Source organism: Thunnus maccoyii, chromosome 12 (assembly GCF_910596095.1).
Source record: "Thunnus maccoyii chromosome 12, fThuMac1.1, whole genome shotgun sequence".
NCBI lineage: Eukaryota > Metazoa > Chordata > Actinopteri > Scombriformes > Scombridae > Thunnus > Thunnus maccoyii.
In genome coordinates this window covers 25966688-26213527 of record NC_056544.1, presented here as the reverse complement: position 1 = coordinate 26213527, position 246840 = coordinate 25966688, and the positions used below count along the sequence as shown (strand labels likewise).

General features: G+C 39.4%; 5 protein-coding genes across 10 annotated transcripts; 4 read left to right on the top strand and 1 right to left on the bottom strand.

The window, feature by feature from the left end:
• Positions 1-5467: 5467 nt before the first annotated feature.
• On the top strand, positions 5468-92724 carry LOC121908564 (neuropilin-1a-like). Of its 3 annotated transcripts, none has more exons than XM_042428688.1 (18): positions 5468-6482; positions 7438-7612; positions 31730-31911; positions 41306-41533; positions 47664-47834; positions 53013-53179; positions 63821-63976; positions 64614-64758; positions 68371-68546; positions 69531-69686; positions 75584-75728; positions 80762-80944; positions 81653-81697; positions 85129-85266; positions 86654-86958; positions 88011-88107; positions 88339-88383; positions 89262-92724. In XM_042428688.1, exons 1-18 carry the CDS (start codon positions 6392-6394, stop codon positions 89534-89536), a joined length of 2880 nt encoding a protein of 959 aa, XP_042284622.1. In that variant the 5' UTR covers positions 5468-6391; the 3' UTR covers positions 89537-92724. The 3 variants fall into 3 exon arrangements, with proteins under 3 accessions (XP_042284622.1, XP_042284623.1, XP_042284624.1); XM_042428689.1 differs by lacking the exon at positions 5468-6482 and adding an exon at positions 7028-7067; XM_042428690.1 differs by lacking the exons at positions 5468-6482; positions 7438-7612; positions 31730-31911 and adding an exon at positions 39187-39467 and having other exon boundaries at positions 39788-41533.
• A 3119-nt stretch (positions 92725-95843) lies between these two features.
• Positions 95844-127338, top strand: LOC121908668 (integrin beta-1-like). Its single transcript, XM_042428882.1, has 16 exons — positions 95844-96796; positions 111492-111558; positions 112141-112226; positions 115244-115466; positions 116049-116219; positions 116327-116565; positions 116700-116855; positions 117732-117827; positions 117957-118046; positions 118515-118655; positions 120021-120223; positions 120534-120772; positions 120859-121081; positions 121307-121539; positions 122138-122304; positions 125925-127338. Exons 2-16 carry the CDS (start codon positions 111492-111494, stop codon positions 125988-125990), a joined length of 2400 nt encoding a protein of 799 aa, XP_042284816.1. The 5' UTR covers positions 95844-96796; the 3' UTR covers positions 125991-127338.
• A 1198-nt stretch (positions 127339-128536) lies between these two features.
• Positions 128537-160050, top strand: LOC121908034 (enhancer of polycomb homolog 1-like). 3 transcript variants are annotated; one of them, XM_042427710.1, is made up of 15 exons: positions 128537-128893; positions 133540-133638; positions 144920-145079; positions 147556-147701; positions 147909-148115; positions 149021-149169; positions 149446-149593; positions 149882-150046; positions 150475-150564; positions 150918-151066; positions 151394-151827; positions 155014-155135; positions 155279-155417; positions 156373-156748; positions 158206-160050. In XM_042427710.1, the coding sequence occupies exons 3-15, from the start codon at positions 144980-144982 to the stop codon at positions 158276-158278; spliced, it is 2298 nt and encodes a 765-aa protein (XP_042283644.1). In that variant the 5' UTR covers positions 128537-128893; positions 133540-133638; positions 144920-144979; the 3' UTR covers positions 158279-160050. The 3 variants fall into 3 exon arrangements, with proteins under 3 accessions (XP_042283644.1, XP_042283645.1, XP_042283643.1); XM_042427711.1 differs by lacking the exon at positions 128537-128893 and adding an exon at positions 133113-133382; XM_042427709.1 differs by lacking the exons at positions 128537-128893; positions 133540-133638 and adding an exon at positions 134915-135468.
• Positions 160051-169580: 9530 nt separating this feature from the next.
• On the bottom strand, positions 169581-188523 carry LOC121908035 (arylsulfatase I-like). Of its 2 annotated transcripts, XM_042427713.1 has the most exons (12): positions 188109-188523; positions 184144-184227; positions 183844-184043; positions 182383-182522; positions 181816-181965; positions 180856-180930; positions 179871-180045; positions 178505-178741; positions 177660-177806; positions 176562-176712; positions 174798-175459; positions 169581-173249 (listed from the first exon to the last, which is right to left on the bottom strand). In XM_042427713.1, the coding sequence occupies exons 3-12, from the start codon at positions 184024-184026 to the stop codon at positions 172827-172829; spliced, it is 2343 nt and encodes a 780-aa protein (XP_042283647.1). In that variant the 5' UTR covers positions 184027-184043; positions 184144-184227; positions 188109-188523; the 3' UTR covers positions 169581-172826. The 2 variants fall into 2 exon arrangements, with proteins under 2 accessions (XP_042283647.1, XP_042283646.1); XM_042427712.1 differs by lacking the exon at positions 184144-184227.
• A 156-nt stretch (positions 188524-188679) lies between these two features.
• On the top strand, positions 188680-213819 carry LOC121908332 (enolase-phosphatase E1-like). The gene is made up of 16 exons (XM_042428248.1): positions 188680-188847; positions 194214-194345; positions 195757-195812; positions 199589-199755; positions 199963-200162; positions 203819-203992; positions 205349-205498; positions 205843-205912; positions 208553-208614; positions 208749-208842; positions 209012-209743; positions 209922-210033; positions 211670-212076; positions 212370-212449; positions 213067-213111; positions 213595-213819. Exons 1-15 carry the CDS (start codon positions 188695-188697, stop codon positions 213103-213105), a joined length of 2628 nt encoding a protein of 875 aa, XP_042284182.1. The 5' UTR covers positions 188680-188694; the 3' UTR covers positions 213106-213111; positions 213595-213819.
• Positions 213820-246840: the final 33021 nt, after the last annotated feature.

Here is a 246840-nt window from a genome sequence, read left to right as displayed (position 1 = left end):
AATTTATATATACCATATGCATGAATGATCGATGGTTTATGTGAAGGGATATGACCAGCATTTTTATTTTTGGGGGGGACTTGGCTTGTAACCGTGTAACATAGATCAGCTCCCCGGTGTATTTTGGAACTTATGATTTCGCAAGAATACTCAAATGTCTGGTTTATTGTTATTTTCGCCAATCTAAAAAGGTACGGGACTTACAGTCTGTAAGTCTGTAAGTAGTAGCTGAGATGAGCGTGAGTTTACTCACACTTTACCACTACAGCTGGACGATGGGTGCACTGTCCTTTTTCAAATCGCCTGCTTCGTAATGACAGTAATTATCACAACTCGAGTCTTCAAACAAGGCGTTTTTGGCCAGCGCCGTCCATTTCACTCCCCAATCTAGAGCCTTGTCATTAGGTCCTTTGGACCTAAAGATGAAGTGTGTGTGTGTGAGTGTGTGTGTGTGTGTGTGTGTGTGTGTGTGTGTGTGTGTGTGTGTGTGTGAGCACATGAGCTTGGTCTGGGTCCCAGAGTGTGAACCAGAGAAGGCAGTCTGGAACAGTGCCAGGCTGTGAGATCTTATCGGCGGTGCCATGACCTCATGCTGTGTTGAAATATCTTCCCAGAAAATGTGTTTGTGTGTGTGTGTGTCTTCTTCAAGTGGATATACATATATGTTTGTGTGTGTGTGTGGAATAAGGGGGGGATGACAAATGTGGATTAGAGCTATGAGAGTGTTTGAGGTTCGGAGGATTGTTTTATGAAAGGAAGCTCTTGAAAAAGCTGAGAGGGGTTTTGTGACTGTGATATACATTTGTACCTATGCACATTAATGCATGTCATTATTTCATCAGTATTTGTGATGTCATCTTTTATGTGTGTATCCCTGTGGGAAAACACACATACAACTGTACATACTGGTCTTTTGTTTCTATGTGTGCACACTTACATGAGTGTGTTTTCTAAGATATGACAGATAAAATAGAACCTTTTTCATCCTGAGGGAACTTTTTGTGCCAAAGATGCATTTTATAATAAATATTAAATGTACACACTATATATACTATCATAAAATGACATATATATATATATATATATATATGGTCAGATAAAATGAAAGTAGTAAAAGAAATAAATGTATGTAGAACAAAGAGAGGTGCAAATTACAAATGACTGTACAATCTATGAACCTGTTACTACGCTATAGATGATGATGCATTTTTAAAAATGTACATAGACGCATTTTTTCTTACAATATGATAAGTTTTATAAATGTTACTATACTATTTGTATGTATAAATCTAACTGTATATTCCTTGTGTATATATACAGTAATATAGTTTTCTTTTTTAATCATTATTACTGCTACTTTTATATACTTTGTTCTATTTTATTGCCAAACGGATTGTTTATTCTATTGTAATTTGAAATATTTTAATATTTGTAAATACATTGTCCATGTGTGTATTGTTGACGGGGCTACATCTGAATTCAATTGTGCAACCCTGAATTTTATAATAACAATTAAAATAAACCTTGAGCCTTGAAATTAAGTTAGAAAAATGGAGTATGAATAGGTGAAAAGGGATGAACTGTTTTATGAAGTGTATCACGCTGCAAATAGCAGATATAATACAAAAAAATAGTAGGAATAACAGCAGTGGGTCGAGTAAATGATTACAGTCCATAATATTTATCAGTGTCCAGCAGCGCAAGAGGAGATTTACAGTCTGATTTATGCCCAAGTGCCCTTAAATATATGTGCTTTTGTGATTGCAGCATGTACAGAATGCATGTTGTGTAAGTACATAATAACAGGATATGTGTTTTTTCCACATATAAACACAGCACTCTGTACCGTTGGGTGTACCAGAAGTCCGGTGTCCAGCATGTAGCTGTTGCTGCTCTGAGCCCACCACAGCAGGCTAATGGATCACTGTCAGTGTCTCCTGTAATTACTGAGATATGACTGTGTCTTTATAGAAACAGCGCCCCTCCTCCATCATTCCATAGCCATTAGAAGCATGTGTGTGCGTGCGTATGCACTGCACATACACATTAAACCGTGACTGTGTATCTGCACAGGTTTGTATCAGGCAGTAGAGTGTAATGTTATTGTGAATACAGATCTGCACACTAGGTTGTAAATGTATATTGGCTGCAGAGAGCTGCAGACTGACCCTCCTGCTAGCTAGTTTATGAAAAAAACCTGTTGAGTTAGAAGCTACTGGAACAGTTTGTTTTATCAACTCTGAAGGTTTCTGTCTGTATATCAACAAGTCCTCCTATTTATTTATTCACTCAGTCACCTGCTTTTTAAATCACCATCGCGTCTGTGTCTATATCTGTGGTGTTTTGATTGTGTTTTAATGTCTTACTGGTGTTTTTTTCATGTATTTTTGTCATCTATCATGGCTGCTATGACAATGCAATTTCCCTTCAGGGATTAATAAAGTTTTCTATCTATCTATCTATCCATATTAAAGGTGCAGTGTGTAGAATTTAGTGGAAGCTAGTGGAACAGGATTGGCAGAAATGTAACATAAGTATGTTTTAATTAGTGTATAATCACCTGAAAATAAGAATCATTGTGTTTTTTCTTACCTTAGAATGAGCCGTTTATATCTACATAGGGAGCAGGTCCTCTTCCACAGAGCCCACCATGTTTCTACAGTAGCCCAGAATGGACAAACCAAACACTGGGTCTAGTCTAGAGAGGACCTTTCGCATTTTTTGTGTGTTTCGCGGCCGCCGTAGGTTCTCCTACACGCTTGGAAGGGGAGGGGAACCTCCTTCAGTGTTCAGATGGATACCTCACTATTTCATTTCATCATTTAATGTCCATCCAAGCCTTGGCAGACCTCTAAATGTCAGTTACCTAACACCATCATTTATATAGAAAATGACAGTGTATCATACCTGTGTGACAGGTATGATATGGCAGACTAAGTTAGAGGAAAATAACATCTTGTGGCAGTAATCTTGATATTTTAAGAATGTACAAAAACATCTCGTTGATTAAAATTATTGCTCTGTTGCCACACAAACATAAGGTTTCACTTTTAAAAAGTCCTCTCAACACATACCACACTCTCTATATCTCATTCCCCGTCCTCTCACACTCACTTACCTGCTAACCGAAAACACCACAAACACCCTCCCTATAATTAATGGACATGAACTAGCATTAGAGTGATTTATTGGGCTGTTATTGGCCTTTTATTAAATCCTGATTAATGGCTGTGACTACTTGGAAGTACTTGAATGAAAATGGAAAAAAAAAAAATCAAGATGCTGAATATTTGCATAAAATATCAGCTATGAGCAGCGTCCAATGCAAAAGAAAACTGTTGTCATCAGTCTAAAGCTCTGATCTAACGTAAGTTCTTGTTCTTGTTTTGCAGTTTGCCGCTGTACTTTGCCACTGATGCTATTTCAGTCATGCTTGGCAGTTGTGAGTATGTTGTGCTTGCCAAGCATTTTATATTGTCTCCACTCCGAAGAATAGAAAGTGCAGTAAAGAATACGAACACTAGAATCTCAATAAGGTTAACAACTGAACGCTGACTGTAATTTACCAGCATCATTTTATTCTTATTCATCTCCTGAGATGCCGGCCTTAATCTGAGCAACTGTTGAAGTGATTTAACAGCAGATTCTCGACGAGGATGTGAACACTGACACTCGCAAACTAAATGGCTCTTGATTGCAAAGAGCAGAGCACAACAGGACGTTTCTTAAAGCACGCAGCCATAATGAATTACACTGCATTAGTACAGTGTGGTGAGCAATTAGTGAGCTCTTATAAGTGTCTGATAATCATATTTTTTATCTTTATTTAGCCGGAGAAGTTGTGCTGAACAAGCAAACTCTCATTAATTAGACACAGTTGCACCTGGGAGATAAAGTCTTCCGTTGTTTACCGCAGAGAAACATCCCCGCTCGCCTGAAATAAGATTTATTTGGGCGTTTTTGCCTTTATTTTATGGTTGAAAGTGCAGAGAGACAGGAAACAGATAGAGACATGCAACAAAGGTCAGCATCCAAATTCAAGCCATTGCGGTAAGGTGATAGGCGTACCCCTCCTAAAAACAGTTTACAAGCTAACAAATTTAAATTTAAAGGTGTGATATATATATATTTTTTGTCAATTTTATCTTCCTATGTGATGGTCTACAATGTTGTTTCAAAGTCTCTCAACACTGCCAGGATATAATTTGGCTGTAGAGATACTACATTCCTGAAAAAAACATCTTATTTTTTTGCATTAACAGCAAAATTTCAAGATAATTTGTCAAAAAATCTGTCAAAACAAGCTGTCAAAACTCACCATGTTTACTTCGTCATTAATTACTGAATGTAAACTCTTCGGCAGGTTATTAAAACTTCCAAATTTCCTCCTTGTCCTCAACATGGATGGTAGCCACGGCCCTGACCTCCACTTGAGCAACCAAAGTGCTTTGCTTAAGCAACGTCTGTTTTGTGTTTTATGTGATGTCACTTAAAGATCTAGTATTAACCAGTGGCCTCAGTGGAGTCTGATTGCAAAAAAAAAAGGATTTGGTGATCCAAAAACCTTTAATCTAACCATGATGTCTTGTTGTCAGGGGCTGCCAGTTTCCACCAATGCCAACGATCACACATCCTAAATCTGTCATAGTAGCTCCAGTTTTAAGATACCAGTTTCTCGCCAACATTACCTTCAACTGATCAGAATTTAACGAAGAAAACAAAACATGATGTGTTTTTGGGTGACTGTTGCTCCTCATCACTATCAATATTGCTAAACCGACACGTGTGTATGCAACAAGTTCAGGCGTGTTCTCTGGTGGTTGGTGCAAGGCATTCAGGGAAATGAAGGAAATCGCTAGCTTCTGCAGATGAAGCATATTTAGGAACAAAATAACTCCTGTAATGCATTAAACATTACTATTCCTGACATTTATTTTATTATTTTTAAAATGCATGAAGTGCTTAATGTGTAATGCTACATGCTTACATACAAGACTGAACTAAAGGAAGAACTAAAAATACTTGATGAATGAATATTTTTTTAATAAATGAGCTCTTTGTCATCCAGTATATGATACTTCCTTGTGCAGCTCCCTCTCTGAACATGTTCATCCTTTTTAATATCCTATCATGTTAATGTGAATCTTAAGATAACCCAGTTCTCTCTAATCAGTATTCATCAATATGGCAGGAAGGCTTATTGATTCTTATTTAAGCTTATTTAAGATAAAAATAGGTAAGGTACGAAATCCATTAAGGGTCATTTAACATACTGAATGATGTCAGTTTTCAGGACTCTTCATATCTGAGGAGATCACTTTTCAATGTCTCAATCAGTCTGCATTGTGTGAGAGACACATTAAAGTCAAACATCCTTAGTTTGAATTTTGATTCATTTTATTCAAATGAGGTAAAATCGAAGAAAAATCAACCACATGTTTTCAAGTGTTCAGCCTGTATCTTTAACCTTTCTTGTACAAAATGTGCGTATTATCACAGGAACAAAGAGGGACAATTATGGATATATCTGACAAACGGTATGAATGAACAGATGTAGATCGCCAACGAAGCAACAAATAAATCTCTCCCTGATCTTTTGCTCCTTGTTTTTTACACCGGACTCACCCAGCTATATGGACACTGCCCACACCTTGTACTAAACTCACATGCCAACGTGAGTTTGCGTGCGCAGTTTCCCCTTGCTCCAGCCCTGCATGCGTCGGGGGCGCACAGAGGGCGCACCGGTGTCAGTTTGCTCCAGCTCCTTGTAGCGGTCGGTCGCTGCTGGTTGCGCGCAGTGGCGTCTCGAAGCTGGAATTTTTTTTTTTTAAGGGGGGGGGGAGTGGAAATTCCGCTGTTACTTTCACGGCTCGCGTCGTATTCCTGACATTTCTGCTGTGACGGTCAGCCAGTCGCTGCGAGAGAAGAGAGGCGGAGAAAGAGCTGAACTGAAATAAGGAGTAAAGATCTGGAGAGCCGCGTTCCGATGTTCCCCGCGGTTGGTTGTCACTGAATACCGGTTAACTATTGATTTCTTTTTTTGTGTGTAATCTTTAACTTGGAAGTACGTGTAACGTCGCTGTTTGGCATCAGAAGTGAGAGATTGATTAAGAATCGAGGGCGCACAGCTGCCACTTTTTGGCGAACGGATTTTTCCTCTTGAATCATCGTCTTGTTTCCTGCGTTTGGATTATTTTTTTTTCCAGGAGATGGCAAGTTGTTCTCTGACAGACGCGGGGATCTGGTGCTGAAGCTCATAGGATGCTGGGGAGCCTATAACAACCAGATCTTTTTACTTTGAGACAATTTTCGGTCATTTTTTCTCTTTGGACGTAAACTCCCTGGACATTTTCTCCCTCCGTTTGTTTTTCTTTTTTTTTTCTTTTACAGAATGTCTGTGTTGTACAATCTAAGGATGCGTAGTGGATTGCTATTGTTCCTTTGCACCCAAGTCATCTTCGTTGCTTCGTTGACTCAGACTGGTAGGTGTTGACTGGTTGTATGAATACATGTGGCTTTACAACAGGCAGCCTGGCTGAATATTGATCCATTTTGCATCATTTTGCACCATTGTTGCCTCTCACCTGTTATACCTCGGCTTTCCCCGTGAGAGCACGTCTGCAGGGGTTCAAGTTAGACCATGTAGAATATATATGTTTTTACTGTAATGATCCTAATATGTAAAAGAACTAGAGATAATGTACAAAATACAGCAAAACAAGATTATTGTAGGAGTGCTTAGTGATACGAGAAGACATGAAATAATATACAAAGTACGTTAGAATCAGTGGAAACTGCCAATTTATTCCCACAGACACAAGTCACTCTATTAAAATGCTCTCATTATTATACATATTGGTGATTTTCTTCTTCCTCTTCGCGCTTCAGCCATTCAAAGACGCATTTTTTTGAGCGTTTGCGCGTGTTGCCATTGAAGCCTGATATAAGCTGCGAGCAATTTTTAATAAATCATTCATTGAGAAAATTAAATTCCATCATCTTGGCTGTTTTGCTTGAGACACGGCAGCCAGCGCACCTCACCTACATGGGCGTAATCACACCTCATGGTATGGATGCGAAAGAACCTTCCTCATTTTTACCACACCTTTTCTTAAATGTGGTAAATCAGTTTTTATCACCTTTTTAGGGTAGTAGGAAATTCTGTGGTATGAATTTATAGTTGCAGTGTTAGAACTGGTGCTTGGCGAAAGATTTAGTGCTTTTCTGTCAACATATTTTTTGCTCCAAGGGTGGATATTTGGATTTATGATGATCCCCAGCTGGAGGTCTTAGTATCCTCACTCCATCTCTGCTGATTCACTTATTTTACAAAGGGGATGTGCTATCTGTCAGCATCTAAGCGCAGTTCAGTGCCCAGAAAGTCAATTTCTCTCCACTAACTGAACAACTTTCTTCTGCTTTTCTCTTGTGGTGCAGATAAATGCGGAGGGAACATAGAGATACACACCGCGGACTACCTGACCTCTCCGGGCTATCCCGGCGCTTACCTGCCCTCCCAGCAGTGCGTGTGGGTGATAACAGCCCCAGAACAGGGTCAGAAGATCCTCATCAACTTCAATCCGCATTTTGATCTGGAGGACAGAGACTGCAAGTAAGAGTTCACTCCTCTTTCTCTCTCTCTCTCTCTTTCTCTCTCCCCACTCTCTCTTTCTTCCACCCTCCCTCACTCTCTCCTCAATCCTGCCCGGATACAGCGTGAAACTCTGCCACCTATTGGTCAAGAAGTTATACATCTTCTCCCAGGGAACTGGGGGTATGAGGATGAGATATGGCACTGAGGCTGCTGGAAATTACTTCAGAGGAAATGGGGTTTGATGGGTTTTGTAATTCATACTTGATAAGGATGGAGGGTGTCTTATGGCATTTGTCTCTTGCTTGGGGTTTTTGGCAGGAATTTAGAGGAAAGTAAACCCGGCAAAACTCAGTGTGCACCGGCTTTTTTTTATTATTGATGGAGTTCAGTTTGCTTATTGCAGGAATGGAGAAAGGGTGTTGACTTTTCATTTGGAGGCAGAGGTTTACCTGTTTGTATTTGAAGGGAGGAAATCGAGTTTACCTGACTTTTTTGTTTGCAGGAACACAGCCTCAAGGACTTCATGATTGATTGTAATTCCTAAATCTGCAAATTATTATAAGTGCTGTCAGGTTTTTGCAAGTTAATGGATGTTGAAATATAAAACTAAATCTTCCTGCTCTTGTTCGTCTTAGTAAATAGTTTATATGGGTGTGGGACTGTTGGTTGGACTAAACGAGCAGTCTGATGATCAGCTTTAGCTCTGTGGACTTGCAATGGAGATTTTCACTGTATTCTGACATTTTATTGACCAAATGATTAATTTAAATTAACATTTCTTGCAGCCCTATTTCAACACTTGCTTTTATGGCTCTGCACTGGCCCGACAAGAGGCAATTTGGGTTATAGACATTCAAGAGGTTTTCTTACATGACTGCATGTTACACACAGGCACTCAAACATGCACCACAAAACATTCCTGCATGTGTCTGACGGATCTTTCCTGTGCGTAACCATACAAAACATATAAACAAGCAACCATCCACGGCACACACACACACACAACCCCCCGCCTCACCCCCCCCCCCCCCCCCCCCCCCCCCCCCCCCCCCTTGACCCAGAGACACTCACTGGATTGTGTGCGTCCACACAACAGCCCATGTGTTTGCTGCTCTTCCATAAATAAGCCTGTTTTTATGTCGGCTCCTCTGTCTTTTTTAAAAGCTCCATAAACGGCTCCTGTGTAAATCACGACTGGCTGTCCAGCGCTGTCTCACAGATGGGGTCCTCCAATACTATTGGATCATGTTTCGCCACCAAGGGACTAATAAACCATTAGCGTTCTGGAGAGATAGTGGATATTGTGTGTCATTCACTGGATTACACACCTACTTCAGTGTTGCAAGCTAAAGTGCTGGAAAGCTTTCTTCAGGAAAATCTCATTTTGTAGTTACCTTATTTTGCGTAATAACCCAGGGAGCAGTATAAGTATGCAATAATGCTGTTTAAGTACTTAATGAAATGTTAATAAATCCAGGTGATAAAAGTTTCAGCGGTGGTTGGCACTGTGGTATGCCACCAACAGAGTATTATTGTCTGCTTAAATTACTTTTCCATAGGTTAATGTGCTGAAATAAGGTGCTTGTAAAGTAAAATATTACCTTTTCGCTGGTATTTCAGAGTTAACGTGAGCCAGTTGTTTTAGTTTTATGATCTTATCCAATGAGCAGACAAGGTTCCTGCATCTGACGATGAACCAGAAGAGGTTGCTCAGATGGAAAAGACATGTTTTATGTCTAAATGGTTGAAAAAGAATGTGTAGGTTATGTGTGTAGGTTATGCATCTGAGGAGTCTCTTCTAGTCCAAGTGTCCAAGCTATTTTTCCATGTGACTGTCAGTGTCACTTTGGCTGCAAGTCACTAATTTCACCTCTTGGTAAACCTTCAGTCAAAATAGCAAATATTTCCACATTAAGACTGAAACGCATTCACCGCTGCAGGACCCAAACCTGTGACTGCTCAACAGCCTGACCACCCTGCAGCCACTGTAACATGTCATTTGGCTGTTTTCTTAGGGGCGTCCGTTTTGCTCGATTGGTTTCATTATTTGTTGTGTGAGTTTATGTTGGATGATGATGGGGTGTAGCTCATAGCTCTCTGACTTGGCAGGAGCCGTGTTGTTTTTGGGCATGAGTCAAATGTTCGAAATATGCCCATTTAGGGGGGCCTTAAGCCTTTGGCGAGACCGCAGTCCCACTTAAAAATTTCCTGAGATGATATTTAAGAGTTTTATTTCACTGTTTGAAGCCGCCGGGCTCAACGTCGGCTCCAGAATGTGATACTGCTGTTAGCAAGGCCATGATTGGAAACAGCACCTGAATTCAATGTCTTAAAGGTTGTGCATTAACCTCTACTGGTGGACTCAACTTGGACACTGGTGTCCAATAAGAGGACAACTGGAACAGTGAGCATGTCAGAATGTCTTTACCATTTCCAGATTTGACCACTGACCTCTGATGTCTCTGCAGGGAGGTGTAATAGAAATGAAACAATTAGTCGTAGAATTTGATGCTTTTCTTTGTTTCATATCATTGTAAACTGAAAATCTATGGGTTTGGGGTTGCTGATCAGATAAAACAAGCCATATGAGAGAGAACGTTTTGAAAATTATAGTAAGGAAAAAGCTTGTTTTCACTTTTTTCTGATATTTTCTGGGCCTAAAAATCTATTAATCAAGAATATATTGCACAGTGTGAGGTTTTGTGAGTAAAGATCATTAACTGAACCTAAATTCTCATCAACAGTTCATCACTGTTTAATTTACACAGTGATGAAATGTGAGATTTTAAACTAGAGCTGCAACAAAAGATTAATTTCACTAGTTTAATTTTCAATTAATCAATAATTTGTTTTCTCTATGATGTCAGGAAATTGTAAAGCAAGCACTAATAACAAATTCCCAGAGCTTTAGAAGATGCAAATTGCTTGTTTTGTCTAACCAAGCTGTTTCAATTCACAATCAGAGGAAAAGCAGCAAATCCTTACATTTCAGAGTCTGAAACCAGCAACAGTTTGGTATTCTGCTGCTTCTTTTGCCCGATAAATGACGTAAACGAGTAACTGATGATCACAATTGGTCTGTCGATCAACAAACCAATGAATTGTTGTTAAGCCACTTGCATTTAGGTTACAGGACAGTTTCTTTAATGTCCTGCTGTCCCACTGCTTCACTTCAAACATACTCTCCTAATTGAAATGTATTGTTGGAATGGCACCCCCCCTCGCCTCCTTCATCAGATAACATGTGGCCGCTTGCCCATTTCTCCCAGTCCCATAATTAAATTACTGGACCAAAATGGAACAAACATGTTCCATTGCTGTGAAACATGTCTGCAGTTAACTAGCCAAACAAAGAAGCCATAGCACAGGCGTCTGTGAGTAAATGCCGGCTTCATTTCCGACATCTGCGTCGCAAAATATCTTCCCCGTGCGCCCTCATGACCCAGGGTTTGTAATTATGTTCCCTAATTACAGCGTGTTTATAAATACATATTTGTTAGCCGGGAAATGCTTTTCTGCGTGTGTAATTCATGAAGAAAGCAAATGAGACATTGGAGGACTTCTGTACTGAAATTAGATTACTGACCATCTTAGAAACAATGTCACCTAAACAGAAAAAACAACAATATTTAAATGATAGAGCTTTATGTAACAGAAATGTAATGGATCATAAACTTGCTGAAAATACAAAAATGATACTGTAGCATCTTTAAAGATAAACTTGAGGGGTTAAATCGATTAATTTGTGAGTCACAAGGCCTGTAAAACAGTCAGTCTGGGTGATAATTCCAACGACGACCTTTTACTTCCACAAACTCTCAAGTGACAAAATCTGCGCTCAGTGAACAGACGGTGGTTTAGACGAGAACCAGTAACACTTTTGTTCAGACACACACTCAGATCTGACGGCTCTGCCTCCGTAGCCAATCTGGAGAGGCACCAGAACAAGCCTTGTCTCACGTCCACGTCTGAAATAGTGTGGCCGACAAAGTGAATCCCTGCGGAGCGCGGTAAAATAGAGCAGAGGCATTGGTAAGGAACATGCGTTGGTGGCGGTGTAATTTGGGACATCTTTTTAGGAGTTGGCTGAACTGTTTCCTCCTACATGAGGCTGTACTGGCATAGTCTGCTCCTCACACATACACACACACACAAACACAATCACACATAACACATACACACACACACACAGGCAGCCCAAACTTTCTGTCACTTACAGTATGCTTCATGTGCACTCTTTGGTGCACACACAGCTACAGCGTGCACGCTCTGCAAGTTCTAATACCTACAGAACTCCTGTGCAGTATTTTTTGTAGAAACAGGGACACACAAAGAGACAAACACTGATACGCTCCAGGATAAAAAGAAGATAAAATCCACCTTATCTTCCTGATTTTGGTGATTTCATTGGCTTCATTGTTCCATTTTGTTCATCTTTTATCATTCTGCTGAATAAATGACATAATCACATGTACAGTATATAGGTGATAAACAGGAAATGCCAAACAAATGACTGGAGGAACAAAACAAATTCAGATGTTCCCACACAGGTCAGGAGGGGCCATTGAATTGTTTCACAGTCACCTGATCTAAACCCAGCTGGGAGATTTTAGACAGTAGCATCATCAAAGCCCCAAATGAGGAAATACACTGTATATTTTTGGAAGAATGGTGCTCATATCTCCTGTAGAGTTCAGAGACTTGGAAACTGTATGTCAAGGAGCACTGAGGTCATTCTGGAGCTTGTGATGGAATATCTTACTTCATGTTTTTCCTTGTCACCCATCTTTATATAAATAAGATGCATCTATCAGCCACAGGTTGATGGAGTTAAAAAGCTTTATGGTCATTTTGGAGGTTATAGTGCTGTTGAATTTTATTCTTATACAGACAGGTGTTTCTAGTATTTAGACTATTTTGGGTCAACGTAAGTGTGGTGGCCAAAATATGGGAAACATTTTAACCTTCATGATTAACATTAGTTTTAGCTAGATGCACATAATAAACTGGTTACTGAGTGTAAAACCCACAAATTAACTCAAGTTCAGACCACTCCTGCATGAGGCTTGTTGAGGGAAAGTGGAAACAGCAACAAAGTTAATTACAGCACTTCATCACAGAATAACCGCAATGCTTTGACCACCACATGATGATAAATAACCGTGTAAAAGAATCTAAGAGGGAATTTTTTTTTTTCCTTAAGTCCTCTCCTCCCAGCGGACCATAAACTCAACAGATTCAACATTTGCTGCATCCTGACATTTCAGGGACATAAGCAACAAACCCTTCATTCCTTCCCAGAGAAGAGAGGCCGCAGGGGTTAAAGACAGAACAAGAAAGAGGCAGAGAGAGAAAAATGGAGGTAGATGCTATAAATTCCTCTGCAGTGCGTTGGAAGGACCAGTTGTTCCTCTGGTATGTCCCCAGGCAAAGTGCTCCATGATTAGTCAAAAGATGTTCCCTCAAGCAGAGACACAGGACCGACATCCCACAGCCTGGAGGTGTCACATGAGTGGAAACGCACACTTGGAAGGCATTTGTGTGTCTTATATGTGCCGGAGGTTGTAACAGTAGATGTTATTTTCAAATCACTTCCTTTTTTCAGTGTTTTCATTCTTAACTCATCAGTGTGGTTTTAAAGAGATAACCAAGCATCTATGAAGTGTTTCAGACATATTTCAGTAAAGGTTTGGTACAGAGATGGATGGATGGATGGATGGATGGATGGATGAAGGATGAATGGATTGTTCAATGATTATAGAAAGATGAATCAATAAACAATAATCAACAGATGGATGGAGGGAATACTAGGCTGGACTGATGGATCAGCTGATGGATAGATGACAGATGAATCAGTGGATGACTGGGTGGCTTGCTGGATGATGGATGGATGGATGGATGGATGGATGGATGGATGGATGGATCAAATGTTAGATGGATGAATAGATGGACTGCTGGATGGATGGATGGATGGATGGATGGATGGATAAATAGATGGACTGCTGGATGATGGATGGATGGATGGATGGATGGATGGATGGATGGACGGACGGATCAAATGTTAGATGGATGAATAGATGGACTGATGGATGGATGGATGGATGGATGGATGGATCAAATGTTAGATGGATGAATAGATGGACTGCTGGATGATGGATGGATATATGAACAGATGGATTGATGAAATATAAATGATGAATGACAAAATGGGTTTTTTGGTTATGGATGGCTGGATGTCAGGATGAATGGATGAATCAATGGATGGATAGATTGATGGATGGCAAACGGAAGACTGGCTGGAAAGATGCATAATTAACAAGTGGCTGACTGGCAGAATGGATGGATCAGTGGATGAATGAATGGATGGATGTTGGATTGTTGAATGAGAATGGAAAGATGGCATGATGGATAGATGAATCAACAGAGGGATCAATGGATGAATTGGTTGATTTGTGTAGAGGTGCAACAGTCAATTAACCGATTAGTTGATCAACAGAAAATAAATCGCCTATTTCGATAATTGATTCATCTTTTTTAGTCATCAGTCAAGAAAAATATGAAAATTCTTAAATTAATATAATACAAATCATATTTTCTGGTTTCTTTACTCTTCACCAATAGTAAACCGAATTTGCTGGGACAAAACAAAACATTTGAGGACGTCACCTTGGGCTTTGGGGAACAGTGATATTTATGATTTCCCACAATTTGATGACATTTTATGGACCAAACCACTAATTGATCAATTGATATGAAAATAACTGTTAAATGCAGCCCTAGATGTGTGGATATATTGATTGTTAGATGGACTGCTGACTGATGGATGTGAATGGATTGCTAGGTAATGGAAGGATGGCAGGATTTATGAACGAATTGATGGATTGATTTTATAAAACCGGATGGATGATTGGACGGATAAATTAGTTTTTGGATGATGGATAGAAGGATGGCAGAATGGATGGATGAATCAAGAGATAGATCAATGGCTGAGCTGATGGAGGAGATGATGGAAGAATGGCAGGACAGATAAATGAATCAACAGATGGCTGGAAGGACAGCGGGGTGTGAGGACAGATTGCTGAATAGATAAATATACAGTTGAATAAACTTTATTTCTCTGCACATTCTTGATGACCTCCTACTGTCACGGTGTCAGCGACTCTGCCATCAGTTGTTCAAGTCTTGTGTTTGTGCCACAGCACAAAAATTCTCCACATCACAAACACTCTCTTAAATCTCAGCTTTTTTATGTGGCTTTTTACCGAGATGTTGTTTCACCAGTGGTCATGTGCGCAGCATTCAGTCTGACTTTGCCAGTTTCAAAGAAAAATAAAATCGTCCCTTCCAGATGGTTGTATTTTTCAGTTCTACAGCGACCAACAAAACAGGAAGACTAAATGCACTGCTGTCACAGAACGGTTTAGCCTATGGCATTCTTCCAAGGAAATTTGAGGCATGAGCCTTCAAAAATAATTTGGTTGGTTGTTCTGTGTTGTGCAGCGACGTGATACTTACATTTGTTACTTTGACGTAGAAAGGAGCTGTGAGAATTGGGTCAATGAAAGATGGATATTTGTGTTGTTTTCCTGTTTGTAGTCTGAATGAGCAATTGTCCTGTTTTATGTAATCTTATTCCCATTTATTCGTCTATATTGCACTGATGTATTTGTAATTTCTCATGAACATTTATTTTAAAATGGAAAACATTCACAAAGCCTTGAGAATATACCAACTGTAGATTTCAATTAGGACCTCTTAAAGACTAATCTTTTATTTCCCTTTTTAGCTTTGTTTGGTTTGGTTTGGTTCAGATACACAGCAATTAAACAATAGAAGCATTAACAAATCTGTGCAAGAGAAATTTAAATACTCAAAGAGTTTTAACTGGTGAAAAGCATGATAATAAGATGTACAGATACATTTCTCAAGCCATTTCTGGTTTCTAAAACATCCATTTTTCCCAAGTGGCAATGGGGTAGTTTGAGGTTCTCTGTTGTTGAGCTAAAACTTAGGATTTTATCAGAAAATCATCCTGGTGATCGAATGTGAACATCTTCACAGAATTGGAACTATTAAACTGCTAAGTGGACACCAAAGAGACAAATATACAGAAGGAAAAAGAAGACGAACGGAAAAGAGAGGTGGCAAATAATGTGCTATATAAGAAAGAGTAGGGTGTGTGATCACTGAGATGATAAGCAAAGGGCAGAGAAGATGAAGAGAAAATAGAAAAAGAGGGATGAAAAGGGGGAGCAGAATGGTACAGACAGAGAGCTTTAGGCTGGTTGGCATGGTCTGTCTAATCTTGACCTCAGTGACAGACCTCTCGCTGCCTCTTCTCCTCCTCCGGCCTCAGGCTGTTTTGTTGCTTTTTTCATCCCATCACCTCCTCCTTCATCACGTTCTCTCGCTCTCAGTCTTGTGTCATACTCTCTCCTCTCCTCACTCCTCCTCTGAACTCCATGTGCATTCATCATGTTCCTGTTTTCATCCCATTTTCTCCTCTAGTCTCCATATGCTCTCCCTCTTTCAGTCTTCCTCTCACTTTTTAGATAAATGATGGCGAACTTTAAACTTTTGTGTGCAACCTGAACTCTTGGTTGTGAACAGAAAATAAGGACTGAGCAAGAAGTTGTGTCTACAGCTGCCATTGTGGTTAATCTCTGAACCACATCATCAGCAAAATCTGTTTGCAACATTACTGGTGTAAAGATCCACTTGGTAAAGAGTAGCTTAAGTTACTCAGTGAAGTTACTCAGACGTACTCTACAAAAATCACAAAAACAAAAACATCACTAACACACTGGCTAGCTATATGGCTAACGTGTTAGCAAACTAATACCTATTTCAAGCAGAGAGGGACATAAACATTCATCTGTCCCTGGTGACCTCATGAACGAAAGGCCATAATTCACTCTTCTTTTAACTGTTTTAGTCTCCACCAACTCCTGAGAAATTTAACTGTGGCTTTAGCTGCTTAAATCTCCACTGTTCACCAGCTAGTCTTTCATTTTGTTAGCCATTTGGTGCTAGGTATGTTTACATAGCTTTTTCACTGCTATCCACTTAAGGTTGACGAAAGCCTGAACCAAAACACTGTTCTTAACTTTCCTGAACTAACATTTCATGGTTCATCTGGCTATTGAATCTGTGAATAAATTCACCAGTTAGCTACTAGCTGTGAGACTAGCTAGCAAAGTTAAACTAACTAGCTAGTCAACAACCAGGCTGTTTAGCTGGATACTTTTTACTTTGTATTTCTACTATGAGAAATACATTTTAGCATTTAATATTATTTGTAGCTAACTTAATGTTTCCACTATATGCCCATGCAGGTATGGTAAACATTTTTTTCATGCAAAGCCAAGAGAAGCCCTATAATGTAACACCTCAGGCAAAGTTATCATAATGTTACAGCCTTACATATATCCTTTATTTATTTAAAGAACAAAACATCACAGTGCTTTGCAGTCTGTGTCCATTAATACTGCTTCATGTAGAGATGAATATTATGTCTGGTTTTGACCTTTGGAAATCATAAATCAGAAGAGAAAACTGTTGAAAAGAGCAGACTTTCACCAGCTGACTCTTTCTTTTAGTAGCAAATATTTGTCTAATGGAAAGAAGGGTGAACTTTGAATCATGCTATTGTTGCTCTTATACCACTGCACGGTGTTTGGATTTGCTTTTCTAAACAATTATAGCCACAAACTATGCGTTTCATATGAATCAGCTCACACATAGGGAACACACAGATGCACACAAAGACAGAATAAATAACACGTATACAAACACACACTCAAGCACTCGCACACAATGAAACCAACAAATAGCTGTGAACATAATCAAACCTATTGTGGGTTCATTACTCATCAGTGAACCGCACACAAACACACACACACTTACACACACAAATGAAAACACATGTCAGATTAGATCCTTAACGAGCAGATTAACGAGGAGAGAGTTTGGCAGGGGGAGAGAGGGGGAAACCCTGTCAGCAACGTCACACACACACAAACACACGCACAGCTGCAATCCCAGGATTTACAGGATGCACTCGCTGATACGTTCCAGATGTCCTGAAAGCAACTCACACTCCTGTGCACAATAACGGGGCTCCTATCAAAGTAAACGGTTGGATTTTACTGAGACGATAAAGCTTGTTTTGAACTATTTTTGCGCTCAGCTTCTATTGGCTGTTATTTAATCTTGTATTAAAGCTCAACATATTTAGACCCACTGTGAATATTTAATATGAAGTAAGCATGAAAATGACAAAGATGTCAGTAAACGGGTGGCTAGATAGACTGCTGGATTTGTCGGTTGAATAAGTTTCAAGAATTTATCCAACGAGGCGTAGGCATCACATTTGAGAGGATATTTCTTGTGATCATGGTCGGACGTGGCTACTTTTAAATCTTCAAGTCTTAGGGAGTTTTTTCGGGCTTTGGCTCAGGCTTCATCCATCCTGCAAATCTTTTTTTCACACACATGAATCCTTCAGAAACATAGATTGCAACATATATTTGTGACAACATTATCACATCCCTGGAAAAAAATATACTTTTTTTTTTGGTAAACACAAGTCGTTTCTCTTTATTTTACCGTCACTTTGGTCCTGATTCCACATAAAAGCAAGGAAAAATCAGTCATGCCTCGGTGTGTGGCATGTCATAATGCAGCAGCAACTTCAAAGAGAGAAATCCATAACAATGCAGGCATTCATCAGATGAGCTCTTTCAGCGCGCACATTTGCAGTAGGTGAAATGATTGCCGTAATCAGTCCCATCGAAGAGTGTTCTTAATGCATTTTTATACATGTGCATGCTGTATTTTTATGACAAATGATGCTAATGTGACACTAATCATGTTATTCAACTTCTAGTTTGTGAAGAAATCTGCAAGCAGTCCCTGAGATTCTACTATAGACTGTTTTTTCTGGACTGCAGTCCAGCTAGAGCAGCTTTAACACCTCAGCAAACGTACCGAGCTCTCAAGGAAAACAGCCTCAGGTCCAGAAAAACCTGTCCAATTGGCCCTGGTGTGAAAATGGCCTTGCATAAACATTAAAGTGATTATTTTTAAAGGGACTGCATCAAAGGAATTGCAAATGTCTGAGGCTTTATTGCAGTTTTTAATCAAGGCACTTAGCAAAATCAAAGAATAAAGACAGATAGACACATAAATAAACCTTTTATGAAGCGTGTAAAAAATTTAATTGACCTTCATATTTCTGAGTTTCCCAAAAGTCACAAGACACCAGTCAAAATCTTAGTGATTCACCAAATATAAACGACTGTGACTTCACTCCATTCATGTGATTCGGCCGTTCCGCTCAAATCTGGCTTCTTGTGGACTTAAAAGGCCCGTGAAAACACGATGTCATGGTCGGGACAGGTCACCGCCGGGATACCAGGGTCGCAGGTCAGTCTGCGGGTGAAACTGTTTTTTTGAGCTTCTCCGGGGAGGATGAGCAGATGGAGAAGCTTTGTCCGTTTAAGTACGTACGACAGGAACCCGCCCCCCCAGTAGATGGTCGTTCACCAGCAGCATGAACAATAAAGTCTTTTCTTTCCCAGCTTGTAGAGGAATGTGTTGTATCTGTCTGGGTAGAAACGCCCCAGGATGACCTCCACCATGTAGGTAGAAGATACAATCACATGTTGTGGGCAGATGATAAACAGATTAAAACGTGTGGGAGGCACACACACACACACAGATATATGCATACACAACAGAAGAAACAAATAAATAAATAGATGTAACAGACAAGAAATCTATTCTGTCTCGTGACCCGAAGACACTCTAAAAGTCTGTCATCTGGTTTTGTGAGCAGAGGGGCGTGGTCATGTGTGTTTTCGTATTGTCGACTGTCTGCTCGTCTCAGTCTGTGGAGCTTAATTGGATTGTATTTACTTTGTAAGGAGTACAGTGAACATCTAAGTGACTCAGTGTTCATCTGTGTCATGAGCTCTCAGTTATTTTGAATCAGACTGCTGACTAAAGGAACAAAACAGGTTTCAAGGAAATGGCTCCATGAAGCAAGAGATGGGAATTTGTTCTAGTATTATACGCCAACACTTGAGTGTATTGTACCCTAAGCTGAGCGATTTAAACAGTAGTAGTAAGGGTGCTGTTTAGGTCCTTTATCCAGGTAAAAGTAGCAGTACCACAATACTTTCCATGCATTAGACTTTTATATTAGCAGAAAACTGCAGGGTCTTGATTGTGAGAAATGGTCAAAGTATTGATTAATTAATATATAGCCGTAATTAATGTGTCAGCAGGTCCTTGTGGATCTATGCCCAACCGTATTACGATGATGTTGGGAAGTTAAATCAATGAAAATGCATCATAACTTTGAGTTCAGCATATATGTGAGATGCAAAATCGGTAACCTGTGAAGTAAGTACAGCTGTTGTTTAAATGGTAAAAAAAAAATTACATTTCTCTGTGAAATATAGTGGAGGGAAATAAAAAAAAAACTGCTGACTGAAGTACAATAAGTGCCTTATATTTTAACTTCAGTGAACACTATATCTAAACTAAGGACAGTGAACATTCAGCAATAAAACATCATGTTGTGTTTTATTTCATTGCCTGTACATTCAAAAATATTACAAGTGAAAGTCAATATAGTAGATACAGTATAGATGTGTTCAAGTGTATAACCTCACCTTTTAGCCACTCCCTGTAAAAGCAGGTTAGTTAATTAAAAACAGGGTAATTCCTGTTTGGTATTTAGTATTAACTAAAACTTGGCAGACGCTGCTGCAAGTTCTTGTTGATATAGCTTCTATTACTCATCACGCTAAAGTGTTAGCATGGAGCTCCAGAAGCAGTGATCCACAAAGAACACAAGGATAATTTTAATGTTGTCATTACTGAAAAGCTAATTTGGCAAATGAGTTTATCTCCCCTATAATTTTAATTCTCAAATGCTATTCGTTAATTCACAACACCAGCAGGCATTTCTGCTCAATAACATTTTTTTTTTTGTCAGAACGAGGGCTGTTTCACAACGTCCAACTGTTTGCTCTTTATCTCTCTTATCTGTCTGTCAACTAGACTCTCTCATTGCCAAACTGAAGCAATCCCCGCTGAGGTTTCTATATGTGTGTCTGAATAAGAGTGAGCTAATTAATGTCACATGTTTTTGGGGAACAAGAGAGGTGGATGGTATAATCAAGTCAGGCCTCTCCGTGAATGCAGATGAACTTGTCGAGGGTAAACGCATGTCAAAGTGCAGTGGAAGTGACACAGTGTTTATTGCTTTGCCCTTAACTCACTTTAGGGAGGTGTGGATTGAGTGTCGGTTGACAAAGGGCCTTTTTCCTCTCAAATCTCTCAGGTACAGACAAAGACGTTTAGCCTTACTCTGCATTCAGACTCAGAAAACGCCCTTCTGTGTTTGTTTAAGTCTAAAGTTACCACGACCGACTCCATGTAGTGACAAACTATATTTGTCTGATTCGACTTTTAGTCATTTCCTGTGTAAAATCTCATTTGCACCTTGGTTTCTTTTATTTTGTACCCGAGACATGAAGGAATTCAATCTCAATTTGACTCAAAAGTTGCAACTCTTTGACCTCTCAGTGCAACTTTTTCGACTCCCAAAAACCGTCGACTTTGACTTTCATTCTTTTCAGCTTTTCCACATTAAACCCCAATGAGTTGGCACCAAATCTCATTTCATCCTTCGGGGTCCCCAAACAGTCTAAGAGAAGAAGGGGGAGAAAAAAAAAAAACGGCGTTCTCCTTCCCTCTTCTGTGGGATTAAGGCTTCCTAAATGAGAACAAATTCCACCACCTCCTCCGTCTCCGTTTTAATTTCCCAGCAGGATTGCGCTGCCGTGGCTTTGTATCAGCGCGGTCGAGGTGAAGGATGAGGATATTCATACTTTGGCTGCTTGGCCCAATTTATTTTTTGGGCAGAGGAGTGTTTTGTGAGAACATGTGATCTGACTGGTTTTAATAGGAATTTCTTCAATACGTGTTCTCAGTTTTCGGTTATTCCATCAATACTTGAATAAACAAACTTGTTTTTGTTTGTTTTTGAAATTTGTGTTTATTCCCCCTGATAAACAGTCATGCTCATAAAATGAAATTGAATGCATGTGTGTGGGTGGATGGGTGGCATGAGTTAAAGTGATTATCTCTGTAAATATTTCTGGATATGTGTTTGTTGTATTGTGTGTGTATAGTTTGTAGTTGATGTGAATGAGGAAATAACATCTAGTGAGTATGTCTTCCACCAGTTTGTTTGTCTATGTGTGTGTGTGTGTGTGTGTGTGTGTGTGTGTGTGTGTGTGCTCTTCTGTCTTTGAGAGGACCGATTTTAGACCGTCATAGTGAGGACCTTTTTGGAAAGTGGTCGGTCTTCACTTCTTCAAAGGTCTGTTTGGCTTAACAGTGAAAATATTTCAACTCTGGACGCCTACCTTCCTCACATCAGTAAATCGTAAGCCACCTGCTCTCCCACAATACCTTGGGAAGTGATTCACTCACATCCCATAGAATATGAATGCGAGCAGACATCCTCTCTGATCACATTCAGTGGGTTTTTATCACCGGGAAGTGTAGTTGTGATGATTAAGGTTTGAGTTAGGGGTGAAGGAATGTTTTTTGCGTCGATGAGAATTCCCACAAGTAGAAATGTGTGCGCATGTGGGATAATTATTGTTTGTGTACTATGAGTAAGAGTAAGAGTGAACGTGGGGAGATGACAAGAGTGAGTGAGTGAGTGAGAGAGTGGGAAATGATGTAGATAGATTTTGTGGTGAACACAAAGGAGGTGAGAAATGGGGAGGGATGGACTGGTGTGTGTGTGTGTGTGTGTGTGTGTGTGTGTGTGTGTGTGTGTGATGGCAGGTGGCATCGTAGTGTGTTTTCTGCTCACACACTCTGATACAACACACACACACACACACACATCATGTGCCATCTGTAGCCTCCCAGCAGAGCTCAGAACGACTGGTTAGACTGGGTTTATCCACACTAAAACACAGAAACCACTCATGTCTTCTAAAATCTGTACATTCTGGCCTACAGCATCCCGTCTGTGTATGTGTATGCGTGTGTGTGTGTGTGTGTGTGTGTGTGTGTGTGTGTGTATTAGAGTGGATTAATTCACAAGACTTTCACACCAAACGTGCAGCATTGTGCAGAGGAAATAGTTTTGATTGGATAATGTGGCTGCTCTCTTTTAAACAGATTATTAGACTCATTCATTCTAGTAAGGCACACTATATCCTACTATTAAAAGAGACTTTTTAAGTCCCAGTATAACAGTAATTCACACAAAATCGTACAAAAAGAGTCACAAGCATGTATCCAAGAGGGGTTGGACACCATTATAAACATTTCTCTCCTTCCAAATGAAGCTTAGATGGCATCTGAATGTGGATGATTAAACTTGCCTTGTGTAAATTTAAGGCCTGAAGGTATAAACCTAGCACATTATTCATATCACTAGAGTAAAATCCTGGTGTAATGCACACATGCATCAAACTATGTATGTGCTCAGCTATTTCTGATGTGAGAGCCCCTTTCAGGTTGCACCTGTAATGACTCATAACAGGAAACAGGAAGTAACAGAAGAGAAAAAAAATGACCTCATTGGCAACGGTTTTTGCATTTTTTTCCATGTTTTTTTTTATTTGGTGCAGTTTCTTGTTTTCATGCATAAAGGACAAAATCAATGCACACTGAGAAATTCCCAAGGCGTCTTCCAGGACAAGTGATCCGATAGCAGGAAACGTTTCAGCAATTCAAAACATCGACAGTTAACTTGAGGTTTGGTTGCAGTTCCTCTTTTGCACTGACTTTCAACAATCACACAGGTAGAACGCATTTTGGCTGTTTCTTCATAACAGGAACACTGCATCCTCTCGTTTGTGCAGTCACACTCTGTCTGCAACAAGTTCACACCTTTTTCAAGAGAGAAGTGATTCTGCTTAACACAGGAAATCACTACATGAAGTAGAACTGAAGCGAGATCTGTTGGATAAAAAACAAGCATGCCTTAAAGCTTATTGCAGTACTTGATCAAAGGAAGATTCAGTTTATCGAGAAATGCGAAGGTTTTTGGAAGAATATCTGAATGTCTGGAGAGGAAGTTGGAGAGCAGACAGCGTTTGCACACACAGATCCAGATGAAGGGAAAGAGAGGTGAATGGAACAAATGAAAGACAGGGAAAGATGTGGGATGCTGTTCTGCAGAAACCCTGAGTCATTCCCGGCTTCGGTTGAGCTTTGCAGGAGGTGAATTTAACAACAGCTTAAACTTCTCTCCATAAATGCTCTCATGATACCTTCCAGATGTGTGTGAAGAATTTAACCGTCGGGGGGAACGCAACACAGCATAACACCGCGAGCATGTTAATGAGCTTTAGTGTATGAGTGGAGTAGGGCGAGCGTGTCTGCTTATAGCTCGGTACACCAGTAGCTTGGGAAAGAGGCAGAAAGGAATGCGGGGCTGTGTGAAAATTCCTGTTCACCGTCTAGATCTTATTTATTTAAAGAGGTAATCTGCCACATCCTCATTTGCTTTAAATTTGGCAATAGTGTCGGTGCTAAACCATCACCGCTGTGGTCAGTTTGTGTGGTAGTGTTTATCAGAGATTACTTATCCAACAGTGTGAGCGATACACTGATATTATTGATTTTTTTTAAAAATTTGCTTTTCTTTTGAAGATTATGGAAATTGCTGCTCATTCCACCAGTTGTTATTTCTATCATACCAAATAAAACACTGGTGCTGTTGCTTCAGGGGTAAGGTCATGAATTAAGTTGTTTTCAGAAGTCCTTGGTTCTCGAAAAAAAACAAAACTGAAATGATCTGAATGCTGTTGGCAAAACAATCTCAAGAACAGTCAAGAGCTTTTGACTCTATAACACAGTCTGCCATGGAACTGAAGATTTCAACTCTTCATTATTATGAGCATGTTTAGGACTTCTTGTGTATGTTGGCCTTAAAGTTGAGCTTCAGTGCATTTTATGCTTTTATAATGATTTACATCAACCTGGAAAATAACAGATTATGAGGAATTTTGGTTGCTGTGCCTTCCATAATAATAGGAATGCTGCATAAGCTCCTGTTTTATTAATGCTGTAAACTCCTCTAAGATGGTTTACATTGCATTTGCCAATAGATTATGTTGCATTAACATCAGAGCTGCAACTGATGATTTTCATTCTCGATTAATCTGATGATTATTTTTTCAATCATTTAATCGTTTTGTCTATAAAATAGTGAAAAATGTCAATTAGAATATCTTAAAGTTCATTGTGACGTCTTCAAATGTCTAAAATTTGTCCAATTAACAGTCCAAAAGCAAAATATATTCTGTTTACTGTGTATGTATGACACAAAAAAAGCCTCAAATAAATCCTCACATTTGGGAAGCTGCAACCAACAAATGTTTTTGCTTAAAAAATGATTATTCAATTATCAAAACAGTTGCCAATTAATTTTCTGTCAATCAATTCATTGACCAATAATTGCAGCTCTAATTAGCATCTCTAACAAAACATCAGTTCTTGTACCAAAAGTAATGATGTTTTTTTTTCAACCTTAATAGGAGAAGAAGTCACGTTTAGTTTTTTCAGCCCTGAATATTATCCGAAGAGCTGCTTCATGTCAGGCTGCGTAAATATAGTCTATAATTTGACCACAACAAGCTCCACCAATCAGATGGTAAAGGCAGCCTGCGAGGCAAAACAAAGGGCACAAAAAGTCTTTGTTCGTTGGCTGATCTGCATTTTTATCAACAGCTTCTTTCATGTGCGGTGAGACAGAAAAAAGACATTTATGGCCGCTATAAAGTTCGAAAACCCACATTTGTTCAATGATTATTCAGTTTAACCAGAACTTCTTGAACACCCAGACCTTTTGACACTTGAACCTTCCGCTACTGGTTGCTTATTAAGCTTGACATTTAGCCCACTTGCACTTACTGTACCGTACATCATTGTGAGCTAGTTAATAGCAAAAAAATGTTCATTTAAAAGTCTGCTGTTGGGCCCCCAGATGGTATGGTGACTATTTTGCCCTAGAGCAAGGCATTTGTTATGGACAGCTGCATTTCGAGGGCATGAATAGCTGGTGTGGTTAATGAGAGATGTGAGGGGATGGTGGAGGCTGCGGGGTTGCAGACTGGGAGGCTCTCCTTAACTAGAGTGTGAAGAGACAGACCCACTTCATTAAACGGGCTGCCTCTGTAAACACCGACTGCCTCCAGGACTGGTTGGAGTGAGCGAGTTTGTGTTGCCATCTGCATGCAGTCAGAAAACACACTCTCTTTCTTTCTCGTAGTCTGTCTCTCCCTATGGTTCTTACTTTATGAGCCTTTGTAAGACATGGCAGGGAGAGGGTGGGGGGGTGGTTGTGTTGAAGTTTGACGCTATGAATAAAAATGCCATCACCTAAACATCACCGTCGGCACTAAGACTTTTTACAAGTGAGCAATTGAATCCATTCTCACGGGGCACGTAAAGCCTTCCGCAAACACATCGAGTATAAGATCGAGAGACAGACAGGAAAAATAAAACCAGAGAGAGAGAACAGATTTTGTATACCTCCGGCTCAAATACCTCGATTTAAACATGAAAACATTGTTTATGCCCTGAGCTCTCGGCACTGCTGATACATAATATGTGTAAACAGACTTTCCTGAGAATAACTGTATGTTTGACAGTGTGGCAAGTTAACAAATTTTTTTTTGCTAATTGGTAATGCAGTTTATTCATCTTTTTTTTATTATTATTACATATAATATGCATTTGAGTAAGTAAATAACTTGCAGGATGTTAGTTTACCTCAGGATTTTCAGACATTCGGAGAATTGAGCTTGAAATGTTTCAGAAGATATTTTTAGGTTTGCGCTCCGCTGCTGCTGCTGGTGAATTGAATTGTTATGGATCACTTATGCTGTTTTGATTGTACTTTTGCATGTAGATACATTTATTACCTGTAACCACTTCTATATTTTGTCGTAGAGTCTGCTTTGATCGTGACTCTCAAAGGGAAACATCTTATTGCTTGTGCCTGGTGAAAGTGAATCAGCTTTAAAAGGGCAACGGTTTGCCTATATAAAGCTTTAATCTTTTAAAGGGGACGTATCACGCTTTTTGTGACTTTTATACTGTTATGATGTCAGTTGTCTGTGTTAAACATGGACAAGCTCCAAAACTTGAGGTGAACATACGTAAAACAAATGATGCCTTCAAGTCAAAAGTCAGGGTTTCAGCCTGTTGTGAACTCTCCGTTTGTAATGTTACCTCTACTTCCCATCGCCCTGACGTCAGACAGACAGTTGTTTGTTGGCAGCCTTTGTTGGCAACGTTGTCCCCCAGGTTGTTCGCTTGTTTGCATATTTCGGATCAGATTCGGGCTCGAACATGTACAGATGTATTTCAGACGTTTCCATTTTGAGTAAAGAACAAGAAAAAGAAGCGAAATCCTGCTGGCCAATCGGAAGAAAGTGGGCTCATCAGGTCTTAAAGAGACAGGAGCTAAAACAACCTGTTTCAGACAGAGGATCAACTGATGGGCTCCTTAAAGGGCCAGTATAAGATAAATAAGGAGTTTTATGAATTGTAAGTCATGCAACAATATTCCAGTACATCCCCAGAATATAAATGTAAACCTTGAAAAGTGCATGATACGTCCCCTTTAAAGAATTTATGTAAGAATTATTTTAAGAATTTAAGATTTCTAAAGAGATTCAGACGGTCGTGACATCTGCTCCATCTGCTCGAGACCTTGGAAATCTTAAAGCTGCTATGTAGGATTTGAAAAGTCATTACTTTGGCACCTCAGACCTTCATGGACTCGAAGCGAGGACACAGAATGAATGGGCTAAAACCAACACATAGACTGCAATATTCACCTTTTTTTTAACCAGGAATGGATCATTTTTCTATAAACAAAACTAACTTGAAAGATTCTATAATCACATAAAAATCCTACACATAATAACTTAAAAGCTCAAGTTTAAGAAGCATGAAAATCTGCCAAATTAGACGTACAAAATACTATAATGATATACAGATACATTAAAGGACAAACCGGTGCAGGCCTGAATGCTTGGCTCTGTTATGCTGTGGGAGGTATTTTTTGCTGGCATGGATTGGGTCCACTTGTCCCCTTAGAGGGAAGGGTCACTGCAAATCAATACAGAGTTCTTCTGAGTCATCCCTTTTATCCTGTGATGATACATTTCTATCCTTATAGGAGCGGTCTCTTCCAGGATGACAATGCCCCAATCCATAGGGCACGAGGGGTCACTGACCAAAACCTTTAAATCAAGATGTCTGTAAGAGATTTAGTATAAACACATTTCCCATGTCAGACTCATGAAGAGACTTTTGTCTCTGAAAATCAGAAACCAACAAGCTTTTTGTCTGTCTGCTAACGTTGTTAGCCATGAGAAAAATCTGCAGTCAACAGTGTAATTCGATGAGACTGAGACAAGCCGACTCTCTGAGCTTCAGTCCAAACCTGCCAGAGAAGTTTTGCACCATTTAGAAACGCTTTAGCTGTTTGTAGATTTCAGCTTTTATGGTTCAGCTGTAGCAAATACATTAATATGCATTAGCACTGGTCACTAGCATTGGTCAGGGGTTGTTTTTGAATCTGTTTTTCTCTTGGGAAGGGTCTCGTTAGACATGCATTCCTGTGACTCCACACATTCTTACCTGGGAGCTACTACTGCTCTGTATTTTGATACCCTACCCAGCTTCCTTAGGGAAACTCTCTGTTCTCTCTTGTCCGAGAGGTCAGAAGTCGGGTTCAGCTTCAACACTGAGACCACAAGGCTGGAATAGATTTTCTGTCTTGTTCAAGGACACCACAGTTGATATGGACACTCAGCTCGGTTTTTCAAATTTACCCTTTTCAGCTTTAGGTACTCACAAAGCAAAGCTGTTTCTACAGTTTGCTGCAAAAGAAGAGGAATGTTATATCATATATTAAGTTCCCTATAATATGCTATATGTATAGTACTTATAAAATGGTTACAAAGTGCTTTCAGGTTGTCTTGCAATAACAAAAGACAGACAAACATGAAAATCATGGTATATGAATGTCAGCAAAACACTTAAAACCAATAGAGGTGATTTGCTGTAAATCTTGATTTTCCCACCCTACATGTTCAGGGATCCTACAGCTAGATTGTTTTTCACCTGGAGAATGAAAATATGGAGGCTGGGTCCAGACTGATGGTCAGCACAGATTATCTGTTGGGAATCGTTACAGTCTGATCTTACATGTCCTGATAACAGCAAACATGTCTGATGTGTGCGACCTGGAATGCAAACTCCTGAACAAGTTATGTAATGTCGAGGGACGCAGACAACCAAAATTTATAAGGTTTACAGGGAAATGGGTCTGCTATTTTGATTGATTTTCCATTGTAGAGGTCCAGACAACAGAAGTCAGCCTGCTAATAGCAATAATCATCTCAGGCAGATAGATCGACTCAAAACACAGCATGTTATCTAGCTGCATTGCATTCTGGTCTATTGATGTTACTGTCAGAAGAAAAATTAGGTCTTTATTTTTTTTCAATGGTGAATTTTTCATTGTACAATTTTACAACGAACGCCAACACAGATTGCAGCTGTGTCCAACTTTTATTGTATATTAATCCCTGTTAAGGCTGCTAGAAATACTTGGACATGACATCTACCATACACTTTTGCCCTTCCAAAATGTTTAAAACACACAAGCAACTAATAAAATGCACCTAGAAATTCAAGATATGTGATCCTTAACAGTTTTAAAACACATTTTGTGCCTTTACTTCTTTCCTCTTTGTTTAGTTTTCAGACTTTTCTCAAATTTTATCTTTTTTTCCTGGTGAAAACTGGAGAATTTAACATCTTCAGAACTTTAAAAACTATGAAAATGAAACTATATGAGAGGGGAACATCCCTCTTTGATTGAACTGCTCACAGTTCTCAGACATCAGGAACCTGTGACGAGGAGTCATTAGTAGGCATTACTTGGCTGTAAAGGGTTACGAGTCAAAAAAAATTTGGGAGCCAATGGACAAGTGTAAAAATTTACACAATCTGCTGAATGCAAAATGCTGATTTTTACTCTTCTGTTCACGAAGGCCTGGTCACCTTTGATATCTGCACTCTGAATCCTACATATCAGTGCTGCACAGAGAGAGAATGGCTGGTGTTTATCAAGACACTTATGGTACATATATATACATATAGACACAAATACCTTCTTTTGAGTTACTCACGCACTGAAAATGCACTTGGACGCATGTGAATTCTATATATATACATAGCACAAACACATCCTACGGAGAAACATTTGCTCATGCTGTGCGCGGTACACATTTTACAGCAGTCGTACATTAACAGCATGCACTTCCATGTACAAAACATACACCACACACTCACACACACACTTGAGATGTTGTGAAGCGGACAGTGGGTGGACAGAGGGGTGTCGGCTTGTAAAGGATGAGGTCCTGCAGCGGTGGTGGGAGGTCCACACGGACAACAGAGACTGATGAAGTCTCACAGTGCGCTCAGTGGGATCCACAGAGCTTCCTTTGCCTCATACCGTCATGTGTTCATATTTCTGTCATCACAGCCTCCCTCTCTTCCTGCTTGTCCCTTTCTTATTCCTAGAAAGAGGTAGCCTCTGTCCAGTCTCACAGACTCTCTGACTCCCTTCACACCCCAGTTTTCTAAATCAGATTTTTTCCCCTCCACATGCTTGAGACTGAACTTTCTCTTATCAGCATGAACAGAAGCAGCAGAAGGTTATTCTGGGCAGAAGGTGATTTTTCACTTCAGATTTAGACCAGTGGATATGTAGAACAAAATATGTATTCATATGTCTGACTTGTACTTGTGGGAGAAAACGTGATTTCTCAGAATGTGCAGGCAGTCGGGATTCACAAGAAGTCAGCTCACATGTTCCCTACACTATTTCTTTGGGATTGAAAGTACATTACATCATGGTATGTCACAAGCTATCTGTGATATGAATCTGCTCAGATAACTGACTATAAATATTCATCTTTTCACCATGCAAAGGAAAGGAGAATACACAAACAGATGTTGACGTTGAATAATTGACTATACAGTTCCCGTCTATCTTCACAGTGAGATTTGCTGCTGCAACGTGGAAATCTCCCGTCATTCACTTGAGACAGCTGTCATTATTTAGCAGCTTGGCTTAACCAGCATCAGCTATAAGGATGAGAAGACAAAACATTGCAAACAAAGCCAACCGGCTGGCCCGACTCACTTTGGGGTATTTGCGGAAATGCCTCAAATTCAGTCACAATAGGGAAAGCACTTAGTGTCAGCAAAACATGTTGTTTGAGAAAAACAGATATGACATCCTTTGTTGGGGTTTTCACAGTGTGGGTGTGTCTTCGAAGCTTCACTAGCAGTGAAATGTGCAAAAGCGTGTAGCAGGAAAAGTTGAAAGTACATGACACGATGTCAGTGTGATTACAGTAAGACCTCACATGGAGCCGAGACAGTCTTTCGCCTTTACACCAAGACTGTTACACCAATAACTCACCGAGTACTCCATTGGTTTAGTATTGTAGTGAGATTAACAACATAATGGTCAAAATCCAAGCAGCAGAGGCAGAGATATGCTGAATTTTAGTCCCTAGTATGGGTCCAAAAATGCCAAATCCTACCATATACAGAGATCAGACCATCACTGCCTGGTAAAAGTTCCTGTTTTTTAGACTCCACCATCAGTTTGTAATACACGCTTTTTTGTTAAGAATTTGAAAACTCAAGCACAAACCGAGATTACTTTAGTGCTGCCACTTGAGTAATTTTCTTGACAAAGCTCCTCCAGAGCCACAGGCTGCGTGGTACTCCCTCTGACAAGTAAATTGACCCTCTTGAGTAAAATCAGCAGAATGGCCCTTAAATTTGCATTACCAGCAATCAGAGAATAACTAATCAACTTTTGATTGCCTTCAATAGCTTTTTGGAGGGATAAATTAGGATCAGGCACAACAATTACTCACACATATGCTCAGCAGCTGTGTGCATTCAAGCAAAAAGGCACAACATTTTTTCATTATTTTTGCAACAACATGAAGCTAAACTGTATCTCCTCTGTCTTCACAGATACGACTATGTGGAGGTTTACAACGGCGGGGACGAGCTTTCGCCCATGTTGGGAAAGTTTTGCGGGAAGATCGCACCGTCCCCGATCATCTCCAGCGGCACCCAGCTCCTCATCAAGTTCGTCTCCGACTACGAGACCCACGGGGCGGGATTCTCTGTTCGCTATGAGGTCTTCAAAACAGGTGTGTGGTTGTTCTTTAGATTTTACACCAGACACAGCGAGTTTCTGTCCATCAGCTGACTTTTTGAAATGTCCTCAAACGCTGAACTAACACACTATTCTTGTAGATGTTTGTTTCTGACAGCAGCATCCGCTAAACTAAAACAGAAGCGGAGCTGCAATTGCTCTGTTGTTTTCTATACACACCACTGAATGTGATGAATGACCTCATGGAAAACAGCCAATTTGAATTCAATTGTTGTAAAGCCAAGTTTCCACAGAACTCCGTCGTTTGTTTTGTTGCTTTTAGATCAATGTCATGCATCACCTTGCTACACCTGATGAAAAACAATCAATAAGTACTTCTTTGCCCTTTAAAATACTTCAGGCTGGCAGACTATTCAGGGGCAGCAAGTGATGATAATACATTCAATAGACTAAAGCTTTAATAGGAAAAAGGGGAAATAGGGAAATCTGATGTCACACAAATTGGTTCTTGTTTGCAGAATTTTGGCAATGTACTCTCCAAGAAGAGGTCCAGGAACACAGCAACACTGCTAAAACGATCAGACAGGTTGTAAACAAACCGCTAGGTTACCCAAACTTATTTTGAAGAGAAAACAAAGGTAAACTATTTCCATAGCTGCAGAAAGATGTTGGTATTAGGAGGAGAAAACAGACACATGACTAGATTATTGTACAAATTATATCAGCATAATAGTGCATCATGGGGTCCACACATTGTAAATCACATCTTAACAGTGCTGTGTGATGTTAAGTGGGTCTAACAGTAATTGTATGTTAAGACATTTAATAGTAATCACACAGAATGATATTATAGGACACTATACAACATGTTTTAGGAGCTGCTGCCCCCTCACTGAGATTATTCCCTGAGTTGTTGTAGACATCCATTAGAGTTTATAGATCAACTTTCTAGATAAAACGTAAACCTGCCATATCTGGCCGTAGCTGTGCAAGAAGGGATTTTGACATTACGGGTGCTCTCGCTTTCAGTTTTATCTCCAAATAAAGTGGTTTAGATAATCTGTCTGACCTGTTGGCTAAAACCTGTCTGACAGCTTGTTTCTTGGCCTGCTGGACTTTATTGCAGAGATGTTGTCATTGTTTCCAGATCTCAACAATCACTCTGTTGTTTACAGTGTTATCATAACCGATTGAAATGATAGCCTAAATAGGCCGAGTTAAAAATTAGAACGACCCTTTATACTACTCACATCTTGCACGCATTTTGCATCTGTTTTCCCAGATGTATGATGCACCCTAAGATAACCTTTTCAGAGAAAATAGTTAAAACTGTATCCCCAGTCACGTCCGAGGACCAAATGTTGTCCAAGGTTGTCCAAACAGCCTGAGCTGAACCTCTGGTACACTGACCTCTAAGCTGCAAGCCAAATAATCTCAAAGACCCAGAGTTCCATCAGAGGAACAGTGAGTCCTAGCTGGGGCAGGATGCTAGCAGGATAGACCTACATAAACACTGCCTGTCAAGGAAGGAACCTTGCTCCCGTGTCCTACATTTGTATGTGCTCTTCCCTCTTGGGTCCACTTGAGAAGCCGCCAAACAGGGAGTCTCCTGCGACCACTTCAGTATCCACCAGTGGGGACCAGAGATAAATCAGATAAAAAGGGAACATGCGTTTACCTAAGATTCCTCTTCTGTTTTTTTTGTTTTTTTTGTTTGCACCCCTGAGAGCAATAACCATTCACAGAATCACGGGATCCAGAAATAACAATCCCCAGGTGTGCTTATGTTAAAAAATACAATGAAAAATGGATAAGCAGGTGCTTTTTGTACTCAAATGAGGAGCATGGCAGTAATACGAGCAGGGTTAGGGGTCCCAATTCATACTGGAGCTCCTCCAGGCTCTGCACTTGCTTTACTGGGAGCCGTCTGTTCTCTGAACTACAAAGTACAGCCCTAATTCTTCTGATCTCGAAACTTTCAAATCCGCTTGTATTGACTTTAATTTCAAGGTGCAAAGTGAAGCTGTGAATGATGAATGACAGGAATATTATTGTCAGTGTAATAAATCTTTAGAAGTAGGTCAGCGACGTATCAGCTTAGAAGGAAGGTTCGTCCTGAACATTTTCCTGATGGGATTTTTTTGAAAAGATGTTGTGATGATTTATATTTGAGCTTTGATCTATAATATAATGATCCGATCGGGATTCATAGACTAGAATCAAGGTCACCTTGCCTTTTACTTTCAGAAAAGGTACAACTTTATTGGTTTTTCTTTGATTTCTCAGATTCAACACAATGCTAAAACAGCAATAAACCATCCATTTAAATGTGTAAATGTAATATAATTTAAAGAGTATCTAATTCTAATAGTATCTAGCCACACAGATAGCAGATATCCAAAAACCCGGACAAATAAAACCAAAATTATCTGCAAAGCTGGAGGTAAGAAAGAAAAATATGTTATCTTTGTAATTTGAATGAAGCAACCCTTTCAGCCACCAGCGCCTGATGATGATTTTGAGGTTCGAAGTTCTTTCGTGACTTTGAAAACAGCAATTAAGAAAACAATCTCACCACAAGATCAATCTGGTAATTGTCCTGGAGCTTTTGACTCTTATCGCATGATCTTTTTCTGAAGAAGGAGTTTGCCCATGTCGTCATGGAATGCCCTGTCGTGTTTCAGATTTCCTTTTTTTTAAGCACTTTAAGGACTTATTGTCTTTGTTTGCGTAATACGTGAAGAATAGCTCTTACTGGATAAACAGCTCCTGTTGATAAGGATCATGTGATATAATCAAAAATTCCAGATCAGCTGAAATAGACTGTGGACAATGGACATCATGATGAGATTGTTTGATGAGATATTTCATTTTTTAAAAATTCAAATCAGCTCTAAGTCGAACAGAGCGTTGACTTTTCCTTTTTTAAAGTAGTTTGTGAATTAATAAAGTTTGATTCTGGTCTGATGATTGATTAAGATGTCAGGTTTGTGAGTGTCTGCACGCTGTACCTCCTTGTGTTTGTCAAAAAAAAAAAACAGAGCAACTGTTTTCCTGTTGTTGTTGAGCACATCCGGGCTGCTGTCTCCTCTCTGCCGGCTACCGTTCAGCTGCACGGACGAGTCGGGAATTTTCCACTTGTGTGCTTGCGTGTGTGTGGAGGTCAATCGTTTTAGTATTTACACAGATTATCAGTCCCTCTGTGCACGTGTCTTTTCCATGTCTTCTGTTTGTCAATATGTGTCTATACTGTATATGTCAGTTGCAATTCAGTGTATGAATATATAGATATGTGTGTGTATGTATCTCAATTCCTTTGTGTGTGTGTGTGTGCGTGCAGCAGACAGGTGCATGGGACCCCAGGCTCATTTAGCTAATGGGCTGTTTGTCCTTGAAGGCAACAGGGGTGACCTGCAGATGAGATGGATGCTCTGGCATAGAAGAGGGGCTCTGAAACTAGGACAGCATGTGCATTGGTGTGTATATATGCGTGTGTGGGTGTGGATGTGTGTGAGTGTGGGTGTGGGTGTGTGTGTGTGGGTGGGTTGGGAGGAGGGGGGATTGTAGTGGTATGTGTTGGCCTCAATATGGGTCCTCTACCCTCTAACAAGTTAAAAACAGCACTTGTACTCACTCAGGTAATCCCCCTGTCATGTTGCTGCCTTCCTTCTCGCCACATTTAAAATCCATTACAGTCAGAGCAGCATATTGAAACTCGCTGCTAAATGGAGCCGCTGCTCTGGTTACAAACAGGCTTCATATTCTATCGAGACCTCCCTCTTTGTCTCTGTGGATCTCTCTCTCTCTATATCTCTCTCTCTGTTTATATGCTTTGATCGCAGCAGAATGTTTTTTTGCATCTCATAATGTGTCAAATTGTAATGCTTGAAGTATCAGAGCAATATAATTTGATAACAATTACACATTTTTAGATGTCAGACTTGTAGCTTTTTAAAGTAAGTTTGCACTCATAACAAAACAATCAAATAGTTGGTAGTGAACAAGCACAAACATTTGCAAAGAGGCGGGAGCACTGACTTTATTCTTCTTCAGGGTTTAAAAGACAGAACTCAGATTTTATGCTTGTCGTTGTTGTGGTTGTTCTGTGGGTTGCGTATGTTGTCCACTCGCATATTTCGGATCGGATTCAGGCTCAAACATGTACGGACATATTTGATAAGTTTATATTTGGAGTAAAGAACCAGAAAAAGAAGCAAAATCCTACTATTATTGTTTACGTAGCTGAGGGGCAACTTCTGGAAGCTGGCCAATCAGAACAGAGTGGGCTCATCGGGAGGCGGGCCTTAAATAGACAGGAGCTAAAACGGCCTGTTTCAGAGGCGCTGCGTAAATGGCCAATATAAGATAAATAAGGAGTTTTTTTTCAACTGTAAATCATGCAAAAATATTTCAGTAGAGTCCCAGAATATAAATATAGACCTGGAAATGTGCATGATACATCCATTTTAAGCTCTGAAGAAGTCACACTGTTGCCGAAACATCAGCTTAAGGAATGAAATCAACACCGCGTAACCGTTTAAGTCCTCCTGCCTCGTTCCAAGTCGTTATGCTTGTTTGCTGCCTACAGTTATCATGACATCTTGTGTGGTCGAACACACCTCCCTGCAGGTTTGAGCGTGGAAACCACACACAAAAAACCCACAAAACACTTGTAGCAGTGGAGGCTGCAGATCAGAACATGCTCATACTATTTCTCTATATGAGTCATATTGGAAGGTACTGACAAACGATCTGTTTTGCTATTTAGGAGACTTGTTTTTTTTTTTTATTGCAACATTCCATAAGTCTGTGTAAAATCTGGTTGATGCCTGTCTTCTCCCTCCCATGTCCGTGCCTTTCTTCCATGTCTGTCATTACGATGAGAAAACCCCGAAACACCACCACAAAAATCAGTAGCCCTCATTCAGAGGACAAGCTCTGTTTAGCCTTAAAGATCTAAAGATAGCGTTTGGCTATAGTGGGGAGATCTCTTGACTAATGAGCATCGGGCTGTTAAAGCTCCGGCACGACCGCTTCTCATAACCATAACCATCACCATAACTCCACCCGAGCGAGCCCTCTTCAATGTCCCGGATCTATATTTGCTCCGACTCTCTCGTTTTATTGCAGGTTTCCAAACCAGAGACATATGTGTCTGTGGTTTAGTCAATGCGGGGTTTTTTTTGAGGTGACTTCAAGCCTCAATGCAGTTGATTGAAGGGTCGTTGATTAAAAAAAAAACGATGAATGAAAGAAAGATTGATGACACAAGATGAGCCGATGAGAGAAATGTTGTTTGATGAAAGTATATCCTCATGTTGGTGACATCACACAATAACAAGAGACAATATATGCAACCTTTTAGTCTCTTTTGATGTTCTTTGAGGCAATTTAGTCTTTTTTGAGACATTTAAACTGTGAAAACCTGGATTATATTAATATTGCTGATGCAGTATAAGTAATGCATCATCAATATTGGTCGAACTGGAGCCAATTTTTACTTAACAGTATACTGTTGGCTAGTTTAATCTATGGAAGTGCATGATAAAGAATATAAGAATATTCTATATAATGTGAGAATATGTTTAGTATGAAAATCTCTGTTACAGCTACAACTATAGCTGTAAAATAAATGTAGTGAGGTAAAGAATTACAATATTTCCCTCTGAGTTGTAATGACGTTGACGTGTAAAGTGGCATGAAATGGAAATACTTTGTAAAATAAAGAAGAGCACTTAATCAATTGTTACTTTCCACCACAGCTTGAATCACATTTAATCCAACAGACAATCAGTTTGAACCTCCAAGATTTGATTTGTCTTCTCCTCTTTTTTCTCTGCTGAGGAAGTGATGTTTTTGGCTTCAGCAACCTCTTTTTTTTATAGATTTAAATACAATTCAGTGGGGAGTTTGGCTGTGGGAGAAGGAAAAAGTTTTGTATTTCTTTTTTGATATATATATTTTTTGTTCTTTCTCATGAAAGTACTGCACAAACTCGAATAAAACAAAGCTTTTTTTTTGGAGGTATATCGGCTCTGAATGCTTTCTAGCTTATGTCATTGTTTGTTTTATCCTTTGTTGATGTGGCGGTTTGTGTGTAGTCAGAATTGTATTCCACTTTGTAGATGTTTACTTGCTTGTCTTCTGATCAAAAACTGCTCCGTAGCTCTCATCCGCAGCGCTCTGCAATGAATCATCAAGTTACAAGCTAAAGTGGCTCATGAGGCTCAGCACATCAATGCATGACAACAAAAAATCTGTTCAATGTGTGTGTCATTTATTTGTATTTACCAGACATTATACAGTATGAACATTTAAGGATATTTTTGCCCCAAGCTCACATTAATATCTTACCTTTATAGATGGCATAGATATCTCATGAAACACAACCCATCTGCACATTTGACACACATACACACACACACACACACACACACACACACACACACACATATACATATACTCGAAAGTGTGCCAGCTGAGCAGGATTGAAGCCTGCCTCATCCCTCGCTGCTCATCCTTCCACATCGTTCATCATGTTGCCCTTTTAATGACACCACCTGTGTCAACAGCAAGGGGTCCACTGGAGTGTGTGTCTCTCTTTGTGCTTCAGCGTGTGTGTGTGTGTGTGTCGGGGGTGTGGGTGAGGGTGGGGGGGAAATTCATGTTTACAGGCATGCTCAAATAACATGCAGGTCACATCTGGCCTGGCAATATGAGAACCCCCCCCGTTCTACACACACACATAAACACAGACACACACACACACACATCATCATGCCTCCGAGGGATGCTTGACCCTCGTCCGCGCCTCGTGTCGTCTTCCACCCACAGAGATCAGTCACCGTCTTGTAACCTCGTGTCCTCATGTCACTGTACAACAAGCGAGGTGTGAACTGCCAGCGGGGGCTGACGGATGCGAGACGACGCACAGATTTTTTTCACGAGCGGTATCGACAGCGTCAATGTGACCGTAGACAAAACAGCTTGTGTACAAAGACAACAATGACATAACATCTGCTGTGTTAGCCAGCCGCTCCGTCTGCACTTTTATCAGGAGACATCTGTGTCACATGTTGTTTTGACTGAGTGAAATCGTAATTATTTTCAACTTTTTTGTGCGTTGAAAACACTAAACCCAACCCTTTCATTATCCTATGATTTAGAGGAGCGTGTGGTGCTTGAAAGGAGGATTTATTGTGAATGTTGTGGGTGCAATTGGGTTTTGTGTTATGTAGAAGAAAAGAATCGAGTGCAGTTGTAGAGAAACAAAGCATTTACTGCGTCTCTTTTGCGAAATATCTATCTTTGTAACATCATGAGAAAAGTCAATAAATACCCCACAACATGGTTTCCACATGGGAACACTGTCACATACATTCCTGAACAAAATCCTCTCATATATAATGACTTTATGCATGAAAACAAACAACAAATACAGCTCCAAAATATAAAATGTCAATACCATCACTTAACATATGTAGCATTTAGCAAAGAAAATGCACACCTTCCTTGTAATCCAAGAACAAAAGATGAATTAAAGCTAGCAGAGACGACACTAAAAACACAGAACATTACCTTAATGGAAAGGTCTTATTTAAATAAGCAAGCTTAAACCTGTAACTTTCATAATAAAAGTCCTTTTCATAACCAGCACAACAAGATCACACTACTACCCAACAATGGTGAGAATAATATGGTCTCCACACTGTCACATACATTCTTAAACAAAATCCTCCCATATATAATGAATTTATGCAGCTCCAAAATATAAAATGTCAATACCATCACTTAACATATGTAGCATTGAGCAAAGAAAATGTACACCTTCCTTGTAATCCAGAAACAAAAGATGAAGTAAAGCTAGCAGAGACTTTACTAAAAACACAAGACATTACTTTAATGGAAAGGTCTCTGAATATATGTACCAATGAAAATAATAACATATCTTATTTAAATAAGCAAGCTTAAACCTGTAACTTTCATAATAAAAGTCCTTTTCATAACCAGCACAACAAGATCACACTACTACCCAACAATGGTGAGAATAATATAAAAAAAAAAGGGGGAGTCATGTAAACACAACACAGCTGACGATTTCAACACTAGAAGGTGTTACAAGCATGAATGAAAATGTGAAAATATGAACATCATTGTCAAAAAGGTGCAAAATAACAGCAGACAAATACGCCGCACCGTTTGCTCGAACACGTCAATCAAAGAACAGCAGGAGCATAAATGAAAACCACATCAATAAAACACCTCAGAGAAAACACAGATCTTCAGATGAGATCGAAAGAGATGAACAAAGTAATAAAGTGGATCCACGAAGTACAAAATAAAATGGATATTTGACTGCACACTGCGTACAAAGTATGAGATTGTGGTTGACTGATTATGTAGGTTTGTGTGTGTGTGCGTGTGTGCGTGCTGTTTGTTAAGCTTGATCAGTCTCTGTAAACAGCCTCGGAGTGTCCGGGACAGTCAATAAATACCACTCGAACACCTCAGTCACAACACAGACACAGACGGCTCCGACAGGGGAGGGGGACCAATCACGGCAGAGTTTGTCTTGATTGGATGGAGATGACATGTTGTGGTTGTGTGCAGCGTCTTAACGAGCCTCACAAATTGCCCTGGGATTATTTTACTTGCTGTTTAATACAGTTTTGTTAATGTATTATATGTTATTATCTGTATTCAGTGATGTAATTTTTCTTATTCAGGATAAAGTCGTGTTTCTTCTCAAAACCAGTTCAGAAACATTAAAAAAAAAAAGGAAAGTTTCCTGTCTGATTGAGCTGTTTTTCTCTGAATTTCATCATAGTTTCAAAGAATATCTGGGTCTTTACAGCTGGGTCACAGCTGTAAAAGTGTTTGAGGCTGCCAGTGTTTGAGACACACACAAAAGCCAAAAACTAAGGGCATTTCAGTTTATTCTCTAAAAAGCCTTTATCCTTTTTTGCAGCAGCAGGAAAGACAAAAAAGGTCAAAAATTTTTTAAAAGACAGAGGACACAGTTTAAACTAACAACCTAAACAGACATATTCTGGCACGGACGGTGATTCCTATTTTAAAACAGATTATGAAACTGTTTTGAAGTGCTGCATGAAAGAGGTGTAGATAAAGACGTGTAGCTAAAGACATTTTCTCAGCTTTTATGCAACCTTGAATTTCTGGCAGGGAAGACACACACAGTATTTTTTTCTGTTTCATAGTTCCACAGATGGCTCATTTTGCAATAAGAAAAACAAATGCAAAAATGATTGGGAGTCATAATCAAAGTGACAGTTATATGAGATCATGTTATGACCCCCTCTCTGCCCTCTGACCTCAGAGAGTTAACACTTCTGTCCAAGCGACTATTAATTACACTGTCCAAACATGCCTTGACACTTTAAAAACTCATTTGTATCTTCTCCTCACAGGTCCAGAATGTTCCAGGAACTTCACGGCTCCCAGTGGCACCATCAAGACGCCGGGCTTCCCCGAGAAGTATCCCAACAACCTGGACTGCACCTTCATGATCTTTGCCCCCAAGATGTCGGAGATCGTGGTGGAGTTTGACAGCTTCGACATGGAGCCCGACACCACGCCGCCGCCGGGCGCCCTCTGCCGATACGACTGGCTGGAGATCTGGGATGGCTTCCCTGCAGGTAAGGAGGAGAGAGATTAGATTAGAACTTGTGGGAGAGAAACCAGTGAAGGGTGGGAAGGTAAAACAAAAGAAATATTTCTATTCAAAGCACCGGATATGCAAAAATACGATCTTACAACTTGAAATTCTTCATGTTTTTTTCACTTGTTTAGACTTACACATTAAATATGGTGATCATAAAAACACATTTTCCTAACTAGCTAGCATTAAAAAGACAACAATAAGCTATTTTTTGCTGCTAAATTATAATTTCTGAAGCATTTTGTGAACTTTTCAAGGCTTTTTTTTCAGCTTTTGCTTTTATGTCCAAAGTAAAAAATACAAAACCAAGGAAAGTACACTACGCAAATATTGGAGGAAAAAGAAAATGTCAGATAAAGGTTCAAAGCATTAAAGGAGAAACAAGATTACAGTCTGCAGCCATGCTAGCAGCTCAGTGAGGCTGTATTTAGGAAGTTTTGAGCTAAATGCTAACCTTAGAATGCTAGCATGCTCACTATGGCAACGCTGACACACTGATGCTAACCAGATGTAATGTTTACCATGATCACCCTCTGTGTGTTAGCATGCTAACTTATGCTAATTAGCACTAAACTCAACAGCTGAGACTGATGGGAATGTTATTATTAGTTTTGCAGATATTTGGACAAAGTCCAAACTCAATTCATCCTGAGGGCGACATGAATATCTGAAGATAGATAGAAGATGTGAGCAGAAAAAAATGGGATGCAGAGGTGGATGTAGGAGAGGATGAGGAGGAAGGTGGTGGAGGTGAAGGGGGGAGGACGGGGCGGGAGGGGAAGGGGATAAATATGCGAAGCTGTGCGGCAGCGGAGAGGAGAGAAGGATGAGAAGAGCTCCGGACGGCTTCCCCCCTGCAGATGTTGACAGAAAACAGACAGAGATACAGACAGGGACATGTGGAGGTGAAAGAGAGGAGGAGGCAGGACAAGAGAGGATGGATGGCCTCCCTGCAGGTGTGACGAGCTCGGATTGAGCGATGGAGGCGAAGGAGAAAGCAGAGGAGAAAAATAAGTTGATAGATGAGAGGAAAACAGGACGGAGTAGGGGAGTAGGGAAAGCAAGACGGGATAGATATGTAATTTCACTTTAAAATTCTTGCGTTTATGTCTGCAATAACAAGATAAATCTTTAAACAGGATGCATGTATCACTTTCAAAATAACTTTATCCAGCTTGATCTCTTTAGTACCTGGAATCTTGTATTTAACATTTATGAACAATCGTCAAAAGGATTTACAGGCTGTTTCAGGAATTTGGCACATGAGGATAATACGGTGATTAATACAGTAATTCTCTGTCCTGATTGGCTGGATGAATAAAGTGTCCTTGCTGTCCACCTTAGCCGTGATTGATTCTTAACACCAGAGCCAAATCTAAATGGTAAAAAGGGATTATTTTTACTTCTTTACATCTCAAGAGTATGAAAAAAAGGATTGCTCTGCACCTTTAAGACCTTAAAAAAAATGATGATATAGAAAGTGTTTTAAAGGTTTATGAAAATGCAAGAAGAGAGATTTTAGATAAACCAAAACTCTAAAGGTGATAAGCGGGTCAGCTCTCTGCGGAAACGTCTGTGGTTTCTGTTGATATGTCAGAACTTCCTAAATGATTTCACCAGAACGTCTTGATCTGTAAGATCAAATGCAAAAAAAAAAAAAAAAGAAAAGAGGAAGCCTCATTCTGACAAGAGTCAACAAAACACAGAACATGCTTATGTTCTCTAATTCTAACCAACTAAATCTTCAAAAGACACTGAAAAATGGTTGAATTCGAAGCCCAAATTGAGACACGCCAAATGAAAGATCACTTGCTTCTCATCAGCCGCCTGTGGCAGAAGATCCGTGCTCCGTCTCCTCAGAAGATGAACTCATTTTCACCTTATGCTTCACAGCGAAAACATTTAACTACGTTGGAACGCTATAAATCACATTCCTCCACCGCAACAACCAGCCAAGCCAAATAAAGGCACTGAAACATTACTAGCATAGAGAGGTTTAAAGTAAATAATAATCGTTAGATCTGATTATTTCAGTCTTGAAACACTTCCTCCTGTGCACACATGGAGGCTAAGTGAGTAAAAGAGAGACCCCTTCAAGCAAACATTTGGTTCACAGCTCATTGTTCCTTCACCAGCCACATTTGGAAAATTGTCTCTCTGAACACATGAATGACAGAGACGCAACCTGCTCTACCCCCTGTTCACACCCCTCCCCTCGTTTGGAACGCCGTTTCTCAGCCTCCATTGTTGTCTAATTAGCCGTACAGCGTGCAGATAATGGCGGGAGCTACATACCTTAGACAGGCCTACGGAGGCTGCCAGGATGCCCACAATACTCGCCGCTGTGCCCAAAGCTTTGCCTGATATTGCCAGGGAGGAGACTGGCATGGGAATATGAGGGACACAAAGACTGGCACAGGTATACAGACAGTGACATACACTTTAAAGCTGTGCCAGTATACATAACATGCCAGGGCTCCTCCTGTCAAATGATCTGTGTGTGTGTGTGTGTGTTTGTGTGTGTGTCTGTGTGAATTCAGGTGTGTGTTTTTTGCATGAACGCCTGTGTGTGTGTGTGTGTGTTGGTGTACTATGTTGGTGTGTGATGCTAAAGCCCCCCGTACTCCTGTGTTTGCTAAGTGAACATGTGTGTCAGCGCAGATAACAAAGCATCCCCGTAGCAGGGTGAAGACCAGGATGTAATTTTTCATCTCATCAAACGCATCCGCAGCGGTAACACAAACACAAAAACCTTCCCATCATGCACTGCTGTTTTCTTTTGAGAGCAGCAAATCTGTTCTTCAAAAGGAGAATAGAGTTTCTTCTCCCGAGGATGATACTTGTGCTGAGATTGAATCAGACAAATTAATATCAAGGGCTAGTGTTTTATTTTTTATTTTTTTAGCAATAATATTTTTTTTGGCTTTAAGTTTGTTTAGAAAAACAATTCACCAAAAATTATTAATATAAATTGCTTTATAGATATTCCAATCAGCCTGTTTTGAACATCTTCTAGACATCTTTTATCTTCTTATCACAAGGTCCACATATTCATTTTTTCTGCAGCTTTCACCCACATCTCATGGCCTTCATTAGCGGATGGATTTTGCGTAGTTGTCATATATATGATGACGGCTACAGATCTGAAAAAGTAGGCTGAAAAACAAGAAAGTAGAGCTTGTGATAAGATGTTTTTTGTCAAACTGCTATTTTCAAGGTCAATAACGAAGCTTCAGGCTATTTGTGTGGCTTTGATACTCTAACATGCTGATTGTTTATGATGTTGAGAATGCTGGAATCGAATCTTCTTCCTTGTTTTCCCTCGTTGTTTACTTCAGATTTGATCATTTCCTAAATAAATGTAAATGTAGCAATATTGCCTTGTAGGATTTCTCCGTTTCAGAGGCGATTGCATCAACAACAACACACAGTTTTACAGCGTAAACCATTCCACACTAGCTCAGATAAAGCTGAAACGACTCCAAATATAATCCGTCACAGATTGTCGACTACCTGCTTCAAACTGAAACTGATAAACATAATCCACCTGATAACCGAAACTCGGCGCTGCAGCGCGGTCGCCTACTTTAGTTATTTTGTTTGGACAAGATGAAGGAAATTTAACTAGAAAAGTATAATTTTTGTAGCATGTATGATTTCATCCTGGACTCAACGTTCGCTCATTGAGTCCTTGAGAGGCTGCAGATACAGTATCTCCACCAAACAGGAGGCACCACAAGTCTGGCATTGTTTCTCACAGATGAGAACAGGATGAAATAGCCAGCAAACTGTGAGGGACATCAGCACCCGCTGCGTTTAGACACGAGAGAGTCTGTCGCTGTGTGCTGCACGTATATATATATATCAAAATCATGTTGTTACAGTAGATGTTAGCCTCAGTTTGTGCATCATTGTATTCAAGTCACAGAGCGATGAACATCTGTTTTTATGAAATACGTAACTACTTTAACAGTTAATGATTGTTTTTAAATATTTTCCAGAATCTTGTAACAATCTGGACCAAAAATAATCCCTCAGCTGCACAATAAAAAAAGGTTTTTAACAAGACAGATGTAGCCTGAAGTGACATCCTGTATCATGTCTATTGGATTTGTGCAAGTTTTACTAAGAGGTATACTGTATTGTATACTGTACTGTACTGATATTTATTGTAGTAATTTAATTTATGCCTTTTTTAAAGTAGATTGATGACAGTGAGTAAAGGGAGAGAGAGAGAGAGAGAGAACCACACACAAGTTGCTTATGCATATTAATATTGTTTTGCATAATAATACATTTTCATACATAATAACAAGTTTCTATTTGTCTTGTCATACAAAACAAGCAGGGAGACGTGTCACTTACTGCTGCATTTTATGCCAAGAGAAGCGAGAGATGGGGAGTGACATGCAGCAAAGCCAGAATCGAACCACAAATGTTGTGGTTACATGGCACATATGAGCTACCGACGTGTGCTGCATTTCTCCTTTTTTTTGGATTAGGAAATAGAGTTGCAGTTTGGGAAAATGGTTAAAAATCATTTTTATTGTGCGACAGATGGATTTTTTTTTTTTTAAATCCAGGTGGGCAGAGGAGTCTTGGTGGATTCTGGACGTACCTTCAGATCTGTGCTAACTGTTGGATTACTTTCTGGGTTTTTGAAAGATCTACAGGGATTTATCTTTCAGAAAAACTGATGCTCAGCTCCGTGACTTGAACGTATTAATACTTGAGGCATGAAAATATGTTTTTTTGGCTGGACTGCAACAGCGAGACCAGCCCTATAGACCGAATCACTGTGACGTAGCGCTAACAACAACCATCACTTCCTCCGTAGATGAACTGGCAGTTGATGTGAATTGCGCAAATATGTCATTTTCAGCCTTAACTGTAATGTTTAAAGATATGTAGCTTCGATATATCTGACGTTTCCACTGTGATAAACCAAATCTACCCAACAGTGACACCTCACCACTGGGTCGGACTAACTGGTGGCTGCCTTTGTTATAATGGGAAGCCGCCTTACCACTGCTTTACACATTTATACTTACTTACTCATACACATACTTACCTTTACTTACTTTTACTACTTACTGCTTACACTTACTTATACTCATTTGTATACACTTGTTTGTTTTCTTCTTTACTTGCTTAAACTGACATTTATTATTTTTGCTCTTTTTACTCTTGTTTCAATTTAAAAGCCTTCATTAACAGTCCAGCCATATACAAGGTTTTGACCTAGTCTTGTTTAATCCATCTGCAGCATTTTCCTCATCTTACAACACTGCGTCTGATAATCTGAGGACTAATCTTTTCATTTTCAAAAAGTAATATTATATCATTGTTGTAATTGGATCACAGTCATTCTGCTACATGTAGTCTAGAGTTGTGAATATGAGAGATAACAGGATGACAAAACATGCAGATTTAACACATTTAACATCCTACAAGTGATAGTGTGTCTTAAAATAGAAGGGTTGCTCTTCTTCTCTACCTGATGTGATCTTATATATACAGTTTATATATAGCGTTTGGATAATAAGTGCCAACGTGGAGACGAGTGTTGCTGCTACCTGCCGTCTCAACCTTTATTCTTGATTATTCTTTATCATTGAAACGTGTCACGTCACTCATGAGAGGTGAGAGATTGGAGCTGACAGGAGATCAAGCTGCTCGCTGTGTTTGTCTGAAGGCTTTGAACAGAGCAGATTAAACAAACTGAAAGTTTTTTGTTTTTTTTAAATCTAAATTGGACATTTATAGACTTCTGAGAAGATATAACAGATTTAAAAAGCGAGTCTCAAGCGTGCGTGTTTCGCTTGAAGTCACGAAACATTTCCCAGAATAGTGAGGGCAGGAAAGGACTAAGTGAACAGTAAAAGCTCTCAAGCAGTTGATGAGCGATGAAGCTGATGTTCTTCTTTTTTTTTCACCTCCTCTGCTCGTCTCTCCTATCACAACTTTTATTTTTCTCTTCTCTCTCCCCCACCTCACCTCCTTCTGGCTTCATCTCTCCTTCTCTCTTTCCCTCGCCTCCTTCCTCGTTTCCTACCTTGAATCACCTTCCTTCCTCTCACCTTTTTCTCCCTCTCTCTCTTTTTCAGTGGGTCCCCACATTGGCCGCTACTGTGGCCAGACCTCTCCGGGCCGTGTGATCTCCTACACGGGCATCTTGTCCATGACCATCACCACTGACAACGCCATCGCCAGAGAGGGATTCTCCGCCAACTACACCATCCGCGAGAGGAGCGTCCCTCCGGGACACACAGATGAGGGTGAGCAGCTAAAATGAATTAAAAAAATGAGGGGGTGATGGGTGTGATGTGGTGGCTAGAGATGTCATTTGGCGTTAGAAAGGACCGGGGTGCATTTCCTGGCTATTTCTTTGTCTCACTCGCCTTGTTTAAAGTGCAGAAATGCTTCAAAATTCCCACACTGACTGTTGATACTGCTCACAGTAAACGAGAACTGAAAATGAGTAAATAAGCAGTTTGTCCATCAACTCCACTTCCACCAAAAGTGTCCTTAAGCAAGAATCTGTTCCAGCTCTACAGGAGCTCATCTCTATCTGACCTTTGACCCTGTGAGTTGGAATGAAGGAGAACCGAAAGAGAATTTCTCCTGAAGGGTTTAATAGCGTGCAGCAAAGGGAAAAAAAACTGACTATTTCTGGATTTAGAGAACATTTTACTTCATTGTGACACCATGTGATTGCTTCATGTAAGCAACTGTGTACTGACTTTTTGATTTAAGAGGAAGAGAAAGACATGATACCTAACCATCAGTTAAGGAGTGCTACTAGAATTGCGGTTATTGATTGTTGATTCATCTTTGAAGCTGTAAAAGGACAGTAAATCAAGGTAAAAACCCGAGGTGATGTCTCAACATTGCACGTTTTGTCTGCTCCATAAACCAAAGATATTACACCTAAAATCACGTAAAGCAGAGAAAACAAGCAATTCCTCACATCTGAGAGGCTGAAACCAGAGAATGTTTTGTATTTTTGCTCAATTAAGTGACTCGAAACAAATAGATTCTTCAAATTGTTTTGCATGAATTTTCTCGTGACCGACTAATACAATAATCCACTTATGGTTTCTACTTGCTACAACGTCTAGAGTCTATTTGTTTTGTTTCCTAACCGTTTTGGGCTTGTAACCCTTTAGAGCTCTTTAGAGTCACAGTTTAATCAAAGACTGATGTTCCCTTTAACATAGTTTCAAGAGTCCCCAAGAGATAAAACTCCCCAGGTTTTGGGAAAAATTAGAAAAGATTATATTATATAGCAGTAATTCTGTCCTTACTTGTTAATCAACCATCATTGCGACTGTTACAATTTATCTGGTGACCCCCTTTGGATGGTTGAGGTTAGTTATTTGCTGAGTGACAGGAAGTGTAGCTACATGGGCCTTTCCAATCTTGCATACTTTTTCTATAATTAGTACCTTTACTGACACTGTCTGACATGATCCTGAGATGCGTTACCCCAACATCTGCTGAATTTCACTAAAGCAAAGTGAAGATTTAATCTTATCTCATCCATTTAACTTTGGATTTGAATTATGATTTGGTTCTGATAAAGACTGCTTACATTTTTGTCCTACTTTTAACTCTCATCTTGTCCTGTTGAACAATGCATCAGGCTATCAATGTTATGACAAGTCAAAGAGTTTCTCAAGCTCGGTTATAGCTCCTGTTCTTGTTCATTGTTTTGTGTGTCGCCGTGTCCACATGTTCTTTAAAACAAGCCGTTCGTCTGCGTCAGTTGACTGTATGACCTTGTTGGAATGTCTGTAGAGATTTCAGTCGTGTCGGCTCGTATGGTTTCTTGCACTCCGGTAACCTCGACCTCAGTCAGCCGTTTAGGAATGTGCGTGTGTACAGAGGTGAGTTTATACAAGGTCCCGCCGTGGTTTACACGGGCACTTTGGGAGAAATTAAGTTAATATTCTATGTGTTGGTCTTCTAAATTAAATCAGCTGACTGTGAATGTATTTGTTGTTTTGGAAAGGAGGATCTGTTCACATGTTGCAGCTGCACAAAGCGGTCAGTCAAGCTGTTTGAATTGTTGTCTTTTCCTCATTTAAAATGGTAAAAATCAAAAAAGCTGTCTAGGTTTGAGAACTTAATCACGTTTTTTGGGGTGTGCTGTGCTACTTGTAGAGGTTGCTACCTTGTGCTTTTATTGTGTTTTTTAAGTTGAGGATCTTTTTTTAACTTGTTGTGTAAGGCTTCTTTGAGTATCTTGAAAAGTGCTTGATAAATAAATTAACAGATAACTTAGACAGGCTTTAAAACTCTGACACATGCCGTAAAATAGCACAAACAATATCCAGTTACTGACAAACCAATCTCACCTCACAGGCCATGATATTTCTTTCCTCTTGTCTCTTGGTATTGAAGTAATCCAAAAGTAACGGAAAGTAATCGAGTTACCTTACTTTAATATTGTGATATATGGATTAAGTTACTGACTACATTTTTTAACAGATAATTAGTAATTGTATCTGTATATATTTTTAAAGTAACCCTCCCAACATCCCTCCTACACCATCCCAGCTCTCCTCCTTCTATACTATCCATTAAATCCATAATTTTGTTGGCGTGGTCTTTGTTGGAGACCTTTCTGTTGATCCTCTAATCAATTAATTGCTGCAGTTCTAGATCCTTATAAACAAAAATTGAATATCTAGTTAAGATGCACATATAGGTATTTGGATTTTCACAATCTAAACTAAAAAATGACAAATGACAAGTTAAAGGAAATGTGTACGTGATATTCACACACCATTCAATCAGAGTGCAGTAGCGTTGTGTTAGGGAAGTGTTTCTGAATCACGTGTGTATGAAGACTTTTCTCCAAAGGGGTCACAGCAATTACAGTATCTTCACTTTCAGTTTGTTTTTGCCGTGGGCAGAAGATGTGGGTGCTGCTGTGTGTGTATGTGTGTGTGTATGTGTGTGTGTGTGTTTGCTATCTGATGTTGATGGTGAACATTTGTGACAATGTGATAATATGTGGAGGTAATCTACATGTATCAAACATGTCCGTGCTGTATGTGTGTGTGTGTGTTAGAGATAAATCTGTCCCTCTAGTCTTAACTGGGATGGCTGATAGCAGCACTGGTGTTAAACAAAGCTCTAATTAGTTGAGTTTAAAGGACCAGTGTGTAAGATTTAGTGGCATCTAGCTGAATCCCCCTTCCCTTCCGAGCATGTAGGAGAACCTACGATGGCCACAAAAAACTTGCAAAAAAGGCATAAAGTCCTCTCTAGAGCCAGTGTTTGGTTTGTCTGTTCTGGGCTACTGTAGAAACATGGTGGTGCATCATGGTGGGCTCCGTGGAAGAGGACCTGTTCCCTATATAGATATAAAGGTCACAAAAACACAGCAACTCATATTTTCTTGGGATTATATACTAATTAAAACATACTTGTGAATATTATATTCCATTTCTGCCAAGTCTGTTCTGCTAGATGCCACTAAATTCTACACACTGCACCTTTAAATAACACATCTTGCTCAGTAGATTGAATTAAAGACTCTTAACAAACCAAATTACATTGTCTTTTTTCTAAATTTTACAGCCAGTCTGATGTTATGAACATGTTCTGTTTAAACAGATTTTTACACCAATATTCTTTAGCCTCTAAAATCCTGCTTGTGTCCATTCAGTCTTTGCTACCAGCCACACAGGAATCAAATTCTGACATGAAAACCCTCCTGTGGTGAATTTACGCTTTTTCTCTCCCTCCGTCGACTCAAGAAACGGCCTCCAGCTGGGCCTTTGATCAGCCGAACTCGTCGGTGGGGCGTCGGTTTACGTCCCGTCTTTCATTTTTTTTGGATGGAGAGGTGGAGAGGGACGGGGTTGAAGTTTGTCCCTCACGCCTGCTGTGAGGGAGACGAGGGAGGTCATCTCATGAATAAAAATGAGAAAAGAGCAAAAAGACAGGTTTTTGGACATGGGAGCAGAGGAAAAACAGAGAAAGAGAGAGAATTCGAGGCAGATGTTCACTGTCTAACTGTAGTTTCAGAACATTTTCAAGAATACTCTCTGGGAAACGTCTGGATTGGAAGATTCGGGCCTGAAAATTGTCAAGTTAACAAATACTGATGATGAGCACAGCTTTCCGCAGGCTTTTGGTGATGTCGCAAGCAAACTTTCACCCTTATTTATTTATGGAACTTGGAATGATGTAGTGTGTTTGTGTCACTCTGGCAGACCCTGTGTCTCCAGACAGCTCTCCCACATACAAAGACACAACACACACACACACACACACACACACACACACACATTTCCTCTCTGTCCTCCCTCCCTCTTCCTTCCCCAGGCTCCCCTGCTGTTACAGCAGAGTGGACACTGCTGCATCAGAGACTCAGGCATGTAGTTTGAGTTTGTCCAGATGCTGTTTTGAAATGGTTTCGTGTGTCCAAAGTATTATAAAATTATCCAAGGAGGAGTGTATCCCATTTACTTAATACGAAAAGAAAGATGGAGTCTTCAAGAGCAACAAGTGTCGTCGTGGATTCAATGTATTCGTATACATACAGAATTAATAAACTGCTGAAGCTAATTGACACATAATCAGCAGTTCATCGTTTAAAGAATGTCTGGCTCCAGCTTCTGAAATGTAAATATTTGCTGGATTTCTCAGTTTTATGTCAATGCAACTTGAATATTGTCATCGGTCAGACAAAAGGAGCAGTTTAGGTTTGTGAGTGTATGATTTCTCATGAATTCCTGTGCTTTTGTGTTTGTGTTTGGTGGGTGGCGACCCGGCTCCGACCCTTAATGTAAAGGGAAGGTTGCCAAACAGTCTCTAACAGTGTTTTTAAATGACCCCTTTACTGCTGCGGCTGACTGCCCAGCAGGGAGCAGGGACAGACGGTTTACAACGTCTGGGCGACACTCCAATGTCACTGCTTGCTGCATGTGCAGGAGGGGGTTATAGAGCAGAACATTTGCTGAAATTTTGGACTTTAAAACTTAATTTCCAACATGAGACATATGAAACATTTCCTGATTGACGATTCAAGACACATCCGCTGTCCTTTCAGTATTTAGTTTGATTATATCTTTACTAGATTTTTCTGTTGGATACTTTTTTCTAACTGTGTCCTAAAAGTTTTGCCCTTGAAGACCAGTATGTTGTGCTTCACAGCAGCTGAAAGAGAGTGACTTGTCACATGATTGACATCTATGAAGCTAGTCAGCGTTAGGAATTTGCTCCAGCTGGGTTTGTTGTGTTGCAGCATCTAAATAGTTTTGAGTCACGTCGTTAGCTATGACAAAGACTGGATGTTATAATCTTGATAATCTTGGCAACATCACAAAACATCACTGGCTGTTTGTCTGCAAAACATATTTTGAGATAATTTTGTGGTTTTAAATAAAATTTCTACCTTTTAACATTTGTTAATAATGTTTCCTTTCTGCGTCTGACAGATTTCGCTTGTATGGAGCCACTGGGTATGCAGTCCGGTGAAATTTCCTCAGACCACATCACCGCCTCCTCCCAGTACAACTCCAACTGGTCCCCAGAACGCTCCCGCCTCAACTACCACGAGAACGGCTGGACGCCTTCAGACGACACCGTCAGGGAGTGGATACAGGTCAGAAAATGTTTGGTTATGTTAAGAGATGACTTCCTGTGGAGAGTTCTTCAAGTCCTGAAGGATTAGAAAAGCTGAAATTATGTCACATCGGTCTCATTTTCAAGTCTGATCTCAAAATGAACATATGCTCATTCGCTCGTTGGAGAAACGGTGTTCCTCAGTTTGAACTCGACTGCACCGTTGAGATCTTGCTCACATCTGGTCAGAATATTGTTCACTCATTTGTACCACTTCTCTGCACGTTATGGGGACACAGGATGAAAAAAAAAAAAAGTCAACATGCATTTTTTATTAAACCTGCCTCTTCAGCACAGTTGAGATTTCTCATCTTCCTTGTTAAACCTTTACAAAACAGTGTTTAATCTCAAAATGCGGAGCTGGAGCAGGTTTTCGACAGGTTACATGAGAGGCCTGCACACTTGAGAGCGGCGAGGTTGCAGGTATTGAAGTAATTATACGATCTGACTGTTTCAGATTTATCCCTGCTGTGTTTCCTCTTGTTCATATTGAATATTGTATTTATTTTCTCTGGTTCTGGGTTCGTATTAAGATGATTTATTTATTCAGATATTACTTTTATTTGGATAAACCTGAGAGACTGATGTGGGGAGTGTAGGATGATGGGAGCAACTCGGTGAGGAGCACAGATCACAGATACTTTGTTTTGAAGAAAAAATATGCTACCTAATAAATCATAAACACAAATTAGCAAAAAGAAAAAGTCTTACGAAAAAGGTGTCAGTTCATAAGGTCAGAGAGAGGTCGAGTGGGTCAATTTACCACGAGTAATGCTCATTTTATTATGAACAAAAATAAGTACTGCTAAAATACCCCAAACACCCCCCCCCACCCTCCGGGAAGAAATCTCACTCCAAGTTCATTGTGACTAAATTAGCTACTGCCTTATTTAGCTATGTTGAATAACAAACTGAATTACAAAGATGTCGGCCCATCAAAATGGATGTTTTTTTAATTATAGAGGCGAGGAAAGTTATTTGTATACCACATTTCAACAACAACGAGATTCAAAGTGCTGCACACAAAACATAAAAGGCAGCAAGACAGAATGTAAAAGCAAAATAAGAAAATAAAAAAAACCATTTAAATACAATTGAAAAGAGTTATGTAGAGAATAAAAGTAAGCTAAATTAGAATAAGACAGAAAAAACAAGATGATAAAAGTTACAGTGCAGTTTAAGATATTAATCAAAAAGCCTCAAATTTGATTTAATAAAAGGCAGCGGATCCATGTGTCAATGTGTCTCATACATGATCCAGATATGTGGAGCATAAAAACTGAAAGCTGCTTCTTCATGTTTAGTTTTGACTCCGGGGACAGAAAGTAGACTTGTCCCAGACGATAGAGAGCGCTAGAGGGGGAAAAAAGAAAACTTATCATTACAGAATGCTAACCGTGGCTATCTCACCAGCTAGCTTTTACTCAGCTGCCTTGGTGTTAGCTTGTGTGTTAGCTCTGTTTTCTAGTTTTCTAGCAAATTTAACATGCCGTTTTCACAGATATAACTCAATTTTGACCAAATGCAGCATGCAGCTATTGCGTTTTGGCTTTTGTATGACCAGACTGTTGGTAGTAATGACTTTTGAAAAGCTGCAAATATATGGACAAAGTCCTACCACAGTCTGACCAGTGCTCACATGCATCTGTTTTTTCCTGTGAACCCCTGAAGAAAGCGTGCAGTCCATCATGTTTGACTAAAATTACAGGAACTTGAATCAGATATGTTTGGATTCCTCATGGCGCCAAAATATCAGACCTGACAGGATGACAAATCCTGGTTCAGTTATCACTTTCCTTTGTAACCCTGAAGAAAAAAAAAAAAAAAGTCTACTATGGTTTGGACCAAGAAACACAAATTTTGGGTGAGATCTCCCCCTCAGATAGACCCGGTATTAAGGTGCGGCTGGTGTGCAGGACTGTCCCATTGTGCAGGGCAGGAACTCATAGAGGAAGACTCACAATGCCCCTCGCAGTAAAAACCGACCCTCACTTCCTTCCTGTGGAGGTAGAAGCAGGAAGTAGACAGGAAGACAGCCTCGGTGCTACATTAGTAATAGTGGCTCTCTATTGTCTGTCTGGGGACGTCTTTTAGCTACTGGGCCACAGCCGAGCCCTCTGGGATATAATGATATAATGACAGTGTTTTAATAGAGGTTAATGGGTTAATACAATATGGGGAGAGCTTAAATTTACCTGAAGGCTATTCAGCACACCTAAAATATACTAAATTAATCGTCCAATCTGTTTTAATTATCACATATACCTTTTAAAAGTGACATTATTTTGTGTTAACTTGTGTATTTTTGTAAGTGTTGATAAAGGGACAAAACTCTTTCTATTACAATTTATTAAACAATAAATGGGCTAACATTACATATTATAATGTTGCTATTAAATGTAGCTATCTAGCTAGCAAGGTGATGAACACGACGTTATTGGCTTGATTCTGCTGTCATTATTTCATACGTTTTTGTTGTAGCGGAAATCCTGTAAAGTCAAGTAAAGACAGCCAATTTAGCAGTTTCTATACACACATATATATATATATATAGTCATACTAATGGATTGGATACCAAAGTAACAGCTATATAATCTTATTTATTTGCATTACAGACTGCTCTGTGCTGTCAGAAGGTAATTGTATTGTCCAAGTCGAGCTCGGGAGAGGAGGAAACTCGTCATTGAGTAGAGCTATTTTTAGCTTGTGTGATGTGTATCTTTTTATTTAAGTTAGAATTAAAACAATTATAGAGGAAGTCATACTGTGATGTTCCCCAGAGTGACATTTGAACATTACATCTTTATCAGGTATAGTTTTCTCTTTATTGCCAACTTTTGTCTACTGCCAACGTATCTGATACAACATTAGGATGTGCATAAAATATGTTGTAGCTTTATTTTGAACTTGGAGCTTGTATATTTTTTTAGATCCTTCAGTAAATCTTTCTGTTTTAACACCCTTGATTGCAGTTTAAAATGAGCAGATGTGCTGTATGCTTTAAAAAATGAACTATACCATTAACTTCTGATTTACCTGCACCATGAACATCTTTTGTCTCCTACCCTACTAACCTTGAAACCAAATCAAAGTCGCAATATCAAAAGGTACAGAAACTTTCAAACCTCTCAGGTTTAACTGCCCCGAGGCCTGAAATTAAAAGCTAGCAAATCTTTTAACTCTCCACTTTTTGATTACAGCAACCACAAAAATTACAGTAAAAGCAGATGGATGCTCATTTCTCATGATGTATTATGTAAAAAAAAAAAAAAAGAAACGGAAAAGTAAAACACCTGGTAGAGTCTGCTGAACATGTCTGCACCTTCTCAGCAACACCGTGCTAGTGATTCTCCGCACAGAACTCCAGCTGTTGACCTCTGACCTACACCGTTTTCCATAAGGATTCACATAAACTGACTGTAGATACCGCGGGAGGTGACGACACTCCTCGCTTCGGTCTCCCTCGCCAATTTCTGCTCACAAGTCATGAGATTTTGCACCAGCGACCTCTCGGTCACACGCTCGCTCTTCCAGCCCTAAAGCTAGAAGCTACAGAGTGTGTGTGTGTGTGTGTACAGATTTCCATGTGTGTGTGTGTGTTCTGTTGTTCAAGTAAAGCCTTGTTGGCAGTCCCTCCTGAAGTAGCAGCAGACCATCCCCCTGCCACATTGATTTATAGCCTCAGAATCAGTACTGCCGCTTGCCCCCCCCCGCCTCCCGACTCCGTGAAGCGTTTGAGTTATGACTGGTGGATTTTGTCAAGAGAAGTTTCCATTTTATTTGATTAAGTGTGGTGCGTGGCCGGCTCCGCGCGGCGTGGTTTTGCCTTACGGCTTTCCATTCATCTTACTTGAGAAGAAAATTATGACTTAGTTAATTCTTGCATGCTCGCCTCCCCCACTGCAAACACCTCTATTATTCATTTAAAAGCATTTATATTTTATTGATGCTATTTTCAGGTTACTATTCATAACGTTGTTGGGGTGATGTCACCCAGTGGCAATTTGGATGGCGGCAGACACTGAGCTCATTATCTAGCTTTATGATGAATCTGTAATCATAGTTTGCACTGTAGAGACTCGTTTCATCATCATGCTGGATGTAGTAGTAGTTGTAGTAGTAATAGTAGTCGTTTATATCAGTCGTTAACAGTTTTTCAGAAAGAATGCACATACGTAGAAGTAAATAAATAACAATAAGCTATTAAATTAAAAGGACAACAATAAAAAATATTGACTGAAAAGGTGTAGACTGACGATTTATCTTATTATATCTCCCCTTTATACATTCTAATAGGCGACTCTTTCACTACTAGGTTTAGTGTATAGAAAAATAAAGAATAAAAACCAAAGTTCCAGATGTTTCATACACAATAATGATCATACCTCAGTTTTATGTGTCTATATCTGCAATGAAATGGAAAACCTCCATATCTGTAAACCACGTTTTATCCAAGTGAGGATTGAAATTGGAATTAATTGTCGTGTTCAAGAAGAAATACTAAAAATTTGAACTAAAACTTGAACTCTTCTAACAGTAGCTGAAAATAAAAGATTGATCGTTTCCTTTTAATGAGAAAAAGTAATGAAAAAGAGAGTTCACAGTATCAGTAAGTTAGGTTGGTAGTTTTAATTAATTACTCAATTAAAAAACTAATTGAAATGCACAAACAGAGTTAAGCATCCAGTTCAAGCAGCATGACTGCATTTGGACATTTCACACACACACGCTAGTAGAATTAATGTCTTTAAAAAAATGCTGAGCGGATAGAAAAACTGCACACAGGCTCCATTTATATGAATGCGTCTCATACATGGTCAATAGGTGCAGCTTTACAGGTCGTAGTAAATTGACTTGTTATTGAAAACCATGATGTAAGCCCAGGAAAGGCTTCCTTCCCCTCCTGGCTACAGGTATTTATAGACGCCCCTGCCGTTTGTCTTCAGGATCTCTTTGACGCCACCAGGAAGAAGTTGGCGGTGTGCATCTGGAGAACACATTTGGGCCTCGTGTGAGCGAGGTGTGTTGTGGAAGCCGGGGCAGGGGGAAAACCGAAAGACAAAAGATCCTCCGGAGAGCGTTAAAGCGTCTCGCTATCCAGAGCAGGCCTCCAGAGGAAAGCCCCGTTGAACTTCCAAACCCGGGAAACGTCAATAACCGAGACATACCTCAACACAAATCAGACTTAGTTACACGGAAACTTATAATATATGAGGCTTTGTCTGAGTTTAGTGGTTGTGGTGGAAGAAGTCAAGGGGCTTTGTATGCTAATCATACAGCTGGTTTCTTAATTAATAAGAGAGGAGAGACAAAAAAAACAAAAAAAAAATGATGAAATAGGAGTTATGTCATTCATCAAAGAAAATAATGCCCCCAAACCAAGTAGATCTCATTAGTCTGTTCATTTTGGATTGAAAGCTCCAGGCTGCAAAAAGAAAGTATTTCAGAGATGAGAAACAGTCACTAAGAAATGCTGTTATGACATTTTACAGGCCCAGTGGTTATAAAAGTCACTCAGCAGATACATAATCATATAAAACTTTCAAACAGAAACATCATCATGTGATTTTCCAGCAAGGATTTAAAGTCCCAAACGTGTTTTTGCAGGTTTTAGCTCTTTAACTACAAACCGTGTACACTTGCAAGTTTGGCTGACCATTTTCCTACATGCATGTTGTACAATCTGAGATATTTAGATGTATTTTTCCAACTGTTCCTGACAGCTATTGCTCTCAATTCACGTCTGGAAAGCATGAAAACCAATTGACAGACTCATGAAGCTTGCTTGAGTTGTGTAATCCAAAACCATGTTTGCTAATGTGAATTATATGATATATCATACAGTGAACATCATTTTTCTTGGAGACAGTGTTGTCTATAATTGTATTGTACTCATTAAGTGCTGTTTTGGCTGTGGTTGGAGAAACAATTGACCAAACAGAGCCTATAATACACAAGAACGTCATCTTCGTACTTTATCTACTGAGCTACATCCATGAAAAATAGTGACAAAGAAAGGCGACAAACATGGATTGACGCAGGTCTACAAGTGGTTGTAAGTCCATTTACATTCTTTAACTCTCCTAAATGGACATAGTTCTTTTAATAGTGTGAAAAATGTTAAATGAACCACCAACGCAGCTTCCATTTTAACCAAAAATGACGTCAGCAGGACAGATACAATACGTCGATTGTCACTGATGGTTTTTCCACTCTGCCAACAAGAAAACATCCAACATGAACACAATGTGAGGCTGAATAAATGCGACCTCCAAAACAGCGATTGAATCCTTTCTTTTGTGAACACCAAAGCATTCAGTTGTTGTAATTAGTAAAGAAAACCTTGTGCATGTAGCGAAAACATTTTCTCTCTGCATGCCATCCACTGCATCAACAACAGGACACAGTACGTTCTTAAGAAAACTGTAAAACCTCAGATGAGAATTAAGTAATAGAGGCTCATTCTTTCACTATCACTGTTAAAGCAGTATCCTGTTTTGGCAGGAAGTAGCGGTGTTTTTGTTCAGTCTCATTTAGCCACACTTCTACTGAATTATGCCCCCTTCCTGCATTTTGTTCCCTTCATTAAAAAGCTCTAAGTGTGACTATTTACTGTGGCATCCATGTAGGCACTGCCAAGTGCTGAGTAATTAGAATATGGAAGAACAATTAGTCTTAGTCATTTGATAGAGGAAGTCTGGAGAATGGAGCTTAGACCAACCGATACAGAAGACATGAAACGACTGCAGCGGCGGGCCAGAGGAGTACTGTAAATGCTGAGGCTTTTCCTGTTTAAACTGGGACAAAACCATCAACTCTATTTCAGTTAAACTGCGGAAAACTGTCTGTTTTTTCACTTTAAACCTTTGAAGCTGCGCACCTGAATGTGTATCTGTGCAAAGATGTTGGTCAAGTTACAATATGCATTTATTTATATCTGCACAGATGTAACAGTGAAGGGGGAAAGTCCCTTTTTAAAAGACATCTTGAAGGTAGTTTTTAAATGTGAGAGAAGCTTTTGTCTTATTTTTTTTTCCATCCAGATTTTTTAAGCTAAACTTCAGGCCCAGTTTTCCAAAAGCTAAGCTGAAGTTCAGCATTATATAATTTAAAAACACTAGTATCCAGTCAGCATCAATTATTTAATTCAAGAGAAATAATCCACCCTGGATACCATGAAGGCTGCAACCAATGACTATTTTTAACTGTTTAACCTCTCAGTTAGTTGAATGTTTGGTCTATAAAATGTCAAAACATCGTGACGCCCTCGTCTCCAAAACAGATATGCAGTTAAATATCACAAAGCAGCAAAGTGAGAAGCTGGTATTTGGCATTTTTACTTGAATAAGTGACATGTCTCAGTGATCAAAATAGTTGGAGATTCATTTTCTGTCATTCAAGTAATCGGTCCCTGCAGTTTTCCATGATTTCTTACATTATATTCTGATCTACTGAGGCAAATGTCTTCAAGTCTCTGTTGATAGATGACTCCTTGTATGGTTGTTGAATGTCAAAAATGCAGCTCCAGAGAGAAGTCCTTGAATTTCAGGAGACTGATACAGAAACTCGGTGTTTACAATAAACTACTATTTCTCAAACTGGAGTCGGGATCAAGGTGAATCTTAAGGGGTCACGAGATGATTCAGAGGATAAGAAAGAAAAACTATTTCTCTTACAAAACGTCATATTGATTTTTTTCTGACTTTCTTGTAGTTTTTCCTTTTTTTCTAGTGAAATACTGGATATTTTTTTTATCTTTCAAGGCCTCAAAAAGCCTTCAAATCAAACAATTCAAGAGAGAAATTGCTTCATTTTAAGAGGTCGCAAAATGGTCAGAAAACACCGGTAGAGGCTTTAGAAACATTTTTGACTCTAAAATTCTCTTTTCTGTTAGAAATATCTTTACATGACACCATAATTCATCATTTTTAACCCACCTTTGGGTGATGTAATGAACTATAGACATGATGTAGTAGCTTCTTTATCTCATTTCACAACAAAACCTACTTATGCAGAGTGTCTTTGTGACATATAGTATGCGTAGCGTGTTGTGGATACCATCTCATGGGAATTCAGATGAGAGCGCAGCTGGGAACGCCGGTGAACAATCCCACGAAACAGCATTTCCCAGGGGTCTTCCTGTCAGTCACAGAGCCCACACAGACCCACGGGAAGCTATTTTCCTCCCTTTTCCTGAAAAAGCAACAGTGGGAGAAGTTAAATAATGGCCTCTGGTGCTTTCCCATGTACAGTATCGCAGTGGAAACGTCTGTTTGGTAATATAATTACACACCATATATTACAAGCATCCCACATACTGAAATGTTGAGTGTACTTTGGTATGCATTTTGGTCGTTTCCTAACTCAACAAACAAGAGATTTTGTTTAGTCTTAGTGGAATGAAAATGGGAAGTTAAATGGAGTGTCCTCACTTAATACATAGCTGTAAAAATAAATTGATTTAATGTCATGCATTATTATTATGGTTGGAAGGAAGATTATATGATAATACAAAGGACAAGATGGAGCTACAGTCTGACTTTGTGAAGTATTCTTAATTTTAGATAAGTTTCAGTATTTGTGAAACACTTAAAAAAAGACCACTGTAAGGCTTTCTGTTATCACCACCGCTCTCTTTTTGATGATAACTATCTCTTCTCTTAATAATATTTCCCTATCTTTTTCTTTTCAAACATTTTGAAGAGCCTCGTTCTTGAACGTTGCTTCTCCTGCAGTCAGATAAAATGTCTCAGCCATCTGAACAAGTCTTTTTTTTTTATCTGTTATTTAGCCCTTAGATCATAATTTCATAAGAAAACTGGAGGGGGGAGGGGGGAAGTATAGCCATGAGATGTGATAATGTCACTGTAATTTCACTTGGGAGTTACTTGTAATAATTTCTTTAAGCGAGTAAAAACATTTTGAAAGCGAGATTAAATCACTCTCTGATATGGACATTTTACAAGGTGGAATTCGGTTTATTTTAAGGATGTCTGGTGAGTGTGTCCTGGGACTTGTTTTGCTACTCTAACTCAATCAGACACAAGACAATAAGTTTAGTCAGTCTAGCCTTACAGTCAAACTGGGAAATTACCCTTGACCGCCAGACAAATGTTGTCTATTTTAAGCCGTGACAGTTAAATCGCCTTAATTTAAGAAAAAGAACAGCCGTAGTCTGTTATTAGGAAAAGAAAGAAAATATACAAGCAGATAGCAACGATAGTTTAAGATAAATTAGCATTCTGGCTAATTAGCTAGCCAAAAGTGTGTTTTTCTTTTAAATATGTTTGTTTGCTATTATCAATCAGATTAGAGGATTTATATCAGCGTCACCACTGTTTGTTCAGTACAGATGTTTAGCTTATCATAGCACAGACTGGAAGCAGGAGGAAACTGTTCACCTTTCTCCGCCAAAAGTAAAACAATACACTTCCAACAACCTCGAAACTGTCTTAACTATTCAAAACTGTGACTAGCAGGGTAGCCTCTAATAAATCCAAGGCTGTTTTGTTCGTTTGTGACAGTGTGCAGACTTGTCTGCTTCTTCCGTACCTCAAATTCAATCTTTATGTTTATTTAGCTTGTTTATTGTAATGTAATTTTCATGTCATTTGGGATTATTTGGGATTAAGGTCCGTGCATGAAGTGTCATTTATTTTCAGTTGTCAACATGGTATTTCCTAACTTCATTGTCCTCAACAAGACTATTTATGTATTGTGTAAAGTACCTTTATTTGTGATACTTTTGCTGTTGTGACAGAATTAAAAACATGAGGAACAGATAGTTTTGTTGATAATAAGAATACACTGTATACACACATACATGCGTAATGCAGTAAGAGGAGGAAGTGAGCTTGAAAGCCCTTTGAATCATTTTCAATCCATACCTACAATGTTTATAGATTTCACATCATATAGTGTTTTCTCTCTTTTTTACTGTAAATCTTAAATCACAACGGAAGCTAAAATGGTCGAGATGATTTTAAATTTTTAGCTAAATTTGCAGCTGCTGGTGGAGCATAATGTTCCTGTAAAGGTCTTTATTGTGTGGTAGAGACGGGGGCTGCCCTTCTCTCTAGCGTCCTGCTCTGATTTTTCACTGTCTACTTATGGACGGATCATGGTATAATTAATGAGATCTGAGCCTTTTGTTTCCCCCATATGCTTCAAGTGAAACATCATCCAGCACTGTGTTGTATTTGTAGGATGATGTTTTACCTGTTTATGTTTAAGGTTTAAGTACTAAGCAACATATTCAAACCTTAAATTGACATTTAGCTTGCAATGCTCAAGACAAAAATCTCAAAAAAGTGCTTCTTTTCATCAAAAAATTAGCTTCTTTTTGATGAAGTTAGACACTTTGACACTTAAGTTTCTGCCCTAGAACAAAGGATGATCATTTGCTTGAGCAGAGTGGGCTTAAATCAGGACTAAAAGCTCAGAACTTTTGCATCCTCAGGCTTTCATTCCCGTGCTTAAGTGCTTTTTGACATTAAGTGTTGTTAGAGGGGAAAGCTCGTTCTCATTTGCTGCTTTTCGTCACATAACCTCTAAGCGACCTCACCTTTAATCCTATCTGAATCTTTCCATTGACCTGTCCTTGTATTTCCTGTGTTTCCAGGTGGATTTGGGGTTTCTCAGATTCGTCACAGCCATCGGGACGCAGGGCGCCATCTCAAAAGAGACCAAGAAGCACTACTACGTTCGCTCCTACAAAGTGGACCTGAGCTCCAACGGAGAGGACTGGGTCACCATGAAGGAGGGCTCAAAGCAGAAGGTAATGATGAGCAATTTATGCCGTAACAGCCTTTATCTCTATCTAACATCGATGAGTAATGAAGGACTCTGCGTTCTAATCAATGGGGAGGACAGTGTGGATGGCTCAATCAATGCTTTCCAAGGTTGACAGCATTTCGCAGCAACGCTAATCTGAGCCATGATGGGAATCAGTTTACTGAAACACAGAATCAACACTCATCTTCTGGAAGTTGTCCTTATAGTAACATTGGTGCAGAGAGAAACTGGCAGCTTCCAGAGTTTAATATTAGGCGGCATATTGATAAATGTGATACAGATATGCCTTGTATCAAATAAATAATGCCAGTGTCTAAAATACTGCTTTAATAGAGCCTTTTTTGTTTACTGGAGAGCTAAATTTGGCTCCTGTGCCTCGTGTCATCTAACTCAATACTGTTTTTCTTCTGTCAAGTTGCTTAAAATAAAAGTTCAAGTCATGCGTCTTCGGTCACATGTCAAGGTCAAACACGATCTGATTCGGCTTAAATCTCAAAATACCAACAGTTTTTAGTAGTAAATTTACAGTCAGCTGATCACTACGTGTGTGATAGATAGATAATAAAGTATCAGAAGTTGAAACTAATTTGTGTTTTTTTTCTGTATTTTCTTATCTTCAGATCTTTCAGGGAAATCACAACCCAACAGACGAGGTTCGCTCCTTCCTCCCCAAACAGACTCTGGCTCGTTACATCCGCATCCGCCCCATGTCTTGGGAGCAAGGCATCTGTATGCGCTTTGAGATCTACGGCTGCAGAATATCAGGTGATTGTTTGGAAACACACAAACTCACACATACTGTAAATGATATGATGCTGAACTCACTCGTTTGACTTCCTAATGCATCGATTTAGGTTTTACAGTAACTCCAGCAGCACCATGGTACTGCTGGAATCCACATATTTCATCATATTTTCATTTTCACATTTTATTCTTAATCAACTGTCCCTATAGGGATCATTAAAGTTTAATGTAATCAAAATCTTATCTAATCTGACACACATACAGTATGCTGTATACATAGTAGGCATTTTCTCACACCCACACTCATTTGATTTATCATTTTTACATCCATTTCCTGACATTGTAAAGCATGTAAACACAGCAGAGGGACATGATTTACAGTCTAACTTTTGTTGTAAAAATCATATCACACACACAAAAGAATAAATGCACTTACTGCTTACTATTTTTGGCAAACAGAAGACAATTACCAAGACTTAATTTCATCATATTTTATTAAAGATATGTATTAATTCTAGATACTTTCATATATGTCCCCTAACCTGTTTATTTTAACAGTTGATGAGCATTTTAATTCATCATTACACTTCCTTTTGTTGACCTCTGAAGTCATTCAATAACAATAGTGAACTTTGTCACTAAACCGTTTTACTTTTTTACCTTTTTTTTTACACTAAACCTACTTTAACAAACTGCTGATGTACTTTTAGAAATGCAAAATCAACTTATTTACACATTTGATGTACTTTTACAGACAAAAGTGTCCATTTACAGACATTACATGCACTTCCTTCAACCTAGGAGGCATTTTAATGCAAAATAAATAACACCTCATGCAAAAAGCCTTTAACTCTGGAGGAAGTGAGTGACAAGTTTAACCTGCTTCTGGCGTTGGGCCAGTGTTCATTTTGGACCATGCACTCACCAGTTAATAACATTTTCTCACTTTTGCACGTCGTGAATCAAACTAACATCCTTTTGGCTGTCGGATGAGAACCTCCTGCTGCTCTCTGTTGATTTAAAATAATCACTGCTTCCAAGGGGAGCACAAACTCCCACAGAAGGACACAGTTATTCATTACAGAGGAGCAGAGGAAAATCATGCTGCCTCATTACTCATCCTCTAACATTATATAAACCTCAGTCCTTCATGTGCTACAAGCAATTCTCAGTAGGAGAGCTCCATAAAGTAGATATTAGGCTCTTACTCATAGGAGAACAGGCTGTAGAGTGCTGGACAGGTGATTCAGGAAATATAATGACTCAAAAAGGGGGGAAGCTGTGAGTTTGGGTATGTGTTTATGCAGGCATTGCACATGAAACAGAACTATAATTCACTCCAGAACGCATAACCTTAAAATTGACCCTAAATTTAATCCCAAACCTAAGTCGTAATCCAAACATGCCATGTAAAGAAGTAAATTGTGCATGAAACAAGCTCACTTTTTGCACATTTAACCTTTTTTTCTGTCCCTTGTGAGGACATTTTGTATCCATAATCACCGAAAAACACGAACACACACACAGACAGTACCGTAGGGGATTTCCATAAAGAACAGTGAAATGCTATAAATTCACGTTGTGGAGGAATTTACATCCTCGGGAGCTGTTGTTAAGTGCCAGATATAACTCTGGAAGCATTTGTCAAATATAAATATCACACTGAGAACACAACTGTTTCAGCCCGGATATTAGATCTAGCTTGTTTTGGATAATGGATTTCACTTGGCTGGTAATGACCAGATCATTGTTTCCATGTATTATTGAGTTCTCTAAAAGTTTTCTTATTCCAAGAAAATGAAAAGCACAGCCGAAGTCTCCCAATTATACGGTAATTATCCCAGTGTACTTCCTGACACCTAAAATAGCAACATCAGAGAAAGCAGACTGGCCTCGCTGTTCAACAGATTGTATTGTAGCCTTAAGGTCACGTACCCTGCAGCAAGCTGAGAGTCTGTCAGTGTCAAATACCCACAAAACAAGACTTTGAACTTCCAACATGTTACAGGGATTCGGCTACTGGCTGCCGCTTGACCTCTAACCTCTGTGGGTGAAATGTGTACATGTATGCAAATCTCAGACAGACGCAGAAATAACACAAGTTCCAAAATGGTAGTAATTGGTTGTAATAGTAGCAGAAGTGGGCATGCAGATGGAAAATAGCAGATAATTCAAATATATGACCCATGAAATAGGAGTTTAAAGGCTTATCAGATTCCTTTGTGTATGAAATGTGTTCTACGTACAACTATTCTTGCCTTGCCTATTGTTTTTTTAAATTTATTTATTTATTGTTACTGTACTTTTTGTATTTACTATTTGTTTAAGTGCCGTCTGGCCATCAGGGACATTAAAGTTCTACTCAACTCTAATTTAAAACATTACACAGCGGTGTATAAAACTATGAGACAGCATTTTACAGCTCTGAATCATTTTTATCCATCACAACCATCATAAAGTCTGCACAATTATGCCTTTCACCTCACAAATCTTAACAGGAGTATGCACTCGCATGTATTTGTTTGGCCAACAGCCAATGCAGTGTGTCATAAGATATACTGTATACATAAGCTTTATTTAATCAGGTAATCTCATTGGGATCAAGATCTCTTTCGCAAGAGAAAGAAAAACAAGCATAGCAACATTCAGTTTTTTTTTAAATCCTCTGTAATTTATTTAATTTCACTCCCCACACGGACTGTTTACCTGCAGGCAACCAAAGCATGTTCCTGTAGAAATCGCTGGAACGGAAACGGAAACCAGAACGCTTCTGATCCCAAAAATCTAGTCCCTTGCCCACAGATTCTGCATTCATATGCAGATATCTGTTTATTGAGATTACCCGAGGGGTAACTAGAATTAAACAGTCCTGAGATCTGCTCTGGTGAGAGATTTATAAATAAAAATGATAGATGGTAAGTACTGTTTCATATAGTAATGAAATGCAAAGCACATAAACTGCATCAAGTTGTGTTAAGGTAGATGGAAATGCTTTGGGTTGTAGCAAAAGTTGAGTCAGGTTCAACTTTTTCTCTGGACTACCCAGTGTTTTTTGGCCAGAGCCTTCTGCCTGAATCATATTTTCTGTAGCCACAAGTGCTTATGAGACATAAATTATGTCTTCTGTCCGTACATGCTGACAAATGTGTGAACACCCCTGTGCATCCAGACAGCTAATGTTGTAAAAACAGAAGAACTATGTGGGTGTCTGCTGTCTTTCTGGCACAGCAGTCGAGGCAGCATTAGTAATTGTATTGGTAATAATAGCAGTAGTTATAGCAGTTCTAGTAGTTATAGTGGTAATAATGGTAGTAAACAATACAATAAGAGTCCCTCCCAAACAAATAAACAAACTAGTATTACCTGGGGACCTTTAATAATTTGTAATAATTGCGGAGGTCATCTGTGATCTTGTGAATTTGTAAGATAAAAATTGCACCGCAAATTACCTACCATATTTCGCCAAACACAGAGGTCATGTGATAATATTAGTCCCATGTGAATCGGCATCTCTGTGATTTGGGTTCGTATTTTTTATTTTAGTAAAGTTTTTTGTTTTCTCTGTATACCTCTCCCAAAAGTTTCTCATCCACCGCTCACTCTGTTTCTCTCCCTTTTTCTCTTTCTGAACAGACTATCCTTGTTCAGGGATGCTGGGGATGGTGTCAGGTCAGATCACGGATGCTCAGATCAGCGCCTCGTCTTACGCCGATCGAGGCTGGGTGGCTGAGAACGCCCGCTTATTGACGGGGAGGTCAGGCTGGACTGGACAGCAAACCAAGCAGCCCTTCAAAAACGAGTGGCTACAGGTGGGTGGTCTGCAGCATACACATCTGCTCTGTAAATCACATCAGGTTTTGTCTTTTGAGAAAAACTCAGGAAAAAAGGCAGGAAATTTATATTTTATATGTTTTGATTATGATAGCCTCCCCTATAGTTGCGTTATTTTGTGAGAATAATGTTAGTTCTCCATCTACGTAGATAAAACACAAAAGAAAAAACATCATCTTTCCTGTAAAGTCTCCTTTTTATCAAACTAACAAACATGAACACATGTCTTGTCCTGCACCGTAGCTTGCTGAAGGAAACAAACATTCACAGTTTTAAAAATGTGCCGCTAACATCAGTTAGCAGGCTAGATAGCTAATAATCAGCTGCAGCACATTAAACAGCATGTAAACATACCTGCAGATGATGTCACTTTGGTCCAGTTAGATGCTGGTGTGATTCTTACTCTTCAATACCGCTGCTAACAACACACTATCCATGACTCATAAGCTACAGTGCAAGTTTGTTTACTTTTTCATTTGTTCGCCTGTCAATCAAACACAGACACCAACACACATCTTAAGCTGCTGAGAAGAAAAGGAGCATTTTTCCAAACTACTTTTTTTTTCTTCCTTTTGAAAATAAAAACTCTTGATAATAGATTAAATAGAAACTGACTTTTTTTGACTACAAAAAGGGATGACTAAATGTGATTTAATTTGCAGCAGGGAGTCAAATCCGATGTTAGCAAACATCCACCGTACCTTCATATCTGTTTATGGAATAATGGTTTGATTTGATTCTATAATCTCATTGGATTTCTGCTGCAAGAAACAATTTATTTAACGGCAGCAATCAAATATCATTGACTGCAGTATTGTAACATCTCATCGTCTAGACAAATTCATGCTATTAATGTTGAACTATAATACAATTATTGAATTATTCTGAATTATTGAAGTAAGTTGGCTTCTCAGTCAGTTTGTGTGTTAACCAGCTGTTCTCTTTCCTGTGCTCCTTGGTAGGTGGATCTGGGCCAGGACAAGTTCGTGACTGGTGTGTTGATCCAGGGGGGGAAACACCGTGACAGGAACGTCTTCATGAAGAGGTTCAAGATGGGCCACAGTATGGACGGAGAAGACTGGACCATTGTCAAGGAGGACAACACCACCAGACCCAAGGTTGGTTGACTGAGTTACACAAAGATGCAGGACACATGACACAGGACAACTAAACACATTTAACCACATTTGCTGTCACAGGTCACTTTTTTGCTCTTTTAGACAAGACAAAGAGGCAGTTAAATGACATATAAACCTCCAGTCCCTTTTAAATAGAAAGCTTATAGGATGTGAAAGGTCTCCTAAAAGCCTCATTCGAACTCTACTACTGAACTGGTCCCACCTTTGAATCCACTTTTGTTTGCCCTTCCTGTTCTATCTCATTCAGTGGCAGTATGGTAATGTGGGCCAATACAGATTAACAAGAAGTAAATTATGGTGGAGCCAGATAAAGGGTTGTTGACATGGAATAAACCTCCTCTTACTGTGATCTGTAATTCCTGGAAGCCATCAGACAGGCGCTCGAGTGACCACAACGCTGCTCTTGGAATGAAATGTTTAGCACTCAAATTACAGACTACTATTCATATGAACTCTGTTTGGTGGGATATGACTGCTGTGTTGTGGATGCTTTTGTGTCTGAAGTACTCAACAAAACCTTGACATAAGGAAAGATAAAGCTCACTAGGAAATAAATTCATTTATCTTATCACTTCACTCGCTGATCGATTGGTTGGGTCACTCGTACACTTCACAGCAGATCAGAGGTCCCATTATTCTCATTAACTTCTGCACTGGTGTTGCAAAGACACATTCAGTTGTATTAATCAAACTTGTCGATAGGTTTGGGTGTTCACACCTTAATGATATCCTTATCATCCTTCCTGTTGCTATGAGAATGACCAGCAATCACCTCTCTAATAGTGTCAAGCCTACATTCTTGTTCAAATTTTATTTTTTTGCGGTTCATCCAAAAAAGGAAACAGGTTCTGTCTCAGTCCAACAGTAGCACAACAAAGTTGACACCAGTACTGCTACTCATGAACCCTTAATCCACCTGGGTCTCCGAGGCAATTGATAAGCCCTGCCCACTACCAGCCAGCAAAAAAAGAGCAAATTGATTATATGAGCCTTTTATTCAACCATACACCTGTATACTATATTTTACCTTGACGGCACTGCTAAAATACTGTGATATAGTATGTAAAAATACAAGTTTTTACCTGAATCAAATTGATTGAAATTGATTTTTTCAAATAAGAATACATTATTATTGTTATTTTATAACATAAAAATTTACTTTTAGCTTTTTGTCTCCTCATATGAAACCATTTTCACTACCTTTGAATGAACAGAAGAAGAACTGTCTCGTTAACACGAGTAATAATAGCCATCACTGACTGAACCAATGAAGAAAAAAGTTCCACCTGCAGAAACTTCACCAAAAGAAAATGTGCTGCTCACATTGTTTGATTGACAGCTGGTATTTGGGCACAACAATGAGTGCTGAGTACAAAAGATGGAGACAAGATCAAAAGTCAAGAATGTCACTGACTACCACAGGAAATACAATGAAAAACAAGAGCTGACTTTTGATCTTCTCAGCTCTGGAAATATCAGAACCCACCACTCTCGGTTTCTAACCCTACTTGACGATTTGAGTGACTTTGATTCTGATCCTCCAAAGGAAATTCATGTCATTGCTTTCAAGAATCCACTTCCTGTCTTCAGCCAGCCCCATTGGTGCGACATCCTCCTCTATGTGTTCCAGATGGCAGGGCAGAGGACGAGATTAGCCGTGTGACTCCTGCTGCTTTACTGCAGATGGAGATCTAGATGCTCTTCTGTCCCTTCACTCCGCCTCTTTGCTCTGTTTCCTGTGTCTTTTTATAAAACCTCTTCAAAAGACAAGGCAGGAAGCCTCAGAGAGGCCCGGCTGGTACAGGCATTTACAAATGCCTGGCACATAGACCCTGTCCATACAGTATGCTCATGCTTAAACATGAGTCCATATATAGAGTGGTAGACTGGCTGCTACCTAAACCTAAAAATCATCAATATGCACCAAGAAAAGGGACATTTGTGTTTCATATAACATTTCATATAATATCATATTTTATGGTAAATAATAATTGCTAAAGTGAGGGGGAAAACCTTTTAGGAATTTAAACAGTGATCATACTGTAGTTTTTTCCTAAAATGTCAATATCATTAATGAAATGTAGCTGGTTTAATTTGGAAATTAATTGAGAGAGTCCTCATAGTCACCCACTGTACAGTAGGTCTCTCAAAGTAGACATTAATTATAAACACGTATGAAGTGCAATGACACTGCAAAATGACAAACTGAACTATACTTAAACTTGTCAGCTTAAAATCCGAATGTGCGGTGATGTAAAACTGTTGAAATGAAGGATCTAAGCATAGCTCAAAAGGTTTTTACTGCCAACATCTTATTTTACAAGTAAACAACATCCCAAAGATTTTGAAGAAAGTTTTGTTGAAAGTAACTGTATACTTTGGTCCTATTGATGGGAAAAATAGGAATTTCCTTGAAAGAAAAGCTATTTAAGTCTATTTAAACCCAAGTAAATATTCATTTATTATTCAACTATTATTGGAAACTTCACTCTCCATATATGTCGAATAGTATACTGGCCTGAAGACAAATCTGTAATTTACAACAATTATGAGCTGAGAGTTAAAGACTCTCTAGTTACACTTGTAATTATTTTTGATGGATTGGAAGTGTACCAATTAAACACTGACCCAATTTTTCATATCATTAGTACTAAATTACGTAGTTCTTTCCAAGAAACTTCTTGGAAATCATTGGGAAATCATCCATAAAGACCTGTAAAATAAAACACTACCAAATGTGGACAGTGAGTAAATTCTTGGAAAACAAAGCATTTTTGTACAGTTTTCAAATTTTTCGATCGGCAGACCCACAGTTGCAGTTTGATTGATGACCATTTGTAACACTTCATGAGCTGTTAATATGAATCAAATAGTTCTGACCGCTATAATAAAGCAGTTCTCTGTCAACATTAGTGCATACAGATGGGTGACTAATTAAAGAAAAAAACCTGTGAATAAATGAGCGGAGAAACATAATGAATGCAGATGCTTCCACACAGGTGCGCTGCATGGTACAATCAAGCAATTAACATCCAATCATGCTCTGTGGCATGTATACAAATGCTGAACAGGCCCAATTGATTCTGATTTTGTATCAAGATGGAAACAGGAAAAGATTTAAGTGACTCTGAAAGAGGGTTCATCGTTGGGGCAACGGATGGCGGGAGTTTCTGTCACAAAGACTGCTCGACTGGCTGGTATTTCAATCGGAACAGTTGCTAAAGTGACATCTGCATTTAGATTTATGGGAAAGACATCAGTAAATAATGTCGGAAATTGCGGTCGACGGCGTGCATTTGATGACCGTGATGCTCGTACATTAGTGCGATATGTAAGGAAAAACACAAGAGCTGACTGAGAATGTCAATGCAGGACTGTGTCAGCAAGAACAGTCCATAATTACAATTACATAGAGAGGAATATTATAGTAGGGTTGCAGTGCATAAACCCCTCATTACAAAGATGAAAGGACATTTGAGAGTTCAGTGGCGCAAAAAACATAGGCACTGGTCTGCAGAGATGTGGAAAAAATTGATATGGACAGATGAGTCATCCTTCAGCATATTTTCGACAAATGGGCGAGTGTGTGTGTGGCGTACACCAGGAGAATGGTACAGGCCTGAATGCTTGACCCCTACAGTGAGGGGATCTGGGGGCTCTGTTATGCTTTGGGGGGCATTTTGCTGTCATGGTTTTGGTCCAGTTGTCCCCTTAGAGGGAAGGGTCACTGCAAATCAATACAAAGTTGTTCTGAGTCATCACCTTTATTCTGTGATGAAACATTTCTATCCTGATGGGAGTGGTCTCTTCCAGGATGACAATAAGTCAGTAGGGCACGAGGGGTCACTGAATGGTTTCATGAGTATGAAAATGATATGAATCATATGCTGTGGCCTTCACAGTCACCACATCTCAACCCAACTTATGGGAGATTTTGGAGATCTTGAAGCTGTTCTGGCAGTACACGGTGGCCCAACACCTTAGTAAGACACTTTATGTTGGTTTTTCCTGTAATATATCACATAGATTTTGTTTATTTGGATGAAATATAGAAAAAATTGTAAAGGAGCCAGAGTTCTCTTTGAAGTCTAATTCTGTCTTGTTGTTTTTGGCCACATGTTGAAAAGCATCCTGCGCTTAGAGCAAAACAACATATCTCATAAAGTGAACATATTCAAAGGAGCATAAAAAAAAACACCATCATGCAGAAGTACAGCACACAAGCACCAGTGAATAATGCAACAACAGAACAATTGTATTCTTCATATTATTAACATGTAGCATTTACCTGGGAGACAGCGTTATTAATTTTAGCACCACTATCTTTCCTTGGGGGTCATTTTTTAACTAAAAAGGGAAACTAATCCTTTGCAACTCTTTTGAACAAAATGCATTTTTGTGGCACTTTTGTGTGGATTTTATGAATTGAGATGATGAGAAAAATGAAGAGAACTTCCAGGCTCAAACACATAATTAGAGCTTAAAAGTTTCTACGATTATATACTACAATTATATACATGGTAAATGCTGAAGAGTTAGCATGGTGGTTAGCGTTACTCACATATAGTATTTTAAAGTGTTAGCATGCAGCCATAGGTATCAATCTATTCAGGCAAAAAGGATGATTTTGGGGTGTTTTTTGCTCCGATAGAGAATCCACTATTCTTAAAAAGAGTGGAAACAAAAATTCACTCACTCTACATGCACACGGTCACATCATCACTGCATCTATAATGCCAGACAGATGCTTTTGATGAATCAGACAAGAGGAAACCTCAGCAGTTCAGACAGCAGGGTTGCTTTTGGGTTTCGGTGTCCCACTACTTGGCTCCCAGTGTGACAGTAAGCATTTTCATCTGTGCTGCTTCCATGTTGGAAATATGAAAGGATTGCCTCTGGTTCTGGTTTCCTGGCTTTTGGTTTTTGTTTCCTCCTTTCATTTTGTTTCAGCTTCTTATCAAACTGACCGATGTTTGATCAGAAGCAGACTTGGATTCAAACAGTACATGTTATTGTTTGTCTTGTTCTGCACCAGATGGATGTGCTTTACCACCACAATGAGCGGTGGAGAGTTAGAACAATAGCGGGGAAGATCCAGGGGCTGATACAACTGAAACAATTTTGATGATCAAATACTCTTCTGAGTTATTTTTTAAGCAAAAAGGGTAATAATTCACTTGCTCCAGCTTCTCAGCTGTGAACATTTTCTGGTTTTCTTCGTCTTCTACAACAGTAAACTTTTGGAGAAATCAAAACATTTAAAGAAGTGGACTCAAACTCTTTTTCTGCACTTGCTGACATTTAATTTTAATTGAGTGAATAGTTGATAAATAATGAAAATAATGGATTACAACTCTAGATAGAATAGTCAGATTTGTCCATTTGTCACTTACCTAATGACACTGATCTGATTTGTCCTGATAAAGCAGACTTTCCTTAAATCCTGAGAGAAGTTATCCAATTTCAAGGTCTAAGAATTCATTATGCTGTGTATAATATAGCCTACAATTACATTTAAGGAGCTTACCGATCCCTCCTCTGATAGACTTTTCCAGTCTTACGTTCATTTAATTTGCCAAACTAGTCTCTCTAACCTACACTAGAAAGGTATTTGAACTTGCTTTGATGACATTTGCAGGCATCCTGTCAACTCCATTTGTCTTGTTCTCTGAGTTAAAATTAACACAAAGGATGTTTTGCTATTGCACCAGATTAGATCAGACAAGTATTTTGCAACTTAATGGCCTCTCATTAAATCTCATCCTCAAAATCCACAGACCATTCAGTTAATTGAACTTTTTATAATAGAATTATCGCTCATGTTGAGGATTTTAACTGGTGAACTCTTCCCCCTCCCCTCTTCTCTCCTCCTTTAGGTATTCATCGGGAATCAGAACCATGACACCCCGGAGCTCAGGTCCATGGGTAGGTTACTGAGCCGCTTCGTCAGGATCTACCCAGAGAGAGCCACCACCGAGGGCCTGGGCCTCCGACTAGAACTGCTGGGCTGTGAACTGGACGGTGAGTGTCTGAGCTGACTTAAATGTACTTAAGGCTTAAAATGACTCAAAATTACTGCAAGCGTCTGCAATATTCACATCAATATCTTCTGATATGACTTAAAGTGAATATAAAAGCCTTGAGATACAGTACAGTGAATCCTTCCATGTATTTATTACCAGCGTCGCACAAACAATAACAAGTAGAGAAAGCATGAATTGAATCAGGTTACTCTGGAAAACTTAACTGTCATCCCCAAGGCAATTTGTCTCAGCATATTACATATTTATATTGTGATATTAAAGTGAGGTTGATATTAAGCAGAACACTCCTGTGGTTTCTGGCTTTTGCAGAGTTGTTCTTGGTTGAGATTAACGCTCAGCTTTCACAAGACATAAAAAAAAAAAAAAAAAAATCAAACACAGGCAGCAGAATTACAGTAGGCGACACTACCCTGCAGATACAGTAGTCGAGTGACTCAGAGACAGACTGCTGTTCAGGAAGAAGGCAGTTACTGCAGCTGCATATGAGGCCGGTCGGTCTCAGTTTCTTAGCTGGCTAAGAAGTCAAGAGAACAGCACAGTAGTAGACATTTGTGTGCCATGTGTCATTTCTCGTCATATTCTGATTGGTATGTTTGTAGATGTGGGTCATAGCAGCTTAAATTTCTGACACTATCAGTATTTTGCTGCAGGTTGTCTTTGATTGCCAAAGCTCCCAGTTGGTCGTTGGTGGACATGTCTCACAGTGAGATCTAGGACCAGTGTCGTTTTGGAATCCAAAGATTTTACCAAACCAGTACAGCATGAGACCAGACACAGTCCAGAACCAGTATACTAACTAGTCATTCTGAAACACAGTCACCTGTTAAAACCACACAACCATATTAAAGTGATAACACGCGCTGCAGATGTGATGAAACCAGATGTATCATGACTACATACTTCAGACTGCCAGTCCGCCATTCGTTTTAGGCTTCCAACTACAACATCTCTCACCAACAAAACATTCGGTACTCTCTCAAGTGGATAAATTTGAAAACTCAGGTCTTGCATAGACAGAGAAAACAGTACTTTTCAATATGATTTAGATATGATCAGCAGGTCATTGTCATGTGATCCATTTTTGCTGCTTTGCTCTCCTTTCTTTGTAAAACAGTATTTTTGTAAAGATCGGCTTCCCAGCTTTACCGTGCTTCACAAAAGCAGCTATTCTAGCGCGTTAACATCCCAGATACTTTGTCTATTTCTTCTGTCTGTACTGTCTTGTGTGTGCTGCAGACATGAAATGATGTGACACTATGTGGATGACATTTGTTGCCTGCATCCTTACTTACTTGTTGTTTCATAAAAATACCAAAAAAGTGCTGAAGAAAAAACATTCAACGTGCAAACAGTGTTTTCAGATGTTTTTGCATTAATGTGCACAGAGCCTCAGTCAGTCAGTCATTAAACAGTGAACTGCTTACACTTCAGGGTGCTTATCTACACTGTTTGGTGTAATGAGAGAGAGAGAAAGAGAGAGAGAGAGAAAAAGAGAGAGAGAGAGAGTGGAAAGAGGAGAGTGAGCAGATAAAAAGGCTGACGCATGCCATGGCAGGCTACTATCTCTATTGCAGCAGTGGTCAGAGCTGGATGGTGTGTGAGTGAGAGAGGGAGAGAGAGAGAGGAGGGTTCGACCTCACACAGTAGGTGAGGGAGGAACAGAAAAAGGGAGAAGGGAGGCTGTCTGGTGGAGTTTGAGTATCTGGTTGCCCTGTAGGGAAAAGGATAAGAATCAGCCAGAGCGGCCAAGATTGCAGAGTAGACGAAGAGAAAGAGAGAAGAGGATGAAATAAGAGCAGGGAAGGCATGAAGAGTAGTAATGGATAGAGAAGTTAAAGCAGTGTGCAAAATACAGAGGATCTCAGAGGGTTTTGGACCCTTTAATCAATACCTGAGACGCCCTGAAAACCTTAAAATCTAATTTTGGAGGAACCTCAAAAATTAAGCTAACTGTGGTTTATGTATTTATACTGTATATATTAATATTTTATGTAATATTTGATGATTCTGCATAAGCCCAGACTATGTTCAGTAACATTATGTTTTTGTTCTTTTCATCTAGTGCCAAAGTTTTTTGTTTCAGCGATATCTGCGCATGGAAACTACAATATGGTTAAGGTTGGGGAAAGATTGTGGTGATTAAAAGGCAAACATTAAAGGATGGGGTTATAATCTTTCAAGTCTGTCCTAAAGCAATAATCAGGAGCCCAAACGGACATTGAAACATGTTTTTCTTGCTGTAATCATTCCACCAGTTCATATTGATCATTAAGAGATCCCTTCATAAGGCACTTTTAATGTAAGTGATGGACAAACAATCTACAGCCCTCCTTCCATGCAGAAATGTATTTAAAAGTTTATTTGAAGCTAATATGAGGCTTATGTGGATATAATTCCTTTACTTGGCTGGATAAATATACATCTGTCCATATAAGAAATTAAAGTCATTATTAATCCAAAGGAAAAATCAATGCAATCCTTCAACAGTCCTCGTATCACTTAACAAACAAATGTTAAAAATGAATAAGTAAATAAAACCACTACTCTCACTATTTTGCACACTAAGAAAAGGAATTTTAAAATGAATAGAGGGAGACTGTGTGTGGAGAGAGGAGGTGAAAAGAAGGAGAGCAAAGGGGAAAAAAAGGAGATGGAAAGAAGGGAGGAGAGAGAGAGAGTGCGGTATTTGAAGCAGGACGTCTGCGTTTCTCCCACAGTGAACACAGTTCAAAAGAAGAGAACAAAGACAACACGCACTCTGTCACAGGAGACGAGACACAGACTGAAAGACGTTAATCAGACTTCTCGAAGCACGGACACGCACATATGTACACATGCACATGCATGAAAACCATATGTGTTCACTGGAAAAGGCATACACAGTGTAGAGCCCACACACACACTCTCAGAGACATTAGCAATCACGCCCAATTATCCAAATCGCAGCTTTCTCGTACCTTGATGCTCACTGAGGCAGTTTATCTCCTAATTAATGTACATAATGATAAAGCTTTGACCTCAAGTGCTCTTAACAGCTAAACAAGCTGATTTCATGCTGTTAAATTATCAAAAAGTATTAATACTGTTATCACCAAAGGTCTTTTTCATATAAGGTGCTAGATATGTACAATTAATTAGCAGTTCATTTGGATTTATTGAACAACTCCTACTCAACAAGTATTTCTTTTAATTAATCTAAGATCCTACACAAGAGTCTCTTCCTGTTTTCACGAAAAACATAATCAGATCCAAATTTAAGCTCACACAAACCTGAGGAGGAGAATCTAACACACGTACAAAACGCCTGCAGATCGGTTATAGCAGTTTAATCAGCTGATGCTGCTTTAAGCTTTGAATCCAATCATTCATTCTCTACTTACAGCAAAACCTTCATCCCACTCAAAACACTGCAAATACATTTCCCCTACAAAGTTTAATTACATGCAGACCATCTGTGATTTTTTTTTTTTTTTTACATACCCTACTTATGCTAATTCAAGTTCAGTTTTGCTTCATTTCCATAAAAACACATCACCAGACATGGACTGTATGGAAGAGTTTAACAAGATACAAGAGACTCTGTCGTTATTACTTTGGTCCTTGATGGGGAGTAAGAGTGCCAGCTCTCAACTTCAATCTTCAGAAAAATCGAGCAAATCGAGACACTTGAATTTCACAGGGTTGTTAATGAGAGAGTCTGGTATTCAACCTAATATATCTGTCTCTAAAGGATACACAATTCTCCTGCATGAATAAAGCAAAACCTAAAGGTCTTATTGAGTTTCTGATCTTATTACTATGCATAGATGCCTCCTGAATTAAGCAAAATTACACTTTGTTTCAGAAGCATGCATGTTCTTGTACATGTCTGCCTGTCTTTTGCCCTCTTCCTCATGCCCACTATGGGTCACAAATATAAATATACTCTATCTAATATATAGTTTCACGTTTCTTATATGGTAAATACACCCTGAAACAACTGGGTACTGTAATTTTTTAGTGCAAATTTTAAGGGCTATTTTAAGTGGTGGATTAATCCACGTTTCAAGCTGTAGCGAGCGTTTCTGGCAGCATGATGGTTTGTGTGGGACTGACTCAAAATAAACTACAGTGTGTGTTCGTGTTAATGAAGGAGCATGTCACCCAGTGCAACAGTGTGGCTCATTAATGTGTTCTGAATAACAATGGAGCTCTATGGCACAGAGGAATGAGATATATTAGGTTTTGGACACACAGGCAATACTAATGTTAATAGTAATTTATTGTTGGTTTTGGTCTTTTCTTGGGGTTTTTTGGGGGGGTTTTTTTGACAATACGAAAAATATAGAATATCAAAAGGCTTATTGATTGGCACTTTGAAGACCAAAAAGTCCCAGGAACTGAACACAGGAACTAAATTAGGAAATAAGAAGAACAAGCCATGCAACAAGCCCTGATCTCTGTTCCTTCTATTTGTTTTTTGGGGGTTTTTTTTCTTATGTTTCTGCTTCAGCACATGACTCTATTCTTCTACTTTTAGTTTGTAATTGCATTAAAACAGTCTGTAAAGAAAATGTTTGATCGGTCAGCAAGTTTTGGTACTGCAAACTCCACCCTGATAGTTCCTGGACTTTCAGAAAGTACTCCTCCCTCAGATGGGAGTTTTGGCGGGGCAGATACACTAAATTTAGACCCTTGTTCCTCCAGTTCAAAAGGGAAGTAAAGTTTCTGGGTTTTTAAAAAGATTCCTGAGCTCCTGGAAAAAATTTCTGCCTGCGTATAGAAAAAGGACACAAAAAGACTATAAAATAAGTTTGAACTGAGCCAAAACACACCTCACTGGGTGTATAGACGCACACTTTTACACACACACACACACACTCAATACCACTGTGTATATACTGTATTCTATGTCTTATAATGTTTTAACTTTCTTTATCTATCTTTATTTCCCTACGTACCCTTCATCATCAACCTTTTCTTTCTATTTTATTTACTTACACGCTGTCTTTTATCTTTCTATATATTCAGACATTACAACCGCGGCACCCCCCACCACGCCAGTCGCTTCTACATTTCCCATGACCACGTTTGGGGCGACCACCACCGCGCCAATCACCGTCCCCGGCACAACCATGACTACTGACTGCGATGAAGGACAACAGGACTGTGCTGGCGAGACTGACGCACTTGAGGACTACAACACAGAGCCGGGTAAACCACCATAACTTTCCTGTACTTTGCTCCCAACCCTTCTTCATCTCGCTTTCACTCCCCAAAGTTTCATAGTGTTTGTCAGGCGAAATAATGAAAAGTTAAATGTCAAGTAGAAAAAAACAACAAATTATGCATAAGAATAATTTATGTGAGTCAGCTTGCCTGTAGTGTTTTAAGAGGAGATTCAGAATAAAACACTTGTGAGTGCCTTTTTTCTTTTTCTTCCTGTAACTTAGTTGTGACAGAAGGAAAACATGTTGGACTTAAACCATGAAAAATTCTCCCTCATCTTCCCTCATATGGTTTAAGTTTTGACTGAATTGTGTCTTTTCCTGTTAGATTTATTTATTTTTTTGCTCTTCTTTGTAAATGTAAAAAAAGATTTAACTGCTTTATCCACATTTAAAATTCTCCTTTATCTCCTTTACTGTCATACTTCATCAAATGCATCATCACTATTCCCTGAAATGTGAAAGCTTGAACGGAAAGATTTTCTCTGAAATACGTTTTCACTCAAAAACAAAAACTGAATCCTTTGTGTTTGTAGAATTATTTTTGATTTTCTCTAAATTGATGTGCATCTGACAGGAGTTTGGTAATGATTTCAAGTAACATGAGGTGTGTTGAGTATGTGTTGGCATCTGTGTGGGTGGGACCAACACACCTCACTTTTGACCCCACTCTGACTGTACCGTCTGTCTATAGCAGGAGGCACCACAGCGGGCATTCCCATCATGGACTTACTACCAGGTGAGGATCTGCTTCCACCTTTGCAACCTCCTTCACTCGCTTATATTCTCATATTTCCTTGTTTGCTCTCGTGTCATCTGTTCCAATCATCTTTTCTCTGGTTTCTCATTTTTCATCTATCTTTCTTTTTTTTTATTTTCACATCTATTTTTTGTCACCTCTCATCTTGTTTTCGTATTTTCTTCTCGTCTCTTTTCAAATGGTTTCTTTTAAAAGTGAAGTCAAGCCGTTTCCCAGGCACATGTACAAATAAATGCACCACTGCAGGGTTGCCAGATCAGCGCATTAATTCAGCCAATAGTACCCATCATTCAGTGTCACCAACAGTACCGACTGCAGTCACAAAGAACAATGAAAGCCGACATCCATGGGAGTAAATGGCTTTTTCATCGCCCCAGTTCACAAATGAGACTCTGCATTTACTGCTTAGCCCTGACACGACTGGACTGCAGAGAGAGAGAGAGAGAGAGAGAGAGAGAGAGAGAGAGAGAGAGATGTTTGAGAAACAGGAGAGAAACACAGATGAAGAAAGATGGGGAAAAAGAAAGCAAAACAGGCAGTAAAAAGAGAGACAGAGAAGCAGAAATAAAGATTAATTTGCTCCTGGAGGCATTTGCAATATTGGTAATGTTGTGTCTGAGGGGTGGATGTTTGGGTGTAAAAAGTCCGTCTGATTTTTGACATTTGAGACTGAGGTTTGCATCCCGTCTCCTGCTAACGTCAGCGTTGGTTTGTAATCATGACCATGATCTTTCTCTAACCTTTAAGATCCCCTCCAGCCATGTTTTAGGACATAAAAAAACCCTCTTCATGTAACGATAATTTGTATCTGACATGTTTTTCGCAAAATTCTTGAAATTACATCTACTCCTTCTCCCTCATTGAAAAATCCAAAATCTGTGAATATGCAAATATTGTTAGAATTTAGATCAGAAAAAATTAATACTCAGTTAATACCCACTTATTAGATTTGCATGAAGCTTTGAACCAAATACTCATGATCTGCAGTGAATGGAGTTGTCATCTAATGTCATACAGCCAAACTGTCCCCACCCTCTTCATGCATTGTGTAGAAACCATTTATGTCTGTACAAAATTTTATGCCAATCCATCAAGTAGAGAGATGTTTCACTGGATAAGCGAAAAACTTGACATGCGGGTGGTATATGAAAAGTTAGGGGGATCACCAAAGTAATGGGATTCATCCCTCAGGGCCACAAATGTCTCTAAAAAGTTTCATGGCAATCCATCCCGTAATTGTTGAAATATTTCAGTCAGGACCAAAGACTGATATTGCCATCTACAGAACCGTGCCGCCAGCATGGCTGAAAAAAAAATCAGTTGGTGAGCCTGCATTCACTGCAGCTTTCAAAGCCAAATGGAGTAGTTTGTTTTGGTCACCTAGCTGTTTTTCTGCTTGAACATCTTTGCACCCTGACACTGTTTATCATCCCTTGTGAATACACCGAATTCAATACATTTGGAGTAGACTACCAGCCCAAGAAGGGGAGGGATGAATAGGCAGAAAGGTAGAAAAATAGTAGCAGTGACAGAGAGACAAAGAAAGAAAGAAAGGGTGAGTTGGCAAGGGGAATGAATAGAGATGAGACAGAGAAAAGGGGAGGGTGAGAAGAATGAAGAGACAGGCGAAAGGAGAAAGAAGGAGGGAAGCAAAAAAATAGAGACAAGGTAAAAGAACGGAGAGAGGTATAGTGAGAGCTGGAGAGAGAGAATAAAGGCCTCTTGGGTCTCAATTAGCTGAGCCAAAGCATCACATGAAGACAGCTTGGGGTTGGGGGGGTTACCAGCTTCATGGTCATCTCTGCATCCTATTAGCCTCTCAGAAACAAAATGTCCAGTGTTCTGAGATTTCTGGATTCATTTGGATGCTGTGGTGAACCACTGCCGCCAGTCAAATGCTGGCACAGGGAGGAGAACAGGGCAGAAGATGTAGTTTTTTTTCTTCTGTTAGGGGTTTTTTTTTTTTGGAGGGGGCCACATCCGCATGTTGGTGGCATCACGCCCTTCTCTGTGGAAGGTCTCTCCATTCCTTTCTGTCTCTCTCTCTCTCTTGATGTCCTGATCCCAAACATATGTACGAGTTGGCGCTGTTTTCTATCAGTGGTGACGTCTTAGTTCCTGTGTTTTAGTGAGGCTGTGGAGCAAAATGCCCTGCAGCGCTGCACTGGGTGTACAATCACAACTGTCTCTCTGTTTTTCTCACCCCATTCCATCTGCACAAGGCTTTTGTTTGGTGCGACATGCTTTCCACAAGCTACACAATTTATACTGAGTGTACAATACAGCATGAACAGCTTTCTAATATTGATGTTACAAGACTTACAGTTCCTTCTTCAGGCTGTCTCCACTCCCCCATTCCAACTGAAGCAGATTAGTCTGTGAAAACAGTGGGTTAGTTATCATCTTTTTAAACCTTTTAAAACTCTATTAAGCTGGAATTATGCTCCTCTGCAAAAACATGTAAACAAGACGTTGGTAAATGGGTTACAGAGGCTCTCAGAGGAGCTGACCCCCCACCTCCCAAATCTCAACAAGCTAACTGGTTGATCTAATACCTGTCGGGAAGCAAGTTAAAAAAAAAAAGAAGAAAAAAATGTGATTATGTAACAAGTTGTATGTACAAGTTTCTTTAAAAGTGGCGCAAATGTCTACGAAATACGCCGTGCATGTTGGCCCTATAGTGGTGTTCAGACCAACGTTAGTGCAGTGCAGTGAGAGTGCCAACATAGGGGGCTTCAGGAAAACAACGGAGGGTCATCCAGCAAAAAAGTTGAACCTGGTTCATATTTCACGGAAATGACAACGTCATCTGTCAAGGTGCAGAGTTGGCCAATCATCTACATGCAAGTGCACATTCCTGGTCGAGTACTTTGTAACATCAACGCTGTTTTTCTGCTGTTTACCTCAAGATCATTGTGACAAAAGACAAAATATTACATTTTGGTGTCTGATGAGCATTTAAACACATTAAACTGTAGCCCTAACTCAGCTTCCTGGATTGTATTTCATTGTCTCACCGGTATCTCTGATAACACCACCAACCTTGCTTTGTTTTAACGCAGGGCTGTTTTCAGTCTGAATGCAACATACGTGTAGCCCATTGAAGCATGTAAAAAAATGCTGTATGTAGTTGCTTTATCTTACGTGGAAATAAGAAACATATTTGACTGTATTTGCGGGTGGGAAGCCAGTGAGGGATCATGTTTTTAATGCTGCACTAGCTGTGCCGAAGAAGGCGGTAGGATCTTGTATGGAACATGACGATCTGCATGACAAAGCTCTTTGCCTTCGGGTGAAAAAAAGCCGCTAGTGACAATTAATCAATAACTGATTAATTGTTCCTGGCAATTTGTCAATTAAAAAGTTTTTGATTCCAATTTCTTACGACTGTTGTTTTCTCTTTAATGCAGCGTTTGTGTGGTTTGCCTGTAACTTCGACTCCTCGTCGTTCTGCGGCTGGACCGGAGAGACCGATACGGGGGCTACGTGGCTCATCCAGATCAACGGGGCTCCTGCCGTCCACAGAGGACCAGACCTGGACCACACAGGTAACAGATGTGTGTTCACCTTCGTGTTCAAGAGTTTGTTTTGAACCAGCACCACTCAACAGATGCTTTGTAACAGCACTTTGTGGCTCTCAATGTTACTATGCAGCTGTTGAAAGCCTGTCTAAACCTCTTTTGGTGGAAGTTGGAATATGTTTAGACAAAGCTTTGAATAACACACTGCAGGGAATTCAACAACCTTTCTGTTTTAAAAAATGAGGAAAAGATGCTTACGATGCAAAAAAATAAAATAAAAAATTCCCATCAGACACTTTATTCCTGCTCTGAGGGACAATCCAGTGAGTTTGTGCAAGTTAAACAAGCCTGATCTGTGGTGTCACGCTCATGTAGACGCTGGAGCCGCTCAATTGGATATGCATTTTGAGACAGACCAAAGACAAGAGCAGAAATTTCCATAAGTTGGTCCATATTGATGAGAACTTGGTGACATTCATTCAGACTGAGCTGGTTACCAATGTAAATCTTTTTTTGACTGAAATACATCCTCGGATAATTAGATGCCCCTTCCTGACAAAAATTTTGTCAGGTAATATATATAAAATATAGGAAGTTTCAAGTCAGAGTTCAAACTAAACTTCAATACTTTTTCCTGGCACTGATAAAGCAAGAACAACAGGAGCCAGCATTGCAAAGACATGCAACAAAACAGAGCTCTACTCACAACTTACTGTGAATACTGTGCTGTATATTCAGCACTGAATAGAACAGAACACACTTTGCAGAAAATATTTTTGAAATGAATGGATGGCCTTCAAACATTTGACTTTTTAGAAAGAAAAAAAGTAGCGCTCGCATTCATCAGTATGCTTCAGCTCTCTGGCCTTCTCTACATTCATACATCCTGTGATGAATGTTTTCATAGAGACAGCAGCAGCAGCAGCTCTAAAATGAATGATTTCATGACTTAACCACATCACAAGTAAAAAAAAAATGAATCCTGAAGCATGCTAATATTGAGTCGTTCACGCAAAACCTTGTAAGGTCCTTGAATTTGATGTTTAAGTGTGTGTGGGAAGAGGGAAGATGGTGAAACAGTTCAAAGTGCATATATCACTATAGGTTTTAATATTAAGTATTCAATTGAATATAATAAAAGGAATGTATAATGAACCCCTGAGAGTTTTGAAAACCATTCATTGTCATAATAGAGCCTGATATAAAGCAGAATAAGGCTTGTGTTCATTGAGAATCCACAGAAAATTGGATTGCTGAGTGTCTATTTACCTCTCTCTAAGTCCTATTTTGAAAATATAGTAAAATAGGATTTCAAAGAGGTAAAATATCTGAAATGATGTGTTTACATACCATCAGGAGCCCTTTATCCCGCTACACAGTCACTTCTTACCTTGTCTTATGCTGTCCTCTGCAGGAAGACCAGGGAACTTCATCTACATGCAACTGAGTGACACAGACACACTAAGTAAAACCGGTGAAGGCGAGGACCAAGAGGAGAAAGTGGCGAGATTGGCCAGCCCGCTTGTCACAGAGCCGGACGCTGACCTGTGCATGTCCTTCTGGTATCACATGTTCGGCGAACACGCCGGAGCGCTTCACATCAAGCAGAGGAAGGAGGTGGTGGAAGGGGAGCAGATCCTGTGGACGGTCAGCGGTCATCAGGGCAGCCGGTGGAGGGAGGGACGAGTGTTACTGCCGCGCTCGAGTATCCCCTATCAGGTAATACAGAGTCCTGGCAATAACACTCTAAAAAAGGGCTTATCACGTAACTGCAGCACTGTGGCTTTGAATCTATTCTGTGACAAATATAATAGCGGTGAAATAATGTTTTTAAAGCAGTTCCTTTCATTTTGGTTGCGAACTTATATTGCTAAAAGTAATTTGCTGCTTACGACAATTGAGGTAACCAGCATCTGTAAAACCCCTACATGCATAAAAGAAAAAGAAAAACCAGGAAATCATAATGTCTGTTTCCTCAGGCTGCTCCAAGTTTCCTCCCACAGTCTAAAATCATGCAGGTTAGATGGAACTGGAAAACCAGAAATTCATATTTGCTTTGTAATACACCGGTGACCTGCCTTGGGTGTTCCTTTCCTCTTGCACAATGCATGCTTGGATATTCTCCAGCCTGCTTCACCCTGAACAGATTAGCTTGTGTAGAAAACTGATGAATGGATATAAATCCTCACCTATTTTTTTATCAGGTCATGTCCGATGCAAGTTTAGCTTCACTTCCCATAGCTTAGTTTTCCCTCCCAGTTGAAACAAAAAAGTATGAATAATGTTTTCAGGTAAAGAAGCAGAGTTGTGCATATCAATAATAAACAATAAAACAGGGGTTCCCAACCTTTTTTGGCCTACTATGTCTACTCATAACCATCTCCACAGTTCCTGTATGTCTGTACATCGTGAGCAGTTCAGACAAAAAGTATTTTCTTGCATTGTCTCATTTTAATACATTTTTGAAGCCTGAAGAGGTAAGCTAGTAGCTAGTAAGCTACTAGTAAGCTAGTAGACGAAATGTATTTTCATGGTAACCCTTCAGGCTGGGAACCACTGATGTAAAAGTGGGTTTATTATTGTAATTTAAAGAAAATATGCCTTTAAATTACAGTTTTGGTTGGCTGGTTGATTCTATTCTATTTATCTTAAAACAGAAACCACATCATTGAGTACCAATGACTTTAAGATGACTTAATTGAGCTATGAATAATTATAAAGCTCCGATTTAAATGAATTCATTTGACTGACTGTGTGTTTTTTATTTGCAGGTGGTGGTGGAAGGTGTTGCAGACAGACGTAGCACAGGCCACATAGCTGTGGACAACATCCAGATCATCGATGGAATCAACATTGAAGACTGCAAGGGTGAGTCATTTATTGTCAGATGTCATTTAAGACAATTTTTTACAGTTGTAACAAAGACATCCAATCCACTAATGTGCTGGCGAACAAATAAAATGTCAGGGTTCATTGTTCTATATGTTAATGTTCTATAAATGTTCTTTGCTATGTTAAACTTTCCTTATCTTTCTGTTAAGTTCAGTTCTGTGCTGTTTAGTCACTGTCACTAATGAAAGGTGTTTTTCCTTCCTCCAGATCCAGAAGCTTCTACATCTCCGCCCACTGAGATCTTCATCCTACGTACGTTTCTTGCTGATTCCCGTTTTGTCATGATAGTGTCAATATTTGAATTTTGATAGAACATTATCAGTATCAGCAGCCACTTGAGCAACAACATTCAACATTTTTTTTATCTTCCTTTACACAATGAAAGTGGTGTGTGTTGCAAAAGCCAAACAAGTTTTTTTCTTATTACAACACATATAATTAACACCAGAATACAAATCAAAGGGTCACACTTGTAATAGCTTTCTACAGGCTTATTTCTCTCTTGCAAACTATGCAAAAGTTGACCTGTCTGCTTCACACATATTTCTGTTTTCATTCTGAACAGCTTAGGAAAATGTGTGTGTTACTCATCTGATACAACATGATAACCTGCTCAGAACCAATTAAGAAAGATTTAACTACATTCTCTCTTCCCAGCTGATGAAAATGCATCTAGTGGCATCTTTTTCTTCACATTGAAGCAAATGCAAATTTAACATTACTGCTGGTCATATTTGCCAATACAATAAGTTTTACCATTGATTTTCTACCTCTCAGTCAACCACTGGTTTCCATTCGTTTAACTGTTCATTTCAGCTTGTACAGGCTTGAAACATTTATTCATTTTTCTGTAAAAGTTATATCATCATTCATGCTAAGGCAGGATGAGGGTGTGTGTTGAAAACTTCAAGGAAGATCTGACATTCATGATTTAAGAGTCTGCTGCCAAAATGAAATGAAAAATATTCACATCCAGCAGACAAACAACATGTCAACGAGGGATAAGCTGAATTTGGTCATTTTTCATAAAGCCTGTCCTTTTGCAGTTAATGGTCCAGAACATGCAACATCACCAGTACGATCTTTCAAGCCTGCAATTAAAATTTGTCATGTTTCTCTCCTTCTTGCAGCAATGGACTCCCTCTCACAGGAGACTAGCGAGCTCGGGGGTCCAGGCAACATGCTGAAGACCCTGGACCCCATCCTCATCACCATCATCGCCATGTCCGCGCTGGGCGTCTTCCTGGGCGCCATCTGCGGCGTCGTGCTCTACTGCGCTTGCTCACAGGGCAGCATGACGGACAGGAACTTATCTGCCCTGGAAAACTATAACTTTGAGCTGGTGGACGGCGTGAAGCTAAAGAAGGACAAGATGAACGGACAGACTAACTACTCAGAGGCGTGAGGGGCAAAGAGGGACGGAGCTGCGATGCTCCGCTTAGGACATGAGATGCAGTCAATCAAGCGGGAGGAAACATGGGGCTGAAGCCACCAATGGGACAGCAGAGTGGGCTGACAGTGAGCCGATGTAATTTTTTTCTCAGGAGCGGCAGTGGAAAGGACTGACCTGCAGGGGGCACTGTGTATAAAGAATCTGTACAGCAAAAAAAAAAAAAAGAAGAAAACTAAGGATTCTATTTGTTTTTTGGCGTGCTTTGTTGATTTCATGTAATCACATGCTGGTGTTGAGACCAATTCAGATGAAAGTATTTGTTTGTGTACTTTTATGGAAAGCTAAGTTTTTTGTTTTTGTTCTGTTCTTGTTGTTTTTTCTTGTCTTTTTCTCCAGATGTCATTGTTTCACACAGAGAGAGAGCAGAGATTGTGAAATTTGCTGTTCTGATATCTGGCTCTTTAACTTGGCCATGATAGTGTGTGTGTGTGTGTGTGTGTCCCTGTGAGGGAGTGTACATGTGTCACATTCATATACATCTGCATTTAAGGTGTGTGTGTGTGTGTGTGTTTGTGTGTGTGTGTGTGTGTGTGTGTGTGTGAAGCGGGCACCATCCCGTCAACCTGTGTCTAGTTCCGACAGTGCCTTTTTTTTCCTCCAATTTTTCTGTTGCCTTGTTTTTTCGGCTGGTTGTTTTTCTCATCGGCTGGCGTTTCATCCGGGGCTCCTACATAAAACCTGGAAACGTCCAGAAAATGAATTTCAAGCTTTCTGATTAGTGATTATATTTTGGATTTGCAGTATAAATGTATGACTTAACATTTTAGTGACATAGTCTTCTGTCAAATATCACATTTGTCTGGAAAGCTTTGGAAAAAAATTAAGGAATCTCAAAATGTAAAATGTTGTAGGAGCCCTGCAAGTCTTGTTTTCATGGCACATGACACATCCAACATATTGTACATAGGTTTTAATATATTTGAGCGCCCTTTTCTATAGAAAAAGACACCAGTGCCGCAGTATCCTTTCTATGTTGGAATCAAGCTCACCATAATCCTAAAATTCAGAAAGTGTACAGAAAATATTTTAACAGACGGAGGCACAAACTTGTCATTTGTGTTTCTTTTGCAAATGTGATCTGGTTGCCATTTTGTGAATCTTGTTGTCGTTTGGTTTCTGTTTGTGTTCTGGGAAAAAGGATGGTTTTTGTGTCGATGGAGACGGCTTTGAGATTACGGAGAAACGCCTCGTGGGAAGTGATGTTTTCGTACAGGGTAAAACGGACAGCCTCAGCACCCGCTAAGATGCTGACAGCATGTCACGGATGGATCCGTCTGGCACAGAAAATGACTGGTAAACCTTTAACCTAAAGTGTGGCCGGCGGGTTCAAGAGAGCCAAGACCTCAAGTATCTCTTTTCTGATCCATCAGCCGGTGGAGTGTGCGAGATCCTGAATGTTAATGCTGACTGTCCTGGCTGAAAACCAAGAATTACTGTTTGCCGTGACAATGCTGTACTTTCTGGCAGTGTATTTGTAATGTTGACTATCAGAAGAAAAATCTTTGAAGGATCTTTAAAGGAGTAAGATGATGTTTAGCGAATTAAGACTCAGAACTGCAGCAACGCTAATTAAACACACATATTTCACTGTCCTCCTCCCTTGAGCTAAATTGGCTTGTAATTAACACACACATTTGAAGTTTCAAAGACAAGTTCACTAGTGAATCAGAAGAGAGCAAAGATCCAACAGACATGCGAAGTAAAACTAATATAGGGTTCATTATTCTCACTTTTATTTAAAAAGAATCTGGGTGTCAGTGTGTTCATTTTGATTAGTAAGACTGGGTGAAAATTGGATTTAGAAAATGTTATTTGCAGTACCAGCACTCTGAGTTGTTTTTTTTCTGTGCAATTCTGCCACATAATCAGCACCTCATTTGCATTGTATCCCCATTTTACTCATTACTCTGTATTTGCAGTAGCATTTTCTAGCTTATCAGCTTTGCAAACTGGCCTTATTTGTAAACCATTGTGATCAGGAAACTCAACAACTTTGGGATCTATGAGGATCAGTTTTAAAATGATCGGCTCCTCTTAAAGAAAAACTGAAAATGTTGAGCCTCGTGCTAATAATACTGCTTTGTTGTGTTTTATCTTTTGTAGCTAAATGTGTTGTGATACTGGTCGCTTGTTCATAGCACTGTTTAAAAAAAAAAAAAGAAAAGTCAGTTTAGGTGGGAGGATTGAGTCTTGGGAAGCCAGAAATCTCACCGGTCACTAACTCATCAATATCAATTAACAATCTATCATCTCCGACAGATGTTTTATGTTCAGTCTGTGACATTAAACAGGGCAATTCCTACGTTATGGTTTTTCAAATTTACAGATTATTCATTTACAAAGATTAAAAAGCCATTAAAACAGGTACAGCATGATTGATGATGATTATTATGTTTGTCTTAGTGTCTGTACACTGCACTGTGGAATTTAAATCTGCCATTTTTTTATGTAGCATTACGTGGCATCTCGTGAGTTCAAAATGTGAAGAGAAAGCGTCGAGACAGCGGTCGATTTAGCGTCAATTCTCTGTTTTGTCTTTTAAAGTGAGACGTTTAGAGAAATTGTAAAGGAAATCCACAACTGAGCAAACGTTTCTTATCAAATGAAGGTGCTCTGACTGTTGAGAAGTTCACTATTAGCATCTTTGTTTTCTCAGTAACATATCAACTGCATTCGTTTACAGTTAAAGAACCAGACAAGACAATGGCTCATCAAAATGTAACTTCAGTCCGACTTTACAGACAAGAATGTGTGTTTCTGACGTTTCAGCAGACGTTGATAAAGCTCCTTCCCCTTTAAACAAGAAAGGATGCTGCAGCACTAGACGTGAAAACAATGTTGCACTGAAATATTTAAAAAATCTATGTGTTTATGATGTTGATTTATGAAAAGAGAGAGAAGGAAGGAAGGAGAGGACAGTGTTATTGTTGATTCTTTTTAACACAGTTTCAGATGACAATGTTATAATTCTGAAATGTACAATTTACAGAGATGTTTTTCATTCTTGAAAAAGCTTATATGCGTCTCTTTGAAACGTAACAATTTTATTTACTTGGTATAATATCACCTTGTGTTTTTGTACTGTCACTGATGTACGTGCCATTGTTTTATTTGTTTTGTTTTTTCTTTGTATGACAAGATTTGTTTTTGTTTTTTTTATTTTCAATACTGCTTCTGTAATTTTGCTGTCTCAGATCCAGAAAAAAAAACAACAAGAAATGAAATATGGAAGTAAAAAAATGGAAAAGCAGTGAGGCCTTAAGTGACTAAAAGTATTGTTTGTACTTTGACTTTCTGGTCAGCAACCATCATCCGTCTCTGTTGTCTCAGACTGATCATTGACTATTACATTCCAAAGAATTGGATCAAATAAATGTTTTAATTAAAAACTGCTCTAGTGTTTGTTTTCTTTTTCTTTTAGACAGAATGGCTTTTAAAGGGTTGATTCATCCAAATTACAAAAAAAAAACAAACATTGTCTTGCTTATCTCTAGTGCAGATAGCTTTGGTCTGATTTGCCCAGGTTTTCCTTGGAACTACTTTGTAAAGATCAGGGCTGCAGCTAACGATTGTTTTCATTATCAGTTCATTGTTTTGTCTATAAAATGACAGAAAATTACGGAAAAATGGCTGTAATGATTTCTTACAGCCCAAGGCGACGTCTTCAAATATCTTGTTTTGTCTGATCAACAGTCCAAAATCCAAAGATATTCAGTTTATTATCATGTATGACACAAAAAAAGTCTAAAATCCTCACATTTGAGAGGCTGCAACCAGAAAAGCTCTGTCATTTTTCCTTTAAAAATTATTTAAACAATTAATTGATTATGAAGCTACAGCCAAGAAACACTTAGCTCAGCTTAGCTTAGTGGAGAAACAGATGACTTGACTGTCCAAATATTAATCTTGTTTGTTAAATCCATTCAATAAACCAACATGAAGTTGTGGTTTTACAGGCGAGTTTATGTGCTGAATTATTTCTTGGTGAATTTTGTTATCTTTCTTATTTGTTACTAAGCTACTTCACCATTACACTAAAACTATGAGATTAAAAATAGTTAAACTTCTAAATAAAGTTAAAGATGAATTGACTTTCATATGATGTGAATGGAAATTACGTTCCTGGCATGTGTCGTATCATGCTTTGACCACAGAGTGGCTCTATTGTCCCTCGAAACATTTACGCATAGCTGCAGTATGTGCCTGGGACTAAAACTAAATGCATTACTTTTCTCATAAAACTGTCTGCCTCAGCTCTGTGAATATGTTTTATGAGATACATTAGATGGTTTCGCCCCCGCTCAGCTCAGCTCAGTCTGATCTCATGTGAAAATTAGTTTTGCGGCTGTGGTTTAGATGAGGTTTCATACCCACATTGGCGCCACAGTACCACCTCCCCATATCCTGGTAGTTTCAGTTTCGCTTGTTTACCTTCTCATGGTTGCAAAGGATTGTGCAGTTATGCTTTAGGCGGCAGTGACTTATTGTCAGTGCAGCAGGCATGTTTCTCAGTCTGACTCCACAACTTCATGAGAGAATGCTGTAAAGTGAGAGAGGCTAATACTTGTGGTTTTGATCATTTAGATCATGAGATATGTGGCCTTATGTGGCCTTAACTGCAAACACAACATTGTAAATGCATGCTAAACATAGAAAACAATATGGTTTCTCCAACCAATCACCTCTGCTGCCCCTGGACTCTTCACAACACCAGCTATTAATTGAATATATCAGGGCTTTTTCTCATTATGCATAATCAGTTTTAAATTTTGAGAAACACTAGCACTAATTACTCCACTGGCAACAAGGCTGGATTATCAACTGGTTGGTATAACGCTTTACTTTAAGTTCCCCTATTTAGCATTTAGAAGCAGTACATTAACAGTTAATACATTGTTGTAACGCACTATAATGTAGTTTTAAGCAGATATAACTATTTATTAATGTATTTGTCAACAAATAACCCGTCTGGACATCCATAACTGGAAGCTGGTGTATAAACAGATAATGAATGACAGTTATAATAATATAAAATATGTCGTTATAGGATAATTGTTGACACATAGTGTACATTTAAAATACACTTTAAAAAGTATTTAAATATATAAATTAATGTTTAAATGTGCATATACTGCTTAGAAATGCTAAATAAAAGTGTTAGTCGCAAATTTGTACCACTAAAGTAAACTATCAACAGACAAGATGGGTCACACACAGTCTTGTAGAGGGTTTCTGTGCTACAACTAACTTACATGGTAAATATTCCTAAATAAGCTTATAACTAAAACATAACATAACATACGATTGGAGATAAATTAGATGACAGACAAGCACTATAGCCACCAGTTCAAGTCCAGACTGATTCAGAATACCTTTAAAGAGAAAAGCAGCAAATACTTTCCCCCACCTCACCATTTCCTTATGATGTGTGCTTGGGCCAAACAACAATTTTCAATGGGTTGTGGGTGCGTTTGGGTTTTTCCCAGATATAAATGTGTGTGAAAGCGATATCGAAAAAGAGCACAAAGGCAGTAGCAAAACTCTCTCTGGATGGATTATCAGAAGTATGTGGCTGGATGAGTGTGTGGTGAAGTAAAGATGTGAAACGGGAATGGCAACTTCATGTGTCATTTGGCCAGCTGAAGGCATCAGCTGTTACATTCTCATCATGATTAGAGAAGCTGAATGTGGGAAGCTGAGTGTGAACTCTTAGTTCCCTCACTGCTTCACTGTAAAACAGAGAAGTGACGTTTTATGTATATATACATATATTAAACATCACTTCTCTGTGACTTATATAGGCCTATATATAAACATAAAATGTCACTTCTCTGTTTTACAGTGAAGCAGTGAGGTTTCAGAAACATTTAAAAACACCAGAAGTTATGACATGTGAAATGAAGAGGAAATATTTAAGATTCTGCACTATTTCTAGGTCAGCAATCTAATTTCAGCAAATTTGTGGCATTAAAGATTGAAGATGACATTAGGTGGATTTGATCTGCTCATCAGAGGCTTGTTTAAGTAATTCAACTTGCAACCAGTGATCACCTGTTATAAATATGGCTTTGACTCGAGTTTCCAGAAGATCATTGCTTACTGTAAGCCCCTTTCACACATGCATCCCTGAAATGTTCAGGAACATTTCCTGCATGGAGTCATGTGTGAACGGGATCAGGAATGGATGGGCGGGGCTTGGTTTTGGCCTTTCTGTTTTCAACATGGCGGCCGCGTGATAACGTTTCTCATATTACGGCTAAACAGTACAGTGAAAACATTTGAGGCGAGAAATATGCAATGTAGTAATATAATCTTCATTCTTATGTTTAGGTTTTTTGCGGCTGGCATCCATAAGTGTTGCATTACCACCATCTGCTGGACTATTCCTCGCCCCATCTATTCCGGCATTGCCATGGCATGTGTGAAAAGGCGCAAGACGGAAATGTTCCTGAATGTAGCTGCATGTGTGAATAGTGACAATCACTTGCAGTGCCTGAAAGGTTATGCCAGTAATTTACTGGGAACTATGTGCAAAAAAGGCTTAAGTAACATTGGGATAATAGGAAACATGGCATCAGATGAGTAACTTTATTTTAATACTTTAACTACATGTTGCTGCTAATATTTATGCACTTTTACTTAAGTGGGGTTTTCCATGCTGTACTTTTATAAAGACTCTGAATATTATTTTCACTTGTATGTGTAGGCGTGTAGGTGTGTAGGTGTGTGTTTGGGTGCGAATAAGGTCTGTTCACCACATCCGAGGTTAGGACAGGTTCACAGCTCTCCGGTGTGTTTGTTCCTTTGCCCTGTTCGTGCCGCACACTTCCTGTGTAGGCGGGGACTAACTTAGAAGAAGAGGAGGTTTGTGGGAGTAAGGCATAAAAAAACCACTTACCAGCAGCACCAAAGCCGCAGCTGTAACGTGTTCGGGCGAGTCGGGGACTCCTCGTCCCTTATCTGATTTGTAATAAAGCCTCTGTTAATAAAGTTTAAGGTCAAAGATAGCCCAAGCCGCGTTTTAACTGGAAACGTTACGTGGGTGGCACGCTGAAGCCGTGCGGTTTATTAGCTAAAACAAAGCGGACCCTCAGACCAGTCTTAGCTAGCAGTCTTCGCTTCAGTAACGGTCTTAGTTCGTTAAAAGAGGACACTTTTCGGAGGCAAATGTCAGTCTGAATCAACGGAACAACATTAAATCATCAGTATAAGGTGAGTGTTGTTGTTTTTTTAACATACATTTGTCACGTTTAACCGGTCTGCCATGTTTAGGGCGACTGAATACACAATGTAAACGACAAAAGGGGAGAAGGAAGGAATGCTTGTCTTCAGGGGAAAAACTTTGGGTGTGGATTAACGTTAACTAACGGTCGCAAGACAGTTTCATTTGTTTTACTCATAGAGCGTATTGTGCGGTTTTCTAGAAACTTGACATGTGAAAATGTTGGTTTATTTTCAGTCTACACCTCAAGTCTGTCTCTCAATATATTTTAATTTGGGCTTTGTACAGAAAGTAGGCCACTGAGCCGCTTCATGACCAAAGAGGGCAGTAGGGGTGGTTAAAATTGTGTGATTCATTACTGGTAAAACAGTTAGTCATCATGTTGACCCTCAGTCTGAAGGCAAAACTAATGTGGAGACTTTTACAGACCTTACTTGTTAAAAGCTTGGGGGACATATATAATATTTAAACAGACACACATCTTTCTGTGGCTTTCAATTGTGATTTTGTGGTGACTTTTCTTCCTAACAGTGCTTTTGTTATCTACTTTAGCATAAATAGTATACTCCTGTAGTCCTACATCCCTAAATGACACATTTACAGACATACTAGTCAGTAATTAATGCTGCAGGATTTATTTGGAATATCTTTTAACATATAAATGGCTAGCTGCTTCATTTTCTGAAGTTTTACTGTCATATGTTTCTCTTTCAAGATAATTTCTGTATTTTCCTTTTAGTGAAAAGCTTTTAAATTGTGGAGACATGTTGAATAGTGCATCAACTTAGCTAGACAGGAAAATGAGCACTTTGTTGGTGTCCACAGGGTTGCTTTTTTAAACTCTGAATTGGTTAAAATAATGAGTAATGGTTTCAAAATTGGTTTGGATTTCTTTCTCTCCCTTCCTGGAAAGTGAAGATTGTATTTCCAAGCATTTGGATCCATTTGTCCAACCAGACTTTTGTCAAAAAGTCTTAGCAGCTGTCTTTAACATTAGCGGTTGTAATTGTAGTACATTCAATTTATAACATAATACTTTTTTACTAAAACAAACAAGAAGAACAAAACCAAATTACATCCGTTTGTAAACCAAAACATTCAAGCACAGTTCGACTTGTAAAGAATATCCCACAGCTGGACCCCAGACCGGTCGAACTCTGTTACGTGCCACATAAACTGTGGTTGAGGATACAGAAAGACTAAGACGCCTTTAGAGCAGCAAGGCCAGATTGGTTAACCAGAATCTACAGTCTCTTGTTCAGCCGTGCTCACGTTGATTCACGACTGTTGACTGTGCAGTATGTATGTTAGACAAGATTGGTCTTGCCTGCCTCATTCACTTCCAGTAAAGGAATTATAGCCTGAGGGGGTGTTTTTTTTCTTTTCCCCCTTCTCCATAGTGAATCTCAGGCAGAAGCTTGAGTTAAAGTAGTAATATGTGCCCACCAACTTCTTGCTGCAAGACCTACTTTAGTGACATGGGAATAAAATGCCTTGGTTTAATTACTAGCCTGGTTTGGCTTATAGACAGCATCGTAATGACATAGCAACGGTGCCGTATCGAGGTGTGAACACATATGTCTTTGATCTGGTACAGAGTGTACAGATCACATGGATGCAGATAATATATACCAGGCTTGGTAATTGTAGACATGAGAGGAGAACATGTCTGAGGACTGGAGCTGGCTCCCCTGTAGATCACTGAGTCACTTCCCTTAGTTACATTGTTGTGACATATAAACACAGTGAGCAGTGCTCGGGTAGGAGTCAGGAGTGTCCAGGGCGGTAGGAAGGGTCATTCGGCATTACTCAACACCAAGCCTTTAACCTTACTTGTCAGATATGAGTCATGGATGACGGGCTGTTCAGCGACTGCCAGACAGGGATTATGTTTGAAGATATATGATCCTGAGTCAATCATTGTCCCTGTGTGTCTCCATCCCTTATATCAAAGCGGGACGTTGTAATAATAAAATGTGGGAAGTTCCTCGCAGCAGGATAGTGTGGAACTACTTGAGAAGAAGTGGCAGGAAGCATGAGATGCATGAAAACACACAGATTTAGGAACAGAATATAGCCGGTGTTGGGTTTTGCTCTTCAGGAAAGGTCCTATTTACAAATAAGTTCAGTTGTTAGGAATGAAGAATCAGGCTGTGAAATTTTCATGAAAATGTCCAGGACTGCATCAAACAACTATTTTTGTTCCTGATTATTCTGTTGATTATTTTAGATATTAATCGATTAGTCGTTTGGTTCATAAAATGTCAGAAAATAGTAAAAAAAATCGCTGTTTCCCAAAGCCCAAGGTGATGTCATCAAATGTGTTTTTTCCTGACCAACAGTCCACAACCCAAAGAAATTTATTTGACTATATAGAGGACTAAATAAACCAGAAAATATTCACATTTGAGAAGCTGGAATTTGGACATTTTTTATAATTTTTTTTTTTTTTTTTTAAGGATATGGCTGTAAGGAAAACGGCACTATATATGTTCCATAATGCTGTCCTGTTTACAGAACTTCACTAGCTTCCTGTGCTGCATATCATAACCTCTTGACTTTGTACTGAAGCTGTTTGAAATATTTACATTGTCTGGGTCATAGTCTGATCAATATGACGAGTATGAATATACATCTGATGCACGAGATGTGCATTCCTGCGCGTGTGCAGTGGCGTCTGCCTTACCCAGAACAACCGTCCAGAGACTGAAAACGTGATCGCTGTTATTAGTCTTTGGAGCCGTTTCTAAACAAACTAATGTGCCCAAACTTTCCGCAATGATGTCATCCAGTACCGCAGTGGCTCCCTGACATGTTTTTAATAGTTTGTGGAGAACAACAGTGGTCCACAGTACAGTGGAATAAGATATATCCAGCTTTGGACACACACACAATACTTGTAAGTAGGATCAGTTCATTGTTGGTTTGGATCTGCACATGTAATAAAATATAGAAAGTCACCAGCCATATCCCCGAAGAGAGACCAGAGTACAAGAAAACATGCATGAAAATGACAAAAAAGATGGAAAACAAGAGATTTATGAATCAGAATATCAAAATAAATGACTTAAAATCTGTTTTTGATTCAGTTACATAGAAAAGACACGGTAAAATAAATAATTTAAAACAACCAAAGTGAGCAGGAGATCTAATTCCAAAGCCCTTTGTCATTTATAGGGTGCATACTGATGAAATCCAGCTTCAGTGAGTTCTGACTCAATGCAAACAAACCAGTCTTACAGTTTTAGAAAGCAAGCAGAGGGGAAGGTCTCATTTTCAGGGCCAAGACTGTCATCAAACTCAGTCAACATCTAACTGACCGAGTGAACTCTGGGTTCAAGTTAGCGAGAAATGGAAATTTCAGTTAGGTACTTTTTCCACAGTATGGTATGGCGCTCGTTAAGATGGAATGCGTTATCTCATCTCTCCGACGAGGGTGGGGAGTTTGAGATCCTCTCCTTATGACAGATAAACCCCTAACAGGGCCAGTTTCCTCTGCAAGGGTAAAAAAAATATTACAGCAGTCATGATTTAACTCTTATCGGAATCAGTTCGCTGTATCTGCTGAGTCCGTAACATAGATAAGAGTTTGATTTGTTTGATTTGAACATGGATCTCAGACTTTAACACATGTGTTAAACGTATGTATGCATGTGTATGTCAGAATTATGACATAAGTCAACTTAAGTTCTTGCTTTGCTTTTTGTCACTGAAAGGTTTGGGCTATGTGGTTTTGATACTGTCACTCTTTTTTTTTTTTTTTTTTTTTTTTTTTTAAGCCTATTGTTAGTATCGAAACTAGGGATGTGACCGTTAGACGGTTAACCACAGAATATTTTCGACAGGGTATACATGTCGGTCTATAGGTTAATTTGCATGCACACTCCACTAACAGCTGAACTACGTGTTCACAACATCTATTCTTTTTAAGTGGATTAAGTACTGATGTAAAACCAACTTCTACACAGAGTGTTGCACTGTGGGTTGTTTGTAGCATTAATGTTGCTAGGTTAGCGAGTGTCTTTAAGTCTGTTTATAGTGGTAGGTGTTTTTCTGCCACAGAGGAAATTCATGATGAGTGAAAACAAGTCCAAAGCGTCGTCCCACATCTCCACTGCAGAAACAGAATATGTCAAGCTGCCTAATACAACTGACATAGATGATTGGGGGGGGGGGGGGGGGGGGGGTCCTCGTCTTATAATCAGGGTTGCCTTGTATACGTATTATTATTCATATTCGTAGCTTGAGTCTGAGTACATTATGCCATTGAGAGCTACTGTGACTTAACACATTGAAAAACACTATTAGGAGAAGAAGGATGAGCTAAAAGTCAAGCTAAGCAGGGCAGACTAGCTAGCTCTGACCACCGACTGCTGGACAGCTCTAACCAATGAAAGCTACATCACACAACTTTTCTTAAAAATTAACCAGTTCGTTACTGGTTAATGGGTGTCACTCTGTTGAAAGCAAAATAAATCAAAACTGACATCCTTAATAGAAACTAGCACCCTAATGATTAATTAATAACTGATTTATCACCCTTAATAAGCAAGGTTGCAACAAATATAAATGTTTGCTTTCATTTTAAAGCTAAATACAATCATTTAAAGCTTTTCCTTTATAGTCAGCCGGATGTCTAAAATGTAAAATGTGAATTTCAAGTCAAAACACTTCTTTCTACTCCCTTATCTGATCTCAAAAACATGGATCAAGAGCCAGACTTCACCTGTTAAAACTCATCTCTCTGGACAGCGCTGGATAAAGGAGGCCACTCTTTTAAATGTGGGTTTGGTTTCCTTCAAACATGCTGTTTGCAGTCAGAAGCGAGGAGTTCTTCCTGATCCTTCAACAGCCTGTTATGGAGAAAAGTGGTGCCTGGGTGTGGTTTAATTAAGGAAATGGATGCAGAGTCGTGCTGAGTTGTTTGGGGACCTAAGGGACTGAGAGTGGTCTGTGACTTTCAGCAGCAGGTGGGGCATGCTGGCTGACCGGGTGGCAAACAGAGCTGGGGGTGGGGGATGGGCACCCAACTCATTTTGTGGACTACTAAATGACTCACCCAGCATGAACAATGCTGACTTGTGTTAAACACTACCTTTCACTTTGCATGTTTTTCTTAGATTTTCTAGCTTTTAGTGCACTAGAACACACTAAGTGACTGATCCGGGGCACACTATGCCGTTAGATCTTAAGACCTAAACACGGAGACGATCAGGTTTACATCAGTAACTGAATTATACGTAGCTTTGGCACAGTCCAGTCACAACAAACAACAGTGTAAACAGTTAGAGAGGGAGAACAAAGAGAGTGGACACAAGTAAAGTAAAAGGAAAGCAAATTAAAAGTGGTACAGCTTGAGGAGGTGTGGAAGAGCAATTTCACACCTATACAGGAAATGAATTTCAGTACCAATACCTCAACATCACATTTTACAATACCTTGCTTTGAAGAATACTTTATACAAAAACCATTATGCATTTAACACATGAAAATACTTGTCAAATGTTAAATGGCAAAAACACGATTTGAATATGGAAATCAAAGAATGATGTAATAAGACCAGACATTTGACGCCAGCATTTGGTCCAGTTTTCCACATTCAGTCATATTATAAAAAATATTAAGGTTCAGTATACAGCCAGCCCTATGTGCAGCTGTCTAATCTCATAAAATCCAATTTCTAAAATCACATTTTAGATATATTAGTGAAAGGACAGATGTAAACATGGCCCTTTATGGACTTATCGTGCTTTTAATCAACCCTGAATAGAATTTTTAACTTTCTCGTTCTAGATATTTACATGTATCCAAGACTAGTTCTGAAATGATTAGTAAAATAATCGATTGGTTGATTGACCGAAAATGAATCACCAACAATTTTGATGATTTGTTGATCATTTAATTCAGTTATCAGGCAAAAGATGCCTTGAAGACATTTGCTGGTTCCAGCTTGTCAAGTTTGGCTGGTTTTGGTAAATTTTGAGTAAACAAGGCATTTGAAGACGTTACGTTGAGATTAATCCTAAATGTAGGCTAATTGATGTTTATTGAAGCCCGATTAAGCCTTGCCATGGTGGATATGTTAAGGCAATAAAACAGTGAATCGGCATTGTTGGTGCTATGTAGCTTGCTGAACAAAGCAAGGCACCAACACTGTGATGAGTGCGACTCGTTTGTGTTTTATTGCATAAAAAAATGTGCATAATGAAGTTTGAACATAGGAAAAATAAATCTCGGTGTGTTTCGGATTGTTCCTTAACCAGAATGTATCAAAGACTTATTGTGCAGAGATCCTCTTTTTTTACCACACAACAATCCACATAGAACACAAAACAAAAAAATCATGTAGTAATAAAAAAGAAAAACAAAGCCCAATAAATCATGAATATTTGTGGGAATATGTAGTATCAGTCGTGAATGTAATTTGCAGTTGGTTTTTGGGGCTTGTGTGGGATATTGTGCAAATGATACACTGGATTTAAGGAACAACATGCTATTTCACAGTTATGTGGCAGTCAATTGATGTGTGTTTCTCTTTTTTCATGAGAAAAACGTTTAGTGCTGCACAGTGTGGTGAACCACCAATCGCATGATACAGAGAACCACTGAGAAACCAACTGAAGTTGTGGTAGCTTTTGCAATCTGCTGAAGATGGTTTAGTCCAGTTCAGTTTGTCCGATGCATGCACATTAGTTGTGTTTTGTTTTTTACCTAAACAGATGATGGCTAATGCTTAGACTTTTTCACAATTGGTACACATGATTTCTTTTCGATTTTTCTTTTTTGCAGTCAAGAATGTAGTGAATTGTGAAACTTGCTTGTTTTCACACTGGTAAATATTTAACCTTTTTAACTGATGATTTGGCTACCAGACACCTTGAAATAATCACATTTGTTTGGACACGTCTGTAATTTGTTTTTACCAGTGTGCAGTGGAGGAAGTCTTGCATCAGCAAGACATATTCAACAGGAAACGTTTTCTGTACTGTCTCTATGAAAATGTTAGTCGGGGGTGGAGGTTCAGAATAGTCACATTTTAATGACATTTAATGACATGTAATTTTTGACTGTGTTTTAATGTTTTGTAAGTTGTCATGTTGGCATTCAAAAAAGTTAAAAAATATAACTTTGCCGATCTATACGGATCATGGATCAATTATGTTCCGTTACATCAGCAAATAGATTATAAAGTTAGCCGTGTGCAGATACATTATTAGGCCTATTTGTTGAACTGTGGTCACCCACAGTCTAAACATGCACGAATTGCATGCATGAATTACTAACCATTCACAGATGTGCTTTGCTCCACCTTTCCACCTTTCCACAACATCAGGCTTGTCTGTTTAAAGTCATACGAACTCCAGTAACAAGTCACAGGGGGGTCAGGAGATAGACAGATAAATTGCACAGCCTGTAAACATATTTAGCTTTTAATCAGATAATACAGTTCCTGTACTTGAATAACAGCAACATACTAGCCCAAAGACTAAGGAAGTCTCATTACCCGACCACTCCCCGGCTATGGACAATTTTGTGGTTTTATTAAATTTAACAATATATAATATAATATATATTATATAATATAAGTAAGTAATATTAGTAGTAATGTTAGAGAGTGGCCCTATCAAGCTCTCCCCAGCAGGAAACAGGAAGTCTGCCCCAGACTTGACTTATTAGTGTTTCCCCTATATTCATACAGCAGCAGCGCACCGCTGCTGCAAAATTATGAGCGCCGCTGCTAAAATTTCAGATGATCATTAATATCAACGGGCTACTAATGATTTTCACTCGCACACTGTGCGAGCACAATAACACCCTACGTTATTGTGGATTTTCTTTGGTCATCCTCCTTCTCTTCGTTCTTTAAAGGACATCTACGTGAAAGGTACAAGAGTAGCGTAGCTCCGTTAAGGAATAAGGCAGTGCGTGTGTGTGTAAATGTGCGTGTGTAGTTGCGCGAGCGGCAGAAACATGACGTGAACACGAGCGGAGCAGAGGAAACGTTTAGCATTAAGTTGTCAATGTGGCAGTAAATGTACAGTACAGGCTGTGTGTCAGTTACTAAATGCAGCAGCTCCTCAAGACAAAGAAAATACTCACCTATCGAAGGGGCTTAGCCCCGAAGTTAGCAACAACACTACAAAGCAGTCAACCTTGGGGAAACACTGCTTAGTGAGTTCCCCTAGTTAATTACAGTCAGTCAAGCAATCTTACACCATCAGTGAACAAAGGAGGAAACAAAGAAGAAGTTATCACACATGTCTGCATAGAGTGAGTCAAAGCCCTCTTGTTGACCTCCTGTTTCTTAGTGTCACGGAAACTGTCTCTGACTGGGGAAAATCACAGCTCTGGTTTAGGTGAAGGATTAATCCTTTTTCTTTGGATATGGCTTTGCACCCAGTGGGTCATAAGGGTGACATGATCATTTTTGAGGGCTTTCTTTTGAGGAAACATCCATATATCCCCAGTGATATAAATGTGGTAGATAAGTTATTAGAAACACCCCAAAAGATTCCTCAGTAGAAGTTGATTAGTGGAAAACAGCCCGATAACTCTCTGTCCAATCACAGTCATTGATGCAAACAACCAAAGATACGGATAAATTCCACCTCGGCATTATGAACTTTACACTAATGTGCAGACTAGGTATTTTGTTTACTGGGTAAAATGTTTGTCCAGCTAGTGATTATGAAAATAACTTCAACCTGGTGTCTGAATGGGGGTGGATTTTTTCTTACACACCCCACCTTGTGGCGTTTGTTTTTACTTGTCTTTACAACTTTTTGTTTTCAACATGCTACTTTGATAAATGGAGCAAATGTACATACCCAGGCACATGCAAACTGTTAAAACCTACTAAACTAAAACACTTTGAACAAAAACTGAACATTATAACCTTCATTAAGACAGGATTAAGATGGATTTTATTGCAGGGCTATTGTTGTAGTGAATTTAACATTAATTGTAGCTAATAAACTGGCAACTGAGTGCATATGCATATATCAGTTTATGTCCTCATATAGTAAAGTTTCTGGAAATTCAATTAAAGACCCTTTACAAACAAAATAACAAGATGCCGATGTCTGTTTTTGGCTAATCCTGTGACTCAAATACCTTAAACATTAAGAAATCAAAGTACTGCATCACATTAATGTACATACCCATACAGCAGCCCTGCTCATAATGTGCAACATTGCCAATAATGGCATATCAAACCCATAAATATTAAAGAGATAGTTATCTCAGTATTGTATTGAAAAACCCCTGAGGGTTGACAAATTTCCATATCTCAGGATTTCTCATATTGCGTAATCATTATTCTGAATCATCATTCTTGCACATTCTTGATTCATACTGGTTGTTACTGAAGTTGCACTTTGTCAATAATGTGGATACTTAAGACCCTCAAACATCCTCTCCCAAACTGTCCATCAGATTCGATGTTCCGCTTGTTCTCTGACCGCTGCCTCTCCATCACGACAGAAACGTCACCGAAGGAATGCCACTGTCAAGTAGGCGGAGATGTCAGACAGGGAGTCGATTCTTTTGCGAGACAAACTAGATGTGTGAGCCGAGAAATGCTCTCTGTGAATTTACATCAGAGAAAGCGTGACACCCGTCGTCCCTGAGGCGTAGTTAGAGACTGCAGATTGAATCAGAACACCTCTGACCTGTCTGAACCTGATGGCAGGCAGTGGACCATAATGAGGAGCGCTGAGGAGGATTGAGTTTCAGTTGGCTCTTTCCAGCGGCTGTTGGGAGAAACTCTCGATAAAACATTCGTCTGGCCCCGTGAATGACCCCTACTGCTCGTGTGTAGAGCTGGGCTATGCTCTGGATTGAGTTGTTCACTGCTTTTGAGGAAAGTGAATCACACGTTTCCACACGTTTTGATTTACTATTATACTATGCACAAAACGTCTTGCCTGTGACCATACGTAAAACCAGAATTTGGGGAAAAAGCATCAATCTCTGTTTTCTGACATACTGGGGAAAACATGGTCTCTCTTAAGCCCAGAACACACTACACTTGTATAAAGCCATATTTTAAAACATTAACCTTCCTTTTTTGACACTTGCAAGAGCATGTACATGTACTCTGCTTTGTTTATTACAGTCTCACACATCCATACTTGAGAAATGCCAGACAAAATCACTGTCCTGGTTACTGTACTTGTATAGGAAAGGGCCGAGCAGCCCACCGCTATTATTAACAGTGGTGTAATTGTAAATGAAAAATCGTGACACTGACATCGAGCACCACAAACACAGCATTTGCCGCCTCTGTCCTCTGTAGCCTGACCATACAAAGTCATGATTCGACACAGTTTACTCCTGTTACTGTAAATATTAGGCTCTCGGGTCTGTCATCTCGACTACTCATAGGCCATAGTTTCTGCTTGACGATAGGGAGAGTAAGAGGGGGTCAGGTACTGTGAGCAAGACCTTGTGTGAATTTGAAAACATGGTGACGACTCAGCGGTTCCTTTTTTGTTCACGATTTAATACTGAGGTCATCTGCCACCTAGAGTCATTTGGCCATCAGGTTTGTTTCCCATAACTGATTCACAGCCCCCCCCCCCCCCCCCCCCCCCCCCCTCCCCCCCAAACAAGCCAGGAAGTGACATGGCCTCACATGTGTAGTCAACTGATTTCCCCAACTGATATGTGGGACAGTTATAGTAGCTTCATGTGTTTCATGGTTTGGGTTAAAAACAGAACATTAACGAGATGCAGCTGATACATGCTGCTGTACTTATCTGTTCAGGAGTTGTACGAATGCAGATTTCTGGCAATAATTAACTAGAACTGCAATGACGGTCTGATTAATTGATGAGAATACAACTATTTTGATAATGAATGACTCATTTTAGTCATTTTTCGAGCGAAAATGCTGGGTCCATCTTCCCAAATGTGAAGGTTTGACGCATGTCTTTGTACCGTCCTCTTATAAAGGAACGGCAGTTTGCTACATCTAGCTCCTTGTAGGATTTTTGTAAAAGTTCTTGGAACAAAACTTGAGCTTGTTAGCTTGCAGACAGAAGAGGAAATTTGCTCATAAACTGTCAGGATAATTGTACATGTGATGAGGGAACATTTAACTGTCTTCTAGGTCATTTCAAAAGATGCCAGACAGACTCTCTTACGTTAGTTAGACCTATCTCACTAGGCTCTTTGAGGAGGCACTTAGTGGTTGAGTGAACAACCCAGACACACTACTTTTACTGGAAGACCTCATTCAATGCATAAAAGGGGCCATTGATTAGAATTGCAAAGTTATGTGTTCAACACTGACGAGTAGGTACATTTGTTACCCAAGGCTAACTGACTGAGATGTTTTCTTTGACCTCTTTCTTCCTGCTGAATTTACCACATACCAACTGTCCTCTTTTTTTTATCATGTTGAACAGAGGAGCAGTTTTACCACAGTCTGTTTATGGATTTCGGCCTCTTCACACTATCTGCTTGAAGTTGCTATCAGCTCTTATCAGCTGTGACGTTGGCAGGGTGGAACCGACTATAATGTCCCGCCATTCAGCTACCCCTGTCGATTTGCTCTCAGCTGTTCCTCATGCTTTGAAGTTGAAAAGGCAGTGAGAATCCACATAAGCCACATTCATGAAAGTCACTACTCATAGACGGATAAAGGAAGATTTTTTTAAATTTTGAGATGGTCGAAATGTAGGTTAGGCTCAAGTTTTACTGAGACTATTTCATTCGGGGACAAATATAAAAGCAAGCCTCAAAATAATCATCCCTCAAGATGATTACCAGAAATGCCTCTCGAATGCCGTTATGTGGCACACAGGCACCGGAGACCCTGAATGCTTTCCAATCTGTCAACTCTCAGCAATTTGCAGCCCTGTGCAGGATGAGCCCCAGCGCGGCAAACAAAGCTGGTCTTCAGGAATGTTTGGGAGGGGCCTTAATGGTGTAGAAAGTCTTTTGCAGTTGGTGTTGACTTGAATTATTAAGGGTCCTGCTGGGTATGTTGCATTTTGAACATTTTGTTCGTCTCGCCACGAGTTCTGCCTTGTGTCAGGTTTTAGTTAGTAAGTATATTTTAAAGTAGTGAAGCAGATTGACAAACAAAAATAATTTCCATCTGGTGTCTTTTGCTTTAGGCACTTGTTTGTCTGTTCTTTTTTCAAACTCACCCACAGCAGTATAATAACTATCACCAAAGCGCTTACAAGAAACTCACTAACGTGATCGATAGACCTCATTTCACAGGATGTGGTTGTTTTGTTGATGCCTGTACCCTCTGACCCACAGCACGGCATCTACAGAAGAACGTGCAGCCACCAGCTTAGCATCTGCATCACTCACAGTCACACTCACTCACCCATCCTTTTCTTGTGGGGTGTAAATTTTAACACATTTGACTCTTCTTAAACGAGTTCAGTATTACACAGGGATAGTCTATTTTGGGGCAAGGCTGTTGACTTTGCTACAGTCAACACAGCCTTATTTCCTGTGTGTATCTTACTGTGGCAAATAGAAAGTTGGCCTGAGTTTCTAAGTTTGAGGATTGGGCAGACAGTCAAGGAAGTGTGTCACTGGAGTTGCGGGGAATGGCAGTGATTCAGGAGGAGGCATGAAACAGTCTGACCAAATATGGGAACACACACACACACACACACACACACACACACACACACTTCTCTCTGTTTTCCGGTATAGATTTGTGACCATGGCTGCAGTTTTTTTTTTTCCTGCATAGAACACGCTGATTAAAGTCTATTTTTAGCTCTGTTTTTGATGTTGTGGCTGGTTGGACTTTACCGGGCAGCTCAGCTCACTGCGGTAGAGCAGCATCAGAGGACTGCTTAATAAAGCCTCAGTTATTCCTTCCCAGTGTGCATTCTGCACTGTGGCGGCTTGAAATGTTGGCCATCTTGGTATTAAATCTACTGCTGCTGTTCTGTTAGAGTCATTACAAGTCTGCTGCTAGACTCATTATGAGTCACTCTGGACAAGGCTAGACACCTCAAGTGTAAAAATGACTATTCACTCCTTGACATCACTTTTTTATTATGTCTCTTCAAGCTTCTCTCTGTCGTCCTCTGTCTCTATTGTCGAGACTTATCTGAAATGCCCTGTTGAGATAACCAACTACCTTTTTACGCAGGCCTGTAACAGCATGAAAGCTTCCAAATCACAATCAGGAAGCAAGTATGAGGAATTGCGGTTTGTGGTAGTTCAGATGAACTGGCAGCTGATTCCACCTAAGTGTAGGATAATAATTCCTCCATATTTGGAATAGGCAAAAAGAGAGCTGCTCCTCCCCACTGCTGCCTAACAGTAACGGAGGTATTTCTCTTCAACGTCTGGGTAGATTCTTTGCAACGCACGGCATGATAGACGTTAGAAAGACAGTATTTTTGAATTTTTTTTTTCATCGTGGTGCAGTTGTATTACACGGGGACACGAGGTGTGTTAGTCAGTGGCATCAGTAGGGAAAATGTGGATCACGGCTGCAACTGACGATTATATTTTCTATGATATGTCAGAAAATAGTGAAAAAATCCCTGTTTATAATATCTTAGAGCCCAAGGTGAAGTCTTCAAATGTCTTGTTTTGTCCAATCAACAGTCCAAAATCAAAAGATATTCAGTTTACTATCATATACGATACCACAAAAAAAAGCTTAAAATCGTGGCTTTTGAGAAGCTGCAACCAGAAGATTTTTGTAAAGTGGTGCATAAAAACAAAACAAAAGCCAAACACAAGAAAAAGGCTGCAGACACAGGTGGGAAAGGGAGAGAGAGACTTGCTGAATGCAGTGAAAACAAGTGAGTGTTACCCACAATTTGAGAATTTACTTGTCGTTTGTGGTGCAGGACGTGACTGATAAGCATGCAGGCAGACACATGCAGTTTGGAGGGAGAGAGTGTAACCCAGGTTATTGTATGTAGCTACAATTTACACATGTCCTCTAAAAGCCTTACATGTAGACTATCGGTAGATGCTAGCTAGGTGGCTATGTACAGAGAAGCCTCTAGTCTCCACTCAGTTACTGCAGCATGCAACTCAGACGTATTTTATCTATCTGGGCAGGTCTTGATGTACCTGGATGGGCTGCTCCAAGTAGAGCCTATTTATGGGAAACGCTGGGTTTTTATATCTTATAGAGCTCTGGGTCCCAGGTGCTTCACATCTGGCTGCAGTGTAGCTGCGGTCACGCTCCTCGGGTACCTTAAAGACAAGACAGGTGAATTCATACTGAGAGGCAGCACACACACGACGTTGTCTGGAGCTGTCACAAACGTTAACACTGGATCAGTCAGCTAAAAAACAAACTTTTTATGCACACTTGGTTCACACTTCTTAGATTATACCTCAGTATGGATCTCATTGGAAAAAAAACGTCTGGTGTGACATTAAATCTCTGCAACGAAAAACAAAATGCATGATTGTCTCTCACACACACACACACACACACACACACACACACACACACACACGCTGTTTGTCTATCTGACACTAGTGACAAAAGTCTGACCATACTACACATTTCCTGTACAGCTGCGTGAGAAATGTATGTGTGATTATTGAATCTTATTTGATAGTAGATTCTCTTGAAAGAAATAACAAATAGCTACTGCCATGTTAGAAACTGTAATGATCCCTGCAGTGTTTTATTTATTTTTAATGAGTTTATTTTATTCTTCTTGTTTCCAGATGGATATACGGTTACTTTTGATAGCAACGTTATCGGCGGTCCTCTGTGGCAGCAGAGCACAGCAAGGTAAGAACCTGCAAATCTCATGAATATGTTCAAATTCCTCTTTTACTTCATCTTGACTGTAAAATATTAGCTAACGTACGATGTGGCATATTTTCAGCTCTGTTACAGACGCACTAGTGCAACCCAGTCACCACAGTGTTCATTATTACACTTTAAGAGTCCACTGATTAACATGTTTTGACTTTCAGCTGTCATTCTCTCTGCATTGGGCTAAATATTACCTTTTTTTTTTTTTTTTAGACATGACAAGTTTTAAAGCATACTGTAGTCCTTTACAGTGGTAGAATAGATTAAAACTTCCCTGCTTTCATCTATTTTATTCTTCAAATCTTATTTATTCATGGTTTGATGACAGTGTGGGTCCTGTTGGGTAATGGTGGGAGACTTTTTTTAAAATATTTTAACGAGGTGAAGTCATCATTTGGTTAAATGCCTAGAGCTTTTCACAGCATGACTCAGTTTTCTGAACTGGGAACGGGTCGTGTTTAGCAGCCAAAAACTAAAGCTGATCAGAGTTGGTGAACTAATGGAAATACTGCTTTGTCTTCTTGACTAAAATGAACTGATGGTTGTCTCTTGCAGAGGGAAGCATATGCATCAGAGCAAACGCGCAGTCATGCGGGGAATGCATCCAGGTTGCCGAGACATGTGGATGGTGCGCAGATGAAGTAAGTAAAGTCTCTAAAGCTGCTGCCAAAGTATTTTATCATATGAATCAACATCCTATCGAGAAGATCTTAAACTGTGGGAGTGGTATACTCTTGAGTTTCCTCTGTGGTTTTGTTTGGCAGCATTGCATAATAGTTGAATTGCACACAGGACAGCTAACAAACACAGCTGCTACTCATCATCATGTGGAGAGATGAATACAATTTCTAATAAATATTATGACTTATTCTTTAACAATGTCACTTCTTAACAATTCAAATATATCAAAAAGCGTGTGTACAACAGAATGGGGTCATAGTTATACATATGTATATTTCAAACAGATAAATACAGTCCAAAGATACTGATTCAGGTGACAAAATTTCATGCCATATGTTTATGATTATTCATGAATTTCATGATCATCATTTAGAAATAAAGCAGAGTTCAAAAAGTTTTGTTTCTTCACATTCATTTTGTCATTATTTATACGATTGGATACATATACTGTAGATACACATGCACATATATAAATGCAAGATAACGTTATATATGGCGTTAAGAGATTAAAGAGACTCACTCTGTCTCCCTCTGTGCTACTGCCTCTTATCTTTTAGTGGAAACTATGGTTTCATAATCTTCTTAAATGAAATGTTTTATATACCCAAGGCAAGTATACGTGAGGTATACGAGGTTGCTCTACACAGCTGTGTTAGCTGATCCCAGAGATTGCCAGAGCATGAACTTCAGGTTAAAATGAAATGCTTTTCCATTCCCTCACAGCTAGAACATATCAGTAGCTTGCAAGACAAACAATGTGACAGAAATCAAAGTAATTGCACAATGTGACAGTCTTATCTGGGCTCAAAATGAAGAGCTCGTATGGCTTAAATTTGTATTTTCTCGACCTTTAAAAGCTGAAATACAGTGAAATGACAAACATTTCTGCTTGACTGTTGTCAAAAAGTGAAAAGAACAGTGAGTGCCTCAACTTAGTTTGTCATGGTATCTACATCAATTAAGTTTTAAGATCTTAAAATGTTGTGTTTTAACATCTGAACATCATTAGTCATCTCGAAAAAAGCTGTTTCGTTATACTAATGTAGATTTATTTGTTGAAAACAAAGGGTTATTTGATTGTCCAGCGAGTCTCAGAAGTCAGTACTTTGAAACTGAGGTGAGTCTCTCGGTGAATAACTGAAAATATATCTCAGGGTTGGGTGTGTTTGTCGATTTGGCATATGTCAAGACAAAGCTGCATTCCTGTTAAATCTTGCCTGTACTTCTCCATCAGACTGCTGTCTGATATCCACCCTCTACGAAATCACAATATGATCACAACACAGACGCGTTTGGTTGCAGCCCATTTTACCACATAAGGTCATTTCGAGCAAAAACATATTTAAAAGTTTACCTGAAGCTAATATGAGGCTTCAGACGTCAATATCTTTCAAAGTTAGACTTCTTAGTGCCAAATTCCCTCTTTTTGTTATGATCGTTCCACTGCAGCTGAACAGGAAAACGCTGTCCGTTGAGACACAAAGAGAGAATTTATTTTTTACCAAAAGGACAAACTGTGGAAGATATCCACTTTATTTGGCTAACTCAGACGGCTGAAGCCTCATATTATATTCAGATAAACTTTTAAAAACATTTCTGCTCATGACAATGACTGCAGATTTGGTTCCCCGTTTATGTTGAAATCACTTCTCTTTAAAGGCCAGTATGAACAGGAGGAATGATGACAACAAGAAAAACATGTTTCAACAGCAACTAATTGTTTTAAGACAGGTTTGAAAAATTGTGACTCTACATTGAGTTAATCTTCCCATACTCACAGTTTATCATCATCTCAGAGGGTATTAATGTTTAGCTCGACCCAAAATTACTAATCAATCACATCAGTATGAAACAACACAGATCATGCAGTGTTGTGTATAATTTCCACTGCTGAGAACTGGAAATTTCTCTCTGTACGTCAGCTCCTCTTTTCTGCACTCGCCCTGCAAACTGAGCGTTCCTCAGAACAATAGGAGTCTTACATCTCGCATATCTGTGGTTTTTTAAACTTCTGAATGAATCTTATCTGATGTGTACACTCTAATGCAGGGGAGGAAAAAAAGGCTTGTGTGTGTGTCATGTGGTTTTGAAAGAATTAGGTCAAAGGTCTATTTTTGTTTTGACTGAGTTCATTGTCTCAAGTTCTCCGACTCTATTGCCTTGTGGGATATCATGTGCATCCAATCTATATTCTTAGCTGAGCCTCCTGGTCATCTGTTTCTCCTTGTCTCCTCCTGCTTAAAAACAATGGCCTACAAACCAGACAAAAAGCAGTTTTTACATAAATTGGATTGATTTCAGGGACCTCATTAGTTGAGAATGTTTTTTTGACCTCATCATAGATTCCATTAGATACTTAATCATGTCAGAGATCCTGGAAATTGCATCTGCAGCGTTGCATAAACTGTTACTTTTGGCATCAAGATCAGTTTTTTAAAAAAATCTCATTTTGTCGTAAGTTCAGTGAAAATGCAGATATGAAAATGACAGATTTAAGGTTTTATTGTTATTTATTTTTAAGTCCTGTTGTTCCTGTTGCATGTTTGTCAGAATGCAATGTTACTTTGCAAGTTGTCAACATGTTTCTTCATGCCAGTCCCGCTGATACAAATTCCTGCACATTTACAGCACCTTTCCAGATGTTTCTGCACGTTTATCGCCAATGAAAATTACCTCATAATCTTCGTCCATGGGAAGTTTGTGTCAGTTAGTGATCGCACCACAACGCTGCGGTTACCTGCATACACTGACAAATATCTCTTGCATGGCTGATTTTACGTGGCCTTGATGCTTATAAGACCATCTTTGTCACAGGTTAGATCCCCACAATAGCAAGGTTTCCATCTTTTCAGAGTGACTTTAAACAAAGCTAAAGCCAAAGGAACAGCGTTTAGGAAATCAGTCAGGTGTGTTGTACAGATTTCACTTAAAATAATTCTCACAACAACCTCTTTTTTTTTTTTTTTCTATTTTGCAGAAGTTCCTCACTGTCGGTCAGTCCAAGTCGGCCCGCTGTGATGATCTTGAGTCCCTGAAGACCAGAAAGTGTGATGTGTCCAAAATCGAGAACCCCCGCGGAAGCACCACCATAATCAAGGACAAGCCCGTCACCAACCGCAAGAAGGACGTGGCTGAGAAACTGAATCCTGAGCAGATCACACAGATCCAGCCCCAGAAACTCAGCCTGAAACTCAGATCTGGTAAATACTCAACACCTGTAGCAGAGTCTTTGAGTACTCGGGCCAATTCAGGAGAACAGTCTGGTTGAAACTGCTGTCATGTGGGGAAAGTTTTCTTTGAGAGTACTATATTTCAGTATACATTTCTTTGTGAGACATTTTTGGAAAAGGGTAGTCTGTCTCGTCACTGCTCTTGATCATGAAATGATGTATGGAAGAAAAAAAGTTTTACACAAGTTCACAATTTATCGTAGCTCTGCAAAAGCACAGACTAAAGGGATGATTCCTTGTTATATTTCAAATAATGTTATAGTCACACTGTCAAAATGATAAATAACTTAATTAAAATTAATTGTGATGATTTTTAGGGATGATAGTTTGACAACTGCAAAATTTAGAGATGTTTTAATCTAGAACTTTATTGTACAGTGTTTTGGAAATTCCCTGTTTTATATCTTAGTTGTTGTATCTGTGATTCATCTCAACCTGGTCAAGTAGTAACACTAAACTGTGAGGTACAGGCAGGTCTAATCTAATAAAATGTGTCTGCTGTGGTCACAATCCCTCAAATTTTCCTAAAAAAGTGTGATCTTTGTCTCTCAGGTGAGCCCCAGACTTTCGATCTGAAATTCAAGCGTGCTGAGGACTACCCCATCGACCTGTATTACCTTATGGACCTCTCATTCTCCATGAAAGATGATTTGGAAAATGTCAAGAACCTTGGCACCGACCTCATGAGGGAAATGCAGGAGATTACCTCAGATTTCAGGATTGGTGAGGAAAATTTGACTCCCTCTAAAAGGATTACAATCAACAGAAAAACTGTAGTGTTGCAAATATTTTTTTAACAAAACACATTCTCCTTTTTTTTTATCCTTTAGGGTTCGGTTCCTTTGTGGAGAAGACAGTCATGCCTTACATCAGCACCACACCCGCCAGGCTTCTCAACCCCTGCACAGGGAACCAGAACTGTACGAGCCCCTTCAGCTACAAGAACGTCCTGAAGCTGACAGACAAGGGAGATGAGTTCAATCGGTTGGTCAGTCAGCAGCAGATCTCAGGAAACCTGGATTCTCCAGAGGGGGGTTTCGATGCCATCATGCAAGTGGCAGTCTGTGAGGTGAGGAGGTGTTTTTTTTGTGGTATTAGGAAATTTAGATTTATTTTTCCATCACACTGTATCCAGGAGGCAAGAGTGTTTTCAAAATATGTAAAATATTAACGATAAGACTCTCTTTGTCTTGGTCTTCCCAGGAGCAAATCGGCTGGAGGAACGTGACTCGTCTGCTGGTGTTTTCCACTGATGCTGGTTTCCACTTCGCTGGAGATGGCAAACTGGGCGGCATCGTCCTGCCCAATGATGGAAAGTGCCATCTGGAGAACAACATGTACACCATGAGCCACTATTATGTATGAAGTTTATCATTTATTTAAGATGCATAATGTATCCGGGGATGTGTGCTGTTTTCAGCTTGACCTTTCACTAATGGTCTCAGTATTACTCACTAGTCCTGTTGGTGTTAAAAGTAGGGCTGCAACTAGCGAATATCTACAGTATTTATCCATCATTTGATTATTTTCTTGATTAATTGATTAGCTTTTTGGTCTATAAAATATAAGAATATGTTGGAAAAATGTCGATCGCCGTTTTCCAAAACCCAGAATGCAATCTAAAACGCCTTGTTTATCATTTATTTAAGATGCATAATGTATCCAGAGTTGAGTGAGCATATGTGCTGTTTTCAGCTTGACCTTTCACTAATGTTCTCAGTATTACTCAGTAGTCCTATTGGTGTTAAAAGTAGGGCTGCAACTAGCAAATATATATATATATACAGTATTTATTCATCTGTTGGTTCATTTTTCTTCATTAATCGATTAGTTGTTTGGTCTATTAAATATAAGAAAATGGTGAAAAATGAATCAATCACTGTTTCCCAAAACCCAAAAATCAAACCTAAAACGTCTTGTTTTGTCTGGACCAGCAGTCTACAACCCAAAGATATTCAGTTTACTGTCATAAAGGACTAAAAAATATAGAAAATATTCAAATTTAAGAAGCTGGAACAAGAGAATTTGGGCATTTTTTTGGGGCATCAATTGTCAAAATAGTAATTTCCTTTCAATCAACTGATTAATCGACTAATTGTTGCAGCTCTAATCAGCAGTCATCTTTTTCCAGACACTTATTGTCCACACAGTCTGGGATCTGACACGGTTGCTGATTTCTGCTTTTATTAATGATTGTTTGTTTGTTTGTGCCTGTGTTGATTCATCCTTTGATAGGACTACCCCTCCATCGCCCATTTGGTCCAGAAACTGAGTGACCACAACATCCAGACCATCTTTGCAGTCACTGAGGAATTCCAGCCTGTTTACAAGGTAAAGTTTGTGTATTCTGAGCTGTAGTCACTGTCATCAAAGTGTTTGTTTCAAATTCTTTCAAAACTAAGATGCATATTTAATATTTGTTCATTATTATCTTACCTTGAACCTTTGTGTCTCTTACAGGAGTTGAAAAATCTAATTCCCAAATCAGCTGTCGGCACGCTGTCGTCCAACTCCAGCAACGTGATCAAACTCATTATTGATGCCTATAATGTGAGTCAAACGACACCACCTTCACAGCTGTTATGAGTAGATGACTTATGATTTTAATTTGTTTGCTTTATTTATAATATACTTTCTATATTTTATATTTATACATATTTATACAAACCATTTTAAACCTATTTTAAAAGTAAAAAACCCTGAGCTCATCACTTTTCTTTGTTTCAGTGAGGATAATACTTTGCTAAACAATTCTCTGACTAAATAAAGATTACAGTGATTGAAACACCACAAGAATGTAGTTGTAATTGTCTTGCAAATCAAAGTCAAAACTGATGTTCTACTGATGTTAAATAAGCCCAAGAGAATAAAACAGCCAGGTGTCCTAAATTCTCCAGCTGCCCGGTAGCAGCTGGGTTTCCACATGGAAAAAGGCTTGTGTGCACAGGTTGAATAATTGACAGGTTTTCCCGCAAACCTACAGCTTGTAGTGAATATACTTTCTTTTCTTTTGGACAGTCTTTGTCATCTGAAGTCATTCTGGAGAACAGCAGGCTGCCAGAAGGAGTTTCAATCACCTACAAGTCCATCTGTAAGAACGGTGTGGAGGGAACCGGGGAGAACGGCAGGAAGTGCTCCAACATCTCCATCGGAGATGAGGTTAGATATAATTATTCTCAAGCAATTTGTTCACATAGGCAAAAATGAAAATAAAAGAAGACATTTAGGTACCAGATGGAAAAATAAAAACTTGTAAAGCAACATTATGCAACTATTTTACTTAAAAATAAAAACCATCAAAACCATTTTGATGGTACACTTACTTGCTATAGGGAGAATGGCGCTTCTTTCATTCCCACTATGCTCCCCGAACGCCTGTTCTGGTGTTGAGCAGGTAAGATCAGGTGTGAAATAGTAGTTACCTGAATGTAACACTAATTCCTGCTGCTACTTCATATTAAAAGCTTTTTTAATGACAAACTAGTGGAAGGCTTTTATTGTGAAGAACTCGCAGGAAATGAAATGTGTTTATCGCTGAGTTAGCAGAGCTTTGTAAGCGGAGCTTCGTTAGCGGTGCTATTCTTCAATTAAAAACAAGTTGACGCATCAAGATTTGGAGATATTCGGAGCTATTTATTCAGCAGATGAGTTATAAATACTGCAGACAGGAAGAGTACAAGCAGAAACTGACACAGTGATGATGATGATGTTTGATGCATTTTCAGCAAATGGCATATCTCTAACAGGTAGCCTGAACAGCTTATTTTACCTTGCAGTAAGGGTACCTCATTATTGTAACGTGAGAGAACAACACCTCCTGTTGCGACATCCCTCACTGACTGACCTTATTTGCGTGATTGTCAAATTCTGAACCCACAGCAGCTGTGTGCTACTGACTGACTTCCGTTACGATCCACATCATCTTCACACACCATGGACAATACAGTCTGATGGCTGCTAGTATGTATTTTAGTTCTGTTGATAACAATATAGTTACATATCGGCGAGATAACAAGTGATTGTAATACATTGAAGGGCTCAAAAGTCAGCTGTTGCTTATTGCGCACATATTTTTAGAAATGTTTTCATCAGCAGTAACAACACGGCTCCTATACGGCTGAAAAGGTTCAGGAAACAGTAAAATAAGGCTGATATCTGAAAGTATAAACAGGAAATTACAAACATCTGTTAGCATCCTGTAATTACCGCTTGTGGCAGCAGAGGCCGCTGTTGCTGCTGCTCAGCAGATGTTACATTGTCTTGCTTTAACATCTCAAATCAAACTGTGGGGAAAGCACCACAGAAACCAGTGATGTGAGTGCTCTCTCACTGGTAGCAGTAATTTCATATAGCTTGAATGCCCTGTCTGCAAGTAGGAGAAAAAGACAGAAAAGTCACATCAAAACAAATGAGATGAAAAACGCATCACAAGCTAACAGTCATGTCTGGAAAACGGCACAGTAAGCTTCAAGGCATCCTCCTGATTAGGTTTAATGACCCTATAAACTCTCTTCTGGTTCCCAGGTGTCCTTTAAGATTTCCATTGAATCCCAGAAATGTCCATCAAATGGCAAGTCTGAGGTCATTAAAATCAAACCGCTGGGCTTCACTGAGGAGGTGGAGGTAGTTCTGGAGTTCATCTGCGACTGTGAGTGCTCTATAGAAGGCAAACCTAACAGCGAGAAGTGCCATTTCGGCAACGGGACCTTCGAGTGTGGAGCCTGCAAGTAAGTATTAAGCCAGGGAGATTCACTAGGTCAGTGCTGGTGAAGCATGTACCATAGAGCCTAATGGGTTTGTGGGTTTTCAGTTTCCGAACACAACTGCACATCTTCAACCTGAGAAGGGAACTTCCTATTAATAAAATACCACTTATTTTAATGAAATGAGGAGGGAATAATGTCTTTTTTACCTCCCTGACTCAAATAATCACACCAGTGTTCTTCACTTAAAGTTTGCCAAACATTTAGTATACTTTTATTGTCTTGTTGAATTACTCTCCGCTCCTTATAGTTAACCTCTTATATTGTGTTTCAGGTGTAATGAGGGACGCATCGGGCGTCTTTGTGAGTGCAGCAAAGATGAAGTACGAACAGAGGATCTGGATGCCAACTGCAGAAAAGACAACGGTACAGATATCTGCAGCAATAACGGTGACTGTGTCTGCGGCACCTGCGAATGCAAGAAGAGGGAGAACCCCGCAGAGATCTACAGCGGCAAGTACTGCGAGTGCGACAACTTCAACTGCGATCGCTCCAACAACAAGCTCTGTGGAGGTGAGGATTGTAGGAATGACATCATTTGAACGACAAATAATGTCTTTTATTTAACTATGTGGTAACCAATGCCTTTGCTCTAACAGGACATGGACGCTGTGAATGCAGGGTGTGCATCTGCGACGCTAACTACACAGGCAGTGCCTGCGACTGCTCCCTGGACACATCCACCTGCCTTGCCAAGAACGGACAGATCTGCAACGGCCGTGGGACTTGCGACTGCGGCATCTGCAAATGTACCAATCCCAAATTCCAAGGTCCAACCTGCGAGATCTGTCCGACCTGCCCCGGCGTCTGCGCGGAACACAAGTAAGTCTGAAGCCATGTTCTTCCTTTTCCTGTGGTTCCTCCTGGGTCTTCAATTTAGTTGTAGTTTAGTTTTATTGCTTGGTAGTTGCAGTGTTGGTGGGTATCAGTCTGTAAGTTCTGTTTGTCTGACCGGTGACTCGTTGTGGTTGTTTCACGGCCCTCACAAACGCATGCTTGGATTGTATGGAGAGTTGAGTCAACATTCGCTGTGTCGTGTTTACGCAGAGAGTGCGTGCAGTGCCGAGCATTCCAGGCTGGTGAGAAGAAGGACACCTGTGAGCGGGACTGCAGCTACTTCCAGCTGATCAAGGTGAAGGACCGCGACAAGCTGCCCCAGCCCACAGACCAGAGCTTCCCACTGACCCACTGCAAAGAGCGAGACGCCAATGACTGCTGGTTCTACTACACCTACGCCATCAGGAACGACACCAAGGAGGTCTATGTGGTGGAAAATCTGGGTACGATTGAACTGCTAAATTTGGAGTATACTGGCATTTTATCAAAAAAGTAAAACTGGACAGTATGTTTCATCATTCTCTGATATGTTGAATATAATGCTGTTTGGTTTATTGCATAGTTATTTTACAAGTTATCTTCTCTGTAGTATCAGTTGTGTCTGAAGGCTTTAACCTGAATTTATCAGACACTTGGTAGCCCTTTTTGGATAAATATGTTTGTAAAAAAATGGATTGTTGGGCACATAGGGCAGAAAAATCTTGCCCCTTTTGGGGGGCAAAGGATACCTTTTTGCCCCCTCATTTGAACAATTAATTTCAGAGTTACGATAAGGCTATAATCTGCATGAAATCTGCAATCCATTAATTTGCTCGTTCCCCCATAACCAATTTAGTTTTGACAGTTAAGACGTCATTGTTTCCACATGGTCATAATGTTTCTTAGAAAGAGTACATCCATCTAATTCTGTAAGCCACCCGTTAACTGTAAACATGCGAGAGAAAGATATAAATTTGCGATGTTGAAACTATTGCATTTAAGATGTATGAACCTCATGAACCTCAGCAGTGGCTTTCATTCGGGGTCTTGTCTGTGTTTCAGAGTGCCCAGCAGGACCTGACATCATCCCTATTGTAGCTGGCGTGGTAGCAGGCATTGTGCTGATCGGCCTCGCCCTGCTCCTTATTTGGAAACTGCTCATGATCATCCACGACCGCCGAGAGTTTGCCAAGTTTGAGAAGGAGAAGATGAACGCCAAGTGGGACACGGTGAGTCAGTCACACCACAGGACCCGGAGGAATAAGTCATCTGACCCTGTGCAAGTGTGCAGGCTATATTCTTTTCCCTAGGTCAAAAAATCGATACCTGAAGAAGCATTATGTTGTATAGTCGCACCAAGATTAGTAACATTTACTTGAGGAAATAATCTCTGGCTAATCTAAACTTTTAAAGGATGGAATGAGAATAATTTAAGTAATTTCCAGCTCTTAACATGTATGAAAAAGCACCATAGTGGGAAAAAAATCTAGTACTGTGGTCAAATATGTCAAATAATGAACATCAGAGGTGTAGAGAGAGAATAGAGATTTAAAATGAAGTGAGATGGGGGATCCCTGATGTATAACATAACGTTGAGAGAGAGAATCTCCAGCTCTGCGGCTCTCACTCATGTCCTTGATCAACCTCAGCTTCATACTGCTGTGTTTAGTCTCTATTCGCTGAGGGAGCAGCCTTCCCTCAGCTGACAGTGCTGCCTCTCACTGTCCGCATGGTACAACTGCAGGACCATAAAAGGCAATGAAGCAGGGAAAGAGGAGGACTGCTGGGTGACTCTGATGGAAAGCTCCACTGCTGCTCGCTATTATGTGTTAGTCACAGCAGCAGTGTTTATGTCTTGATGGGAAGAAGCATTAATTATAGCCAGTGTTTGGGAGACACTACTTACTTGTACTTCACTTAAGTAGAAGCAAGTAAATACTTTTCAAAGTTATTCTTTGGCAAAAGGTAACTTGTCAATTATTTTTGTATTTCCTCTGAATAAACAAAAACCCATAGTGTAGGAAGAAAGCTTATGCTGTGAGGGATATTTTCAGTATTTTTTTTGTTTTATTTTTCATTAGAAGTCTCTTATTTATAGCACTTCAGATTGTTGGATATGTGTTTGGTGTTTAAAAAGAGAGAGAGAGATCCTACTGAAATGTGACAAAACAGATTACAGGAAGCTAGAAACAACATACTACTACAGCGGGAAAGGAATCTGAATAATGTTTATAATTGCCATCACATGAGAACATATCTATCAGGGTCCAAAATAAAAATGGAAACATGATAAACCCTGGAAAACCATAGCAGCACAAAAATGATCTTCTTGCTTCACATTTTCTGCTCTGAACATTTTTTTCTGTCATACTTTTGTGCTTATCCTTTCCACTGCCTTTTTCCTGCTTCTCTTAATTTCTTTTTCCTCTGTTCTGCTGTTCTTCCTCTTTTCCTTCTCCATGTTAGCAAGGGAACCCAATTTACAAGAGCCCCATTAACCAGTTCCAGAATCCCAGTTATGGGAATAAAGGCGCCGCGCTTTAGGTCAAAGTTTGTATCAGCTGTTGGCTTCTTGCATGTTCTTCTTCCTCTGTGCAGAGTGCAGTGTGACATCTTGTATAACTTTATTAACCACAGCTGGTAGTATGTGTGAATTGCTTGTTACTAAGGTTCATTGGTTTAATATTTGCATTTTTTCTTATTGTGAGTGGTTACAGGTTTTTCCGTAACGAAACCTGCTAATATGAACAGACAAGATAACTTCATGAATATGCATGTTAAGTTTATGCAGTATACATCGCTGTCCGGTGAAGACCATGTATCTCCAAATTTGGTGATATCTGAATTTTTCTGATAAAATGATTAAATTAAATTAGATTAAATGTTCTTGTATATGTTGAGAATATTCTCCCACTTCTTAAGCTCAGTAAACAATTTCAAAACCAGTTAAATTATGTAAAAACACATGGTCACAAGCTGAAAATAGGGCAGTTTTCCATGAAATGTCAAATTCACAGGACTGTGACAATATGCTTGGAATATATATGTAAGAAAACTTAATATTTAAATATTTAGAGGACAATCTCTACTTTTTCTAATTAAACCAGAGCAAACTGTGAATTTAACCTTCAGATTTCTTATGGCTTGGCTGATATATTTGACTGGTCAAAGTTTTTTTAAGAATTTCTACATGATGTGTTTACACTACTTTCATGGAAAACATTGTAGGAAGTAAACAAACAATTGTAACTGACCCATAAAGTCAAAACGCCTCGCTTTCAAGTTCTTTACCTAATGATTATGGTGACCTGTGGTGCTGCCAACAGTTCTTGGCTGTGTTTTGTACCTACTGCATCACCATGGTGCCCATAATCACTGTAAGCAGCAAACTCTTATATAATAGGGTATTACATTACCCTGTTATCATTAGAAGGTGATAACCACTACTTACAGGATGGCGTTTTGACTCAGTGAACTGAAGATTACTGATTTGTGTTGCTCTTTGTTTTACTAAAATATTGTTCAACTGAAATATAAATGTAAAATGGACTTGTAGCTCAGTTATTATTGTTTCAGTTGTTTCAAATGTGTTCTGCAACAAAAAAATGAATAATATCTGTGTCACATCACCAGGGCAGGTACACAATACTATACAGAGTAGTTAAAGGGAAACTTCGCTATCTTTTCGTGGCTAAGTGACTAATGGGGGCAACAATCTTTGAAGTTGGTCCAGTTTGTAATCCTTTGGGGCAATTGTGCAGCATCGATGTACATCCACTAAAAGTTCTGGTTTCGCCACTGACAGGCTCAGATTGTTATTATAAGTGTCTGACAACATTATGGAAAGGACCATACAGAGAAATTCAACTTTTTTCTTTACCTTTCGCTTGATCCGGTCTGTAATTGTGTTTAACAAAGTCTCACTCAAGAAGTCTCGCTCTGAAATCTCACAAGAGGTGACTTGTTGTTGGAAGACAACAATAGAAACATGAGTGAAAGTTGGAGAGAGGAGTGGCAGGACGAGTTTGTTGTGTTGGAGCACAGAAAGTGTAGCTTAGTGTTTTATCTAAAAGATTTTCAAAATCAAGGCTGAATCTTCTTCCAACAACTCAACTCTCATCTCTTTGAGCGAGACTTAGTTAGACACAATAACTAAACGGACCAGATCAAGCGAAAGGTAAAGAAATCGTGTTGTTTCTCTGTATGGTCCTTTCCGTAATGTTGTCAGACACTTATAAGATCAATCTGAGCCTCAGTGGCTAAAACAAGCACTTTTAGTGGACGTACATTGACGGGGTGCAATTGCCCCGTCAGATTACATTACAGCCTGTTTTGCTGCTGCTGGCTGAAGAGCTCTTGCTCAATACTGGACCAGTTTCAAAAACTGTTGTCCCCATTAGTCACTTAAACACAAAAAGATGGGAAAAAAGGGCCCTGGTTGAGAAATACTGAAGTTTCCCTTTAAGGATTAAAATAGACAGAAGTAGCAGTCTGACACTTGACAGTCGAATGCAGCAGTCAGACTCAAGCTGCTAAAACCGCATATCTAAACCATTCACTGCTAAACCTGTGTTAGATGTTCATGCCACATGTTCAACCAAAGTGTTGGTGGATGGTGAAACATGTGAACAATGTGGGCACTGGTTCCTTGGTGGGTTTTCTTGTTTGCCATGATACCGTTTTACTTAACCTTGATCTGTTGAGCTTTCTGGTATCACAATTCTGTCACTGTGACAAAACAATTTCAATTTAACCACACGAAGGTTTGACTTTGCTGTGATTTGTCGACTTGTTAAAACTCACTGTTAACCGTTTCACTCACCCTTCTCTTCTCTTCTCTCTCCCTCAGGGTGAGAATCCAATCTACAAAAGTGCCGTAACAACTGTCGTCAATCCAAAGTACGAAGGCAAATGATGGAGCTTTGCCTTCACTGTGACATCACTGTATGGAGAACATGGGCTGGGGTGAAGGGAGGGGCGGGTTTTTATAATGCTCTCACTGTTTGTTGTTGTTTTTATTGTTGTAGTCACAAAATGATAGCATTGCATTTTGCCACTATTTCAGATTGTTTTACTAACTTGTTGTATTTTCTATGCATCTGGAATCTTCTTGTACAGTCTGTATGAATGTGGGGTTTTATTTTTTATTTTTTTTTTTTTTTATTTTTTTGCCTCTGCGGAGTTTGAGAGAATATGTTGAACTGATTCGTAGTTATTCCGCAACAGGCCTGGTGGGAACAAGGTAACGTTAGCGAGCGTACCTGTTCCTTTTTTATTTTATTTTATTTTATTTTATTTTTTATATAGAACCATTAAGCCATCAGTGTTGTGTTGAGGGTTGAATTGGATGTTGATAATGGATAACAAATGAAGGGTTCCAGTCCAAATAACTATGTATACAAAGTCTACGTAGTTACTGCCAGTACTTCATCAATGTTTCAAAAACGATGGTGAGCAAAGGTGTTCAGATCTGTTTGCCATCTGAACAAAGGTCTTATTCTGTCTGTAATCATTTTGAGTAGATGTCACTTTTTTTTAAAATGTCTCTTTGGATTGAAACTCTTCAAATGTAGCGCAACGCGGCTATGTCCGGCCGCCATGAATTGTGTATAGTATGTTTGGGTTCTGTGTAAAGCCATATATGTATTCACAGAACAGGGATGAAGGCGACAGTATGTTTTGTTTTTTTGTTTTTTTTTTCTGAGTGACTTACTACATCTGAACAATCAATTGAAATGTATCTTTGTCTAGAAGAAGAATCCCTAGTCATGGGCTGCCTTTCTAGATGAAAGGACATTAGTGCACACAGTACAGTAGTGTACTATATGGCTCCAGGTTTTACTTGCTTAATTTAAAAGCCAACTCAGGTCCTTTTAATTCTTCATAGAAATGCCAAATACACATAAACCTGCCTTATTTCTAACTAAATTTGCTTATATCGCAATGCCTTGTTGTACTTGTAGGATATGAATTGGGGAATGCTCACATGTTTTCTAATGTCAGCAATTCCACGTAACTCCTTTAGTGCCTCGATCAAACGTTTTTTCTTTTTTTTTATTAAAAAGAAGCAGAAATGGTTTTTAAAGATTAGTGGTAAGGGAAGAGTCTAGTAATGTCTAGACATTCTTTTTTTTTACGTTAAGAAAAAAGGTTACACGTTTCACCGTTGTTTTTAAGTGCCTTTTTAAATTTCATCAACACATTCACATTTGCAATTCTGTATTTCAAAAATTATTTATTGAATAAAGATTCCAAACAATGTACCCCTATATTGTTAAAGTATTATTATTGTACATTTATTATTTTGTGACTGTTGTGTTCAGTGTGTCTCTGTAGCCAGAATTAGATTTTATGCTTCTTACCAGGTCTGTGATTGTGCAAGAACCTGATGGGGATGTTTGTTGAGCAGGGATGTGAACAAATGATCGGCCTCAACAAAATCAGAACCAAGGACAAAGGAGGTTATTGATTCATGCCTTGTAGATAATACTGACAAATGGAAGCACTGAGAACTGTGAGCTGGTTAAAATGAGGTCGCCAGATGAATTGTTAGTTAAATGTTTCATTTTATCTGATAAAATCTGGCACAAAACTGAAATTTTGTATCCCTCAGTTTTCAGTGCAGTTGCTCCATAGATCCTGTGATGTAGAAAGTATTGATTGGGAATGTAGCATGTTTTTAACTAATCACAGTCTATGAAAAATGGACTTTTGAAACAACATTGAATTCCTATTCACATTTCGAAATGTGTGTCAGTTTACTGTACACCTTCAGGATGAAAAGCATGAAATAATCCTTTTTATGGGTTAATGTTCCTGGTTTTACATTAACTTTGAGAAAACACTGTCATGAAGTAAAATAAAGTTAATTTGGCTGCCATTTTTTTCCACCCCAAATGAATCTACATAAATAAAATGTGATTGGTTCATTTGAGATGAGTATTTTATAGCAAAATGTTGTGTGTTGGGTCTTTTAATTAAAGACATGACATGAGATTTGCTTCAAAAAAAAAGTTGGGAGTGCGTGGTGATCTGTGCAGCCTGAGTGCAACTGTTTAATGCTTTGAAATAATACTCAAAAAGTTTGTTGAAAAATACTTGTCATTCATATTGGTGAGGTGGTCTATGGATGTGTCTTACACGCCCATCTTTTTTTTTATTGTGAAACAGACGTTATTTCACATAAGGAGGCAATAATTGATAGTAAAATGAGTTTTTAAATAAATGAGGTGCACGTCTGCAGTGAAGATTGAAGCTAGAAAAACTAGAAACAAATAAAAGTGGGACATAAAAAAATCCAGCCATGAGCTAAGGCTCAGACTTCATCGTGACACTGTCAGCCAATCACGTTTCGTTCCATCCCCTGTGGAGCGTGACGCCACCAGCCGAGGGCTCTCCACAGGTGATTGGTGGCTTCGTTCGTCCAATCAGGAGCCGTCTTTTACAGCAAAGTTGTTAACCCCCAACAGTAGCACTTTGGTGTCCACCTCTCTAGTTTCAGCCTGCTTTACATCGACAGGGAAATACAGACTTTTCATCGACTGAAAAACGGTGTTTGACGCGGTGGACAGAAAGCGGACAGCGGCTCTTCCTGCCGAGATACCGGCTTGTCGTTTGGTTTTTATTATGAAGCCAACTAGGAGAAGTAGCTGTGGCTAACGTTAATGTTAGTTGGCTCCCTCTCTGGCTAGCTGCGTCGTGTTGCCTGTTTTTTTTTCTCTTGTTGTTGTTTTTTTTTTTTTTTTTTTTTACTTCTGACTTGCAGAAATGTTACCCATCTGTCTCAAAGTCCCCGACGTGTGCCGAAATATCGACTTGGTGAGTATTTTTTAATAATGTTTTTAACTTGAATCGATGGTCGCTTAAAAAAAGGCCCATCGTGAATAGTGTTTCTGGCATCAGATGATTTCATACACGCAATCAAATTCCTAGCTGGTCAGCTGGATGCAATTCAGCACTAAAACCACAAGTTCCTAATCACTTTGCCAGCTCCCGAATTGAGCAGCTTGTAATATCGAGCGATCCAGGCGAATGAAATGTATTTCAATGTGTAAAACAAAATTTAGTTCATTATTCGTTATATTAATGGCTAAAATACAAGGTCGGAAACGTGATCTGGCTAATAGAGTGGAAAAAAAAAACATCAGTAGGAAGATGGAGGTGAAGAGTCCATTAGAGCTTCAGATACAATTTTTTTGACATAATTTCACATTAGGGATTTTTCATCATCTTGGTTGGAAATGTTACATTGTTGGATCACAGGCTTGGGGTGTGTGGCTAAACAGTGCCAGACAGCTCCTGTGGTCTGCCAGGGAACTGCTTGGCCCTGGCCTGCATGGGTCCTGATCCCTCATATCCCCCTCTGCATTATCTAACCCACAGTAGCTCCCTTCCTTAAACTCGCCTCTCCCTACATGGACTGAAAAAAAAGAGGGGGAAGACTTTTGTAACTAATTCAGCCACCTTGTAAAAAGATGGAAGTTAGGAAAACCTGCATCCAGTCGAGGATAGAGCTGCCTCATGGTGACTAGCAATGACAGCAGCACTATCAATACTTCAGATTTATTGATAAAGCTGCTTAGAATACTAGATAGATAGAGTTTACTACATCAGGCCAACCAGGTAAGTTCTCAACCAGAAAAGTACAATAACTTGGGTTTCCTGTGCTTTCCTGTGATTGTGTAAACTCTGTGGGTATTGTGGGACAAACCCCACCCACATGACACTTTTGTAGGCTAACACAAAGAATGCAAGGCATGAAAGTATTGTATGTAAGGTTGAAATGGTCTGCTAGTGTGATCACACATATCGATAAGTTTAAACCTCTGTGATGTCAAGGTCACCAACACTTCGAAACGTAAAATATGTTCATTTATTATTCTTTGCTCTTTTATTTTGCTTTGTCACTTAAAATGATCACATGACAGGACACAAAGGACCTTAGACTCTTTTCATTTGACGTGTAATGTTTCTAACTAGGGCTGATAGTTATCTGGAAGTCAAAGAATATTTAAGGGCATTCTTCTATAATACAATAGTATATCTGTGTAACTTGAAGGGGAACCATACCTCCTAAAGCAGGAATCAATCACACTATATCTATCTATCTCTTCATCGTCTCCTTGCTTCCAACTTTTAATTTCAGCCTTTTAAACACACTGGAACACACACACACACACCACCGTCCAAATGTCAAATAACCATAAACTAATTGAAAATGGCTCAACTGCCGTACAGCAACTAAACATCTCAGTACTTCAAGAGAATGCATCACAATTTTATTTATCGATAATGTATCTAGAGCTGCAACAATAAGTTGATTGATCAATTAATTGCCAAGTTACTATTTAATTAATTCCAACTTTCTTGATGATCAATTCATTGTTTTAAGTCGTTTTCTTTAAGAAAAAATGTCCAAATTATCTGATTCCAGCTTTTCAAATGTGAATATTTTCTGGTTTATTGAGTCCTCAATGACATTAAATTGAATAACTTTGGGTTGGTGACAAAACAAAGAATGTGAGGACAACACCCTGGGCTTTGGAAAACAACTAAAAGATGAATCAAGAAAATAATCGACAGATTAATCCATGATGAAAATAATTGTTAGTCGCCATCGTCAATGTATCACAGGTAGAACTAGGATGATTAGAAATGTTACAGAATGAATAAGTAAGGATAGGAAAATTAATAAATATAAATATTTTTATCTCAAAGGTACCGTTAGTGTTGCCATGGAGCAATGTTCGATGAGTGGGTTCCTATTTTCTCTGTTCACATGAGGACGCGCATTCGCATTCACACACGTATAGGCAACAAGTTACACGTTTCTGTCAGTGGTTTTACACTTTTCCACTGATCCACAGGTGGCGGTAATCCACCCAGAAACACAGCAGTGTGCAAACAAAGCCAGGGAAGAAGAAAACTGCTAGCTAGTGAACATGGATGTGAGCAACGCAGGTTTCAAAATGATTTGTGATGAAGGAAAAGCCTACAGTGCGTTTTTTAGACAATGCGTTTTGGTGGGAGGCGCTGAATGTAAACCAAAAGTTTGTTCACAAGAAAAACTCAGTGAGGCGCCTTTAATTGACAACGTATAGCTATGTATATCCAACAGATCAATATTCAAATATATGTTCACACCCTGTAGTTTCATCTACCATCGTGCTGATGATGACAATTCTGCTTTGCATAACAAAACACCTTCCTGGTAGTTAATGTACATGAAGTGATGTTAAGGTGAGTGCAGAGTTGGGTTGGGTCACTATCAGGGACCACTTTTAAGATTACAGGTCCTTTGACCCAGTGTTAACATAACAAGAGTCAGAGTCTACAGCCATGCTAGCAGCTCTGTGAGGCTGTACTTGGGCACAGCGCTTATTTTCATGACGAATGGATTAAGTGTTTTATAAAATGTCAGAAATTTTTTTTTGCCCAACAAACCACCAGTCCACCACCACACAAGACAGAGAAAAGCAGCAAAACTTCACTACTGAAAAGCTGGAACCACAAAATGTTTGACTTACACAATTAATTGATTATCAAAATGGTAGCCTATTAAGCCTCTGTCGGTTGACTAATCAATTATTTGACTAATCCTTTTAGCTCTAATAATATACAGAAGTGTAGCAGGTATTATATTTACTTTGGTCACCATCTTAGTATAGGGTGTTGGTGTGCTAACATTTGCGAAGTAACACTAAACACAAAGTACAGCTGTGGTTGATGGGAATGTCATTAGTTTTAGGTGATAAACTAAAGAATTGGACTAAGTGAAATTTTGACCTGCGGGTGGTGCTATGTGAAAAGCCAGGGGATCACCAAAGTCAGTGTCTGAAATTAACTTTTTGCCAAGAGGACTGGTAGATGACGAAATTCTCCAAATCTCCATTTCTCACAAAACTTTTTTTTTTTTGCGCTTTGTCCTCCTTTGCGTCTGTGGGTTTTTGTTTTTAAAGGTTGGTTTACTCCTTGTAAATGTTGCCATGTTATAGCTATTTAATCAATGGTAGCTAGCGACAGACAAGTGACAGTTTAGTAGAGAGCTGCGATGTCGAGTTGCTGATGTCCTGCACAGTAAACAGTGCTGCGAAACTAGAAGCACTCGAGACAGTCTGTGGCTGGTGCTCCTTCGCCTCAGACCGTCTCGAGCACTCCTACAGTTTTACGGCACTATTTAGACACATATTACATATGTCTACGCTGTAAAGGGACAAACATGAGTGATTTCCTCTGAGCCATCATGCCAGATATTTTATTACGTGACTATTTTGTTACAAACATTTACCTGTCAGTGTGGCGGATAGCCTTCAGAGATTTACTCGCCAAACAGAAAATCTACCTCCGTTTAGCGCTTGGCAGGTGTTAATTTTGGACCCTAACCACAGTCATTAGGATTAGTCCTCTGGGGACCATAACTTTCCGTAACAAATTTCATGGAAATCCAAAAGATCCCGAAACATTTCACACAAAACTGAAACTCTCAACACCAAAGTATCCCTAAAACCACCAGAGTCTGTAAGATTTGTCCTCTGGAGACGATGAATTTGTGTACAAAATTTCATGGCAATGCATCCGATGTTTGTGGAGTCATTTCAGTCTGGACCACAGTGGTGGACTGACAAACCAACATTGCCTGTGTGGTTATAAAATATCGATTAGCAGACCTTTTTTAATTGAATATTTAATACAAAGTATCGACTTCACTGTCATCCAGAACTTGTATCTTAACAGACAACACATTGCACCTGATCCTCTCATATTTTGCTATATTGTAGAGAGAATAGGGGTTTGGTTCATCCCCAATGTCCCCTCTTAAGTCCTAAGCCCTGAGCCCTCACGGACTTGATTGACGTCACCTGGTAGGTGCTGTAGTGCGAGAGGCTGTAAGGGTTTGAAATGGCATATAATTGTTTGTTTTTTTTGTTTTAGTTTTTTTAAACGCTTCTGGGCCTCCACTGGTAACCCTGTATTTAACATCACACAAGATTTGACAGTGGGACAGCCCAAAGTCCGTGAGTCTGTGATTGTGGACATTGTGATTGGGCCTGACTCTCTCAGCTTTCAGAGTTCACTAAATCTGCCACATGAACATTGTAAAGACCAAGGAGAAATCATGAAAGTTTGTGCGACTATGGAGCCACTGTCTGGAAACTGCAAACTGGATAAATCAACTTTAGTGGGGGCTTCACTTTACACAATATTGCTTTCATTCGGACTCTGGAATGACACACGAAGCCTCGGACACAGCCAGGTGTGGTCGTTGAGGGGGGCCAGACCAGGCAGCATTGCTGACAATTGAGACCAGGTGGTGGACAAACTTTTTGTCTTTGCTCCACTCAGACAACCGTTTTTCTAGATCTGTTTTACTTGAGAAGAAAACAAACTTAATTGGTTTTCTTTTTAAATCTCACTTGCACAGCACCTCATTGTTTTTTTCTTTGCTCTTGTGAATTTGTTTTCAGGTCCTCATGATGCAGTCAGTGGATTTAATGGATTTAATGATGAAAAGAAAACGTGAGATTCCCTGGGTGGACCCTGGCTAAACCTAATGTCATCAATGGGTAAGTTGTTTTATTGATTGCAAAGTATTATTCTGACCTTGATAGACGTTAGTTGTTAACATCCTACACGTCTTTGGCTCTGGTTGTCTAGCAACCCGTTGTGAGGAGATGGAAAAACCTTATCTGAAATCACCCTGGAAGTACAGAATTACAGCCTTCAGTTCATTGAGATAAGAATGGTACTAACATTATGAGGGTTAAGGTGTTGACTCCTCTGGACTCATTCAGACTGAATAGTGCACTTGCAGAGCTGAAGTGGTTTAGATGTAAATATTTATGGTGTGTGTGCAGTGTTTGTTTGTACTCCATACAAACATCATGTGGGTGTCCTGAAAATCAGATCGATCCTTTGCCTCTCAGCCCAGAAGAGGGCGACATTGTTCACATGGTGAAAATGAAGCATCTCACCTGGTATTCACATTTTTCTTTACTGTGGACTGTTACAGGATAGATGATAATCAGTGGGTTGGAGTTGTTGTTTCAGTTCAGTTAGCAGAAGCAGTCACGTCTTTGGTATTTAAGGTGTTTGCATGTGTTGGATAATGTGGAATTTGTACCCCATTAAGGATTTTTGTCCCCCAAATTTTACACTGATTCATAAAACTTCCACAAAAGAAAACTTTATAGGATATAATAGAGTTTTAATAAAACAAGTAATTGTTTTGATTTAAAAAATTAGCTTGGAATCGTGTGTATTGTTTAAGGCATTTAAGGATAATTATATTTCCTTAGAGTAGCCTTTAATGGAAACAGAAGACACCCCTATTGGTCCTTTGATAATAATAATGCATTACTAAAGTTATAGGACAGAATATCCAAATAAGCTGACTTAAATTTGGATTTGAGAGATGTAGATTTAATATCAAATCGTAAACATATTTAATTGAATGAATATTTAATATTTAAAAGGGCTTTGTTGTATAAATAATGCTCAAAACACTTGAATAAATAATGGATTTTTATTGGTAGAAATTGCACATTTATTAAAAATGTGTGACTTTAATTTATTTTCCTTATATATTTCGTTGATTTATAAATTATTTGATACTTCTCTTTATTTGGTTTCAATTGGCTCTTCTTCCATCCAGTAATTATAATATATGTTGTTTATCAATTTTTTACTTTTTTTGTGTATTTATTTTACTTAAGATATTCTGCACTTTTGATATCTACGTATTTTATTTAGATTTGTTTTCATTTAAAATGCAATCCATTATTTAGTTATTATATTTGCCAAATATATATTTCGGTCATGCCTAATGTTTATTTCAATAATTTATGTGTGGAGAGGAGTTAGTTTGCAAGAAATGCCCCCTTCCCCCCACCCCCGCAACGCGCAAGCGCTCGGGACCGTGTGGGAATGGTCGGTCCGCGAACTGGGGGTTGGACCGCTCCGAGCGAAACAGAGCAAAAGAGTTTTAAATGTCCGCCATGTTGTCCATGGCGCACTGAACCAACGATAGGGAGCGGAGCGTCGGAAAAAAACAGTCCGAGAGAGAGCGACCAAGATCCGGGCCTTCCCCCGGCTCCGTTGGCGACGCCCTAAATACAAGCTACAACCATTCGAACGTTAGAATAGAGATTAACCGCACAGAAACATCCATGAAAGCTCCACTCGTTACCGTGGTGAATATTAGGAGATCGGATAGATTTATATTGCATCTCGAATTGTGAAAAATGAGTAAATTGTCGTTTCGGGCACGGGCGCTGGACGCTACCAAGCCACTACCCGTCTTCCGTTGTGAGGATTTACCCGACCTACACGAATATGCATCCATTAACCGGGCAGTGCCGCAGATGCCTACGGGGATGGAGAAAGAAGAGGAATCGGTATGCTTTTACCATTCGAAAAATGTGAAAATATACGCTGTGGTTTATTTTTTATTTTTACATGATCAGAGGCGTCCCTCTTTTTTTTTTTCCTCCTGCGCAAGCTTTCACAAAATGGCCGCCAATTTTCTCAGGAGAAACACGACGGATTTCTGTTGCAAACGGCGTATATGAGGCACTTGGACTATTGTTTGGGTAAAGCGGGGATGCATTGTGTCATTATTGGGCAAAAATGCCCGGTTTGGCCGGCTTATTTGTGTGTGAGGTGATTTTCTGAGTACAAAGGAGTCATGTGACTTCAGCAATTCCGACATTTTGTCTTGTCTGTCAGGATGGGGGCCTTGTGTTGGCGTAATTGCGAAGGACCAGGGCAAGGGGGAGCTAGTGATTTCAGATTGTGTGGCATCAGTGCCACTACCAGACAGAAATGTCAACATTGCTGCCATGCATCGGAGAAAAACACAGTCTTTTGTCATGTTGTCCCGGGATAATAGTATATGCACGTGTGTCTTGTCTGTGTTTACATTATTCGCTTCGGTGCAGGTTCTCACAGTTAAACTACAGTTGGTTACTAGCACATTTTCATGCCATGTACCTTGATGTTTATTTACATGGAGGCTGTAGTTTGTTATCATACATTGTGTCTGTGTTTTTGTGTGTAAATATATGTAAAATACAGCTGATGTCATTCAGTTATCGCAGCACTGTTCAAACAGTAAAGACATTAGACTAAACATGCAGCGTGTGTACCTGTCAGCCAGGTGTATTTTTATTTCCTTGTCTGACACCACTAACCTGAAGGGATTTGATGTATTTCCCTATTTGTACTTGTCAGAGCAGGATAGCTGTGGTGACTGTTAAAAAAAAAAAAAAAAAAGCATGTCTCTGGGTTTTCTGGTTTTGATATTTTGAATTTTGGACTACATTTATGTTGTAGCGCCTTTCTAGTCAAAGAGCTTTGCACTACACGCCAACGTTCACCCCCTTCACACACATTCATACACCGATGGCAGAAGCTGTCATGCGAGGTGCCAACCTGCTCATCTGAAGGAGCTCGTTCACACACTGACGGCACAGCCATTTAGAGCAATTTGGGGGGGGGGGGGTCAGTATCTTGCCCAAGGACACTTAGACATGCAGCCTGGAGGAGCCGGGTATCGAACCGCTCTACCTCTGAGCCACAACAACATTAAACCCAGCTAAAACCCAATTCTCCACAGCCTCTATTCGCCAGATAATTATCCATCCTCTGGTGCGCTCCTCTTATAGTATATTTACAATTCAATGGACAGCAGAGAAGCTGTGATATTTTAAGGTGAAGTCTGCTGAGACAGGTAGATAAACAAAGTCTGCTCCCTTATCTGGGTTATGTAGCATCCCGCAGGGGTGTTGTGGTTATTTGTAGGATGTAGGGGGGTTGTTTGGTAAACTACATGCACCCCATGGGATTCTCACTGTGTTTTCCTCCGTTCTATTCATGTCATTTTTCAGATAACAGTGTGACGGAGTGAGACCCTTATTCTGGGTCCCTTAAGCGATACATATATCAGCTTCATACCTTCTCTAAAGGTGCCGTCTCGTAGCTGACCCAGCAGTCTTGATTAATATGTAAATAAGGGGCGTGTAAATCAGTCACAGGTATTGTTGTTGTTCAGTGTACGCATGTTTGAGCCAGTCTGCCTCCTTGCTCTTGTGGAAGACTTGGTGTCAGGGGTTCAGTGTGTCAGATGGCACAGCAGGCTGGCAGACCAGCGGCACGTGGCGCTCAGGAGGAGATCAGGGCAGCAGAAGCGGCGGCAGCAGGAGGAGGAGGAGGAGGGAGGAGGGGAAGGGGAAGGAGGGGGGGGGCTTGCTGTCACTTCAAAGTCTGTGCTCCGCTCAGCTGGAGTACTTGGTTATGTAACAGTCATATTATCATAAGAGGTAGGCCAAGGCCTGCTGCATGCCGACGGCTCAGCGTTCGCAGCGGTCTGTTTTGAATTTGGAAGTCAGATGTTAAATGGTAAAAAGAGATCATTGTTGGTAGATAAACTGTAGCTCATACCCTTGATTTGTTGTACTGCAAGTGTCATGGATTTAGTCTTTAGTGAAGTGCAGCCAAAGGGAGTAGAGACCTTAGACCTGACAATTTTTTTGGAGCCGTGTATGACCCGCGGAGCAAAATTTCCTTTTCAGTGGTTTTCTGTGAAAGCATCGGCTTTGCATGTCTCCCTCGCAACATCCTCGACCACATTGCCAACCCACACTGTGTTCAGTGGTCTGCAGGGTGAAACGTGCGGTGTCCCCGCGCTTCCTGACTGTCTGCTAATAGAGAGCTTTTAACAGCGAGCTCGTTGAACTGCGACCGCAGCGAAGTAGTAGGTTTTAGACCTCTCTCTGCACGTTACATATAGCCGTACTCGTTTTAAGCAATTAGCGAGCACAAGACTCGAGCGTGCCTTTTTTCTTTTGCTGCAGCTGTTCAAAAAAAAAAAAAAACCATAGTTCAGTCCAGCATGTGGTTTTGTAATTTACAGGCCGTGTGTATGTAGCGTGGCTCGACTAAAGAGCTGTCATCACCGAAACTCCCTCAGCACGTGTGGCGTGTTTGTTTTGGACCAGACACTTTGTCTTGTGTTTACGTTTGGGTGAAAGTGAGGTCAGTGTCTGCGGCCCTGGTGGGAATCCACAGGCATCTGTTGTGTTTGCCTTTTTGCCAGACACAGTTCTTGTGTACACACACACACACACACACAGACATACACTTGAACACACACACACACACACACACACACTCATATTCTGGCAGGCAACCAGTTTCTCACTATGTGACCTTGCTGGAGTTGGAATGTGGGGCATGTCACCTGTCCAAAGTCTCTGCAGCTTTGACGTTTTTGAAGTCGCCTGTGTCGGCTGTCTCACTTCCCCTTTTTTTTTTTTCTCTCTCTCTCTCTGTTACTGTTGACAGTTTTGTATTGACGGGTATGTGGGTAGTGTGGGAAATTAACAACAGCCTCTAGGCAGGTTCTTGGGCCAGTTTGCCAGCTGGGGAAACTCCTGAGAATGACTCGTGAATTTAGGGCACTGACACACGGGTAAGACTGGTTACACCTGTTTGTGATTAATTGGTTTCACTGCATTATTATGCAATAGTGGGCCTAGTTTAAAAATCGTCTGTTGCCTTGCACACACGGCCCATATTTATTTCTGAATGGAGACTGAGCTGTGAATTCAGTTATTTTCCAGTTATTGACCCCTAGATTGAAGACTATGTGCATTACTTTGACAGCAACATTATGCATTAATGGGCCTGTATTCAAGCCTCGTAAACACAGCCTTATATCAATTTCACAAACCATATTTATTTGTGGAACGGAAAGTTTCTCAATTCATGGCCCGGCAGAGTTGAAATCTAAACAGCCACGGGGCAAAAACGCAGCCCCGATGGCCGCCGTTAATTTCCCCACCCCGCTTACACCGGGGCGTAAGAAATCATCCTCTCCCACGCAGCAGCATAAAACCGGCCGTGTACTGTAGATTCGCATCCCTCGACAGCCCCGCCAGACCTTCTCCTGTGACTGTCCATCACGTTAAGTGGCATTTACTGCGTCTGGGACAGTAGCTGTCAAGAGGTGAGACTGGAGAAGGTGGAGGGAGGCTCCGGCTGCCTCGGCGGACCCGACAGTGATCGATGCGGTCATTTTAGAAGGCTATTTCTGGACTCTTGTGTGTATGTGTGAGAAAGCGAGACTAAGAAAAGGGGGGGAGGAAAAAAAAGTGTGTCGGTGAGGGCACCAGCTAATGTTATGTATTTCACCTCAATCTACGTCTATTTATTCTCAGGCAAATAGCCATGGCCCGGAAAGTAAACAAACACATTGTTTGATTAGGTTTGGCAGCTGACGGTGTTTTGGCTCAAGGCTGTTTTCTCATTTTTTATGAGTTTTTTTTTCCCTCATTGCGGAGGGGCCCGAGGATGTTGATGCGGAGGTTTAGCGTTCACTAGGGGAATGATTCAGTGGGAATCGGATAGCAACATGGAGGTTATGCAAGCGTACATGCACGGGGTGGAGGGAGGGGAGAGTCACAACAAATGCTACAGATAGATTTTATTTGTATGTTTTTCAAGTTTCATGTTCAAATGCCTTAGGGAAGCTCTGAGAATAAAACTGAAAGGCTCGTCCACAGCGGCTTCTCCAACTAAGGGAGTAGCTCCATCCTCAGAACAGATCAGCGGAGCACATGGCACAGTTAAATGTAAAATACAAGCGATCGCCTCGGGTACAGCAGACTGTGTAGAGCGTGTGTTAGCTCCAGAAGTCTAAAATATAATTGATGAACACGGGGCTTTGGGACACAATAAAACGGCTTTAATACAGCAGACTGAAAATGTTACAGATGACTATTAACAACACGGTGGTGTACTGAAGGTCACGAGTTATTAAGTTTACTTTTCTGCCTCTTTGCCAGATAGCAGCTTGTCACTAAGATGAGAATAGCTGGTCCACCTTAAGTGAGGCTGGGCTGAAGTTGTTGTTAACGTCAAGGCTAACTCTCGTCACTTCAGCTGGGTGGCAAGACACAGGAACTTGGTTTGGGTCTTGAGTCGTAGTATTTATTCACCAGCAAATAGCTTAAACTGTACACACCCTGCACTGCTATGTTCACAGCTATAATGTTACTGCTTCCTCCCTCTCTCTCTCTCTCTAAAACTACGCACTGAGCAATTCCTTAAAGCAGTGGTTCTCAAAGTGGGTTTTTTTTACTAATTTCATCCATAAGTAACACAATGACAACATGTTTGACTATTTTGGACACGTGATTCTGTAATAAAACATCTAAAAGCTTATCAGATGTGGGACAAAGTCTTATCAAGTCGGGGTCTGTGGTCTAATTTGTGTCAGTTTAGGGATCTTTCATGTGAAAAGTTTGAGAACAACTGCCTTAAAGGTGCTACGCTACTTATGTAACACATTTTAGTTCAATAAATACATTTTTAAAAAAGTCCCTGATGCTCAGGGCCGCTGGGTTTGCAATAGACTGGCTGAAAACCGTGTGGAAAGTGTCATGGACCATCTGGTTAGAGACCCTGTAGCATTGAAAAGCTTGCATGTTTGCGCTGTAACAACAAAAAAATCAAATTGATCTGTGCTCTGCAGAGCTCATCTTCACTACCTGATTTTTAACCCAGTGAAACCAGTTTGCAGCCATCTTCCTATAGAGTCAGACTTTTCCTCCTGCAGTCATGTCATACCAAGGGCAGCATACATTAAAATATAATCTAGTTGACATTAAGCACTAAGCTGAAGAAATGACCTACAAAACCACCTTTTTATATAAACGTTAAAGAAGAAAATTCCACACTGATATAACTGGGCTGCTCAGTCAAATCCCAGCACTGCCAGACTCATCTCAAATGCAAAAAAATAAAAAAATAAATAGGAGTCTTGGGTGACATACAGACAATTTTGTAGCAGGCACTGAACCACATGAACAGCAAAGCGTCTAACACAGTGTAGTATAGAAAAAGTAAAACCATATAATAGTCATTTGGGTATCCATCCACGTAATTTCCCTCCTTCTAGCATCTGCGTGGAAATACAGCTGTAAGCAGAGATGACTGAAAAACCAGACGCAGTTGGTTAAACGATGACATAAACAGCAATACCAGGGTCCCAAATTAACACTCGCCATTCGCCAAACGCGGGTTAAATTTAGTCTTTTGGCGAGTTAATTATGGAGACCACCTGCCACTCTGGCTGGTAGGGAAAACATGAATTTCCTGCATGAGCTGGAGAAATCTGCTGGTTCTGTTTGTTTGTTTGATTGTTTGTTTGTTTATGGGGGTGGATAACTCTGGTTCACACTCCAGCATAGTAGGTGGCGGTAATTCACCTTAACGCTGGTTGCCACCCACCACAAAATGGGGGAAAAAAAAGAAGGTAGTGCTGCACACTCATGGATGTGCACACCCAACGGCAGGCCGAGGAGACGGCTGCCGACCCGTATCAGAGTCTGAGGAGTAACGTTCTGCCTTCTACTGAGAAGCGGTGTATTTACAGCTCATAGCAACTTAATACGAAATAATCTCCGGCTTGTGTTTTGATATCTAAAAAATGTTTGTTGCACATTTCCAATCCGTCGTTAGCATAGTTGGCACGCATTAGCTTGGAGGGCTAACTTGGCTTGTTTACTGTTATTACGTGAATGTCGCTGCTAAACGTCCCGCAGAACCCTGTTTTAAATAATCTGGCAGTTCAGTAAAGCCTTGCTAGTTGCCACATATATAATGTACAAGTAGTAAATAATTTAAAGGATTTTGCTAATCATGATCCTTCTGATGAATTGGGCTTTCAGTTGAGATGCAAAATAGTTTTTAATTAAATTATCAGTGAAACTCAGGCCGGTGGATTCTCTGACTGCTTGTGCTGCTGCTTGTGACGGCATTTAATTCCAATTTTAGCACATTTACATCCTGAAGTTCATGTTTGCACACTGCTATGATATTGATTGAGAATGGCATGAGACTAAGATGTCATGCTAAACACTTATAATAGCAAATTGCAATAGAAAAAAAAAGCAATTTTATTGGTTGGTAATGTTTTTCCATCACCAGCTACCTTGGCAGGAAAGCCAAAAAGTTAATTTTGGACCCTGAGCGACACAATAGAAACTGTCAGATTTTACCATCCAGTTTATAAGAAGGTATTAAAGTCTCATATTTCTTGTTTTATTAGATCATCAAGAGGTTTTTTGTGTTTTTGGCATTGATGTGACTGATGTTCCCAACTAGTCGTCTATGTGGGGGTCGTCAGTGTCATTGTATCCATATCACTCACCCCTACTTGTGACTTTGTGCAGATGCAAAGTGTTTAACGCAACTCCTGTGATAACCTCATGACCTCATGTATATCGGAGAGATACTTGCATATGAACCAGTAGAGCTTGAAGCACAGCCAGTATGAAAGGGTCTTATCATCTATGAATAAGAAGCAGTGACTTTTTAATCTTTCGCTGCAGAGTCGAGTAGACTGAAGTGTGTCTGCTCGGGGAACGCCGCAAACATCATGGCGTTTAGAAACAAAGCTGAATCTCTGTCCTGTGTGAACGTCTCCTTCACAGAGCTGTCTAATATGTGGCTAATGTAATACAGCTTCCTCTTGGGCTTTGCTCATATATATATACTGTAACGGTGACTAGGTCGTGACGGTGCAAAGTCACACGGTTTTCTCGGTTTAAAAATAAAAAAGAAAGTGTACCATAACAGACCAGTTGCACACACACACACACACACACACACTCGCTTTCTTTCTGACTCATTCACTTACTCTGTTTTACTTCTCTAGGCACTGATATTCTCTCCCCTGCCCTCCCTCCCTCCCTCCCTCCCCTCCCTACCTACACTTATGTCTCTGACAGCCGCAGGGAAAACAATAAACACACACTTCTCTACAGAGAGCTGCTGTACGATGCCGGCAGCACGCTGCCTTGTTGACAGACTGCTTGCCAGTGGCTCAGTGCCCAGCTCCGGGCCAAAGGCTCTTCTACTACTACGACTGACTGGGACTGTTAAGACAAGCAGCCTGCCAGCAAACCAGTTAGTCAGCCATCCATCCAGCCAGCCTGTCTGCCTTCCTTCCGGCACATTCCCCCTAAGCAGGGCTTGGCAGCGTCAGGCTCTCATCGCACTTGTGGCGGGCAGATAAGACCAACTGACAGAGCACCGAAGACAAAAACAGTGTCAAGTTTCCCTTCTTGTTTGTGCTTTTAGAGATGTTAGTGATTGGAAGTCAGGTTCATGTTTGTCCCCTGTTCAGTCGGTAATTTCCTGCACTTGTTTAAACTGAAATATTGAATATTAAAAAACAACTTCAGATGTTTTGTTATGGTTGTGTTTGTGCTGGCGGTTGTGTTTGTTCCTGTACGGGGTGTTTTTCAGAGATCGTCACAGGGTCTGGATGCCAAATGTTGCCCATTGCGTAACTGGATAATCGTCCGTTTCCTCCCGTTTGCAGGTGTACGTTTGGCTTGTATCTACATGAGTTGGCGTGTTGTTTTTTTCCCCCTCCTCAGCATGACAAAGTTTACTTGGCTCGATATTGTGTTTTAGTTGGGTAACGTTTTGTTTTTGTGGCGATTAACTTAAAAATCTGTCTTAAGTTGTGAGCTGTTTGAACTGATTCTTGTTTTGAAGATTCAGCTTTTTGCTTTGTTTTGTAAAACCTCCTTTTTATTATTGGTGTTGTGACAGGAAAAATGAATGTCAAGCAGGATGGTTCTGGCTGTCATTGTGTTATAACTAAAGTGGAGAATAACTGCTAGCAAAACTTCCAACAAAAGTTTGAAATCTTCTACAGATTTCTGTAGAAATCAGTAACTTGTACACAGTTTTAACGGCTGGAGCACGGAGGTCAAATGAACCGTATCATTAGTTCAGGCAAAGCTGTGAAGCTGCTCTTTGATTAACATCAGCTTTGTTTTTCATGCTTAACGGTCACTCGCTCATTCAGCGGTAGCATCCAATCATCTTCATGCACAGCACGGCCGTTAGAACCTGACACTTCCTGCTTCTTCTTTGCATGCTATATTTTGGTATTGTTTAACGTCCATGTATGTGATAGAGGTGGGATCGGTTTTCGAGACTTTCCAGCAAGTCTAACTGGTCAATTCCTTGTCCTAAGTGTGTGATTGAACTAAATAAATCTGTTTAAGACTTGTTGTTAAATTATTTTAAGATCTTTCAATGTTTCAGTTGTGAAGCACCAGCCTTTTTTTATCCAATATGCTTGTCATGCAAACTGTAAAACATCTTCTGTTGTGTTTTAAATTTTGTGTTTTAGCCCTACAATATATGTATGGAGTATGAGCTCGCCATGGCACCGGTGCTACACAGTGTTTTGGTGTACAACATCAAATGAAAAGACTCTTAGTGGTAAAATACTAAGCTTGTTATCAATATTTAGTTTGTCGACGGAAGCTACAGTTATAAACTGAAAGTGTAAAAGCATCTATTTGGTAATATTTTGGATTTAAAGCCAGTGCTAAAAGGGAACCTGATGGCATTAATGAGGATTTGTCTGATTAAAGATGGCAACACATCTCATCTACACACTCACACCTTTAAAGCAGAGTGAGGCTGCCAAAATGGGCCCCACAGCGAAAGCTCATCAAAAATATGAATTAAAAAATAAAAACGAACCAATCCTCTTAAGTATGTGTTGTTCAAAGTAAGGGAAAGATCTAACGTTACAAATCAAAGTAAGTGCTGGCATCACTGACCAGTATTTTATCTTGTAAAACATCCGGTGTAACTGGTAACACCGGTGTCGTCAAGTTTTTATTAACCGGTTGGGAAAAAAAACTTCCTCACCGTGGCATCCCTGATGACGTAATCTCTAGTAAAAACACATCTATTCCTTTTTTTTTTTTTTTTTTTTTTTTAAGTTTCTCACCTGCATCTGTGTCTCCATAGGAACACCATCTCCAGCGGGCCATCTCAGCGCAGCAGGTCTATGGCGAGAAGCGGGACAACATGGTCATCCCGGTCCCCGAGGCGGAGAGCAACATCACCTACTACGACTCCCTCTACCCTGGGGACTACAAGATGCCAAAGCAGCTAATTCACATACAGCGTAAGCGAGCTTTACTAATGACAAATACGTGATGCGAGAGAGAAAATGAGTTTGATATGGAAGATTAGAAACCTCGGTTGTATCATTAAGTTATAACTAATAGTGTTTCTCTCAGTTATATTGTGTTAAATGACACTTCTGGGCTGTTTAAAAACATAAGGAGCAAAGAGTATAATATTCCACATTAGTTTACTGTTAGAAAGCTTCGTAAACATCATTATAAACCTGCATCATTTCATTAGATTATACTCAGTTTTATTGTCCAAATGTTGGACTGAAAGAAGCAGAAGTACCATTTTAAACCCCACGCAACATTAAAAGTGAAACAGTTGATAAAGATCTTCTCTGGCAACAGGAACTTTTGCTCAGTTTGCTGTTAAAGTGACCGCTATTTATCTATTTAATGGCATCAAGCATGTTTTTCACGAGTCCTTACCGAGTTGTCATATTTGTCAAAGTGAATGAATTTGTGAAATCGCCCGGTTCGGTAATGATATCAAAGAAAATGAGTTTTCTAGATCGCTCAGCTCAGGAACTGTGTCACTACTGGTCGCCGTGATTGTTTCTCAAAGAAAAGCAATTTGCTGCACCCGAAAACTCACAACGCCGCTATTAGTCGAAGCTGAAATGACAAATGTTTTGTCCTGACAAATTGCTGTCGGGACTAATTTCAGGGTTTCCTCAGTGGTCTAGACAGGCTGAAATGTGAGAAAAAAAGTTCAGTTTTTGCATCGTTCCCAGGTTTTAAAGTGTAGTGTTTGTACAAAAATCTAAACACAGGACATGTGTGTTGTTTAAGTTGTGACTAAGCAATTTATGTTGTTGTCATAGTCGACTAAACCAAAAGTAAAATCCAATGTAGAAACACGTGTCTGCACAAAGATATTGACTTTAATATCTTTTTTAAAACTGGGGAAACTCCTGTAGACATTCACGATTCCCCCTCGTCGTCGGTGAGCTCGCCGTTTGTCACGTCAATACCCATAAATCCCATCTGTTGTTCTCCGTCGCCTTGATGGCAGCTTAAGATGAAAGCAATCTGCCTTAATTAAATCTGAAACGAGGTTGAAACAGCGAACGCTTCGGTGTGTATGTACATTGTTTGCTCTATAATTGCAAGTACAGTAGCTGCGCATGTTCGGTGGCGGCTAGTTTAATTTAATTTCAACAGATGTGGTCGTGTTCATGCTGAGGTGTTACACCGCTGCTAAACTAAAACACAGAAGAAGAAAAAAAACTAGTGGCTGTGAGTTTTGAGGCAGTCATTCACAGTTAGAAAGGAAGGACATTGATTTTTACTCGGCCAGACGTGATTGTCTCATCCTTCACTGAGGCTTAAGCCCCGCTAGCAGACCTGAAAAGCTAAACTGTAGTGAGTGGATTGTTTTTTTTTTTTTTTTCATATTTTTCTGCCTCAGGAGTCAGGAGAAATATACTCAACCTAAACCAATAGGAAAAAGGCAGAGTCACATTTTACAGTTAAAGAAAAATGAAACTCATGTATCTTCGGCGTAAATAAATAATGATTGTGCGCTATTAATCTGTCATATATGTGTCCAAATGTTTGACTGCTACTGTATATCTCATGTTATTGCAGACTCCATTAATGTGTTGGGTTACTGGGTTTAGTGTGACTGAATGTGTCAACACAACAAAACAGCCAGATAATCTTGTAGACGAGTCACCAATCTGTATTTTAATGCGATTAAGCCTGAATATCATCAAGTGTGTCCCTAACGTTAGAATTTACTGACTTTACTGCCATTTATTTCATTTAACTGGTCCTGTGTAGCTCAGTCGGTGTTAAACCTGCTGATGAAAGGATCTTCATCAGGCTCATATGAACAGAGACTATTTGATTAAACTATTTGATGTGCATGTATTCAAAGTTGAGGGCATAATTTGCCTGTCTGTAGTAGGAGGAGAGTTTGCTAAATGTTTATGGTTGGACTTGTAATCTCATGTTGTAGATTGGTATTTTTATTTCCAAATTAGACCAAATAATCTAGATTTTGACTGAAGCTGCTGTGGTTTATTATTTCATCCTTTTCCTAGTTTCCTGTGTCAGTAGTTTAAAAAGCTTTGAACAGATCCGTGAGCCTATAAATGTTCATTAATCTCCTTAACTCATCCGTTCTGTATCACTTGGATAAACATACAAGTTAAAAGCCATAATGATCAACTTTAATTAATACTGAAAACATCAGTGCTTATTAGTATGAGGATTACAATGGAGAGAAACTCAAGCAGAGCATGCATTAAATAAATAAGAGCAAGAGAGAATCAAAAAACGCACAAAGTATAAAAAATTTTGCAGATGAAAATGCAAAAGAAATCTAAAATATATTTATCATTCACAGCTTTACTTCGTCTGTACCTCAGTTTTCTTGCATCTATTACAAATCTGTAATATTTCATCAGTGCGTAGAACCATCTGTACGTGTCTGAAGTCCGTCTCCTCCTCTCCTCTCTGCAGCTTTCAGCTTGGACACAGAGCAGCCCGACTACGACCTGGACTCGGACGACGACGCGTTTGTCAACAAGTTGAAAAAGAAGATGGAGATCAGCTTCCTGCAGTTTGAGGAGATGATCGACCGGCTGGAGAAAGGCAGCGGACAGCAGGTCGGTACAACCCCATGAAACACCTTACAGACCAATGCACAGTGAGCTTTGTCGGAAAGTCAGATCCACCATTTGAAAACCAGTGATGCATGCATTAAATAGTTGGTAATACAAAATTGAAGACAGCCTCAATGTTAAAGTCCCTCACCACAGCGGTGTAAGTACATCTTGTTTATCAGTCTAACTCCTGTCCGTACCGCCCATCAGCTGGTGAGCCTTCCCGAGGCCAAACTGCTTCTGAAGGAGGACGACGAGCTCATCAAGGAGGTCTTCGACTACTGGAGCCGCAAGAGGAAAAACAGCAAGGCCAACTCGCTCATCCCCAACGTCAAGCAGGAGAAACGGGACGGCTCCAGCACCAGTGACCCCTACGTGGCCTTCCGACGGCGCACCGAGAAGATGCAAACCAGGAAGGTCGGTGATCTCGCTCAAGCAGAGTTATTGGTGCCTAACTTGTTTGGAAACGTGTATTTCTAGCTTAAAAAAACCAACTTATTCTCAGAAAATATACGCTATCAAACATTTATCCTAAAGGACAAGTTATTTTGTAGATTCCTTTTTAGTTAAAAGATAAAATGACACGTTCTCCGTCCTGCTAGGCTCAAGCTGAATGTTAGCTGCCATAGTTTGACGTGCTGTTAGTTGATTCCATTACGATACGAGCGACGCCTCAGGGGAAATATATATATACGATGCATTCTTGCACCTTGTTGCAGGAAATATTTAGTTAAACAGGCTTCCTCCTCGCATGAAACTTACACAGCGGTTACATTTTGCTGTGTTGTTATCTTAAGCCTGGACAGATCAGCTAGATCCGGTTTGCCGTATTGTAAACGCTGTTGATATGTCACTGAAGCATACTGAACATGTGACAGATTCTCAATACTTGAACTTGACGGGCCGACAAAAGAAGAATGCTGTCAGGCGCCTTTACTTCACTGACAGTGTGTAGTGTTGGTACATAACTTTGTGTTATAAAAGTCACAGTCTGAGAATATATAATGATGTTAATTTCCCATTAACTCCCCTTTTTTCCTGTGAGTGATGTCACACTGCTGAACACAGTGGAAACACAGTGTGGGTTCATGCATTGTGTTGTTTTAACCTGCTTATAAAGGATGTAGGTGCCACCATGTGGTCACTGAAGAATTTGCCGTAGATGTTTATTTTATGATCTTTGTTAGCAGTTTGCTTTTATTCAAGTAAACATTTTAACGTTAGTAATGCATCAAAATCTGCCACTTCCATCCAATTATTATAGCTTACAAGTTTTATTATTTTGTATCATTTATACTTTTTTTCCACCCTTCAACAATCAGAACCGTAAGAACGATGAGGCGTCCTACGAGAAGATGCTGAAGCTACGCAGGGATCTCAGCCGAGCCGTCACCATCCTGGAGATGATCAAGAGGAGGGAGAAGAGCAAGAGAGAGCTGCTGCACCTCACACTGGAGATCTTTGAGAAGAGGTGAGGGGACCGCACACATCGTGCATTAGTACAGAAATAAAACGGCAGGCTGGAGAGAAAAAGATGTCCTTAAAAAACGGAAACTGAGAGGTTTTTTTTTTTTCACATTTGTAGCACACTGAGCTGTTTGGCATCACTTCCAAATGAATTTTCATTGATGTAGTTTTAGGGGAGAAGTGTACCACTGTGCCAAATTATGTTGTTTGAAATGTAGACAGTTTATCAGTGGGAGACTGTTTGGGCTGACAATCCTTCCCTTCCACTCCTCCCCTCCAGAAACGTCATGTCAGACTACGGTGGTGAGGTGATGGCAGAGGTGCTGGCTGAACGGGCACTGGTGAGGCCACAGATAATCCCCCTGGTCCCCCTCACTAACCAGTACCGACACCAGGACCACATGGACCTCAAGGACTACAAGTCCAAGGTGAGGACCACTATTAGAAACACAAGTCAGGATCATTTGGAGGATGTGTGAGAAGTTAAATGTGTATATTGTCAATACAAACACACACATTCTCTCACCAGAATCTTAAAAAATGCCGTCTAGAAGTTGAAGTGAAAATGAGGCGTTTTTGAAATGGTAATGTGAGGAATATTTTAGGAGAGCGGTGTTGAATAAAAGATCGCTCAGGGGAGACGCTCTCTAAAGGTGTTCTTCAGCGGCGCCGCAGCACAGTATCATGACGTGTCTCTTCTTCTCCCCCCCTTTTAGCCTGAGAAGACGGAAGTTCCCCGACAGAAGAGGAAGTACGAGAAGAAGCAGAAGGTGCTGCCTCTGTCATCGGGCACCCCACACCATCCGGGTCCGGTGGTCTTCAACGCCAAGGACCTCAACCAGTACGACTTCCCCAGTTCAGATGACGAGCCCTTGCCCCAGGTACACACGCACCCAAACAAACACAGAGCTAAGCTAATTAGCTAATCATAGAGAAGCAGCACAAGTTTACTTTTTGTGTGCAAGTGTGTATTTGTTTTATTCTTTTTACATTTGCTTTGTTTTTTGCAAATTACTTTTATGTGTAGAAATACTGTAATGTTAAGTATTATTCTCTAAGTATCTTCTGACTGTCTCTGTAACCATTTGGCAATCTTACTGGTCTGCAGCCGGACCAGTTACCTCCACTGTGAAAGCGATTTTTAAAGACAACGAGTTCTTCTGCTGTCACTCTGCACTCTGCTCTCTCTCCTGATATAGCCGCTCAAAATTTGCAAAACCACATGAGACATGTGGGTGAGAAATGTATGTTATAAATTTCTGCACTTCCCACTGACCCCTAGACTGACCTCTGACCTCTGTGTCCACAGCTGCACTCGGGCTCATCAGAAGCAGAGGAGGAGAACGACCCAGATGGTGCCTACGCCTTTCGCAGGAAGGCAGGCTGCCAGTACTATGCTGTAAGTGCCGTTATCATCCACATAGTTTACAACCAAGCATATGGTGGCGTGTTTAAAGGGGCATAATGCCCCCCCCCCCTCAGCGGTGGCCTGAGGTTGTAAGTGGGTTTTAATGCCCCTTGCAAGCACTGGCTAGAATATGAACAATTATCCACACTGAATTCTTGTAAAATGCAATGTAGCATGATGGAGCAACAGATACATTATGTGGTTCAGAATTAATATTTGACGGTTTACAGATTTCATACGGTAGGTTTATCTCAATATTCAAGGCATTTAGTTCAGTCACAGAGATACCGTACCCCGACAATATGAATGAAAGGGTTTAAAGTTCAGCGTTTGTCTGTTTCCAGGCTCGTCAGGACCGTGTGGGTAGCTGGCCGTGGTGTGCAGCCTGGGACGGCGGTCTGGCAGAAGCTCGCTATCGCTACAGTCTCACTACGCTCACCGTGCCGCGGCGCTGCCTGGGCATGGCTCGACGCCGCGTGGGACGAGGCGGAAGGTCAGTTTGCGTTTTTTTTTTTTTCAGGGTTCAGGGTTTGTTTTTACTTTGTTTTCAGAACATCTTTCTTTATTTCCAAAGAAATACTCAAATATTCTTATTGATTACTTGTCAGGATAATCGGTAGAATGTTTGATCATGTAAATACTTCATAGTGACAGTCCTAGTATGAAGACCTCCTAAGAATAAGGCCTGATATATATACAGCTGATAAACAACCCTGTCTTTAAGAATACTTGACGAATGAAGCCAGTCGTCTTCGCTGACACGTCCCAGTGCACAAGATCTGACCTTTCCCTCCTCTCTCTCTCTCTCTCTCTCTCTCAGGGTGTTGCTGGACAGGGCGTACACGGACTATGACGAAGTTTTCCACGGACTGGATCCAGAAATGCTCGACCTGCCTCTTCCCCCCTCTCCTCCTCCTCCTCCTCCTACAACTACTTCACGCACGCCGGCCACCGACAAGTTTGCCAGTACCTCAGAAACAAATACCTCGGACGGAAGTTCCTACTCCTTCAACTCCTCTCTTTCCTCTTCCTCTCCCTCTTCCACGGACCTCAGTCAGATACTGTTGAATATAAAGTCGTGCCGATGGAGGCACTTTAGACCACGGACACTACCACTACACGAGCTGGACAATGCCCACCCTCTATTCAGGAGGTTGAGCCGAGGCCTGAAGCGCCCGGTCTCCGCCTCCACAGCTGGGGGACAGCCCTCGCACCGCCCGGGGAGGGTTGTCCCAGCACCCGCACCCATTGCTGGTAAGTCTGCTGGTTTCAAACATTCACAGTATGGATTTACTCTGTCAGGCACCGTTGTTGTGATTGCATTGAGCTCATGGCGGCTTTGGGTTGCAGACCACCATGTCTGCTTTGATAGTGAGGAACTTAAATTATTAAAATATATTTGTTGTGAACAAGACACACACACACACCATTAGCACCATCTTCTAGCTATGAGTGTGTTTTTAAAGGGTCAGTCCCCTTATTATTCAACCCTAGTGGTATCTAGTGATGCCAGTAGTTTATTTGCCCATGGTGTTGAGATATCCACTACCTGAGATTTCTTCCGTCACTCTTCTACTATGGAGAGGAATGAAATTTTGTTTTGTCACCTGAAAAACCCTTAAGTCATTTTAAAGTCTTTTTTCCCCAGAAACTATGTCTAAATTACTCTGGATAATCAGTTTCCATATGGGTCTTTCATATCACATTAGCTCCTTTTATTTCCCACTGTTTTTTTTGTTTTTTGTTTTTTTTTAAACCCTTTACTTTGTGATCATTTGAATGCTGTGTTTGCTGGGAGTGTTTGAATTGCAGGACCAGTGTCTGTCTTGTCCACCAGCTTCATTTTTAAAGTTTTTTGGGGTTTTTTTTTTTTTTTTTTTTTTTGACCAGCTGCTGTTTGGCATTCACACTGCATCACCTCCCACCCCCACCCCAGTCCTCAAGGTGTCAATTAAAACTGTGTTTGATAAATAAATTCATGAGATGTACATGATTTGTTTGGGTGCGTGGATAAAGAGGTGTGGAGTGTTGAATACAAAGTAAATGGTATCCTGGTTGGTGTCTTGATGCCCTCACAAGTAGTTTACAGGTGGGAAACAAATGCTTCTTGTTTTCTTCTGCAAAACCTGGTCTGGTCTGCTTGAGCTTATCAATAGAGTAATATTATGGTAATAGGTTTTTTTGGTGGTGTTGGGGTTTTTTTTTTGCCAACGCCCTTTGGTGTCAGTGACCTCACAGACACCAAAGGACGACGGTATAACGGCAAGTTTTTTCAAGAAACCCATTTAATGCCGCAGTGTGTCAAAGTATTATGACTGTCTGCAGTCTTCAGAGAGGTAGACGGAGTTAAAAGAAGGTTATATGCAGCGCCGAATAAACGGGTGTAGAATTTTGATTAAACCAGACGATGAAAAGGCCACGAAGCGCTTTCCAGATAGAAGCGGCGGCGCCAGAGGGACGAGCTGTGACTCAAAGATGCAGAGTGATGAGAAGTCCCGGATCCTGTGAAGTGCTGAACTGAAAAGGCTTTGAGAGAATAAGTAAATCAATAATGCACTAAAGGCGCAAGACCACGTAATACCTTGAAATGTGGGAACAGGACTTCATAATCAATAGAAAGCCAGTGGGGGGAGAAAAAAAAAAAAGACGATAGCTCTGCGTTGTTTACAGTTTGATGCAAATGAGACTGTGAAAGAACTTAAAATAGATGTAAATGTGTCTGGGAGAGATGCATTTACAATACTGAGACTGGAGTAATGCGGTTACTGCAACAACAATAAAACACTTTTTGTTTGCAGCTTGATAATCAGATTTCTAGGGCTGTAGTCTGTGGGTCGACCAGTCGATTAGTTGGTCGATATGCTCTCGTCCGACTGAATTGTCATTGGTCGAATAATCTCTGTGTTATTTTCATAAGGAGAAAAGTGCTACATCAATAGCTTTCCAGGATTAATCCATTATTTCCTGCGGCGGGAGGGACAGACTAACAAATTACCTATATCCGAATGAATATCCATTCATTCAGAAATCGACAGTTTGGGAGTCTCTGTGCAGCGCTGTTGGGAAACCACTGGTAGCGTGGCTCCGTTAAGTAGTATGTTTGCGTAGCAAGGGGCAGAGAAGTGACGGTGGATGCAAGTGGGGCAGAGGGAAAAGGTTAGTAGTAAGTTGTCAGTCTGGCAGTAAATGTACAGTACAGACTACAGTGTGTCAGTTAATAAATGCTAAAAAGTCACGTCTGTTGTTTCCCCAAATGCTGGAAAAGTAAAGGGGGTTAGCTCCAAAGTTAGCAACAATGGGCTAGCCTGACCTGAAGATGCTAAACAGAGAAATACAGAACAGAGAAATGTGTGGCTGCCCCCCCCCCCCCTCAACCCAATGCCTAATGTGTGGTACAAAGGAGTCAGAGTAGGGAAGCTGACAAATATGAAAGTCGTGGTGATAATTTGCTTTGTAAACACGTATCATCGGTCAGCACCTTCACAGTATCTCGTCTGGTCTAACGGTGTGGAGACTATCAGAGGTTTTAGGTTCTGCTAGGCTGAGGGGAGACTCTTTGGATCCAGTCTTTTTCTTTGCCTTGCTGCCCTTGTTATCTTGGCTTCCACCTTATCAAACAAGACAGTATCGGGTGGGTGTCGGTCGGTTTTAGATGCTGTTGTGCCTTTTGCGTGACTGCACGAATTACCAAGTGGGCGCACGGCTGTAGAATCGCCAAGAGCCTCAAAGAAAAACAATCAGAAAATGGTTTATGTGGTTTCATACTGAAACATGATTTCACTCCAAAAAAGAAATTGAAAACAAATATTTATGACCATTTTTGTATCGTCTAGGGACCCTTAAATGGTGTTTTTGAGTGTGTGAGTGTGTGTGTGTGTCAGTAAGAGAAATTTGCGGATCAGTGATGAGATTTTTTGTGAAGTTAAGCTTTTCTGGGATTTAATGTGAGGCTGATGTTCTCTTATAAACCCCTGGAGTTGGCAAAATTGTGAGCAGGTGTGGCCAACCAGTCAGACAATAAGAGCCAAAAAAAAAAAAAAAAAAAATAGCCACACACATGAAAGAGCCATGTCGCATCACACACACACACACACACCCTTGAAGGTCATGTACAGTGGCTCAACGTGTCCCTCTTGACCCTCATCCCAGCTTTGGTCAAACGCCAGTCCAACACACCTGTCATGTTTCTTAGAAGAGTCGTTTTGGTTTCCAGAAGTATTTAAAAATCTCTCGCCAGCAAATAAATTTGCATATCGGAGAAACGTATCAGGTGTACTCCAACGAAGTCCACGCCAGGCAGTCGCATGTTTTCTTTACGACCGAACGGTGATTTATAGAGATGAAACCGGCCGCGTGTGTCTTCGTCTCGGGTTTAGCAATAAAATGTAGAACCCATGATTATAAAGCACGATTTTTAAAAACGTACTCTGTCTCTCTCAGCTTTCACAGCCGAACAGTACCAGCAGCATCAGGAGCAGCTGGCCCTGATGCAGAAACAGCAGCTGGAGCAAATCCAGCTCCAACAGCAAGCCAACAGCACCGCCACTGCCAACAGCACACAGGTCAGTATCCTGTTGGCTCAGCCGGCCGGCGGCGGCAGACGGCTCAAGTCTTTCAGTTTGCTGCTCTTTGCCTTTCAGGTCTTTTTTTTTTTTTTTTTTCCTCCTTCATCTCTCACTCAAGCGTTCTCCTCTCTGCTTGACAGGGCCTGGCGAACACGTTGGACCAGAGCAGCGCTCAGTTCGCTGCCTCGGCCGTCGTCACCGCCGACCAACTACTGGCTCTCCAAACAAAGGAGGAGCTAGGCCTGGGAGGCGGAGTCAATGGTGTCCTCTCCCCCTCAGGTATGACAAACCCCCTTAAGAGATTTTGCTCAATAATTATGCATTTTTCTTTATATTTTTAGCTTTTTGATTATCTCCGACTACAAGCAGCGCTGCATGAATTGTGTATTTTTTGTGATTATTAGTGCCTCTAATATGCTGTTTCTTTTGGAAAATAACACAACCGCACTTCTGTTAGAAAAACTAAAAGCACTTCAAATTTAAAGTGCACTTCACCCAAATGTTCCAATGCAGTGACACTGAACAGACAAAGCAAACAATGAGGGTAGAGTAATTACAGTCCTGAAAAACTAATGGAGTACACCAAATAGCACAAAAAAAACCCCCAAAACACCAGACTGAACAAAACCTGCAGCGGTTCCCTCCAACAACCGCTGCCATTTCAGACGGCAGGATTTAGTCAGATAACTGAGAAAAGTGACATTCAGTTGAGGTGATTCTGCAGATGAAAATGTTGCACCAAGGATCTGTCCTTTTTTATTTTGTAGATAAAACTACTGAAAACTCAGATTATCGTTGTAAGAGTTTTTACTTTCTTTTATGCATGACCTCTCTGATGAAAGAGTAATCCAGCCCATAAATGATGTTTGGCCTTCAGTAGACATTTAATCTTTTGCCCATTGACGTGGCATTTTCTAAACCTGTGTGCACTTTTCCAACTTGGTTTTTTTGCTGTAAATTAGAAAGGATTAACAGTCTCTCTTTGAAAATTTAAGACTCTTTTTTTATTTATTTGAATAGTGATGTGAACCTGTGTGGTACAGTGTATTTTTAATGCTTCAAGTTTCCAATTAAAATAGTTTCTTCAAAGAACAGTTGATAATTAAATCCTTTCATTTCCAAATCTCAAACCCCCCCACCCCTAACACAAACCATTCCCCAACCCCCCTCACCCCCACCCCCCTCCCATCCCCTCCCATCCCCTCCCACCACCCGACTCTCTGACCCCCTTCAGGTGTCTACAAGGGCTTGCACCTCTCGAGCACAGTGTCCCCATCCCCCGCCGCCACGGCCCCCTCCACCACTACCCCGAGCCCGGCCTCGCTCCACCCTTGCACCACCAGCTCCACCTCCGCTACCAGTAACAACAACGGCACCGCCCACCCTGCCAACACCACTACCACTAACACCGCCACCACTCAGGTCCTGCTGGGAAACAATAACAACAGCCTCCGTCTGGGTGTTCCCACTGGCAAGCGTGTCCACGCCCCGCGGAGCGCTACCATGTCAACATCCGCCTTAAAGCTCGCCCACGCAGCCGCCGCAACCGCCAACTGTCAGAAACCCAAGGTCACCACGGCCTCGGCATCGCCACTCGACATAGTGCCCAGGTAAGGAAAAAACGTGCGACAGGTGTGAGGACTTAAAGAAGGAAGAAAAAGACAGAGCTAGCTTTGGAAATCTGACTTATTCTAGCTTAAATATTAGAAACACCACATATATCTGGGTTTTGTGACAGAGCTTCAGTGTTCATTTCTGTCAGATAAATCAACAACAGGCATAAATAGAAAAGATATGTTCAGCACTGTCTAGTATTATCAGTTTACTGTTGTGCTTTTGTACTAAAGCAATCTGTACCAGATGGTAAATATCACCTTAAGTGGTAGAGAAATTGTTGTAAATGACAGTGGCAGAGTGGCTTCTCTTTCCAAACATCTCTTTGGTTTAATTCAACTTGGTCAGTCAAGAGAACAGATACTCCAGAAACATAAATTGGAAAGGCTGTTTAAAAGATTTAAAGCCTTTGATCATATTATGAAAACTTAAACCTAATGTGTTTAAAAAAGAATGAAATTTATCTCAAAATAAGGCAGTTTTTTGTTCTTGATGTTTACAAAAAGATGTTTTCTTTCAAACAAGAACATCTGATTTTCTAGGGTCCTTTTTATTCATGTCTTGCCTTGATTATATCAGTAAAGAGTAGCAAGAGAAACACTTTTCCACTGCAGGAACTTAAGGAAATGTAACGGGTTTTGCTTTTTGTTTTCATTGTTTTCTTGCTTTGGAGCTTCAGTTTCTGGTAAATGCAGTTGTCGGGTACTTTAAGGGATTGCCAGCAGCGCTGTTGATCGTAACTGGTCAAGCAGATGTGTCATCACATCACAAAACCAAACGAACAAAGACTTTATGTCTGTTTAAATTGGGGATACAACACACAGCCAAGCAGTCCAGGGGGAAAATTATGAGCACCACTTTCTCTATTGTCTAACAACCACTTCTATTGCTGGCCTATTTTATTTTATTTACGTCATGTTTATCTTTTTATAGGGACAAGTATATAGCATGGACCAGTGCCACATTTATACCTAGTTTGCAGTGCCTGTCCCAAGTTGGGTCTTTACACGATGTCACAAAACTGGACAAGACACATGCATACAAAATGGTCCAAAACAAGCTGGAAAGTCACCTTTTCAGACTGAGCCTGGACACTTTACTCGCAACATAGCATTCATAACATGGTTTTAACTGTTTATTTTGGAGTGGGGGGCGCTTTTGATGACATCTACCCCTTCTTGGATCCACTTATTGTATGTAAGTGAAGAGGTTGGTGCTGCTGTTGCCTTTTTAATTGCGTTATATCCAAAACATTGCAGTTTTTAAAAGTGGAAATGTAAGGAAGAACCTCGTACCAAAGCCTCACAAGACTCCTCAAGAGTTCAAATTATGGGCGTATGTTCCTGCAGGTGGAAAAAGGCCATTATTACATGAATGAAAATGCCTCAAATACTTACTGGTTTATGCTAACTTTATGTCTAACTGTGTCTTTTGTCTTTTTTATCATCCTCAGGGAGAATCACGAACAAGACAAGCCAGCACTGAACAGTCTGTCAGAGAACACAATGGCCATGGAAGTTACGTAGCCTCCTGTACGCAGCACGGGGGAAACGTAACTCCTTATGTTTTTTTTTGTTTTGTTTTTTTGTTGTTTTTTTTTTTTTTTTTTTTTTAGGTGCTATGCATCGTTTGTTAGTCGTGAATGCAAGTGGTGGCGGAATGAGCACGGCAAGGCTGGGTTTCCATGGCAACTGTTTTTGGGACTTAATTGCAATGCTCGTCTCGTACAACTTTTTTTTTTTTTTTTCTCCCCCCTCTCCCCCCACATTTCCCTATTTGTTACTGTTAATAAGAGATCGTCTGTAAATTCTTAATATGGCAATTATATGTACAGTACTGCATATTTGTAATACCCCCTCCTCCCTCCCCGCCCCCCCCCTCGCCCCTTGTTCTTGTATATAACATTACTTGAATACAGAATTGTTCATTTGTGATGTTTTGCACTCGAGATATTAAAAAAGAAAAAGAAAAAAAAAAATCAAAATTAAAAAGAGAAAACGACAAACTGCAACTGGTGCGAGTATGAGGTGTGAAAGTTGTACCACAGAAAAATGTATGTCATCACATGCATGGTGCGGAACCTGCTGTTTGATCTATTTATTGTGCCGTGTTTACAAAGTTTTTTTTTTTTTTTTTTTTTTTTTCTCCGTTCATTTTTTTTTTTCCTCCTCAGTTCTTTTTTTTATACACTGTACCCCTCACCGGTTCCCCGTGCTGTAGTCAGTGTTTAGCTAGATTTAAAAAGAACTCTGTAATTTTTTTGGATGTTGTGAACATGGCCGGGAGCTCGCCTGTTTTTTTTTTTTTTGTTTTTTTGTTTTTGTTTTTTTTTTTTCTCGATGGGCGTTCTTCCACAATGTTCCCATGTGTCATGTTGAATCCATGGAGACATGCATTCATACAGATTCAAGCGCAGGGCAGTAGAAGAAGACAGGTGTGAATTTGTTTGTTGTAGGCATCAGTTTGTCAGTGGGTTAATCAGTTTCCACAAAGCTCTTCCATACATATATTATTCCTGAGACAAGTAACAAAACAATGGGGATGAAGACTCTTTCCCAGAAGACTTTGCTGCTTCTGACTTATCTAAGCACTATATAATTTGTTTTTAATTGATTGATTGCTGCTTTTGTATGATTTTGGCTTCTGGTTTGCATCAGATGGCCTTATTCACTTTTTTGTGTTCTCTAAAAGATAATCCCCCCCACCCTCCCCCCTTATCATTTTCTAAAATAAATATTTTTGTATCTCCCTCTTTTTTTAAATTTTAATTTTCCTCACGAAAGACTTCATTCTTTTGTTACTTGTTGATCTAAAAAAAAAAAAAAAACTATAAGGGAGTAAAAAAAAAAATGCAGTAACTGACATTTATTATCATTCCAGCTTCTACATAATAAGGAAGAAAACATGTATTAATTGAAAAAAAATAATAAAAGAAGAAACAGTTTTCTCTACTTTTAAAAACTCTCCAGAAGGCTGAAAGGCCATGAACCACAAGTTATCGGGTGCCTTCATTTGGGAAAAAAGAAAAAAAAACCTTTAAAAAAAACAAACAAAAAAAAAAAACAACAAAAAAAACACTCTCTTCTGTGAAGAGTTTGGTACTGAACAAGGCTACTTGTAGTTTTTCTTTGTCTGTACCACAATCCCAATGCCCATTCCAATGGCCCAGTTGATTCATGAGTTTTTTTGTTTTTTTGTTTTTTCTTTTGTTTTTGTAGACCCTTCCACCACACACACATGGGAAAGACTAAGAATCCTCTTGAATTGTCACAAAATGAAATAAAAATCCAGGGCATTATGTGTTTGGACCAGCATGTCTCATTTTGTTTTTGTTGTCTGTGTCTTTTAATGTGTCCTGAGGTGAACAAATCTGAATCCAATAGAATATATCTGGGGTGGCAAATGACCACCAACCACCAGCAACATTTTGTTTCAATTTAAGCGGTGAATGTTTAGTGCGTCATAGCTAACCAGTTCTCTATTATTTTGAAGGCTTTCTTGCTTAAAAATGGTGGGAAAACTGATAAATTTGAGGTTAATCTTGCTGTATAGAAAAGTTTCCACATCTAAGTAACTTTAAATAGGCAGAGAAAAGTCAAGGGTCATTCATGTGAATCTGCATTTGTTTGACCACCAACCACCAGCAACATTTTGTTGCAACTTTAGCCGTGAATGTTTAGCGTGTCGCAGCTAACCAGTCCTCTATTTGGAAGGTTTTCTTGCTTAAAAATGGTGGGAAAACTGATAAATTTGAGGTTAATCACTAGAAAAGTGTCCACATCTAAGTAACTTTCAATAAGCAGAAAAAAGTCAAGGGTCATTCATGTGAATCTGCATTTGTTTGACCAATGATGACGGCTAATATCCATTCTAAAAGATGAAAAATATCCGCACGTTGCTCTCTGTCGATGCCGTGCGTGTTGACTTTACTGGTTATGTTTGAGCATAAATCTGTAGTCAAAGAATTATCTGTCATATCCTTTTTAACAGAAGACAGCAGTGCGACAGTGTTTCTTCTGTCCAGCACGTGCAAAGACTTCATGGATGCACATGCGCTTCCTGGCGATTATACTCGGTTTCCATTCCGCTGTAATGTTTTCGTCTTGTGCTCTTAATAATTAGACAAAGATGTGGCTTTCTCTAAAATGTAGGAATTTAATTTTAGAGCTTATTTCTCTCGTCAAAGGCAGCTGCTGCACCTATTAACGGTGATACTACAGTATATGTCCAGTATTGCACGGGTAATTTATGTAATGTCAGTGGTTTATAACAAAAATTCTAGTGTATGAGCGCTAGAGCTCGAATCCAGACACAGTAAATGAAGTCTGCACACAGCAGCTACAAAGTATTTAATGTGATTGGGCATTTTAGACCGGGCCCTTCTGCAGTGTGCTTGATGTCACCAGACACAGATGGCAGCAATATATAAGAACTGACATGATAAACCACCGAGACGCATCTGGTGCCATAAACGGCAATAGAAACAGTAAAGAAACTTAGAGAAAAAAGCCTCAAATGTAAAAATAAACAACATACATGAGATAAACAATGAAGTCTCACAATGGTTCTGGATCTTTAATGTGAGTATTCAATTAAATTCTTCTTTGTCTTGACAGATCACAGTGTGCAGACTTTTCAGTTGCCTTTAGTCAGTGGTTTATACATGGAAACACTGGAAGAGAACCGTTGTACCCATGAAATGTGACCTCAGTCATAAATCAGACACTGGAAGCCGAGAAGAGGTCATGTGAGTCCACAGCACCAGTGTACACGGGGTGCAGGAGTATAATTCAAAAGCTGCAAGCACACATTAACCAGAGCAGTCACCTTTACTGGCCTCTCAGGAGAGTTTAATAAGATCTGTTTATAGGCACTATTACATTGTCTGTTGTTTTTTTTTTTTTATCTGGCTTCTCAGTCCTCTGAGGGAGGCAGCTTCAGATATAAAACACAATCTCAGACACTGTCTCCTTGCCAAAATGATTACAGTGGTGAAGTTGAGACAAGTCACAAAGAGTATGCTGTATTGTTTTTGCTCCAATTTAATACATATATTTATTTATTTTCTTAAAAACTGTTTGTTTTTTTTAGAAAGATGCAGGTGACGTTATTTAAAGTAGAAAGATGAAGGAAATCAAATATTTTCACAGTCATTAACAGGATTTAGTGTCCATATCTTTATCCAGAACAATTAAAAATGGTCACCACATCATCCAGACATTGTTCAAAAGCAGGCAGACAAACTGATTTCCATCTCTGCAAGAGAGTCTTTTCGTTGTGACCGTCCCACATATAACAGCTTTCTGTTCTTTATGTAAAAGTCAGCAACAAAGCACCTTCTTAGCAGCATGTGTAAAGGAAACCGAGTGGAAAATCTCCTTCCAATATTACAAAGAGGGGTTTTGTGTTTTGCTGTTGATTGCTGTTAAATTTTGTTCCTATATTTATGTCAAATGCCCACATTTCACCCTTTTAATTCACTGAATTGACCTTCAAAATGAATTAAGATGCTGCATTTGGCTGTTGAAGGTCAGGGTTAGGCATGAGAGTGAGATTAGGGTTAGGATAAGAATATCTGAGTAAGCCAATCAGGGGGAGAGTAGGGTGGGTTGGGACTTCACCTTCCTAGGAAAAAAATACCTCCCTTCCAAGCATGTAGGAGGCTGTGAAAAACGTGAAGTACCCTCTCTAGAGCCAGTGTTTGGTTTGTCTGTTCTGGGCTACTGTAGAAACATGGCGGGCTCCGTGGAAGAGGACCCGCTCCCTATGTAGATATAAAGGGCTCATTCTAAGGTGACAAAAACACAATTCTTATTTTCAGGTGATTATACACCAATTAAAACATACTTATGAATATTATATTCCATTTCTGCTAAGTTGGTTCCACTAGATGCAACTAAATTCTACACACTGGACCTTTAAATCAAGAAAACGACAAACTATTTGTGTTTAAGGCTGTGTTGACAACATGTCCATGAATAAATCAAGCTGTGTATGTAGGTGTAGTTAGTGTAGGTCATGAGATTATTAAAAGACCATAAAAAAATTCACAGATTTTACTGTAATACACATTTTGCAGACACCACGGTGGTTTGGGGATCAAACAGAGGCACTGCCATCCATACAAAAGGCAACCTAAGAATCTCGAGCTTTCAAAGAACACTGCTGTATTGCAGCATAACCTTGACTTTATTAAAAACAAGTTTAGAAAATATAAATTTGTTCTCACTTCTCTCTGTGCCCGAAAAAGGCCAGCCAGGAATACTGTAGCTGTTTACCTGTGGCTCTTATTCACCACAGTAAACACAAATTGGGTGGGATAAGAGATGACATTTAAATGTAAATTCTACTTCTTAGAGGAGGAAAAAAGGCAAGTCGATAAGAGCCGGAAAATAAATGAGCAGAGCGGAGTCCAACTCCCAGAGAGAGATTGCCTTTGCCGTGCGTCTGACTTGATCATATTTGGATATTTGCCTGTAATTGCTTGTTCCAAAAAAAAGGTAGAAACGGAGGAAAAGTGTAAATGGAAAAAAAAGTTTGAAGAGATGTGAGAGAGGCTGATTTAAACAGTTCTTTGTGTACATCTAAAGGTAGCAAAGTAGTGCAAGACCCTATAGTCTGAAAGCAATAAATCTGTCTACAGTTTTAATGCAGTGATGCAGCAAGATGTACATTTTAGATAAAATAATAAATGAATAAAACTGACTGGAGGGGGTATAAAACAGTGTGTGTGTCAAACTATAATTATCTAAGTGTTTTATGTCAATTTGCACACTGTAAAAAAGTTTTAATGAGTGACCAGGAGGGCTGAAGATACTGAACTAGAACTGAATAGGTAGTTAAAGCTGCAGCTCAAGTTAAGTGTTTCCATCCACCAGTTTTTATGCATATTTTCCATTTGTGCATAAAAAAAAGTAGAAATGCAAGGAATTTGGAAAAAAAAAAAGTGCAAATAAGTTCTTACGCTTGTCTGAGGTGGAAAATTTGGTTTAGACTTAGCACATAAATCATAACGTATCCGTACATGAAGCACGTGACTTAAACATCACTCAAGCTTCCACTGAAGAGACGAAAGGATCAGATGTGCGTGGAGCGTTGAGGAGACTGTAGTATCAAATTCCAGCAGAGATTTCATGCCACCACCTGTTTATCTTGATGAACCCAACTCCTAATATTAGTACAGTAAACAGTCGTGGGTTGAAACGTGTATTAATACTCATTGGTTTTTTTTGCAGATTTTCTGGAAATTCGGTTACAATTTGCTGAAACTTAGCAATTATGAGCATGTTAGCATTTAGCTCAAAGCACAGTGTGTGCCTGCGTATAGTCTCACAGAGCTGCTTAGCATCTGGTTTCCAATTACGTGTGACAGTATGAGAAAAATGTCCATACAGCAGGTTAACCCTTTGTTGCAGTGTCAGCAGCTACTTTCTCAAACTCAAAGTTTAACAGGAAATTTAAAAAAGAAAGGGGAAAAGAGTTATATAACCCTAAATGTTTGCTTGAGAAGTGATCTGTTAGAAGATACCTGCAAAAAACAACCACAGCACAGCATCAGATATGTCTCACACATGTTTTTTAAAGACTTACTAAATGTTAATTAAAACAAACAGTCCAGGAGATTATTTGTACCTGTTTTCCCACCGCTGCAGATGGGTTTTTTGTCAAACTTAAGTCATATTCGGAGTTCTCTACTGCTGAACACTGAGCAGTTTGGGATTTTGGGTTAAAGGGCATTTTGGCCAGTGTTGTCAACACTTTCTTATTCACTGCCCACTACGATATTTCACCAGATGGTTTACGATTCAAACTGTGTGTAAAACAGAATTTAAAAGCTTGTGATGTATTTGACCTTCAGACGTGCGGTGCTGTCACAGCACCTGAGATAAGAACAGAACTGAGGAAGTGCATGAAACACCTGTAGCTGCAATTTTGACATTTTCCTTTAACCTCTTAACATCCACTGGGTTTGCCAGCGACCCACTTAAGCCGGTTGTAAGCGGTAGCATCACGCAGTAATGAGTAAAAGCAATTGGCACAATTTGGCCAATTGGAGATGATTGGAGAGGTTCAGGGACACCAGTGACACAAGAAACAAAAAACTCCCGAGCTCACATAAGGTTAGGCCTAGAGGTCTAGAATTTTATAGAGGTCAAAATGTAGAAGGTTTATGGTGTTTTGCATAGTTCTGGCATAAAGCATGTCCTTGTTAGTGTTGTTCAAATATGACTCATTACAGACGAGGACCAAAAACACTTTTTTGAGCCTTATTTGAACTGATGTAGTTCTGTTTGTGTTTTAGCTACATGCTAAACAAGCACATTTCCAGAAACTAGAAGGTGTCACTTGTCAAATGAAGCCTAATACATTCGCATCGTGGCCTTACAGTTCTGCTATAAGCTTTTCCATTTGAGTGTGCCAAATAGGTGAAAATTCTATAAAAAGGGTGGATGTTAAGGGGTTAAAGAATAAAATTTGTTGATATGCAACGCTTCTTTTTTCAACAAATTCCATGAAAAGACTGAATGAATTAATCATACTAACAGGCCTAATAACAAGTAACTAGTGATATATCTTATTCATCTGCGCCATAAACCTCCATTGTTGTCCACCAAATTTGGATTCATCCGTTGCTGAAAATAGTTCCCGACAAATGCACTATTTCCTCCTGTTTGAGTAACATTTGATAAAAACTGCTGTTTCCAGCTGTTTTAGGACATTACTGAGCCTTTTTCTATAAATGAAACTATATATTTGTGAGCTGGTTTTAAAGAAGGAACCAGTGGGTTCAAGACAGAAAGCCACAGACAGGGAACTCAAAATATAGAGAAATTGACAGATGCATTGTTGTTCCTAGTGTTTTCATGGCATTTAGTGACAATAAGAAAAACGTTAAATAACACCAACTTTATCCTTTACAAAACTGTTTTTATGTTTTTTCCTCCAAACTTGATCATTCCCATGTAGACTATTAAAAAAGCGTAGGTATTAATCTATCATTGTTTTGAAAAACTTGCACTTTTTGATATAGATAAGTCAAATCAACACCAGTGACTTGCTGTAAGCTGCTGGAGTAGAAGAGAGTTGTGCGATGCTGCTAGAGAGGATATTTTCTATAGAGCACAATCAAAGCGGAAGCGAGCGGGGCACAAAGACGCTCTCACACCCCGGCCTCATTATCTGTGCTCTTGGCTCGCATGTATACTGACTTAATCTCTCCCAGCCACCATCATATCTTCATCTACACTCGCTGCTTTCAATTACCAGGGAGAGCCCTAATGAACAGCAGACATGCTCAGTGGAGACATTGTGGACTGGCAGGCTCATTAAGGCTGATGAGTCAGAGGGCAAGCAGGGATGATCAAGGTTGTCTGCAAAAAGCCTGACCACTTTGTTCAGTCCCCACTAACAGTTTTACTGTCCATCAGCTTCGATGTATTTTGTCAGCGTATCTTTAAGCAAGACCCTGAAACCCTGAAAAGGCCTGAGTATGCTTTTAACGAACTATTTGAGACGTCTTCTGAAGGCACAAGTGTTTATACTTGTTTCGTATGTAGACACTCAAAGGCAGGATGAAAAGACTACTATCATGGCTTCCTCCTGGCTTCATCCCATAAGCTCCCCAATCGCTCTCCAAGAAGTTTTTTGTGTGGCTCTGCATTTTCCATGCGATGAATTGTACAAATAAAGATAACAGTGCACTTTTGTACAGTCTCCTTTCAAAGGCATTCATGGTGTTTTTGCTCGATTGTTCACACAAAAAGTGAAAATAATAGTTGTGTGAAGAACCTTAAAAAGAGCTTCAGAGAGACGTTCAAATCATGCACACGTCCACATGCAACCTTCAGTAACGGCTCTGTGAGTTTGAGAGCCTATCAGATGCCAAAACCCTGCACAGAAATTTATAATACTATATTTTACAACTTAGGAAAGTTTTATCTTCCATCACAATGATTGCCAGGTCAACAGTAGAAATACGGCATTCACCTAAAAGAATAATCTAACAGGAATATAAACGGACTGCTTTTCTAGTCTACCTACTCATTGTCTTCTTATTTGATTGGCCAACACAGTGCCTTGCTGGATTTCGCATGTTGTGGCTGGACCACAACATGCAAAATCCAGCAAGGCACTGTGTTGATCCAGGTTCAACTTTTTTGAAGTTCAATCCCTCTGTGTTGACGGACCGGCCTTATTCAAACAGATGATGGGGCTACGTTTTTTTTTTTTTTAATTCAGGGATTACTGTTGGTCTGAATGTTGCCTTAGATGAACAAGCACTTTGTTTGAAGCATATTGAGGTATTTAAAATGATGAGAGAGGGAACTTCAATAATCCTTGTGGGCAAACTAGGCCATTGTGTCAGCCAATGAAACAATACCCTAAAGAGGAAATTTAAATTTAATGACAATGGAACAAATGGTGTGAGGTTTATGATAATTTTAATAAAAATATAATTGGAAGAGCACCAGGAGTAGCAGCTAAAAGCTCTTTCTAAAAAATAAAAATAAGAATTCACGTGTAGCCTGGAGGCAGGGCGGCATGGCGTCAGTGCTAATTTGTATATAACCGGCAGTTTTGTGTCAGACCGGTCTGACTGGGACATAACTGAACCTCTGCAACACGTGTCATGTTGTAAAGTCACATTAATGTGCGTCTCTGGTCCCAAATAAGACTTGCGGACGTGTTCAAAATTCACTATGTACCATTTGAGAGCATCATGATTCAGCATATGACCGCACACAGAGAACATTAGCCGTTTTCTAGAGTGTCAATGCGACCACAGAACAGAAGTCAGTTACGAGTTTTGGATTGTGTCAGCAGAAAACCAGCTCTGTGGTGAGGGAATCCTAATTTCACAGCCGCCCACGTGCTCCAGTTCTGTACATCTCATATTCCCCCAGTTCCCTGGAGGGGAACATGATGAAGACAGGATTATTGGTTACACGATTGCATTATGTCTCTGTGAATGTGTGTGTGTGTGTGTGTATGTGAGGGAAGGTGAGACAGAAAGGGTGACAAGGGAGATATTTTTATGCAAACTTGTTAATTCAAGGTGTGAGAGATGAGAGAAAGCGTGACTGTGTGTGAGAGAGAAGTGAGAGCATTATTCATGTATGAGTTTGCTTATTCAAGTTATGTGTGTGTGTGTTATTGCTAGTCATTTTTGGAAGGACATTTTGTGTTACAGAAGGATTATGGGAGGTCAGGTTGTCCTCACTTCATCTCTGTAATGTTTTTTTCCCCACTATTTTGCACACACACACATACACACACACACACACGCCATTTTAAAAACATTATTTGAATTATAGATTTTTTCATATCAGAAATAGAAAAAAGTATATAAAAGCCAGTAGCTACTTTTATGTATATTCTTGACACATATAACCTCTATATAGCTCTGTTACATGTTATATATACTGTTTTTTTCAATTTTTACTTGTTTTTTAATAACCTAATAATGTAACCAGACCTCATAACATTGTGTATATCATTTCATTTATTTATTTATAAGGACAACACACATTAATTAACATTTCTGGAAATTTGCCAGTGTTAGCCAGCTGCAGTCCTCTGGCGAGATGTTTTGAAACCAATGAAGTGAAATGTTAAAAATTACAGACAGAACCTGAGCTCAGAGAGAGTCTGTGTCAAACTTACTCAGATTTGTTTCGGTGCATCACACCACCAAACTGAAACATGTATTACAACTGCAATTCATTATGAGATTAAAACTGAATGCCCTGACTGTTTTGGTTTCCACTGGAGCAGCCTGGCTGACATGTCTTTCCCCCGGTGGTGTAAAGCATAAAAAAAGTGTAAATGACCTCATCAATGAAGATAATAATGTGTTCTGTATATTTTAACCACAACAGCATTTTACAACCAGTTGATCTGTATGTTATGTCAAAGGATTTGGCTCATATCTCTGCCTGGAGCCAGCTTCCAACTATAGACACTATACCATGTTTGTGGAATATTCAGAGACACCTTGGCAAGCACGGGCAGTTTTAGTAGTGGGCATCAAAGCTGCCGCTTCTCAGCAGCATCAGTAGCTTCCTGAATTATAGGATTTTAATCCTGGAGGATTACATAATCCCACTTGTGTTCAGAGATAAAAGAAACCCCCCAATTGAATTATACCTCTGTGGAAACAGTGTGAAGTAGGAAGGCAACGGCAAGCGTGGAAAATCCTCTTTTAGCCCAAATGTGTGTGTGTGTGTGTGTTCGTGTGTGTGTGTGTGTGTTTAAGGTTTTCAAATATTGAGCTCAGCAGACGTTCAACTGTATCTGCAGTTAACTTAATATCTGGCGCCACCTGGTGGTTAAATGAATTCTGTGCAGTCAGATTTCAATATGAAACACTAAGTAACAAATTCCTATTTTTAAGCAAAAATGCATGATCGCTGTATTCTGTGAGAATGTTTTTGAGTCTCATTTCAACATTCAAGCATTTCAACAGATCAAAAGATTTGTAATTCTCATTAAAAGTATATGAATACTGAACATTTTCCATGTCCAGTATGTATGTAGATGTCAATATGATGTCTGATGTTGGTCGGTTTTCTTGATATTTGGTGTTTTGCACAAGTAGTGTCTTAAATATCTCCATTAAAAATCTATTAGGAACAATTAGAATGAAACATTTGTCCTTCAATAACAATCCTCGCTGTTTGCATCTGAGCTGTAGACTTGAGACTTTAACTCAAGTTAGGTTTAAATCACAAAAATGAAGACTTGAGACTTGATTTGGACTCAATTTTTGACTTGGTAAACTCCCAGAATAATAGAAAAATAATCAGACAGAAACTGACTTTGCACAGCCACATTTACATATTTAATTATTAGACATATACAGTACATTAAAAGAACTGGGTCTCAGCTATGTAAGAAAACCACACTGGCTCTGAAAGTGTCCAAAAGCTGTGTCACACTTACAATCAGTTTTGAGAGACATTAATAATAATAATAATAATACAATTTATTTATAGAGTGCTTTTCAAGGTACTCAAAGATGCTTTACATAAGTTAAAAGGATAATAAAAAAACAAACAAAAAACACATTAAAAGACTCTGTACTGACTTTCAGTTTGCCTATGAAGACTTGTGATTTTGCTTGGATTTCCACCAAAAGTCAAAATACACAAAAACATAAAGCATTTTACTGGAACATACACACTGATTTTTTTCAGTATAAGGAATGGCATACTGTTGCTAGCAAAGAGAAAACAAAAGGACAGTCACCAATCATTATATTTAACCTTTATTCACTCGGGGTGGAGAAATGAAGTGTCCATCTGGAAGTTTCTCACTAACACTCTGCTCCACGCTTCCACTGTCATGCCCTTGAGTAACCGGTCATTGTTTCAGAACAGCCGCAGTCATGGTTTGTTAGATATTGAGCAAAACTGAACTGAAATATTTAGAGGTTTGGTGTCTTGCTCAAAGGGGACAAAACCAATGCCGCATTTCAAAGATGTTGCTTTTAACGATAAGCAGTTTTTACTTCCTCTTCTCTGTTTTTAGCTTTTATTGATGATACATAATCATTATGACTTGTTATACCAGTGAAGTGTCTGTGACAGCAAGTGGGAAAATCAGCTACTGGTTCATGTTGTGAATGCTTTCATTGGATTTAAGAGATCATTATTCAGATAAAACAGAGAAGTATACTATTGGGGGGTTTCCTAAAACATTTAATAGTCACATTATTTTCAATGCTTTGTTGTAATGACCAATTAACTTTTATAATTCCTTAAAACACAAAAAAACTTCAGCCAGATGATTTAGATAACTTAACTTTCCCCCTGAAACTGACTGAATTCAAAACAAAATAAATAAAATATGGTGTTTTAAAATAAGGCTGACCAGGATTTTGTCACTTTTTTGTCTTGTAAAAGCTTTAAAATGTTTAAATATTGATGTTAGTCTTGTATAGGGCTGAATATGATGAAAACATGTTCACATGATGGTTTCTGCTGTTCACAGTAACATGTAGTGGATGAGAAGAAAGATTTCATAGTCAAAAATGCTTGCCATTGGCAATACATTCAAACAACCACAGTATCAAAAGGCCAGTTTCTGTCATAGCAATACAAAAAAAAAATAAAATCAGTACATCACAAGCATTTTAAAACAGATATTAAAAATACCTCCATATTCACTGAAGACGTGTGACTTAAATTGTGAACATACAATATTAAAAAAACTCTTGTTTGTGGCAGACGGGTACAAACAACAACCAAAAAAGTGTGAATTATAGATATCATGGTCATGCACTGTCATTGAAATAAGTAAACATCTGTTTTAAAACCCCCGAATTACACATGTAAAACACACTGTACATTAAAACCTGCCTACATCACTTTGCAGATAGATTCTTTTGAAAACAATGAATCTCTGGTCCAAAAGTTAGACAAATGTAATCAAATCAGTGTCAAAATACATTTTACTGCCACACAGTGTCAGTCTTTGTATCAAGAACTCTGTCAGATAGTGAGTGATTAAAATTAAACAGAGTAACAAAAACAAAGAAACGGTTGACAATGTCTGAAATCACAGAATAAATCAGGTAGTGATGCTGAAAACTAATAGCAGCCTTTGAGACAGAGGTTACAAAACCACCTTCAGGCAGGATACTTAAGAATTTAAAGGGTCAGTTCACCAAAACCACAAAAACAATTTTCCTACCTAATCATACTGGTATCCAGCCATTCAGACAGTTTCCATTTCATTTGGTGAGGTTTTCTATTATTTTCTTCCAAGGTACGATTGCCAGCTGTCTACGTCTGCATCTATCTCAACAGTGATGTAACTCTCAGAAACAATGTCCAAAATACTTGAGTTACTTAAGATAGTTTGCAGACGTCACTATCATCAATTTTCAGTGTTTTCACATTGAGAAATAATAATAATAATAATAATAAGGAACTGTTTCTGGAAAGACATGTAGCTGTCAAGTTTTTTCTGTGATTTTTTTGAGCCTCACAAGCCAAACTCATCTTCATTATATTGGAGAAACAGCAGAAAGTCTGTTGTTGAAAGACATTTCAAACTAAAACAAACTATCTGCTTGGCTGTGTGAGAAAGTATGAATTTGTGATTTCTGAGTGGACTGGCCTTTTAAATTTTAAACAAAAAGTAGGACTGTCGGTGTCACCTCAGATCCCGAATTTCAGATCAGATCTTTGACAGTACATATGCTACATGTATGACCAGAATTACCAGAGGTTTTCAGACCCCAACCCCCCACCCCCAATTACACACACACCAAATTGAGACAACTGCCTCTGTCCCAGTTAGTTATCTGTGGGCTACAATCTGAGCCCAGCTGAGTTTTTTTTTTTTTATCTTAATTTAGTTTACATATTTTGGCAAATTGGCACAATTAAAAGTATGCCGAATGACCTATTTGCAGTTCCTGTTTGACATGTGTCCCCATTGAGGGTCAGATAACTATCACTGGATTACTTTGATACTGAAGAACAGTTAAAGTGTAAATCACACTGAATCTAAAAATGTATTTATCATGTCTGTGTGTTCAGTTTTGACTGAGTTATGACCCTGAGAAGGAGTTCAAATTAATTAATTGCCTCCATGAGCTGCAGCTACGACTGCTGACTGTGTAGATAAGCGGCCAAATCGGCAGCCAAACTACAATAACTAACTTCCTGTTGTTTGTACAACACTTGCATGCACATCTCTTTCACCTCAGGCAGTATTTTTGCCTCGCGTCTGTCCCTCCCCGCCCTCCCCTTCAACTCTCACTAGGGGGAGCGCCTCACAGTCTGAAAACCTCTGGTCGATACTGTAAATGACATCACATATGACAGTAATGTTTCAGAATAATAAAAAAATCACCTGTTTTGACTTGAATAAGAAGCAAATGAAAACCAGTGGTAGGACATGTTTTACATGAGTTCTTGAAAGAGGTTCACTTCAGCTAAACCTAGAGGAATTAACCATCTTTAACTAATTTTCACCAGTTTGCAGAAGGTGTAAAAATGTAAAAACAAAACATTTTTAAAGTCTGACATTCATCTCTTGGCTAAAAATGTTCACCCATCTGCATCAGATCCGATTGGACATCATCCTGGTGTTCAGTTTCAGAAAGAACGACTTCAGCTTGCACAGCCGGCACTTCTTCTTCTTCCTCTTCTTCTTATTGTTCTTACCTTTCTTGTAGACCCCGTTATATTTTCCCTCCTCGTCCTCCTCTTCATCCACCCAGGGGACCCAGGCTCCACCGTGCTCGCTTGGATTGGCTCGCGGGTCGTCGGGCGGAAAGTAAACCGGCACAGCTGTTTGGTTGTAGTAGGCGAGCCGTGCCAGCAGCCGTTGGACCACGTCGGGCCTCTGATCTGCCAGGTCCTGCCGCTCGTACGGGTCGCCTGTGATGTTGAACAGCCAGACATTTTTGTGGATGGAGGATTTGTAGAACGTCGAGAAGCCGCGTTCAAGATTCCACCAGCGACCAGGGAGAGTGGGAAGAATCTGGGGATCAAAATGTTATTTATAATCTTCATAATCATGATCTCATGTAGTGTAGGCACTTGTTTTTTCCTTTTACCTTCTAGTTTTTGACTTTTATGCACTAACCACAACACTGAGGCAAATTCCTTATATGTGCAAACTTACTTGGCAATAGTCAGACTAAAATGTGTTATTAGTTGTGCTGATGGATCTGAACCACAGAATGGGTTTAAATGAGTCTAAATGACTATTAATACTATTCATAAATAACATTCTAATCATTATGTCAATGTTCATTCTATGCAGATGACAGTTTTATATTATGTTCCTGATTCCACTCCAACTTAGGCTCTTACTCATCTTCACTCCACCTTCGATACTTTCCAGATATCCCTTTTTAATAATAGACGCCTTAAAGTAATATTTCAACATTCTGGGAAATCATTTGCTTTATTACAGAGTGTTAAATGATTGATTCCCCTCCCTTGTCTGTACTTAGCACAACGACTGGAAAAGGGAAAAAAGCTAGCATGGCTCTCTCCAATGGTAACAATCCACTTACCAGAACCGCTAAAGCTGACTTATCTTATTTGTTAATTCCGTACAAAAACCAAGGAGACCTGAAATCAACATTTTATGGGGGTTATGCGCCAGACTATTTCTTGGCTGGGACCTGTAACTTCCTGGAGTTTCGGTTGGTTGCCAGGCTAGCCGTTTCCTTCTGTTTCCAGTCTTTGTGCTAAGCTAAGCTACCTGACAGCTGGCAGTAGCTTCGTATTTACTGTACCGACATTAGAGTGGTATCAATCTTCTCATCAAACTCTCGGTAAGAAAAGAAATAAGTGTATTTCCCAGAATGTTGAAACATTCCTTTGAATGCAGATCAGACCTAGTAAATTGTATTCCCTTAATATTTCTGTGGCCTTGACTTTCTTGCCATTAAAACTTTAAATGGTACCCATAACACACTTCCTGAATTTGGTTTTCCAGCAGACTGCCATTAGAGATTTATATTAAACACTTAGCCTCAAAACTGAGTAAAGTAGGCTTCCTGTATAGAATTAAAGGCTGTGTGTCTTTTCTAAACTGTAAAACTATTGGTCGGTCAACTTTTAGGTCTGGACTTGATTACAGAGATATTCTGTACTATTTATTGTAGGACATTGTGTGAATTTCACACTCATCACTGCTCTTTGTTATCACCTTTTTGTCAATAATAATATAATATGAATTCATATAAATATATACTATAAATCTCTTCTCTTAGTGAAATATTGTTACTAAAGTACATGATTATTTGATACTTATCCTTAGATATTCTGTTTCAGGTATCATGCACCTTATAAATGGAATGAACTGCAATTTTCAAGCAAGATAGACTCTTTCATTTATCTTGGACATTTGAAAGTTTCACTATTTGATGTTTTTTATGACTATATTTTGTTGCTTGTTTGTTAGTTATCTGTCTGTGTGGTTGAATGTTTCTTGTACTCAGCTCTCTTGAAAAAGTGGTCTGATCTCAATGAGACTATCTGAGTAAATAAAGTCCCTAAAATGCAGTACCAGTACCTGTGGAGGGACCCAGTCTCCGTGGCCTGGGTCTCCTGTTAGCAGCTTCCAGTCTCCAACTCTGATGGCAGCCTGAACTGATGTGTCCCACACTGGCTGGGATGGCTGAAACTTAAGCTCGGGCGTTGGATGAGTTGGGGGCAGGGTTGTTTCCGGCTGGGACATGTTCTGGTATTGGGATAATGTCCTCCTAGACTTGGACTTTAAATGTAATTTCAGCTGTGTCTTAGATTTTAACTGAGGTGGTGCTGACTGTGACAGTTTCTGGTTTTGGGATATGGTCTGCCAGGATTTTGACTTGAAATGTGATTGGATATCACGCTGAGATTTGGGGCGAGATGTTCCTGACACTGACGGGTTCTGGTGGCCGTATGGAGTACCACTGGAGTGAACCTTCAGACGTGGTTTGTAACTGGACTGCTTGACCAAGACTTTGGTCTTGGGTTTGGGTTTGAGCTTTGATTTTGGGAGGGACTTGTGCTTCAGTTTGGGTATGGGCTTGGATTTAAGTTTGGGTTTAGGTTTAGCAGCATGGTGGGAGAACGTCTGAGGTTTCTTGGTGGTCTTTAACTTGAACCCTGACTTCTGCTTTGGTTGCTGTTTCAGAACCTTCTTCTTCTTCTTCTTGGGCTTCTTAAAGGCGGGGCCCTTTGATGTGCTCACTGCCAAATCAAAGAAAACACACAAGTAAATGAGGAATATGAAGTAAACACTCCTTTAACCTTTGCTTTTAGCTTTGCTGATGCTGTGTAAAATCCCCTTGTGGATAAAATAACTTTTTATATCGTGCAGTTATCTATAAGGGATACTGGTGCTTACGTGTCTATCTGCTTTGTCTTCCCTGCATACATCCTCCTTCGCATGTTATCTTAATTTCTGTCTTCCCTTCTTTCCTGTTTTTCCAAGTTGTGTTTACTTCTTTTCTTGATTCCTTCCTCTCTGTTTTTATCTTCCCATTCTTCAAACCTGATTTGAAAATACACCAAACTGTGGTGTATGCAAGTATTAACAAGAAAAGTCTACAGCTACAGTAGCAGTGCTGTGAGGCTGAACGGTAATGCTTCGAGCTAAATGCTAACATCTGTATGCTAACATGTTCACAGTAACAATGCTAACATGCTGATGATTAGCAGGTATATTTATCATGTTCACCGGCAACACAAAAAACAAACAAACACAAAGTACAGTACAGTTAGACATTTTCAACCCTAAATTGACGCTGCTAGCTTAAAACTGAATATACTGTTGTAACACAAAAAACTCAAGGTCCACTTACTAGCTTTTTTTACCTGCATCTTATGATCGTCATCAGGAGATTGGAGTTTGCTCAATTGTCATGAAGAGGAAATTATGACAATACAACTATAAAATTACTTTATTATTTAGTAGGTATGTACCAGATATCTTATTAATATTCATGACCACTGAGCAAACCATAGGATGTGGTTGAAAGCTTAATCTTGACTTATGAGTTTTTTCCAAGGTCAAGAATTCTCACTTAAAAATATACTGTACTTTTCAGTGACATAAAACGTCTCACTAACCATGCTCTTACCATTAAATTTAATATTCATTATGACAAATACTATGTTAATCACAATCAACACAAACTTCATGAATTGGCAGTTGACAACCCATTACGATATGTGTACATTTTAATAATTCATCTCACACTGAATAAATAGTTGGATTTGTAATGACTTCAAGTAGCGTCTGAGTACAACAACTTTTTTTTTTTTATGTTATTCTCTTTATTTTGGTTACCTGAGACTCCCTCTGCGCTGGTAGCGTCCCAGGTCATGGTTGGAGCAGGAGGTTTGTGCAACGGGTCAATGTTGTGAAGGATCTCCTGACGAGGTGACTCCCTCCCTTCACTGAGGGTGGGCCAAACATCAAAACCATCCAGACCCTGGCTCTAAGAGGGACACAAGCACATAAAACACAAAGAATACAAAAAAAAGTTATATGTAGGTTAATGAGAGGTCCCAGGAGGTACTGTGAAACCATAAAAACTGTCTACATGTTTCGTGCATTGATGTTGCCAGAGGAAATACTTGTATATTGACCACACAGGAATAATAAATAATAACAGATTTCCTTTGGTAATAGAGGTTATCGAGTTGCTATATTAGTCAGATATTGTTGTGATTGCAGCCAAAATATCCGTGCTTATCTTTTTTGGCAGTGGAACCCGTGAGCATAACAAGCCAACAAAGCTTTTTGGGAGCTGTGCACAGACTTGGACATGAAAGTAATTCATGTCTGAACTAAATTATTCTGTCTGTATGCAAAGTTTAGAAAACGTGCACTCATCAAAACAGGTCAAAAGCACATTCATCTACATGATGGTAAAATAAGGACAGTTTTACAGTAGCAATGTAACTTGAACTTTAGTAAAGTCTGAGGCCAAAACAATTATTCATGTAGATGGAGGTCCACATGCAACTCTGTGACAACAAATAAATTCATTCATTAATATAAAATAAGTGGGAGACACAGAGCGAGTCAGGGTAGCACAGAACGGATTGTAACAGTGTAAAATGTTTGGCGAGACAACTAGAAAAATGTACAGAACCAAAATCCAGTGGAAAAGCCTTGCATCTTTATGTCTGCTCTGTTTTGCAGCACAATAAAATAGTCAGTAATGCACTCAGTGAGAGTGCCTTTTCCACTGTATTTAATCGTTACTATCCTGTAGCCAATGTGAGACAACAATTTACTTTAGGAGAGGCCTGGCTAAGAGAGCAACAAACATGCAACCAAATACAAATCAAAAAAGCAATTAAAAGTGCTAAAAAGGGGCAGAAAATAGCAAAAATTCACTACCTTTGTTGTTCTGAGAAAGTACTGAGTTCTACTGACCTGGCTGATGTTTCCCCCGGCCAGGCCCACCAGTGTGGGGAACCAATCAGTGATGTGGAGAAGATCTTTAGAGACCCGTCTCCTGCGTTTCAGCAAAGGACTGTGTACAAACGCCACCCCACGGACTCCTCCCTCCCAATATGTACCCTAAAAAAACAGAACAAGTTTAATTGCAGCCTTCTTTATCCATGTTTTAAGCCAGTAGACACTACAATGTTCATACTGGCCATTACACAATCGCCTTTCTAATGCACTTCCAATGTAAGAGATGGGGGACGAATCTAATCCAGTCCTCTTCTTTGCAAAAACGTATTCAAAAGTTTATATGAAGCTATTATGAAGCTTCTGCATCCTGAGTTAATCAGATGAAACAGATATCTTCCAAAGTTACAGTCCTTTTAGTATGAAATTACCTCTTTGTTATTACCAATGTACAGCAGCTGAACAAGAAAAGTCTGTGGAAATACAAAGAGGTCATTTCTAAGTCACAGCCGCCACAGGGAATCACCAAAGTTAGTAGGATTCATCCTGAGGAGAGCATGAATGTCTAGCAAATTTCATGGCAATCCATTCAATAGTTGTTGAGACATTTCACTGAAAACCACAAATGACAACCTGGTAACAGTAAAGGAAAAGTCAGGGGATCACCAAAGTCATTAGGATTCATCATCTGGAACCATGAATGTCTTTATTAAATGTCATAACAATCCATCCATTAGTTGTTGAGATATTTCAGTCTGAACTAAAATAGTGGAGTGACTGAACGACCAACTGACACGCTGCTAACATGGACTAAAATTACATGAACATAAAAAGTGACACAAAATACAATGAATTAATGATACCTTGCGGCCTCGTAGCGGCCAGTTGCTCCCGCCCGTGAACGGCTGGGCACCGTTGTCGGTGGAGTAGATGATAACACTGTTCCGGTAGTATCCATACTTTCTGAGGGCATAGGTGATATTGCGAACCGCCTCGTCCACTGTAGAAACCATGGCGGCAAACTTTCTCCTGGCGACATTGGCCATGTCACGGTAGGGGTAGATATAGGACTTTGGGGGCTGTAGTGGAGTGTGAACCGCCTGGTGGAAAACATTTACACAATTCATTCACATGTGATTATTTTTTAAAGTTTAAACAGTAATATGTGTACTGTCTAGTTTAGTTGAAAGTGTAACAACCTTTTATCATGATGGTATGATCAGCTACATTAGAAGGAAAATTTCTTATTATATATGCCGACACTGTGTGTTAAACAGTATATATGTAATACTCATTATAATACTCACTCAAGAAAATCACTACCAACATCTTATAGCAACAATATTTTTGGATAAAATTCTCTCATGTATTTTTCCTCTCCCTTCTCATGTACCTCTACATCAATGAGTGATTTCCAACATTTCCCAGAATGCCCCTCAAGACTTATGGCACACCTCACACACACTTTCAGACAGTCTCTCCTGGAAGGCATTACTTGTCTGTACACATTAAAAGTGACAGAAACAGTTGTTTAAATAATTAAAAGGGAGAGCTAGAGAGAACACACCTGGCCAATCACTGCATGAAGTGAGTCTGAATGTGAGATTGTCAGTTTTGGAAACTTATAAAAATTGTCAAACACAGCCCCCCCTCATCCCTCCCCGCCAATTCGTATATTGGAATTGTGTGGTGGAAGGTGGTTTCTAAAGCTGTGAGTCCATCCAACTAGCATTTTTGGTGAAGCTTTATTCATTGTGCATGAGTTAGAACTCTGTGTTCCTATTTTCTACTGGGAAAATCAATTATCTTGCTGTTCCATGTCAGGACATTGTATTCATTTTCTCAAACCCTTTAACCCCAACCAACCTGAGATCAAATGAACATAACAGCCCACAAAAAACAACAATAGACAAATATTGCCCCCTTGAGTTAAAAAACAAGTTTTCTGTGTGGGATGTTTTTAATTAAAAAGTTATGGTTCACATGGGTCAAACAGTGTGTCTAAATAAATTTCTGGTGCTCATAGACAGTCGAACAAACAAACACTTCAATGTGGCCTCCATGTGTTTCCAACTTTGTTTACTTCCCACAAGCAGACATAAACTAATGCAGCATCAAGACACATGTCTTCAGGCTGCATTGTACTGTGGAATATGTTTTGCATCTTTGGTGGTTCTTAAAACAAGCGCCAGATCTTTATGATTCTGAGGGGCAACGTCAGTGTGATACCTGAAGGGACAGCAGCAGGAAGAGCGGTTTCTCTGTTGGGTCGTAACTCTCGAGGATCTTGCGAGCTCTCTGTGTGAAGAGCGCGGTAGAGTACTTTCCTTCCTGGCCCCACGCCACGCCCTCGTCGTCATGGAGATCGTACCCACACAAACCCGGGCCATCACAGGACCCATAACTAGAGACAGATGGAAAAATGCAGTATGAGTTATAGAGATGCAAGAGAAGTGGAATGAGCTTGTGATAAGACTGATTATAACGCTGGAAATGAATCCACCAACGTTGTGTGACTACGTCCCAATTGGCAAATTAAATTCTTCCGTCCTTGTGTCTTTTCCTTGCATCTCTCTCTTGCATCCCCAATGGGAGGAGACGTGAAGACGTGAGGAAGAGGCACAAGTGAAGGAAGAGTGCCATGTTAGCTAATGGAAACACCCATTATCTGGATAGTGACTTTCGATCTACAGGCCTTTGCCTTTACACTTGATATTAATACGCACTTTTGTTATCGCCATTCTGTCCGCACCATGATCAGATCTTAATATGCTCATTAGTAAGGCAGGGCTGGCAGACAGGTCAAGGGAAGCAATGCCATGGTCAGGCATCATATATTATTTTGGAGGGAACCATATAGATACTGCTACTACTTATATCTTTTGTAGCTCTTGCTTAAGCCAGCGGGAAGGATGTGGTTTTCACCAGGTGACTTTTCAACTTGAAAGGATGTGGTCACACTGTACAGAATGCACAATGTGAACCAGACCACCTCCAGATGCGGTTATTCTGATCACAATGTGTTCTGTGCGCATTTACACTTCATTTTAACATGCGTTTTTCCTGATCCAGATGGGATATCCAGAAACATATCACATGTTAATGCCAGGTGTAAATGGAGTAAGAAAGACAGGCAGTGAACATGCAAATCAGTCTGTAGATAGTTCAAGTCTATGCACTGCTAACTTGTTTATTCCAATAATAATTCTCATACCTGTAGTAATCCACACTTCCTGTTAAAGAACCAAAGAAACTGTCAAAACCCTTTCTGGTGGGCAGGCATGCCTTCCTGGAAGAAAAGATAAGAGAAAGAAAACTGAGCATCAGATTTCCAACATTCTGTTAGATAAAAGCTGCTAACAATGGTATTTACATACATAACAGACAAAAAGAAACGTAATTGCACCACTATATAGAGTATTTTGTATTTTATAAATCCATGTATTACTTCTTTTTGAGCAGAGTTGGGAATTTAACTTGCAAAATGCTTTATTAGGCTCAACTTAATTCAATTTAAACTTCTAACACCCAACCTCTTTTTTGGTGTAACCTGATGCACCAGACTGTTTGTTACACAGAACCATCTGAGAAGTTGTCCTTGGAAACTGTTTGGAAAGGGGACTTTCAAAAAATACTTGGCACCATCTTACCTTGCGAGGCAACTGGATTCATGAGATCACGCGAAAATCTTCATAGGACGCTGATTGGTCAGAACCACTGGTGGTTTAGACACAAGCGCATAACTTGAAGCCTGACAAGATGGATTCTCACATGATCTCGTGATGTCGTGATCTTGCAAATCAAGCTGCCTCATGTGGTAATTTTTGATGGTGGTCCAGCCTAAATTTATTGAACCATCAGACTGTTTAGAAAGCAGGGAGACTTCATATTCGTAAGGTTTCAGTGGTAAACTCTGCTGTGCTTTTTACCTACATTATTTCATGATAAAATGTCAGACATTCAGCTTTGTTCAGAATTAATAGATAGCTTAATTAATTGATAGAATAATAGTATAGCTGAGTAGTTGTCAATAAGCAGTAATAACCACTTTGGGATCTAAAATAATCTCATCTCATTAGCAAAGTTTTTTAAATGGGTTAATAACTCTGTAGTCATTAAAGTGTTTGTTACTACTCCTGGTAACAGGTTATTTTCTGCGCAGTCTCCATCTTACCTATAGAAGCCCAGGTGCCACTTGCCGACCATATGTGTGGTGTACCCGGCCTCGCGGAGCCTCTCAGGCAGCGTGTCCATGTGTGAAGGCAGACAGCTGGGCTGGCTGGGTCTGATAATGGAGTGCTGTAGTCCTGTGTGGATCTGATATCTGGAAGAAAAAGACTTGTTATTGTCATTTAACCAGAGTACAGATAAGCTGCTGCAGGGCCTCATAACAGAATCAGGGATTCATTTGTTCCCAATGCTAAGGATGGGGGTTGGATCCTCTCTGCAACCTGCAGTTAGCTTGACTAATCAATAATCACATTATTCAGAACAGCTAGCTCATTTACACCAGAGCCTAAGACTCAAAATAAATCAATACTGCTTTAACTAAAGTCATTAAAAAATCTGATTGACAAACAGTTTAAGTTGGAAATAAAAGTTGCTCCCAATAAACATCATTTTCCTGAGAGTTGTCATATTCCGATAGGCAACGTTCAAAGTATTGTGTGTGTCAGACAGACAAGCAGATGCACAAACTGCCTAAATTTCATGCATGAGGCCAGTGAAGAGGCGTCTGTACCTGCCGGTGATGAGCTGGCTGCGTGAAGGCGTGCAGATGGGCTGAACGTAATAGTTCTCCAGCTTCACGCCCTCCGCCGCCAGCTTGTCCAGAGTAGGGGTCTTGATGCTTGGGTTATGGTAACCAATGTCGTTGAAGCCCTGTTATAGAGTCATGGAGGCATAAAAGAGTTCAGTTGTATGTTTCAGGTTCAGATTACTTACATTTAATAACAGAATTAACTTAAACAGAGATGGACCTTTGTAATCGTTGTCAATACAAAGATTACAGACCCTTTATATCTTTCTGAACGTAGGAGCCATTTACAGCTCTATGTGTATTTATGTTTAAACCTCCGTCCACCCGACAGAGTATCCTTCTTTTCAGATAACTGATAAAGATGATAATTTTGAATTTGAGGCATACAGTTTTTGACCATGCTCATGTCATGCTGAGCTCCCAGCATTTGTTTATGCCCAGTTTTTGGTTTCTTCCTATCTTGGAGCATTTTGAGTTATTTCATGTGAGAAGGAAACAAACGGACAACGTTAAAACAACAATTCAGGAGCTGTAAAGAACAATATAAACTTGTCATTTCAGGCACGAGTCATTACTAAACCTCACAGCAGCAGCCCCTCAGTGGCTTCTTAAGGCAGCAAATAGTCACTTTTTGGATGCTGGTGTTGCAAACCCCAAAGCTACAAATAATGTCTCTGTGATATCTGTTTTCATCAGAGTCAGACTGGCCATCCGGAGCACCGGGAGAAATCCCAGTGGGCCGCTCGCCCTGAAACTGATCCTTCAGTCAGTTTATAGTACATATTTGTGATTTAGTTTTTTCTTCCGTCATAAGAAAGAAAAACACTGATGTTTGTGTGGGAGAGTTTTATTTGTTTTACTGCAAATTTTTAATTACTTTTGACTTGGTCTATTTTTCCAATTTTATGCCATAATAAAACTGTTAAATTACAAATGTTATGTTTTTGCCCCGCACCTAAATTACATTATACATAAACACACATACATGTATTATACACACATTAAACAAACATAACACTTTTTTTTTAAAAAAAAGTGCATTTTTTTCTTTGTTCATTTATAATATATACATGTAAAAAATATTTCATGTTCTTAAAGCTGAGTAGGCAGCTTGAAACTGGATCCCGAAAAACTGACTAAAATGAGAAAATTGCATCACAGTTGTACTGCATTGTATGAGATGCGGGAGTTCAAATAAAATAATTTTTAAAAAAAGTAATACCCCATAATTTGTAGAGTAAAATACATAAGAAATCATTTATTCTTATATAAATGTTATCATATATTTGATGTTTTGGGATTATTTGTAAAATCCTTTATTAAGTGTACTACTGTTGTAGTCAGATTAACAGCTTGTTATATATAATATTATTGCTGCTGGAGACATCATCCTAGTGTCTCCTTTAGGAAAATACACACTCATACAAATTCTTTAATACACACCTGGTCATCTGTGAGAATGAATATGATGTGCGGCTGGTTCTTCTGCTTCGGTGCCGTCTCGTCATTTTGAGTATTTCCGTCACTCTGGTGCTGTATTTGGTTTGGTTTGGACCAGTGAGCGGACAGGCAGTCCAGGCTGAAGACAGCACTCAGTACAGTCAGAGCGACAGCAGCAGCCTGCATCTTTTCCTACCAGAACCCTGTAAGGAACAAAGAAAACAAAACAGAGAGATTTTCTATGAATAAACTACCAGGGAAGTAGAGCTCAAAAATGTCGGCAGTGACTCGGCATAAACTCACACTAGCATGCAATCACTGGAGGGCGAACTGTAGATCACAGAACCACATTTGAGGTGGACTTGCCAACTTGGCTGTAACTGCAATCTGAAACACATCCATGTGTCGGAAAGAGCTAAAACTCAGAGGAGGGCTCTTTAACCATTTATAGTCTTTTGGAAAGGAATAATAAGTGATGAAAATATTAGTACCCATGAGAGCAGAGACAGAACATTTTGAATGTACACGGTGCAGGACGAGATGAGGACATTTTTTCTGTGAGCATTTGCAGCTGCATTTTATGGATTGTTTTACATGATATAATTCAGGAGAGAGCGCTCCTGTATCATGGTAAATGTCATTTTATATATTGTGACAATGACATACAGACGTGGCCAAAAATATTGGTACCCTTACACCTTTTTAAAAAAAAGTTTTCTCCGTATTAAATTGAAACTAACAGAAGAAAATGGTTTCCATCATTCTTTATTTCCCATTGAATATAACTGAAACTTTTGATTTACAACTTAACATATTATTTAATACAATAAAACAAATGAAAATGGCATGGCCAAAATTATTGGTACCCTTAACTTTATATTTTGTAGCACAGACTTTGGAGGTAATAACTGCAGTCAAGCACTTTCTGTAACTCTGAATAAGTTTTCTACACTTCTCCACTGGTAGTTCAGCCCACTCTTCTTGAGAAAACTGCTCCGGTTCTCTCAGGTTTGATGGGTGCCGTCTCCAAACTGCAAGTTTCAGCTCTTTCCACAGATGTTCAATGGGATTCAGATCAGGACTCATAGTAGGCCACTTCAGAACGGTCCAACGATTTCTTCCCATCCACTCATGGGTGCTTTTTGATGTATGTTTGGGGTCATTATCCTGCTGGAAGACCCGTGACCTGGAACTAAGACACAGCTTTCTGACACTGGGCTCTATGTTTTGCTCAAAAATGCCTTGATAGTTTTCCGATTTCATTGTGCCCTGCAGAGATTCAAGGCACTCAGTGCCTGAGGCAGCAAAGCAACCCCAAAACATCACTGAGCCTCCTCCATGTTTCACAGTAGGCATGATGTTCTTTTCTTTGAAGGCTTCATGTTTTCCTCTGTGAACTTAGGGTTCGTGTGATTTACCAAAAAGCTCTAATTTTGTTTTATCTGTCCAAAGCACATTCTCCCAAAAGGACTGTGGCTTGTCAACATGTATTTTGGCAAAGTCTGGCTTTTTTGTATCTCCCTCTTAGAAGTGGGGTCCTCCTGGGTCTTCAACCATGGAGCCCAGTTTCATTCAGACAGCAACGCATGGTGCCACTTTAAACTATTGTACCTTGAACTTGAAGATCAGCTTGGATCTGTATTGAAGTTTTCCTTGGTTCTTTCTTGACCATTCGAGCAATCCTTCTGTTCAATCTCAGGCCAATTTTCCTCTTGTGACCACATCCAGAGATGTTGGCCACAGTTCCATGGACCTTAAACTTCTTAATAAGATTGGCAACAGTGGTCACAGGAACATCAGTCTCTTTGGAGATGGTCTTATAACCTTTATGTTGACCATGCTTGTCTATTACCTTTTTCTCTAATGTCTTCAGACCACTCTCTAGTTTTCCTTCTGTTTTCCATGTTTCCATGTATGATGCACACAGTGGCACAAAACAGCAGAGTGAGTAATTTTTCTCCTTTTAAACTGACTGCATGAGTGATTATGAGATTGAAAAAACCTGTGCTACTAATTAAAACACAATAGTCTGCTTAAAGTATCACTACAAATCAATTATTTCTTACAACTTCTAAAGGGTACCAATATTTTTTTTTTCCAAGCTATTTTAGAATATCTTTGTAGAATAAGCATGAATTCAGTAATTTTCACAACTTTAGACATGGACATAGACATGCATTGATAATAAAATATCTTTTAATTTCAACACTGATCAGGGTGAATGGTGTATTATTTTAATAAAATGCAAGGGTACCAATAATTTTTGCCACATCTGTATATTGTGATACTGCTGGATTTTTTTCTGATTAAGGAGAAGTTTATGTATCAAACAGGAATGTCTGTTTTTGTCTTATCCAACAAATTACACACCTGACAAATCAAAGCACCTCAACAAATTTATGCAAATTGAAAATGAGACCTACCATATTTTAAAGGGTATAGGAAAATCTCTCTTGGGTGACAATTTCATATTGTCTTACAGTTTATGTTGTCAAATCACCCAGTCCTAATACACATACAAAACACAAACCAGGCTCTTTTTGCTTGATCACGATATGTACTTTTGTATACATTACGTTCAGAAATCAATTCCTGGAAGATTATTAGTAATCTACTATTAATTATAGTCTGTTACTTAAGTTTTATTTATTCTTAAATTGAGATTAATATCTATTTTGCAAGAGTGTTTGACTTACTTTTAAATCTCATAGTAAATTGATTATTCTGTCTGAAAAATATGAAAAAGAAAGTGAAAAAACATAATTTAAAAGTTCTGACAACCCCCGGCTGACATCATGTTTTATTTTGTCCGACAACGGTAAAAAAACCCAAAGATATTCAATGCGCAATGATATAAAACAGACAAAAGCAGTAAATCGTGTCATATTTTGGAGGACGGAGCCAGATGACTTCTCCGTTGGAGAAAACGTAGACTATATCTTTCTTGCAGATTGACTGATCAACTAATCCCAGCACTAAAACGTTTGTCATACACCTTACGCTAATACAATGTAATTAAATATAACAACGTAACAAACTACTCCCTAAAAGTTACCATAGAGTTTCTTTGAAGGATAGGTTCACAATGTTTCAAGTCTGTCTTGAAACGACAGGCAGGTGCCCAAATGAAATATTAATAATATCTGAAGAAAAATATGAGGCTTCAGCTGTCTGAGTTACTCAAAAAGAGTGTATATCTTACACAGTTAAAGTCTTTTTAGTTAAAAAAAAATTACCTCTTTGAGTCTCGACGGACAGTGTTTTCCTGTTCAGCTGCAGTGGAAGAATCATAACAAAAAAAGAGGGAGTTGGGCACTAAAAAAACTGGAACTATAAAGATATCTACTTGATTTGACTAAATCGGATAACTGAAGCTTCATATTAGCTTCAGATAAACTTTTAAATACATTTTTGCACAGAGGGAGGGAGGGCTGTGGATTTTGGCCCCCATCACTTGTCCAGTATGAACAGGAGGAATGACTGAAAAAAACACGTGTCAATGTTCATTGGCACACCTGATTTTCTTTTTAGGACAGACTTGAAAGACTGTGAACCCATCCTTTAACGCTTCTGTGATACTGTCAACTAAACCACAAAATTAAACTCCTCGAAAGTAGTGCCGCACTGCATTGCATTAAGACTGTACAGGTAATTTTAAGGTCTTCACACTGTATTTTCTCAGTGTGACATGTTGTAAAATGAACTGAAGCCTCAGGGAAGAGGCAGATTGTATACTTGTTACATGTTTATAAACTTTGAAGCCAAGCAGCAGCATCCAATGTTGATTTTATGTCTAAGACATGACTAAAAACAGCTGTCTCTTGACTGGTCACAAAGCTGGAGACCATTACTGCTGCTGTCTGAACTGGTTTCCCACCAGATGAGATACTGGTGTTGATGGAAACAGCACTGGACACACACCTTTCCATCTACTTTTATGTGTGTGTGCTGGACTTTCCTGTGAAAAGCCTTGAGTGTGTTACTTCAAACGGTGCAAGCACAGACTGGTACTGAATAAAATTAGTTTTGATGAAGCCTTTAGCTTGTATGAAGGTTAAAAAGAAAGGTCTGGACTCTATTAAAAATACAGTAGCCTACATGTCATTATAAGTGTTAATTTGGATTTTAAGTCTGACATCTCTGCGTATCCAGGTGTAAACTATCCAGACAGTTCTAGGTTGTGTTTAAAATCAGCACATTTTCTAATTCAACACACCTCTATTCCTCGGAACAGCTGTATTATTTCACAGCCAGGCCTAAATCAATACCTCGATAAAGGATCAATGGGAGTGAACGGCTTCTTCTTCTCCCTCCTCTCCTCTCCTCTCCTCTCCTCTTCCTCTCCGTCACTTCAGTTCATTCTTCACACTTCGGGTCTTTCTTCAGCTCGGAGCGAGTTTGGTTTGCGGAAAGTTTGTAGAAGACGCCGCATGTCCTCAAGTTTCAACAGAACCTTCCTTCTTTCAGTCTGAGCGTCCACACTCCCGATGAAATACGACCGGAGTCAAGCAGCCGCAATAACACGCCCAGTCTACCGGTCTGACCTGCCGAAGTAAAACACTCAGGAGCAGAGTGTGGTACGGATTCCTCCGTGTCAGTCCGTTTATTGCTGGTACGGAATTATTACGCATGCGCATTGGTATTGATTGCTCGATATCACGTGATCAAGTTCAAATTGTTTTAAAACGAAGGAACGTTTTTACTTGCAGGTGACATGCCAATCCTTATCAAGTCTGGGTTCAAACGGTTAGGTTTAAGCACTTGAACCACTTGGTTAGGGGTTAGGGAAAGTTCGTGGTTTGGGTTAAAACAGTAAAATATGGTTAAAAAAAAAAAAAAAAAAAAAAGCCAAACATGGCGGTAAAAAATGTCCAGTTAGTGGCCCACAAGAGGTCTGGTAATAATTCCGGAAACCCTTTCCGTACCAATAGCGAAAATCAGCATGGAAAACCAGTCTGGACCAACAGCCTGTGGACTACTAGCACAGAATCCCATTCCGTGTCAAAAGTCAGTAAATTATTAAATTATTGAACTGGTTCCATAGCCGTAGCCAGTACCTATGAAAAACGTGGGTGTAAATTGTACTTTTGCTTTCTCCAAAACCATAACTTTTCAAAAATTAGCTTTACTTGGTGACAGTTATAGTGACCTAAGCTATACATGATGCCAAATTAACCATTGGATTACCATCACACGTCAAATACTTTTCATTTCGCTAGTTTATGAGTGCAGGCTAGCCCATGTTTTTGCCTCAGTCTGCATTTTTTATATTTAAAACTAGCATTATATCATGCATGATGCATAATTTTTATAATATAATATATAATATAATATGATTATGACACCAGAGACATAACTTAGACTCTGGGCTTAACTGTCAACTAAGCTAAAGTTATCTAGTGACCTTGATGTTACATGTAAGCTAACGCTAGAATGAAACTAGCTAACTAACTGCTGTTTATAGGTAACTTTGGATTTTGTATTCCCCTAGTTACATATAGCTAAATCTCATAATAATATCTTACTTCTCTCTTTTCATATTTTTTATTCTTTAGCTACGACTTTGCCCCAGGTTAACATTAATATCAGTTAAAAGTATACTATGCAGGATTTGTCATTGGTGTTTGTAAACACAGCATTCAAAGTTGGCCCCTCCTCCCTGGGTTGACCAGAGCAAGCTGAGAGCAGAGAGAGCGAAAGAGAGAGAGAGCAGCGGTGGTTGAGCGAGCTAGAGAATGAATAGGGAGAGGGAGTGGCGGAAGGAAGAACAAAGCCGTGAATCAGATCAATAAAACATTATTTTTCAGATTGTTTCATGCGGTTATGTTGTAAAGCACAAATAAACACACCCACACCTCCACACAGCCCTGCAGGAAGGTGCCACATTGTGGGATTTTGTGTGAATGTGGAGCTTCATTCTGTCCGCTGTGGCCTCTCTGCTCTGCGTGTGTGTAGCTCAGTCCTGCCCTCGGTCAAGCAGATACACAGACCCGCAGCTCTTTACACATCCGTCACACACAGACAAAGAACAGAGCGGAGCAGAGGAGAGAAACAGAGACAGCAATGTAACCTGGTCGCTACGAGTCCTGACCTCACACCCTGTACGCTGTTATTTGTTATTGGCTGGGGGCTACACACCCACTGCCCAAAGGTTGACAGCCAGAAACATCCCGAACACAGCAAAATATATAACAAGAAAATAAGAAAACACAGGCAGAGGCCAGAGTCTCTGCAGATAAATACACTGCCACACACTTCTATTGATGATTGAGAGGGATTACTTTTGTATGAGTCTACACATTGTTTTTCAGGAAAATCTTGCATAGTATATCTTTAACTAACAGAGAAAGAAGACACGTTGCTAAAATTATTCCTGCTTCCAGTGTTCGTAACTGGCATACGTTTAGTTTTTGCTTTGGCACTTTTATTTTGAAGGATGAATTGCTTAACATCCGCTGTCATTGGTTTTAATTGTGTTACTTGACGCAGGGGGAAAAAAACGGCAATAAAGCCCCCTTAACACCATTTATTTAGCGGCTATACGTTACTTTAATGTCTTTCTGTACTTTCTGCTGACTGTCATTATAACAGACTGGCCTGTTTATAGCGAACAGTTCATCAGCCGAGCGGTATGACCGCAGGAAGAGGAGCCAGCTGGCACTCCAAAGAAAACCAGGAATTTCTGTCTTAACGAAACGCACTATACAGATGCAAAACCGCATCCAGTCATCCAGAGATAACCGGAAATAAGTCACATTAATCAAGAAATAAAACATCAAATAAACACTCAGGGGATAAAGGATATGATGCAGCAATGAGGGATAGTTAAATAATTATACAGACATGAGCAGGAAAACGTTCAGAGCTTATTAGTGCTGTTGCCTAAGATAAGATAATATTAGTCAGTTGATTTCTGTGGAGAAATGTCCACGTTTGGTGGGAAAATTATGCATTTTTTGGCACATGTGGCATTTTCAAAAGGCCTACTGCAGGGGTCAGCAATGAGGTTCAACCATGGGCCAGATTTTTTTTCAGCACTGTTTATTTTGGGGCCAACGTTGCACAGGCACGGTGAAAACACATGTTTTTTTTTATGTTTTTGTTCATATAAAACAGTTTTAGGGTTGTTTTAGGGCAAATGTCATAATCCCCATTATTAATCCACACACAATAAATAGCAGCCTGCTTCATCCACGGTTGAAGCTGAAGTACTGTTATTGAAATAAATGTCTGTATAATAGTATAAAAGGATACAAACTCATGTTTATAAGGATTTAGGTGAGTCTTAGTTTATATTGTTATGAAGAGTCTTGTAAAAGATTTGATGTAATCTATAAAAGAAGAAAAAAATTCAGCTTTCATTAGTGGTTCAAATATTTTTGTTGGAGGCCAGATTTGGCCCACGAGCCGCTATTTGCCTACCACTGGCCTAGTATATATGGCTCACATGGTAAACAAGAAGCAAAGGAAAAGTATGGAGGGGGAAACATAACATTAAGGGCCCAGAGTAATATTTTCCACATGTCTTTGTTTGAGCTGCACAAAAGCTTTGCACAACTCAAGGCATGTTGCAGCTGGTTCAAACGTCAGTTTTGAAAGTTATAAACAATAATCAATGGAGGATGGATAGATGATTGATAGCAATTGTTTATGGTTCAAAGTTTCTTCATTAGTACCCATGGGTAAATTTGTTGTGCAAACGGGAAATTCAGAGTTCAGAATCCAGAGTTAAAAACAAGACAATAACACAGATTCAAAAAGACATTAAAACAAAATACATTATGACAAGTATCATCATAGTATCAAAAACAGTATCAGAATATAAGAACTCCTAAGGTCACGACTGAGTGCTTCTACACACAAACACGCACACTCACTCTCTCACTAACTCAAAAGCTTAAAATGTCATGCGTGGGTGAAGTGCATCATGTCGTGCTAGCCTTGTTTAGTAGTGCAACGGCTGCAGGAACAAAAGCATTTCTGTATCATTTTGTTTTCTACTCAGGGGCCACAAACCGACAGCTGGAGCGAAGGAGCTGGAATTCACTATGTAAGGGAGGGGGGGGGGACACAGTCCTGAAGAACAGAGCTCATCTTACGCTGCAGCTGTGAGGAGTAAAGAACTCATAGGTTGAGTTGAGACTCACCTATAAGCTTACTAGCTCGCTTGACAATTTGGTTTAGAGAATTTTTTGTTTTTCAGAGAGAGTTCACCAAACCGTGACACAAGGGAAAAAGACAAGATTGATTCAATAAAAAGCCCAATAAAAGATGGTCATTATGATTTTAATCAATGTGGAAACGGGACAGTTTTCGGAGACAAAACAAACGCTGATGTCCCTTTTTTTACACATTGCTTCACAATTCTTCAAAGGTCAATTTAGAGTCTTTGACTGTCCCAAGATACTTGAAGCTTATTAAACAGTCCACAGTCTTTAATGATCGTAGTCTTGAACCTTGAGTTCTGAAATCTATGATCATATCCTTCGTCTTGGATATGTTTAGCTCCAAGAAAGATTCATCGCACCAGGGGACGAACCTATCAATGACCGGGACATAGCTGGAATCACAATGACTGAATTAAATCAAATTTCAATATGGCCCTTTTCTCATGCTTACTTTGGCACATGTTTGTACACAGAATATAAAGTATAAGTGAGAGAACTCATCCCTTGGGTGCAGGGATGTGTTCCAGTAGAGGAACATAATGAATCTGATAAAGACGCCGTTCACTTTCAACCTTTGTTTGTCAAAAAATCCATTACTCAAAGTTTGTGACTCAACTCGAAATGCTCTGTCAGCCTCATGGCTAAGATGTGGGTTTGGATAGTATTAAAGGCTGAAGAAAAATCAATAAATAGCAATCTAGCATTGGTTTTATTCCCCTCTAGGTGTTTAAACAAAAGGTTAAGTAGGGTGATTGTAGCATCTGCGACTCCTCCGTGTGCCCTATAGGCAGATTGCACGCTCGGTTTCCCTTGCAAGCTCCGTCTTCACAAGGTTTTCAAAGGTTTTCATTACAAGAGAAGTGAGGGCTTGGACTGGCCTGAAATGATTAAAAGCTTTTGGGCTGCTTCCACAGGTCAGGCACATGTTGAAGGTTCAGAGACGTGTTGAGAATATCATAAAAGATAGAACTTAATTGAATTTTAAAACACCTACATGTAAATTAGGCAGAAAAACCAAAAGAATGAAGGTAAAGTCACTTTGGTCCCCTTGAAGAACTTCTATCAACATCTTTTAAAGTCTACTGTATTTCCTTTGACTTCTCTTGACTTATTTCAAACAATTGCTCCTTATTTGAATAGTACAAACAATCTGGACTTGAGTGGGGCACTTTGACTCTGCTGGAGAGCTGGCAGTACGTCCCACTCCAAGTTTCCAGCAAACCAAGTGGTGAAAGAGTTGGTGTGTGGATTATTAAAGCCTGATTCACTGGCAGGGAGCAGTACATGGAGGACTGTTGCCAGACATTGTTGTGGCTCCTTTAGAGGAGAAACAGTTGTTCATCCACGCTTAAAACACATCATTTTAGACCTTAAATGTCCCGAATTTCTCAATAAAACCAATATTAATTATTCATTAAAATGATATGGCTTTAAAAACACATTGTTATTATCATGGGCCTTTAACCCTTACACACTGTTCAGGTCAAATTTGACCAATTTTTAGATTTGGGAGCAGTAAAAACACTCAACATCATTATTTAAGCCTGAAATTTTTATGACTTTTCCAAAGTGACCCAGAATATGAAAAAAAAGGAAAAATTTCAACTTGTAAATTGTTTGTGTAAGTGATACACATTTTTGTATATAGAAAGTGTTCCAGGTTAAATTTGACCCGTAGTTATTAAAAAAATAAAAAATCACTATTCAAAAATGTTGTTGTAATTGTAAATTTGATTACAATTTTATTACAGTTGCAAATTGTTGTTGTTATTTTAAAACAAATGTGTCCTCTTTCATCAGGAAGAGGATACGTAACAAACTAAAGTCATTTTAAGGTGGTTAATTACGGAGAAATGAATTTCAACGCATGTTTTTAATAAACTTGGCTTGCGGTATTAATACAACAATCGTAGAAACTATGATTCTTCCAATGTTTTATCTATTATATGTACACACAGCCTACAGTTATGTTTTGACAATTTTATAGACATAATTTTCTTCTTAAATGCGTCATATGTCCATTTTTGTGAGGTAAAGATGCTTTTGTAGTCGTCTCAACGCTGCTCCTAAAAAAAAGACTCCACTTCCCATGCTGCATTTCGAGGTGGGCGTCGTCAGCGCGCATGGGCGCACGCTGAATAGCGAGCATGAACTGAACTGTTAATAACTGGTCAATAATATTCTACATTTCATCCACTTTCCCAGTCGTGTCAGCCGGTCCTGTCGGGCAGCATGGCCTCTGAGGAGGACGACGCTCTGCTGTTTCTCATTTACCAGCATCTGAAGGTGAACGGCTACCAGAAAGCTGCCAAGGTGCTGGAAAAACACGTTACTCAGGTAAGAAGTTTGGCCTGATTCTTCAACGTTTGCAGCCTTTTTGAGTGTTGAACCAACCTGACTGGGTTTTACTTGACTAATTTTTGTTAAATCTGGTCAAATTGGTCATTTTATTGCGATTTCTTGTGCCGAAACACGCGTCTTGCATGTTTTATAAGATCCTGAATTAATTATAAGTGTGAATTGAAGATGATTTTTGCCTCAGTGTTACAGTCAGTAAGCTGCAGGTCAGTCCTGTGTGTGTTTAAAAGCACATGGCTGCTCGTCCAGGCCTGCTGGAAGAAAAGAACATTATGTTACAGGAGCCTGCTGCAGGCCTGCTGCTGCACACTGACCCCTATTCAAAACCTCCTCACATTTTTAAAGTATTTAGTGAGAAAAGTCGTTGTTTTTTTAGTAAAATGCTCTAGAGCTGCAACAATTAATCGATTAACCGATTAGTCGATTGATAGAAAATTAATCAACAATTATTTTGATAGCTGATTTATCATTTAGGTAATCTAGGTCAACATTTCATAGGTTCTCAAATGTGAGAATTTGATGCTTTTCCTTGATTTACATGAAAGAAAATGGAATATTTTGGGATTTTTGCTGAAACTTTAGCAATCACTTTGAGCTGTAGGAAATTGTAATGGATGATAAAAAAAAATAGCTGTGAATTGGAGCCCACAATGTCCAGTCAGTGCACTTATGCATAGTCATGATTCAATCAGATTAAAGTCTTTTCATATATCGATAAACTCTGCAAAAAACAAAGTCAAAATCAAACCTGTAAGTGAAGTCACAGTGTTTTGTTTACTCATTCTTCGAGCTATAATACAGGTTGTTCTCCCCACGTGTCACCACTTTTATTGTTTTTTTTTGTACTCACTGTACAGAACATGCACAAAGATTACAAATGTGCTGTTTCTTATGTCTGCCATGGAGAAACCTGAGCTTGGTCAGTCAGTTTCTGGTGTCAGGCTGTTTGGCTAAAAATATCCCTAAATGTTGCTGACAAGAGTTTTTGGAAGACCACAATAGATAAAAATGGTCTCAAGAATGCTTAAAATCTGAAACCTACCTATACTTAAAGGGAGTTTCTCCAACAGAGACCACGTTATTTCAATATTTTGAGCATCAATTCCCATCTGGTCTTTGAATCCCTCACACACTCTATTGATAACTTTGCGTGGATTCATTTCCGGAAGCATGTGGCATCAAAGTGGTAGCATTCCTGAACCACAGGAAATATGCTATTTCCCTTTTAACCCTTTTCTTTCTGTCTATATGATCATAGTTGGAATATTTGCCAGCCAAATGGTTGTAGATGTAAAGATGTATGACATGAATGTTGAGGGAATTGTTCCAAAGTGGTAAAATATGCTTAAAGCACTGCTCTTCATGTGATGCTGTGTTTGTGTGTGTTTAGGTGGAGACACCTGAGGAGAGCTCCAATCTACATGATATCTACACAGGCTGGATGAAGTAAGTCAGAAATGTTACCCAGTGCTGGAAGTCTGTATTACTTTACTTGCAACAGTTGATGCGTTGTTGACAGATTGTTAGCTGGAGGCCCAGTTTGTAAAGAGTCAGCTAAACAAGAGTAATGCTTTTCCGGAGATGCACATAAACATCTTTGCAAACTTATACAGAGAAGAAGGGTGTTATGGGTAACTGTAGGTCACAAAGACTTACAGAGGAGCTGCATGCATGCCTCAAACCTTAGTCTGAAACTGAGACAAAACAATGTAAACAAACACATGTAAGTATAAGAAGTTTTCAAGAAACAGCCATGCGAACGTCTCAGAGCAAAACTGGTATATGTTCACTTACAGTACGTGCAGCTCAGAGAAGCATGATTCCAGCTTTACAGGTTTAAATAAGGGGCGACTTTATCAATCTTATAGTATCATTTAACCAGTTTTGAGGAGAGAACTTGTCTGTAAATGGTATCTGAGAATCTAATGCAATTGTGTCGTTCCCCAAGAAGAACCTCAAAGAATTAGAGCTGCAACAATTAGTCGATAGACTTAATATAATTGGTAATCATTTTGTGTAATTTTGTAAGAAAAAAAAGCCTAAATTTTCTAGTTCCAGCTTCTTAAATGTGAATATTTTCTGGGGTTTTTTTTTTAGTCCTCTATGATAGTAAACTGAAAGCGTTTGGGTTGTGGACTGTTGGACTGTTTCAACATTTTCTGACATTTTTTAGACCAAACAACTAATTGATTAATTGAGAAAATAATGGTTAGTTGCAGCCCTACAAAGAATGTTTGATCCTGTTCAGTAAACGTGATAATGGTTATCAGAAGGTTGATCATTTAAACTGGGCTTAAACCAAATGCAGAGCATAAAGTAGTTTGTATTTGCTCCAAACTTGTGACTAGTGAGCTCTTTTAGGGTTTTCACTTGACTCACATTGTCTCACTCATCATCTCTTACTCCTGTTTTTGCTTTTGTCACTGGATTTTTACGACTTTGCTTTTTGGAATCATGTCAGCTCAGCAGGTAACGCAGTCCAAAGACACACAGCTTAGATGGATTGGAGACTCTAAATTGAGCATATGAACAGGATGTGATTAGTGTTGTGTGTGTGTGTGTTGTGTGTGTGTGTGTGCGTGCGCTCGCTCTCCCTGTGAATGACTGTCTGGCCTTCTGCCCAGTGCATTCTGGGATTGGCTTCAAATCCCTGCTACCGTGAAAAGGATTAAATGGGCAGCAGATGAGTGACTGAATGAATGACATCACTTCATGTCTATGATTTTCCTCTATGAATTCTACGCTAAAATATTCAAATCTGAGCCAGTCAATGAAAATACTTTGACTTTTTTTTTTTTTTTTTTTTTTTTTTTTTTTTTGAGGCAAAGAAACACAGTGTTAGATTAGTCCTGTTAGGAAAGTTTCCCCAAGATACTAGTAGTATCACATATAGTGAAACTCAAAGTGCTACAGTATTAATAATATAGAATACACAACATAAAGAAAATAATAATTATAAGAGTTCCTGAATAGAAAGTTTTTTAGGCCTGTTTTTAAAGAGACTAGGCTCTGTGTTTCCCTCAGATGGTAATGAAGGCTGTTCCATAAGCGTGGTGCAGCAGAGCAGAAGGCTCGATCCGCCATGGTGCGGAGCTTAGTACTGGGGGCCCGGAGGAGCGAGCTGCTGACAGATCTGAGGGTGCAGGTAGAGGTTTGTGGTGTGATCAGTTCCTGTAGGTAGGGAGGTGGATGTCCATTGAAGGAGACAGGGAGCCAGTGCAATGAAAACAGAATTAGTGTCATGTGTTTGTGTTTTTACACTCTCATCAGGATCCTGGCAGCGCTGTTCTGAATGTACTGGAGCTTGTGGATGCTCCTGCCAGGGATCCCTGTGAAGAGCACATTGGCCGCACATGGACAAGTTTCTCTCCATCTGACAGGCTGAGAGAGAGGTGGAGTTTAGAAATGTTTTTGAGATGGTAGAAAGAGGTTTTGCATAGATGTCTTATGGTCATCAAAAGTCAGCTGAGGGTCAAACCTAATACCCAGATTAGTGACTGAGGAGGAAAGGGGGACGTCCTGGCCGTCAAAGGTGAGATGACTGAATATGGTGTGGATTGCCAATAAGGAGAGCTTCAGTTTTGCTGCTGTTTATTTGGAGTAAATGTGTGCTCATCCAGTCCTTTATCTCCTTAAGACAAGTGCTAAGGCTTGATTGCTGCAGAGGGGCTTTGATGTACAGCTGGGTATCATCAGCATAGCAATGAAAAGATATCCCATGTCTGCTGATGACACATCCAAGGGGAAGCATGTAAACAGGCTGGGGCCGAGAACTGATCCTTGTGGAACACCACAGGTGACGGGGAGCGATTTAGACCTGCATCCTCCCAGTGAGACATACTCAGTCCTACAAGAAAGGCTGAGGTAGTGAGGTAGCTGCCAGCTCTAAGTCAAAAGCCAGCGGTTCAACCTGCTATCAACTCTTAGTTTGCAAAGTTACCTTTACTTCCCCATTGAACTGATGTCAGATTGTTCATGCATGCCCGCAAATGGCCGTCTATCCTGTAGCCTTTTTTGCTAAGGTTGATCCCTAGGGTTGTTCGTGTTGTCTACGCGCATATTTTGGATCGAATTCGGGCTCAAAAATGCACTTATGTATTTGAGAAGTTGACATTTTGTGTAAAGAACGAGTAAAAGAAGAGAAAGAAATCCCAATAATACTGTTTGTTTACAAAGCCTCCAGAGCTACCGGAAGTTTGTCAAGATGAAGCTTTCAGGAGTTAACCAATCAGAACAGAGTAGGCTCATCGGGAGGGGGGCCTTAAAGAGACAGGAGCTAAAACAGCCTGTTTCAGACAGAGGCTGAACTGAGGGGCTGCATAAAGGACCAGTATAAGATAAATAAGCAGTTTTTTTAACTGTCAATCATGCAAAGACATTTCCCCAGAATATAAATATAGACCCTGGAAATGTGCATGATATGTCCCCTTTAGGTTAAAGGTGTCCTGTGGAGTTTTGTTTACACTGAGTGTTACTCACCACTTTTCTTCGTCCCTGCCTTTGCTTGTTCTTGGCACATTACAGCCAGTTGTAGATCATTAGAATAGTGTGACACAATTAGCATGACTGTGTATCATGTCACCAGTGTGCATGTGAGTCCTCATGTACATGCATGAAGACAAACAAAATCACAAATTGACCCAATTATATATATATAAAAAAACCAAAACTGCTCCATAGCGCTACTAGAGGTCAGAAACTCCACAGGGTGCTTTTTAAGCTAATTCTTCATTCTGCCTGTCAGTCACATACTTACACATTCCCCTGTCAAGATGATTATTTTCTAGCTGTTTTCATTTTTTCAGACCATCTTTAAGCTCCTCATCATGACTTAAAGGGACAGCTGTAAATCTTGGCTGCTTGACAGAGGACTCTGTCCCCGGTCAGTTTCTGCAGTGAAGATGTCAGGAGACGCTGTCGACTTGTTTTTACTCGCCAGGAATTTATTTCCTCCAAAACATGTTAAACAAGTTGTCAGAAGCTCCTGTGGGTTAAATTTGGCTTCTTAAACATATTATACATGTATTTCAGCTCACTAGAGTATCAACATTAGGCTACAACTAACTGGGACTCGCTCCAGTCAGAGTTAACATGCGCTGTTGCAAATTTATAAATGACTAGGTGACCTCCACAGTATTTCTAGTCTGTCTAAATCACTTTAGGTGTTTTCAAATTAGTGAGAAATATCATTTACACGTTTGTGTGTTTGTGTGTGTGTGTAGGCTGTGCTCACTAGCCCAGGATGCCAAGCAGGAGACCGAGGACTCCATCACTTTGAAGAAGAAGAGCATCAAACCAGAACCAGCCACCAGCGAAGAAGAAGAGGGTGTGGAAACTAAGCTCTCCAACATCACAGAAGCAGATAATGTAGATGCCAAACCTACACTTGGTAAGTTGTTTTTTTGGGTGTGTTTGTTCTCTTTACAGTACATATGTTGCACCTGCTGATTGATTATTCTACATTCTGCTTTTATTTAACAATTTGTCAAAAATTTCTTAAATACAAGTTTTTTTTTCAGCTGTTCAGGTGGTTGTGGTTTAGTTTTACCCAATTTTGTATAATTTTAACATTAATCATTATATACTGTTGCCTCAGAGTCCATGACAGATGTTGCCGAGTCATCCCATGCAGAGCTCCCCTGTGTGGGGAAAGACAGCGAGACTGTCTCTGAGCAGCTGCTGGATCCTGCAAGTACAACCAAACCAACAAACTTGGATAAGAAGAAATCCAAATCCTCTGGCGATGAAGAGGAAAAAGAAAAGACAGAGGAGGAGGGAACAAAAGTGGGGCAAGAGGTGAGGAGTTTTCGGGTGTCAAACAAAAATTTTAGGCACATTACTGTATTGACAGATACATAAATACATGCAAACAGTAGCGTAGAAGTGAGAGAAGCAAGTAATGATTGGAAGATCACCAGTTTGAACCCCTGAACCATCTGAGAAATTGAGGCTAGAGAAAGGAACCTTAAACTAAAACCTGCATTTTCTCTAATGGACACCAGGGGGCGACTCCACTGGCTCCAAAAAGAAGTCCAATTGTATGGAAGTCAATGAGAAAATGACGCTACTTCTCACTTGATTTATTGCCTCAGTAAACTGTTTCCTGATGAGTTTATGGTCTTAATCGCTTCAATATAACATGATGTTTATTTTGTAAATTATGGTCGCATTTAGAGTAAAATAGACGATATAGCAGGTTATGCTTTAGGGTGTGGCTACCTTGTGATTGACAAGTTGCTACCATGGCGACAACATTGGTTAGGTAAAGTAATCATGGTGTAACCCCAGCTTCACAGAGTATAGGCGTTGTCGCTATTTCAGCGTGTTTACAGTTCATGAAAGTTAATTGTAACATTTTGGTCATCTGAAAAAGTCCTAAAATTAGTCTGAAAATTAGCATTAGCATTATCACAGTTAATGCTAAGTCACAGTTATCACTGTTAACCATAGACTGTAAATACACTGTGCATTTTGGTAATCTAAAAAAGTCTTAAAATTAGTCTGAAAATTAGCATTAGCATCATCACAGTTAACCATAGACTGTAAATACACTGTGCTAACCAAGCTAGCAGCTAGCGTTAGGGTTAGCGCAACCCTCTCGTCCAAATATGGTCACTTCTGGCTCCAAAATTCCAAGATGGTGACTGTCAAAATGACTCGCTTCAAAACAGGAGTCTTCAAACCAACGGGTGACGTCACAGTGGCTAAGTCCATTATTTTTTTTTACAGTTTATGGAAAGGGGAAAGCATGACATTAAACACTCTGCTGCTGCCATGGAGCCGCTCAGCTGGAAGCCAAGTTTTACCTCAGGATGTTTTCACACTGGGTTTGAGTTTAAAGCACAGTTTGATTACATTCCCCTCCCTCTAATCCCCCCTAACTGGTTCTGGCTTTCACACTTTTTTATTATTCTCTATCCGTGTGCTGCTTGCGTAGTCCCTACGTCAACAAGGTCCAGCTGTTAACCACCGTCTCCAAGGAGATGAGACTGGCACACGTATTGATATATGCAGGGAAAAAAAAAGGAAAACAGTGAAAGGGCAGTCGTGGCCATATCTACAAAAGGAAAACTTAGTACTCCTCATTCACTATCTGCATCAGAAAAAACGTCATCAAGTCAGGCTTGAGTGTAAAATGTAGTTTTTTTATCTCTTCTTTCACCATAAATAAAATACTATCCCTTATATGTCATCACAACATGACTTAGCTTCTTGTGGGAGTACACATTGCATGTTGTTTGTATAACTTTGGACCATTTCTTTGCCAGGAGCAGTTTCCAGGCAACCAGTGGCAACTCCAGGAAGTTACAAGAAATAGTCCAGCACATAACCCCCCCACCCACCTCTCTCTCTTTAGTCATACAAAAACCCAAAGTGTTTGGTTTTTGTATGATTAAACAAGTGATATATAATATGTTAATCGGTTAGCTTAAGAGATGCTTATGCTAAGCTAACTGGCTGCAGATAGACATGAGAGTGGCATCAAGCTTTTCATCTAACTCTCAGCAAAAAAGTGAACAAGTGTGTTTCCTGTTTGACTAATGTGTATTCTACAGCCAGCTGTCAGTTAGCGTAGCATAAAGACTAGAAAAAAAGGGGAAACAGTTAGCCTAACAAATCCCCATGCTGGCTGTAGCCTTGTATTTAACAGACAGACAGACTTCTCATCTAACTTACTACAAGAAAACAAAAAAAATATTCCCCAAAAAGTCAAACTATCACTGTAATTGCTTAATTATAGTGTTGTATTACTTCAGCAGTGATGACATGCAGAATGTAATTTTGTTGTGAGGTAGTTTCTTTTATTTATGCATCATTTATATCTGATTTTTATCGATATATTAACGGCACAAACAAGATAATGATAATGAAATTTAGTGGTAAGATTTTAAAAGTGGTACGTAAGCTTTTTAATCTATTAAATTCAAACTAAAAGTAACTAGTCCTGAACATTTCAGAGCAGCAAGAAACAGCCGCCATCATAACGCACACAGAGACACACATAACTGTTGTCCAGTGACTGTAATAATGTGTGAATGGATGGACAGTAGCTCCAGTGTTGTTCTACGCTTCTGAAATACACACAGGCACATTTCACGTCTACTCGTCTGTCCTGTATCTGTTAGTTTGTGTTAGTTTGCTCTGGTGTTATTTCAAGTGTGTGTGTGTGTGTGTGACTTTAACTCTGTGTGTGTGTGTGTGTGTCTGTGTGTGTGACTTTAACTCTGTGTGTGTGTGTGTGTGTATGTATGTGTGTGTCTTTGTGTGTGTATTCAAGTCTTGTCTCTGTTCTTTTATGTTGGCCCAGTGATGCAGTGAATAATGCTGTTTGGACAGAAACTGTGTGTGTGACAGAATGATAATCTTCTGAGACAAATTGTGTGTGTGTGTGTGTGTGTGTGTGTGCGCGCGCGCGTGTGTGTCTGTTCGTGTGTTAATGGCTCATTGTAGTTCTGTCTACAACAGTGGGAGGCCCTGATTACTTAGCTTTGTGTCTGACAGCGAAAATTGTTGCAGTTTATACTGCGTCTTTATGCCTCCGCGCCGGCGACAGTCGTGGTCGGAGGCGTTATGTTTTCAGATCGCCTGTCCATCCATCCGTGTGTCCGTTCATCCCGTCCTCGTGAAGGCGATATCTCAGGAACGCCTGGATTTCATCACATCTGGCACAAACGTCCACTTGGCATCAATGATGAACTGATTTTTGGCCATAACTCAAGAATTCAAACGCTAATTATGACAAAGTTTCACACAAATATCTAATAGGATGAAGTGATGACATTTTATATCCAAAAGGTCAAAGGTCACCTTCACTGTGACATCATAATGTTCTGCAAAAACACTTTTTTCTGGCTGTTATTCAACACCATAACTCAGGGACAGAAGGAAAGATTGTGACTATCGAATACTGAAACTCACCTTGAAACTGTGGTGATTGTAAAGATCTTCATCTCATCCACGTTTTACAACTTGCAGCGTCTTCGCCGCAACATCATATATCTGATTCATCGTCCGCTGTCACGGCTACAACTCTGTGTTCTAACAGGATCGGCTTCATCGGCCAAGCATGTGAACACATACAAGGAAAATAGACTTAATAACCGTTTTTTATTAAATTTCCTCAAAGTCCTCACTATAAATATTATGAGTTTGGACAGACATGGATGTAAACTTGACTGTTTGGCGGAGGCATACAACAGCGAGGCAGAGTATTTCTAGTCTTTCTCTGCTTACAGACTTCTAATAGAACAAAGATGTTTCTACTGAACAGAATTAAAAGCAGACACTTTTGTTTTTAGTTTCTTTTGTTCCCCCGACCTCCAGCTGGTCAAATTAAATGTAGCCAGCATGCAGAAGACAACACTAATACAATCTGCCAAACATATTTCACATCATGTGTCTAAAACGTTTAATTTTTGTGAAACCTTTTCCTTATATTTTCTGATTTGTAGTCCAGACTGAGGTCTAGCTCTGACGCGTCGGACTCTGAGGAAGCGGTCGAACCCACCCAGGTCGACCCTGACCAAGCTGCTCCTGAGCTCAAGGTCCCCGATGCAGCTGAGGCCTCGGGCTCAGACAGCAAGAGCAGCGAGGAACGCAAAGAGGACGACGATGAGCCGAAGCAGGTTAGTGACCCGAGGCTGAATCCCAAGTATGTGGTTGTGTGAGTTCCTTCTTCCCAGCAACACGAGAACATTTTTTTACTTAAAAGTGCTGCCTGGATTTTCATGGTTTTATCAGCTCTCAGCTCTGATATCTGCAGGTATCATGAAGCAGTAATTACAACAGTTAGATCATGCTTTTCTTATCAGAACATACTTTGCTTATCACTTAAAAAAAAAACACCCAAATTGCTGATGTCCACACTTTAATCTGACCTGCTTTCCATCCACCTAACAGCTCGTAGTCCAACAAACACTTGTATGTGTACAGTACGTTTTCTTCCTGCTCCAGTAAACTGCGCTGAAGTGTGAAGAAATGAACAGATATGTTAATCGGGGTTTAACCACAACCCCCTTTTAAAAACAGGAGTAGCTGTGGATTTCTGGCACAGCCGAGCCTCTTCTCCCTCAGCTCACCCGCCACACATCTGAAACTTATTTTTGCAGCATTGTGAGCGGCTGAGGTGGATTGTTTGTGCTGTTTAGCTTCCAGTAGGTAACGCCGAAAGCTGAGTCACAAGGGTTTTTAAGAATATTCTGGCACGTTGAAGTTTGGGATTAAATGTCACTACAGATTAGTAAACTAATCAAGAAGATTGACAGAAGATGAATAATATTTTTTTTTTAAACAACGCCAAAGCCAAATTTCTTCTCATGCATGACAGTGAACTGAATATCTTTTTGGGTTTTGGACTGTTTGGCCAGACAAATCAAGACATTTGAAGATGTCACGTTAGGCTGGAGACATTTTTCACTGTTGTTTGACACTTTATAGAAAAAAATGATGAATCTGTAGTTGAGAAAATAATCATTAGTTGCAGCCCTTAATGTCACCAAACCTTTTGTTGGACGTATTTTTTAAAATAGCTTTTCACAATAAGTGAATATTAATGAACAAGCTGCGATGGACATAAATGAACAAAATATTAATATCATCTCTTTCTATTAGTCTGCTTATGGTTACCTTTTTAAGAAATAAAATAAAACAACACAAAAGTAAAAAATTTGCAACCATCAGCTGCAGAGGGCCTGACTTTAAGTTGAAAAATCACAATTGTTTTTGCACTTTCCAAGAATTGTGCACAAGATTGTTTTTTTTTGTCTCAGTCACTTGTCTAAATATTTTATTCTAGCATCTTTAATGATTTTACTGAATCAACAGCAGATCTATTTTAATAACATAAGTGCCGAAACTGCCTGTTTTAATCTCAGTAGCACAAAAACTGAAAACCAAAAAATGAGAAACTGCACATTGTTGTTTTTGTTTGTTTCAGCCTCGAGTGATCTTCACTCTCTTCTTCTCTTTTTCTTTCTCTCCAGGAGCCAGAAGCTGCCACGGACGCCTCCGAGGTCGCGGATGAAACCTCTGCATCATCATCGGAGCAGACAGCCGTCGATCAAACAGAAGCCACGTCTGCCGGTACTCAAGAGGCCAGCGAGGTTGAGACGGAGGAAGGCGGCGCTGCAGAGGTGCAGTATGGAAAACGGAGGGGGGGGGGGGTGGCAGATATGGCAGACTGAACCTGTTTATTATTTTTGGTCGGCAGTATCCTAAAATCCACTTTAGATGAGTGATATAAGACGTAATTAACCACTGCGATGCCAGCAAAATGTTCTAGTCCTGCTGGTATGCATCTCTGGTTCTCATTTTGTAGCTCATGTCCACATCTTTCAAATCAAAACATGAAAAAAAAAAAACGCTGCAGCTTGTTGTTGTTTCAACTGATTAGAAAACATTAAAAAAAAAAAAAAAATCAGGGGAAACTTTGTGTCTGGTGTCGGAGACTGTTGTTGACCTGTAATCTCTCCCGCAGAAGCCCGGCCAAGCCGAGCCTCAGGAGACCAATGAGCAGCCGGCGGAGAGCGAAGCCCCGCCCCCTGCAGGTACGAACAACCAATAGTCGTGTGAAAACTAACCGGGGTTGTTCTTTACATGTTATGCATGGCATCTTTCCTGTGTCTTTCTCACCGCGCTGACAAGACTCACAAGCTGTTGTGAAGAAAGTGTTGAGAGGCCGCTGTCAGGGTTCAATGCTGCGTTTTTGTTTTTTTTTTTCATCGAAGCCTCTGCAGCAGATTTCAAAGCTGCAGATGAAAAGACCACATGATCATTTTTTTTTTTTATTATGTATTATGAAGAAGAAAAGTTTCCAGAGTTAAATTAGATCTTTTTAAATGTTATTACATGTATTTGCAAGAATAAAAACAATTAGGAAAGTGAACGTTTGGCATCATCGTCATTCATCAGCACGTCACTTCACATCCAGAGGAAAAGGATTCCATCTCTTTATTGATTAAAGGACCAGTGGTAGGGTTTAGTGGTATAATCATAGAGTCATAGAGTATAATCATCTATGACACTAATCATCATCAAAAAAAAAACGCTCAGTATTTTCCAGAAGAATCAGAGAAAATCGTGTCCCTGTTCGTTTTTGGAAAAATCCAGCGGATGTGCAGCAGTACTTGGAGGGACTATTTCCTCAGTCGAAAAGTGGTTCCAGTGAAAAGGTTTCTGGATAATCCTGCGTGACTGGGACTCGGTTTCTGGAAAGACTCATAGCTTTAGAGTTTTCTAAATGTGTTTCAATGCTGCAAGCACCAAAATTCCTTTCACCTCCATTGTGTCTGGGTGGAGGCGGAAACCTCACCTCAGCACGTGAAATTAAAATTATCTGCATGGCTAGACATCATCAGTGATATGTAAGAAAACATGTTTTTTTTGTGTGTGTGTGTGTGTGATTTGGATGTAAGTTTCCTACTCCCACCTTTCTTCGTTTTACAACAGACATATTTCTTTAAGTACCTCTTGAGGAAAAAGAAGCGTAGTTCCTTTTTTTTGTTGGCAGCACCTCGTCTCTAGCTGTTTTAGTGTCTAACGTTTGGATCATTTTTATTTGAAGCAAAAGAAATTAAGTCATAAAGTTTCAGATTTTACCTTGAGATACTTGGATTCAACACCACTTGTAAAGAGTTTGAAGGATTGCTGCCAAAGCCCAGAGAAGCAGCTCCGTTCAGAGGAGTTTTCCACATCAGTCACGTCTTTAACTTCTCTAAAGGTTTTGTTAAGCTTGTCAGAGCTTGTTAAGAGAAGTGAAGCGATGGCTAGTCAAGAGAATTGATGTCATCTGGAGCACACTCACCTTATTTACCAAGTATTATAAATTATGAAATAATTGATGTAGGTGAAGAGATGCAGGAATCTGACACAAAATGAGGGTGACAGGACATTACTGAGTGGAAAGTAGATTTGGATACCAGCATCCTGTATCTTAATTCTGTATCAGTGCAGTAAATCCTGCCTTTGTGAAAATTATAATTGAGAAAATGGTTGATTCTTTGGTGCTGGAGGTTGTTAGTGTTGGCTTTGTATTGAACCGTACAGTTATTGTCATATTTCCAGCTCGTGTAAAATGTGTTACGTTGGATTTCTGAGACCAAGAAACATCCTAATTTAAGTTATTTTGATGAAGGATGAATTGAAAGAACAGTCCAACATTAGTAGTGACTTCCTGGTGTCTCTGCTGGTTGCCTGGCAACCTTACAGTGATGATCAGACTCCAGAAAGTTATCGCACCCCGGCCAAGAAATAGTAGAAAAGGTAGTTTATAGCATATGTTGAAATTGTTGTAGAGCAAACTCCACTACATTAACAGGCTGGCTCGACACTTTTCACAGCTGATATGGTGAGTACAGTTTGTAAACGTAGGCGGGAAATCACACGCACAGACATGCAATCATTTCTCATTTAAGCTCTTTTTACAGTTCATTTCAGCTGAAAGCAGGTTAACTACTCTGTGATTTAAACATCTATTAAAAACACTGCAAGTTGTTTCATGTGTGTTCTCTGTGACTAACAGCGTGTCCAGGTATATGTGTTGTTTTTAAGGAGGTTTTCCAGCTGCAGGCTATCTGTCTGTGCAGCTCAGGTCGGGTCGGTCTCTCCCACCGCTCAGCACACGGCCCTTTACCGTTATCCACTTTCGTCGTCTTAAAGGCTCAGTTTTTCGGTTCAGCAGCTTATAAAAGCTTAGTTCTGGGTTCTTTACCGTGTTGGTAGTGCATCTCACCACACAGCAGCTTTTAGGCCTTTTTTCTGTTTGGTAGCAGGAGACACCTTCACTCGGTACAATACGTCCAGGGTAGGCGGGACTTAACCGCGCTCTATCTCTATGGGAGTGGTGTCGAACCTCTTGCTGAACAACTTAAGAGAGCAGAAAGAGGTGGAGTTGGGTGATGTTTTCTTTGCATTTATTTTCTTCAGAATGTAGTTTGTTTTTTTAAATTTAATTACATTTTCTGTTTATTTGCTTACTGTCTCATTTCTGCAGTTGCATTTGTAGGATCATTGAGCAAATTTTTAAAAAAGAAGTTGAAAAAAGCATTTTTCCATATGCAGGCAAGATCTCCAGACACACAGTCACACTTTCATACCATGTGTAAATGGGGTCTAAACGCCTGCTTGTGCACTAGTAATAACATACGTTAGATTTTGAAAAGATAACATGGTGCTCTCATCTTGTCTAGACCCTGATGGTGACTCCACATCTGAGAATTTAAAAGAAGAAGAAGAAGAGGACAAATCTAAGGTACTAAAACAAAAGATGGGATTGATTTTTGTGGGCTGGTTGTTGACTGACAAAAAAAATCTACATTTCTCTTGTTGTGATCAGGGCGAAATGTACAGAAACAGTGAAGAGTCTTTTTATGTTTGTTCACTTAGAGGACAGAGGACGGTGACCTCACATCCCCGCTGAAGCCTGAGGACCAGACGGAGACGCCAACAACCCCAGAAGAGCAAGACGGCACTGATGCTGGTAAAACAGGATTCTTTCAGAGTTCTTTCTCAGAGACGACACTGTGAATTTGTCCAAGACCTTTTTTATATTATTCATGATTATTTTTTATTTAAACTCATATATGCTGTGTTTCCAAATGGAAAGAAGGAAATGAATCCTCAATGTGTTCACTTCTCTTCTTTTACAGAAAAGGCGACGGCGGCGGATGCGGAGGAACCAGCAGACCCGGACGCCTCCATCATCCTCAACATCCAAGTGGAAGACGGTGAAGCGGCAGAGCGAAAAACCAGCCAGCTGCTCCCCGAGGAGACTGCTGACTCCTGCAAAACTGCCAAGAAGAAGAAAAAGAAGAACAAAAAGGACGCGGATACGCCAACCACAGACACGACCAGCACAGACACATCTGCCGTAGACACACCCAGCGATGCTCCTCTCTCCACCAAGACTGGCAAGAAGAAAAAGAGAGACAAAAAGAGACAGCAGCAGCAGCAGCAGCAGCAGGAGGAGGAGGAGGAGGAGCAGCAGGAGGAAGAAGTGGTGGTTGAGGATCAGAAGAAAGAAGAGGAAGAGGATGTTTCTCAGGCCACTCCATCAGAGAAGAAGAAGAAAGCTAAGAAGAGGAAAAGGGAGAGAGCTGAAGTGGAGGAGAAAGACGAGGAGACTCCAGTTACACCTTCTGAAATTAAAACCAAGAAGAAAAAGAAGGTTGTAGATGTAGAAGAGGAGGCTGTAGGAGTGGTGGAGGAAGAGGAGGAGGAGAAACAGGCGGAGGATGTTGTGTGTCCAGTAGAGACGGTGGAGGAGAAAAAGAAGAAGAAAAAAAAGAGAAAGAAGGAAGGTCAGGAGAAAGAGGAGCTGCAGTCTGACGAAAGACCAGCAGAGGGCGACGAAGACGAAGAAAAGACACTGGAGACCACAGGTAGAGAAAAAAAATGAAAGATTCTTACTCATCTTTAAGTGGTCTTGACTCTTCATCACTGGTAGCAGTTGATTATAAGGAAGACACCAATAATTGTCTCACTGGTTTCTCTCTCTGTATCATGGTGTTTATTATTATTATAGATCAGCTAACTGATATTTTCTCTCGTCTCCTGCAGATGGAAACTCCTCTCAGCTCTCCTCGGCCAAAAAGAAACACCGTCTCAGGAAGAAACTCAGCCTGAGGAAGAGGTTAAGGCTCCAGAAGAGAGACCTCACAGGCAGAAAGAAGTCAGTGCAGTTTTATCATTTCATTATTGCAGTATCTTTGTTTAAAACTTCACATTATTTACATCTAAATTACTACTTTGACATTTGTTTTAACTGGGGATGTCCTGATCCAACCTGATACTTATTTATACCTTTAATGAAACAACTTCCCAGAGCAAACTCAAATGAGATACATCTAAATTCACCCTGAAAGATATTTTGTGCCAAGGATGCTCAGTATACACAGCTGCAGAAGATATGCAATACTGATTAAATATTTATTATTAAGTAAAAAAAAAAAATAAAACATTGCGGTCAACCAAAGTCAAAATTCAAAGCACAAAACAGGTTTCACACACCCAAATCACTGAAATTGTTCCTTTTAATCACACTGAAGAAGGCAAAGCAGACATTTTTTCGCCCCTGCGCTCAAGTTTGATGAAGAAACTCACATAAAAGGACCAGTCTTATGGGTGTGTTAAGCTTTTTATTGTGCTTTTGAATATTTATTCAACAAATCAAACAAAGGTGTAGCCTACTAATTTTGTACCTAATTTAAAATATACCTTTTATATATTTTCACATCCTGAAGGTCAAAGCTAATAAACAACATTTGAACCAGTGAATGTAGCAGTCGGCGCCGGCTAAAAATGAGAAGCTGCTACTTGAATGTTTGTTCACTGAGAGAGGAGGGATGAATTATGTGATAACTGATTCGTTAGCATTGGATCATAGTAAATCATTTTATTTTTCCAGCCTGGATATCAGAACTCAGTCACTCGCACCGACACACTAATTTTTTCTCTTGCATATGCAGCGAAATGTTTTCCCAAATATCATGAAGGAGAGTAGCTTTGCAACACTGGCAAGCTGAGGAGGACAAACCACAGTACAATGTAAAAAAAAAAAAAAAAAGCATCCACATTTGATCGGGTTGATTTTAGCCAATACTGAAGCATTAAAATATGCTCAGATCTGCCCCAATACCAGTCCTTAGGATGAGCTCAGAACATCTCAAGTTATAACAGTTCTTAAGATGAATGAAATAACAGAAAGGCAGCTACAACCGACAGACAGTGCAGAAGAAAACTATACAACAACTCATCACAATGTTCTACAAACAGAGCAGGTGAAGGCTAAAGCTACAGATCAGTATATCTACTGTTTTCAATAAACAACTTACTGTGTCAAAGGTTACAGTAAAAGTTATTATATACTTACTGTACTAAGGCTATGTTGCTCATTTTGATTGTACGTAGAAAAAATATGGAAAGACATGCACGCTCTGTATATAGTGAAAATGTACCAGTATGAAGGTGGAAGTGTAGAGTATGTTCAGTCTGCAGGATTTGCAACAATGCAGGAAGAAAAACAGAGGAAACAAATATATTTTGGCAATGAATTCACTCACAGAAAAAAATTCAATGTTGCTGTTTTGTCAAAATACAAAAGTTGAAAAGGCTTTATTGCAGTGGCTACAATATAAAAACCAACGCATATCAACTGCATACTGGTCTTCCTCAGGGTCAAACAACAGTAATAATAAATGACACGTAAAAGGATAATGCCCATAAAATATGACTGTTTAACAAAGTCTCTGCATGTGAATACTTTATGAGGTTTAATGAAAAAAAATTAACATTTTAACATTTTTCAGACAAAAACAGATTCAAGACAAAGCGGAGGAGACTCCTCGACCAAAACCATCCAAAAGACCCCAGTCTGACCTGGAACCTGCTCCAGAGGAGGACGACACACCAAAGAAGAAGAAGAAAAAGATCAAAATGAACACTGAACAAGAAGAGAATTCCTCAAAAGAAAACCAACCTCCAAAGACAAAGAAGAAGAAAAAGAGCAGCTTGGAGACGGAGGAGGAGGAGAAGGAAGGAGGCGCGGTGAGTGACCAGAACGACGATGAGCTTCCTGAAGCCGTCTCGTCTCCGCCTTCAAAGGAGGGGAAGAAGAAGAAGAAGAAGAAAAAAACGAAGCCTGCTAAAGTCGAGGAGACGATGGAAAACTCAGCTCCCATCACACCAAGCCATGACGTACCTGCTAAGAAAAAAAGTAAGACTTCTTCATGTTACTAAATTTGTGACTTTTTAAATTTAAATTTTACAATTTATTAAGTTTGCAACTATTTCAGAACTGTTTGTGTTATTATTTGGAGTCACAAGCAAGTAAAGTTTCCTTATTGTCACTGAGAAAAGAGAAACAAGTGTTTTCAGGGTATCTTGTACCAAATAACGGCCATATTGTTTATGAGTAGTAACTAAAGATCCTGTGAAAGAAGCACAACACTTCCTTCAAATGATTTCTGACTTGATGATGTGCTGATATTCATGTGATGCTGTTTGCAGAAAAGAACAGACTAAAGGAGAAACTGGAGGAGACAGAAGCTGCTCCAGATGGAGACACTCCGACAACAACTGCCTCTACGGTACGACACCGACTGGAAACAAAGACAGAAATGTGTTTGATTATTGGTTCGTAGTTTACACTCCTAAACGTCTTCTGCTTACAAGAAATCAGACTTTCATTCACAATAGTTACGTGATTCAGATAGTAATAATAACAGTTTGTTATTCTTGTTTGGTCGAATTTAAAAGAAACTAGCCGTGATGTCATGCTCGAAGCTGATGACTCAACACAGTATCGACCTCTCAATGCAAACACGGAAACATAGTTCGACGCCTCACATAATCACGCCAATACAATCATGTGACCACCCCAAACGAGTAACACTCATATCAGACAGGTGCCGCGCTGGTTTTGAATACGAGGTGCACTTAATCCATCACAGTATCTTTAAAAGTATAGACTTTATTGAACAAAATCACAATAATAAAAGCAGTAAGACCACTTATATTCTAGCTAACTGTTTCACCAGATTAAATTCATCCGTATAAGTGAACATGATATAGTTTCGTATTGATTTAGTGCTTCAGAAAGCTTCATTTCTCCCGTCGCTACAGTTATGAAGTGGAAAAAAAACCCTGTTGGATGTCAGAACATGAACCAAAACCTCTTTTTATTATTATTTTCTTTTATTTCCAGAAAAAGAAGTCTCCCAAAAAGAAAATCGTCTTTGAATAGATTTGGGTAAGTAGCGATTTGTGGTTTTCACCTAAATTTGACGTATGAAGCTCAGTTCAGTGTTGGTTTCATCACATTGTTAGATCCATTTGCACAATCCAGTATTTTCTACGCGGGATGAAGTGTTATTCCTGCTTTTACAGACTCTTCAGGACTGTTCCTCATGAATCATCTCACTTATGATTAAAAACATTTGCTGAGACGGACGTTTATCTCGGTTCAGCTCAAACTTTTACAGGACCCTCAGGGTGTGCTGCTTTATGGTTTACCATGAAAACAAAGTCATAAAATGCATAAAATCACAGTAAAACATAATGAAAAACATTACTGATGGCCCCGAAAGTCAAATAAAATGTTAATATAGTGCAACTAAGGCAAAATATAAAGTTTCTGTGCACAGCAGGCGTGTGATAAAGCTTCCCTCTCTGTTCAATTTAAACATGGAGATCTATTTTTGCTTTAATAATCAGGTTTTTCTTCTTTTCTCAGTGTTTTCTCTGATCTGACATCAGTGGAGGATGATTGTAACTTGGACCTGAAAGACCATAAATAACAAGACAATCTGGATAATGTTAGTGCCTTTTTACTCCCGATGTGTCTGCGTTGAGATGAAAGGATTTCCCTCCTCGGATACAGATTTTCTGAGGGATCGTCAGGTTTCGATGTCCTTTTTTGTTCTAAAACTGTGAAAACAATACAAGTCGCATCCATATACCTGCAGTTTGTACGTTTACATTTTTAATAGTTACTAGTTTACAGCTTGTTTTTTAAAAGGCAGAGCTTCTCCGGAGGCGAAATAATAACAAATAGTCCAATTCTGAAAAAGAAAAAAATCAATTGATTACAACTTCTAGACAGCGTGAAGCTTTAGCTTGGTTAGCATAGCACAGTGCTAACTAATGAGCTGCTGACAATTTGCCTTTCTAACTGGCGTTTTAATTGATTTAAATGTATCACATCCATTTTAAGGCTGATTATAGTTTGAAATTACATCTTAAGATTTCTTGTTTTGTCTGACAAACAGTCCGAAACTCAAAGATGTTCAGTTTGCAACAAAATACAAGCAGCAAATCTCCACAAGTTGGAAGTTTTGCTCAATTAATTACTTGTTGGTGATTGAAAGAAAATTAATTGTCTCAGGTCTTAAAATGAATCAGGCCCGACATTCAATGATTAGTCAATCAGAAAATTAATTGCCAACTATTTTGATTAATTGGTTAATCGTCTTTTTTCTTTAAGAACAAAAAAAAACACAATTCTCTTGTTACAGCTTCTTGAATGTTAATTTTTTTTGGTCCTTTATCATAATAAACTAAATATCTTTGGGTCGTGGACTGTCGGTCGGGACTGAACAAGACATTTGATAAAACAAATGTCTAAAATCAATCAAATAAACAGATTAATTGATAGTTGCAACCCTAATCCAGTGCCACAATTCAGTCAGAGCGGAATAAAGATTAGTGAGTATTAATGCTCGATATCCAGCTCTAATTATTTCTGCTACGGAGCAGCGCTGCCTCAGAGACACGTTTGCATCATCAAAGCTGAAATCTGCATCTCATGAAAAGTAAAAATGGGAAATGTTCATAAAATTTAAATTCAGTCGTCTTTTCGGGAAATATAATTCAGTAACACTGAATGTTTTCCTTTTCTTCCTCACATTTATAGTTGAACCTCTGTTTTCATAATGTGGTTCGGGTACAACAGATTACTTGGGCACACAGTGTCGAGAACTCAGCATCTCATTTAGTTACGTTAAACTCCTGAAATGAGCTTCAAGGGAACAAGCTGTGAAAGTGAAATATTTCAGAACAGGTCATGTTTGAGCAATAAATTCTGAGGGTTTTTACTGTTTTCTGTCACTACAGTGTTAATTATAGTTGGTTTTTTTTTCTGTGTTTGAGCTTTAAAAAAAAAAAAAAAGGTAGAAAACATAGTTGGTCTGTTTTTGTTTGGACATTTTCTTTGTCTTTACTTTTCTATCAGTTGTAAAGCTGTGAAATGGTTGTTTACAGTGTTCTGTTGTTTGCCCTGTTTTTTTCTTAATAAAAACAAACATTAATAATCCTGTTGCTGATAGGGAGGAAATGTTTCACTACTATATTTGTTTGCTGTTCCTGAGGACCAACATGTGTTAGAGTCTGTAGGATTAGAAAATAAATCTTTGTAGCAGCTTTAATTCTTTTAGTAGCACTTGATTGTGTTGTTTTTGTTCAAATCCACGTCAGAATTATAACATGTGAGAAGAGACCTGGCGCTAAATCTGAATGCCTCACATCAACCAAAGTGTTTAAAAGGTAATTAACCCTACGTTTAATGATAATACATGTGCTATTATAGTGCTATGTAGTCAAAGCACACAACCACAACTCTACAGTTAAACAACCATCTGGACTCGTCTCATGACATGAATGTTCTTTACTAACCATCTCATATGACGTGAACTCGACTAAACTGAGCGGCCTTCAGAAGACGAAGACGCACGACACAAACTCTTGAACTATGCATCTGACTTCACTCTGCATTAAAGACTATGCATGTAAAGAAAAACAGTCTGCTCATTGTTACAGATGTGCACCAGAATTTGAGGCTCAGGGATGTGAACTTTAAATGGATCAAAATTCCAAACACTTTTTTTTTTTTTGTTTTGCTGTAATTCCAACTTCGAATTTATGTTTAACACAGTTATAGTAGATATTTTATGCTACTAATAAAATATCTTTCCGAGAGATAGTCGAGCTTAACGTTTGGATTATTATGTTTGAACTCTTAAACGAGTTACACATTTACATAAATGACATAGTAATTTATGCAACTAGTCTACCCCCGCCAAAAAACCAATCTGGACAATTACGTATTTTTGTAAAAAAGATATTAAGTAAAACTAGCGTAATAGACATATTCAATACATTGATCAGTCAATTAATTTTGATGCAGCTGTCAAATTCAATGCAATTATTTTAAATTAAAGGTTTTTTTTTAGGTTCATTCTTTCGGAAACAAACTAATCTGCACACATGCAATTAAATCTCCCATTTTTAAGTTTTTAAATTTCCTGTTTCAAGAAAGCAACATGTTAAAACTTTGCAGCCCATGTAAATTGATTATGACATTAAAAACTGGTTGTAGTTGGCAGTTTGGACTTGATGCTGATATTGATTCATAAAGCAAACTGTAAAGAGAAACGAGGTTTTCCCAGCGTCTGTGGTGACTCACCAGTGGTATCAGTTGTCTCTCTCACATCAAACATGGCTTCTACCTGAAACAGAAAACTATAGCGTCACTATGTTGGACAGTTTTAAGTGTTTTTGAGCACAACAAGTTGTCTCTTGAACTTTTAAACGACTACTGTAAAGAAGCAGAAGGTTCAAATCTGGTTTGTCATGAAATAAAATAGCGGAGTTCATATGACAGCAGAGTAGAGCGCAACAATTTCTCATCTATGACTGTAACTGTTACTGACTTTTAATTATGACTATTCACTGTTACAAAAACCATTTAAACTGTTACAGATTTTAATTACAGATGTAAAAACTGTTTCAGGTTTGATGCATCGTTCTCAATGTTTACTTGAGTCTAAACTGTTGTCTGTTTCGTCCAATAAAAGATTTTCTCTTGAAACGGAGTCTTGTTCTGTCTACACATCCAGCGAATGACATCACTGTTAACATGCAGACTGTATAAATGTAACTTGATCTGCAACTACCACTAACTTAGATATGAGGCTAGAATTAAGTTTGTTAGCTCTTTTGGCAGATCTAGTCATTTTTTGTCTGTCATGTAGTCTTTATACCTGCAATAGCTGATTTTCTGGCCACTTGGGGGCAGCAGAAACCATTTGTGAACAAACAGTTGCTTATTTACACAGTTTTTGGTGCTGAGCAGGTAGTGTACAGTGACTTTTTAAAGCTTTTTCTCTGAAAACTCAAAGGAGGAGTGAATCAATTATTTCAGCCCTTTTATACAATGAATATATAAACTGCTAAATAGTTCAGACATACTTAATTATAATATTTAAAATGAAAAAAAACGTACCTTTGTGTGTATCATCTTTTTTCTCTAAGACATCTTCCTGCTGAGAACAGCGGTGCAGTTTCTCCTGTCAGTAAAGAAAAAGAGTAAAAGTGAGTCATAATTGCTCTAAAGTCATTGATCATCAGAAGGTTAATAATCACCAACATGAGCAACACACATTAAGAACATCATTGTGTGTTTTCCCCTAAATTTAAACATAAATGTTCACTGAGTTTAACTCACAGGCTTGATCTCACTTTACATAACGCTCACATCTTCGTTCTAAATTAAAAAGAGAAAAAAAAAAAAACTTGTCACAAACTTTCTATCAAACTGAATTTTTTCCGTACAGAAAAAAAAAAAACACCCACACAGACACAAAGTCCAACACAATTACAGAGTGACACTCTGTAATTGGATCTGTCTGGATTTGATGTAGGAATGATAGCAGCAGACAGGATGTTCTTGACTGTAATTATATATAATTACAGAGCTGATGCAGCCACCGTGTATGTGGCACATTATCTTTCTTTTACACAACCGTGTTCACTTTCTGGAGAAGAAACTTTTCTTCAAAGCATCACACCTAAATGAGAATAAAAGCTGAGAGAGAAAATCTACTGAAACTACTGAAACTAAAAGGTTTGAAAATTGAAGTTGACATTTCTTTTGCTGTTGTTGCTCTTTGACTTTGGAACATAGTTTTCTTTGGCTTTTTCTTCTTCTTGTAACTTTACTATTTTGTGGATTGTAAACTTCTAAGTCATGTTTTTATATATTAGCTTGTCAATCTCTTCTATTTACACTTTTTCATTTCTCTCTACTGTAAAAGAACTTTGTAACTACTGATATATAATTAAAGTTTTCTCTTTAATTGACATTATTAGAGCTGAAACAATAAGTTGATTAGTCAAGTGACTTAATTTAATCAGCAGCTACTTTCATATCGACCAAACATCTGGTTCTAGTCTCTCAGATTAGAATATTTGCTGGTTATTTTTGCCTTTCATGGCAATAAATTGGATATTTTTGGATTTTGGAGTGTTGGTTGTGTTATGGACTTTTCCATCTTTAGGGGTTACACATTGGGTTACACTGGGTCAAGTCTGGGCCTTGAGGTCACACTGTAATTCTTAAGCAGGAAGGGGACATATTCTCCTCTCCTTGAGACTCCAGCTGTCTGTGATGTTTTGGGGAAAGCAGAAACATCTCTGATTGAGGGTAAATCAGCATCGCCATGGTCACCGAGGTCGGAGGAGGCTTTCCTAGACAACAGAGATGGGTGGATGCGTAGATTCTATTGACACAGTCAGACATTCAAACCAAAACTTCTGAAGTTCCACGCAACGTGACCTAAACTGACATGGGTAAAATGCAGTTCCTTGTTTAGAAACGAGTGAACCAATTAGACTAATTTTTCAGATCGTAGGCTGATAAAGACTAGGACTCACTAGGACCTTCAGAGGACAGAATGGAAAGAGTCAGCATCCGAGTTGCAGATGACTTCGATGTTCACTATTTCAGTTCTCCTTGATCAAGAACTTCAATAAACTTTTTCAGCTTTAAGTCATCAAAGGCTCGTGTCCGCTTTTCTCCACTGAGGTGCTGACCATCGCTCAAAATATCCACAACGGGTTGGACAGAATAAGCAATTTAAAGACTTCACCTTGTTCGTTGGGAAACTGTGATGGACACTATTTTCTGACATTTTATAGACTAATGGTTTGTCCAATTAATTGAGAAAATAACTGGCAGAATAATCGATAATAAAAACAATCATTAGTTGCAGCCTTTGGCCTTCTTATCATAGGATTTTAAAGCATTGCATTTGATTTAAATCCTGGTTGATAACAGTTCTGGATAGTTTATGAAAGTAAGAGGGATTTTCCGATATCTGTTCCTTTTTCTTAACAGAAATGTTCAACATCCAAACTCTTTAAACTCAAACTTATGAATACATTTTACCTGTTGCACCCATTTATATTATTATTATAATATTGTCTGTTTAACTTTTTGCTGTTTGAACACATGAAATCAGCATCATTACAGTCTGACAGTGAACTTATAAACCTCACACACATCTGCTGAACTCTCAGTTATTTCCACAGTCAACAAACTTTTGTATCAGAACTTTTGCAGTTTAGTTCTCATGAAAAATGTATAAATATGAAAACAGCAGCACATCAGCACCATCTGACCTCTCTGAGTCTACGAGATGTTGCACATCCTGTCCTGAACATTTCAAAAAAAGACTCCAGATCTGCAAGCAGCAAATTGCCTTTTCAGCACCACTTAACACACGTTTCAAACGCTGCTCCAAACAGCCTTGAAAAAAAAAACCCTCAAAAAGTCTTATTTCCTTAAAAGACAGCTGCTCGATTTCACTTTTTTTTTTTTTTTTTTTATCATGTCAGAACTGTCAGTGTTTCCATTAAAGGGATGGGAAATACATAAAAAAAAGAGCAACCATCTGTGTTGCCAAACCTTTCAGGGTCATTCAACTTCTATCTTTTTGCTTCTCTGATTTGTGAGTTTTCCTCAGCGGAGTAAAAGTTTCAACCACAAGCTCTCACTTCTGTCACCACTCAGGCCAAAACCATAAACCACAACATGACCCTGATAGTCTCAATTACTCAGAGCCCACAGTGATGTCTTCAAATTGTTTGTTTCGTCAAACCGACAGTCCAAAAACTTAAGACATTCAATTTACTATCAGGAACCACAGAACCGTTCGGGATTTTGCTTGAGACTGAAATGATGAATCGATTTCTTTTCTTTCGGTCGACTAATCGTTGCAGCTCTTCTTGCTTTCACACAAATGCAGCTTAAAACTTTGTTGCAAAACAGTTAAGATTAAGATGACAGCATGTCTGTAAAAGCTGGGAAATGATCTACAGTGATGTGAATCAATACAGGACTGAAGGAAATGACCAGAAATGTCATTTGCAAACCTCGACCTTAATTAAAATATATTGTTTACCCAAACAAACAATTATTTGCAGTCAATTTGTATTCCTTACCTAGAAATTTAGTAAAACTTTAAGGCTACACTAAGTAGTTTGTCAAATGTCCAAAGTGTTTTTGAGCCTGAATGAATAAAAAGGCAAAAACTGGAAGTCTGGAAGGATTTTGAGATTTTCTTTTATTTTTTTTTACTGTGGAGTTTCTGTTCTCCGCCTCCTAGTCGCTTCAAATAGTGATTTATTGGATATGTGATTAGTTTTGAATCATTTAGAAAACACTAAACCATTTTTGCAGAAAGTGAAGACAGCAGCGTGAAAATGGCATGTGTGTGCTGGGAAAAGTGTGCCAAGCTCCATTAAAGTGTAATCTAACATTCATTTTTCTCACTGAGACAAATGAGAGATTATCTGCATGAACGAGTTTTGGTGCAGAAAACCAATTATGTGTTATTACAGGGAAAAAAAAAAAAAAAAAAAAATCAGTGATGAGATAGGGAGGTGGGAGAGTGAGAAGCAGCCAGCAGAGATAACAGCACCAAGAAAAAAAAAACTACGTTGTGTATAAACCAGGAGAAACGACTGTGCAATCTAGCAATACTTTTACTTTAAATCAGTGCTAAAGAACTAATATACAAAGATATTTATTTATTCATTTGAGCAACTATTCCCTGAAGTGACTGGAAAGAGCACAAGTAGTTTTTTTACTCCTATTGTAATGTTCAGGTAATGAAATATGCGCTCATAATGCACCACGGCTGCTTTTACCCAAAGCTAACCGCAGCACAATAAAAAGCATAAATATGTAGTGTGGGTGTTTTTGTGCAAATCGACTACTTTCTACAGTTATTATGAATATTCATAATGAACCGTTTTGCTGACAGCTTTCTCCAAAGCAAACTACATTATGTGCATTAAAGCGGAAACCTGAACACATTCATTGTTTTATGTTGAAGTAAAAGAAGCTGCAGGCAGCATGATGGGATTCTGCTTGTAAAAGCTGCTCTGAATGATCTGACAGTACAATAAAATAATACATTTTCCTACTTTAAATCATGCGTCCACTGCTTTACATCTCTTTTGTGTATTAATATAAAGATTCCTCTCTTTTTTTCTTCCCATAAAACATTAAAATATATGAAGTTCAGAATGTCTTCTGATGGAAAGATGTGAGGACGCCAACTACGCCGCTTCTTCAAACAATTGAGCTTAAAGTTTGAACTTTAGATCCCCTTTTAACTGCATTTGCCTCTGGAAAAAAAAAATCTCTGGTCACTGTTATGTCATTTAAGCTCCGCGGAGGAACAATGAACCCCGGGGATCACTTGAAGAAATGATCAGAGGAGGAAATTTCAACTGCATTCGACAACAAACTGAAGCCGATGCAAGGGGAGTTATAAAAGTTGGATCTTACAATAAAAAGAAAGCAAAAGTGGAAGATTTCAAAATGTTATGGAGGAACATACGTCCCCATTGGAAAAAGCTAACACTGCGCATCATTAAAAGATAAGGCTGGTGACTTTCTGTTTTCCCTTACTGTGAACAAATCTCATGTGCAGAGCCAAACCAACAATGAACTCACAGGTATTAAAAGCCTTATTTATCTCATTCCTCTGTGCTGTAGACCTCCGTTGTTGTCCAAAAACTATTAAAAACACATCAATGAGTCACATCATTCTACTGGGTGACATGTTCCTTCACCACAGAGAGTTTTGGGCAGGTTAGTTTGTTTAAAAACAGCTCCAAAGACAGAGCTTCGCTAGCTTGTTGTGCTACATACTGTATCACAACCTCTTGACTCTCTCAAAGAACAAGTTGAGAGGTTGTGCAGCTGGCAGAGCAATAATATAGTAGGAGGAGTATGTTTGGATCTGAGTCTGCATAAACTGTGTTTATATTCTCAAAAAAATGTGGTTGAGGTCTAATATAATCATTTCTGCCCCAACCTCCTCCTGATAATACAGGTGATGGAGGTGTGGCTGGATGCCAACAGTCCTCGCGCTGTATTCTCAAAGCTAGTCCTACTTTGAGTGATCTAATCCAATCTGAATGATTTGATTGTTCTTACATCCCACCTGCATATTCTGTTTCACTCTGAAATACATCAAATTACACATGATAAAGATTCTAACGGCTGTTTTGCTGAAACTTTAAGAGCCAATGCTTTTGTTTCTTAACAAAAACACTAAATTCTGACCAGAAGCCTTTATCACAAAACTCTGAAGTCTGACTCTCTTTGAACTACCAGGCTTCACTAAGCCTAACATTTCTGATCCTGGATAACTTGTATCATGAGGCTGGTTATTAACAAGCTCTCTTAATCCTGGATTTTCTAAACCCAATATCACATCAAAACCCAAGTGGAGTTCTGAATTACAAGCATTGGTAAAATAATCAGATCAAAAGCTTAGTGTCTAATGTGATGAGATGAAACAGTGATATACAATATAATCACACATATATAATAGAATAAGAGGTGTAAAGCTGACGTTATTACCTTGTAATTCAGGGTTGTGGTGTACAAGACAATTTCACAGATTTCTCACTGATTTTTTTTCTCTTTTGGTCTAAAAGACAGAATTACTGGTGCAGTTAATACTGTTCACTGGGACCAGAGTCAATTAATAGCAAAATACAGTCATTGCACATATAATTTACAAACTAAAGTTTCAAGTTTCAAAGTCTCTGACACGTCGCTGTTCTGTCCTGATCAAGATATTGATGAATTAAGTCCTGAGGATACATTTAGTTAAACATCTAATTAAACAATTGAAATTTATCATTGTGTTTAATTCAGTCTGTCAGGGGTCAAAACACTAACTGTCTGTCAGTAGAGCTGCAACAATTAGTCGATCAATCGATCAGTTAATTGACAGAAAATTGATCAGCAACTATTTTAATAATTGAATAATAATTTTAGTGATTTTTTAAAAGTAAATATGCCCAAAATTAACTGGTTTCAGCTTCTCAAATGTGATGATTTGCTTTCATACGTGGTTTTTGGACTGTTGGTTGGACAAAATAAGACATTTAAAGACGTCAGCTTTGACTGTGGGGCATTTTTCACTATTTCCTGACATTTAATAGACAAAACAATTAACTGATTAATCTATAATGAAATGAATCATTAGTTGCAGCCATAACTGTCATGCAGCAAAGTATTGGACTTGAAATGTTTGAATATTCCAGCAGTATTATAACTTTTTTTGTGTTAGTTAGATATGCAGCGTTCAGCCAGGTAGCATGAAATAATTACCGCCACACTAAAAATAAAAGATATATAATGATAACTTTGGTGTTTCCCTGCGTGAATTGAAAGTTTACAATATCACTTTTGTGTGTTTAGTGAGTTTCATGGCTCTCGGGACCTTGGGCCTGTTATTTAATTTTAAAAACACGGGCCCCTGATGATTAAATAAGCATAATTTTCTTAATTCCTGCTGGAATTAATCAAATCTAGTGACAGTTTAATGAAGCTTTAACAAAGTGTTCATTGTGTTCAGATCAGAGAGGCTAATTACCGGATCTGACAGCAAACACACCCACTTAAAAGCTCTAAACTCATGCAGACATCTAACGTGTAATTATGAGTCTTTGCTGCCGTTACTTTAGAGAGATAAATTCAGATTTCTACTCATCTGATCCTGATTGGTCTGTGTCTTACAGATAAAGCTTACTCATAAATAAAAAGGCATGAATAAATGTATCACTTTTTACGGATCAGATATGGAAAACACTAAAGATCAAGCATGTGCTCTGTACTATAACTGATGCATCTACACACACACACGTTACACAGATGTTTAGAGATGTTCCACGTTCAAAAAAAACAACAGAAACATATTCAACTCATCTACAAACCAAACAAGTCGGTGTCTGCCGGAGCGAAACAAAGCACAAACAACGTCAGAGCTGTAATAACTGTGGGTAATTAAAGCTCATTTCACGCCGCTGCAGTTTGTGATGCTGCACACAACGGAGCTATTTGTCAAAATTAGTTGGGATGCTCAGACGCACATCACACCTGTCAATCAACGCACAACCTTTCTGATGCAACACTGACGCTGATGAAGGCTGAAACAAGTTTACTGTGACGGCTGCTTAGTTTCCATGACAGAGATTAATTCTTAATCTTTATTCCAAGCGATCTGGGTGACATTTATATGTGTAATGAACTACATGAATAAGCTTTGAATTGATATGAGAGTTTTCACTAACTTTGTCCCCATGTCATGGAGAAATAATCATATACTGTAGTTATTAGGCTACTACATAGCATTCTTCATTTGAAAGTGGAATTGTTGATATCTTTAAATGTAAAATTAAAACCTATGTCTTATGCCTGGTTTATGATTAAATTAGCCATTATTTATTCTCTTTAATCATTTATTGTGTTCATGTTTTTAAATTTTTTTTGTTGTCCTGTTTGTTTTTATCCAGTTCTTATTTTATTTTAATCTATTTTATTGGTTTTATTACATTTTTGTTTTCATTAGTCTCAAATTTGTTTACATTTATTCTCTTATTAACAGTTTGTCAGTCATCTGTAAAGCACTTTTAATTGCAGTAACCTGTACAAAAAAACAAAGTAAAAACCTACAGTATGATCACAAGCATCAATATTTTAATCATATTTCTTACCATACAATAAGGCAATGGAGTGTATAACTCCTTTTGACAACTGGCTCATCATCAAACTCCAGGTTTGAAGTTGTTGTCCATATGTTGTCCTTTCTTATTGCCTCCTTCTACCTGAATATTATATCAGAAATATGTGAAGATATGTCGACATCTCCCCCCTTTGGCAGTGAGAGTAATTACACAAACACTGTCGATGCATCGCCGCTGACCCCTGATGCTTTTTATGTAAACTGGAGCTCGCCCCAGCGACATGACGCAGTGGGAGGGCACTGAGGACAGTCCACCCTGGTCGACAGTCACAAACCAATCATTGCTGGTTGACGTAAAATGCATCACTACCAGTGCGCCAGCACGGGAAAGTCACCACAGACACCAGATTTAAAAACTACTGCAAAATACAGAGAGATTTACCTGGCAGTGATAGGCTTAATCAGCTTTGTGTGAACTTATTTGGCAAGGGCCTGAATGTAACAAAGGTTTATTTATATGTAAAAGTCCCGCACTCCAGCTTTAAAATCTGATTTATGGCACAGAGGGAATGGAGTTTGTGCCTGAATAACAGATAGTGCAAAGTTATGGCAAGAAGTACCTGTAGGCTTATTTTTTTTTATTAATTGGCAGCAAAAACAATGAGGAAATCTCCCACACACTGTCTCACTTACCGCTGAAATATTTATTACATTGTGACATTGTGGGTGTATGTGATGTGACATTGTGTGTAGCTTTGTATTTTGTGTAGTGTGTCCTGTGTGTTTGTTATTGTGCTGTTATATGTTTTAATTGTAAGGGACTGCAGATGAAAATTAGCTTGAAGCTAAATCTGGTACAGTGCATCATTTATGTAAAAAACTGTACACTGTCCTGATAAAAAAAATACAATACAAAACAATTAGTTCATGTTTTTTACACCTTCATACATCTTACACCCAACTGTTCAAAAATCGGACAGACCAAAACGTTGTGAGATTTCCTGATAGTTTTGGACTGCACTTGGTAAATGGACTACATATTATAGCGCCTTTCTAGTCTTCCGACCACTCAAAGCGCTTTTCCACTATAAGTCACATTCACCCATCCACACACACATTGATACGCTGACGGCAGGGGCTGCCATGCAAGGTGCCAACCTGCTCATCAGGAGGATCTAATCATTCAAACACACATCCACACACCAATGGTGCAGCCAACAGGAGCAATTTGGGGTTCAGTATCTTGCCCGAGGACACTTCGACTCACTCTACCACCTGGGCCACAGCCGCCCCCGTTTTCAAGTTACTTTCCTCCGACGCACCTGTTGCATAATCAGGTGTGCAGAGATTTTTTTCCAATTATTGATTGGCTGTAAAACACTGTCAACTAACTTACTGAGGAAACAATTAACAAACATAAATGAGATGTTGATAACTCTGTTGTGATGTAACACTAAACACATGACAAAACACAAATTTTAAGAACAGCAAAAATTCAATACAGGTTGAACACTTTCAGTTAGCTACAATTACAATAAGTCATCTCATGAGTATAACTGCCTGCCGCAAGCTAATGTTAGTTATCTCAAGTTAGCATGGCGTTCTAGCATCAGCAGCCATAAAACAGCAATTTGTAGCTAAAATCTGCGACTTATGTAAGCTTGGTACATCAACCATATTTACTTTCATGTTTATAGTTTTCATACTGTAGTTGGGAGACCTTTTCAGGCTAATTCAGCTTTTTGTTTGCAGCTGCTAACATGACAGACACAACGTCCATCATAAGCTAACTCTTAAACTCACTTTCACTTTAGTGGCACCTTTTAACCTACTTACAGACTTGTTAATTACAAAAAAAGTAGGTGGTACTTAAAAATGCAATTGTACAACAGTTTCAGGCAATACACTATGATATTTTAGGTTTAGCTTTTGTGGTAGCTAAATATTAGCGCTGCCATGATTCAGCGTTAGATGATCCTAATTGATTAGTTGATCGACAGAAAATTTTAAGGAAAAATGACAAACGTTTGCTTGTTGCTGCTTCTTGAATGTGAGGTGATGTCATGTTTGGATTTTGGACTGAAGACGTTACCTTGGGCTTAAGGAAATCATGAAATCACGGGCATTTTTCTCTGTTTCATTTTATAGACAAAACTATTAATCGATAATGAAAATAACTGTTAGGTGCAGCCCTATTACCGCCTGAGTCTACTGAAGTCTTTTCTTAAAATTGAATAACTCATTCTAAAAAAATAAACATTGATAAAATCTGTGAATATCTTGTTTATGAATTTTGCTTGGCCAAAGTGGCAACACCCTTGTTATCTAACTAAATCTTTTTTCTACACCATCCTCTAGTAAAGACCAGTCATTAACTTACCAAGTGACTTTAAAGTGCTTTCAGTGATTATTGGTTTCCATCTGCCTGGCTACCGACTGTTTGCCTGTGTTTATCACCCCTGCTGTGTGGCTTCATTTGATTTGTTTGGTGAAAAACTCATTCAATCCAATAAACCATAAAAGCTAAATTTCATCCTGAAAGAGACCTGAAAGGTGTATTGATTGAATGTACATTAGAGGAGAGAAAAAAAAAAACCTTTTCCCTCGTTCATTTTCTCTTATTTTCTTTAACTATGAACCACTGACTTTTCCACACAAGCAGACAAACCCTTCAGTTTTTATATGTGTGCAGGTTTTTTTCCCCCACTTGAAGACCCCAGCAGAGTTATAGATTTTCCAGCAGGGAGCAGTGTTTGTGTGTGTTAGTGTGTGTGTGTGTGTGATGGCAGATGCCTGCAGAGGTTTGTCCCAGTGATTTGTTTGTCCTGCTGAATGAGTTTGCTGGCTGTCATTAAAGCAGCCAAGCAGGGAGAAACAGTGTGTCTGTCACGAGCCCCTCTGTGGCTGCACTGAGTTCAGCGTTCCCCCGGCTCGCTCTCTGTCGGCCTCCGTCTATATCTGTCTGTGTTTGTCTCCATCTGTCGCTCTCTAGTCGCCTCGTCCATCACTTCGCAGACAGGATCTCTCCATCTACATTTCAGGCATTTAGCTGATGCTGTCATCCAGAGCAGCTCAGAGCAGTGTTTGCAACATTGGAATAAGCGTTAAAGTTGCTTGTACTTTTCCAATATCATAAGCAGTAAAGAGCGCTTTAAACACAGTATTTAAAAGCAAAATATTTTAACTATCTCGCAGAAAAAAATTGTTTGAGGTTAACTGGTTGTTGATCTGTAACCACTGACTGATTCACCATTTGCTGATTTTTTTGGCTGTTAAAAATAAAATTTCCATCAAGTGGCAACCACCACAGCTTGAGGCTCAACGGACAAGTATCTTAAAGTACAGTACCACTGACAGCCAACTCCCAAAAATCCCAGTAGACTCCCATTCAAAAACCATCAACCTCTCTCTAGAAATACTAAGTCTTACGGTCTCGATCGCTGAATTCGGGCCCTCTAATAAGTTTGCTCAGGGTCATTTTGGTAATATTTGCTCCATTAATAAGATTTGAAGACTTATAGTAGCTTTGATGTCTGCTGTGTAGGTGTTGACTGACAGCTGTGATTGACACCCGCTGCTCTCCCCGGCAAGGGACTCGCACTGAGTCAGACTATTGTTGCAATATTTTATTCACATGTGCTGGCTTGGCTTGAATCGGTTTGACTCAGCGCGTCAGCCCAGCGTGGCAGGGATTTATATCTCCATTACAACAGGGCTACCTGTTTGAAGGTGTGTCTTTAACTGATGACGCACCTATCTTGAATCAATGATGTTTGAAAGCAGTGTCCTCTTTAACACTATTTCCCCAAGAAGTGCACCGTGGGCTTGAGTAAATAGCCCCCCCTGCACTTCCTGGCCGCTCCTAGTGTTGAAAAGAGCAGCTGTAAAACTCATTTCACTATCAGAAGTTGATCCATTTGGTCTGATAACATTTGTAAAGTCTAGAAGAGCCACACTGTTCAATTATTTTATCCCATACAAGTTAGCGAAGGGCTAAACGGGAAGTTAGCCGGCTCGTCCCTGAATGACAAAGCCCATCTAAGCCCCCAACCCACTTGGAGGCGGGTCGTGCATGCTTTGACCTGACTTCATTGAAAGGTACATCTCAGGCATGACTCAGCATGACTTGGCACAACTCAGCACATTTAAACTGGTAATGGAAACACAAATGAACGTGGCATGGTTTGACTCAATGCCGACAAAAGTACCAATGGAAAAAGGCTATATGATATCTTCCCTGCTCAGTGTTCCCAGTAAGCTAGTGTTCGCTTCAGTCTGAGGTTGCACGGCGTGTTTCCAGATCGTGAAAGGCAACACCCCGCACTCCTTATTTGGAAGTTCCTCGCTCCAAATGGAAAAGATGGCACCAAACATAAGCTGCAACTCTGGGCTTCAAACTGGCTCCAATGCAAACCAACCAGTGACATCACACCTCCAATCTTCCATCCAATGTAGCCCTGTTTTTTAAAAAAGCAACTTAACACCAGCAGTAGTTGAGACTGGTAACAGGTGGCTTCGGTAACCAGCAGAGGACTGTTTCACTGACCTGTACTAGTTGATAGTTTTACATCTGTTGCACCTTTGACACATTTCTGGGTGAGGTCACAAGAGTGCTCCATGTCTGAGCTCTATTCGGGCGTTGCAGCTTTTTACGATATGACGAGGGCGCAGAACCCCAGTTGAACGGAGTACAGACGGCAGACGACTCTCTGTCAGCTGATAATCACACAGCAGCAGGTGGTAGAGATGCTGTGTAAACTCTTAATTTCATCTTTTCATGGCTTTTAAGTGTTGGCAAAGACGCTGTCACAACAAGCCATAAAATATAGGATATGTTTATTACTAGTCTGATTTCTTTACAATTTTGATGGCACTCCCGGTATTTTGTTTACATGTCACACAGAGCTGTTGATTCAAGTTGACATAAACAGCATGTGCTGTTTTGTTGTGCTGAACTGAAATGGAGTGGAAATCTGAGCAATAATGATAAGTAATTACTAGTTCAAGTCTCTCTAATGTGACAGTTTGCTGTTTTTTCTCAGTTTTACATTCATTGTTAATTGAAGATTTTAGAGTTTTTAATTGCTGGTCAGACTAATTAAGTAATGTGATAACATAACCTTAGACTCAATTTTCAATCAATCAATTTTCAGATTACTTTTATTCCTTTACTGGCAGAGTTTGAAATATGAAAATAATTTATCTGCAAAATTAAAGACAATTTAGATCAGAGATAACATTTTTTATATAAATTCTATAAATCCTCTGGTGACCTGATCCTTTGCTGAAACTCAAACCAACAGGACTTCAATCAAGAAGATGCAACTCATCTCTGCAGCGTGAGATTATCATGAAGCTGTTTGGTGGGAATCATTCAAGCGGAGAGAGGCTGTCTGACTGTTTAGCTTTATCTTCAGTATATATTCTGCCACATAAAAACATTGTATAGGGATATTCAGTACGGTCATCATTCAAATGGGCAGATAGTACAGTAACCATATCATGAGATTACAATAGCACACAGCATTCCCTTCAGACTGTGATATATTACACATGTTGGTTTGGAAATATGTTTTTTTTTTTTTGCATTTTTATGCATCTGTAGCCATGTGTGAATGTGAGTATATATGTGTGTTATTACCCTTTATCAGAACCTCCCAGCCCTCCAGATATTTCATTTACAGTATATAGGGATCGTTGTCTGACAGCCTGGTCTGTTTATTTCCATCCATCCCTCTGAATAATCCCTGAGCTGCAGCCGTGCCCTCCTCTCTGCTAATGTGAGACTCTCAGGTCTCCTCTCCCCAAACATTTCCAATGAAGTGATCCTTTCTTTTACAGATGAGATCTGGGAGCCTGTCTGCCTTCGTGGGAAGCTAATCAACCTATCATTCTGACCGCTAGCTTGCCTGCCTTTGCATCGTTGTTCAGCAGTCTAAAATCAATTTTGCAACAACTGCAGCAGGACAATGAAAACAGCAGTAGATTGTCTTGCACCTAACACCACAAAAATGAAATTCATACAATATCACAGTCAGTCGTCAGGGTTACACTCTTCTAGACGAAAGAGAAAGCAGGGAGAAACAGTGGTCGATGTACCAAAAATGCAACTGTGCAATTACAGAAACACTACAGGACAGTGACTTCACCATGCATGCACCACTGTCAGCGATGGTTCGTCTTTGTCCTTCGCCAAGGACATAGTGAAGATGTTTTTTTTACATGACAAAATAGTGAAAACATTTGCAGAGGTATATCTATTTGGCTACAGTCTTGTGGAAAAATCAATATGTCAGTTGTATTTTGCAGAAGGAGGGATTAAACAAGGGAAAGAGACAGAGCTGTTATAAAAGCTGGATTTGGCCAAAGAAACAAAGTTTTTGTTTTTTTGTTGTTGTAGAGAAGGATGGTCTGACCAAAAAAATGAATGGATTTCTACTGTGACACATCAGACCAGCCTTCTGTACAGTTTAGTACTAAAACTTAAGAATCTTGGAGGGTCAAAGACTCCAGAGGAAAAATCCCTACAGACAGTGAAGCTGAGGAAAACAGATCTACCAGGACAGCAACAGATTAATCTAAAAATAAATAAAGATCTACTGTAAGTAGAAAGACACACGACCACATAGTTAGGGCGACAAGAGCAAACACATACATACATGATACATGTTGTAGGTACTGTTAAAACCGGACTGATAGTTGGAGCACTTTAAGGATTGGATGGAGGTTTGATAAAAAGGCAAAAAGATACAAATTCTGTTGTGTTGTTTACAGCGAGCTGAAGCTCAAGCTAAAGATTATACATTATAGAAAGTGGATAAAAACATCAGCAGGTACAATCAAGTTACTTTTAGAGGCACCCTGGTTGCCAAACGGTTACAGTGCAACGTATAACAACAGCTATAATGCTCCACAGTTCAATTCTTCCCTTATTTCCTGTCTGCCTCTTCACTGTTGACTTCAATAAAAGGCAAAAATGCAATTTCTGGATTATAGAACATCATTTTACTTTTGGATTGGGTCAATTTTAAATGAATTCAGTCTGACGTTGTGTTCCCAATCGCAACAACAATGTCCACCTTTGACTGGCGTCTTTTCCATATTTGAACAGCTGCTGAGGCTCATGGGTATCATAGTATTTAATCAGTCACCACACTAGACACAAAAATAACATGACTATTCATCACTAAATAATACTCCTGGTTTTTTTTTCCATGTTGAGGAACATTTGGAAAATGATTACAAAGACGACTTTGAAATGAGAATTTACACCGGGGGGAAAAATACTTGAGAAACTGGCATCTGCTCCCACTTCACAGCTCAGTTAGGAGTGTTACACTGCCCCCAACCTGGCAGGTAAATTAGAAAAACCTAATTGAAGAGGGTTTATTTTTGCAGATGGAGCTTTGGTCCAGTGGTGCAGCGAAACAGACGATGGGAGCGTTTTAATATCTCAGGTGGGTACTCCTGCCACTACAGGGAGACTTTGAACATCAACATTTATTTTCACCTGGGAGGAAAGCTGATTAGAACCCAACTGTGCTAACAGCACTTTCACACCAACTTTATGACCAGTTTGAGCATTAAAAGGCTGAGATTTTTTCTTTTTTTTTTAAAGTTAGGTTTTTCCACTGTTGTAACAATATTTAACTGGCTGGATAACAAACACAAAAGGTGAAAATGTGCCTTTGAATTTGTCTACCTGCTGAACACTAAACACCTGAACATCACTAATAATGTTTATAAGCTACTAGAAAACATGTGGCTGCTGTTGGGCCAAAATAATATTAGCTGGTCATTAAATGAGGAAGATTTTAAAGTCTCTGACTTCTGCGACTCTGCAAACATTATCCCAGTTTGAATTGTGTTCCCTCTTTTTTTGTGTGTGTTTTACAAGCATATTGAATACATGTTGGAAACTAATTTAGATGTGGAAACAGATGCTTTGTGGGTGCACTAATTTGGTTAATTATTGCACAACCCCACGCTGTCTGTATTCCCTTAATATTGTTTATTAGCAGCGGGAAAACCATCTCTCTCCTCGCCCTCCCACTGTCCCCTTCTCTCTCTCCTTATTCCTTCTTTCTCTCCACTCATTGCTTACTTACAAAAAAGAAAAGATGGTTAAGAAAAAGGCAGTAACAAATGAAATGCAGCATTTAATGTTACTTTTGAGTCAATTGTTGATAACTATAGGAATTTATATACAATCATAAGTGAATTTAAAGGGGATGTACAGTATCATGCAGTAGTAGTAGGATTTCACTATTTTTTCTTGTTCTTTCCTCGAAATGTTGACTTCTTAAATACAACTCTACACATTCAAGCCCAAATCTGATCTGAAATATGCAAGTGGACAATGCAAACAACCTTAGCAACACTCGTAGCAACAGGGCTACAGGACAGACAGCCGTTGGTGGGCATGCACGAACAATCTGATGTCATCATGAGGAGGAAGTAGAGGTAACATTGCAAACAAAGCAACCAAAGCAGACTGAAGCCCTGACTTTCAACTTGCAGGGAACATTTTTACATATGTTCAAATCAAACTTTGGAACTTTGACTATGTTTAACACAGACATCCAACATCATAACACTATAAAAATGACAGATAATCTCAAATTTAAAGCTTCAGCGAGACACCAATAATAGATCTGGGGGCCCTTTTCACAAAAGTGATGTTTGAGCAGCGCTCACACAAAGATGGCAAACAGAGTCAGACCTACGTTTCACCAAAGATTGCAGCTCACAAATTGCAGAACCTAAAGAACACACTTGCAGCTGTGGCATTTGTTTTAGTGAAATCTGTCAATATGAGAAATGTTGCAAATTTGGTGAAACGGGCCTCTGGTAATCATCAGAGAACAAAGAAAAGAGCCACAAGTGAAAAGCTCCAGTCAGGTGTCCAGTGAACATCGGCAGCAGATCGTATCCAGCGGATGTTGAGGGGGAACGCAACTACTACTACTGCGCAACAACCGGTCAAAGCAGATGGCCGTCCACCAAGAGCCGGGTTCTGCTTGAGGTTTCTACCCGTTAAAGGGGAGTTTTTCCTTACCGCTGTCACCAAGTGCTGCTCATGGGGGAACTGTTGGGTCTCTGTAAATGAAAGAGTCTTGACCTGCTCTATGTGAAAAGTGCCTTGAGATGACTTTTGTTGTGATATGGCGCTATATAAATAAATTGATTGATTGGTATTTGGTGTCTTTGACAAATGAAAAGGCTGCTCTTACAGGATATGTTCAAGGTTTTTTAAGCCAGTCTTGAAAAAAATCGCCAGATACCCAAATAAACTCTGAAACAGGTTTTGCTGACTGTAATCTTTCCTCTGGTTCATACTGACCATTAGAATATCTCCAAATGTGCTTACAATGTATGTGATGGGGGACAAAATCCACTGTCCTCGTTTTGAGCAAACTTTTATGTAAAAGTTCATCTGAAGATAATATGAGGCTTCAGCCATCTGAGTTATTCAAATAAAGTGGAGTTACAGTGTTTTTAGTACAAAATTCCCTCTTTGTGTCTCGACGGACAGTGTTTTCCTGTGCAGCTGCAGCGGAAGGATCATTACAAAAAGAGGGAATTTGGCACTAAAAAGCCAGTAACTCTGAAAGAGATTGACTTGATTTGACTAATCTAGACAACTGAAGTCTCATATCACCTACAAGTAAATGTTATACATTTCTGTGCAGAAGGAGGACTGGATTTTGTCCCCCATCACTTACATTTTAAGTGCATTATGAAGGGATCATCTAATGGTCAGTATGAACAGGAGGAATAATTACAGCAAGAAAAAGTGTTCAATCGGGCACCTAATTTTTGTTTTAGGACAGACTTGAACCTATTCTTCAAATAATTTATGATTAACAAAAAAAAATTGTTTGTAAAACTGTTAAATAGTTTGCTATAGATCTGCATCATTTAATGAAATTGCGACTTAACTATCTTACGTTGCGGTCCATCAAATACTCGCTGAGCTCTGTAATCTCTTCCTCTTTATCCTTCATTTCATTCAATCATTTCCTCGTGTGGCCTCCTCACCACTGCGATGGGAGCCTCTTATTTCCTCCAACAGAATGATGATGATGATGATGATGATGATGTGTTGGCTCAACTCCATCCTGTTTTTGCCAGTCACTCCTGTAAAGCAGTCAGTTGGGTGTTACAGACTAATCCCAGCTGCCAGTGTTCACTGTCAGGGTTTTATTTTAGAAAAATGCATCATAATATTCCCTTATCGCTTTCTCAATTAGTCGTGTAACTTCTGGGATCTTGGGACTTGTACCTTAGAGGAAAAGACTGATTTTGAATTAAATAATCCAGCGTTTACTGTTTTTAACTTGCACTGAGCTACTGGAGTATTGAATTATTGAAGTAATCACTGTCTTATCTTGTCTTGTGACCAGAGGCAAAGTTTAGATTTTAGTACAGAGCGTTGAATATTATAATGCACCCCGAGGTGAAAGGAGACAAAAGAGGAAGAAAGACAGATGGGTGCAGTTTTAGACTTATAGTAACACTCAGCTCACCAAGCAGCACTGACAACTGGCTGACAATCGGAGTAAAAAATTATACAGCTGAACAATGTTTTTGACTTATTGGATTCTAGCAAACATGTATTTCAAAAGTGGAGTAAGCAGCGCAGACACAGCCTGCCACGGAGGTTATTAAACCGAAGAATTAGAGAGAAGCAGACAGAAAATCTTCTTCATCACAAGAAGTCTGATCTCTGCTCACCCTTCACAGCTCTGTTTGGGATCTCATGACCTCTCCGGTTATGAAGGACAGAAGATGAAACTTTTTAGGAGGACGGCCGACATACCTGACAGCATGTCAAAAGTTCAGACTCCTCTGCAGTGTAAACAGAAAGTAGAGTTCCTCACAAGGCCAAACACACAAAAATATGACATTGTGGATACAGACAGAGGGCTGCTGTCATTTCATAAAGCCCAAACTCAGGGTTAAACTGGTCCAGAAGAGGGACGCTGACCTGGCTTTAGAAATACTTAATGGATTTGGAGAGAAATGAGCAGAAATAAACCCAGTGTTCCCTTCTCTAAGAAAAAAATCAATGTGTGTTTGGATTTCTCTTTTTGGATTTCTCTAAGTACTAAAATGCAGCCATCATCAGTTCAATATAAACATTTACATGGTTTCATCACAAGAGTAAAATGAGAAGCAAAAACACTGTACCTGTCTTTGTTTCCTGATTGTGCTTCATGTCATGCAGGTGTTCTTCTTCTTCCTCCTTCTCCTCTTCTTCCTCTTTTCATTCTTTAGTCTGTATTGCATGCTACATACCAGCTTAAAGGTGCATGCCGCTGCCTACTGGACCGGAGTGTGAAACATTCAACTTTACGTTGTATTGACACCTACATAAAACTCTTCCTACGTCCCAATGTTTGTCTCTGTCCAACACTCATTTTATATTTAATCCTTTACAATTTCTGCTACCACATTAAATATTTTATACAGAACCTTTTACATTCTGTCAGCGCATGCTCAACAATTTCCTCAAACTTCACATTTATCTGATACTTTTTTATTCTTTAATGTTGTATTAGATCATATATGTTGTCCTAGTGTAACAGATGTTTGTATTCCACAATAATCCATCGCTTTATTGACTTTATCCCACATTTCCGGCCAAGATTTTTCTCTCTACATGTCCTAGAATCCAACAGAAATGTATGTCTGTTCCCATTTGTTCAAGATATAATAATAACCTTGACATTTAAATCAAAGGTCTTGTCTTTTGGAATTTCCTAAACCCTGGTCAGTTAACGGTGTCATCAACAAAGTGACTGACCGAAGCAAGTAGGTCTATCTGCGGACTCGCCGTATCTACATGACACACCCACTTCATTACATGATGCACCCACTTGGTCAGGTTTAGGCATGAGCAGTGAGACGGTTAGGGGTCAGGAGGGTGTGTCGTGTAGACTGTAGATCGACCCTTCTCGACCAATGAGAGTCTAGGGAAATGTAGGAAAATTCACCATTTGTAGCCACAGTGGCGTCTGTTCTCTTAAAAGGGTCCGTTCACCCAAATTACAAAACATATAAAAAAATATCACTTACCATTTTTAAGATAGATTTTAAATTTTATGAAACCTGTCTGTACCTGTTTTCTGCTTTCACTTTAGTAAAATAGAATTTCATGTGCGACAGAAGCCTTTATTCACTTTTTTTCTGAAAATACTTGTTGTTTTTCAAATTTTTTTTGCAATTTTTGCTATTATTTGATAGCTGAAAGTGCAAATAGAGGCAGGAAACATGGGTAGAGCAGCCAGAATATCTGCAGCCAGAATCAAAGTGCAGACATTGTTGTTCTGTGGTTTGGGTCTTAACCAGTAGGCTACTGGGGAGCCGTCAGATACCATCTTTAAAGGAGCACCACAAACACAATTTGTTCAGCTTGTCCCAGCGCTTCCCAAACATTTCCTGCAGTCATCTTTTGCCACCGTGGCCGAGCCTCCTGCAATTCTTCCTGGATTTCTTTTGCAAATCTGAATCTTCTCCCTTTCAGTCCCAATTTTCATTTCCCCAAGCTGTAGGCAAACTCTGCCTAGCAGCAAATCTGATAGCTACACCCTACTCCTGTGCTATCCACGGCTGCTATGGGAAATTTTGGGTCCCCCCTTGTATATAGCACCTGATGTAACAAAATGCTTCATATGAAAAGAGATAGATATCTCAAAACCTCAAAAAAAAAAAAACCTGAACAAAACAAAACAAAACAAAACTATCTGCAAGGTTAGATACCACTGGCCTTTCCTGGCTCCAGATCCAGCCCTCTGGCCCACCTCCAGGCCTGATCCCTAACCTCAGACCCCTGCACCTTCCTGGTCACCAAACAAACCTCCTCACCGGTCCTCACCTTCTGCCCGGCCTCCTGCTTCAGTCTGAGCTGCGTCTCTTACCCCCAAACTGTCAATCACCCGCAGCAGCAGCAGCCATGGATCCAGCAGACCGGTCGCTCTGTTTTTCACCTCAGGCTGCAAAACCAATCAGTGTCTCAGACAGTCGGCCGCAGAGCTGCTCCTCAAGTTTTCAAAGTCTGTTTTAATTTTCTTCTCCCTTTGACCACAAAACAATCTCGTTCATTGATCCGTGTCAGCGCAGGTCAGGCAGAGAGCAGACGCTGCAGGAAACCTCAGTGTTGCTGTGATTCATTTGTCCCCCGACTGTCCAAATCAGATCGTGTTCGTCCTTGTTTGTGTTTCCAGAGGAGCTGTTTGGATTCTCTGATGTGGTTCATCGTCACCCTGAGAGCAGTTTTTTTTTGCATATTCTGACTTAACTTTTCACACTGAAGAAATCCCAGAGAGGATGTAACAATCACAACGAAATTACCAACAGAGTTTATGTGAGCTTCCTAAATTGAGATGAGACCAGACACAAATGACCCTTTTGAAACTGTTAATTGCCTTTAACAGCATGTGGCTGTTTTATTTGCATATGAAATGTGTTTCATTGTTCTCCGATGAGACATTCAGCTGTGTGGCATTTTGAATACACACATTTCCACTTTTGATTCCATTTGGCAAGCGCAACAGGAGTAGTTAGTGTGATTGTTTCAACTAGAGAAGACAGCATGACTAAACGTAGCGTGTTTGTCTTGTTTTAACAAAGACAATGTGGGTAGCGACAGTAAAATATCACAGGATTTGTTGTCTTTTCTTTGAAACAACTCATCAGCAATTCCTACATCTGTAATTGTTGGCAAAGCCAGTAATTCAATTAAATCTTCATCGGTGATCTATTGAAGATTTCTACTAACAAAGATAAGGGAAGGATTTAATAATTCAAATAAGATACCCACCAGAAAAAACAGAAAAAATAAAGATGAAACTCAAGTAATCTCAATAAATAATCTGCAATATTTTTAGATGAATATCAGTTTTGCTACTAATTGATTGTCAGATGTTTTCATTTGCAGATTTTAATTTTGAATCAGTTGTGAAGTTGGCTTTACAGTATGTCTCTCTGTCTTGTGAGAATATAAGCTGTTGCACTGGGCGATTAAATGCTTTCCTCTCTGATCACTTTTCAACTTCCCCACGGTGTCTGCAGCACAAGCTTGGTGATTCTTACTGAAGATGTAAATCTTTAAAAGCATCTCACAAATATATAGTTTCCCCCATTTTTTTTTTGAAGGGTTCAGTAATTTCTTAAAACAGCCGGGCTCTTTAGCTTTTAGCATGTGACTCACACGGGAGGAAATAGTGCAATTATTGTGGACTACTTTCAAGATGCGGATAAATACACATATTACCGGCAGCAGGACAATGTATATGGGATTGAGTTTAAATAAAACACAATGTGTGTGTTCATGGTAATAAAGGAACATGTCACCCAGTGACTCACTGATGTGTTTTTAATGTGTTTTGGGACGACAAGGAGGCTCTTTCGTGCCATCAGCCATCAGAGCACCCAGTGCCTCCTCCCTCCACTGATGGAGACTCAAAACCAAACACCACTCACTGTCAACATGTACATATATACGAATATTGCACATGTAGATCTATTTTATTGTATCTATTATTCCTATTTTATCTTATTTTATTTTATTATTTATTATCTTTTACTTACTTTTTTGATGTATAGGTATTCATTCTTTCTTTGATGTGATTACATTCCCCTGTGCTGCTGTGTCAAATTGAATTTCCCCTACAGGAGATCAGTAAAGGTACATCTCATCTTAACAACGGAGCTCTATGGCTCAATGGAATAAGATATATATCACAGACAATACTTGTTAGATCAATTAATTGTTGGTTTTGGTCTGGAGTTTGTTGAAATAAAAAGCCTTGTCCTTTAAAAGTTCATAATGAAAGGTAGAATAAGACAGAATACAATAAAAGGAAAGAAGGAGAGCATCACTGAGGTCCAACATATAAGTTGGCTAAGGCCTTGCTCGCATTTAGTGTTGAATGGGATGGAGGGCAGGACTCTGTGCAGGCCAGTCAAGTAGTTCCACACCAAACTGGGAAACTTCATGGACCTGGTTTTGTGCACAAAACCATTGTCATGTTGAAAAATGGATGGATCTTCTTCCCCAAACAGAAAATATAAACTAAAATGTCATTGTATGCCGTAATTAAGGAATTAATCATGACAAACAGCCCCGGACCAAATGTGTGCGATAGTAAAAGTGTATATAGAAGTAAACGGGGTCTGATGTAAGTCTGTGCTATTTTGAGCTAACTCAAGACATTCATCGTTATGGCAGGTCAGAGCAGGATTTGTTGCTTTAACAGGCAATAACAAGGTCCTGTTTCTGGAGTTTAAAAGCCATGATGGACAGGTGAGTCACACTGCCTGAGGACGTTTGTTTCACTGAGGACAGTCTATCTGCGACTCCAAATCCACAGGAGGGATGGATCGGCATAAAAAGAGAATGAAAAAGAGAGAGATTGATGCATCTGGCTGTGGGCGTATTGCCCCTAAAGTTTGCAGATTGGTCTCTCTGATTGGATTGTACACAAGCAGGAGATGAGAAAGAGAAGAAAAAATGTCAGAAAAGGACAGAAGGGATTGAAAGACAAGGGAAAAGAGATAATGACAGGAAGCACAAACAGAAGAAGACAGCTCAGGGTAAAGTGAAAGTTGCAGATTTCCCAGCATCTCCGCGGGCTTAAAATAAATGCCAAATGACTTGGAGAGAATCAGGAGGTGGAAACGCCACCAGGGAATCTCTATTTGATGCTCAGAAAAGTGAGAGAGGACGAGAGATAAATGGAGATGCTCTGGGGAGCTTCACAAAGGGAAAAAGTAAAACAGTTCCTCTCCTTCACCTTGACAGCCTTTCTCTGTCGTTCTCCCCCTCTGTCAGTTTCCTCTCTCTCCCTTCCTCTCTGACGTCCACTTTCTTGCATCAGCCTTTACTCACTTTTTTTTTTTTTGCTTGATCTTCCTCCTCACTCGTCTCCACTGTCTTGTCCTTTTTTCAGTTGCTGCAAAATCCTTTCTCCTCCTTTTTTTATTTCCATCTTTCTGGCAGAATACTCCAGCAGACTTATTTATCATTTACACATCATCTCGCCGTACCGGCAATAACATTTACGATACAGAACTCAGAACTCAGTATGTGTGTTTTTTGTCAAATCTGTTTGTGGATGTTCATTCCTATGTGTGTGTGTGTGTGTGTGTGTGTGTGTGTGTGAAAACCTGGTGGTCTGCAGGTTATTAAACACTCAAGTTATAAATGAAAACTGGCAACTTGAGGCCAGTTGTAAAACTTTCCAACACATTTAAGGAAATTTTCCTCTTCGGCTCATAAAATCATTTTAAAAAAACAACAGATCATCTCCCAACTGTATTGAGAGCAGTCATGTTTACCTTCTGAAAAGTTGTAATTTTCCAGATATTTTCACCAGACTGCAACAATGTAAACAGATTTTTATGATTAAAAATCTGGTCTATCGACAAAACCTCAGACCAGTTGGACCCTACATGGCCAAAAGTGTTGATTATTTAGGCGAATCTGGACAAATCTGAAGATGATGCAGTGATTTGAGCTGGTTCACAATGGATATCCTAATGAATCAGTCTTCAAAAGTTAGTTGTTAATGTCAAGTGCTTTTCTCTCTTTTTGCAGTTGGTTAAGATTTCAAACATCTTGTTTTCTTGGATTTATTGATGTAAATCAGAGCTCAGGAATTCAGTAGACTTTGGTTTTAAGCTTGTTGAAGATGCTGAAGTGTGATTTGGTCCAGTCTTATCTTTTTTTTCTCTTCAGCAAAACTACTTAAAAACCCCCAAAGGTTTGTGTGTTTTAGACTGTGAGTGTGTGAAGTAAAATCAACCAGCTAATGAGCAGAAACAGCAGCTTTAGGCCATTAAACAAAACATTAATATGAACATAAATAAACACATTCTCTGATCCTAATGAGACTCTACAACATTTCTCTGCTTACAACTTTGTGGAAACAGTTTGGGGAGGGTCCCTTCCTGCTTGAACATGACCTGAGACCCATAAAGGAACGGTTTTCTCTAGTGCTGCAACTAAGGCTTATTTTCATAATCAGTTAATCTGCAGATAATTTTTCTGATTAATCATTTGGTCTAAGTCCAAAATGTCTAAAATAGTGTAACATGTCCATATAATTTCTCAGAGTCAAAGGTGACGTCTTCAAATGTCTTGTTTTGTCCAACCAACAGTACAAAACCCACAATACATAGTTTAAATTATATCAAATCATATCATATCATGGTCTTTAAAGTGTCACATTTTAGAAGAGAAAACAAGCAAACTTTTGGCATTCTTGCATGAAAAAAATCGGCTAATTGATTAAACGGTTAATTGTTGGAGGGACTTGGGAGCAAATCTTTGCAGCCAAGTTCCAACAGTATCTGTGCAGGAGTGTAAGGACTGGAGGCTGTTACAGCAGCATAATTAATGCCAGATGTTTGGAAATGACATCAACAATCAAATATGGATCATGTTCAGGTGTCCACACACTCTTGTATTTTTTCACCGGCGCTATTTAGTTTGTGTGTTCACTGAAACAGACATCTGGTGAGCTAATGATCAGACAAACTGCTTGAGGCGGTTGAACAGCAGCAGTTCTGCTCTCTGCGTCAACAGCAGTTTCTAGCTGAACTCCCACTGAGGAGAAAAACCATCGCGCCACCCAAATACCATCAGAGTCCAAACCTCATCAGCCACTCAAGAACTGATACCTGAACAGGACGATCGACTCCGAGATGATTGATGCGACGCTGCTGTTTTCACATGGAAATGTCTCACAGTTGCATAAAACACACAACTAGAAAGTCAAAGGGGTTGATAGAGGAATAAAAGACATTCTGTGAGTGACAACAGTTTATATAAGAGCAGGAAAGTGATAAGAAGAGAGAACAACACAAAGGGAAGGCCTGACAGAAGATGGGATGAGAAGGTGAGAGGGCAGAGTGGTGAGGAGGAGGAGGAGGAGGAGGAAGAAGGCTTCAGAGGCACAGAGACACAGTTGGAAGTTCATTCATTTGTCTGTCTGCTGATAGAAACATCGCAGCTCCGTTCCTCTCTGACTGAAGGCCTGCTATCAGCCGTCTGCAGCCTGATAAAAAAAAAAAAAAAAAAAAAGAAACAAAGTGAGGCAGAGAGAAAGAAAGTCACAGTCGGGGTTCAGCAGCTTAAAGTTCATTATGCAGATTGCAGAGTTAAAATGCCTCCATTCTGCGAGTCTAATTTCTCTTTCATGGCCTTTCTGAGCGTGGAGATGATCCATTACAGGTTAGCAAAGAGCAGCGGGGTCAGAACAATCAGATTAGCAATGCATCTCTGTGCATCCACCATTTATCTCTCTCTCACACACGCACGCACACACACACACACACACACACACACACACACACACACACACACACACAAATAATTCTCCTTTTCTGCCATCCTCGTCTTTAAAACAGAAATACAGAGAGTGAAAGTTACCGAACGCAAAAAAAGAAGAAAAATATGTAAGCCCATCACGGAGCTTTCTTTTTAAATGATGTGATGAAAATAAACATGCACACAGGCTCAAGGTAAAACATGCATGTAAATAACAAGCCCCTTGTCTTTTCTCCTCAGTTATTCTGCAGCAGAAACTGTAATTTGACTTACTAATTATCATCAGTATTTGCTTAAGGCAAACAAAGCAGCACTGTACTATATATACATATATTATGCTAGCATAACCTTAGTATAGGACGTTTCATTTCTGCAGCATCTGTCTGGGCGTTGTTCTGCTTGTTAGAGGACTGAATAACAATATAAATGTGGCTGCGTGGGAAAGAAAAGATCTGAACTGTAAAAGAAAAAAAAGGTCAGATGGAGATCTGGAAACTTTCATATTAATCAAATGACAGTACAAATATAGTAAAATATAGTGATGAATATTCAACAGAATATTTTAGCCATTAAGGAAGATTTACAATACTACTTAATATTCTCAACCGTCGCACATATATGGATGATTTGCATACAGTTTAATAATTAGGACAAAAGATGTAAATGAAAAACCTTGTTCTTTATGTTAACGCTCGTATACTAATTAGTAAATTATAGTGAGTGGACGGACAAGACGGAGTGGGAGGAATTCATTAACAGGGAACTAAAAATATTCTTTAACATGTGAAGATGCTGCAGATATATTAGACCACTAGATTATAACATTAGACTACTTCAAGTGACATAAAACTTTCTAAGCTGAAAGTAAAACACAAAACTTCTTCCAAACATAATTTCCAACGATGGAAATTAGCCTTCATTTGTACGGAGAGGAGAATGTTTTAGCTATGAGATATTTGTTAATGTTGCTAATAACACTGACAGAAAAATTTAGATGTTTGAAACAAAAATGTCAGAAAGAAACTCACAATTAATTTATTTGTGCCAATATTTTCTTTTGCTGAAAGTCTTTGTGTCCTAAAACTCAGAAGTTTTCAGCTCTTCAAAGCTGCATCACTTATAGAAGCTATGTTTAAAGTGCCTATTATTAATATTTTTTTATAATAATAATAACAATGGGTAATGGCATTGCTTGTAGTGATGAATCAACAGAGTTACCAGCGACTAGACTTTACGGAGCTTTATAGCGAGTTTCAACTCATTGTTTATCTGTCTGGCTGCAACTTTACTCTTTTGGTTAATTCTCAGTGTTCTCATAGGGTCATTTTTGGCCGGAGCAGACAGCTGTTTTCAGAGAAAAAGCTCTAAAAACCCACTGTACACCAACAGCTCAGCATCATCAACGGCAAACAGACACAGTTATCGACTAGCTGGTGAACATAGTGGACCATTTAGCAGCTGAAGAGCCAGACATTTCCCTCCAGAGTTGGTGGAGAGCAAAAACAGCTAAAAGAGAGTGAAAATCGGACAGAAACACAACTCCAAATGAATGATAACGTTGCTCTGTAACTGCTGGATGTGTAAATAAGCAACTGTTTGCTGTTTGTAGTTCAACATATCAACGTGTGTGATGTGTAAATGCTATGTTCAGAACTTGTTTCTGCCGCCTCAAAGTGGCCAAAAAATCAGTTAATGCAGATTTGTATATTTAATGTGATAAGATAAGATAATAAAAATGCAAATGTGCGGTTCTTTTGTTGTTGTCGGGAAAGAGCCTCCATCAAAATAAATTGATAATATAGCAAATACAGGTTTATTATATTAAGTCAACACAACCGACCAATCAACCAGATTATAAAAGACAAAAAAAAAACAATCTGAAAAACAAACAGCCAGCATGAGAAACTGTCCACATGAGGTGTCTACACAGCTGTGTATTCTTCAGCCTCTGTATGTTTTTGATGTTTTCTGTCTTTCTGAAGGAAGTGAGGATGACGCAGAGACGTCACTGATAGCCTCCGGGACGGTATTGACTAGCAGGCCTGACTTAGCTGATCAAATGCATCTTTTCCCTCTGAACTGATCACATGTGCCTTTTGAACTTCTTTTCTTTTTGTCCGCTTCTGTGGCTGAATCTGCTGATGTAATCTGTGCATTGAGTCGTGTGATTTAGATCTAAAACAAGCTGCCTCTCCACAGACTCATCTCTGTAGGATTCCTTTCAAGGCTATCGTGTCGAGAAACGGACTCTCTTCATGTTCAGAACGTACGTCACCGGACATGTCACAGCTGACTGACATTTCTCTTTTAATTTGATAACTTTCGGTTCACTTTTAAAGTACTTTCCATTGAGTGGTGAGAGGAAAATTCCTAGCACCGTGGCCTTTTGTTTCTTTTTTACAAGCAGGTATCAAACAAAAAGCAGTGAAATATCAGAATATTACTTGAAATAGATATAAGAAAACTATATTTACAAGCAAAAATAATACAGAACATGACATAAAAAGGGCACTTTATGCAACTGTATTTGTTTCAAATGCTTGTGACCTCTTTATTGATTACTGCCTTCAACAAATATTTATGTACTACATTGTATTTAAGTTACTTACTATGTACAAAGCCAAGAGATTGTGATATGTAGCTAAACAAGCTAACTAAGCACTGTTAATGGAACCACGTATCCGCACATGCTCAGTGGCATCTGCTTTACAAGGAACTACTCTTAGGTGACTGAAAATGTTGTTACGGCTGTATGTGTTGCCTGTGTGTTTTTTGTCTCCTTCCTCTCCTGTCTGTTGCTCCGAGCAGGTCATCTACAATCAGTCCACAACGAGGTACAACCGGCCCAGAGAGGAAGAGCTTAAATGTTACATGTTCCTGTGGCAGTCGGAGGCGTTTTGATTGTGGACTGCTGGTCTTACCTCTCTGCCTGGGATTTTGTTATTTTAGTTTTTCTGTTGTATTTTGATTGTTTATCGTACTTAGTGTCCTTGTTGTTTTGTATCTTTTTGTTAATAAATCTCATGGCTTGGGTCGGGTAAATGGGGAATTGTTGTTCGCCCCATAGGGCCGACCAAGGGTGGGGCGTAACAAATGGGGGCTCGTCCAGGATCTGAACGTCCATGAGGTGAAGTAACTGTGTTTGTGTGTAGTGATGATCTCTTTTGTTGTGCTTTTTAGTTGTGCTTTGACTGGGTAACTGTTGGAGCTACAGTTTTGAACACCCTGACGAAGTAGCCACCGGGCAGGTTGGAAGAGCTCACCACTTTGTTGTTTTGCCTTTCTTATTTTTGGTGGTAATCCTGAGTGGGGGCACGCTTTAGTCTATTGCAGTTGGCTACATCTGTGGCCTTCGGTGATGCACTGAGTTCAGAGTTTAAAGTTGGAGACTAGCTAGGTTAGTTAGCCATCTGGGTAGGCAGGTAGGGGTTGGGGTGCCTCTTTACAACTTGCTCCCCTAATCTCTTCGTGTGGGATGAGTCTGCTTTTTGTTTGGTTATTTTGTCTTGTGCAGCTGTATTAAATACTTCTGTGTGCAGTAACTTGGTGGTTTGTGAGCTTTGTGTTGTGGTAACTGCACTCCACATTTGTTGGGTCACTTGTGGGTCGCCACTCAGGGGTAAGTTGGCAACATTTGTGTGTAGTGGTTGACTGGTTCACTGATCACTGTTATTTGTCTCTGTAGCTGTTCCTAAACAAACTAACACATCACCCTGTGCAGCGGTGTGGCTCACTGACTTGTTTTTAATATTTTTTGGACAACAATGGAGCTCTTCGGCACAGAGGAATAAGATCCGGCTTTGACACAATACTT

Excerpts from the sequence above, each read along its gene's own strand:
- LOC121908564 (XM_042428688.1), top strand. The coding sequence starts at position 6,392 with ATGTCTGTGTTGTACAATCTAAGGATGCGTAGTGGATTGCTATTGTTC. Across the intron at positions 41,534-47,663 it reads CTGGGATGGCTTCCCTGCAG|TGGGTCCCCACATTGGCCGC; the intron begins GTAAGGAGGAGA and ends TCTCTTTTTCAG. Across the intron at positions 88,108-88,338 it reads CAACATTGAAGACTGCAAGG|ATCCAGAAGCTTCTACATCT; the intron begins GTGAGTCATTTA and ends TCCTTCCTCCAG.
- LOC121908668 (XM_042428882.1), top strand. The coding sequence starts at position 111,492 with ATGGATATACGGTTACTTTTGATAGCAACGTTATCGGCGGTCCTCTGT. Across the intron at positions 115,467-116,048 it reads CAGCCTGAAACTCAGATCTG|GTGAGCCCCAGACTTTCGAT; the intron begins GTAAATACTCAA and ends TTTGTCTCTCAG. Across the intron at positions 116,566-116,699 it reads TGCAAGTGGCAGTCTGTGAG|GAGCAAATCGGCTGGAGGAA; the intron begins GTGAGGAGGTGT and ends TGGTCTTCCCAG.
- LOC121908034 (XM_042427709.1), top strand. The coding sequence starts at position 135,316 with ATGAGTAAATTGTCGTTTCGGGCACGGGCGCTGGACGCTACCAAGCCA. Across the intron at positions 149,594-149,881 it reads TCAAGGACTACAAGTCCAAG|CCTGAGAAGACGGAAGTTCC; the intron begins GTGAGGACCACT and ends CCCCCCTTTTAG. Across the intron at positions 156,749-158,205 it reads CCACTCGACATAGTGCCCAG|GGAGAATCACGAACAAGACA; the intron begins GTAAGGAAAAAA and ends TATCATCCTCAG.
- LOC121908035 (XM_042427713.1), bottom strand. The coding sequence starts at position 184,026 with ATGCAGGCTGCTGCTGTCGCTCTGACTGTACTGAGTGCTGTCTTCAGC. Across the intron at positions 182,523-183,843 it reads TCATTCTCACAGATGACCAG|GGCTTCAACGACATTGGTTA; the intron begins GTGTGTATTAAA and ends ACTCTATAACAG. Across the intron at positions 175,460-176,561 it reads CAGCGCAGAGGGAGTCTCAG|TGAGCACATCAAAGGGCCCC; the intron begins GTAACCAAAATA and ends TTGATTTGGCAG.
- LOC121908332 (XM_042428248.1), top strand. The coding sequence starts at position 188,695 with ATGGCGGTAAAAAATGTCCAGTTAGTGGCCCACAAGAGGTCTGGTAAT. Across the intron at positions 200,163-203,818 it reads GAACAAAAGTGGGGCAAGAG|TCCAGACTGAGGTCTAGCTC; the intron begins GTGAGGAGTTTT and ends TCTGATTTGTAG. Across the intron at positions 210,034-211,669 it reads GACCTCACAGGCAGAAAGAA|ACAAAAACAGATTCAAGACA; the intron begins GTCAGTGCAGTT and ends AACATTTTTCAG.